Source organism: Pipistrellus hanaki, assembly GCF_964339955.1.
Source record: "Pipistrellus hanaki genome assembly, chromosome: 3".
NCBI lineage: Eukaryota > Metazoa > Chordata > Mammalia > Chiroptera > Vespertilionidae > Pipistrellus > Pipistrellus hanaki.
Window position 1 is genome coordinate 71859376 of NC_140505.1, and position 288358 is coordinate 72147733.

The 288358-nt window shown below is 37.1% G+C and overlaps 1 pseudogene across 1 annotated transcript; it reads left to right on the forward strand.

The window, feature by feature from the left end:
• The first annotated feature begins 278292 nt into the window (after window positions 1–278292).
• On the forward strand, window positions 278293–278642 carry LOC311618817 (large ribosomal subunit protein eL42-like; annotated as a pseudogene). Its single transcript has one exon. The product of its transcript is annotated as a large ribosomal subunit protein eL42-like (transcript).
• The last annotated feature ends 9716 nt before the right edge of the window (window positions 278643–288358 follow it).

The window sequence follows — 288358 nt, forward strand, 5'->3', positions numbered from 1 at the left end:
GGCTCATATGCAAATGTATGTTTAACCTGATAAGAAACAGCCAAACTGCTTTCAAAGTAGCTGAAATATTTTACATTCTCACCAAATGTATAGGGATTCATTTGCCCACATCCTTTTTTCACCAACTTTTTAGGTATAACTGTCAAAAATTATATACGTTTATGTGCATGATATAATGATTTGATATATAATACATATATGTACTATTTCTTTTTATTATAGCTAGTCTAGTAAGTACAAAGTGGAAGATTACTTGGATTTAATTTAATGTTCTTAAAATCTAATGATGCCAAGCAACTTCTCATGTGCTTATTAGCCATTTGCATATTTTCTTTGGTAAAATATTTATCAATTCTTCTTAATATTTTCTTAAATTAAAAAGACTTTATTTTTTTTAGAATAGTTTTAAGTTCACAGCAAAATCTAGAGGAATATACAGAGATTTCCTATTTACCCCCTGCTCCCATATATGCATAGACTTCCTCATTATCAACACTCCTGAACAGATTGGTGTACTTGTTACAACTCATGAACCTACAATGACACATCATAATTGGGTGGTTTTTCTTATTAGTGAGTAATAAGTGTTCTTTGTATATTTTGGATACATGTCCTTTATCTGATATATGATTTGCAATATGTTTCCATTTGTGACTTCTTTTTTCATCATATTCTTCAAAGTGTCCTTTGAAGTGCAGAAGTTTTTATTATAATGAAGTCTAATATCTCTCTCTCTCTCTCTCTCTCTCTCTCTCTCTCTCTCTCTCTCTCTCTCTCTCTCTCTCTTTGTTGTTATCATGTTCATGTAACATTTAAGATTCTTTGCCTAACCCAAGTTCACAAAGATTTTTCTCTCCTTTAAAATTTTTATAATTTTATGTTTTATACTAAGATCTATGACATATTTTGATTAATTTTTAATAGGGTAGTTGAGCATCAGGCTAGCTACCATATAGTCCATTGTGTGTAGAGTAACCATGGCCATGGGCTATGGCAGGAGCAGAGGAGCCCACTAACTCAGAGTCACATGATTCCCAAAAGAGCCAAGAGCACAAGAGCATATGAACTCCTTTGTTTAGGGGATGATATAGCCTCAAATTTCTGCACGTTTGAAGTGGCTGTGCCTATTCTGGCCAATGACCTCTATTCCCAGATGTGATGGACAGGCAGCATCTTCCCTGTCACCCCAACTTTTCTGGGCATGCATTTATTTCCCCATTGTCTAGTCCCATTCCCCCAATGTTTTACAAGAAACATGTCTATAATGTCTAGCCTTCCCTTTGTCCTTTTCCTATTATTAATAACTAGTTAATTGTAATGTTATCATCTTTACTTCATCTTCAAATGCTAAGGATATTTTGGTGGATATATAATTCTTTATTACCTTTTTAATTTATTCATCATTTTGCATCTGCCTTTCTATTCCCTTTTGTCGCCATTGTTTTGGATGAAAATTTGGCCATTAATCATTTTTATGCTTCCTTGTATGTGAGTTGTTTTTCTCTTGTTGCTTTTACTATTTTCTTTTTATTTTAGGGCATTAATATTTTAACTATGATTTGTCTAGGTATGGGTTTCTACTTACTTGGTGATTGGTTGGGGTTTTTAAATATGTAAAATTACCATTGTATCTTGAATAACTTCAATATTTTTTGCCTTTAAAAAATATCTCCTCTCCTTTTGGGACACATATTAAATATATAATGGTACCCATGATGTTAGCCTATGGACTTCCCATGTAATATTTATATTTCTTCATTTTTTCTCTCTCTATTCTGTAGCATAGATTATTTCTGTTGTCATAAAATCACTAATTCTTTAACCTGCCATCTTTTATCTGCTCTTGTGCCCCTTCGGTGAGTCATTCTCTTAGTCATTGTACTCTTCAACTTCAGAATTTTGATTTAATTCTTCTGTATAATTTAAGTATTTTTATTCAGAATTTTTACTTATTGATTTTCCCACAATTTCCTTTAATGTTTTAAAGAGGGATTTAGAAATACTTAGCACACATTTATGTTTTTTGAAGAGTTTGCTTATTAAATCCATTACTTATAGACACAGATAGACAATTTCTATGTACTGCTTCCCCACTGAGGATAGAGTCAGCAACCCTGACATGTGCTCTTTTTTTTTTATTAATATATTTTATTGATTTTACACAGAGGAAAGGAGAGGGATAGATAGTTAGAAACATCGATGAGAGAGAATCATTGATTAGCTGTCTCTTGCACACCTCCTACTGGGGATGTGCCCACAACCCAGGTACTACATGCCCTTGACCGGAATCGAACCCAGGACCTTTCAGTCCACAGGCTGATGCTCTATCCACTGAGCCAAACTGGTCTCGGCCTGACATGTGCTCTTGACAGGAATTGAACCTGGAACCCTTCAGTCCTCAGGCCAATGTCCTATCCATTGGGCCAAACCAGCTAGGGCAATACTTACACTTTTCTCTTTCTTTGCATGTCTCATCATTTTTATTGTATAATGAACAGATTACATATGTTATAACTTAATAATATGAAATATCACTTTTCCACTGAATATTGTGTTATTGATGCTATTTTTGTTTATTTGTTTTGCTGCTTTGTTATTTGTTTTGCACCTTGTCTGGAGAAAAACTATGATTCCATTTCTTTCATGGCATGTGGCTGTGAAGTCTCTGCCTATTTTTTTGTTATTATTGTTATAGAAATATATTTGTTAAGCCTGGTTTCCTTCAATTTTCCCTCCTTTCTATATAGCTTAGGTCATCAGCAAATGATTATACAGAAACTATATTCAGTTATCTTGAGGTAATAAGATTTTTATCCTTTGGTGATAAGATCACTGTAGATGTAAGAATTTTCACCCGATATTTAGGTTATTTCCAAGTATCTCACAGCTTTTCCATTTCACTGGGACTTTTATATCCCTTATATGCATGCACACAGCTTGAGGATCAGCCGAGCGTGTATGACAACCTTAAGTCCTCTCTAGTTTCTGCTTGTGCCTCAGAGGTAATTATATTTTATGTTTGTCCCAATCACAACTGCAACTTTAGAGTAGTAGAAACACTTTTCCTCCCTACTCGAAGATGTCACTTCCACAGGAAAGGTTGCTGGGTACGGGTGTTGCCCATCACTCCAGATCAGGAAGTCCCTTTCTACCAAGGAAGCACAGCTACAGGACGTCACTGCAGGCTCCACTCTGGCAGAATTTCTGCACCTATCATTGGGAGTGGAGAAGAAATGCAAATGAGTCAGGAATGGCACAGATTCCCACTATTCTTATCTGAAATTCAACAGTTTCTCAAGTTTAAATACTTCTCAAAATACTTCTAAATAAAAATTAAAAAAAAAAACTTTCATTTGTCTTTGGTTGACTTCCAGAGGGCTGAAATAGCTATTTTATAAGTTTTGTCCCATTTTATAGTTGCATTCTAGAGAGAGGAATGATTAACTTCCTCATCTTGATATAACAAAAGTCACCTTTCCCAATAAGATTTGTAACTGATTTATATTCATCACAAAGTAAAACATTATTAAAACCAATTATTAATTTTTGAAAATCAAAATAAACTAGACATGGGGATCACACTGCATCTAAATATCCTTCCAGTGAATAATTGGTACTTATAAAACAAAAACAAACAAACAAACAAAACTTGTAATGAACAAAACCAGAGAGATATTGGGTGTAGTTTAAACAAGAGTATTATCAGGATGATAATAATAAAGACTTCTAAGTAAAAAAAATATATAATTAAGGTTTCAAAATGGCCTATTTCCTAGCTTATTAGCTATTTTTGCCTAAATTACATATAAAACCCCAAAGCTGAATTTTGAAAAGTTTTGTCAAAAGATTTTAGGAAATAATTGAATAATTTTCCACTGAATTTATGTTATACAAAAGCTCAATAATTGTAAATAATAATATTAATAAATTTGGGTTCAATACTAATGAGAGAGAAAAATATAAGGAATTCCATATGCATTTATTAAAAATAATGAAATGTTATGTCTCTATGGTATAGTTTTTAAAGTTTACTTTACTCTCCTATAATATTTTTTTGCATTTAGTATGTACCTCTATTTTAACACTATTTTTAAGGTTATTTCTTTTTCTCACTGAAAAGTAAATGCCTTGAGAATATAGCATCTATCCACAATAATCTAGGTATGTATCAATATGCTTTTGTGAAAAATGTTATTCTTTATGTGATTGTTTATATGCTGTAAGGTGGTATAGAATTATCTAAACAAGTAATAATTACAGTTGTAGCTATCTAATCTAAAGCTAAAATTATTAGCATTTACCATAAATGATAAAAAAATAATTGCAATAGTAATATATATTGAAATGTTTTTGGAGTGGGTGAATTTCCACTCACATACTTCACTTTCTTTTTGCCTCACTATCCACTGATTTCTCCACACTGGTGAGGATTTTAAAGAATATAACTGTTAGCTATACACTCCCAAGTTAAAGCCTAGAGAGTAACTTTTAGCTGTGCTTCCTTATTATTTTTAGTTACACACACACACTTAGACATACGCATATACAAAGTTAAAAATATATGGGTGCAATCCTGCATGGAATGTTAGAAAATTATAAATGATGTATGAGATTTTTTAAACGTACTCTTATCTAAAACCTTACATACAGCGAGTACAAATGTTCTTGAACTGCTCTTTGTAAGACTAAGCTCTGACAACTATCTCTTTTAAATAATGGATGGCATTAACTTTTTAAAAGGAAGTCAAAGAAGAAAGTGAGGAAAAAACCTTTCTAGTTTTTTTAGAAGTTAGCTTTTGTTATCTTTTAGACAAGAACTCTATACCTCTCTCAAAGAAAATATCATGCATCAGCTATACCAGTCAATACTTCAAGCTAAATATTGGATGGGAGAATCAATTTCTATTGTCTTTAATGCATTCAAATTCCAGAAAGTTAATTATTCTATGAAACTTTTTAAATTTAGTGTCAGCCTTTGAAAATACACCATATATATATCCTAACTAATAAAAGAGCAATATGCAAACTGACCATCACTCCACTCCAACACACAAGATGGATGCCCCATGTGGACACGAGATGGCCACCACAAGATGGCCAGCAGGGGAAGGCAGTTGGAAGGGATCAGGCCTGGAAGGGAGGGCAGTTGGGGGCAATCAAGCCTGCAGAGGAGGGCAGTTAAGGGCAAACAGGCTGGGAATGGAGCAGTTAGGCATCAATCAGGCTGGCAGGGGAGTGGTTAGGGGGTGATTAGCCTGGCAGAAAGAAGCAGTTAAGGGCAATCAGGAAGGCAGGCAAGTGAGCAGTTGGGAGCCAGCAGTCCTGGATTGTAAGAGGGATGTCCGACTGCCCATTTAGGACTAAATGGGCAGTCGGACATCCCTCGAGGGGTGCCAGATTGGAGAGGGTGCAGGCTGGGCTGAGGGGCACACCCGCCCCTGTGCAAGAATTTCATACACCGGGCCTCTAGTACATAGATGATAGATAGATAGATAGATAGATAGATAGATAGATAGATAGATATGTGTGTGTGTATATATGTAATATAAATATATATATATATATATATAAACTTTTCCTTTTTAGTGCACACACATGCACACACACACACACACACACAAATCACATTATTTACCGTTATTTCCATAACTGGCAAATATGTATATGCATAACCTATAAATGTACACACACACACACACACAAGAAGATAATAAATAAGTTTGAAACAAATCCAATGTGTAAGGAACAGAAATAAATATAAGCACATTTTAATTTTTAGAATAGAAATAATTTTTACAAAATAGTTTCTTCTTTAATGTAAGTCTTCTCAATCTTCCTTTCTAAAAGATTCATTGTAAGAAAGAAGGAGTTAACATCCTGAACACATTGCCATGGTTTAACTACATTTTTAAGCATTGTGGTATTGATGTTATAGGCAAATAAGAGTTGTGCAATGTTTATTTCTCAGCTAATGGTCTAAACACATTTCCAGTGACTAAGGGCTCCTCTATGTATCATATCACATGGTGTGTAAGTAGTGAGCTTCTGGCCCAGGACTAGAGCAAATGCCAACCTAATCCACTGCAGGAAATGAGAATTCTCAGAGCTGTTCCGAATCAACACCTTTAAAGTTCCAATTTCCTCATATTACCCTTGGAAAACATATAAATAAGTCATACAACTTAGCACAAAAAGCAAACGATCTTATTACAATTTGAGCAAAGGGCCTGCATATTGTCAATATAAATATTAAAAATTAATCAAGCTTACTATCAGAGAGATGCAAATTAAAACCACAAATGAGATATTATCTCACAATTGTCAGAATAACTATCACAAATATATCAACAATGTGTTGGTGAGGCTTTGGAGAAAGGGGAAACTTCTCACACCATTGGTGTGACTGAAGATGGATGTAGCCACTGTGGAAAACTGTATCAATGTTTTATAAAAGTTAAAAATTGAACTACCTTATCAACCAGCAATCCACTTCCGGAATCTAAAACACTAATTTTAAAAGATACTATATGCATCTCTATAATAATTGCAGATTTATTTACAATCAGCAAATATGGAAGCAACATAGGTGTTCATCAACAGATAATTAAAAAGATATGTTACATCTATACAATGGCATATTATTAGGCCATAAAAATGAAATCTTATATTTACTACAACACAAATGGACCTAGAGGCTATTATGCTAAGTTGAGTATGTCAGACAAAAAAAAGAGAGATATCAGCCAAAACCGGTTTGGCTCAGTGGATAGATCCTCGGCCTGCGGACTGAAAGGTCCCAGGTTTGTTTCCGGTCAAGGGCTTGTACTTTGGTTGCGGGCACATCCCCAGTGGGGGGTGTGCAGGAGGCAACTGATGGATGTTTCTCTCTCATCGATGTTTCTAGCTCTCTGTCTCTCTCCCTTTTTCTCTGTAAAAAAACAAACAAACAAAAAAAAACACCAATAAAATATATTTTAAAAAAAAAAGACAGATATCAGATAATTTCACTTATATGTGGCTTGGGGAATGGTGAGGAAAAAGATGATGGGGATTAGGAAATACCAATTGGTCATTACAAAATAGTCACAAGGATGTAAAGTACATAGGGGATATAGTCAATAATATTGTAATAAGTTACTGTATCTGGTGTCAGAAGGGTCAGTTAGTAAGTTATCTAAATTTCTGATCATTATGCTGTACACATGAATCTAACATGTTAAAAGTCTACTGCAATAAAAATAAATTTAAAAGACATTGCTGGTGTTGCTCCTTGGTTGAGTGTAGACCTCTGAACCAGGAGGCCATGGTAAGATTCCCGATCAGCGCACATGCCAGTTTGCTGGCTGATCCCCAGAAGTGCAAGAGGCAGCTGATCAATGATTCTCTCTTATCATTGATGTTTTTATCTCTTTTTCTTTCCCTTCCTCTCTCTGAAATCAATAAAAAACATATTTAAAAATTTTTAAAGGAGATATAACAATGAAAAGAAAAATGAATCCCTGAGCAATTATTCAAAAGAGCTTATAAATGAAGGATTCTTTTTTTCTGCTACACAGCAGATTGGAAGGAGGAGTACCTGAGGATTCATGAGTTCAAGTAATAAGTCTTTGTTATAACAATCTAGAACTCAAACTGCATTTTCCTATAGAAACATACTGGATGAAGTTTTATAATACAGGATTGACAAAACTGAAGTGCAATATTAATTAAACAGTAATTTTCTGTACTTGAATGTCTAATCATCAATTATAATTTCATAAGTGAAAATGCAAACCAAATTATAAAAATATGACTTGAAATGAATGTTTTCATGCAACAAAATATTACAAAGGAGATTCTTATAGTTGCTCCAACCAACTCTGGTGCTCTAACCAACTGGGCTACCCATCCAGGGCATGTATTTCTTTTTGCAAGGGTCTATTTGTTCTTTGTCTTCTTAGATCCAAAAATCAATCTTACCATACCTAGGAATAAACTTAACCAAGGAGGTAAAGGACCTGTACTCAGAAAATCACAGGATGCTGAAAAAAGAGATAGAGGAAGACATAAACACACCCAAGAATATGTCGTGTTCATGGATTGGTAGAATCAACATCATTAAAATGTCAATACTACTCAAAGCAATCTATAGATTCAATGCAATCCCCATTAAAATACCAAGGGCATATTCCAAAGACCTAGAACAAACTCTCCAAAAATTCATCTGGAATAAAAAAAGACCTTGAATAGCTGCAGCAATTTTGAGAAAGAAGAACAAAGTTGGAGGGATCACATTACCAGATATCAAGCTATACAACAAAGCCACTGTTCTCAAAACTGCCTGGTACTCGCACAAGAACAGACATATAGACCAATGAAACAGAGCAAAGAACCCAGAAATGGATCCAAGCCATTATGCTCAATTAATATTTAACAAAGGAGGCAAGAGCACACAATGGAGTCAAGACAGTCTCTTCAATAAATGGTGTTGGTAAAATTGGACAGATACAAGCTTACTCTTTTCTTTTTTCTTAATATATTTTATTGATTTTTTTACAAAGAGGAAGAGAGAGGAATACAGAGTTAAAAACATCAATGAGAGAGAATCATCGATTAGCTGCCTCTTGCACACCCCTTACTAGAGATGTGCCTGCAACCAAGGTACATGCCCTTGACCGGAATCGAACTGGGACCTTTCAGTCCACAGGCTGACGCTCTATCCACTGAGCGAAACCTGTTTCGGCTACAAGCTTACTCTTATATTTCTCTTTTGTCTATATGATGTGCTACATGTATTTTCACCTTTTGTTTAGGTATATGGGTTTTAAAGAAATTATGTACAGTACATACATTACACTTGCTATAATCACACTGTTGATAAAAAATAATACTTAATGGGTATAGGGATCCTTGGGGGGTGGGGGGATTCTAATACCGATTATGGTAATGGTTGCACAAATTTGTGTAGACACTAAAACCCATTAAATTAAACCAAAAGACCTGAATACAAGCCTCACCAATGAACACAGACACCAGGGAGTAAGTGCATGAGTGGGGGGCGGGGACAATGGAGGGATAAGGACACATATGTAATATATTAATCAATAAAGGGAAAATATATTCTGAACCATTAAAAAAAACATGTTAAATTGTATTCTTTAAATAGGTGTGTGTGTGGCAGGAATGGCAGGTTGAGGTGGGGAAGGAGATATCCTCTAACAGAAGTCCCATGGGAAAATAATCCTGTACTTTCTACTAACTCTTTATATATTTCGGAATACTATTTAAAAATTTTAAAAGAATTTGAATCACATCTTTTTCAAAGAAGGTTGAAAGTCTTGCAAGCAAATAAAAGAGACAAAGAAGCAAATCAATAAATCCTTAGAATTTTAACTTAAAAGTATATGCCTCTGGAATCAGATGAAAATAGTTGCTAATTTGTGCTCTTCCATCCATTATCCGGGTGACTTTAGATATTTTGATTCACTTTTCTTTTGCTTCATCTATAAATGAAGGTAATACTGATTTCAATGGGAAGTCATGATATTAAGAAAGATGATGTAAAATTATGGCACACTACCTTGCATACAGTGATCATTTAAAATTTTATCTCCCTACTTCACACTTTCCCCTTGGGTTATTTGAAAATATAATTTATCTTCTCATATTTTGGGGATTAGCTAGTTGTATGATGCAGAGACTTCTATTTAGAAACCATTATATTGAGTTATGCTATTCATTAAACATCCTTGATCTATTAGAAGATAAACTGGCATCTGTTTTTGCTCTGGTAAGCCAGCTGATTCACCTACAGAACTGACAAGAAAACCATCATAAGACCTTAACCGATGGCCCAATACACAGATTATTGGTCATAAATTCACCCATTTGATATTTTGAGAATTATTAGTTATTTGCAGCTCATGAAGGCATTGTGACTGGGCAGTGTAGATTGTCACTACCAAGAATACAGAAGCAGATAATTTATCACTCCTAAAATCTCTGTAATATATCTATCTTTTAAATATGTTTTTATTGATTTCAGAGAGGAAGTAAGAGGGAGAGAGACATAGAAACATTAATGATGAGAGAGAATCATTGATCGATCGCCTACTGGAGATCAAGCCTGAAACCCTTGCATGTGTCCTGAATGGGATTTGAACCCTGACCTCCTGGTTCATAGGTCAATGCTCAACCACTGAGCCATGCTGGCCAGATGTGTAATATATCCATTTATAGTAGATTCTCATTGTTAATTTATTTTGTTCTTATAAAGTCATTATATGCACTGAATTAGTAAATATTGAACCATTGCTTCTCGGAAAAATATGGGATTAGGTTTCTGTAATTTTCTGATCACATTTCCATGAGCCTATAAATACATAATCTGTTTTTATGTGTGTCCTGTTTAAAGACACTTTACTATATATTGGTTCTTCATAGACATTAAACTCAATTACAGTACTATAACTCATGCCTGAAGGAAGCTTACCTTATACATGCATTCCCTCTGCAAAGCACATCACAGAGGTTTTGTGCTTGCGGATCATAGATAGCACTTAAGCACTATGATTGGGGGCCATTTTATATAGTGAAATAACCCACAAAGGGCACACAAACAACTGAAAAGACCACAGTAATGACACCTGTTGACAGTTTTAGACGCTGTAAGAGAAGGCAGTGTCACCCTGCTTCCCCCTGGCCTGCACCATGAATGTCTGAAGACTCCAAGTCTTTTGCCCCACTATGCATGCCCTTGAATTATAGAAACAGTGCTTTGATTTTGAGGTTACAAATACATTTTAGTAAGCAGGCACATTTCCAAATAATAAATCCAAAAGTAAGGAGGATCTGCTATAATTTTAGATGGCATCATTCTTGAGAATCTGCCTCTGAATTTATTTTGTCTTTACTCATGTTCTTCTTAATTATGGTATGTTTAATTTTAAAATGGGTAATTTGTTACAATCAAAATGTTCAATATATGTGGGATGACTCGGGGTTAATCATGCTATGAATGCTTTGTGTTTGGATCATCAGAAATTCTTGAAACTGATAGCAATGTTATGATAATGACTTAATTTATTTCAGTCCCAGACAAAGGAAAATCATTAGCCTTTTAGTGCAAGGAGTCTGCAAAAAGAGATTTGAAAAGAGTGCTGAATATTTAGAAAATCTTACTGCAAAATATTGGAAAGAAAGATGACCATAAATGGGTAAAACTGATGGTTAGTAATATTGGCAAATCAAGAAAAATACTTTGAATTTGAAGTGGCTCTGATCTCCTTACCATGTGCTTTTCTCCCACAGTGGCCCAAGTATAAGATAAGTGTTGAATGGCTACATTGATCCAATGAAAGAGGTTACAATAAGTTTAGGGGAGAACAGAGTAAAAAGCAATTGAAAATGTGACAATAGAATAGTTGAGCTATTGCATGATGTCTGTATCAGTTAGAAAGTTGATAGGGATAAAAGTTAGCTGGATTAGAGAAACTGAAGACTCCAGTGACACCCAAGAGATTTAACTTAGAATATGAATTGAAAGAGATGAGGATACATTAAACTGAGATCAAATATTATATCTTAGAATTTAAATTTACAGGGATATGATAGTTTGGGCTTCTAACAAAGCCCAGGGATTCTCAAAAGATTTAAGGATGAGGGGGTTAACTTGATGGATGCCTGGTAAAGAAATTTTACTTATAGAGCATTGGATAGTTCACATTTATTCTGGTGATTGAAGTTCTGGGAGTAGAGAGCAATGTGAGTTAGATGCCAACATCCATTGTGAAAAATGAATGGGAACTTTGTAGAAGTTTCAAGTAGCGATAGAAAATTCTGCAGTCTGATGCCATGAACCTCAGGAGGGAAGTGCTTATATGTGAGGGAAGCAGAAAAACCATCTGAAATGAGAACTAGGTAACTGGGAGGGTGCCAATGTCATCTCAGACTCCCGTGTTCTCAGCAGTGTAGGTGGGTGGGAGAAAACCATGTTACCTTTAGGAGAGCTGCAGGGGAGATTAGTATGCTGACGCTGAGAGCCAAGGTTGAACTGGCAACTATGTTTGGAGGAAATTCTGTGCAGAGGTTTGGGATTAAGGTGTAGGTTTATAGTAAAGGAGAGATTCTAGAGAACAGGGTGAACAAATGGGAGAGAGAGTGGAAGAGGCAGTGTTAGCAAGAAGCAGGGGACAGGAGAAGGCTGGGAGAGAAGAGAATCGGGAAGATAGGTTGTGTTTGTATAGTTAGTTGCATTTAAAGATAAACCGTAGTTAAAGGGCTTGATGGATTTAACTGGTAACAAGATTCACAGCAGAAGCAGGTGGAAAACTCAGGTAATATTAGAGACCCGAGAAGCTTAGCAGTCTGCAGTCCTACCTAGTTCACAAGTCTGATATCTCTAATCTTCCCCAATGTGTGTGGTTGCGGTGATAGCATTGTGCATAAAGTTCAACAAGATAAAATCTCCCTGGCTGGTGTGGTTCAGTGGTATAGCATCAGCCCACAGACTTAAGGGTTATGAGTCCCATTCCTGATCAAGAGCATGTACCTGGGTTGCAGGTTCTATCTCCAGCATGGTTGGGGTGTGTGAGGGAGATAACCAGTTCTTGTGTCTCTCTCACAAAAATGTTTTGGGTTTGTTTTTGTTTTTTTCTCTCTCTCCCTCCATTCTTCCTTTCCAGTCTTTCTGAAAATCAATGGAAAAATATCCTTGAGTGAGGATTAACAACAGCAACAAAAAAAATCCGGGCATGTTTAATGAGCTGTGAGTAAACTATGGATGCAAGCAAGGCTAGTGACCTCTCCCGGGAGATTTTTGAGATGCTGATAAAGACTGCCAGATAAAGCAGTAAGATGTCATATTGAGGAGTCAGTAGTAGCCATGTGTCTTGTTACGTAGATCAGGTGAGGGGCAGTTTTACTTAATTTTAAAAGAAAATTAACAGTTTCGTCTCTGTAGGAGAATGATTCCTCTAAGGTTGAGAGAATAAATATAAAAACCTTGTAATTGTGTTTAATTTATATACTGTTTTAATTTTAAATAATCAATTCGTTGCTCTAAAAGAAAAGGAAATGAGCAATGTCACCACTGATTTTATTGTGTGTTTGTGTGTGCGCATATGCAGAGTACATTTATATACTGTGTGCAGACAAACATTTGTGTACAGGTGTATGAGTACTGTATACTGTTCATATATCCCTTACATATACAGCCTCTTGATATTGTTTATCTTATCTATAAACTGTCATTTTTAATTCATGGTTTTGTTATACTGTCTTCTTTTCCTTGAATTTTTTTTTTTTCTAGACCGTGCAATTCATTTTTAACAGTTTGTTTCTCTTTTTTAATTTTCTTCTCTTCTTAAACATTTTATTAATAGGGGATATCCTTATCTTTTATTTGGCCTAGTAAATTCAACTGATTTCTCCTTGACTCTTACCACATCATCATAATGTCTTCTTGCTTTTCTGTAACCTGAAGAAATGGGAAGAGGTGGCATAGATAATGGTGAGCCACAGCTAGGTACAGCCTTTTTATTTGTTTGTTTAAGTATAGTGACTCGTCTTTTGGGGGGTGCTGTTAAATTTTCTAAAATTGGGTAACACAACAGAGACAAAAATGTATCCACTTTCTAAGAATATCCCTAACCCTGGATCATTTCCAGCTTGGATCCCCATAAATGGAAAGCTCAGTACTTTGTTCTGCATCTACTTCTACAACACTAAGATACTGAGGTACTGAAATCCTTAGTGTTTAGTAGGAAACTATATAAAAACATTTCTCTAGTCCATTTTTCTTCTAATTGATCACATGTTTGTTGTGATGTTTTCTTTTTGTTTGTTTGTGGCTGTTTTTCACTAGTCCTTTCCTCAATATGACCTCTAAAGATTGAGATGAAAAGTTGGGATCCAATCTGACCAGGAGAGAGTTTTTTTATTTGCTTACTTAGCATGTTAGAAAAAATAATAATATTTTAATGATATAATATTGTTCTAAGCTCTACTCTTATGTGTTCAGGTCTGTCAGAATTTGGTGAAGAATCTTATTTGATCTGGTTTTATTCTAGCAGCTTTACCCAGGGCACTCAACACTCATTTTAAATAAAAAAAAGTGAGGCCACAAGTGTCACCTCTTTCACCCGTTTACTCAGCAAATAAGGGAGTGCTTTTAATTTATGGAAATTATAGATCATTTTAGTGAATACTTTAAAAAATATTTTATTGATTTCAAAGAAGGGAGAGGGAGAGATAGAAACATCAATGATGAAAAACATTGATTGGCTGCCTCCTGCATGCCCTGCACTGGGAATGGAGCCAGTAGCCCAGGCATGCGCCCTGACAGGGAACAGAACCGTGACCTCCTGGTTCATAAGTTTATGCTCAACCACTGAGCCATGCTGGCTGGGCAGTGAATACTTTTTAGTGAAATGTTCCAGTACAAACATTAAAGAAAAACACAATGAGTGTGATTTTGAAAAATATAAAACTTAACTGATTAATTCTCTTGGGAACTCCTTGAGTGTTATTTTTCTTTGTGACTTAAAAAAATGAATTGAATATGAATTTAATGTGAAAAGGTTAAAAACCTGAAATGTAAAAACTCTAAACCCACTTCCTATTTTTATGCTATTACTAAGGCAAATATCCAAGAACCATAATTTTTACCTGGATTGAACAATACAAAATAGCCACTCATACTATATCTAATAATTGACTAAGCTATAATGGAACAAAAAAAAGTTACAAATAAGACAACTTATAGAGTTAACAGTTGTCTAAATATCTGAAGCATTGTTTCTTGCAGAACGTACTACCTTTTGCATTATTCTTTTAACAAATATTGAACAAGGACTCATTAAGACTAACCACAAGTCTTCAGTACTTAGTTTGTCAAGATATATTCCTTTAAATTGTACTTAAAACTCCTCTAAAAGTTGTCGCTAGTGGAAAAATTTCTTGCCCTTAGGAGCTGTACTCATGTTTAAATCTCTCCTCTTTCTCCTTAACTGAGTTGTTTGCTGTTTTTTTTTTATTTGTTAGTTTGTGCTTTTTTTGTTTGTTTGTTTGTTTTTTGTTTTGTTTTGTTTTTAATTTTGCTTAGACATTAGGCCAGTGCTACTGGGCTTCCCATTTTGTTCCCAAATGAACCTTATATTCTTAACCAGTGGGTTGGTTGGTTCTAATTTTTTTAAGGGGGAAAACATTTTTATTACTGTTTTGGCTCAGCTGTTCTGCTGTCTCTCAGCCTTTGGCGATGACTGCCTCCATTATTATTTTATGTGTATTGGAGTCGGCAAATCTTGTAGCTACAACTGTTGTCTATATTGAGTACCTCTATTTCACTGACAAAAAAGCTTTTGCCTCAGCCACAGCTGAAACAGTCATCCACGGCTCACAAAATCTATTTGCTGACTTGTATTTTTTGTTGTTGCCGTTGTTGAGAGAATAAACAACTTTGATCACAGTGCTTTTCTATATCTTTTACATGGCTGTTTTTATTAAATAAAACACTAACATTTTTTTCAAACCACTTTTAAGAATTCTATTTCACATCTAACTCTATCCAACAAGGCCTAAGCCTTGAGATGAATGCAAATGGGAGAAATGGGAGATAGAAGAACAGAGTTGTTATATTAAGAAAGTGCTGAGCTGGGACCGGTTTGGCTCAGTGGATAGAGCGTCGGCCTGCGGACTGAAAGGTCCCGGGTTCGATTCCGGGCAAGGGCATGTACCTTGGTTGCGGGCACGTCCCCAGTGGGGGCTGTGCAAGAGGCAGCTGATCGATGATTCTCTCTCATCGATGTTTCTAACTCTCTATCCCTCTCTCTTCCTCTCTGTGAAAAATCAATAAAAAATATATTTAAAAAAAAAAAAGTGCTGAAACAGAATCTGAAGTGCCTATACTCAATGTAGTAAACACCAAAACAAACTTGGCCATTAATTCCTCGGTAAGGCCTTCTCTAGTCCTCAGGTGAAAAAAGGTGATCCTGTCCCAGGTTCCTCAGAGGCTGAGTGCTACGGGGCTTCTATGACAACACCTATCCTATACTACAGTCATTATCTTTCCACTGAACAGCCTCATCCAAAGGACTTTGGTGGTGAATGGAGAAGTCAATGATCAGAATCTCCTGTTAATTTTTAAACCAGAAACACCTATAAAATTGCAGCAAGATATTTTTTCTTGTTTTTTTCTGAATTTTGTCCTCCAAAACCCCCTATTCACACATACACACACATTTTTCTTTTAAGTGACCTTTCCAAGGATATTGATTTAAGAGTTTACCATTGCTGTCACACTATATGAACTACAGAGTTGAAGCCTTTAGTGTTATAGTGATGCAAACATTCTCTGATGATTTCATACATATGAACTAGTGGCCTGGTGCACAGAATTTGTTCACGGGGGAGAGGGTGTGTTCCTCAGCCCAGCCTGCACTCTCTCCAATTTGGGACCCCTTGAAGGATGTCCTACTGCCGGTTTACAGGGATTGCGCCTAAACCAGCAGTCGAACATCCCTCTCACAATCTGGGACTGCTGTCTCCAGCCGCTCACCTGCCTGCCTGCTAGCCCCCAACTGCCCCCAGCCACCAGCCTGCTCACCCCCAACTGCCCCTCCTGCTGTCCTAATCACTCCCATTTTCCCCCTCACTGTCCCACTTGCCCCCAACTGCCCCCCTGCTGGCCTGCTCATTCCAAACTGGCCCCTCCACCCCGCTCTCCTGATCACCTCCAACTGACCCTCACTGATGGCCTGCTTACCCCCAACTAGCCCCCCTGCTGGTGTGCTTACCCCCAATGGCCCTGCCCCCTACCAGCCTGTTCACCCACCACTGCCACTGGCCTGATCACCCCCTGCAACCCAAGTCTCAGCTCTCCTTTTATTCTTTTTTTTTTTTTTTCAGTGCCTCCTTAAGTGGAGGCCAGGGCCAGCTGGAAGCATGTATCTGGTATTTATTTATCTCCTATAATTGAAACATTGTAGCCTTGAGCAGAGGCCAGGGTGGGCGGGAAGCTTGGCTTCCTCCATCGTTGGGGACAATCCATGCATCCCACTTGCTCCAGCTCTGTGGCTGCCACCATTTTTGTTGGCATTTATTTATCTTCATAATTGAATCTTTTAGCCTTGAGCGGAGGCCAGGGCCAGCCAGGGCAGGCAGGAAGCTTGGCTTCCTCCATCACTGGGGCAACCCAAGCCTCCTGCTCTCTCCAGCACTGTGGCCACCTACATCTTGGTTAGGTTAATTTGCATACTCAGTCCTGATTGGCTGGTGGGTGCAGCCTGTGGGTGTAGTGGGTGTATTGTCAATTTGCATGTTTCTCTTTTATTAGTGTAGATCTTTCCTCCTCCATAAGAATTTGAGTGCATGCCTAATATTATTCAAGCAAATACACAGTATGGGACCACAATTCTTTATCTACACTCCTAAAATTTGAATTCTGTGTGTGTGTGTGTGGGGGGGGGGGGGGGGATTGTGGAGTTTTTATTATTACTTTATAAAAAAAAAAAACTCATTTGACAGCACATCATTACTTCACCATAACTTTTTTGTTGGTAAAGATGAATTAAAACTGACATGTGACTAATGATATTCTTTATTCCATGGTGTTTGAATAGTCATATGTAATAGGAATTAATAATAATGTGGTTAATTACGAGGTTCTACTCTAATACCCACTGAAATGTTATATATCACTGGAGGCCCAATGCATGAAATCCGTGCAAGAGTAGGCCTTCCTTCCCCCGGCTGCTGGCACTGGCTTCCCTTCAGCACCCAAGACCCAGGATTCCCTTGCAGAGAGAGGCCCTGCCCACCTGCCCAAGCCCATTATTTTCGTGGTCTGGGCCTCCCTTTGTGGGGCAATCGTGGGGAGATGGCTGGGCCCCGACCAATTGCATCACACCCACGTTGGCTGGCCTGGTGCCAGTGGGTTTTATAGCATGGTCTCGGATGGTGGTCTGGATGGTCATTCCACTGTTCGGCCATTGGGTTGATTTACATATTATACTTTTATTATATAGGATAAAGTATATTTTCCACATTACCTTGATACAATATGAAAGATTTGAAATTTCCATATGCATTTTTCCCCAATTTTATGAGGGCAACTGTAGACCTGTAGATACTGAATCAATTTTTGTTAAATTGATTATTTCTATCCACATCCACCTCAATGCCCAAAACTGTTTTAGGCACTAACTGAGACTGTCTCCACATTAATCTGAATTCCATTCCCTCACCTCTTTCACCTCCTCTCTCTCACTCACTTATTTCAACTTGGCTGCTTATTTTGCTACCATGTGATATGAAATAAGTGTTTGCTTTCACTCCTTTTCATGGTTTCTATTTATATTTAAAGTAGCACAAAGTAACTTTTAATATACAACTGGACTAACTGTAATTCAATTTCTCTAGAAATTGGAAGAAAAATGGGGAAATTTTTATAAGAGCTCATAGATCTTCATAGTGGCACCAGTAATTTGGCCTAACAGTTTGTACAAATTATCTCAACAATCTGCAAATTTAGGAAGAAGAAATATTTTTAAAATAGACAGGATTTAATCTTCTATTTACATACTTTCATCAAACAGAAGATTTTCTAAATTAGATAGTTCAATAATTTAATGTCTACATATTTTTACTAAAACAGTTTTTCAGTGTATCTTTTTCAAGTGCTTTAAAGATTCTAAATAACAAAAATAAATACATGAAATAATTAGTTGTGCAACCAATATATTTAAATTTTACTTTTACAGTTAAAGACTTTGCATTTCATTTATGATAAATAATATGCACATCAGTTATAGTATGTATTAGGTGGGAAATAATGTTTAAATGACATAAATAATCTAACAATTAAAAATGTATAAGTAGGTACTGAAATTAATATAATGATACCAGGATAGTTCACACTGATCCACACGAACTGTATCTCCATCAGTATGTCAGATCCCTTCTGGGTAGATAACAGAGGACTCTGGGAAAGGAAATTTCAATCATGTAAATCTAGGTAAAAAAAATGGGACATAATGACCAGCCAGCCAGGGTAGTCTGGGGCACATCACTCAGCCTTCCCTGACCCGGCCACAACAGCACTGGACAGAATCTCTTCAATGCATGTTCTGTGATTCTCTTTCCAGTGACCAGCCAGTTAGGACTATTTTGTCTATGCATCATCACTTCTCTTTCATGCAGGCAAAAGGAGGAGTCTTGTGTCTGTCAGGGTCACTGAATAACCAATGGCCACAAGTGAACTATCTTTATTAATTCTGCTTGCTTTTTTATTGAGAACAGATGTTCCGTGCCTCCCTTTCATTTGTTTACTTTGTGCTCAATACTTCAGCTGGCTTGCAAAGAAGGGAAGGAGGGAGGCAAAACTAAAGAGTAGCTCACTCTGCTCTAGGGCTTTGGATTAACTTTCTACATTAAGAAGGGACTTGTCTGCTTTTATTTTAAACAATTAGGAATGACTTGGATTGTAGAGTAGCCTTTGAAACTTTCCTGACAACTTCTCATTTCTATGTTCTGTGAACCCCACCTGGATCCCAGTGCTTGAAAGTTACCATTGGATCAAGTGCTGGTAAGGGACCCTTTTCTCCTAGTTGGGATCTGCCTTTGGTCTGTTGAGTATCAGTCTCTATGTAGTACAATTTTTAAAGTCCCTAGTAGGGAGAGCTGTAGATTAGCGCCTGGGAAAGCACATGGGCATTTTTTTTTAATTATCTTTAGCTGAAATCAGGGTGATAGGCAGAGCCACGCACTGGGAACATGCTTCCCCAATGAGGCAGGGGGAGTTACCAACTTGGCCTTCATATCAGCCCAGGTGTTGGCAGGGGCGGGTCTAGATATGTAAATCCAGTCAAGCAACAGGAATGCTAGGGCCTACTCAAGAATGCAAATAATCTCCTTTGATCCTATAAAAATAAACATGCTTCGTGGTGTCATCATCTTCCTGCCTCTCCTGCAGAGAGGATGGTGTCCCACTTAGCTCCCATCTTTTAATTCTATCTCTTCATCTTCTTTCTTTCTATTATTTCTCAATCCCTGGTCACCTCCACTTAAAACCAGTTCGTTCACCTCCTTTCCACACTGGACACAGAAAAGAGAGATTCCTGCCATGTTTGGCCCCCACAGCATCAGGCCCCAGCAGAGAAGTGAACTTGAATAGAGTTCAACTACGTGTAGATGAGGTACTTTTAAAAAGCACTCAAAACCAATGGGTTCCAGTGGCATCAGAAGACACACACCGCTGAGGGGTGCTGAAGGGCCAGCTTGCCACCACTCTGATGCTGGCACGGAATACAGACATTCTGTTGGTCTGTGGCTGAGAGCTGTGCTCCTCTGAGAGGGCTGCTGGTCCACAGAGTGCCACTAGGCCCGAGTGCTCTGGTTTCCAGGACCTGACTGGGCAAAGCAGACAGCAGCCTTTCTTAAGGACAGCTAGCTCCCTGGCCTTGTGACTGATTCAGGAGCCAAATAACTGCTTTTGGGAACCAGGCATTACTTGGAGCTGTTCATCGCAGTGAGGTTCCTGAGCTAGTCTGGGTGACGCTGCTCCCACCTCTGCCCTGACTCTGCAGCTCCTGACCTGTCTACCCATGGGAACAGGTAGGAGGTGTCTGGGCCAACCTGGCCCAGAGCTGGAACATGTGGCTGGTCTGGGCAAGAGGGCTCTTGTGGCTGCCAGGACCGCCACCTTGGACTGACTTTCCATCCCAAGAAGCCTCTAATACCTCTCCGTGCCCACAACTGCCGGTTGTGCTGATGTGGTGGAACCAGCATAAGCCTGGGGAGGGGGCAGAGTCAGTCCTCACTGCTCCCCTACCCCAACCCTCCACGGAAGTGCTGATGAAATCTAACTCTGGCCTGACTGCCTGAAGACAGCATCAGGTTCTCCATGAAACCTTTCATTTGCCTTCAAAAACTTTGTTCTTGTGTGGTTTAGTAGCAAGTGCCAACATCTCGCACCAGCTGCTGAAGCTCGCCTGTGGTGTGGTCCTGGAGGACGCAGCTGCCCGGCCTCGGAGCGGGGTTAGTGAGCGCTGGGCCTCCTGCTTGCTCTCTGCTCACAGTCCTCAGAGTCCTTTCTAGTAGCTCTGAAAAGGGACCCCCCCCCCAATTTCTCCTCATCTGCTGCCTCCAGGAGATGGGGCACGAAGGGACCAGGGGATGTTTGCCATCAAAGATCTGGATGTAAAGGCCTTGCTGTCCTGCCTGTGCCTTGTACCCAGACTCACAGGCCACCAAGGGCAGACAGCAGAAGATGGGGTGCTGGCCATGTCTGAGGACTACACAATGAATGTCAAATACAGGGGCGCGGGGGGTGGGGGAGGGGGATCAACTACCAAGCGTTCAAAGACATGCAAAGTAAATTGACACCAAGGTGTAATTTAAACCTATCAGAATGGCCAGCATAAAGAATGATACCTGGTGTGAGCAGGTAGGTGAAACCATGAGCACTTAAGCTTTGGGTTAACCACGTGTTTGCTCTGCAGGGTACATAAATCAAAAGCTTGAAAAATGCATATCCTATGACCCAGAAACTCCACAACTGGAATTTTATAATGTAGAACTAAACAGATAAATATGAAAATATAAATAAATAAGGGTGTCATTTTTGTGGCACAGTTTATGGAAACAAAACATTGCAAACACTTAAATATTCAACAACTAGGAAATGTTTAAATAATTTATGTTTTATCCATTGAAATGGTGTATGCACTTTAAAAGGATGAAATAAATGAATATTTATTGCTGTATAAATATCTACATAGCATTTAGGTTTTTTTAAAAGCGGGTACAGTGCAAGCTAAATTTTTGTTGAACTCATAAACATACAATCACATATGGCAAATTGGATAGATCTGACTAAATTTATAGACTTATTAAAAATGTTAGACTGAGAGAATGAGAGTTACAAATAGATAAATATGAAGGGAAATCAATTAATAAAACCCTTTTGTAAACAAGAGCTTCTTTCATGGTATTAGAGTATAAAAAGAAAACATTTTTCTCACAAATTAAAATAAAGGAAGTGAGGATACATCATTGGATCCAATAATTTTATAACTCTAAAGAAAAAGAAGAAACAAACCTTAGGTTATTTTTATAGTTTTTTTTGTTTTGGTTTTTTTTTTCTACTCAGCCTAGACTACTTCTTTACTCTTTTCGTCTCCAGCACTCTTGCTTTTTTTCCTTTTGTTTTTCCTTTTTTTCTTTTTTGTTTGTTTGTTTGTTTGTTTAATTTCTGCTCTAATAATCCAAAGACCATAAATATATACAGTTTTGTAATTGTATGTTTGGGTAAGTGATGGCTTGCTTTATAACCTTAGCTGTTTTGTTAAAATCAACAATAAGATTCCTTCTTAAGAAAGAAGGTGCAGCAAGCAGGGAGGGGTTATTTTAAGAGCCAAGAGATGTAAAACACACTGCAGAGGGCATCGATCTGCCCCACATACTGTCTTTGTGCCCCCCCCCCCCACCCTTATTTTCTGGTCCCTGCAAATATAACTCAACTTAATTACCTAGAGTAAGGCTGACTCCTTCCAGTTTATTTCCTGGTATTTTTATGATTTACAGGAAAAGGCAGTATTTTACTCTAGATATATGATTTTTGTAAAAAGATACTTAATCCTGGAGCTGTTGGTAGCATTTTTTATATCATGGGAAAAAATATTGTGTGACCCAGGAAGACAATACAGAGGAAGAGAGAGAGAGAGAGAAAGAGAGAGAGAGAGAGAGAGAGAGAGAGAGAGAGAGAGAGAGAGAGAGAGAGAGAGAGAGAGAATTAAAGAAAATTCTGTTCTTACTCCAGTGGTTCTCAAAGTGTGGTCCACACCCCTGGGAACATGTTGGAAAATCAAATATCAGTCCCCAATTTAGACCTACTGAATCAGAAACTCTGGAATGGGGCCCAGCAATTTTATTGTAACAAGCCCTGCAGGGAATTCTCAGATGCTAACGGATGAGAGTTATTAGATACCTTATTTCTGTCTTTTTATTTTAATTGGAAAGTCCTGACTAATACAACTCCTGGGGTAAGTAGAGTACTTTGGGTTGTGGTAGCTGATCAGTATTGCAGACCTAAGGGAAATTAAAATTATTTTTAGTGGCACCAAAATGTACAGTTATATGATTTCATGAGGCAACATTAAGCTCTCCAGATGTATTAACAAAGATGATATATGATGAGAGTTTTCAGGAGCAATCTCCAAAAAGCAAGATCCAGACATGGGACCTTAGCTGAATGTTCAAGAAGGAAATGAAGCCATAAAAAAGGTAATCAATGGAGATATAATAGTAAGGGGGAGATCAAGAGACAAGATATAATTAGATCAATGCATGTGTATAAAAAAGTAAGACAATAAAAAAGACAAGAGGGCAGGAGGCTGTGATTAAACATCATTATATCATATCTGAATTCAAGTTAGAGTAGCTATAAGAGATCAGTGTCCACAGTGATGACATAGGAAAAGATGATAAGAGTTGCTGGTGGTGAGAAGGTCAAACAATTCTGGTTTCCTGGGTCAAACCACAGAAATTGAGCTAAATGCCGAATTCTTAATGAACAAGAGAATATTTAGGCTATTGGTCAAACAAGATCAATACTTTGCAAAACTGCAGAACTGTAAGCAGTTTTGTAAAAGTAGGAAGTCCAAGTCAAGGAGTAACATAGACAGGTGAGAAACTGTCAGGGTCTGTGGAACTTGACACATGGAATGCAGGAAATTCTATCACCCCCAATGAAAACAAAGGGAGGCAATGCTTACAAGGGAGCAGGGGAGGCAGGTTCAGGGGAAAGCACAGAGTTTGAGGCAGCATCTTGCAATGCTCAATAAGAAGTTATGTATCCATCGTCTTTGGAAAGAGTGTTGTAATAGTAAAAGTGACAGAAAAGAAACATAAATCAGCATACTCTATTCAGCTTCCATTTTCTCCACTGAAAATAATATTATGAATGGAATTAAATTAAAGAGGAAATTGAATATGAAGATCGTTTTATCCTGTTATTGCATTTAACATTTACCTTAGTCAATCGAAGATTGTAGCTAATCTATTTCTATGCATAAATTTGTAGAGACTCTTCTCAGGGGCTTGTGTTTTTTGTGAACAAGGGGGCACTTTTAATTGACAATTAAACAAATTAACTTTGGCTTTGGTCCTTCCGTGGCTTTCAGGGAAGGCAGTCTCCCAACCCTTTGCTGGCCCACCACCTTGATCATCTGTCCTGTGCAGTGCTAAATTGAGTGTAAAGAAGCCCCTTGGTTTTTAAATAGTGCTCATCAGGACTGACATTGGCACATCTTCATGACTGATATTGGTGCATCACTGTTAGTGTTGAGGAACTTGATTCATGCTGTGAGTGAAAACACTCATTCAAGCATGGTAAAGATACCAGAAATTTGAAATATGTGTTCTATTCTCTGCATTAATAGTTTGCAGTCATTCCTCTAATCACCAGGAAAAAAAATAGTAATAAAATACTCTGGATCAATGAAACAACAACCTTGGTTTAAAAACACAGGATTTTACTTTCACAAATGGATCAGATCTTCCTGATTTTGTATTCTTGGGGGGGGGGGGGGAGATAAAAATAAATTAATGAAAATACAAAACACATATAGCCTTTCAATTTTAATTCATGCTGTTAAATCGTCAGTGATGTTTGATGTTTTATTTTGTTTATTTGTTTTTGACAGTAATAAATGGTTCCATTATTAGGTCTTAGTTATGAAGACCCAAACCAAGAGGTAAGTGAAATAATAAGGTACATTTTATCCTGCATGTTGTATGTAAGACTGATTCATTTCTGCTGTTTATTTCTGGAAGGCTACCTATCATGGAATCACAATGTTTTTATTGCCATTCAGGCGAGAACCACATATGTGAATCTAGACCCACTACATTAAAAAGGACAGATATTAAGAATGTTATGCATAATCTATCCATCAAAAAAACGCTTCCGAGAGGCTCCCAACAGAGCATGTCTTTCTAATGAGTTTTAATGTATTATTTTCTTGTGCATCGCCTATCTTTACACATCGATCTGTTCATGGCATCTGCTACGCACACATTAACGGAAACCACTGGGGCTGTCAAGGAAATGACACCTTTCTCCTTTACCAGAGTCTGAAAACGATGCCCAGATTTTTCTGAAATTCTGCAGGCAAACTAGGTTTTTCTTTTAAAAGCAATACCATCTGCCCAGGCAGACATTTGTGAGCAAATTGTCACATAAAACAAATGTTCAATCTTGTTATATTAGTTTATCAAGCTTTCACTTAACTAGGTGACTTACCTTACACCTTTCAAATTGACAATGACTAATATAAAATATAATGACATGGATTAATATTTTAGCCAAACTATAGAGGGATAACAGATGCTGCCTTGATTTACATTTAAACATTTAGACATTCTATATTTGTACATATATATGTAAATATATATATGTTTATCTACATGATTTCTAAATTTTAAGATTCTTATTTCAGAATAAAAATGTAAAGCAATTAACTATATCTTATAAATAGATACAAATTAGTAATGCTAATTTTCATGTTTCTTGATTAAATTTTATTCAGATATCAAATTAACCAATATAATGCAATTAGTACAGTTTCAATAAAACACTCAGTTGCAGCAAAAAAGATACCCCTTTGAAAATTTCTAATTATAAAGCTAATTGTATTCAGCACATAATTTATTCACACTATATTTTGACCTGGTTAGCTAGTTAATTCAATTAACCTAATTACTTTTCCTAGTCCATAAAATTCTTTAAATATTTATCCCCTTATGAGAGAAAATATAAATATGAATGTTTTCTACATATGTAAATACATGTGTAGATATGTATATTATATATGATCTTATAACTTTTTCTCTTAAAAATTATTGGTATTATTTTATTCAAATAAATATATAAGTATAGCATAAATTTTAATGCTGCCCAGGATTCCATTGTATGCATGTATCACAAAAAGGGATTGTTTCCCTCTTTGAGAGGTTGTTAAGAAGTTGCAGTGTTTTCTTTTGCTAAAAGCATTTTAATGAACACTTTTAGAGATAAATTTCTTAAATTTGCACAATACTACTTATTTAACTCAAGGCTTATAACTTAAATTTGCACAATACTACTTATTTAACCCAAGGGTTATAACTTATCATTAAAAGTGTATTAATAGTTTGAGGATTTAGACTTCTATTACCATCTTACTATGAAAATAATAAAAGTAAACTTCCTTTAGCATTGCATAAATGTTACCAGTTTACGATAAACTTGTCATTAGATATATTAATCAGTTACTTCCAGATAATTAAAAGGTGTGCTCATTGATTGGTTCCTGAATAACTGGTAAGATATGAGTTTTTCCTTAAGTTGCTAAAACAGTCTATCTATTCTTTTGTGGCTTATATCCTTGGCCATTATTTCATGAGTGTTGATTTTTTTTTCTCATTCATTTCCAATAACTGTTCATGCTTTAAAATACAAATGCTATCTAATAAAATATTAATATGCAAATTGACTCACTCCAACACACAAGATGGCTGCCCCCACATGGTGAAAGATGGCTGCCCCATGTGGACACAAGATGGCCAGCAGGGAAGGGCAGTTGGGGGCAATCAAATCTGCATGGGAGGGCAGTTAAGGGTGACCAGGCCAGCAGAGGAGGGAAGTTGGGGGAGAGCAGGCCTGCAGGGGAGGGCAGTTAGTGGTGACCAGGCGTGCAGGGGAGAAAAGTTAGGCAATCAGGCTGGCAGGGGAGTGGTTAGGGGGTGATCAGGCTGGAAGGCAGAAGCAGTTAGGGGCAATCAGAAAGACAGGCAAGTGAACAGTTGTGATCCAGCAGCCCTGGATTGTGAGACGGATGTCCGACTGCCCTTTTAGGCCCAATCTTGTCAGGAAGCAAACTAAATAAGAGACTACTACATTTTGGATGAAATTGTTTAGCCAAATAAATGTCAAGTCTAACCACAGCTATTAATGGTCCATGCTTGTTCAAGCTCCAAAACAATAATCAGGTCATGAAACCTCATATTCTCCAATACCTGCTGAAAGAGTGGCTACAGGGCATAATAGATAGGAGAGAACTTGGGAAGAGCTAAGTAGGGGCCATGAAGGACTGTGGGGAAGGGAGTTCCTTCTATAAAAAAGAATCAGGGTTGACAAACTGGGATTGACCTAGGAAATTACTCCCTCTGGGGCAAGGAGGCTTCTGTCAAGCAGAACTTGACACTGTGCTAGACAACTGAATGTTTCCAAATCTTCCATTTCCCTTTCTAAATTGTAGTTTATTTATTTAAGTTTTCTTTTTCCTAGTCTCCAATGAATATTGGTGGGTTTGTTTTTGATATTATTAGTTCCCCAATCCCAAGAATTTATCCTTGAAATTAATACAAATAAGAGCATTAGATTTTTAGCTTTGTGCCAGATGCAAAAAGTGAGTAGGACCTTAGATTAACTTGCTGAATAGTTTGTGTGTGTGTGTGTGTGTGTGTGTGTGAGTGTGTGTGTGTGTGACAGAAATGGTTGAACAGAGACTAAAAAGTATTTTTCAGTTTCTACTCTTTCACTCTTCCTTTTACTAAACATGACAATGTTAACATTAGGCCATGCATTTTTCAACTAAAAGATGGATTCTATGTTTTACCCTCTTACATCTAGAGTAGGGGTGTCGAACTCAATTAGAGAAGGGGCCAAAATCTAAAATCCAGCCTAAATCTCGGGCCGAATGGTTTACTGAACAGTCATAAACTGACAATGTCATAAACTGACAGCGGAGTGCAGTGATGACAGCGCGGTGCGGGCCACATTGCAAGGCCTGGCCGGCTGGATTTGGCCCGCGGGCCTTGTGTTTGACACATGTGATCTAGAGGGTTTTGTCTGTGTCCACTAATAGAGCACAATGGTGATCAATAGGTGATTTCTTAAGGCTTACTGAAGTGACTTCTTAAGGCAATGAATCCTCTGCATCATTCCTTGGGAAGCCCTCCCTATCAGGTACTGGTTTGCCATGTAAACAATCCAACTCCCCCAAGGCTACCATGTTGATAGACAGCACCAGCTGGTACATGTGAAGGAACTACATGTAGAAGTTGTGGAATAACAGGAGAGGAAAATGTCTGACCAGATGCCAGCTGTTCCACCATCCCACACCTCTATTCTAACTCAGGATATTTTCTCACTACAACATCAGGAGAGACACTAAGTCAAAGCCATGAGCTAATTTCTGGCCGGTGTGACTCAGTTAGAGTCAGATACCAAAAAGTTATGGGTTTGATTCCTGTTGTGGCACATACCCAGGTTTTGGGTTCCGTTTTCAGTAAGGGCAATGAATGGAGCACAATGGGAGGCAACCAGCATGACGTCTCTCTCTCTCTCATCAATATTTCTTTCTCTCTCCTTCTTTTTCTCAAATCAACAAACTTAGTGCTTCCTAATTTTCTGAGCTTCTAAAAGTGTGAGAAATCATCATGTAGTTGCTGATTTAAGCCACTAAGTTTTAAGTTGGCTTTTTACTAGGCATGCAGAGATGTCACCATTTTGGAAGAGCCACAGATAGGTACATTCTTTTCTTAGTCTCCTTGGTAGCCAGATGAGGCAATGAGATTATGTTCCTGCCAATGAGATGTGTGCAAATCTAGGACTTCTCTTAAAAGATTACACACCTAAGCAAATTTATTTCCTCCTTCTAGCTTAGTGGGAAATATAAAAAACAGAGCAAGTTTGGAAGCCACATCTCAAGGATGACAGAATCATCCTGACATCTCCAGTCCTCTTACCGCCATACTCTTAGATTAAGAAGAAATAAATTTTTTTCACACTCAAGTCACAGAATTTTGATGTTTGTTAGAGCACCTTAGTCCATATTGAAGCAAATGCAATGATATTACAATATAAGTTAATGTCTTTTTAATATTGAAAAAGATAATTCTTAGCAATGCATATATCGATCTCCATTTATTCAATTCTTCCAGAAAAGTTTTGTAAAGATTTTTTTGCATAGTTATTATACATATTTTGATACATTTTTCCTAAGGTATTTTGTGTTTTTGGTATAATGAAGGAGATGCTTTTTACATTTTTCATTCTACTTTCTGACTAGTTATTAATATGCTGTAAGTTCACAGATTTTCAGATATTGATATATAATCAATCAGCCCTATTATTCAATCCCAAATGTTTGTTTCTCTTTGCTTCCACTAGCTGATCACTCTTGCCCTTTGGCTCACCTATTTTCTGAAATGTAAGATTATATCAAATAAGATTTCCTTCTTTATATATAATATGGTAAAAATAACAAATACATACCATGAATTGTTACCACTTAACAAATTTTTAAGTACACAGTACAGTATTGTACAGCAGATCTCTAGACTATTTTATCTTGCCCGACTAAAATACTGTACTCTCTGAATAAGAACTCCAGCATTTGACTTCTTGCTTCTTTGAATCTGACTACTTCAAATACAGTGTAAGTGCAATTATGGAATATTTGTCCTTCTGTGAATGGCTTAGTGCATTTAGCATAATATTATCCAAATTCTTCTACTTTGTAGAATATGACTGGATTACATTCAGCTGAATAGTATTTCATGCATATGTCACAGTTTCTTTTTTCATTCACCTATTGGTAAACATTTAAGTTCAATTCTACCTCTTGATTATTGTGAACATTGATGTGCAAAAACCCCCTCAAGATTCTGTTTTTAATAATTTTGGATAAATACCCAGAAGTGAAATTGCTATATTTTTTATTAGTTCTATTTTTAGGTTTTAAGGAACCTCTGTTCTGTATTCCTGACTCAAAACATTATACAAAACTACAGTAATCAAAATAGTATCTTATTATATAAAGTTAGATTATATATATAAAAAAAATTAGGATCTCTTAACCTTTGAGATATCATGGAGGGACCTGGAGAGTACTATGCTAAGCAAAATAAGCTAATCAGAGAAAGACATCACATGATCTCACTGATATGTGGAATCAAATGAACAAAATAAACTGATGTGCCAGCCCTGTGTGGTTCAGTGGTTGAGCATTGACCCATGAACCAAAAGGTCACTAGTTTGATTCCAGGTCATGGTTCATGCCTGGATTTGGGGCTCCATCCCAAGTAGGGGCAGTGCAGGAGGCAGCCTATAGATAATGTGTCTTTCTAATCATATTTCTCTCTATCCCTTTTTTTTATCTCCCTCTCTAAAAATCAATAAAAGTATTTTTTTTAAATTGATGAACAAAAAAGATCTAGAGACATTGAAGCATGAAACAGACTGACATATTTCAGAGGGAAGTGGGTGGGGAGCCAGGAAGAGATTATATGAATTTATATACACTTGTGCATAGGCCATTGACAGACAGTGCAGCAAGAGTCTGGGGAGGGGAAGACAGGAGTGAAATGGACGGAGATCAAAGAGGGGAGGGACATCTGTAATACTTTCAACAATAAAGGTACATCTAGAAAAAAAAAAAAGATAGGTATGTAGACCAATGGAATAAAATAGAGAACCCAGAAATAAACCCATGTATATATAGTCAAATGATCTTGAACAAGAGTGCCAAGACTACAAATGGGAAAAAGATGGTTTCTTTAACAAATATGATTGGGAAACTTGGATACTCACATGTAAAATAATGAAATCAGACTCCTTATCTTACACTATTCACAGAAATTCATTCAAAACAGATTGAAGACTTAAATAGACCTTAAACTATAGAACACCTAGAGAAAACTGAGATAGTTACATTTTTGTATCAATTGATGGGACTAAGGGATGTTCAGATAGCTAAGAAAATATTAATTATAATGCCAAAACCAGTTTAGCACAGTGGATAGAGAGCTGGACTGAAAGGTCCCAGGTTTGATTCTAGCATGTACCTTGGTTGCGAGCACATCCATAGTAGAGGGTGTGCAGAAGGCAGCTGATCAATGTTTCTCTCTCTCTCTTTCTCTCTCTGTAAAAAAAAAAAATCAATAAAATATATTAAAAAACAGTAATTATAAGAGTGTCTTTGGGGGTGTGTCTGCAATAAATTAACATTTGAACCAGCAGACTGGCAAAAGATCACCTTACCAATGCTAGCAGGCTAGTGGGCATTGTCCAATTCATTGGCCTGAAATGAACAAAAGCATGAAGGAAGGGCAACTTTTCTCTTTCTACTTAAGCTACAACATCCACCTTCTACTTTCAAGTATCAGCACTACTGGCTTTCAGGGTATTGATATCAAATCCCCACCCTCAACCCCCAGGTTGGGGCACGTGTGGGCAACCAATCCATGTGGCTCTCTCATAATGATGTCTCTCTCTCTCTCTCTCTCTCTCTCTCTCTCTCTCTCTCTCTCTCTCTCTCTCTCTCTCTTTTTCCCCTCTGTCTCCTCCTCCTCCTCCAACCTACCTCCCTTCCACTCTCTCTAGCAATCAATGGAAATACATATTGGGGTTCCTCATGTGAGAATTAACCCCCCCCCCAAAAAAAAAAGCAAAAATAGATAAGTGGTACTAAACATTAAACTAAAATCCTCTACAGAGTAAAGGCAACAGTCAAGAGTAAAAAAGCAGCCTTAGAATAAGAGAAAATATTTGCAAGCCATATATCTAATAAGAGGTTTATTCCCAAAATATACAAGGCACTTTATCAACTCAAGAGCAGTAGCCCAACTAACCTAATTTAAAAATGGGCAAAGAACTAGAATAGACATTTCTCCAAAGAAGATAAACATAAGGCCAATAAACATATGAAAAGATTCACATCACTAATTATCATGGAAATCACAATGAGATATCACCTCACCGTTGCTAGAATGGGTATTATTAAAAAAAAAAAAGAAAGAAAGAAAGAAAGAAAGAAAAAAACATAGTAAAGTGTGGGTGTAAAAGATGCAAAGATGTCAGAACGCCCCGGTGCTGTTGGTAGGAATATGAAATGGCATGGCTGCCATAGATAAGCCTTTGTTTTTATTGTGATGTTGATTTCATGTCTTGGGTGTGGGGATTTCTATAACAGTGGAGAAAGTTGATGGCATGTGAAATGGAGAATTTGGGGGATTTTGGGTTTAGCCTAGAATAGAAAGGGTTTCAAAGATGTTTTCATGATCCATGGCCTGAAGTAAGATTTGGAACCCAAGCTACAGCCACAAATAAGATAAAATATTACACAGCAATTATTCCTTCTCTATCACAGCAGAGACCTTCTGAAGAGAGAATATAGATGATAACCAAATCCCAGTGTCAACTCTACTTTCTGTGTTTAACTTAGGATTTTCATAAATTCTTATATTTGATTGACTAATATTTTGCTCTGAATCTTTACATATTACTTCCTGCAAGAGTTGTCCCTAACAATTCCTTACATTACTAATCTCATATGTGTTAGTCATTGTCCAAAGTAAGGGCAATTTGACAAAGATAATACTTTTAATGCCAGAATATTCAAAATGGCAAGAAGATGTTTGATTATGGAATGTAAGAATGAACATAAATATGCAATTTCCTGAGCTAAATTTAATTCTGAACAATTTCACAGCTTTCTTAATGTCTTTTAGTATAGAGGTTACTTTGGGATTTTGCCAAAACCGGTTTGGCTCAGTGGATACAGCATCGGCCTGCAGACTGAAAGGTCCCGGGTTCGATTCTGGTCAAGGTCATGTACCTTGGTTGCGGGCACATTCCCTGTGGGGGGTGTGCAAGAGGTAGCTGTTTCTCTCTCATCGATGTTTCTGGCTCTCTGACCCCTCTCTCTTCCTCTCTGTGAAAAAATCAATAAAATATATTTTAAATAAATAAATAAAATAAACCCAATTTCTTTACAAATTTTTTGGACTTTATTTTTATTGTCTATACAATTAGTGATAGCCCTATCACACCCCCACCCCCTTAGCCTACCTACCCCTGTCTTTGCCCCTCCTTCTCTCTGGCCATTACCACACTGTTGTCTGTCTATGGGTTATGCATACATGTTACTTGGCTAACCCCTTCACCTTATTTCATCCAGAATTTTTTGAAAAAGAGTAATTATAATCAATTTTTTAAATGCCCTTATTCAGAGAAAAAAAAATGAAATTAAAAATCTTTCAGAAAATTGCATTAAAACTACTGGGTATATTCAAATATGTAAAATAATTATGTTAGTTTATATGTTTATATATGTATTTTAACAATTATATACAGAATACTGATTTTCTAGGAGAATGTGGTGCTTACTTTTTATATGCCCCATTCTTTAAATGTCTCAATATCTGTATATACTCAACTCACATGTTATCCTTTTATTGTCCAACTGGAAGCCTGATGCACAAAAATTTCTGCAAGATAGGCCTTCCTTCCCCCAGATGCCAATACCAGCTTCCCTCCAGCACCTCCTCCGCCACCCAAAGGCACCTGGGATCCAGCCTGGTTTCCCTCCAGCCCAGGCTTGGTCAGGAAGGATGTCTGGAATGATGACTGGAAGACATCTGGTCTAATTAGCCTATTACCCTTTTATTATTATAGATCATATAAATTTTATTGTCATCTCAATTTGTTGTCATAAATTGCAGTAAAACATATTATAACTTAGCTCATCCATTGTGCTGCCCTCTGTAACATCCCTGACAATTGGACAGCCAATGACTTGGTCACATAGTTTAAAAAATAAATATTGATTTTGATAGTACTCAAGATGAGAGAGGAGAGAGTGGCTGCAACATTCTTATGTATATTTGTTTAAAGCCGTTTGAGTGCTGCTTTTCATTTTCCTCTCGAATTTGAATTCTCCATGTTCCTCTGAATATCTTCTATGCTTATGGTTATAAATTATTAATCTTGCCCTTATAACTTTTCTAGTCTTTAACCGCTAAGATAAAGCGCTATGCAGGGGATTTTGATGCAGTTCTTGGTATCACCCCCTCACAATTTCAAGCAGTAAGTGATTGTATTTCTTACAAGAATTAAAGTAGTATATATTAAAAATACAAGACATACTAGTACCATACTTATAAGGAAAAGCATTTACCTAAAGGAAATTATACACTTCTCCCGGGTTTTTATTGTCCTTCAGACAATTCTAATAATAACAAAAATTCACTATTTTGTCATCCCTTTTAAAGATTGTTGTAGTTTTTTGAGTAAAATATTGATTAATTAGCATGAGTCATTTAATTAATATTATTTTTTTTTCTGTAATCTGCTTCTAAGAATCAGTACCATATTACAGAAAATAAACTAAAATTGAGGAATAAGTAGGGGGAAACATCCTCTGGAGAATATTCCAGGGTAAATATAGACTCAACCTAACCATTTTATACAAATGAAAGCTGTGGCCTTGCTCAGGACCATGGGTGCAATTCCATGCCAGCAACTATCAGAACAGTTCTTATGCGGGCTGAGTTTGTAGAAGTGTCTTTAACTGGAGGTAAGGTAGGAGTCTAAGTAAACAAAACTGCGGTCTGTTTTTAGTCTTGTACAATTAAAATCACTAAATGTGTTCACTTTGGGGGGAAAGAAGGTATGTTTTTCATAATCTTGGTGATTATCTGCTTAAAATAGTTAGCTCATTTTAGAGCCCAACAGTTTAAATCAAAAGTTTGCTGTAATAAAGGAAAGCAGCCCTAAATCAATGCAGCATTTGCTTTTGTTGATTTTGTTTGTTTGCTTTTGTTTTTTGGGTTTTTTTTAAACAACAGGAAGAGAAGTTTAGTCCCTTAGATTTGTTTTCATGGAAACATTTGCTTTACATATGCAAAAACATCTCCCCATAGCATTCACATGGCATATTAATCTTCAAAGAAACTATGCTTTTTTTATGCACCATAACATCCAAGTCTGAAATGAAAGCTTTTAAGTTTATTGACTCTGGAGTTATTTTGATTTTTTTCCATTCTGCCGTAAATGCCCTTTTTCTGATTCTACACTGGGAATAAGAAAGCAAATTCTGTGAGCATAAGTCACCTAAGAAACAACATCTGTGCTTGTCTTGCTCATAGTTTTCTAACACCCTCGAAATTCAGAATAGCTGAACTTGCTGGACCCCTACCAAGATATCTATCTCTGACGGCTGCTGTGCTGTAAATTCATACTGAAAACTATTATATTCTCTTGAATTGCTGCAGCTCCCCAGATAAAATGGGAACTTTTCTACAGACTTTTCTGTCAACTTCAACCTGGTGGTAGGATTTAGGAAGGCTGTCTATCCCGTAGTCTACTGACAGAGAGTGATTGCCTCACCTTCTGCAGAGCATTGGTCCTCAAACTCACAATAAAACAAAGAGCACACACATATTCTGGTTATAAGGCTTTGCTATTACAAGTTCAGAAAGGTGGTCTTTAGGCTTTTTCCTTTTTTAAATTTCTGATAAATTGACCCAGCAAGGACTCACAGCAGTTTCTTATTAAGTAGCTTTCTAGCATGAAATTTGTCGGCTATCCTCACAGATTCATTAGTTTATGCTCCAAGTCATTCATTTTCAGATTTAAGTTTGATCTTCTCAGGATGAAAAATAGCTTCCACATTATAGTGGAGAAAGGCTAACATTTCTTTGAACCGATGTTTCCAAACTTCTTAGCAAATGGATACCACAGTGTACTCTCAACCCATGCAGAAAAGAAACCCAGTTCAATCAAGTACTTACTTAGTGATTAATAAAGTGGAACTTGCATTGGATATAGCGTTAAACACTTTATAAAAATAGGTAAAAGCAGAACAGAGAAAGAAAAAGAAGAATGTTCCCAGTTTGGTAGGATTCACGGGTTCCTACAAGTGAGAACTTCCAATGCAAAAATTAGAGAAGCCCTGGGAAAACCAGATGAGCTGGTGACCCTAAATGTTTTATTTTAAATTATTTAAATTTTTAAATTTAATTTAATTTAATTTAATTTAATTCTGTCAAGCTTTATTGAGGCATGACTGTAAAACTGTAGATATTTAAGGTGTATAACATGATATTTTGATAATTGTATACATTTTTTAATATATTTTATTGATTTTTTACAGAGAGGAAGAAAGAAGGATAGAGAGTTGGAAACATTGATAAGAGAGAATCATCGATCAGCTGCCTCTTGCACACCCCTTACTGGGGATGTGCCCAAAACCAAGGTACATGCCCTTGACCGGAATTGAATCTGGACCCTTCAGTTAGCAGGCAGATGCTCTATCCATTGAGCCAAACCGGTTTTGGCTAATGGTATACATTTTGATATATGAAATTAGCAACCAAATTAATTAATATATCCACCATCGATCATAATTAACATTTTTATAATGAGTACTTATGGTAGGCTACCCTAATTTTTAAGAGTTTCAAAATAAACTGTATTCCTATAATCCATGTATAGGAAGAATTGCCACTTACCTCTCCAGCAAATAAACTGCCTAGAATGAAATAAAATAATATTTCCTTCTACCAATTCTGCTAATTAACAAACATTATTAAACCCTATTTGTCTTTTTTTTTTTTTAATTTTCTTAAAAAGAATTTTTCAGAGAAACCAAGATGGCAATATAAGTAAACATCTGAGCTTGCTGCCTCGCATAACCACTTCAAAACTACAACTAAAAAACAAAACAGATATCATCCAGAACCACAGGAAGGCTGGCTGAGTGGAAATTCTATAACTACCATAGTAGGAAAGAGAAAAGCACACTGAGGCTGGGAGGAGGTGCGGTGGTGTGAAAGTAAAGTGTTGAGGTATGAAGGCGCATGTGCTGAAAGGGGCTACAGCTGAGTAAACCGTAGTTTTTTTCAATTGGGAGGAGACACAAGCTCCCAACTGCTCTGAATTCCTAGCAAGACTCTGGGGACCCAGACCCATACAGAGAGAAACTGGACTGTCTGGCATTGGGCAGAACACGAGGGCGGCTTTCTCTCAGAGGTGCTTGCAAAGATCATTGTTCCTGCATGGTGCTGCAAGACACAAAGACCCAGGGGACTCATCAGGGCAAGGCTGACTGGCAGTCATTGCTGTTTGCTCTACCCTGGCGATTTCCTGAGACCCCACCCCATCCAAATTACAATCCCACCCAAGCTGTGCACAGAAACTTTTGAATATGAATGGCCTGACTTTTTGCAGTCTAAAACCAAACATGCTGCAGATGGGTCAAAGAGCTCCAGAGCCTCCAAAAATGGCCCAAAGCTGGGCAAGAGCTTGCATTGCTTCACAGCTGGACCTCATCTGGGCACCTCCATACCCCAAACCAAGAGGAGGAATCTTCAGTTATCTCTGTAGCTCCTACTGGGTGACTTCAGGCAGTGGTTGACTTTGTACCTCCTTGGAGATCCAAGAGAAAGTGTACCCAGTGGTCAGAGTGAGACTATACAGATTACAACTCTTCAGATCCATAAGAAACATACTCAGGGGGCAGACTCAGTGAGCACCAAAGCCCCACTGGAGCATGTCTTGCCCCATAAGGGTATCTCAAGCACAAAAGTTCTCCCATCATAGACACAACTGATTCTCACAGCCAATAGGCCTGGCAGTGAATTCCTCCCAGTGAAACCAATAACAATCAAGGCTTAACTACAACAAGACTGTGCACACATTTCACAGAGAGGTGCACCAAGAGTTTCAACCTCAGGTAATTAGAGAGGCTGAGCCACTGGGCCCTTATAGGACACCTAGCATACAAAGCCACTCTATCAATACAAGGAAGCAACCAAAATGTGGAGACAAAGAAACAGGTCACAAATGAAAGAAATGGAGGAAAGCAAACTACTGGATATAGAGTTCAAAACCACAGTTTTAAGGTTATTCAAGAATCTTTGAGAAATCTCCAAGAAATTTAGTGAGACTCTTAAGGATATGAAGAAGGACCAACTAGAAATTAAGCATACACTGGCTGAAATAAAGAATAATAAACAGAGATCCAACAGCAGACTAGTGGATCCCAAGAATTAAGTCAAATATTTGAAATACAAAGAAAAAAAAAAAAAAAACCCAACCAGAAAATAAAAAAGAAAAGAGAATCCAAAAATATGAAGATAGTGTAAGGAGCCTCTGGGACAACTTCAAGGGTGCCAGAAGAAGAGAGAGAGCAAGATATTGAAGACCTATTTGAAGAAATAATGACTGAAAACTTCCCCCACCTGGTGAAAGAAATAGACTTACAAGTCCAGGAAATGCAGAAAACCCCAAACAAGAGGAATCCAAAGACACGTCTTAATTAAAATTCCAAGAACAAAAGACAAAGAGAGAATATTAAAAGCAGCAAGAGAAAAACAGTTAGGTACCTACAAGGGTGTACCCATATGATCGCCAGATGATTTCTCAACAAAAACTATGCAGGCCAGAAAGGAGTGGCAAGAAATATTCAGAGTGATCAGAATTGAAGATCATATAAAGAGCTTCACAGATAAGAAAAAGCTAAAGGAGTTCATCACTGCCAAGCCAGCATTATATAAAATGCTAAAGGGCATTATTTAAGAAGAGGAAGAAGAAAAAGATAAAGATAAAAATTATGAACACCAAAGTGACAACAAATACATATCTATCAACAAATGAATCTAAAAATCAAGTGAATAAAAAAATCTGATGAACAGAATAAACTGGTGAATATAATAGAATCAGGGGCATAGAAAGGGAGTGGACTGACAATTCTCAGGGGAAAGGGTGTGTGGTAGGTTTGGGAAGAGACTGGGCAAAAATAGTACAGCTATGGATGAGGACAGTGTGGAGTGGGTAAGGGCAGAGGGTGGGTTGGGAACCTGATGGAGGGGAGCTATGAGGGGGAAAAAGAGGAACAACTGTAATATTCTGAACCATAAAGATTTATTTAAAAAATAAAAAGAATTTTTCAAATAAAAGTGTTACTCAGTATGTAAAGGACATGGTAGTTAAGCTGGTGTAAATTTTAACTCTGTACCACATGCAAATGCCTATTTCAGAATCCAAGTTGACTAGGAAAGTACTAGCCATCCCTGTATCATCCCATCTCCCTATCAACTCCTAGCCCCATGCTAGAGAAGATTGCTTGAATGTCACTTCAAGAGGAAAAATTAAAGAAAACAAAAAACATAAAAAAGTCCTGGATGTTTACAGGCTAACAGTTTTGACAGTGAGAAGTAAAGACTTAACTTCCCTGTTGCTACTGCTTCAAGGTACATTTATTGAAAATTAACAAAAATAGATTACATAGGTGAAGCTTAGGCAATAGAAAACAAAGCAACATCTGCATCAAAGGAAACTCCATGAAAGTTTAGTCTGCATTGTTTGACCTAAAAACTACCACAGCTGGTTGGAATTTACAGGGCCACCTGTCACAACTGTGCATGAGATTCTTCTAAAACAGTAGGAGTTTGACACATAAATAGAATGTGCAGAGTTTAAATTATTGGAGACTGTGAGGCTGCCCAAGTGAATGTGAAAGTTTCAAAACACAAATGACAGAGCTCAGTGCCTTCTAGAGCCCTGGAATACTCCCTGTTGACAGCTGCCTAGGATTTCTATAGAGAGATGAAACATTAAAATGACAATATTTTCACTGGACGTCTAACAAAGGTAACTTGTACTAATTAATAAGATTAAATTAAAAAAAAAACACTTTGCAGATACATAAATCATTTGCTAATGGTACATAGGATTATTGAGTCAGTGTTTAATGTGAGCATTGTAGGTGGTCAACCAGATGGTGTGAAGAGGAGCTTTGCGTAAGATAGAGCTTTTAAATACAGGGTGTCCAAAAACATGTTATACACACTTTATTTTTTTAAAATATGTTTTTATTGATTTCAGAGAGGAAGGAGAGTGAAAGAAATAGAAACATTAGTGATGATGAGAGAATTATTGATCAGCTGTTTCCTGTATGACCCACATTGGGGATCCAGCCCACAAACTGGTATGTGACCTGACTGGGAATTGAACCGTGACCTCCTAGATCATAGGTCAATGCTCAACCACTGAGCCATACTGGCCAGGCAATGTTTACACACTTTAAAAGCTGATATCTCAATTGATGTTTCTTTCTTTTTAGGCACTCTAAGCTTTGAACAAAGGGAATTCATCCTAAAATACTACTGGAAACTTGAAAATGCAGTTGAAGTACAAATACTACCTTTATAATTATTTGAAGTGTGTATACATTTTTCAGGACATCCTGTGTATACACACTCTAAAGCTGATGATTTACTTGCTTTACACTTTTTTTTTTCTTTCAGGTTTAACTGATTTGAAATAATGGGTGAAGCTTGACTAAGCTTTGAACAATGAAAATTTATGTTAAAGTGCCATTAAACCTTTTCTTTTTTTTTTTTAATGGGGATACATAAAATATAAAGTTTATACAGTAAAGCAACAAGTAGACTGTCAAATTACAGCAGGTATGGTAGGGAGATCTGGGGGAGATAATATATCAACCAAAGGACTTGTATACATGCATATAAGTACAACCAATGGACACAAAACTCTGGGGAGGGGGGGTATGTATGGGAGGGGGGGCAATGTTAAATTATGTACACAGATAATAATTGAATTAAAAATGGGGGGGAAAATATAAAGTTTATGGTACAAAACTGACAGTAGTTGACAAACTGAAGGCACACACATACTAAACAAAATGATTCCTGATGTTTGTGATTATATTGCTTTGTGTGATCAGCAATGCCTGGACCAGAACAGTCATCAGTTTAAAAACAGGTAATGACAAAAAAAAAAGTAATATATACAATATATATATATATATATATATATATATATATATATATATTATAATATATATTAAAATTATAATATATATATATTCTTTTAGGTAGTCTTTTAAATTTTGAAAATGAACGTTATGTTAATAAACACTGAGTTTGTAATTATTCAGTGTGTATACATTTTGGGGGACACCCACAATACATTGGTGGTCTTACTATAACCACCAATGAAGGCTGACATTCTACAACACAGAAAACCATCCTTAATTAATAGGTTGTCCTCATCCAATGTTCCTCTTTCAAAATGCTTCAGAAATACAGCAAAGTCACTCACACTCTGTGTGGATTGGTTTAAGAAGCGCCTTTATGGTCTCCATGCTCTGTGCAGTCTTCTCAGACACAACATCACAGTTCCTGCGGATGATAAAACTAATATCTTAGCAGTAGGGCATGAGCAAGAAGGAGCAACTATGTAATTACTGTAGTTAACTCTGTCTGAGAAAGCTTTTTGTGAAGCCTCTTGTCACACTCTCCATACATAACTGCTTTCAGAGATACAGAGGCCCTAATCCACTCTCAGCCTTGGGTCCCTCCAGTTCTGGACATCTCTCAGTCTACAGTCTGCTGTACAATGAACTTCATGATTGCTTAACACTGATTTACATTTTATCATTCCCCAGGTTTTTATTTCCTGAAATTCGCTTTGCTTTATTTCTTTACCCCTTAATCCATTTGTGTGTGTGTGTGTGTGTGTGTGTGTGTGTGTGTGTGTGTTTCTTTAAAGATAAAGCTCACTATCCCTTGTGATACTAATTTTGTTTTCAATATTTTCTTAGCTCTATCATATTTATTGCATCATTTCTGGTTGTGAAATGTGTTAAATGACCAATTCAGAATATTAAGAAAACCCAATAAAACATTTTATGCATATACTCTGCATGTAGTATTATAGTACACACATAACCTGATGTCTTCTGTAAATTCACCACACAAGGAAAATCACTGTTTACATTTAGTTTATATCCTCCCAACACATGTTTTTCTTCTTGTTTGCTCCCTGACAGTGTTCTGGCTGATGCAGACATGTTGTTAATACTCATCTAATTCACCTATGCTTTGAAATGCTCTGTGACTCATAGATGTTAAGCTAGAAGGAGCCTTAGGGATCAAAGAATCCAACTACTTATTTTACAAATGAGTAAAGTGGGGACGTGAGATACTTGTGGCTTCACCCCAGATCATGCAGCTTGTAAGAAGTGAGTTACCACTTGATTCAGATGTTCAGTTGCATAGATTGTGCCATACACCGGGGAGCGTGGGTATTTACCAAGCTGTGCACCAAGGCTCTGCATCTTCTGGAGAAAGGGGCACAAGAGCCCCAGTCACTTACAGTGTACTTGAAGGGCTTCAAGTGGCAGTGGTAGCAGGAGGTGGAGAGGAAGATGGGAATGAGAGCGTGTTTCTAAGTCATCTGACAGCACCTTGTAGGCTAGTGATGCACCTGAATCCAGGCTTATTATTTCCCAACCTGACACTTTTTTAAGACTCTATCTTTGTTTCCCCCTGCATCTTTTTTCCTCATATGACATATTTTTTAAAAATTACCTCCAGTTAGATATTACTCTGACTGTTTTAATATTTTTCAGAAATATATAAAAGAAATCTTCCCAATTTCCATAGTTATTAATTTTTATAACTCTACTATGAAAAGAGGGTGTAAGCAATAGGTGATAGATTGCATTGCTTGATTATTGGTATGTACACTTGGGATAGCAGGTCAATACAGAACTGTTACAGTTATAAGTCATGACAATGATCTTCACAACCCCTCCTGAAAATCCAGCAAATTGCCTCAGACTCTGCTAATATTTATTTAAATTAATTCCTATACCACATAATAGGAAATGCTGGTGTTTGACATAACATACAAGCAATAGTATAATTAGTTACACTTTATATTAATCATAACTTTGATTAGCCTTATTGAAATATTAGTAGGGGAAATATTTATAGAAATTAGAGAAAAATGATATCTTGGAGTCAAAAGATCTTGCAATTCACAGATTTGTTCATTTTTATACAAGTCTGGAATCTTCTATTAATATTTACTACTTGTGTGATTTTGAGGGAATTCATCTGTAAAATGTAAATGATAATAGTATCTCCTAGGGTTATTTGAAAAATTAACAAATATAATGCATGGTGTGGCATACAGCAAACAATAAATGTTAGCTCTAATTATTGCTGAAGTTCTATATTCATAATTTATATGTAGCTTTTATTTTCTTTATAAAATAAAATTCTCTACTGATAACTGGGAGACTTGTTTAAGGAGACTCATAAATAATCAAGGAGAAATGGTCTCTCTCAAAGCTTTATTTGAAAAGGCTTACCTGGAGGTTTCCATTTATATATGTGATTGATATAATCTTTGATTGTTTTTTAAAGTTGTGAACTAGAATTTGATTCAGAACATAAGAGAAACAGATATTTGTTTTGAGATAGTTATGCTTCAGTAAGTTTCTGCACTTCAAAATGAAATAAATTATGCATTTTCCAGAAAAACAGTACAGCCTGTTGAACTGTATTACATTATCTTCTGTAGAAAACAAAGCCAAAATGTAATAATTCATGGGAGAATTCATTTGAATCTGGGGAGCTTCAACTAACCACTTCAATGAGCTTAATTACTTTGTGAATTGGCATAAGAGTGACTAAGAGGACTAGTTTATGGTACCATTACTGTTTCTAAAATAACACATTTAGAGGAGAAAGCTTGGCATTATCTCTCCTCCTCAAACATAGACCTTGGATAACAGATTATCTTAATGTACATTCAGTGTAGAAACGGCCTTCTTGGGGTGATTAACAAATTAGCAAGTTGATACTCTTTCTCTTTTGAGGAGAAGTGAGTTGGAATGTTAGAGACCTCCCACCTAAGTAAAACCAGGTTTGACTTTGCTTAGCTTCTAAGATCAGAGTCAATTAGGGATGTTCAGGGTGAAATGGAGGTTCCTCAAAAGTTTAAGAATAGTTACCATATCACCCAGCAATCCCTCTTCTGGGTATCTACATGAAAAAAAGTTGCAAACATTTATTTGTAAAGATATATATATAGCCGAGACCAGTTTGGCTCAGTGGATAGAGCGTCGGCCTGCGGACTGAAGGGTCCCAGGTTCGATTCGAGTCGGGGGCATGTACCTTGGTTGTGGGCACATCCCAAGCAGGGGTGTGCAAGAGGCAGCTGATCAATGTTTCTCTCTCATCAATGTTTCTAGCTCTCTATCCCTCTCTTCCTCTCTTTAAAAAATCAATAAAATATATATATATTTTTAAAAGATATATATATCTTTTTTAAAAAATATATATATTTTAATATATTTAAAACACACACACACACACACACACACACACACACACACACACATTACAGTACTATTCACAGTAGCTAAGATATGGAAACAACCAAAGTGTCCTTCCATAGAGAATTGGATAAAGAAAATGTGATGCATATATACAGTGGAATACTACTTAGCTACAAGAAAAGGTCATACTGCCATTTGTGGTAACATGAATGGATCTTGAGAATATTATGCTAAGCAAAATAAGAAAGATGAAAAAAAAGTCAAGAACCATATGATTTCACTCATATGTGGGATATAAAACTGAAAGCAACAAATGAACAAACAAGAAAAACAAACAAACAAAAAACCTCAGGCACAGACAATAGTATGGAAAGAGGGGTGGGGGGAAGTTAGTAAAGAGTAAAGGAGGTCAAATATATAGTGATGAAAAGAGACTTGACTTTGGGTGAAAATACACAATTCAATATACTATTATAGTATTGTATACCTGAAACCTACATAATTTTAATACCAACCCCACTAAATTTAAATAATTTCTAAAGTGAAAAAAAGAAAAGTCAGAGACAAAGAAAGCAAGTATTGCATATACTAGATAAATAATTATTGTACCTTTCTGACCTGGAATACGCTGCAGCTTTTAAATAAGGAGGTAAAACTTTATATTATATTAGAGGCCCAGTGTACAAAATTCATGCACTCTAATGTGGGGTGGTTCCTATTCAAGAGAATTACTTTATATATAGTCAATATAGGCACAGAGTTAAATTTTTTAACATTTTCTAATGGTGGTGTGCCTCGTGATTTTTTTCATGAAACAAGTGTGCCTTTGCCCAAAAAAGGTTGAAAAACACTGGTATAGGGTCTGTTACAGAGCAAGTCCCCAAGGGATGGACCACCGAAGCCAATTTGATTAAGCCAGAAAGAATTTATTACAGATTTGAATCTGGGCTCAAAACGTGGCTGATGCAGCAGCCGGCAAACACCCAGGTAAGAGCCTCGATGGAGGGGCAGTCCCTCCAGAGCACTCACACAAAAACACAGACAAACACACACCTACGGCAGCCAATCAGGCTCTCCGGATCGGGGTCCCTCATGGTCCTGGCTGGGGATCCCAGACGAATTCGTGATCCCCAAGGACCACCAGGGAGCCAAGTCTGATGCAATAAACAAAAGAGCCTTTTCCATGCTAGCATGGGCTCTGTCCCACTCACGCCGGCAGCATGGTGGAAGAGAGCGAATTTCGCCCAGTCCAGGGGTTTTACTCAGGTCGGTGGTGATGTCACTGTTTCAGCTAACCCTGATTGGCCCCTCAGGACAAAGAACTGGCTGTCCTTATCTGTTCCTAAATCCTAAAGACTAAATTCTAAAGACTAGGGATAGCCTGCAGGGTTGGCTATCCCAGTCACACCCTGCTGGACATTGGAATGTGGCCCTATCTTGCCCATAATACAAAAGCAGAACTCAGAGGTTAATCTCTAAAGGTTATCTATAGTTTCTACCCCTGAAGCTACTGAGTCAGTGGGAATCAATCTCCTGTAACTACCCTATTGTTTAAACAAGTTATTGAAGGTCAAAGTCAGATAGCAAGGTTAAAATTCAAACAGCAGTTTTTACCCAAGTATGATTGCTACCGTATTTCAGGGTCCCTTGGGAATGCACATGGATGACCTTTATTTATCAATAGCTGAACTGAAGGTATAGTCAGAGCCACGTCCTGGGAATACATTTCCCCAAAATGTGGGAGGCTGTTATCAGTACTGATTTCTTATCTTTATCCTTGTGCTTGGAATGAGGATCAAGTAGGACCTTAACTTACTCAGGTCTTGATATGCTAAATCCCAAAACTCCTTTGATTTTAAGCTTTTCAGGGAAACCCCCCTTTGGAAATAAATAAATGTGCTGTGTTGTCTGTGGTGGGGTTGACTGTCTCTCCATCAGAGTGGCAGCCCACCACCTGGATCCCAGCTTGAATCTATTTCTGTGTCTTGGTCTCTTTTTTTCTCTTTTAATTTCTTAATCCCCAGCTCCTCCACTCAGAAACCTGTGGTTTTCCATGCGGGTCTCAGAAAACAGAGAAACAGCCTCCCACACCTTTCACTGTTCTATTTCGTGTATAAGTATTGGGAACCATCTCATCTCTTTAGTGAAAGGAACCTTTTGTTTTGTTACAATGACTAACTTTATCTCATGAATTGTGTTTTGGCTTCAAGCCTGTATCCAGTATTCATGCAGCAACTTCAGTTCTTTTTATGTGAAATAATATAAGTAATTGCACTACACTGTACTTTATATTCTCAACTCCTCTCAAAGAGATATTCATTGACCCTATGCTCACTTAATATTAACTTACCCTATGTTCACTGACTGCAGGACTGACTTCCGCCATGCTGACCCAGCACTGACTGCCATGGGGGCTGCAATTAGACTCCGCTTTTCTCTCCTGGACTCTGTCCAAGCCTGATTGCAGCCCCCTTGGCAGTCAGTGCTGGGTTGCTGAGGCACCCGCAGCACAGTAGCACTGACTGCAGGACCGGTGTTCAGTCGAGCATTGGTTGTTTTGGACGTTATGGATCCAGGCTTTTTTTTTTTATATATATATAGATTATGGAATGATTCTTGCTATATGAAGAAAGCCAGGAGCAGAACAGTATTGTGAAATAATACTTCTGTGCAAAATAGGTGACAAAAATAATAGAAGCATATTTGCTCACACAAGCATAAAATATCTGCAGAGGAGTATACAAGAAAGTGGCATTGCATTTCCTCACACAGGCATGAGTTGTTGAGGAACATGAATGGCAGAAAGACTTTTCACTGAATATCTTTCAAATTTTGTCAGGCTACTTATTCAAAAATAAATAAAATTAAAGCAAAAGTGAAAGACACGTTTCTACTTTTTTCTCAAACAACATCTATTTCTGATGTGGCTGCTGCCTATTGCCTATTCTTTGCTTTATTCTAAACTAGAGGCCCAGTGCATAAAATTTGTGTATGGGTGGGGGTGAAGGTGTTTCTCAGCCCATCCTTTACCCTCTCCTATCTGGAATCCTTCTCACAATGCAGAGGACTGCTGGCTCCCAACCACTCGCATACCAACCTAATTGTCCCTAATTGCTTCTGCCTGCCAGCCTGATCACCCCCTAACCACTCCCCTGCCAGCTTGATCAATGCCTAACTGCTTCCCTGCTGGCCCGATTGCCCCTAACTGCCATCCCCTGCAGGCCTAGTTTATCCCAACTGCCCTCCTCTACAGGTCGGAACTCCCCCAACTGCCCTCCCATGCAGGCTTGGTCCACCCCAACTGCCCTCACCTACCAGCCTGGTCACCCCTAACTGCCCTTCCCTGTTAGCCTGGTTCCCCCCAGCTGTCCTCCCTTGCAGGCTTTGTCCCTCCCAACTGCCCTCCCCTGCTGGCCATCTTGTGGTGGCCATCTTGTGGTGGCCATCTTGTGGTGGCCATCTTGTGGTGGCCATCTTGTGTCCACATGGGGGCAGTCATCTTTGACCACATGGGGGCAGCAATCTTGTGTGCTGGAGTGATGGTCATTTTGCATATTACTCTTTTATTAGGTAGGATAGAAATAAAACATAGGTCTCATAGAATTTCTATACCATTTAGCTTACATCATAGTAGCCCCTTCTAGTAAAAAATGTCAAATTTTATACTGAGGCTTCTGGAAGTTATATATAATTCAAGTATTAAACTTGCATAGACATTTCATATCAGAGACCTGATGTTTTCCTATGCCTTTCAGCTTGTTGTATAAAAACTTCCTCTCTTCTAAAGACAGAGCCAGGGTCTTCCTAGATCTTGAACTGTGATTTATTTTCTCTGTCCGAGTTTGACCCACTTATGCATCTTGGAGACTGCTAACTCTGTGCCCTTGAGGATGAGAATAAATAAAACCTTGCAGGCTCCTGGAATATAAATTATGAGAAAGTGAACAAGATAAGTATTGCACAGAAAATTGACTTTCCTCTTCATGATGTAAACTTTTGGAAGTATTTCCTTTGTTTTTTTTCAAATCTATGAATCAATGAATTGAGGAATTGAGGCAACTTATCAACTAGTGTGTTATTTGTTCATTTCATATTATTATAAAAAATTATTTTAAACTTTCCCCACGAAGGTTCTGTTTTGAATAGGAAAGAATAAATTCAGTCCTAAGGCATCTGGGAATGTAGGGGAAATTACAATTGCTTGGTATCCAAAAAAATAAAAATCCAACTTCAAGTTATACACACACACACATATATGGTCCAAAAATATATATACACAATTTGAATAATTATGAAGGCAGTATTTATTAAAATATATCTTATTTTCAAGATGGAGCTTTCAGTTATTAAAGTGTGTATACATTTTCTGGGACACCCTGCATAGGTGACTTAATTTGAGCAGGCATGGAAATTTTGCAATTACAAGGGTATGCACCAGTATTATCTGTAGACTACAACACTGTACAGTTTTGTGACAGGAATTCACACATGGCCACATGGTTTTCCATCAGAAATGATATATCACATCAGAAAATAATAGCTACTAACATGTTATTTAACAATTTGTAAAGACCTTAGATACAGTTTTCTTACCTGATGAAACTACCTATGAGATAGATTAGGATAAGTCATGGACCATTTACCAAGTACATACTCTAAGTTAGTTCCACTTGTTATGTAATCCTCACAGTGAGACTGATACATCATTATTAGCATTCCCATTTTATAGATGAAGAAATTAAAGACACAGTTAGAAAGTCACAATTCTAATTCAGGGATGGGAACTTCTATTGGCCGATTGGCCCATCATGGATAAGCAGGCCAATTAACTGTAGGGAGTTTTGAGCAAAAACCTGTGTTAAACATATGCCTGCTGTAATGGCTGAGATTGACAGATAGTTAACAAAAAAGTGAAAGGGTGCAGGCTCAGTTGGTCCCACCAAATGTGTGTGATGTGATTTGTAAAATCACACATTTGTGACACTTGGAGTCCAAGGCCCTATGCTTTCAGCTCTACCTTGAAATCAAAGTACATTCACAGATTAGTAGGAACATTCTGCCTGGAGGCAAGAATGGGTTATGGAGAAATATTCACTAAGGAAATAATGCTTCAACTCAAACTTAAAGAAAAAGAGAACTTGTTTGTCAGACAAATGGACAACACAAGCTTCAGGATAAAGAACTTATGAGAAATACGGATTTATTAGAGAATGTGTTCTATAACTGTTGAACACATGGAAGCACTGAACAGAATGGAACTGTAGAAATACAAGTGTGATTGCAGGAAGGCTACAATATAGTGTAAAGGGAATTACAGGAAATATAGAAAGGAGTTACTTGGCATAGAGTTTTATATGGCTAAGCCACCATGTTTGGAGTAGAGGCTGAAGGCAAATGGACCCATTGTTAGATTGCAGCAAGGAGAATAAGCATTTAGATTTGTCTATTTGAAAGATTACTCTAAAATAAGTGTGAAAATCTGATTGCACAGTAGTGAAATAGAGATGACAGACTACTGAGAATTTATTAAAATACTTCAAGCAATAAGAGTTGAGAGTGAGTAATAAGTGACTTCATGGATGTAAAAGTAGAGTTGGCAGGGCTTGATAGCTTGTATCTTCAAGGGCAGAAAGAGGTTATGTGCCTAGGAAACAGCTATTTCTACCACTGTGAATAGAGTAAAGGGGCATTATTATTCTCTCCACAGAATGAAAATCCTTGGTCCTACAAATGAATTGTTATTTACAAAGTAGCATATTGGCATTTGAAAAAGCTTTTTGGAATTTTTACAGTGAAATTTATTTTTACCTGATTAGAAGTATTGTATTTACTGATTCTCATCAATTTTAAATATGATGGATTGTTCTTACATTGATCTCTCCAAAGGCCGAATCTAAGATCATGTTCATAAGTGAAGAATACATTTTTCTAAGATTAATGTTGGAAAAATACTAAGTAACTCAGCTCCTTTTGTTCCCCAGGATAGATTAATAAAGGAGGGGAAGTATTTCCTAAAGTTGTCTCAGAGAAAAACAGCTTCACAGATTAAATTGTGCCTTCATTTAGATCTAAAAGAAAAGTTAAGATAATTTATCTCCATGGAGGCACAGCACATCTCTGGGACCTAGGTTTGTTTGCTGGACTTTTTTTTTCCTTCTGCTCATTTGCTTTTCTTATGTTATCTATTTGTGAGTGGGTAATTATGCCCCCCACCATTTTTGTCCCCTTATTCTTGATTCTCTGTTTCTGTCAGATTCGTTTTCCCTTGATTGTTTTCTTACTGCAATCATCATGCAAAACAGTGATACATTTTTCATTTAATTATCATTTTCTTTGTCATGCAAATTTCAAGATTAATATGGCACAAGAAGATAAGAAAAAGTCTCTTTAGAGTTTTCATACTTTTACCTCATAATGACACATTATTTAGATACAATCACTCAATTCTTTAAATAATACATATTGAAATCATCAGAAAGAAGTTAAATTTTCATTTCAGTTATATAAAAAAAAAAAAAGAAAAGTCAGTAGGGACAAACGTTAATGCTCAAGTTCCATATAGTAGTAAAGTTAGAACAAAAATATTCACAATGTTTTAATGAGATGTATTTCTCTAGTGAATTAAGATTCTAAAATATTATTCAATTTGTGTGTGTTTTTTTAAGTATGAAAAAAAATCTCCCTCTGTTGTTGAGATATCAATTAACATTAAATCAATAACCCTAATACACATAAACATTTATGGTATTAAAATTTGGCTCCCTGGAACTAACAGAATATCTTTAGGCTTTTCTGAAAAAATGTAGTTTTCAAGTATCTAAAAGAATCAAAGGGAATAATTTAAATCTTATGATAGAATGATCAATGAACATTATTATTTAATTTTAACAGGAGAATATTTGGGGATTAATTGAAAGAGCTAGTTTTTCAACCATTAAAATGAGGAAGCTGATATAAAATGTTGTTAGTTTAGGTATGAAAAGAAACCCTATGGGATTCATCTAAATGCTATACCATCCATGCAGAGAACGTATATTATCATTTATGGAGAGCTTCATGATATAGGCAAATATAAAAATTGCAGACCAGGCATAATGTTTTATTAAGCATATTGTATGTTTTCTAATGCTGATGTAACAAATTACCACAAATTTAGTGGCTTAACAAAGAAAAAATGACTATTTTAAATTTCTATAGTTTAGAAATCCAATAAGAATCTCACAGGACTAATTGAAGGCATGAGTGATATTGTGCTCCTTTCTCGTCTATTGAAGAACACATTTTCTTGCCTTCCCAGCTTTTAGAGACCCCTTCATTCCTTGACTCATAGGTCCCTTCCTTCATCTTCTCACAAAGCATTCCTCTGAACACTACCATTTGGCCCACATGGATAACCCAAAATATTCTTTCTGTTAAAGTCAGTTGATTCGTAACCTTAATTTCCATATGCCACCTTAATTCCTCATTGATAGAAACTTAAGAAATTCATAGGTTACAGGGATTAGGACATAACCACCTTTGAGGGTGAGGAGTTGTCATTATTCTGTCTGAAACATACATATTCTCCGTCTCTCAGGTTGCCAATTTTGTAATTACTTGCAAATTATAAAAAAATCTCATTTACTTTTTATGAATTTGAAAGGTATTTCCAATTTATGTAAATTTTGCTTTAATTAAATGTTATAGGGTTAATGGAAATTACCTGAATTTTTAAAATAACTAATAGCAGCCCAGCCAGCATGCATGGCTCCATGGTTGAGCATCAACCTATGAACCAGAGGTCATGGTTCCATTCCCAGTCAGGGAACATGCCCTATTGTGGGCTCAATCCTCGGTGTGGAGTGTGTAGGAGGCAACCAGTCAATGATTCTCTCTGATCATGGATGTTTCTCTCTCCCTCTCTGAAATCAATAAAAAATATATTAAATAATAATAATAAAATAACTAATAACAATAAGGAGGTGTAATTTGTATTCATATAGTTAATGACTTTATACTTTAATACATGTGTATGGAGATAATGAAATCTTCAATGCCAACTTCTCCAATGGTTAAAACAAGATAAAAATTTGACATTTTTTTTTTTAAGCCTAAACCTGTTTGGCTCATTGGATAGAGCATCAGCCTGTGGACTGAAAGGTCCCGAGTTCAATTCTTGTCAAGGCATGTACCTTGGTTGCGGGCAGATTCCCATTAGGGGGTGTGCAAGAGGCAGCTGATCTATGATTCTGTCTCATCGATGTTTCTAACTCTCTCTATCCCTCTCTGTCTCTCTGTAAAAAAATCAATAAAATATATTTAAAAAATTTTTGACATTTAAAAAAAATATTTAATGTAGTTCTGGAGTCTGATCAAGGGCATGTACCTTGGTTGTGGGCACATCACCAGTAGGGGGTGTGCAGGAGGCAGCTGATTGATGTTTCTCTCTCATCGATGTTTCTAACTCTCTATCCCTCTTCCTTCCTCTCTGTAAAAAATCAATAAAATATATATTTTTAAAAAATATATTGGTGATGCCATGTGATGAAAATAATTAAGAATTGTCAACCTCTCAGTAGACCAAATTTGTATGATTTCTCAAGGTCAACCAATGTCCCATAAACTATCTTTTCATAAGCTGAGTGGTGATCAGCTTTCTCCATCACTCTATAAGCTTTAAGAATAGAATATCTGCTTATTATTTTTCCATTTTATTTACTTTAATTATATTTTATTAGAATTGACTAAAAATGTATTTAATATTTGTTTAATCATATTCAATGAGCTTCATTGAGAGTTTCACCATTTATTTCCTTCAAAAATTTCAAAGCCTCAACAAAATAAAGCATGTAACAGATATTCTTACTTAGCACATTTTTCTCTTTTAATGTAAATTGAATGGGCCAAATTTTATGGTCTAATTTGATTTTTCCATGCTCTTCTAGACACAGTCACAGTCTCAAAGGGGTATCATCACATTGGATTAGTGCAAGCCAACATGTATTAAGTGACAGGCATTGCAGAAATCCTACTTCACATAAGAACACAGAATTTTCAATAAAATAACATTTACTTTCCTGCCTTATATGTTCATAGAGAGACAAATAGTAGGCTTTTGGCATTACACCTTGAAGTCTGAAAGCCAATACTTCTACTCTTCTTCAGTGATAGCTTTTAAAATGAAAGAAGAGAATTCTGGATTAGAGGGACAATTGTCATAAGGTAGTGGAGATCCTTAAAACCCCAGAAACAGGCATCCTTACCTGTCTTATAAAATAAACAACTAGCATCAGATCTGATAGCTCAGGCTTTAGCTCAAGGCCATATGATTGCTGTCACAAGGATTCTTATTCAGATCTTTAAAGCAAGAATACCTACAACCTAGTCAATGTAAGGTAGAGTATTATTAAAATTCACAATATTAAAATAACAAAGTTCTGTTTGAAAGATGAAGCCAAGTGTCTGTATAACAGATAACTGAATGAAATCTGTGGCAGAGATGGACCAGGTGGACCCAGGGTAGATAATTACATGTGTTTTGTTATTTTTACTTTCCAATTTTTATATGGAACCTTTTTCATGGTCTGAGATAGAGAATCATTTTTTTAAAATCATAATTAATTATGAGTTAATTATTCTCTCCACTTGTCCAAATAATGCAGGAATCTTAACAGGTTTTGTTGACCTCAAAGCTATCTTTTTTCACCTTCCATTATTTCTATTTTGTATATAATAATCTAAAATTATTGATTCCTGTGTAAACTAATTTCTTCTAGGTTGTTTTATGAGGACTTTTAAAAAATGTTCTTGAAAAAGCATTTTTAATATTTCTTTAGGCTAAAGTCTATAGTTTGTAAGTTTTATGAATTTTTGTATGCTTGAAGGCATATTTATCTCACCTTCACTTTTTAAAATATATTTTTATTGATTTCAGAGAGGAAGAGAGAGTGATAGAGACATAAAAAAACATCAATGATGAAAGGGAATAATTGATTGGCTGCCTCCTGCATGTCCCACACTAGGGATAAAGCCCACAACCTGAGCATGTGCCCTGATTGGAACTCGAACACTAACCTCCTGGTTAATAGGTTCATGTTCAACTACTGAGTCTCAGCAGCCAGGCAAACCTTCATTTTTGAATGGTAGTTATGACTAATGAATTTCAGATTAAAAGTTATTTTCATTAGCACTTTGGATCTATTATTTTATATATCGTCTTATGTCTGCTGTTTCTGATATCAATTACTTTCTCATTTCTTTCTGGTAATTTACCTACCCCTGTGAAACCTTTTAGCATTTCATCTTTATTTTTGATGCATTAAAATTTCATCAAGCTAGTGTTAGGGTGTGGGTTTTCTTTTATTCATCCTGCCACCAATCTCACGCCTTGCTTATATTCTTAAAATTCTTGATACTTACTTTGTCAAATATACCATTTTATCCTTACCTTATCTTTTACACCTTTGGAATTCTTTAAAAGATTCAGAACTATTCTCTATTTCCTTCACTTTTAGTCCACATTTCTCTCTCAGCTCCATGACAGGAAGGTGGACTGAGCAGAAGGGAAATGTCCCTTCTCACCTCAAACAGGTAAAAGTGCTAAATGGAATCTTTTAAGATATGGAAGAGAAAGGTAACTTTTCACAGTCCAGAAATAAAGAATAAACATATAGACAAACCAGTGAGCTCTTGTTGTAGCCACACAAAGCAGCTCATATATGCTAGTTCTAGAATTTCAATGCCTGCAATTTCAATTGCAAATGCTAGAAGAGGAGAAAATTGGAAATGGCTCCTTATATTAAAAAGCAGAAGAAAAACAAAAAACTGTTAACCATAGGCAGGAATTAAGAATTTTATTCCCAATAGTGTAAGTTTAACACACATGTTAAAATAAAGAACTTCTCAAACCTAAGACTACACAGCTTAGTCATAGAATCTGAGAATGTTACCTACATGTGGCAAAATGTGTGAATTGAGAAAGAAATATAAAAGCTAGTGTATGATCATTGAATAATCATGAAGTCAGCCATAATCTAGTATCTTTAGGCTGACTTGTCTAATGCTACCTGCTAATAATTTCCACAAATAGGGAGTGAAGAGACAAATGATGAATCCTCACTTAGAAAGTAAAATGCTAAGAAACCGCCCAGATTGAATGAGTTATAGAATTTTAAATCCAGTGTAGTTATATAGACAAAGTTTAAGTTTCTATCATAAAGAAATCTAAAGTGCAGCACTTTAAATCACACACTAGCAAGACAATTCTGCCGTATACACATTGAGATGCCCAGGTTCCTTCCATCTTGTGACTCAGTGGCTGACACTAGACCACTGTTGGTATCCTGAACCTGATAGCTGAACCACGAAGCATCCATATAGTTACCTAAGTCTTAATAGAAGGCCCATGAGAAAGGTACTAAATAAGTCTTAATTCCTCATATCTAGAGGAACAGGAATAATTGGGGCATCCACTTCTGAGAAAGCCCAAAGATTTAGCTTCCATTTATTCCATTTCCCCTCCAAATTTTGACTGATCTTATCTATGTTGTAGTCTATTTGGTAAGAATAACAAGGTGCAGCCAACAAACATGTCTGAATTTCTTTCTTTCTTTCTTTCTTTCTTTCTTTCTTTCTTTCTTTCTTTCTTTCTTCTTTCTTTCTTTCTTTATTTCTTTCTTTTTTCTCTTTCTCTTTTTTGATTAAGGTATTACATATGTGTTCTTATCCCCTCATTGCCTCTCCGCTCCCCATACTTATGTGCTCACCCCCTTGGTGTCTGTGTCCATTGGTTAGGCTTATATGCATGCATACAAGTCCTTTGGTTGATCTCTCCCCTTACCCCCACCCTTTCCTACCTTCCCTCTGAGGTTTGACAGTCTGATTGATGTTTCTCTGTCTCTGGATCTCTTTTTGTTCATCAGTTTATATTGTTCATTATATTCCATAAATGAGTGAAATCATGTGATATCTATCTTTCTCGACTGGCTTATTTCTAATAATTTCCCTTTAGAGCTACACACAAGGTTTCACTTGGTATATATTATGACTTTCAAGTTATTGGAAGCAACATTGTAATTAATTATTTCAACATTGAAAATAATTGATAATAACAGCTTTTTAACTTGTTATTTTCTTTTTTACCATCTATAGCTTGCCCTCTATGTCAACATCATATATTTTAAATATTTCTAAGGGATCCCTAGTTCAGGTAAACAAAAAAAAAATCAATTTTGTGCTCAGTTCCTAGTATGATAAAGGTGAAGTTACTATAACAAAAATATCCAAAATAAAGTTACTTAAGTGAAATGAAAGTGGGTCTCTCTTTCATGTAACAAGTTAGCATTCCAGTGTTCCACATGGTCATTCAGAGCCCCTGGTTCCTTCAATGTATTTTTCCATCATTCACTAAGGTATTTTCTCTTTTTCTAATTTGTCAAAACTGTATCATTACTACATTTAGTATTCAGATTGTACCATTTAAAAGAGATGACCTAGAAATACATGCCACTATTTATTACATCTTATTAGCAGAAACTCAGTTTCATGCCTATTTCTAAAAAAAAAAAAAAAAAAAAAAAAAAAAGGCTGAGATACATTGCCTCTAGCTGAGTAATCATGTTCCTGTTTAAGGTAGTGGCTTTATCAATAAAATAAAGAAGGGGAGAATTGAGACTGGGCACTGTTAGCTATCTGCACCTATAATCTAATAAAACTAAAGCAGTTTTAAAGTGCCTTAGAATAAATATGATTAACTAGAGGCCCAGTGCATGAAATCCATTTATGGGGATCCAATCTGAGACCCCTCGAGGGATGTCCAACTGCCCATTTAGGCCCAATTCCAGTAGTAGGATCGGATCGGGTCCAAATGGGCAGTCAGACATCCCTCTAACAATCTAGGACTGCTGGCTCTGAACGGCTCATCTTCCTGCCTTCCTGATTGCCCCTAACCACTTCTGCCTGCCAGCTTAATCACATCCTAACCACTATCCTGCCAGCCTGATTGATACCTAACTGCTCTGCTCTTCTGCCAGCCTGTTTGCCCTCAACTTCCCTCTTCTGCTGGCCTGGTCATCACTTACTGCCCTCCCCTGCAGGGTTAATTGCCCACAACTATCCTCCCCTGCAGGTCATCTTGTGGTGGCCATTTTGTGTCCTCATGGGGGCAGCCATCTTTTACCACATGGGGCAGCCATCTTGTGTGTTGTAGTGAAGGTCAATTTGCCTATTAGTCTTTTATTAGACAGTATATATTAAAACTAGAGGCCTGGTGCACGAAATTTCTTGCATGAGTAAAGTCCCTAGGCCAAGGCCGGCAATCAAGGCCAATCAGCGCCTTCTGGCTACTGACCTGGCCTTCCTTCATCCTGTGCCACCCCCTGGTGGTCAGCTCATGTCATAGCAAGCAGTCAAACTCCCAGTCAGCTCAACTCCCAAGGGGAAAGTTTGCATATTAGCCTTTTATTACATAGGATAAGTAAAACAACATATCAGGAAACTAAGAAATTGGAAAACAATATCCAATATGAAAAAAAAAATTAAGTAGCTAGGTTTAATATGGAAAAATATTCAAGTAAAAAGCCTATTTGTACAAATTTTAGGCACTTAAATTTAAAAAGATACTCAAAAGGGAAGTTAAACAAAACAAAAAAAATGATAGTAACACAAATGTGTGTTCTGTGATTACTGCTCTCCATTTTTTGAGTGTTTTATATATATATATAAACCTAATAAATAAAGACTAAATCAGAAATATCTAAAATAGATTAGTGAATTGGAAGTCATAAAGAATACCATATATGGAGTAGAATAAATGAACAAGAAAAATAAGATAGAAAATATAACAATTTTTTTAAATCTCAATACTAACTAGTACTAAAAACTAACTGATCAGCGGATTTAACTGCGGGCAAATCAGGAAACTATATTTCATGTAGGTAATAAGCACCCTTTCTATAAGCATCCAGTACTAATTCTATCTTCTTCTTTCTCTACTTTCCTGACTCCTCTTAAAGCTCCTCTTTTGTGTCTGCGACTTGTATCCATGTATGCACACTATGCAGAAATAAACAGTGCGTTGTGATAGAGAGCACTAGGAACAACCACAGGGGCTGTCAGGAACATCTACTGTATAAAGAGATTATGTAAATTAGCATGACTAGCCATAGGAAGAGCCCAGGAAGCATGGTGATGGAAGAACACAAAGTTAGTACAATGTTTTGATATGAAAAAGAGAATTTTATTCTGTTCTAGGAAGAGCAACAATAACGGTAGTGAAAGAAAGAATGGCATGCAATAAGTTGGAAAGTTTTGCAGGGTCTAAGAAGACATGAAAACCTTAAATATAAAGACTAAATTCAATTCTAAGTACAAAAAATTCAATTCTGAGATTAAAAAAAAAGTTAATTGTCATCATCTAAAGCTTATTAATACATCAAATTGGCTTGGGAGAGTATAGATAGGAAATAGTTAGGTCAGGCAACCTACTTATTTTACTATTAGTGGTCAAAGTGGAAGATATCCATTGGGGACTTGGGAGTTGAAAGAATGTTCAGTAAGACAGAATGATAATAGAGAGAATTTTATTTAAAACATATGACTCTCTCCAGAAGAGAGACAGCTGAATCTGGTGCTATTGAAAGACAGAGTTAGGGTAAAGTTGTTACCAGTCCTTCTGAGCCAAATGAGGGAGAGATGAGTGAGGGGGTGCAAACCAATACCATTCACTTCAGTGTAGCAGTACCAAGCTCAGTGAAGCAGAGAAGGAACTTAATCCTTTGATCAAGAACTGGTTAAGGGCAAGCTAATGCTCCTACTGGGAAGGAGCTTCTGTATTTATAGGCTGTGGGTTGGAGAGATTAAATTATTTTAGGCATATTAGTTTATGTCAGTCATTCTTCTGTTGTACTCTGCCCTTTTATAAGGGTCCTTTTTGCACACAGTTCACCATTGCCATCTTGGTTTTTGTGCTCAGCACCTTGGTCTTTGTGCTCAGTTTGTGTAAGCAAGCACAGCTCATGACATAGTTTAGGTACTGAAAATGTTAGTGTCTTTTGGATGACAGGCCAGTGACAAAGCTGAATTATGATTACAGTCATCTGAACTGACACAATGAGAGGTCACAAGGACCTGGGCAAAAACCATCCATGGTGGTGTGAGGAAGCCTTCATTTAAAGTATCCAAATTTTACATTTAGTAATTATTTATATGGAAATTTTGTTAAAATACATTCTTCATTATTTTCTTAAGTCACAAAATCAGAATAATTTGATCTTTCCCTAAAACCTCAATCATCATTAAGTATATAACTTTTTATAAGGTTATATGCAATTGTGGATTATTGAGGTATAAGAGCTGTTTATCTTCACTCTATCTCTAGATGAGTATGTGTGTAGGGGGGAAGGGTGAATGTGTGTCTGTATGATGGCTTTTTGTTTGGTTTTAAAAACATAGTGACTTTTAAGCTTTTTCATTCTCCTCTCTTAATTTTGAACTATATGAGTTACATAGCATGACTTCTTGCTTTTCTGGCGTGGTTAAATAAATATATACTTAATTAAAAAAAAAAAAAAGTAAAGGCTGGGTTCAAGTTTCAGTTAATCTAAACAATAAAAGTGTAATATGTTAGTTAGACTGGACTTCCTTCCGGACGACCTTCTGGATGAAGCTGGGGCTATGAGGGAAGCCGGTGCCTGCAGCCGAGGGAAGGAAGGCCTACTCTTGCATGAATTCCATGCACTGGACGCCTAGTGTGTATATAACTTTGTATAATTTGTTGACATAAGAGTTGTCTCAATAAAAATTGCATCCCATCTTTTCACAAAATGGTTGTAAGAACCAAACAATTTCAATGAAAGCAGCAGCAAAACATAAAACATTATGCAATTATAGATACTGATATTATTAGATACTGAAAAATGCTAATTCCAGAAAATCCATTAGTTTACTCTTTGTATGCTTCTCTGAGCTAGAAATCTTGGTAAAGATTTTCATTATGAGTAGTCTAAGTAGGAGAAATGCTCTTAGGTCAGAGGAGCTCTTGCTTTGTGTTAACTGCAAAGGGGATTTGGGGCCACGCCCATCTTCTTTTCCTCTCTGACAGTGCTGATAGGTTGTTAAGGTCAACTCTAAGTGATTTCTGAGAGTGAGGGGTTACTTTACTCAGGCTTTGCTGAATATTATGTGACCAGAACCACAAAATATTCACAGCATTTTCCCTTTCATGGTACTATTTTATGTCTTCTCATTTAATCCCCAAGATGGTAGCACAATAGAGATTAAGTAAGCTGCATATGTTGCAACTATTGTTGAGATACTGATTTTCAAATTAAAAATACCAGTCTCATGACCCAACAGCTTTGTAATACTGTTTGCTATTCAAGAAAATAATAGTTCAATATGATAAAAGGGTAAAATTGAATTATCTAAACAATTTTAGGAGTGTCATATTCTGACAGGTTTTGTTTTCATGTTTATTTGCATAAAACTTGAAGTAGATTCTATTATAAAATAGATATTTTTATGTGTAGAAATCGTATTATGAACAAGTAGTTAAATGTTAATTTCTATTTTAATTAAATAGGGAGAGTAAACACCTCTTGAATGACCTCCTAAATATGGAAATAAGAAATTAAAGTAGAGTTCAAGTTTAGAGTGTCACAAAGTCAATGGTTCTTATTTCTCAGCTTGCATCAGTTCTTGACTTTGCAGTATCGAAGTATCTTTAGAAATTTATATTCCAGAGAAAAACAATGTAAGACTTTATTTTCTAAAACTATTGCAGTCATCTGTTTATTGATAATAGTACCAGGTCTACAGATAAACAGTAAACTCCAAAATATGGTAGTAATTTTGAGATCATTATTTTTGTTGTAAATTATGTTTTTGGATGTGAAGTATATGCATGACATTAAGATATTTTCCTTCTTCTAGGTAAATATGGCCACATTTTGCATAAAACAGTCTACAAAGCATTATTACACTTAGGGAACTAATTTGCTCCCCTAAAAGGAAGATCTGTTTTTTGTTTGTTTTGTTTTCCCTATACTGTCAGAGGATTAATTGAAAGGTAGGCTTCATAAGTTTCTACCACAACTGAATTAATGTTTGGAGATAGGTTAGAACCATGTGGCAGTCTCTGCAGGCTAACAAAAGTCAAGTTTGTGAAGAAAAGCAGACTGGTGGCTTTTAATCTTAATCATTTCCTAAAAATCCCACTGAGAAATGACTTTCATGTGTGTAAAAAATTTTATCAAAATCTCTGACTAGAAGAAACTTGTTTTGTTTGCTTGTTTGCTTTGTTAAACAAAAGGAGGAAGACATAACTGCTGAAGAATGGGTAGGGATTTGAGAACATTTTAGGTACTATGAAAACAAACTAGTTAGAAGTTAAGATTATGCTAGTTTAGAAATAATTGAAAGACTATGTAGAAGTAACAAATGTTGAATTTTTTTCTTCCTAATGCTTAACAGTATTTTTATAATGCATTATAAATTCATATTATTCTCTTAAATGCTGTTCGTCTTTAACAGTGTGAGATCAGCCCTAGTGGGTTTGCCTCATTGAATAGAGTGTTGGCCTTCAGATTGAAGGGTCCCAGGTTGGATTCTGGTAAAGGGCACATGGCTGGGTTGCAGGTTCAATCCCCAGGTTTTTTTGGGGGAGGTGCAGGAAGCAGTGGATCGATGATTCTCTCTCATCATTAATGTTTCTATCTCTCTCTCTCCCTCTCCTTTTCTCTCTGGAATCAATAAAAAATATTATTTTTAAAAGTGTGAGATCAAAGCCACAGTCTTTGGAAGATCTGATAAAAATATACACAACTGATACTGTTTACCATTAATTCACTAGGAAAATCAGACATTAAAAAGATATTATAAAACATCTGCTAAAGTTTTTTTGTCTTCCCTTCAATCTAGATTTGATAAAAATTAATGTGCAGATAAGCCTATTAGTTTTCATCTTTAATTGTTTACAACCATCAGTTTTATATATAAATATAATATTCAATATTATTTTAATATAAACCAGAATATGTATTTGTATCCCCACAGGATTAAATGGCTTAACAGATCTTGTAGGCATTTCATCACTAATTTCCTCCCAATTCTAAATAATAGTAATATGAACAGCCATTACTTTCATTCATTGTAGCAAGGGGGGAATTATACATCTAAAAATTATTTTCAGAATTAATTACTTATTTAAAACTAGAGGCCCATTGCATGAAGATTTATGCAATAGGCCTTCCTTCCCCTGCCTACCAGCACCAGTTTTCCTCCCACACCTGGGAACCAGGCCTTTGCTCTGGCCACTGCCTTCCATCTTTGCTCTGGCTGGAGCCTTCAGTCCTCGTTTCAGCTAGAGCACTGCTTCTGTAGCTCACTCTGCCTCCCACCCTCCCCCTCATTGCCCTGCCTGGCTGCTCTATGCCTACATTAGCCCTGCCCAGAGGCCCAGAGTGGCTGGGGGGTGGGGCCATGATGATCTTTGTTGGGTGAATTTGCATATTCACTCCTGATTGGCTGGTGGATGTTGTGAATTGATGGTCAATTTGCATATTTCTCTTTTATTAGTATAGATATGCTAAAGCATATAGTAAAGATTTTGAGATGTACAATAGATCATAGTAAAATAAACTTAAAACTTTACATAATTTCCTTCTCTAATTCATATTTAATTCTCCAATAAACATCCTAAGTATCTATAATATCACTATTTACATAAGAGAAAACAGAGCCCCCTAAGTAGGTTAAGTCATTCAATGGATGCTACACATGTACTAATATTATCAGTCTTCTAAGTATTAATCCATCACTCTTTCCAGTATATTATATAGTCTACCCTTTAATTTTTTTTTTCATTCAAGACTGAAAGTAACCAATACCCAGAGGTGAGCAAAATTAGGTTTACAGTTGGGAGTACATAAAATAGTTTATTCCTGTATTATTATTGATTAACTATTGTATTATTTATTTGTATTACAACACTAAAACAAGTATAAAATTTGACCAAATTATCAAAAACAACCATGTAAGAGCTCAGGAAATTGAACAGCACTTATACACAAAAGCTGTGAATGTGGATATTTCTGTCTTCTCTGTGAGAAGCTGCTCCCATCCCTTTATACCCAGCTCTGTTGCCACTGAGCACACTACAAAAGGACTCCATTCAAATCGGGGAAAACTGTTAACAACATTATATGTGTATAATCATGTATATCCTATATAATAAAAGCCTAATATGCAAATCGGCCAAAAGGCAGAACAACCCATAGTATGGCCAGTCGCTATGATGCACACTGACCACCAGGGGGCAGACACTTAATGCAAGAGTTACCCCAGCCATAGACCCCAGTCCAGCCAAGGTGGGTGCCAGTGGGGACCTCCTGATTGTTCCACCAGTTGCCCTACAGATGGTCCCTGATCACCGGCCAAGCCTAGGGACCCTAACCAGCATGAATTTCATGCATCCGGCATCTAGTATGTATATTATAATTATGCTGCTCACTTTAAGTATCCTATAATTTTATCAATAAGTGAGGGGAAACAAAGTTTGCTACCTAAAATGTGTCTGTGTCTTTCAGGATATTAATCATTTAAACTCGTTATTTTTAAGAAGCAAAATACTCAGAAAAAAAGCTTCCTTACCTGCCTAAAGGAATTCAGATAGAAAAACAAAAAGAAGGGAGCTGTCATCTTAGTATAAAATAAAAGCATGGCAGATAGAGAAGAAGCTGCAAAGTCTGTTTGGTAGGCACCCCTCCCTGTCCCATTGTTTCTGGGTGGCCCAGTAAGAAATTATTTACCACATATTTGTTTTTTCTAGTCAACCTGTGAGTTTCCTATTCTCCCTTTGAAATCTCATACCCCTGCCTCCTTTTCCTTATATGTCAACTATTCAATGTGTCCTCAAGGCCCATATTCTTATGGAATACCATATGCACATATGTAAGAAATTTGGTCATTTTTCCTGTCAATTTATCTCATGTTAATTTGTTAGTTCAGCCAGAATTTAAAAAGGTGGGAGGAATTATTTTTTTTCCCTCTGCCACATAATTATACTTCAATAAAGAAAAAAACAATAACTTTCTAAAGCAATCCGGTGATACAATTTTAAAAAATAAGAAAAGGCCTATACTAAGCACAACAAAATATTATATAGAGAAGTCAGAGTATTAAACAGTGGTGCAATATCACATGCTCATTAGTTGGAAAACTCAGTATTGTTAAAATGGCAATACAGCACACAGCAAAACAAGTTATGGAATCAACATAATCTCTATCAAAATTATGTTCAGCATTGTTTATAGAAATCAGTATGTGATTTATAGCAGGTATATCATCTAGTTCCTGCTGGTTTACCTGCTTCATCTATGGCCACTTTTTCCCATATTCTCTGTACTCCTGCCATTTTAACCTTTCTACGTCTCTTCTGTGCTTTAGTCTAAAACAGGCTTTTTGTATCTGCTATTTGTTCACTGGGGAATGTTCACCCCCACCTTCACCTAACTACCTTCTTCTAGTTGTCCTTCAGATTTCAGATGAGGTGGTTTTTCCTCAATGAAATTTTCCAAGCCAATCTTCTGTCTGTGCTGTGTGCTCTCTTATTACCACTTATCTTTCCTCTAAGGTGCTCATTGCAATTCTACTTAAATAATTAATTGAATAACTCATTTATGTCAGTTTCTCCCACTGAAATGTGAGCTTCAGAAAGCCTTAAAAATAACTTTGAGCTTTCTTTCCATTCCCATGTGCTAGGAATTCAGTGGTGCTCTCTGTCCCCACCTGTTATTGATGGAAGTAGGCTTCTTGGAGTGATCAGAACAGAAATGTTCAGAGGCCCCCATGGGAGGATGAGGTATTGTGGACAGTTTTATTGATGAGCTAACATGAAGGGAGTTTTCTTCTAAGGTCCCACATCTCTCCTTCCTGCCATGATAAAAGTCCCAGTTGGTCTTCAGCAGAGCTAGGATTAAAGCCAGTGTCCAGAGTGTCCATTCCATATTAAGATCTAATCTATTCCAGGTTCTGGCTACATTAGCTTGTGTTCCCATTTGTATCCTAGGGCCACATTTCAGGGGTGAATGAGTGTCATGGAGCTAGTGAGAAACAGGAGTACAAACCACAAAAGAAACTAGAGCGTGACAATTCCATTGTCTTGGGATTATGTATTTCCAAATATTCTCAGGTTTGCATTGGGGCCCACACTCCTGGCCAATGGTCTTTGTTCCCCAGTCAAGACTGACAGGGAAGTACCTTTCCTATGTCATCCCGACTTCACTGCACAGACACCCATCTTCCCCTTTGTTGCACCACATACACCCCCCCCCCCTAACCCCCCAGTGATTTGCTGGGAAGGACCTGTGGTTCCCTGGGAGTGTGAAGTTACAGGTTCCTGGTACAGCTGCCCAGATGACCACGCTTATAATGTCTCACCTCATCTGTAATCCTTTCTTATTATTAATACTAGAGTCTCAGTACATGAAAATTTATGCACTAAGAGGGGTCCCTCAGCCCATCCTGCCCCCTCTCACAGTCCAGGATCCCTTATGGGTGAGAGGAGATTTGGCAATCAGGGGAAAGTGATGGCCCATCACACCTCTGCTGCAGTGCAGGCCTCAGCTGGTCCTGGTTACCTGAGCCTTAAGAGGCCCTGGGAGGCTAGGCAGCCACCATCCCAGGCTTGCCTGCACCTTGGGCTGGCCCCAAGTGTCTGGGGTCTGACGGGAATGGGAGAGTCCAGAGGCAAGCACAACTGCCACCCTGGCAGTGCTGAGGGGACTGGGCACTGCCATCTTGTGGCTGTGGGCACCTCCATCTTTGATGGTGTGGTGGTCAATTAGCATATTCCCTCCTTACTGTCTGTGGGTGCCGCTATCTTTGAGAGTGGGGCAGTCAATTAGCATATTCCCTCCTTATTGGCTGTAGGTGCCACCATCTTTGTGACAGCATGAGGGTCAATTAGCATATTCCCTCCTGATTAGATAGGATTAACTAGCTAGTTACAATGGTAGCAAGTTCAGTTTTACCTTTCTCTATATGCATGTCAGTTTAAGCCCAAGTTTGCTATTGGAGAGTATATATACATTTCTTTTTGATGGGGAAAAAAATAATTATCTAAAAATTATCTCCAGTTATAGGTGACTGCTTAATATTCAGGATAATTTAATTGATACCGAATTAAAAGTAACATAAAACACCATTATATTATTTTTAATATAACAAATGCATATGGATACCAATAGTTTTATTAGAGCAGGAATTTAAAAACATTCTATATGTATTTTAATTAAACATGATTAGTTTCTTTGGTATAAATATTACAGATTTAGAAGCAAAAATCTTGGCAGATACTACTATATCCCATCTGTAAAATAGGTCATACCTTTAGCAGTCCTTTCTCACAGGTTTGTAGTGAGGCTTAAATGAAATGACATGTTTGAAATACCTTTATACACTCTGAAACACCATGCAAATGTTAGTCACTGTGTGCCTGTTACAGAGAAGAGATTAAATAATTCTATGTTATGTTCCCAGTGGACATAGACTTGAAACACATTTCTTACACTGTCAATGTCTTCCATGGGAATTCTGCTAGCATAAGGACTGCAATAGAAATGCATTATTAGACCCAAAGGAGATATTTTATTCTTAAAAATCATGTGCATGCAGCAACTATAAATGTGCTTGGCATTCTTCTGCATAAGGTGTAACTGCACACATCTACAATCCCACAGATTCAATTATTTAAGTGGTGAAACCTTGATGTGATACATTGTAATTTCACACACACACACACACACACACACACACACACACACACACGCACACACACACACACACACACAATCTGTAAATGAACTGAATCATGTCTATTTTTCCTCTTTAAGCTAGAGAAAGGGTGTTTATTGGCCCACCTATAAAATGGAAGTTTCAATTGCCCATGATATTTAAACTGTCTGTTTAATGAGAGAGTAACACTTATTAGTGCTGAATCTAATGTTTCTAACTATTAGTGTTGACTGTTACCTCAGATTAGCTAGTATAGAAACAACTAAATTAATCAGCTACATTGTGTTCTTTAAGAACCAGGAAAATTTGTTCTCTGGTCTACTCCTGGAGCATACCCTAGTGATGGAAGGAGAGGCATAAATTTAGAAGTATTATGTCCTCCTTCTCATAAAATGCCAGAGCTTCTTCATTTTTATCTGAGCAATGATGCAGGACTAAGGTGCTGGCCAGTCCCCCAACACACAGAATCACTGCAGGAGAAATCTTCATTTCACATACCTGTACCTGCCTCTGATTCTAGATTTAAGTGGCATCCGTTCATTTTGTGTAAATGTTGATGATAGGCTAAGCTTCAGCAGTTATTTGGAGGAAAGAAGATTTGGAATAGCTCAAATGAATTTAATGAATATCTAACCTGTGAGCAGTAATATCAGAGCTGACAGCAGCAAAATGACAGAATCAGAGAAGCCAGAAGCATTAAGGTGCAACTGGATGGTATCCTTCGGACCACGATTTCAAAGGGAGGCAGGGACTCTTGTGCATATGAAATTAGTCATCAGGTCAAATTGCAAGTGAATTCACCTTCTGTGTTAAACTCTGGAATTCCCACGGAGAGGACTTGGAAGGCAAACATATCCCTAGGTGAGCAGTCAGAGCACCTGATCCTGTATAATTACATGGAATGAGAATTTGATACATGACAGTAATTACCTAGCTGAAGTGCAATTAGCCAATCGTGACCTCATTCTGAGTGGCAACTAATTAACCCTTAATGTCAAAAATGTCAACCTTCATCAAGACACCAAAGAGAAGTACTACATGATCAGCTAATACTTGTTCCAACCTATTAATGGTTGAATCTGTCATTAGAAATGTGAATACATCATTTTTACATAAGCATTTTATATTAAGATATAGAATATGTTTCATTTCTTTTATTTGTGGCTGTAATTTTCTTCCATATCCTTGTATGGGTAAAAGTCCTTTTCTAAAATAAAAGTTTTCATATGCATACAAAATCAACTCTCAGTGTGATAAAACAAAGGAGGTATACTAGTAAAAAGAGCTTGACATGTGCTATTTCAGGGTGATGGAAAGGGCACTGAATCTGAAAGATTTGGAACTATGCTATTGTTATCATAATCAGTGCCTCTCAACTTAAATATTGGCCTCTTTGGAAATTTATTCTGAAACCTTGTTTTGTTGTTATTGTTTGTTTGTTTGTTTTTAATATATTTTATTGATTTTTTACAGAGAGGAAGGGGGAGGGATAGAAAGCTAGAAATATTGATGAGAGAGAAACATTGACCAGCTGCCTCCTGCACACCCCCCACCCGAGATGTGTCCACAACCAATGTACATGCCCTTGACCAGAATCAAACCTGGGACCTTTCAGTCTGCAGACCAACACTCTACCCACTGAGCCAAACCGATTTTGGCTGAAACCTTGTTTTTATTTTAAATGATAAAAATGTAAGCAACATTATCTGGGATTATATGAGGAAGCCTAAAACCATGGCCCTTTTTAGACCACCAAATACTGGCTCATGATTATTACCAGTCTATTTTTCTCCTTGTTATTGGCTACAATAAAATCACAAATTTGAAAATTGACATAATGTATATGGGTTTCCTTCAAATAGTAGAGTTCAGAGAAGTAACCTCAAAGACAAGTTTTCAAATAATTATCATAGACTTAAAATCATTTGTTCTGGAATAAATCCAATTATTAAATAAGATTGATGTTGCAAATATTTACATTACAGATTGAAAGCAACATCTATCACTAATGTTTTATTGTTTTGAACTCATCACTGGAAGCATTTGATATATGCTACTGTTTGATTTTATTCTTCTCCTTCTTCAAGGTTGTTTTAATGGTCTACACTTAATCTAAGTCATTTAATTTTTTTAAAGAGAGAATCAAACTGTTTTCTCAAGTACCGTACAAACTCATATTCTAGAGCAAGAAGTGCAATACAAAGAAAAAGTACGCAACAAGTCTAATATAATTTTCTTTAACTTGTATGTGTGGCGAAGAATTCTGATCCTTTCTTGTAGAAGTACAGAAAGGATAACTGATTATAAATTCTTCAAAACTACATTAACAATTTTTATTATTTCAAATCACTCTAAAAACCTATTTTTGACTTTAAATAAACATAAGAGCAAAGACATACCATTTCAATCCTCTTAAATAAAACCTAAAATACAGTATTTCCTTGTGTGTGCTACATTTAGAAATGTATTTTGTAGCCTTGCGATTAGGTGAAGCTACCATGGGAACCTATGTAGAGATGGAAGTTGTTGTGTTCAATTCAAGATGAGAAACACCTCTAAAGATTCAATAATCTTTCAAACCAGAAAGAAGGTAAAACCTCTTGTAGAGACAGAGAAGTGAGGGGTAAAAACAAAGAACAAAAGTCCAACATTATGTACTAATTGATGGAAGAAAACACAACATTCCTGCTTTGAGATATAAAGTCATGAGGTTACAGGAGAGGCTCTAATTCCAAGGGTTACTGCTTCTTCTTGTTTCCCATTTGTTCTGGTTAGAAATGAACACTACATAGCACAGACTGTCAGCTTAGCCACCAAAGGGGCACACTGAGCCAGCCTTTTCCACAGCTTGTTTTAGCTTTCATATCCACCCTGCTAAGGCCCACACCATTCTCGCTGTCCACTCCTTTTCAGTGGTGGAGGGCCACTGTGGGCTCCATAAATGAGGGATAACCCCACTACTCAGCAGGTGTGGATAACCACTTTTTCAAAATGACATTTGTTTATTCAAAACCATATATTTCGATGTAACACATGTTGGCCAGTGGAGAAATTTACATATACATCTAAATGACAAACACATCTCTTAGGAGTTGATTGTGGCTTTTTTTTTTCCTAAATCACACATAAATCTTGTCTATAGTCACACATAAAGCTTGTCCATAGTCACACATTTTACATGTGTAAATATAAGTCACTTTATCATTAACAAGGTTTTCACTGTTATTGCATTCCATCTGAATGCTTTCTATAATTGTTAACTGGATAAATAGTTAATAATCAAATATTTTAACATTTGGCTCAATATTTTAAAACACTAGTTGTGAATTTGTTTTATAGCTAAAATATCTTAATTGGGAAAGATAAAACATTGTCATTGGTAAGAAATCATAAATTATTTTTAAAATAATGTAAGTGAAGAGCTCATAAGCTATGAAAGTTTATAAATAAATTTCTGCATTAGTCTAATTTTTAATGATATAGCAGCATATTTTAAATTGATACTATTTAAAATATTTCTAGTCTTTTAAAAAATAATTTTCACTGTTATTCATGGTATTAAACATCCAAATTCTGGAACTATCATTTATACTCTTTTAGCACAACTTTTAGTAAGCAAAGAACTGGATTTCAAATGCAAGGGGCTGCTGTTATTTCATTTACAAATAATAACTAGATTTTAGAACAGGGATGGGAAACCTTTTTTCTGCCAAAGGCCATTTGGGTATTTATAAGATCATTCACTTAATAAAATTCACTTAATGTAAATTTATGTTGCTATGAAAAAAACCCTAGATTTATTGAATTTCAGGTCCTTGTTGCGGTTGCTGGGCCAGGCCAGACTAAATGATTCTGTGGGCCTCAAAGGATCCTCAGACAGGATGTTCCCCACCCCTGCTTTAAAAGAACCCAAAACTTCATAAGAAAAAGTCAGCCCTATAAATTAAATGCAGAATTTGTTATATTATTTTTCTTATGAAGACTATCTCATAGCAATCTACTTTTTGTGATACTTGTCAGGCAAATCACAGAGACAATTACACACACAAAATTATAGAGATGTATGTAGATATATATTGTTATCTAAGTCTTTCTCATCAGTTGATATTCATAAGGGTGAGGGTGTTTGCTGTTGGAAATCATGTCATAATTGCCTTCCAGATGGTCAGAAGAAAAGATTCAAAGAGCAAGTTGCTTTTGAGAAAGTTTTTATTTTGAAGTTCATCTGAATGTGAACAGTACTTTTTGCATTAGAGGAACGGAAAAATAATGTTCCCAAGTTATGTGCATGTATGTGCACTTTGTGTGTGTATGTATTGTGTGGGTGTTGGTACGGAGATAGTTGAGTACAGAGGTGAAGTTCAGAATAGATAGATCCATAAAGCCAGAAAGTAATTTAATGGTTGCCAGGAACAGATGGTAGCAGAGGGTAGGAAATTTTGGCTAATGGATAGGGAGCTTTTTTGGCATGATGAAATTGTTACAGAATTGGGTAGTGGTGATGGTTCATAACATTTTTAATATACTAAAATCCACTGAACTGTACACTTTGAAAGTAAATTTTATGATATGTTCATTGTATTTCTTGAAAAAAAGGTTTCAGGGAATGTAATCTAAAGATACTAAAACTAATAAGCAAATCTGTGATTAGAAACATGGTATTTTCTCCAAGACTGGTTTGGCTCAGTGGATAGAGCATAAGCCTGCGGACTGAAAGGTCCCAGGTTCGATTCCAGTCAAGGGCATGTACCTTGGTTGCTGGCCCATCCCCAGTAGGGGGTGTGCAAGAGACAGCTGATTAATGTTTCTCCCTCATCAATGTTTCTAACTCTCTATCACTCTCTCTTCCTCTCTGTAAAAAAATCAATAAAATATATTTTTTTTAAAAAGAAAAGAAACATATTTTCACTGTGTTTTTACTTGCCTACCAAACAAATCCAAGAGCAAAACAAAATGAATATTTCTTAAGTGTGTAAAGATCCATTTTCTCTTATATATGTGTAAAAGGATATGTGTTATAGACAGCAACAAATAACACTTAAGCTAGGTCCATCATATGTCACAGCTAAAGAGATCATTTAATTTAAAATTTACCATCTTCCGTCAATAATGAAAATGCTCTTACTCACACTATCATTATTTCTGCCTTACTCCATAAGAGTGAAATTCAGTTTTTTAGTTCCTTAAGACTTCGTGATGTTGTTTCATACTTTGAATCACCACATACTTGATGTTCTCTTGACTGGGATATTTTATTCCCAGTTGTATAAGCATGTATTTGTTTCTTTGTATCCAGTATCCCTGATCCCTTTTCATTTTGCAATGAAAAATCCTAAGAAATAGTTTGAATATTTTTTTTCACATTCTCTTTAACTAGATATCTACTTTTGTTTTTGTTTTTGTTTTTTTACAATCTCTTTATAATGTAGAAAGAAAAGACATTTAAAGTACTGTCTGTTATGTTATCCAGTCCCTATGATAAAGGAGGAAAGGAATATGAGCATTCTTATACTTATTTTTATCCCCAAAGACATTTATGAAAGAAAGAAAAATCTCATACAGAAAATGAAAATTCTATCTTTTTGGATATGTTATTTTCATGGCAAATAATAGCTTCAATTCAATTTATATTGTACAAATACGCCAGTATACTAGCATGTACTTTTAACTTTAATTATTAAAAAGTTCATAATATAAAAGTGGTAGCAAAGTCTGATTATGGTTAAGTCATTCATCTATGGGCACTTCCACAATTACTTTAGATTCAATTGAATTTTACTACATATGTGTTACAATCTGTTAGATAACAGAAATAAAAAATAAATAAGATAATGCTAATGTTTTCAAGGATTTTGCAATCTAGTCAGCTGAAATAAGGAATAACTAACCAAAATGGCAGGCTCCATTAGTGATATGTCATTTTACCATGGTAGGTCTAATTCCTAAGCAACGTAGATTATCCTGTTATTGTGTTATCACTAAAACTAGCTTCCTTTTTCCAATCCTATATAATAAAAGGCTAATATGTCAAATCGACCGAATGGCAGAAAGGCCGGTCGCTATGACATGCACTGACCATCAGGGGACAGACGCTCAACTCAGGAGCTCCCCCTGGTGGTCAGTGTGCTCCGTCAGGGGGAGTGCTGCTCAGCCAGAAGCCAAGCTCATGGCTGGCAAACACAGCAGCAGAGACAGGAGCCTCATCCACCTCTGAGGCAGCACTAAGGGCTCCTCAGGGGATGTCCACCTGCCGGCTCTCCCCTGAGGGGTCCCGAACTGTGAGAGGACACAGGACAGGCTGAAAGACACCCCCCCCCCCCCCCCCCCCCGCTATGTACAAATGTTTTACACCAGGCCTCTAGTCTCTTTAAAATGTAGAAAGTTAGGATTAAATAGTTAGCATTATCTATTTAGCTGGGTGATTGGGTGACATACAACAAATAAAACACATTTTTAAAATGCTTATCTTTATTGTTGAAAGTATTAGAGATACCCTCTTTTCTCCCCCACTGACCTCTTCCACCACACACATGTCCTCCCTCTTCCTGTCCCCCTCAGGCCTTTGCCACACTATTGTCTGTGTCATTGGGTTTGCATATGTGCATATGCATATTATTTGGTTATTTGGTTAATCTCTCCCCACCCACCATTCATCTCCACTTTCCCTCTGAGATTTATAATTTTGTTCCATGATTCTATGTCCCTGGATATTTTTTGTCTCTTAGTTTATTTTGTTCATTAGATTCCACATATATGTGAGATCATGTGATACTTGTCTTTCTCTGACTGGCTTATTTCACTTAGCACAATACTCTCCAGGTCCCTCCATGTCGTCTCAAAGGATAAGAAATTCTTCCTTTTTACAGCTGCATAATATTTCATGGTTAAATGTATCATGGCCTTTTTACCACTCCTCCATTGAATGGGCTGTTTCCATATCTTAGCTATTGTAAATTTTGCTACTATGAACATAGAGGTGCATATTTTCTTTCTGACTGTTTCAGGTTTATTAAGACATGGTCTTAGAAGTGGGATCACTGGGTCAAATGATAGTCCCATTTTTTAATTTCTTAAACACTGTTGTAAAGTAAATACACAGTTCTGACAAATAGTTCACATTTAATTTTGAATATTCATCAGCATTCAAAATGTCTAATAATATTTACTACAAAGGCATACAAGTTCTTCTTAGAAAAAATGTATAAAATACTAGTCATATTTAACAATGCTAAGTTTATAGTATATGACAATATTATAGCTTAATGCAGTATAGCTCAATCCAAAATAAAAACATAAAAAATAATTAAAAATAATAAAACTCAATGAAATTTAACAGGTTCAAATGTTTAAACAGAAACTTTCAATACAAAATGCAAAGTATAAAATTGCTAGAATATATATATATATATATATTTATATATATATGCATATATGTATATATGTGTGTATATACACACTAGATCACTAGATGCATGAAACATGAAATGCATGTAAGGGGCATTGCCCTCACAGCCACAGCTTCATCTGGAAGGTTATCTGGAAGGTCATTCAGCTGTCTGGTCTAATTAGCATATTATGCATTTATTATTATAGATATCTAGATAGATAGATGTATACATCTATACATACATACATATGTTTGCATAAAGATTATATATATATATATATATATATACATATATATATATATATATATATAAATTTAAAGGGGGGGAAATTGGAGCATCCATATATTTCCTAGGCTTTTCAAATCTCTATATTCCTGTTGCAAGTCACCTCACCAAGCATGTCTCCCCCTACCCCACAACAGGAACCTCTATACTAGCCTGTTTCCTTATTCACCCATTCTCCAGAAGAACCACCCCTTTATTCCCTTGAAATGTTGTTCACAGATTCTTCTTTTCATGTTCACAGACCACCCTTTCAATCTCCTTTATCTTCTAATAGTTTTTGACAATATATCAAATATATTTTCGCCAACTTCTAAAATCATTCTCTAAGTATGCCAACCAATAGTGATTTCTATAATTGTTGATTTCCCATGAAAATAATTCAATATATCTTATTTAGTAAATTATATCTAGCTTTTGTACTTATATAATTTTAAAGCCTATGTCTTATATCCAAAATATACTTACATTTTTTTAAGAATAGTGAATTTACCTTATGTTGTTTTTCGTATTCCAACAAAAGACATACTAAGTAATACCATGCAAAAAGATTTGCAAATTGAGTGAATAAAAAGATGAATGACTACAATTGGTCAGAGTGTGGAAGGAATGTCATTTGAAATCAGATTTATTCATTTGTTGCCACCAAATCATTGCCAACTCTGAAGAGAAAGAACCAGCAGAAATTAGATTGAGACCTAACAATGCCTACATTATCCCAAGTTGCATATTAGTGTACCAGGGATTCCAAAAATCTTAAACAAAGCATAACACATAGCATCACTAAAAGCCATGAAAACTGAGTTCTCAGGCCTGTTATAATTTATTCAAGAAACGTATCTTTATGATAAATTATACTTGGGAAATGCATTGGTCTTGAGGTTCCAATATTTATTTTAAACATGCATTGGCTATTATAGCTTAATGTCATAGAAATTAACTGTGATCAATTCCTCATTTCTCCAAGTGTTCAAAGTTACAAAAATATATGGTGACCAGTGATCAAACATCATGCAGACAAGGAGAGTTTTTAGCCATACAGTGCTTACTTGTCTGTAGTAGCTTAGTATTATGAGTGAGAGAAGGAAAATTAGTTCTATGCCAGATGATTTTACTGTTTGTTGGCTCAGCAGTCTATAGGAAAATGTAAATGTTCAACAATAAACACATTATAAGGAAGAACTCTAACCTAGTTATTCTCTTGTGTCTATTGCACATTTAGTAAACTTCAACTTGCAACAATGCAGTTTCAAAAATAAATGAAACAGGTTATAAGGCTAAAGAAATTTAATTTTATTTATTTATTTATTTATTTTACTACAGAGGAATTTAATACAATAAGAAAATTAAACTATTAAAATATGTTGTATACGATTTTCAAAGGAACAAAGAAGCACGAAAATTTCACTGAAACTCTTCAGGAAAAAAAGTCACCAAATTGCGTTTGGTACCTTTAAAGAAAAGACAGATTTGGGGGGAAGAAACGTTCTCTTTTGTAGTCTACAGATAAAAACTTTCAGTGTAGGTAACATTGTATAGTGATTAAGACCACAGCTTCTGAAGCCACACCATCTTGGATAAATCCTGGCTCTTCCACTGACAAGTGTGGGATTATTGCATAGTTTCTTCACCTTCAAAATGAGATAGCCATACTGCTTACCTGTGGCAAAACCTTCTGAATGACAATATTCATTTTATCGTTCTTCCTTTTGGTAACAGAAACCTTTGGGTTTCACTGTTGTTCTCATGGCATGCTACAGACTTAAACTCCAAGCCTCCATTGCAACCAGTTGTGGCCATATGTCTGAATACTGGAGAATGGATATGGATTTGTTCTGGGTCTCCCTTAAGGACAAATAGCTTGTTTAGTGTCTTTGTTTGCCCCTTATCACTGGTTAGTAATTGTCAATAACTGAAGCAACTGCACTAGATCTAGAAGTAGAAGCTACCTACTGAAAATGACAAAACCATTGCACTATTCTGGGTCCCTAGATAATGACAGAGAAGTAGAGCCTTTGTCCCCAACACAAACTAAGAAGAAGAAGAAAATAAAGTTCTATCTTCTTTACGCACTACAATTATGCTATTTTTCTTTTGGTAATTTATGTTTGTGCTATTACTATAACACTATTATATTGTATTATGATGAGAATTAAATGACCTAATATGTGTAAAAAATATAGAACAATACCAGGAAAATGTTAAATTCTATAGAATTGTTTGCTATTACTATTTCAATTATTATTATCATTTTTAACCAAAAAACAAACAGAAAATACCGTTGTACTAAGAACTCATAATCCCATATAATAAAGGTGTAGTATGCAAATTGCCCCCTCAACTGGGAATTTGTCTAGAGATGCAATCAGGGCGCAGGGCCGGCCAGGAGAAGAGAGGGAGTACCTGGCTGGCAGCCGACAACCGGCAGCCAGTAGGGATGTACTGATTTCATGCATTGGGCCTCTAGTAATGTATAAAATGAAATAGAATCTCAATACCCAAGATTAGCTATTAACCCTTAACTCATGTAATATTAGCAGATTTGATTAATAGTATGATCTTTGAGTTTTACCTCATGCCCCAGCTCTAATGTGTGTGTGTGTGTGTGTGTGTGTGTGTGTGTGTGTGTGTGTTCAGGGAGGATAAAATTTATATCATACCATAACACAAAAGACAGGGGGAATAGGCATGATACTTGGAAAGTAGCATTATATTCAATCTATTTTGTCCCTTTTTTTATAATTAATGCATAGAGTAAGAGAAAATGAAAATATAGTGATTTGATTAATAGTATGATCTTTGAAATCTTAGCTCATGCCCCAGCTCTAAAATTTACTGCCTGGGCAAATCATTTGAATTTGCTAACCTTCAGATCCTCATCTATAAAATGATGGTAATAATAGTATGTGCATAACTGGCATTTTATTGCATCTTTGCATCCCTTACTTTCCTCCTCATGTGGCTTGACCTTCTCTCAGTTCCAACACTGGGACTGATTGGTATGACCCAATATGAGTCACCATCACTCCCTTGCCATGGTAATTAGTTCATAAAATCTAAGCAAATAAGCATATAGAATTATTTGGCCATTGGTGTGTGTGTGTGTGTGTGTGTGTGTGTGTGTGTGTTCAGGGAGGATGAAATTGGTATGAAGCCTGGTATTGCATGATGGTGTGCAGACAAACAATGTGTCTTTCCCCATGTGGCTAAGGAGGTTAGAGCTCTAGTGGCAGCTTAAAGCCTCCTTCCAAAGCTAGTGCAAATTTGATAGTCACACAAAAGCAGAGTCTTGAGAACCTTATGAAAACAAGGCCAAAGTTCTTATTGACCTAAACACCCTCTGGACTTTTCAGTCTTGTAAATTGCCTTTAAGGTTTTAACCAGTTTAATCTGGGCTTTTTTGTTAGGTGAAATCAGAAGCAGCTTAACTGATTTATTATTTTTATTGTATATAAATAAAATGTTGTGGGAAATACATTGATCTGCATATCCATTTACTACTAGATGTATAATGAAAAATAAGAGTAGTTAGATTTGTCTGCATTAAGATATTTATGAAATACTATTATTATTTGAAAGAATACTATTAAAATATGTATATTGAATGAAGCTGATATATGCTTCCTTTAAAAATCAGTATATGCACTTTCCAAAATATAATATATCATATCCATAATATGGTTTCTAGAAGAAATTTCTCATACTGCCTAGAACATAGGAAGAGCTCACTGAATGGTATTTTCCCATTTTATACATTAAATACCATTGAATCCCAAACCAAACTGAGTCTAATTTTAGTTCTTCCATTTTTAGCTGTTATTGGCATTTAGGTGTATCTCATGAAACCTCCTGCCTAAAAGTGGAGGGCTTGAATATGACCAGTTGGAAACTTTAATTCTGAAATTACTCAAAAAGAATTCAAACTGGGTAAGCAAAGCACAGACTATTGTACAATTAAATGCATTCCATAGAGCAGTGCAATATAAGATGAAAAACAGAGGGATAATAGGAGAAAGGAAGCTTAGCTTTAATTAAAATGGAGCCTTGGGGGTTAAAAATGTAGCTATTTCTGAAAAGACAAATCCAGAGGGTGAAATTTCAATGGGGTATAATCGCAACCTTTGCTGAACAGCACACTAGGAGAACACGGAGGAGACAGGGCCTCATGGCTCACACATCGAACACACACACATCATGCCACATCACACCTATTACTTTCCTGGTACTCTTTAAACAACCATTGTAGAAAAATACATATATTTTATTGGCTGTGTTTTTATTACCTTTTCTTCTTTGATGAATTGGCCAGCTCTATGACTGCCACAGACTACTATATAAAGGTACCATTACAGATAATGCATACCAATGTTAGGAATATTTCAGGTAGGGGGGAATCCAAGCACCATGTATGGAAATAGAAATATTACTTTGTTTAATAAGCTAAAATAATCAATAATCTAAATCAATGCTGTACAATTCAAGCATGTAGAAAAGTAGAGCTAGTATTATGTAAGTGATAAATTACAGAAGGGAAAATTAGGTAAGAAATTGATATTTTTTAAAGAAATATAAAAGTAGAAATTCTTGTTTTACTTTGAACTTTTTTTTTTTTTTATACAATCAGCCCAGCTATGTTCAGAGCAATACTAAACACATCATGGCTTTGGGTTCAGACAGTTCTAAATTCCCTTCTATGTCTGTGATTTCCTGGCTCTGTGATAAAAACTCGCTTAGCATATTCAGATACAATAGAGCAGTGTTTTTCAACCTTTTTTGGGCAAAGGCACACTTGTTTCATGAAAAAAATCACGAGGCACACCACCATTAGAAAATGTTAAAAAATTTAACTCTGTGCCTATATTGACTATATATAAAGTAATTCTCTTGAATAGAAATCAAATAAACACAAAGAAAGTATTTTATAATTACTTTATTATGAAATATTAAGTAAACAAAATAGTGAAAAATTATAAAATTCTTGTCTTGTCTGCACCTACGGCACACCAGGCAACATCTCACGGCACACTAGTGTGCCGCGGAACAGCGGTTGAAAAACGCTGCACTAGAGATTTGTCCTTTAGGCTTGCTATGAAGATTAATTTTTAAAAAAATATTAGTAAAATGGCTTGGAAATTGCAAGTCACTTAATGTCTATGGAACATTCTCCATTCATTGATTAGGGAAGATTTAAAAGATACTTAAGCTGCTAAATAAAGCAGCTCTCTTTCTTGCTTTCTTGGGACTCTTATTGCATGGGGTGTGCTCTCACACTCCTGCAACAGCTACTCTGGCCAATGACCTGTTCCTCAGTGAGACTAACAGGACGGTACCTTTCCTATGTCACCCAGTTTTCATGGGCATGCCTAGCCTATGTGCCTTTCCTTCGATCCTTGCCAGTGATTAATAACTGGGCTCGTTATACTGAACCCAGGATCACTTTCCTAGAGCTACTCTTGAAATACGCAGACCATACTCCAAGTTGTCACAGGCTCAGTTTTACCAAATATTTTGCCACGGCATATGGGTCACCAGGTTCCCACCTGCCCTGCTATATATGTTTGTTTACCACCTACTACACTAACCAATACAGGGCCTGTGAGTATTTTAACATTTTCATCACACTTTTACTCTACTTCAGGTAATTAATATCACTTGAGTAGTTAGGGTTTGCTAGCTTCTAAACCTCCGTAGACTCTAAAATCCCATTAAATAGTGCCTAAATACAACAGAAGTTTATTTTGTTCTCACTTAGTCTGAGTGTGAATGAGGGCAGTGCGACACATTTGTTAGAGGAAAGAGACCCGAATACAGTATGAACTCAATGGGGCTGAAACAAAGGGTGTTTTAAAAAAACTGGTTGAGGGGAGAGCATCTGCCATCTTTGTTTGCTCATTCACTTCCCCAGAGGAAAATTAAACAGGTGTTTTTATCTTCATGACAGGAGGCAGTCTGGCAGCTTGGCGGAAACCCCCTGGTCCAATCTGGTCGTATCAGGCTCCTGTCCTTTAAACACCGAGAGGCAGCAGCTTCCTCTTCCTCTAAGATTGCATTTCAGAAGGGTGGCCTTCAGGTCCCTGAGAAAGATGTTCCTGGGTTATAAAACTGAAAAGAACCTTTCTAAAAGTTTTACATCTCAAAGGGGCAGAACAAGAATTAGCAACCACAACTTTTCTAAAACAAATGCTCTGTGAAAAGAGGGGTCAGGAGCCTGGAGTCTGAAAGAAGTCTGCTCAAAGTTTGGTCAAGTTGAAGAGAACTTTGACACTTTGTTGATTAGTAGTCACTCAAATCACCAGGCCGATGGCCATTCTATCACCTTTAGTTCAAGGTTTCCAAGGTCACCCTGAAAGGTCAACAAAAAAGACAAACAGCATAAAGGAGCTCAATAAAAAAAAATTTTCACCTCTTCTATTCACATGTCATGAAATAGTTATACACTTATTTTATTGGAGAGTATTTAGTAACTTCTTAAGCATAACTGCAGAGGAGGCTGGGGAATGGAGCTGTGTGCACAATTTATAGATGGGATTTTGATAGTGTACATTCTCTACCACCATAAAGTAAAGAACAAATATAGAAATATTTAAAAATCATTCCTCCCTTGCTTGAAGCAGCAACCAAGCTGAGGAGGGTAATGAAATTTTAAACTAGTAAAGAATACTGAGTGATTTGTAAGCATCATCAATAAAGTGATTGAGTCAGCATGAAATATTTACGGACACTAGACTTCAGGAGGACACTGCAGAAAATAGTACATAGTTAAGATTAATTTTTAAGAAATCAAGTTTAGGTAATCTAAACAGAAAGGAAACTATTTGTTTTAAAAGAACTATTAGGTAGCAGTGGCCGGTTTTCTCAGTGGTTAGAACTTAGTGAGACAAACTTAGTGAGACAAGAACCAGCAAGAGGGAGATTTGCTTCCCACATCCCATGTTTCTTTACTGGTGCCATCTCTTCCAATTTTTTATTGTTTGCTTCTATGTGTCAATAGTGACCCATTCAAAATATGGAGTGGGTGCATGTAACTGGGAGACACAATGTCATAGTTTCATATTTTAGTTGCAAAGTTAATCTGTGAAATTTAGTGTCTGGCATTTTTGAATTTCATAAAATATGAAGAATTTAAAAGATTTCATAAATATGATAAATGTGTTATCGGACTGAACACATTGTCAAAAATAAACAAGCAAGTAATAGTTAGATAAATAAGAGAGAGGTAATGATGGTCTCAGGTTATATTATCCTAGTTATATTATCAATTCAATATTAAAAGACAATCTGTGCTTATTTTTTCCAATTTATTTTTTGGGGGAAAATTTAAGGGATATCTTTTTATATAAAATATAATTTTATTTTTTTATTTATAGAGTCAAACATATTTTTTAAAAGAAATAAACAAAAGCTCCTTTAGTATGATCCATAGTCTACAAAAAAACAATTTTCTTCAAGGTCAGTTTCTTATTCACTCCACAGAGACCTGAATAAAAATCCAGAAGAAAAATATAATGTATTATCACTCAAAATAAAGATATTTGTATATTTGTGTTTACTTTATTATTTTGACAGACTAAAATTTCAACCATCAAACTGACAAATGCCAATGTTGGTCCCACAATATTGAAAAAAACACAGACACAAATGTCATTTGGGCAAATTCAACAAAATTTATTTATCTTTAAGATCTAGAAAAAATATGATCAGATAAGCAAGCATCTGTGAGACAGGAGAAAATATGAGCTTTTGTACACTATGAGCCTCAGTGAAGGATACACAGGGGTAGGTGATGACATCTGAATCAATGAGAATCACTTTAAACTTTCTGGACCCTGAAATGCTAACTCTGTGAGCTCAGTTTCCTGTCCATAAAGATAGATCAATCCTGGTCACAGCCCTGGCTGGATAGCAGCTAAAGATTTCGGTCCTGGACAGGTGCACCTCATCAGTCTCAGGATTATGCACTGCTTGATATAATTACTAGGTCCTGTCCACAGAAAAACAATCCTGAATAAACTTCCCATTGATCAGTTCCAAGCTAAAACAGCTTAAGCTAAGAAGCTTCACAAATCCCCTGTGTTAGGAGCAGAACATGGGTGAGTTGAACAGAAGTTTCTCAGAGTCATGTTAACAGACACTTTAACCTACTATTTGGGGAAAGGAAATTGGTAGGGAACTAAGTGGCTTTAATAAACTAACATTTTAAATACCAAGATAAAGGAGGTAAACTATTTACAAACTGGTTATAAATACTTCAACACTAAAAACGTAATGAAGTGCTTTTGTGTAGTGATTTTCATGTGTCAAAATATCTTTGCATAGCAAATTCATACCAAGGAATTTAGTTAAGTTGTAGTGCAAATTAAAATCTAGGAAAATGAAATTATTTGCATAGAAAAAAAGAATGATTAGTGTTAGAACAAATATCAGAATTTAGATTTTATTGTATCATTTTAACCTGGTATACAATGCACTATAATGATGTTACTTGACATAGATTTCAGACCAGCAAACCTAGGATTCATAAACAATTCTGAAAAATGTTAGGATTACAAATCTCAGAATAGTCATTAAAGTTGCATTTAATTTATTTACTTTATGGTGTAAGATGAAATTTCATGGCTTCCATCTATGAATTAGGACAGAGTTACAGCTATATCTTCCCAAAATAAGCTTTTCCCCCCATTAAATGAATGGTGTGCCCTGACCTGTTTGGCTCACTGGATAGAGCATTGACCTGGGGACTGAAGGGTCCTGGGTTTGATTCCAGTCAAGGGCATGTACCTTGCAGGCACATCTCCAGAAGAAGGTGTGCAGGAGGCAACTGATTGATGCTTCTCTCTCATCGATGTTTCTTACTCTCTATCTCCCTTCCTCTCTGTAAAAAATCAATTAAAATATATTTTTATATGGATGGCTCATCTAGGTTTAAAAAATGACATTCATCTAAACAGTGGATAGAAAACTTATGGTGGGATGGCTTTTTTAAAACATAAATTTGTACAGGTTTTAGCTCAGATAGAAAATCCTGACTACAATTCTTTCCTAGTAGAGCTGCTATCTGGAAATTGATTAAAATGTAAACTTCTCCCAAACAGCTACTAAATAATTACCAAACAAGTTTTCAAGTGAAGACCTAACAAAAGGACAACACAAGAAAATTTGTTATTCTTCCACAGTTCCAGATAATTAAGGTTTTCCTTGGGGCCCTCATACCTTCCTATTAAGTACCCCTTCCTCTGACTGTATGGATGTATCCAGATCAATATTCTCAAGTGATTTTAAACTAGTACACAGTCAAGTATTATGCCATAGAAATCTAAAATATTTACACTCTAATATTACATAGTGGGGAAAATACATTTACAGTTATGGGTATATGAACATAGAGTTTATTGTTATATTGTTATTTATTAACGTATTATTTTTTTCATATGAACAACTTTAAGAACCTCTTAAAGAGCATACTTAAAGTACTGGCTCTTATTTCTATTAACCAAATCTATTCTAAAAAATATATAATTCTTTATTCTTGAAAGTATTATATATGTCCCCTGCAGCCCGCCCCCTCCCCCTGCCCACTTTTTATAATTATCTAGATACTTCTAAATATCCTTTCATAGACCTATAGTCATGCAGTTCACAAATCAGTTAAAGAAAAAATTTAAATCTCCTGACCCTACAAACAGTGCTCTTTCTATTACACTTTGTCAAAACAATGACAAACATCTCAGTGAAAAGGGGAAAATTAATTAGGCTGCTTGTCTGCAAGAGGCCAAACATCTGGACATTTTAAACCAACTGGACAGAGGACTGAATATTTTACATTTTACCCAAATGGGAAAAGTTAGTTTACGTATATCTATTATACACAGAATTGTAACAATAAAGACAAATATAACCAAAATAAAAAGCAAAGTCGAGAGCCATTTTATGTTGTTTTAGCTGATAGAAATAAAAAAATATCATGCAGTTAAAATGTAATATTTAATACTGTTACCCAACCTCTTTAATATGTAAATAAACAAACTAAAGTACATGTAAACATCTAATATGCAAAATTATAACTGATAAACAATATTACAAACTCCAACTCCTACATCTTCTTTTGACAATATAATTTCTACCCAAAATGAAAGAAGAGACTTACTAAGGACTGAGCCACAAGGACAAAGATGAATAAACAGGGGAAATAACCAGCTTTCTAAAATTAATCCTGCCTAGTTCTCTCAAGGATTGTTTTCTCATTTTATTTTAATGATTACTTAATCGAGCTATATTAATTTTTCCCTGAAATGGTCGAAAACTCAGGATTAAAATTAAAGCAATTTAAAATCAACTGGAGAATATTTTAGTGATAGGAAATCTTAATAAATATGAGTGATGAAATGACATGTTCCACAGCAGTAGAGGATAAGCAGAATATGAGAATGATTTAATTCAACTATGCATTTAGGATTTTTAAATGACAGATCATCCACACATCCACTGTTTAATAGCCAACTCTTGAATTTATGAGGCCTACTCACTGGGACTCCAGGGAGCTATATGTTCGGCAAGGGATGCAATGAAACCCTCAAAACATTCTTAAGGAAAAATTAATTACCATATATATATATTACAAAAGAAATTATTAGTAATAGAATATGAGATATACAACACTAATTACATAGCTGTTGTAAATTTAAACAATTATTGATACGGAAGATATTGCTATTCAAAAATCTTTTGGGAATATCTAACCTATATGAGAAACACTATGTTACATTTTGTTTAGCATTTATAGGATAATTGTATTGACTATTTAAAAATGATTTTTACTACAGTCTGTTTGCAATCCTATATAATAAATAGGTGCAAATTGACCCTCATGCCCTCATATAAGCTGGCTGCCCCCATGTGGTCAAAGATGGCTGCCACAAAATGTCCAGCAAAGGAGGGCAGTTGCAGGGGACCAGGCTGGTAGGGGAGGACAGTTGGGGGATCAGGCCTATAGAGGAGGGCAGTTAGGATTTACCGGGAAGGCAGGGGAAGGAAGCTGGGGGCCATTGGGCCAGCAGGAGAGCAGTTAAGTGTCGATCAGGCTGGAAGGGGAATGGTTTAGGGGCAATCAGACAGGCAGGCAGGTGAGCTGTTTGGAGCCAGCAGGCCCAGATTTTGAAAGGGATGTCTGACTGCCTGTTTAGGCCTGATCTCTGAGGGATCCCAGATTGGAAAGGGTAAAGGCTAGGCTAAGGGATGCCCCACAGTGCACAAATTTTGTGCACTAAGACTTATAGTATATTATAATGTCAAAGAACATAGCTCCTTTTCAGGAAACACACTAAGAAAGCTAAGCTGAAGGGAACTGGAAGTGCTATTGAACATCACAGTTAGGCAGAGTAACCAGGAGGAAATACAGCAAGAGGTCTTTGGCTCTGACATCAGACAGACCTGACTGCAAATACTAGGTATACCAGATATACCTCAGATCCATGATTTATTTTTACATAAAACTGCAAGCCTGATGCATGAAGATTCATGCCAGAATAGGTCTTCCTTTCCCTGGCTGCCTTAACTGCCTTTGCTCTGGCCAGAGCCACCTTTCCACCTTCCTACACTGCTCAGAGTCTCAGAGCAGCCAGGGCTGGTGTCCATGTATGCAAATTAACCCTCTATATTTGTTGGGTTAATTTGCATACTCACTCCTGGTTGGCTGGTGGGCAATCATGAAGGTACAGTCAATTAGCGTGTTACGCTTTTATTAGATTTATTCTCCAAAAATCTGAAAAAAAGAAGAAAATGTTTTCTTTTCCAAAGACTTTTGGAGACAAAACCTAATCTGATGTGAAATTATTTATAGCCATTAGGTATGCTATTTACTGTGAATATTCATCTACTGATTTGTTTTATTACAAGGTATATTTAGATTATACTAGGATGTTTCATATTATAAGGCATATACTATATCAGCTTTCTGAAAACTAAACAATTTTTATTTCCTAAACAAAGGTTTGTAGGAAAGGCCTGGACCTTTCTCTGTATATGTGTGTTTATGGCCACTCTGCCCTTGGACAAGAAGCTCTGCTTGCCTCTGGGATAATTATAGGGCATGGGGAGAGTAAACCAGGTCATGTTGAAAAGTGCCTGAGACACACTGAGGACTCATTACATGGCAGCTAGTACTACCATCTGGATGCTAGAAAGTGTAGAGGCCAAGAGTACTACTTTCCCTCCATGGAGAGAAATTCTTTTCTTTATTCATATAAACTATATTTCTTGCACATTGAATTACATTTTGGGAGTACAGTAAGGCCCTCGCAGCCTAGAAATGAAAGATGGATGCTTACAATCCATGTCCTGAGCCTATATGGAGAAGGTATTTACACCAGGTGATTTGGGAGCTCCAAGACAAATCCTGGAAGTTCTGTGTGAGCTGCTTCAAAAGAAGAATTGGTAGGAAAAAGCATGCAGGATGAAAAAAACCACATCATTTTCCAAACATTGACCAAGTACCGGCAATCTTAGGGTAGAATTAGGTGATCAACATTTCTTGTTTGCTAAGGACTACTCTTGGAAATCCCATATCCCTGAGCAAAATGAAATAGCTGGCGATCCTGGTGGAAGTAGGGTATGACAAGAGACAACGAAAGATTAAACTGTAGAAATTAGCAAAAGGTAAATAAGTATGTATACTTTTATCTGAGTCTGTTTTACTATTTTTAATATGTTTTTATTGATTTTTAGAGAGAGAGGAGGGGATAGGAAAAAAAGAGAGAGATAGAAATAAGAAACATTGATCCACTTCCTCCTGCACTACTCCTACTAGGGGCCAAGCCTGGAACCAGGGCATTCCCAGGCTGGGAACTGAACCAGCAAACTCTTGGTGCTTGTGCCAATGTTCAACCACTTAGCCACATGAGCCAGGCTATGTGAGACTGTTTTAATTTAGATATATGGCTATAGAAAGGTGACACATGTCCTCTTAGAGCTTAAAACAAGGGAACTTAAGTACGATAATTAAATTAGATAGCCCAGTATTTATATCTGAGAGTATCACAGTGGATAATCAGAAACAAATCTGTCAATGCCCAGGATGGACCAGAAGAATAGAGGAAAAGCAGTCCCACAGACTATAGACTTAGAGGGAAGATTTGAGAGACAAATGTGAGATCGATTTGTTAGTCTGTTTCAGGCTTCCATGTCTCTGAATCTATTTTTTAAAAATCAGTTTATTTTGTACATTAGAAGGCAGAGGTAGAGAGAATAACATGGAAACTTATATAGATACTAGAGGCCCAATGCACAGATTCATGCATTCAGTGGGGTATCTCAGCCTGGCCTGCACCCTCTCGTAATCTGGGACTCATTGGGGGATGTCGGACTCCTGGTTTCAGCCCAATCCCTACAGGCATGGCTGAGAGGCCAAAACCGGAGTTCGTGGGCAAAGTTGTAGGTGGCAGGGGAGGAGCCTGAACCCGGACAAGGTGCCGCACTGCTCCTGCTCATCCCAGCCCCGATGTGCCTGCCACCAGCACCACTCAGTAGCACTGCCACGGAGGCAATAGGGGCTCATGCCACTGTAGCTGTGCTTTCCAACCGTGGTCCCGGCTTCTGGTGCCTGTCGGTCAGCTGAGCAGCACTCCCGCTGTGGGCGTGCACTGGCCACCAGGGAGCAGTTCCTGTGTTGAGTGTCTGCCTCCTGGTGGTCAGTGTGCATCAAAGGGATGGATTGATTGGTCGTTTGGTTGCTTAGGGTTTTATATAGTATATAGATATTCCTAGCCCATGGACACAGACATATTGTAATAAAGTAGTGAAGACCTTGGCAGAGCATTTACAGGGTAGAGGTGGTCAATGAGAGAAAAAAAAAAAAAAAAGGAGGGGGCATCTGTAATACTTTCAAAAAAAATAAAGATAAATTAAAAAGAGAAAATTGTGCTTTGAACAGAGATAATATTAGAAAAGAAAGAAAACATATTCCCAGTCACAGCATGGCTACATCCCTGGATCTCTCATGTAAAATAAACATTTGAGTCAGATGACTCCACAGATTTCTTTTCTTCCCCTGTTTTTGAAATTTACTTGGTCTAGGGATTTATATACAGAAGTTATGATATATTGAATCTTTGCATCATATATTATTTTTAATTATGATATGTGGAAATTTGATGACTGACAACATTTAGAAATAAGAACTATATAATTATTTAGAAATATCAAGAGATATAAGGGGTCATAATCAGGAAATAAGTTACAAGTTTCATGCTATATCTAAGAAGACCACTGCGCTCCTCAGCTATACAACCTAACTTTTCATCCAGTGGAAGAAGCTTCAATATCCAACCACTAGGTCACAGATGAATATGGACGACTTATGGAAATGTACTTGCCTGTTTAATTGTTGGAAATATCCCTGGGATTACATATATTTAATTTTATAAGGTAGAATTTGTAATAAAAATATTATCCTGGACTAGATTTAACCAAAGATGAATAAGTGATGTTGAAGTGCTTTTATCTCCTTGGTCTGGGAGGAAATCTTACTTTTCTTATATAATTGAACTTAAATAATTTTTAGATCAACATATTTCCCTAACTTCTTCAGGATATCTTTTATGCCACTCCTCTGCAAAGGGTAGAAAAATAAAATTAAAAAAACTTCAAAGAAATAGCAACAACAACAAAACAAACAAAAAACAAGGAAAGAAGAAGCTCAGTGTTGGCATGTTGGGGTGAAATGAATACAGTTACTGAGAAACACTAGGCCAAACTACTACATACTCTCTTACCAAGCTAATGTGGATAGATTTTTTTCTTCTGCAATGGGAAATCAACTAAGGATTTAATGCAGCACCATAATGATCATTTAAGTTTGGGCAGTAGTATTGGAAGACTGAAAGAAAAGGATTAATTCAGAAAACATTAGCACAATAGAATTATCAGGAACAAGGGGCTGCCTACATGGGAAGGGAAAAGCTAAGGCTTGTCCTAGGTGCTAAGGACTAGGTGTCTAGAAAAACTTCTATCCTTTTTTTTTTTTTTTTAATGTTTAAAATAGTTAGGTTTTTGTTTGTTTTTTGTTTCCTGTTGGGTTTTAAATTGTTAACAACACTGGATTCCATTTATAGAACCTTTTTTTTAGAAAAAAATAATAACAAAGTGTACTGTATTTGGAATGTCAGTTGGTGAATCAGAAATCCCTGGAGATCTTGGGGATTGGGGGGTGCGGGGGAAATACAGATTCTTGTGGCCAAATGTCAGATTATAATTTAGAAATTCAGTGAGGGCTCTGAAAATTTGTATTAAAAACAAAACAAAACAAAAATCCTCTGATAATTCTGATATGGAGTCAGGTGCAGGAAACACAACTCAAGTGCTCCTGCCTTTGGCTAAACATCTAAAACATTTTAGGGCATTTTTAATGAATAAGAATGTGGAATGATGTGAAATAAAAATGATAGTAAATGTGTGGGTGTCAATAAAATTTCATGAGTAAAGCATAATTTTGAAAAAAACTTAAATAGACATATTTGGACACATTTAGCGGTCTAATAAATTCAATCTCCTTTATATTTTTATTTTGAATTTGAAGAAAAATATGATTTTTTTCTTAATTTCCTATGTTGTCTTAAATACCTGCTGTTTAAATGAATTAGACCTTTTTAATCAAATTTTTACAAAATAGCTGGAGGAGATTCTTCTTTTTCTGTTGCACAAAAGTATTAGCTCATGAAATGGTCATTTTAGTAATATTAATAGTTAATATTTATCAAATACAAACAATACGTTAGGTCCTAACAAACTCTAGTCATTTCCCAGTAGATATACCATAGTTTTTCTTATTTATCCTTCAATTTAAAAGTTCTTACCCCTTCCTTGGTAAACCAAGAAATCCTTCTGTGTGTATTTACTCTAAATTTTTCAGGCCTGGTATCCTACGTGTTATTTGTCATGAATAACTTTACACCTAAAAATGAGATGATACAAAGATAGAATAAAACTACCTTTTAATTTCTTGGAACATGGTATAAAATGTTAAGGAAATGAGGGCAATTAGAAAAGGCATTAAGAACAAATTATATTCGTTAAATCCCCTGGCATTATTCCAAATGGAAATTCTTTTGATAAGAGAAAACTATGTGATTATTAACCAAGAATGAAGAATAGTAGGGGAATGTTTGGTTTTAGAATGCAGAGACATGTATAAAAAGGTTTTTTTGAGCAGAAGTATTTGTGACTTTTACTGGCTGCATCCACTTAAATGTCCAAATTAACCAAGGTCCTTTACTCTGAAAATTAACCAAGATTCTACCAGGCACCACCCTCTTTGGCTAACAAAAAGGGATCTTTGGGGCGAGGAAGTGGAAAGGGTTCTCATCTTCCAGCAGAAACTCTGACAGGATCATGACAAGAACAGTTAAATTCAAGAAAGTTGAAAGTGACCCCTCCGCACCTCAGAGCTATTTCAAGCTTTCCAAGTATACATCCAAAATTACATCTATTGATCTTTATTTTCAGGGATAGAAGACACTGGTTTTCAAGAACTTCTTAAAATGTGTGGAGCAGCTGTAAACAATTCTTCTAGACAAATTTTCTTTTGGAATAGAGTTTCTAAAATTGATCAGGAGGTCTTTTCACCCCTGACAATTTGAACAAGCAGATAGACACTGTATTACATGGTTGCCACTGGTCATTAGTTTTCCTAGGCAGGATGACCAAGCAGACTGAGTCCAGTCTGAAGGCCAGTTTACAGTCAAGTCTAAACTTAGCATCCCCTATGACTTTCCTATTGACCTTAGACACAAAAATTAAGCTACAGCAGAGTAACCCTGCTGAGTGTATAAAGTAGAACCCAGGCCCATCTTCAGATATGTTGAAGGCTTACAGCCTATTATTTTTTGGCTGAAGGAAGGTCAAGAGTATCCCAAATTGAATCAGGAGAATAGAAAGGAATGATTTTCTGGTTAGACTACAGGAACAGATATGACATCCTGTGGAGAAAAAGGGGCAAAGGGTAAAGCTGACAGGACAGCTTTTATGGCAGAGAACAGCAGGGAGTGAGAGGGGCATTCTCTTACTTCGGTGCATTCAGTGCAATGACCCATGAACCACCAGAGAACTGGCCTCTCACAGATGCTGCAAGGGGACACCTTCCAAAAGTTTGAGAGCAGCAGCTTAAGAAGCTGTCAGAATGGAACAGCACAAAGCAAGGTTGTGGGACCACTTTTACACCACCTGAGTCCTGAGTATTTCTAGACACAACCAACCAGATTTAGTAGGGGAAGAGCAGTCTTTAGTAACAGAGATGGGGTAAGAAATTAGCACTATATTTTATTATTACCTATAGTAGGTGAGGCTCAGAACTATTCAGATTTTGAAATGTTGTGGATCACTTTTGACAATGTAATAATAATAATAATAATAATAATAATAATAATAATAAAGTTTCCGTTAAATTTTTAAATAAACTTTTTACTTTGGAATAATTTAAGTACATAGTTTTATATATTGTTATGCCATCTTCTCTAATGTTAACATATTACATAACTGTTATATTTGTCAAAATTAAGAAAATAACTTTAGCATATAAATATCTATATATATAAAATCACATACCGAAACCAGTTTGGCTCAGTGGATAGAGCGTCAGCCTGAGGACTGAAAAGTCCCAGGTTCAATTCCAGTCAAAGGCATGTACCTTGGTTGCAGGCACATCCCCAGTAGGAGATGTGCAGGAGGCAGCTGGTCGATGTTTCTCTCTCATCGATGTTTCTAGCTCTCTGTCCATCTTTCTTCCTCTCTGTAAAAAAATCAATAAAATATATTTAAAAAAAAAAAAATCCCAGCGACCAGAATGGCAGAACTAGAATGATCAGTGGCTATGATGTGTACTGCAGCAGCCAACCAGCCTGATCCAGGCCCCGATTGCTCCCTCCCCAGTTGGCCTGGCCCCTGATTGGCCCCCAACACCCTCATCAGCGGTCAGGCCAGCTGCCAACTGCCTTTGGCCCCACCCCCAGGCCAGCCAACCACCTGTGGCCCCTCCCCTTGATTGGTCCCACCCACACTCTAATTGGGGTTGGGGCTGGCTGGCCAACTGCCCACAGTCCCTCCCCCTGGCCAGCCTAATGGGTCTCCATCAGGGCAGGCTGGCTGGTCCCTACCCATGCATGAATTTGTGCACTGGCCTGTAGTGTATTAATAAAACTATATATATACTTTATTAATAAATCACCGATTTTTTCATTAATGCCTTTTAACTTTTTAAGGTTTGATTGAAGTACATAGAATGCAGCATGATTTTTTTTAATTACACAGTAATTATTTCAAAAATACATTCTTCTTACCTAAATACTATGTGAAACAAAATCTCTGATTTCAAAGATATTACAGTATAATAGGAAAAATAAGCACACACAAAAAGTGTCAATAGTTGTATCCCATGATAAATAATGACAGGAGGAGGGACATTGTCATGTGGAAGGGAAGACTAAGATTGCTTGGAGGAGGTAACACTGATTCTGAGATCCTCAAAGGCACTTGGAGGAGGTGACATTGACTCTGAGATCACCAAAGGCAGATAAGAGTGAGAAGGCAATTTATGGAAAGGGCAGGAAGCTGTCCAAGACAAAGGAAACATATATATTTTAGGTGAATGCCATTTAAATTTTACTAAACTATATACACAAATGGTTTTGAAAAGCTATTTTGTTCAAATTTTCATAAAACATATTTTTATTCTGTTACAATGCTGCAAATGTCAATTATTAAACATTGGCATAGGTGGTTATGGGTAAATTTATCGATATTTAGATTCCTTAGCCTAAATCGTCTTATTATTTAGTCTTAATGGTGGGGATGTATAATCTATGGTACTGTCTCTTAGTTCACTATTTTAATATACATTTGTGTATTATTTTAATATTAATATTTTATCATAACTATTTTAAACTAGAGGTCCAGTGCAAAATTCATGCAGCATTGGTGTCCCTGGGCCTGGCCCACAGGATTGGGCCCAAACTGGCTCTCCAACACCCCCAAGGGGTCCTGGATTGTGAAAGGGTGCAGGCCAGACTGAGGGACCCCACCAGGGACTGAGGAGGGATGTGGGAAGTTGGCCAACTGGGGAAGGACCATAGGAGGGCTCCAGGGCATGTCCAGCCTGTTTCATCAGTCCTGATTGGCCAGACCCCAGTAGCAAGCTAACCTACTGGTCTGCCACCTGGTGGTCAGTCACATCATAGCAAGCAGTTGAGCAGCCTTTGCATATCATTAGCATATTATACTTTGATTGGTTGAAGGGACAACCAGACACTTAGCATATTAAGCTTTTATTATATAGGATTTTAAATCACTTGGAGGAAATAACCTATTATATATCTCAAAGTGTCTAATTTAATTCCATATACCAATGGTCCTCAGTAAATACTGTTCAAGTGACTATTTTCCTCTTGGTGAACTTGGGAAGCAGGGATCATTATGTATATATGTGTGTGTAAGTTTTGGAGAGAGAGAGATTAAGTTCTTTATTTTTTCTTTTGAGAAAGTACTGTGCTGATGATAGAATGAAATAAGAATCTGAGCTCCTTAAATTATAATTGAATGTTAAATAGAACCATGAAATCTTTTAGTTTAATAAGGTAACCAACTAAGGTATTAGAAATACCTTAATTTCTTAAACTTCCCATTAAAATTTTAATGAAGATACCCAGGTAATGTTCATAAAGTATAAGCCAAATCATTTCTAGGATGACATTGTAGTTGGAAAAATAGACATAGACATAGACATACAAATATATTTCATGTTTCCAACTAAAATGGAAACAACTAAAATTCTTGGCATATATTTTTTATAGATGCCTATGTAAATACAAACTTCAATATTTCCCATTTCTTTCTTTTTGCTTTCATTTGCCTCTACTATTCAATCTACTTCAGAAATTCATATTCTCAACTGAAAGAATTTTATTCAACTGCCAACAACTGTAATGAATGTGAAATTTTATTCAACTTTCAAGTTTAAAAGGTAGACTCCATAGTTTTATGAATGGTTGGCAGAATATATGGGTCTTTTGGGTCAGAGATGAAGAACACTTTGTTAGAGCATAATAGTCAGAATATCCACAGTATGTGTAAGTTTCCTAAGTCTCAATTCCAAAGAAGTGACACAAGAATGCTACATAACAAACCACTGGGTTAATGATAGGAGAGGAATACTGAACTCAGGGAATTAAAATATTTTATAATGTCCTAGTCTTTTGCCCTAGTGAAAGACATCATCTCCATTTTCCTGAACATTAAATACACCTTCCCTTGCCCCAGAGGGAGACACTTTCTTCATCCACCAAGACTATCCACTATCAATGTTATTTCAAGCATAGTCTAGAACAACTATAACAAATAAGAAATCAATCATTGCCTTATTCACAAGACATGCAAAAATGTGAAACCACCCATTGGTGAATTATCTTCCTACAATGACCTCTTCCCAATGTGCCTTTTACTGTTTTTTTCTTCCCTCCTTTTTCTATTAATTCTCAAACACAAAAGCGCAGTGCTCTATTGGGCAAGGCCAGGCTCTCTATGAAGAGTCATGGAAGAGAAGAAATAAAACTGGGACAAAGATATCTCTCTGTGTGCGCCTGTGTGCATATGCATGTGCATGTGTGTGTGTTGTGTGGGTTAGGGAGAAATAGGGATAGACTATGAATACCCACAAACTATAACTTTGTATATATTATACAGAAAGAAGATACATATGGCAATTGAAAAGTAGATATGAGTTTATACAACATTTAAGGAGAATTTTTATTAACTATAGTTTTTAAAAAGTATGTTTAGCAAAACTGTTTTGGGTAAAATACACATTATGTGGGGGGAAAAAACAACACAAAAATAATAATGCTGTACATCCACCCTTTATTCTGACACTCAGACAGCTTATCAGAAGAACTACTGAACCACAAATTCAAACAGCATCTCCCTAGCACAGTTATCCAAGAAAGGCAGAACCAAATCATGCTTAAGAACAAAACACTGAATCCAGAATGCTTGGTCTAACAGAATTTACCAGTCATTAAAGTATACTGGGTTTTATTGTACTTGGATACAAAATAGCAGCAATTGTACGTGCCTTACTGGAATATTGGGGAGATAAAATGGACTAATAAATAAAATGCATTAGTACCACACCTGCAGAATAAATGCTCGAGATGTGTTTAACTAATTACCTACTGAAGCAGCCAGTGTAGTCACAACACTTTTCCATCATCCTTACATCATCCCAATCACCCTCCTACCTTTCAAGCAAATGATTCTATATTTATACTGACATTACAAATTCTCAGTAGACTTGTATCTTGTGACTCACCAATCTTGGGAGCTTTATGCCTGCAAAGCATTAAATGTATTTAAAAGAGTAAAAGATATCTGTGATGTTTAGTGGTGTTTAATGCAATATAATCATTCCTAACTAGAAGAAACCTATCTGTTTCTATTTAAAAACTCAATTCCATTTTCTCAGTAATTGGAGTTCTATTTATTAATTTATATGTTTTCACTCTTTTAAGGTGAATGATTTAATCATATAAAAAAGTACAGTTGATGATATAATAAACTCTCAGCCATCTTGAATGATTTCAGATCTACTACTCCCAATCTCAGATCTCTCAGTTATATCCCAATCTACTCCCCATATGCAAAACTATTTTGGGGAAAAAAAATCACAGACATCCTAATGATTTCTTCTACATATATTTAAGTATGATAATCATATCTAGCATGATTAAAAGTTTTTTATGAACTGATATATGCTATTCTAAATCTCTAGCAAGCCATTTCAGTATTTGAAATCTTACTTCAAAAATGTGTTTGTTATTTTATTCATTCTACATTTCTCTATTATATTTTTATTCTAATGAAATTTATACATTTTCCACAGTTTTACTAAGATATAATGGCTATAAAAATCTGTACTTATTGAATGCATATAATTTAATGAGTTTGGACGTATGTATATAGCGGTAAATCCATTGCCACAATAAAGGCAATAAACATATCCATCACCTTAAAAATGTCTCATGTTTCCCTCTTTTTTATGATTAAAAAAAACACTGAACAAACTCTTTAAGTTCAAAATATAGTACTGTTAATTATAGGCAAAACCTTGTACATTTGCTCTCTGAAACTTATGCATTCTGTATAACTGAATCTTCAGAGCATTGAACAATGTTCCATTTACCCCCCAAAACTATCATTCTATTCTCTGCTTCTATGAGTTTGATTATTTTAGATAACTCATATCAGTGGAATTATGTAATCATTGCTTTTCTGTGACTGTCTTATTTCACTCACCATCATGCCCTCAAGGTTTACCATTTTGTCATATGTGACAAGATTTCCTTCATTTTTAAGGTTGAGTAATATTCCTTTGTACATATATTTCACATTTCTTTATACACTTATTCACTGGTGGATATTTAGGTTGTTTCTCTATCTTGCTTATTGTGAATACTGTTTCAATAAATATGGGAATGCAGTAATCTCTTTAAGATCCTGATTTCAATTTCTTTGTATACATACCCAGTAATGGGATTGGCACCTCCACACTATTTTTTCATAATGGCTGCACCATTTTATAACCCACCAACAACATATAATGATTCTATTCTTCGTAAAAGCAAATTTCAGAAAAACACCGAAGGTGTAACAATGACACTGATATCAAACTTTGGTTCAGTGAACACACCTTACAACACAGAGCATTGCATATGTATTATATACTAGAGGCCTAATGCACAAAATCATGCACAGGTAAGGTCCCTAGGACTGGCCCAATCAGGGCAAATTCCCTGGCTGCCCATGCCCAGTCCTGCTTCCCGCCACCATCCATACACAGTTCTTCATTTACCATCGGGCAATTGGAGCCTGATGGCTGGAGGAAGGGACTGAGAGGTTGGCCATTTCTGCTCAGTCGCCGGCCCCACCCATGCCATGGGTTGCCCTCTGTTTGTGGGGTGACTGGTGGTGCAGGGACCTTGCCCTGGTGCCACCTGTGTCCCCATCACCTACCCCCAATTCCCTTTCACCAGTGGGCAATCATAGCCTGATGGCTGGGGAAAGGGGCCAAGAGGTGGTCAGTGCACTTCATAGAGACTGGTCAAGTGGTTGATCTGGTCATTCCACCATTAGGGTCAATTTGCATATTATCCTTTTATTATAAAGGATAGATGCCTGGTGCACAGATTAGGTCCAGACTGCCTGTCCTGATGAGGGCCCCAGATCAGGGTGGGAGTCCCCAATTGAGGGCTGGCTGGGGTGACAGGCTGCAGGCTATTTGCAGGCTTATCATACCCCCAATCAAGGATAGGATCCCTGCTGAAGGGGTGGAGCCAGCTGGGGTGAGGGGCTATAGTCATTTTGGTCTCTGGTTATTCTGATCATTCTGCCATTTTGGTTGCTGGGCTTTTATTATATAGAATAAGTAAACACTATATTTTCTCTACTGATGAAAGAATATTCTAACAAAACTAAGGCCAGGTACATATGAATATGATCAACATAAAAATGTCACAATGGGAGTTAAGTATATATTGTTAGAAGGTACTAAGGACATTTAGCCCTAGTTTAAGAATAGCTTTTGCCAAAAAATAAAAACTATTTAAGGAAGGGTAAACATACAAAGAATAATCTCTTATAGATTGGATGCTGAGAGCTATATTTTTCCGTGTTCTCTACTATGTAAAGAAGACTTAAACTTTGGCTATGCTACAACAAAAATAAAGACCTTTACATCCAAAGAGCCTGAGCCCAGGATAACAGAATAAAGTAACTGAGAAGTCCAAAGAATTAATCAATGAACCAAGTATATCTATTCTAGGAAAGGTAATCTGTCAGGATCCAGGTGTATAGTCAGGGGAGAAAGGTACAAATGGAATTAAATAAAAAACTCTATTTGCAAATGCCAACCACAACACATGGATTAATTTTGAATAATTAAAAAGTACTGTGTCTTTTTAAACTACCCCATAAAAGAAACAACAAATATCAGATGTATATATATATATATATATATATATATATATATGCATATGCATATTCATATCATATATGTGTATGCATATGCATATATGTGTGTATATATACACACATATATACAATATATGGATGTTCTACATAAAATAATGTGATAGTAATATTTTAGAAAATATTTTTATCAGATATGATGACAGCTAAAATTTTGTATTAAATTCTTAATTACTTAAATAGGAAACAAAACCTTCTATATACTGTCATAAAAGATGTACACAATACAGATAATGCAGCAAATATAATAGTTAAAGCATGTGCTAACCTACAGGAGCTTAGCACAAGTGAAAAACAAGAGAGAGTAACCCTATTAATATCAAAGTAGAATTTAAGGTAAAAGTGAAAGTGAATATATTCCTAAAATATAAGTAATAATCATAAAACTGTTCTAAAAGCACAGAATTAGAATGTATCTTTAAAATCTACTCATAATGTTAGGTTTAAGAGAAACACAATTCAGATGATATAATTAGTAGCTATTGACATCATTTAGGAAATGGGCTGGATATACACACACACACACATTATAGATGATAACTATAAGTGCCTTTGAACTATATATGCTACAAAAAACTCAATAAATATTTTAGGTAAGAACTGAAGAACAAACATTTTCTGAATGCAATGCAATAAAACGATGACCATATGATAAAGAACTAACTGTTAACTGAGGATGCCAGGCCTTGTTATTGACAAAATTTTATAGAACAGATAAATATACCTTCATTAAACTTTGACACACCTGGAGGGGGAGACTGATAATAAACAAAATAAGGAAAATACATATAGTTTGTTACACGAAGATGAGACATACAAAGAAAAAAGCAGGAAAGAGCAAGAGTAGAGTTGTAAATGAGGGTGAGCAGAAAGCTTTCACCAGGAAGATGGCATTTGAGTAAAGAAGCACATGAAGGAGGTGAAGATCATGCAAGGCAACAGAGGTAATTCAAGCATAATTAAGAGAAGTGGAAAAAAACATTTTTAAAGGTAAAAACTGGAAAAAATGTTGTCAAATTATGATTTTAAAAGTTTTATCTTTTAAGAGTTCATGATTTTAAAATTAGCCTCAGTAGATATTCTTAGCATCCCAGGAGCTCACTGTAAGTGAAAGGTATGTGTATGACAATTTAAGTATTATATTGAAGGAGGAATTACCTAATTCTGCAAGGGACTGTTCCCAGGTTGCTTCCAGAGAAGTAATATTTTAGTGAAGACATGAAGCACAGATAGGAGTTGAGAAGTAATGTCACTTTTTAGACACAGGATGTTGAAACATGTGAATGCACAGAGAAATGAAGAAGCCTGGATGTGTCTGATGTCACATGGCAAAAATTAGATGTGGTGGATATCAGTCTGCTTAATTTGGAATCTATTGAGGAATAGAAAGGAGCATGTTAATAAGCAAAATTCATTTTTCATGACAATTATCAATCTATATTTTAGGAATATCTATGGAGATTTGATTAAAGAGAGGGAAAACATGATAAAATAAAAAAGTATAGAGAAGTCCTAACCAGTGTTGCTCAGTGATTAGAGCATCAGCTCACCCACTGAGAGGTCAGGGGTTCAATGCCCTGTCAGGGGCTCTTCCCTAGATCACTGGTTCACTTCCCCTCCTGGCCTCTAGTTGGGGCATGTGCAAAAGACAACCAGTCCATATGTCTCACATTAATATTTCTCTCTCTCTCTCTCTCTCTCTCTCTCTCTCTCTCTCTCTCTCTCTCTCTCTCTCTCTCCCCTCTCCTCTCCTCTCTCTCCTCTCTCTCCCCCCTCCTCCCTTCTGACCCTTCCACTCTCTCTGAAGAGCAATGAAAATAAAGCTCTCATATGAGGATAGCAAAACCAAAAAAAAAAAAGGATGATAAAAGGCTGTATATGTGGTCTTAATAAGAAAAGATAGAGACACAACATGAGTAGTAGCTAAAGTAGTGTATTCATTAAAAATGACTACCAATCTCTTCATGTTTGAAGATCACACTATTGTGATCTCCAGTGTGAACCTCGCCACTCCCACAGGTGATCTTTCCATAGCGAGTCTTTCTTTTCCTAACTCTCAGATCAGGACAAGTCATGATAGAGCTTCCAGTTGTTCCTGAGCCATTTACAACACCACCATATTTCATTCAGCCTGTTTAAGTATCTGCTTGATTTCTAGAAAAGAGAATGAATTCCTGTATATCTACTTGAATAGATCTGGTCACTCTTTGGGAGGCCTCTAGCACCCGGCTATGATTTTCATTTCTCCTTATTTTCCGAAACATGGACCTTAGATCATCTGGGGAGTTTCATAGAAACTCCTTGTGGTCACATCACTAGTATATATAGTCAAGGAAAACAACCAATAATGTCAAAATATCTGCATTCATGGAGTGGGAGTGTTGCACTATAAGCAAAGATGTGCAGGCATGCTTTTGATTACTGATAATACTCATGGTTCATCTTTCCACTGACACTGTCCACCTAATAATCAAGCTCCTCTAAACGGACCATGCCAGGACCATAACACTGCAACCATACTTGCATTGGGAAGAAAATATTTAATATATATGAAACCATTATTCACCAAACAGGGATATTATGCAATAAATTCAGGAATCAAACAAAGGATAGAACCACATAACTTCTAATGTTCCTTCCAATTCTCTGATTATATGATAAGCTATCTGTCTTGTAAAACAATACAAATTTACTCTTGAGCATGGTTAAAAATATATCTACATATATCACTGCCATCATTTTACAGGAAATAGAAGCTGCACAAGCTGTAACCAACTCAACATGCCAAGGGATTTAATGTGATATATGGCCCGACTCATTGTACTGGACTATGTTATTGCATTCCCCAATATCAGCAGGCTGTCAAGAGCTGAGAGTATGTTAAAGCTACTTTAAGCACAAAACATTGAAGAAGAAGATGTTAAATCCTGTAACCTCTATTTTTTCTCCTACCTGCCCCCTGACATATACCTGCATTCCCTAATGCACCCCACCATTTACAAAGTCGTACTGACTTTACCTTAATGTGGGTACTTGTTAACACCTCTTTTTACTTTTCTTTGTTGTAAGAATTTCCATCCCTACTATACAAGAGTATTCTTTCTCCTTTCAATGCAATTTTTATATCTATCGGAGATATACACACATGGTTTTAGATAAGTCAAATAGTTCTCCAAGGCTAAAAATAAAATGTAGCTGTTCCCTATCCTCCTCTCCCCATGGTGATTATCTATGTTTCTGTTTCTAAATAATATGCTTATTGGGCTGTTTCTCTCTTTTTCTTTTTCTCCTTTAAATATTATATGTTGATATCCCACTACTAAGGAAATTGAGGACTTGACCCTTTTTTACTCCTTCTTCTCTTTCTCTTCCTCCTCCTCCTTCACATACAAGATTCTTGCACTTTATCCCTCAATATAATTACGTCTGTGTTTATAATCCATATTAGTATTCACTACTGTCTCTAATTCACCTTCTTTAATTTTATTTTTATGCATTTCTTGATCATATTTTCAAACTATTGCATGTAATTATTATTCTATATGCAGCCTTAAATTTCAGGCATTAAATATATTTAAAAACATCAAGTACTTCAGAGACTGATTTTCAAATAACCCTGTTTTTAACCCTCTGTGCCTTAATTTTGTAAAATAATTGGTACTTCTGATTATTTTGCTTTCTGGCATTCTGTAGTGTGAATCTGCTTGCTCCTGAATCTTCCCTGCGTCCTAAACTACCAACCCTGCACACTGCATTTACCCACACCACCTGACTTGTTTCCAGCTTCTTAAGTTTTGTTGCTACCATCTCTTCTCTTTTTTCTTGCCCTCTTGACTTAACCCTTTGAAAAAATCCTTTTAAAATATAAAAATTTATTCCTTTTCTTTAAAAAAAAATTGCAAATCTTCTACCCAGTACAGAGCTTGATTACCTCATGTAATAATTATCCATTTTCTATGGCAAGTCTTTGATTGAACATCTTATGTACCCATTACCCAATAGAAATATTTCATTAACTGTTTCTTCATTTTTTATGAGCATAAGTTACTAGAGTAGGCAATAAAATGATATTGCTCTAGTGCCCATAATATTTAAAGGTACTACTTTTAAAAGAGATAAATAAAATTCAGTACCTACAAATGTAATAACAGGTGTTATTATCAAACATTTGTTTTATTATAGTTACTGTAAAGAGTTTAATAGACTAACTAGAGACCCAGTGCATGAAATTCTTGCACAGGGGAGAGGGGAGTAGACCCTAATCCAAGCCTGCACCCTCTTGAAATCTGAGACCCCTTGGGGAATGACTGACTGCCAGTTTAGGCCCTATCCCCATGGACATTAGACTGACAGTCAGACATCCCTCTTGCAATCCAGGATGCTGCATGCACCAGTGACCATACTTTTCATACAGTTGAAAGGCATCTTGCTGTTGTATGGGCAGCTACATTTATTGCCCAGATTATAAAAAGTAATACATAACATGATCCTTCTGAGGCAGTAGTACCATCTTCCCCATATTATGGGTAGAAAAACTGAAGGAGAGAGAAGTTAAGTAACTGGCTTTGTCACACAGTTATAAGTGTCAGAATCAGGGCTGACCACAAAATGTGCAAGCCAGAGTCCATGCATGTCATCACTGCATCATCCTGTTTTTCTGTGTTAAAGTAGCTTTGCCAGGTTTTAATTTTTAAATCTAAGAAACTGTTCTTAATATATAGGGTAGGATTCATAGGTCTGGTTGGCAATCAGGGTCAATCTGTAGGGCAACCGGTAGGGAGATTGGGGGCCCTCCTGTCACCAACCTTGGCTGGTGACCTAGCACCACCCACTCACCAGCCCTGACCAGGGAAAGCTCTACATTGAGCATCTGCCCCCTGGTGGTCAGTGCACATTATAGCAACCAGTCGTTCCACAGTTTGGTCTATTTACATATTAGGGTTTTACTATATAGGATTAATTCACTTAATTTTCTTGGCAACCACAAAATCTCAGAGTTTTTAATCTTTGTCTTTTCCTTTTAATAAAAATGATTATTAATAGTAATGAGTTAATAAAAATCTGCTATATTTTTCAAGTTTTTATATCAGATTTCTAATTTTCAAAGTTTTTCTGCCTTTGTGAAGTTTGGGACCTGATTCTCACATATTTATTTTTAGTCTTATCCCCTCTCTTGAACTATTAAAACAATAGGTGGCTCTGACCTCATCCAACCACTCAAGAATTTGGTAGTTAACATTATTTGCTAACTTATCACAAGATATAAATAATATGTCAAAATATTTGATCAGCCAACACATAGATTCTTTATATAAAATATACCAGTCTTAATAAACATGTACAAATTAAATTTATAGATATTTGAAATCTTGGATGAAAAATAATTTATCATTATTATTCTATTATACTAGTATGTCAAAAGCAGTACAATGATGTGGTTCAAGTTAAAGCTCTGCTACTTTCTAGCTGTATAATATTTAGGAATTTATGTAGCCTTTATTATTTCAGTTTATTCATCAATAAAATGGAGGTAGTGATGCCATCCTTATAGAGTTCCACGGATAAAAGATATTAATCTTACACAAATAACATTTGGAACATGTTTTGCCATATAGTAAATGTTGGCCATTACCTAAACTATTGGAAAACCTCATAGTAACTATATGGTTTCCAGAGTAATAATCTTTTCAAACTTCCCACTGTCAGATTAATTGAATTACATATCAATTGTGAAAGAAAAGTATCTTCCCATAATATTCTCGGTCAAAGAAGAATATGGAAATGATGAACTTTTACAGTTTAGTGGACCCCTAATCTTTCTGTTTTTAACAAATATTATGAAAAAATAATGGAGCTCTGAAAAATAAGAATAATTTATGTTACAATTTTATATTCAAAAATTATCTCCAATATGAATACTTAGGGATATTTGTGAAATTGGATACTATTTTTTAATCATACCAAATCATGCTCAACATACAGTGGTCATGTATGATCTTGCTCCTCCAATATCACTTAGCCTCATAATTTGCTATTTATTTTTGCACTATGTATATCTGCCACACAAGATTTATCTGTTTATTCACCATGCTATTCTGGCTTCAACCCTGCACTTTAACATATGTTGTTCTCTCAAACTGGAATGACTTCCTTTCTTCCCCTTTATGTAGTAAATATTAAAACTGAGGGTCCTGATTTAATATATTATTTTGATTTAATATGTAGGTTCAGTTTCTTCCTAGCATGTCCTGTAAGCTTTGGCCCTTTCCCTTAAAAGTCACTAACCCCTGCAGCAGTCAGAAACAATGGCCATGCCTCTGTGGATGAAAGAGGCCACATGCTCACCTGACAAGCTCAGGGGAGGCCTGCATGGCGGCCTTACAAATTCAAAGACCTAAAGTAGCCACAAAGGATGGCCTGAAATTAAACTTTAACTATAAACAGTTAAGGTGAGTAGTCACCTTCCAGGCCAGTATGTTCCAGATAAAGTCAATCTTTCCCATAACTGAGCTTATTGTCTTTTTGCACCTATAATAACATATCATTGAAATGTCTAGTTAACTTGTAACTTCCCTTTTTCTGGACCCCTCAGGGCACAACCAAATGCCCTTGGCGCCAGGACACAAACCACAGATTCCTTCATTGTTAGCTTATTGTTATCATGGTAATCATTGTCTGTTTGTTGCAGAAGACCAAAGAATAACCAAGCCATGCTTTAAAGAAGAGGAGGGACATTGTTTAATATACCAAGGGACTCAGGGATTAGTTTTCTAAATCTGAGTGAAGAAACATGCATAGGGCTTTCCTTTATATCTCCCTGTCGTCTTTGTCCCACAAATATGGATTATGCTTCCAGTCCTTTTCATGGGCCTTGCAAGAAGGCCCCCAAGTGTTGGGGGTCTCCAGGCCATATGTGATGGTCTGGCCTGGCATCAGAGTTAATAACCCTCCCTCTGGGGCAATGCACTGTTCACAGTAACAGGTTCTGCAAGACCAGTATCTGGGAAGAAGGTAGTGACTTAATTATAGGTTTCAAGAATGTACACTGAGCTTGTTAGCATGGATTCAGATCACTATCCTCTAAATATCTGGGTTAAATTGGAATTAGCCCTTTTTAGCCTCCTCATATTAACTATTCTGTAGCCATCCAAATAAAAGACGTATTGCCTGTCATTTTACTGTATCCAATCACAGAGATTTCCCACTTTGCTTTCTCCCACCTCTCTAATTTATCACCAGTGGATTTCATGTAACTCACCCATATCTCCTTTGATAGCAAGGCATAAAAATAGATGAAAAACTGCCATTCTCTGTAGCATTATCCCAATCTGTTGAGACTCTGCTTCCTGTCAATTATCAACAGTTTGGCTCAAATAAACTCACAAAAATTCTTTACAGGTTTGGATCTTTTTACGTTAATATCTGGAACCTACACACCATTGAGAAATAGGATCTTTAGAGTATAAGCTTCCCATCTCCATATTGGCCAATTCAATATTAAGCCATTTTTTTCTAAGTTGTAAATGCAACAGTACAAACAATGGGTCTGTGCTGCCTGTCACTACTTGAGCCAATTAAGTAGAGACATGGTTGAATGACTGATCATTTATTCCAATACTGCAGGCAATACTGGAGAGAGGCACTTCATCCATAAAAATCTGCTCTGCAGCCTCCCATAAACCAGTTGTTAATATTGGTAGAAGTACAAAGGAAAGGAGGCAAAAGGGTAAATGGGCAGCCTACACACATGTAAAAGGGCTGGGGTTTTCAAAGGGCTTAGTGATATGCAAAAGCTGGGGTTACATGGGGAAATAGCCAAAGGCATGCCAAATGAGCAGTCAACAGGTAAACAGAGGCTAGAGATTCTCAAAGAGCTTAGTGATATGCACAGCCTGGAGTCCTCACAGGGCTGGCCATTCTGGTTTCTGGCTCTGGTTTCTACAATAAAGTTGTTCATCTTTCCATGACAATAGCCAGCTCCAAACTGGGAGGACAGGCTGCATTTCCAGGTGAGCTCCCAGGTCCTGAGTGCAGCTGCCAGCCAGGTTAGAATGTGCCTTCTTTAGTCAGAATAAAGCAATCACTGTTAACAGGTCATGATTAATATCTTACCTAATAATAGACAAACATGTAAATTGACCATACCTCCACTTGGTCCACAGCCAATCAGAGTGAGTATGCAAATTAGAAAGTCAAAGATGGTGGCCATCCAGCTGCTCCAGGCAAGGAATAGCCAGGTGGGGCAGGACACCTGCTGTGAGAGGGAGGGAAGGGGGTGAAGGGATCTACAGGAGTGAGTGCCGAGAGAAGACAAAGATGGCAGATGGGACAGAGTGAAGGCTTGGGTCCCGGGTGCCAGAGTAAAACCGGTGCTGGATGCCACGAGAAGGAAGGCTTATTGCCTCTAGTTTCTTATAATTCTAGCTGGTTCCCCAACATTTTATTTCTGACCCTATCAGAAATTCCTGCTTGTGCATTTCTTTGGGCCAGTGCACACAGGCAGGTAGACCCCCAAAATAACACTGGGGTTCTGGTAACATTCAGTCTCCTGAAGTTTTGCCTGTTATAAATCCAGGCTTAAGTTGTTCTCTCCACTTATTGTCTTGATTTTACAGGAAGGGAAAAGAAAAAACACCTTTTTGTCATTAAACAAGTCAAGATGTTCTTCTATCTGAAATTATTTTGATCTGTTCTTTAAAATGCTTGAAGTAAAGGGGAAAATAAATCATGTTTTATAGACATATGACTGAGAAGAGCTTTGTACCCTACAAAAGTCATTCAAAGGTCCAAGTAACTCTTCTGTAACAAAAGCCCTCCAGGCAAATGACCCCTTTTTTCTCTGTGCTAATCTGACTGTGTAAGAAAAAAAAATTGACTTATGAATGCTTAAGGGAAAAAGTCAGCATCAATAGGCTTTTATGGTTAACCAATTGTCACTGTTGTACAGTCTTGTAAACATGCAGATGAGACAACTGGGATTCATTTTAGAGATCATTAGAAAAGAGCTGAGATGGACTAAGTGAAATTTTAAAAGTCAATACTTAATCAAGAGCACACATGCCAAAAGAGGGAATGGTATTTTCATCTGACAAACTAAATATCAGCTCCAGGACCATTACTACAAAACAGAGTTGATTCTATAACTCCCAGCACACTCAGACAAAAATTCACCACTAAAGTCTAATTTGATTTCCTTATCAGGCAATTAGTATATTATTAAAAACTCACGGCAGAGTCAATCTCCTGTTGATTTGCATAATTAAGTTACCTTCTCTCAGTTAAATTAAGAGAATTTTATTCATTTCTGGGGCAGATTTTGAAGGATGGAAAAGATTTTTTTGTTTTTTGGGGTTTTTTTAACATCATAAACCAAGCTACCCATGGTCATATATAGGTAAATATGTGCTGTGGCTTTTTTAAAAAATCTTTTCTAAAGGCCAAACTGATAGATTCTGGCAAGAGATGCCCCCCCCCCCTTGTTTTTTTTGTTTTTTGGTTTTTTTTCTATTCTCTTATCTGCTTGCTTCCTCTCTCAGAAATATCTGTAAATAAGCAGCTATTTTTTAATATATGCTGAAAGCATACTTAGTGCATCTTGAGAAGGTATTTGCTTCCTGTCACTAGGAAAAGGAACAGACATTAATGAAAGCCAAACCTCATGAGGTTTATAGGATTGGTTTCAATAAGAGTCAAAAAAAATAGTTTTCTAGATTGTATTTAAATCGCCTGGGTCCACAAAGTTTGACTAAGCCTTCCCCTTTAGATTTTGTTGTTATTAATGCTTTTTGCAAGTAAAAAACCGTTGCTTGTGGGAATTCTGATTTGGATCCTGGATTCAAAAAACTCAGATGTATTGTTACAGAAGACCAAAGAAATACCAAGCACTCTTCCTAGAGAAAGGGAGGGACTCCATTTATTAACACTGGTGGACTCTGGGAATAATTTCCAAATCAGAGTGAAGAAACACAGAGAGGGCTTCACTTTTTATAACCTTCTGGTGTCTTTGTCTTGCAGATATGGTTCCGCCCCCTTTTGTGGGCTTATAGGAAGGCTCCCAGGTGTTGGGGGTGCCCAGACCATATCCCATGATCTGCCCTGGGCCAGAGACCCCACCCACCCAGGGAAGTGCATTGTTCATAGTTTTTATGGCCTGACACTCCTTGCAAGACCAGTTTCCTCCTCAGTATGAAGTAATTTTTAAAAAGGTTAATTTTATTGGTTATGAAGTAGTTATGGGAGGAAAAAGTTTTCCTTGACTCTCTCAAGGTCCCTGGCTGAGTTTAAAAACTACACTGAAAAGACAGATCATCAGGAGAAAAGCATATAGATTTCATTGAATTTTTACATGTACAAGGGGCCTTTACAGATGATGAAGACCCAAAGAAGTAATCAGAGAAGGAAGCTTTTATACCTTTTAGACAAAGAAATAGTACATTTATGAAGAATTGACAAGACAAAGGAATTTAGACAAGGGGTAATGAATTATACAGTCAACTAGGAAGATAAGGGATATTTTAAGAAGGCTTGTATATACAACCTTCTGCACTCTAAATTCCCTCTCTAGTAATAAGGATGTCACATTTGCTGCTAGTACAAAGAGGGAAACTTTACATGGGAAATTTATCTCCTGCTTAATATAGTATCTTTCCCATTTTATATAACCACTTGATTTATCTCCAAAAATAGTTCTCTATAATTAACACCTACTTTCCCAATCAAAGAAAAAATTTCTATTCAGATCCCAGTAATCATCACTAATATGCCATGTAATCCTATCTAATAAAAAAGCAATATGCAAATTAACCATCACTCTAACACACAAGATGGCTGCCCCCATGTGGTCAAAGATGGCTGCCCCTAGGAGGACACAAGATGGCCAGAAGGGAAGGGCAGTTGGTAGGGACTAAGCCTGCAAGGGAGGGCAGTTGGGGGCAATCAAGCCTGCAGGGGAGGGCAGTTAGGGTTGACCAGGCTGGCAGAGGAGGGAAGTTGAGGGTGACCAGGCTTGCAGGGAAGGGCAGATGGGGGGGACCAGGCCTGCAGGAGAGGGAAGTTAGGGGCAAACAGGCTGGCAGGGGAGCAGTTAGGCATCAATCAGGCTGGCAGGCAGAAGTGGTTAGGGGCAATCAGGAAGGCAGGCAGGTAAGCAGTTGGGAGCCAGCAGTGCTGGATTGTGAGAGGGATGTCCAATTGCCCGTTTAGGGATCAGGCTTAATGGGCAGTCAGACATGCCTCAAAGGGTCCCAGATTGGAGAGTATGCAGGCTGAGCTGAGAGACACACCTCCCTGTGCACAAATTTCATGCACTGGGCCTCTAGTATGAATTATAAATAATTATGGCTATTGTCTCATTTGTTTCACAATCCTAGTGAATCAATATTTATTTTGGGCTGCTCAGTAAGACATTTACATTATAACTTCTGTTTATTTCTGTTCTTTATATATGTGCTTCCATTTTTAACTGCAGAGGTGAAATTGCTCAATTTGACATAGGCTTTCAATGTCAGCAATTATCCACAGTTTATAAAATATTTACAAATAAGTGCATGTTGGAGGGAGCAGTGGAGGAAGAAGAAGGTAAGCAACTATGTTCAGAATTTATAATAAATATTATTGTAAAAAATGCTCATTTTTAACTCAAAAGTGGTCATTTTTGCCCTGTCAGATTTTCACTAGAATGGAGATTTTCCACAGGATAAAATAAAGACAGAAAGACTTTTTTACTTAAAGTCAGGGCAAACACTCTTCTTAAAGGTGTTCTTGGAAGAATGCTCATTTGAACAGGGAGAGAGTAAATGATTGACACTCTGCATAAGGCCTTTGAAATCGTAGGCCTTGGTGTGTCACTTGTTAGAAACCTTATTATAATAACTGACAGCCATACCCAGCAGATGCACCATAGAGATGTTGTGCCAATTTCTTTCCTAAAAAACATTAAATATTGTGAATTTTAATATGGAATATTTGGCAGCAGAAACCAGTCATGCTATTTCTTGTTGACAAGGTAGGAACTAAGCATCATGCACAAAAATCTAAAAGGTATAAAGGTTACAAGTGATGAAAATCATATCAAAGAGTTACAAGAGCTCCACTAAACCAAGTTATTTGAGAAATGGACAGAATAAAAATTTAAAAGCACAGATTCCTTTTATGTATAAGAACTTCATTTTGAGGGACAAACCTTGAAATCAGCACTTAGAATTTACACAAGTCTACTGCAAACCATTTTATGACACAAGATTGGGGATGTCTAAAGAATAGACATATTTAATAATCCCAATTCACTGCTGAAACTGAGAGATGTATTTATTATTCAAACTCAAGTAAGTAGCAGCCAACAAACACCATTTAACCTTTCTCCTACTTGCTGTGGTTAAAAAATATTAATAATAAATAAATAAAAATGACCATGAAGAAAAGATGAGACAACACTGAATTTTTGTAAAGGAGAATTGGCATATAGGGGAACCACACTGATCACCTTTTATCACCTCTCCCATTTCTAAAGCTTATATTCTATTCCTATGTAATTTGCATAGCATTGAAAGGAAAGGGCTTGAGAAAAGAGAACAATTAATGCTGCTGACTGCTTATCTTTCCATTAAAAGGGAAGGCTGGGCATGCAGACAGGAATAGAGCTTTTCTGCATGCACTGGGCAAAATGCAAAGGCAAGCCCGTTAGAACACATACCTGTCACCCACCGACTCTCACTTAAGGTGTGGGAAACAGCATTTGAAACTGAAGGGGTTCAGAACAGGCCTCCCCAAAATGTGACACTTTGGATTATGACTTATTTTGAGCTAAAGGCGATCCAGACCCTGTAGGCTCATGAGAAACTTTTACCTCTCCTTAAAGGATTTCAATTTGGAGCCTTGCCCTTAATAAAAGTCATCACCAGAGATAACTTTTTATGACCTACCTATTTGGCAGGGCAAGCTTCTAATTACTTAACATCTGCTCTTCTTACCGTCCTGTGAATGATGATCCTCCGGTATGAAGCCCCACGGTGCCTTACCTCATCCTTAGCTCAGAATGACATACACCGGTATACCTAATTTTAACTTTGTCGCTGAACCTCTCATGTATGTGGGGGTCTCTGGCTCTCTCATATGTGGGTTCCCATATATACATTGTAAATAAATTTGGTTACTTTCTCTTGTTAATCTGTCTCATATTGATTTGATTATTGGACCACTGGGAGAACATAAAAGGGTATAGGGAAGATTTTCCTCCCGCCACAGAACACCATAGTGCTCAATAAATATTTGTTGAATGAATAAGTTATTGTACAATAGTACTTGGTTAAAAATGGTATTATTGTTTCTTGTGGCATCATTCAATGCTATTTCTACTTATTAGTTTGGAAACTGAGTCACATTGTAATTGCTTGAGTGCTGGGACACAAAACCTGCTACCTTTCCTACTACTTTTTATTCCTCTCTAAAATTAGTCTTCCGTATCTCACCCCTTGGTTTACATATGGGAACATAATGTCTGATTTAAAATTAATTTTCTTTTGCTAATATCAATGCATAGAATGAGTATTTTCAGGGGAAGGGTCAATCATTTTTATTTCACAAGATGACGAGACTGTTAAAAGGTAGAAAGAATCCTTGCCCATCTGATAACAGCAGTTTATATTGATACCTCTGGTATTGGGAGGAGGGAGTTTCCCTAAGAATGACAGTTAGTCTCTGATCTAATTGCAGAGCTTTTAAAATGCCTCATTGTGGTTTTCACCTAATGGCTTATTGAAGCCTTTATGCTCAGCGAAAGAATCCTTAGACATTGGCACTCTGAACGCAAGCCTAGGAGGCATGTCGCCTATTGATTAACTCATGAATTAATCTGAAGAGCTTGTCTATGCTCCTTACCAAAGATCTATGTATTCGGGTAGTGGTGGGGCAGAGGGGGAAGACAGACTATAAATGTCTGAAAAAATAAGGTAAGTTTAAAAATGCAAGCTTCCTCCCCTTCTTCCCCCGCCCCCCCAAAGCTTAACCAATGAAGACAGGAGAATAACCTCTTTGCTGAAAAAGTGCTAGAGGTGATTTTGAGAACTTGATTAGTAGTCCTGTGCTCCTCCCATCTGCATGTAGCTTCTTGATTAGGGAATTACCTTACAATACCCCTAATTAATGCTAATTTATGCTCGTTTAGTGACCATAAAAATGTGTCACCACATTTTAATTGCATAGGGAGGGTAGATAGATGAAAGCACTAAAGAATTAGTGTGTCATTTACTAAAGAGACCTTTAGGAACAATAAAGACCATCTGCCCTGTCAGTCTTCATACCCTGGAGACAACACTACACCTCATGATCCAATGATAAATAAAATTATCTGCCGCAGCGATGAGGATAAATGTTGCCCTTCTTCATTATTTGTGTCAAACCAGGATAGGTGGAACTTTCAGAGAGACAGCTTGTTGCAAATGCTGACTGTACATTTTAAAATTAAGTTTTATGGGTAGCAAAGCATTTTTATAGAACAAAGGTGACATCTATTATCCACTTAGGTCTCAAGAGTATATTTTTCATAGGTTGTTAATTAAATAGTTCAGAAGGCAGTTTTTGAAATGTATCGGGTGCTTTCTTTATGTATGTATGCCCCAGATTCCCAGTATTCATGTTCTTAAATGAGAATTTCATGTTAGTAGGTTTTGCAGACTGCAGCAGTGCTATTTCTAGATATCTCCTGAACTTCCTTTATATTTAACACTCTTGGCTTCACTGGCAACTGACTTAAATATATAACAAAGCATTCCTGCTTTCCCGCCTCCAAGGAGATTCAGCAGGCAACAGAAAGCATCTTTTATCCCTGTGCCTAGTAAAGAGCCGGCACGTGGTACAGGCTCGTTAAGAATGTGCTGAGTAAGTGCATGAGTGGATAGATGGATGATTTCCACCATCTGCCAATGCCGTCTCTATTCTTCCTAATAATTCCTGACAATGTGACAGGCTCCTCCAAAAGCGGAAAGAAAAAAATCAATGAATATGTTCAAGGTAATGATAACTGTCCCCAAGACTCTGTCACAGACTCCTATGAGGCTATGCCAGGTTAATAATATAATTGCTGAAGTCTTTGGTACTCCACCCCCAAACTTTTTTTTTTTTAATTGGAAGCATTCCAGATGATTCAAAAGCTCTTCTGGCTTTAGGTATTCATGGGGAACCTGCAATTTCTCCACTCACCATCTCACACAGCTGACTGCCCAGGTTGAGCTGTTCTGGGAGCACCTTCCAGCTCCTCCCTGACAGCCACTGCCTGCAAAGCCTGGACTCAGAGCCCCAGGCTATGGCAATGCTCCTTCCCCTGGTAGCATCAAGAGCCACCATCTCTGTCCCAGTCCAGGATAACAACAGCCACCAAAGGCAAGCCTGTGAGTCCCCAGATACTGGGACGTAGCCCTGAGAGGCAGGATTATCTTTCTGATGATTAAGGGAGCACTGATCTGAACTAGTGCTTACCTGTATTGAGGTCTGATTACAGCGTCACAGGAGCTGGTCAGGAAAGAGATGTTCTCAGATGCTCATAACCAGGCAAGGAATTCCAGAGAAAGAGGGCGGGGCCCGCGCAGCAAGGGCATTACATTTCCCTATTGGGGAGATCAGAAAAGAGTGACTCAGAATGACGTAACATTTAAAAAATCAGCTAAAATTAGTACGGCTAATATGAAGACCATTTTGTTAAAATAATATATGTGTGCAAATGTATAGTTCCCTATCTATCTATTGAATTTATAAGCATATGCAACCAAATTATACAATGGTTATTTCTGGGTTTTAGGAATACAGATAATTTTTACTTATCAATGTATTTCAGAAAAATGTATTTTTTTACAAATAAAAAGTATAACTACTCCTTCACAAAGTTTTTTTTTTTTTTACCATTTTGAATAGCAAAAATGATAATTTAAAAAATACTTAGTGACTAAATGTGCAGTGATCCTTAGCTATAACCTCTCTAAATTTCTAATTTCAGAAAATGAAACTCTTTTAATTTTATTTGGAGGATAAGCAAAATAAAGCCTTCTTTCTCTTTCTGATAATCTTAACATTCAGAAAGGGCTAATGCTTTTAATGATGCAAGTAATAAGAAAAGATAGGTTTTACATATGGTTGCTTTGTCTCACTTCAGAAACACCAAAATCCTATCAAATCAATTATCTAATGTACATTTAGATTCATGTTACTTCTGAAACTCTGACCTAGTTTGGAAAACTTTCTTTAAAACCTTCAGTGGATGCCTATATTAATCTACTGCTTGCAGTGCCGAATCCTATTGACAACGCTGCTGAATGCTTGTGAAAGACAAAGGGCAAATTCTGCAATTTTCCTTAAGTCTCTAAAACCAATGTCTCAAGTTCTTTGACACCTCGGCATTTTACGAAATGTGCTCTCTTTTCCAAACGTTATATTCTTTAAACAAACTGACACCATCCACTCTGTATTGGAATGAGATTAGATTTATTTTCTCCTTATTTTAAGTAGAGCCTTTTGCCTCAAAAGTTGATGTTATACAATGGCACACTTTACCATCCGGAACTTAATCCATTGTACTGATTCCCATGTGATTCCAGGGCTGTATCAAAGATAGGACAGAAGCAGAAAATGAAAAAGGTGAAACAAAACATCACCAAGGTAATCTCAAAAATAGACAAGAAAAAGAAAACAAAAAGAGATTTTCTTACTCCTTTCAACCAAATTCCCTTGGGCACAGACTTTAATGCTCTAGAAGGTCTTAGGAAGGAAGGAAGGTTATCTTATTGGCATCAGGAATGCTATCCTGGGGATTTTCTTACAGGGGAAGTGAAAAGGAAGCCCTGACTCTCTATCTGGCTCAGGGTCACCTCTGTGTTGTTTGTTCCTTATGACTGGGCAGAACGATAAACATACGACAACCCCCAAACTGTTTTTATTAGTTACGAGCACAAACAGAACCCGCGCCTTTATAAACTAAATATCATGCTTAATTGAACCACGAATATTTGGAGGACATTTCATGAATTGGTGTCTTCAGTTAAAAACAAAAACAAACAAAATAAAAGGGTTTTTTGCCCACAAAAGTTGTTTATTTGTATTCTATATGCTTACTTTTATTTTTTTTCCAGCACAAGGTCATTTACATACAAATAATATATTCTTCCTCATAAAAATAAAATGGTCCTTCTTTATACATCCAGGCTATAATTAAAACACATCAAGATATGTGACAGTGAACTTGAAGATATTGGAATACTGACTGCCAGGAACAACTCTAATGAACCCGTGAAGAGACTGACAACTAGAATTTCACAGTTGCTGGTATGTAGAGATTGTGTCGAGATACATGTGAGACTGTATGTAACAAAGAAGTGATGGGGAATCTGAGCTGCGGAACTGAGATGCCCGCTAACCTTTAGTTATTTGGACAGAAACCACAGGCATTAAAATTGTTTATGGCTCTTAAAAGATTATTAACTGCTTGGTGTCGAAGGATAACATTGGTTATCACATAGAGTCATTAAGGTTATATTGAGGAAAGAATATCACCAATGGCTGATATGCACAAGAGATATTTTATTTATGGTTATGAATACTCTGAAATTTGCTTTTTGGCTTGCTTGGAATTAAAGGAAACATCACTCAGTATGTGAAGCTGGGGAAAGTCAGCCTGAGATAAGAAAACATAAGAAAGAAATTAAAGCACTTATTTTAAGTACAAGGAATCAAACTAGGATACACACACACACACACACACACACACACCACAAGGGTTTTCACTTACTCATGTATTTTATTCCTTATTAAGTGAAGATGGATAAAGGAAAATTAGGAAACAGTTCAATAGAAAAGCTACTTTGATTAGAATGCTGACAGCAGAAAGAGACAACTGGAAAAATCTGTGAAAGATTAGATATACGCTACAGCAAACAAGACAAAATTAAATGATGCAGCCCAGGCAGATAACAGAAAATAAAATAGTAACAGCCAAGAGCCTCTTGTTAACGAAAGTTTACTTGGTTAGCTATTCTGTACTTTCTTATACACACACACACACACACACACACACAAGTCAAAGTTAATTGCCATCTTGTTCTTCAAGTTATTGTGGTTGGTGAATAGGAATTTATCACTAGCAGGAGAAAGAGAAAGCAATAAGGTCCTAAAAATGAACTAAACTCATAAATAATTCTCGAAATAAAACTTCTGAAAGTGTTATAATGTTCATTGTAAATTACTACAATAATTTCAACTCTTGATCATGTGCATGGTAGAAGTTTGAGATAATCCAAAGTGTTAATTTTAATTTTTTTCATTAGATTTTAGGATATACACTGCATTTATATTTGAAAAATAAGAGAATCCCAATGATAAACATGCTTTAATAACATGTAACACTAAATTTAGAAACTTAGAAAGTGTTTACTTTTCTTGCCAAAACTTTTCTGCAGCTTAATCTATATAAGAAAACAGAATATCACCTCTCAGATTACTGTCAAATGTCAGCTTAAGCAGACATGCGTTTTTTTCTGTCTCTAACTCTTATTAGAAAAGGTGTAATATGTTTACATATCAAATATATTTTTCTACTAGGAGAAAGGAAAGTAACAGTGGAGAGGAAAGGTGGGAGAGACAAAGGATGATTTAGGAAGAATGGATGATATCATCATCAATCCAAAAAAAAAAATGTTTGTTTTTTTTTTTTTAAATCTATTAATTATCAGCAATAGAAGCACAAAAAGCAAATACTGTCTGGGTTCTCAGAAGTAAAAACCTAGTAAAGGGATAAGAAAAGTATATATTTTTTTAAAAATTTGGAAAAGAAAGTAAAGTAAGGTTAAAAAAAAAAAAAGGTCCCGATAGCAGATCTGGGAAGTGTCATGTGTGATAAAGTTGATTTCAATAGGGAGAGGAAGAAAGAGGAGAATTATGGGCACATGTTGTCTAAAGCTGGCCATTGTGTATATTGGTTCTGGGTCTGTTGGGAGAGACTCTACTGCAGGGCAATGTTATATGCTACTTGTGATTGGGCCTGGGCAACCTGTTTAGAGCTATTAGCTGTCCTCAGTTTGTGGCTGCCCCTTCTGTACAGAAAGGCTGGCTTTATCAGAACTGGGCCAAGGGGCAGGTCATTAAAAGTTGCAAAGCACCCAGAGATTTATCTTATCCTGCCTTCACTGCTGGCTGGTTGTTAGGCTTAGTCACTGGAAGAGCCTTAGCTCTACTCCTCAGCAGGTGTAAGCTCCACTGCATGGGGTGAGAGGGATTCCCAAGGGTGGGCCTATTGTTTTCCACCAAATTGATGCTGCACCTTGGGGTGTGCCCCACCCAAGAATGATGGCTTCTGTGGTATAGAGGGATTACTCAACACAGGGATCCTGGTGGATAACCCTTCAGCTCTCTCCTAGAACCACAAATCCCAGACCATCCTCTTGAAGCTCTAATCTGCTATGCCCTCTCTCTCCTGGATCTCAGGATGATTGGCTGTTAATAAGATATCTCTCTGGAGCTTCAGTCACCACTCCTAAAAGTAGGGATAGCCCACTCATGTCTCTGCATCTTCTACCTGTCTGGATGCAGCTTCTTCTGTAAATTCTTGGTTATAAGTCTTCTCCTCAGCTAGTTTTCAGTTAGTTATTCAGGATGATTTTTCTATAATTTAGTTGTAAATTCAGTTTCGTCCTGGGAGGAATTTAGTACAGCTTCCACCTTCCTCACTGTCATCTTGGATTTCTCAAAATCAAATTTTAATTCCAAGACCTGAAAGCATGCCTAAAAAAACAAGCTCACTTTCTGAAAAGCTCATTCTTTGAGCTTTCCTGCTATTTTTATTAGAGAATTATTTATAAGTATTATGTTTTGTTTTCATTTAAACAATTGTTTAAATGAGGTCATCGCAAGATGTTGGGTGAGGTCATCACAAGATGGCTGCCACAAGATGGATACCACAGGAAAGCCGGCAGGGGAGGGCAACTGGGGTCAAGATCAGGCCAGAAGAGGAGGGTAGTTGGGACAAACAGGTCAGCAGGAGAGGGCAATTGAGGTCGAGATCAGGCTGGCAGGGAAAGGTAATTGGGGGTGATTGGGCTGGCAAAGGAGCAGTTAGGTGTCAATCAGGTGAGCAAGGGATAGGTTAGGGGGTGATTAGGCAAGCATGCAGGTGAGTAGTTAGGAGCCAGCAGTCCCACATTGTGAGAGGGATGTCCGACTGCCAATTTAGGCTCAATCACTGCCTGATCCTACAGGGATCGGGCCAAAACTGGCAGTTGGACACCCTCCAAGGGATCCCAGATTGGAGAGCGTACAGGACAGCTGAGGGACACCCCCCACCCCCTCTGTACGTGAATTTTGTGCACCTGGCCCCTAATATAAATATACTTTGAATTTTTCTTATTTATCCTATATAATAAAGAGTTAATATGCAAATTAACCCTCACACCATCACAAAATGGTTGTGCCCACAGTGGAGGCAGGATTCACATAATGAGTGAGCAGCAGGGATCTAAGGCTATGTGGCACTGAGCTGGCTGCATCCCCACCTAGCAGGGCTTGACTGGGGATTTCAGGCTGCACCCACTGCCCCTATGCCAGGCCAGGGGACCTCAAGCTGCACACCCCACTTGTCAGGGCTTAATGAAGGACCTCAAGATGCTCCCTCCACCTGATGGGTCTTGTCGGGGGACCTGAGGCTGCACACTCACCCAGCACCAGGCCAGGGGACCTGAGGCTGTACCCCCTCCCCCTGACCAGCAGGGATTGAGGGGTGGGGCCGGCAGGGTTTGAATCTCGCATGATTTCCAGGCAAGCACAGGTGGATGAGGACTTGACTCTGTGTCCTGTGGCAGTGTCCCAGCCTCTGACAGGAGGAAGATTTTCATATATATTTTACTAATTTTCTTTCATCTCTGACATTTCTCTTATAGAGAAAGGGCAAATAGCAATATTAAAATATTTTCTCTAATTAATTCACTTTTAGTGTGCATGAATTTCATGCACTGGGCCACTAATCTATAATAATAAAAGTGTAATATGCTAATTAAACCAGACATCCTTCTGGATGAAACCATGGTGGCAGAAACCAAGGTAGAGGTCCCTAGTCGCCACGGTGGGTGGGGGCTGAGGCAGAGGTGGCAGAGGGCCCCAGCTGCCATGGTGGCAAGGGCTGAGGCAGCCGTGGCAGTGGTGGGGGCCAAGCCCCTTGTAAGAATTTCATGCATCTGACCTCTAGTTTTAATATGATGTAGTAAAGACATCTTTTAGGCCATTGGTTCTTTTGTATTAAGTGCATTTCAGAAATTAGCCTTTGCCTTAATGTTTGCAATTATTTATTATTTAAAAATTATGATATAATTTTCCCTTGAATCTGTTTCCTCACTTATAAAATGAGACAGTGGGGATAGGTGACTTTAGGGTCTCTTCAGGTCTAATGCTGGTTAATTCTTTGACATTTATATAAGAGAGTTGACTATGTTTAATGCTAAAACTGCATAATTATTCTGTTATGTTGGCTCATTATATTGCACTAGATGCCTGGTGCAAGAAATTTGTGCATGGAGCAGGGGTTCCCTCAGCCCAGCCTTTACCCACTCCAATTGGGGATCCCTCAGGGGATGTTGGACTGGTGTGGGATCGAGCCTTAACCAGAGGTCAGACACCCCTCTCACAATCTCGGACTACTGGCTGATAGCCCCTAATCTCTCTGTCTGCCTACCTGATCGCCCCTAACTACCCTCCCTTGCTGGCTGGATCTCACCACCAATTGCCCTCTCCTGCCATTCTGACCTCACTCCCAACTGCCCTCCCCTGCTGGCCTGATCTCACCCATAACTGCTCTCCCCTACCAGCCTGATCACCCCTAACTGCCCCCCTCTGCTGGCCAATTTGGATCTGATTGGTCAGTTTCTATGTCAGTCAGCATCAAAAGCTCTGCCTCCTAGGCAGCCATTGGCTCCTCATAGTTGACCCAGATTTGGTTCTGATGGTTCAGTTTCTGTGCCAGTCAGAATCAAAAGCTGCACCTCTTAGGCAGCCATTGGCTCCTTACATTCACCCAGATTTGGTTCTGATTGGTCAGTTTCTATGCCATTCAGCATCTCTGGGCCTATCTACAGAATTTGATTAGAGAGGTGGGGCTGATCAGCAGCCCTGGTGAAGGCCTGGAGAGAAATGGAGGCACAGCTGTTGGCCAGGCTGGGAAAGAATGAGAGGCAAGTTCTGATCAACGGCTGCCACAAAGGCTACCGATCAGATTCTGCCTCTCTCTGCAGGCCTCTCTCCGAGCCTGATGCATAGCCCCCTAGGCTGTGTTGGGGCGCCAGGAGTGGCGCCAGTCAGTGCTGGGTTGCATGGCCACCCAGCACTGTTAAGCCTTCGGTCTTAACAGTGGTTATGGATATTATAGTCTACCTTTACCCCAGTGTGTGCTTAAAATTGAGGAGATACTAGATCATAATCAACTTCTTCAACTTTGCTTAAAATGTGGCAGCACCTTTTTCAATAGCAGACATAGCCTCTTCAGTAATTTCTATATTTTTCATTCCAATCCTATTCCTGAGTCTGTTTAACCATGCCTTATTTGCAGTAAATGGCTTGGTGTGTCGCTCATTTCAGGGGATGATTTACTGAAATCTTTGCATGGGCTCAAACACTTTTGGCACAACATGTTGCTGATCAATATTTTCTGATCGTGCCTTCCATCCACATTTTTAATGCTTTTACCATCTAAGTATTACCATGAACTATGGCAATAACTTTTGCACTTTGAGGTACAACAGTACAACCAGCACAAACTTCTTTTCCCTTTTTCATAATTTCATGGATAGAAGATTCATTCTTAATATAAATTATAGCAACTGTAGCATATGATTTTTTTTTCTTTTTTAAGTCAAAAAATATTTAACTTTTCATTGAAAGGAAGTACTTTATCACTTTTCTTTGGCATATTTCTTTCTTTGGCACAGCATAACTTACTGCTGTGCTTTGGGGCCATTCTTAAATAAAATAATGGTTATGCAAGCACAAGCACTGTGATATTTTAACCGTCAATTTGATGCTGAGTCATCTACTAAGTGATCAATGGTCAGGGAGCATATACTGTGGAGATACTGGATGAGTCACATACCAGGTGGAACAGTGGAAAGGTGTGAGATGTCATTGTGCTACTTAGAATGGCACACAATTTAAAACTTATAAATTGTTGATTTATAAAACGTTTCATTTAATATTTTGAACCATGGTTGACCATTGGCAACTGAAACTATAGAAAGCAAAACTGCAAATAAGAGTGTGTTACTATATTTCTATTTTTTTCTTTTGTAATATTTTTAATTTTTATACATATTGAAGAATATTTAGGTAAGAAACACAGCAGGTATAAAAGATTTGGGACAAGGTTATTGTTTTGACTTAGAGTTGCCCTTTATGAAGATATCAAAAATACAAGTAGTTTTATTGTTAATTGCATTTTGACCTATTCTCACTTGAAGTGGGACTCATATAATTTTTCTGGAAACTATTGGCCTCTTGAAGAATTTATATTTCAGAAAGAATGGCATGCTCTCCATAAATATTTGTTATTTTTTAAAATGTATTATTCTTAGGTCTCTGACTTATACCATTTAAAATGTCATAATTCACTATTTGAGAATGATGCTATAGCATAAGGTTATTGAGGTCTTATATCCAGAATCCAACTGAGGAAAAGCTAACTCAACTCTTTATTTTCACTCAATGTAATAGAAGGTGTTTAGATTTGTAAGCTTATTACACTGTCAACATTTGTCATTTGTACTACCATTATCCAAAGTAATGTATTTTTAATTTATAATAGATTTATAAATTTGATTCTAGCTTTAGGTATTGAAATGTAGTGTTTCAACTTCTATTTTATAATGATCCTATGCTGGATTATGAGATGGAAATAGGATAAGAACTAATGGGAGTAAGAGAATGAATGAGAGAGAAAGAACGGGAATGAAAGAAAGAGAGATCAGTGTAAAAGATGACAAATGATGGTGACCTGAACTAGGGAAATTAAAGTGGGGTTAAAAAGATTTAAATGGATTTTTAAAAATACTTAGATAACATATCAATAGAATGAGGCAAGAACAAATTGAAGGTAATTCCAGATTTCTAGTTTAAGTAGCTGGTTGGATAATAGTGTCATTCATTAAGACTGAGAATATCAGAGGGTAAATGAATGATGGTAGTTGTGACACGATGTAGAGAGGTTGAGTAAGTATATAATGGGTCTGTTTATACTTACTGAGTTTGTGGTATCCATATGATAACATAATGAGCATATGCCTGAAACATAGACCTTGTGCTATCCAGGCTCCAGCATTGCCCACAATGATTCCGGCCTCTGGTATTCTTTCTCAATCTCCTCCCACATTGTAGTGGTCTGTGGGACCAGTGGAATATGGAAGAAATTATTACATGTCACTTCAGAAGCTAGATCATAAAAAGCAATATGGCCTCGCCCCTGGCTCTGTCCTGGGTTACTCCAAAAGAAATCAGCAGCCAGCCCCTTGTAAGGAAATTCAGGCAGCACTGGGTATAGATCCACGTGACAAAGAATGGAGATCTGACAACAGCCATGTGAATCATCTTGAAAGCAGATCCTCCCAAGCCCCACTCAAGTCTTCATATAACTGAAGCCCACACCAATAGATTTCCTGTAATATTTATAGCATATTGAACCATAACTACCTGTTATGCTGCTCTCAGATTTCTGACCCTCAGAAACTGTATAAGAATATACTATATATTCTTGTTGTTTCAATTGCTATGTTTTGGAATAATTTGTAATGCAAAAATACATAACTAATACAGACCTCAATAATCAGATCTAAACTGGAAATAGAGAAGAGAATCATTGGTGTCAATTGCATAGTTCTGGATGAGTTTTACTTTGATATTGTGTAAAAGAAGAAGACAAACAGCCCTGGGTGATGTGGCTCAGTTAGTTGAGAGTCATCCTGCGCATGGAAAGGTCTTTGGTTGGATTCCTTATAAGAGCACATACCCAGGTTGTGGGTTTGATTCCCAGTTGGTGTGTGTGAAGGAGGGAATCACTGTTTCTTTCTCACATTGATGTTTCTCTCATTCTTTTTCCCTCTCCATTCCTTTCTCTCTAAAACCAATAAGACATTTTTAAAGAAGGAGGAGGAGGAGGAGGAGGAGGAGAAGGAGGAAGAGGAAGAACATCTTAAATATAGAATTGGGGGGAGGGACATCTTAAATATAGAATTGGGGAGAAGAGAGGAGGAATTCAAAAGAGACTAAGTGACTAGAAAGATAAGAGGAAGATTTTAAAAAAAAGTCAATGTTATGAAAGCAAGCAGATGAAATATTTTGAGGGGAAAAAAGTGGATAAAGGGATTACATCACTAAAAAACTCTGCTAAGAGATCAAGTCAAAGATTGACAAATACAGTGACAATTATGAGATTGTGTTGAAAGCAGTTTTAGAGAAGAGTTAAAAATAAAAACAAACAAACAAAGCTTGATTGTCCTGAGGACAAATGCATATTACTAACACTACCACACCTTAATATTAAACTTTGGTGGTTTCTCATGTACATCATATTCTTCATTTCTTAACAGAAGCAGGTTTCCAACGGAAAAGAAGTACCCTCTCTGCACTCAAGTGAAAGAATAAAAAAATACACAGAATACTAATCACCATAAATGAGCATCAAGAGAAGAAAACTGGTTAACATTCTCAAGAAATTCAGATAATTATATTTTCAGAAAATTCCTCTCTGAAATTAATAAAAAAATAAAACTAAAATGAAAAAGATTATATCTAAATGCATAAGTAGTAAAATATAGATTCACCAAATGATCAAACATCAAAAGAATTCCAGTACTGAATAGGCAGCACTGAAAAAGAATAAATAAAACAAGACTCTGAAAATAAAATTATTAAAATATTAAATTGACATGTTAAACAATAGTTTTGACATATGTAATAAAATAATTATTTAATTATTCTAGTCTATATCTAATATGGAGCCTGAAAGGGAGGGAAAAAGGTAAAACTAGAGCAGGCTAAAAATATTTACTGGTATGTCTCTCTCTACAAAACTGTGGATCAACCTTTAGAAATGATTCAAAGTTCAGCAGAGAGAGAGACACAAATATATAAAATATATATTTTAAAAGATTAAAAATGTAGAATAGAATGAGTCCAGTGAAAATCAGACCAACCTATACATAAAGGAAAATAATATATGGCAGGTGATTACTCAGAACAATTCTCTAAATGATACTGGGACAAACTCTATTCACATGGGGAAAGATAAAATTATAATACTACCTCAAACTATATCAGACATACAAAATCTTATGAAGCAATTATCATTTGCAGGCAGAACGTTTATTATTGGACATTCAGCAGTTATAAGTACAGTATTTTTTTTTTCATCAATACATTATTCTCATGTCCTCTCTCTCTCTCTCATACTATTTGGATTATTGAACCAACCTTCTAGATGGCATTTCACTCTTCCAGAGTGGCTTTAACCTCCACAGTCCTTCCAGAATAATATCAGTCATGTAAATCTGATTATGTGCTTCTTGCTTTAATGACTTTTACTCTCTTTGGAAATAAAATAAACACTCCATAGCATGGCATGCCAAGACATTTTTCACCTTTATTTTGTCAGCTTCCTCGTGTACCATTAAAGTGGACTCAGTGTCCTGAATATTATACTCCTTTCAGCTTCTCAACCCAATGTTCTCATATTCCTTTATTCCTCTATCCATTTGTCTATGCTGCTTTCCTGTCAAAAGATGCTCCATACATCTAGCTTTGTTCCTATGCAGTGTTTCCTTATCTTTTTTAGACTCAGAATAAGCATTTTCTCTTCTGTGAAGTAAGCAGAGATTGCTTCTCCTCACTTTCTGTATAGCTTTCTGTCACAGCACAGAAAACATTAATTTACAAGGTTTGCTTACTTTTAAATCTCTCTGCTAACATAGAAGCTCATTGAGGACAGAAAAGGGTATACATTACTAAGATTTAGAAGAACGCTTATACATTTTTAGATGGACTCTTAAAAAAAGTAACAACAAAACCAAACAACAACAAAAAACAGCAGCAAAAATCACCAAAACCAAAAATAAGCACAAGCTCGTGTATTGATTCTTCTGGAAATTATTTTAAATCACATTCTGGATCTGTTAAGTGGTATTGTATTAGAGAGAACCACAGGAAATAAAGGTCCAGAATACCAGCATGGTAATATGAAAGCAGTGATTATAATGACAGCCTTTGACTTTGGTTTTGGTCCTGTTTTGCTTTGCTCACCAGGATGTTAGCAGAGAAGCCTCAGGCAAGGACCTGAAGGTGCTGGAAGGGCAGGTGTTACCTGCTTCAGCTCAGTCTGCAACCATGAGATGAAAATGCCCTGGCTAGCCTGCTGGTGAATTCTTATTTGCTTGTTTTTGTCATTTGAAAAGGCAAGTGCACACGTAATAATTTTTTGCAGGTAATAGGATTCTGAGTAAAAGGCTTATTGAACTGTGACTTATCTCTCTACTTAGAATTTGCAAATGCTAATGAATTTACATATTTTTCTCACATGCAGCAGGACATCCAGTTCACTTTGCTCCCACCTGATTTCCAGAAAAAGCAGCAGTAGATCCTACAGCTGTCCCAGTGTGGTGCTTATTTTACTTATCCAAAACTGTTCACCTCTGATAGTCACACATAAATCCCAAACCAAAGCCATGCCAATCAAGATCCTGACTCAGAGCAGACAATTCCTCCTAGACTAGCATTGAATTTGCTTTTTTTTTTTTTTTTTTGAGCACAGTTCTATCGACAGGCAGAACTCTTCCTGAAGCTATTTGAATCAGTCTATAAAATTTTTTTAAAGTTTTTTGTTTGTTTGTTTTTTTCTGACTCACAGGGGCAACATAAGGAAAAAGACAGCCCTAAGAGGGGAGAAAAATAAGGTCACAGCAAGAAAGGAGTTTGCAGGTTACTAAAAAACCTCGAACACCATAGAAAGTAAATGAAAGAGCCCTAACAGTTTCTAGAGACATCAGTGCTTCAGTGACTTGGCAGCTCAGTTTATTAGAGTAGTGATGATGAGGCCATGCTTTGGGGTCCTGCGTGAACCACTTCCTTTGGCTGTGCTCCAAGGCCACACACTTCACCCCTAACCCAAATCAGTGGCTGTGAAACAATTGCTGTCACTTACTGTGGGACCTGGGAGAAAGAGTTTTGATGGAACAGTGCACATTGCTGCCCACTGAGAAAGCAGGTCAAGGTAAAGGTCTTCTTAATGGAGTGCATGAGAGATTGAGCAGATTCATCTCAGGAAGGAAATATGATGTTGCAAGAGCTTAAGATTTATCAACTGTCAGTTTTCCCTCATGTCCTTTGTTGATGTTTCATAATTTACTAGAGGCCCCATGCACAAATTCATGCACAGGTGGGGTCTGGCTGGCCTGCCCTGGTTAGGCGATGGGCCAGGCTGCCTGAGGGAGGGGCTTCAGGTCTTTGGTGGGCCAGCCCCACCCGCTGGTCAAACTCTGGTCGAACTCCCAGTCAGGGGAACAATTTGCATATTACCCTTTTATTACATAAGATTAGCTAAAAATTACAAAGAGTCAGTTATAGTAGCGGTAACTTGGGGATACTGATAACTGGGATCTGAATAGCCTACAGGAAGAATGATTCCAATATAAAATATATTCTTGGAAACAATTCTAGCAATACTGCCATGACTATCTACATTTTATGGTATTAGAAGAATAAAAATACATTGTGTAGAGGAGGCACAGGAGGCCCTCAAGGAGGTATGTGTAAATGATGCAAATTAGCATTTTTAAGTTTCATAATTGTGAGAAGTTAAAAAAAAGATTAATTCTAGAATAATATAGAAACAAATAATATTTTAAGTTAATGAAAATATCCAAAAGAACACAATCAAAACAATTATAGAAAGAAAATGAAAATTGTAGTAAGAGGAAAAAGTGACTTGACAAGCAAAAAAAAACAGTGCTAGCCTTTTAATTATGCAACACATGCACTGGGGTCTTCATACCTCCAAATAAAAAGAATTGGGGTTTTTAAGAAAATGTTTCTGAAGTTAGAAATAGGCGTTAGAATAACCATAGAAGAGGGGGATATGTAGGGATATAATGATACTGTTGATTTCTATGCATATTTTAATGGAAAAATGTTGCTCACACTTTGAGAATATATTTTCATAAGAAATTAAGACCAGTTCATTAAAAATTCTGTGAAAGATTTGAAAAGCTGTGATGTCCCATTTTATAATGGTTTAGCAACTAGTTAATGGAAAAAGAACAATAAGAATAAATAGGAAAAAAATAAATAAAATAGAACAATTTTCAGTATCGTGGTCTTTTCTCATTGATCCATAAGGCCAAACAATAGCTTGTACCTTTTTTAAAAATCTTCTTTACATTAATTTTCTCATTTCTATAGAAAAAGGTATGGCATTTTAAGCTTCTGCAATGGAAGTTTTGAGTAGACAAAGTTGGGAGAATAACTTACTATACTTCTCTAAGTTTCTAAGGTTGCACAACTCTGTGCTCTTTGGCAGCCTCCCTGCCCGGCTTGCTGTGCACTCCTAGCAACTCTGCCCTGCCTCCACCCAGAAACATCATCTCACATGCTGCTGTCACAAGGGGGACGAAGAGCCTCAGAGAGTGTTTTGAACCTAGTCATATACTGCGCCAGCCTGAATGAGCCATTACAGAGTTGAAATTTATTGTAGAAGGACAGGAATCTAAGTCAGGACCAGAGACTATGCACTGAGAGAAGGAGTCAAACCCGATGGGTGCTGCTAAAAATAGGTGCACAAGAGAGGTGCTCAGCAGCAGCTATATATATATTTCAGAGAGGGAGGGAGAGGGAGAGAGAGATAGAAACATCAATGATGAGAGAGAAACACTGATTGGCTGCCTCCTGCATGTCCCCTTCTGGGGATTGAGCCCACAACCTGGACATGTGCCCTTGGCTGGAATCAAACCTGGGACTCTTCAATCTGCTGGCTGACGCTCTGTCCATTGAGCCAAACTGGCTAGTGGATAGAGCAGTTTTAGGTTAAAAAATAATTTGCTTCAGGGTGCCAGCATTCTTAGAATACCAGTATCTACACAAATCCAAAACACAAAATTGTTTGGCTTCATTTAATATGATTTCATGAAAATAATGTGTGATTCCTTTTTCTTTATTCTGTACTTTATAATTCCACTCACTCTGTCCTTTTGTAGACTATTAAAACACAATTCGCTCTTCTTCAATTTGTGTGGAAATGAGACTGGATAGAAGTGCCACGTAGCTGACAGGTCATAACTTAAATTAAGTTTCCCAAATAAGAATTTAATCTAGTTTCAATAAAAGAGTCATTAACCACTTTTAATTAGGAAAAGCGGGCCTGAATCTGGGGTACTTTCTTCAGCTCCCAATGCAAGGACTGGTGACAGCAGGGCTTGCCTTCAAAGGGCTGTGAATAAAACAGAGGCCCACCAAATAAACCTCAAGAGAGAGGAGAGGGTTGAAATGTACACTTCTGGGGATATTCCAGAAATCTCAGTTTGACTTGATTTGCAAAGACTTTATCTTGGACTCCACACACAGACAGTTTCTTTCTAAATTGACTAAAACTTTTGGCAGTCACTAAATAAGGCCAATCAGGACAACTCATTGCTAATAAAATATATGAGTTCACCACTACCACAGGAAATACATCTGTATTTATTTAGTACTATAGGCCTGTTGTATACAATTCATGCCCTGGGGGGGCGGGGTGGGGTGGGAGGGTAAGGCGCGAGGTTATTGGATGTAACATTGGCAAATATGTTCTCCCATCCAGTGGGCTCAGTCCGGATCAGCCAGACCCCAGCAGTAAGCTAACCTACCAGTCAGAGTGCCTGCCCCCTGGTGGTAGTGCACATCATAGCAAGAAGTTGGCAGCCTTAGCAATCTTTTGCATATTACATTTTGATTGTTGAACGGATGACCAGACAACCAGACACTTAGCATATTAGACTTTAATTATATAGGACTAGAGGCCCAGTTCATGAAATTCGTGCATGGGGCGTGTGCCTCAGTCCTGCTTGCACCCTCTTGCAATTTGGGAATTCTGGCTCCTAACCGCTCGCCTGCCTGCCTGATCACCCCAACCTTTCTGCCTGCCTGCCTGCCTGCCTGATCGCCCCTAACCACTCATCAGACTGCTGGTCATCCTAACTGCCTCTGCCTCTGCCCCCATTGCTGCGGCTTCACCCGGTAGGACATCCAGAATGACACCCGGAAGGTTATTCAGCTCACAAGTATAAATAACATATTGTGCTTTTATTATTATAGATTATTATAGATAGCTAACATTTGAAAACAGCCCAAGTGCCCATCAGTAGATGAGTGGATTTAAAAGCTGTGGTACACTTGCATAGTGGAATACTGTACAGCTGTATAAAATGAAAGATCTGATACCCTTTTTGGTAACATGGAGGAACCCGGAGAGTATTATGCTAAGTGAAAGAAGCCAACCAGAGAAAGACAAATATCACATGATCTCACTTATTTGTGAAATCTATTAAACAAAATGAATTGACCCACAAAATGAGACTGAGGCATGGAGGCATAGAACGGACTGATATATTATCTGTGTGTGTGTGTTTTGGGGGAGTGGGGGGTCAGGAAACAAGAAGAGGTAAACCAAAGAACTTGTATAATTATATGCATAAATCATGACACAGGCAATAGGGTAGCAAAGGCCTGTGGGGAAGGGAGGTAGTAGGAGCTGGGTGGAGTGAGATAAAGGGAGAAAGGAAATGGGGAATATATGTAACACTGTCAACAATAATTATATATATATACTTAGAAATAAATAAAATAGATGTGGTGTGCCCTGACCAGTGGTTCAGTGGTTAGAGCATTGGCTTCACACTGAAGGGTTATAGGTTCAATTCCCAATCAAGGGCATGTACTTGAGTTCCAGATTCTATCTCTTTCTATCTCTGGCCCCATTCGAAGTGTATGCAGGAGGCAGTCAATTGATGTGTCTCTAACATTGATGTCTCTCTCTCCCTCCCTTCCACTTTCTCTAAAAATTAGTGCAAAATATATCCCCCAGTGAGGATTAACAGCAACAACAAAAATAGATGTGCTGCATAATGTTCTAGTAAATACTGACTTTGGCTTTTCAAAAATTTTATACACTACAGTGAGGATTGATCAAAATCAGAAAATAGTATTTTAAGATAGAAACCATGATTGTGAATTCAACTATGTTACACACAGTGAGAAGCACATAGATCACTGCAGAACTGAGTGACTCGGAAAAAAAATACTCAGTGAATTTACCCAGAACCTACAGAGACATATGAACAAATGAAAAAGAAAATGGTAGGACATGACAAATCTAGAATTTCCAGTATACGGATCATTGGAATTTTAAAAACAGAGGAAAATGAAAGTCCCAAACAAAATATAAGTAAGCAAAATATAGGGAGATACACATACTCACATACACTCGCACACACAACTTTTCAGAATTCAAGAAATAATGGAATATATATATACAAAAATCAATGAGTTTACTAAGTGTCAGGGGAAAAAGACAAAGAGGCTAATATGTATTTCAATGGTTACACACAAACACAAAAATCCAAGAAGAACTGTAAAGACACATCATTTTTTAAAATGAAATGTTTACTTTGTAAGTTTCAAGATATCTGAAGATATTGTAGAAAATTCCACAATGATTTTAGGAGAGAATACATTTTTTTTCCCTCAAGAATTATCTAGGAAGTTGTCATAAATATGAAAGGATAAGAAAGATCACCATCCATGTATATGTTTAAAGTGTACTTAGAGACTGAACAATTAATTAAAACAGATAGGAAAGTACAGATATAAGATCATGATAATTGTCAACAAAGAAACCCTGGAAATATTAGAGGTGTATTTTAAAAGTATTACTATTTTAATAATAAATCAATGCAAATTAAAAACAAAACTATGAATTAGGATATGTAATATGTAACCATTATAGAAATTCCTAACAGTGGACTGGATATAAATGTAAATTAGATAAGTAAAAGCTTTAAATTGAGAAGAAAAGTTTGGAAGAAATTAAACATTTAAAATCTAAAACAAGGGGATAAAAATATGTTGTTTATAACTAGAAAGCTATATATATACACACACACACACACACACTAGAGGACCACTGCACGAAATTTCTGCATGGGGGCGGGGGAAGGGGGTGTCCTAGCCCAGCCTGCACCCTCTCCAATCTGGGACCCCTCAAGTGATGTCCAACTGCTCGTTTAGGTTCAATCCTGGTGGGATCGGGCCTAAATAGGCAGTCAGACATCCTTCTCACAATCCAGGACTGTTGGCTCCCAACTGCTCACCTGCCTGCCTTCCTAATTGCCCCTAACCACTTATGCCTGCCAGCCTGATTACCCCCTAACCACTTCCATGCCAGCCTTATTGATGTCTAACTGTTCCCCTGCCAGCCTGGTTGCCCCCAACTTCCCTCCTCTGCCAGCCTGGTCACCCCTAACTGCCCTCCCCTGCAAGGTTGATTGCCTTCAACTGCCCTCCCTTGCAGGTCTGGTGCCTCTCGATTGCCCTCCCTGCTGGCCATCTTGTGGTGGCCATCTTGTGTCCACATGGGGGCAGAATCTTTGACCACATGGGGGCAGCCATCTTGTGTGTTGGAATGATGATCAATCTGCATATTACTCTTTTATTAGATAGGAAAGAGGACTGGTGCATGAGTGGGGGCCAGCTGGTTTGCCCTGAAGGGTGTTCCAGATCAGGGTAGGGGTTCCCTTGGGGCATGGGGCAGCCTAAGCGAAGGGCCTGTGCTGGTTTGCAGGCCAGCCACACCCCCTGGCAACCCAAGCGGAGGTCCTGGTATCTGGAATTTATTTACCTTCTACAATTGAAACTTTGTAGCCTGGAGCGGAACCAAACCTCTTGCTCTGTCCATGGCTGCCACCATTTCTGTTTGGAATCCTTTACCTTCTATAATTTAAACTTTTTAACCTTGAGTGGAGGCTTAGGCCAGCAAGGGCAGGCGGAAAGCTTGGCTTCCTCCATTTCCTGGGAAACCCAAGCCATATATATATATATATATATATATATATATATATATATATATATATATATATATATATATATGGCATTTGAAGGCAGCTATGAGTTCAGAAAAAGGTATGTTTACCTCTTAAATCAATAGATTAAAGAAGGAAAACAAAAAGAAATGACAGAAAGCAGGTTAGGAGGACAAGCCCATTTCCTTCACAATCCCACATTAATTCTAAAAAACACGATAAAAATACTGACTCTCAAACAAGGAGGGGAAAATAAAAATTCAGTGATATATTCTTTATAAAATGTATAACTAAAAGTAGCAAAGAAAGACCAATTTGCAAAACAAATTATGTGATTGAATGCTTATTGCCATGGAATTAACAATAGCAAAATTCTCTACACAATTTTAATAAATCTATAGGGATTGTTAAATGACTTAAGACATTCCCATCTGATAGGATATTATTTTTTCTGCACAATGGAATACTATGCTGCTGACGAGACTGGTTTGGCTCAGTGGATAAAGCATCAGCCTGCAGACTGAAAGGTCCCAGGTTCAATTCCAATCAAGGGCATGTACCTTGGTTGTGGGCACATCCCCAGTAGGAGGTGCACAGGAGGCAGCTGATCAATGTCTCTCTCTCATCAATGTTTCTAACTCTTATCCCTCTCCTTTCCTCTCTGTAAAAAATTAATTATATATATATATATATATATATATATATATATATATATATATATATATATATTTTTAAAGGAATACTATGCTGCTGCAAAAAAGAAAAGAACTCTTACCATTCATAACAGTATGGATGGACCTGGAGAGCATTATGCTAAGCAAAATAAGCCAGTTGGGGAAAGATAAATATCACATGATCTCACTCATTTGTGGAATATAATCAATAACTTAAACTGATGGACAAAAATAAATCCAGAGTCATAGAAGCATCAAACAGACCATCAAACCTGAGGAAAGGCAGCGGGGGGTGGAGGGATGGTGGTGAGAGATCAACCAAAGGAATTGTATGCATTCATGTACTAAGCCTAACCAATGGACACAGACAGTGGGGGGGGGGGGGGGGGGGTGAAGGCATGTGCTGGGGAATGGGAGTGGCTATGGAGAGGTCAATGGGGGGAAAGGAGACATATCTAATACAATAGTATGTATAATCTTTAAACAATAAAGAATTTTAATTAAAAATGTAAATAAATAAAAGAAGAATCAGTGAAAAATCATAAAAAACAGGGTATTACTTTTAGCATACTGTTGAAATGTAAGAAAGTGTTTAAAAATGTCAGAAAAGCAGATGACAAAAATGTCATTCAGATTGCTCTTAGTTTTATACAAGTTTCTACATCTCCACAGTTTTTTTCTGGGTGGTAGGAATATGAGTCATTTTGTTGTGTCTTTGTTTTTTATATTCTAAATGTTCTGAATTGTATTTAGAGCATAGATTTATTTTACTAATAAGGAATAAAAGCAAAGGAAAGATGAATGCATGAATCTTGCCCATTTCAGAAAGTGTAAAGGTTCCTGCTTAAGGTTTTTATAATGAGTTGTTCTTCTCTTCCCATGAGTGCAACTTCAAAGAGAACAAATATTAAAGTTTTATTTATAGGTTTGTAAGTTCCATCCTCATTTTCTCTCTCTTTCATTAATGTTATATTCAGCCACTAACAGTGAAGGTATAAAGGCAAATTTGATATATGCAATAGCTCACACAAAATGGTTTAAGAACCACCTTAGAAATTGCTTTGCATAAATATAACATCCAACACTTAATTGTCTCCTGCTTCTTACTGTGCAGCTTGCACTATTAAAGCCAATTGCTTCCTATATCCCTTATAAAACAAAAGTGTTGCTTTCTTCTCTCCAGAGACTAACCTGGTAGAACTTTCTAACCTCATTTATGCCTCCCTTAAAAATGCCTCTTAAAACATAGACAACACTTAACCACATAGTAGATATAATAAAAATCAAAACACTAACTAAATCTAAACTGGGTCCATAACTACTAAATGTCTCCATATCATTCAAATACGGATGGTAATGAGAAGAGATAATGCAGACAAGGCACATAATGTAATATACTCAAAAAATATTTTCCTAAAGAATTTGGGAGTGAATATGATCATTTCTGTGAAGGTTCAGAATTACATGAAACAGCCATCCATCAAATGATAAATTTTTCAAAAAGTTAACATAAATAAGACAATTTTTGTGAAATTCAGAAATATCATCACTTTCATTGGCAGTGATTTTTTTCAAATGTTATATGTTTATACACCTGGGTAACCACTCTCAGTTGGTAGTACCTGCTTGCAATAGTTGGTGCCCTGGCTTCTTTTTCTTTTGTGTCATTTTCCAGGTTCATCCTCTTTTCCCCCCCTTGATGAAGACCAATCTAATATATTTGAATACTTTAAATACTGTGCATTTAGTATTACTATTATGATTTTTAATTTATTATATCTTTTATAATTTATTATTTCCTATAGCATTTTAATTAACTATTCTATTTATAAATGCTGTTCAAATTACATTAAAGATTTCACCATTAACTGACATATATTATTCCACATTTTACTAGTATATACTTCAATTGTAGACATCTCTCATTCCTAACTCCTAGCACTTAGAGATAATGTAAAAATAAGTGCAATCATAAATAAATAATAAATTATAAAAGTTATAAAATACCATAATTATGTGTGTATACATAATTATATGCACATATTCAGGATAGGGAATGCTAGACAATAAGGAATTCATTTTAATAAATATACTATGACACTTAGGAACATGTAGATATTATTTATAAGCACAAAGATTAGTGATTTTCTTTATATATTTTCAAAAATAAATTTTAAGACCTCTCATTCTAATTTTTGACTCTAATAAATGTAAATGATTGTTTACTTTGGATTTCTCTAATCAGTAGTTAATTTGGGCACACCTTTATATAGTTACTAGTCTTTGGGCACCTCTTCTATAGATTCATATTTCTATTCACATCCATTTTCATGCTTTACTGGTGGGTGTTCTAGTTGTAATTTTGTCTTCCCAAAATTCCCTATGTAATCTAGATAATGATCTGTCTTAGACATGCTAATATTTTATCATAATGTTGTCGGAGGATTGCATTTGTGAAATTCCTCCATTGCTAGTGGGAGTTCCTGTGATAGCTTGAGAAAAATAATTTTCTAAGACTCACTCAGGAGAAGGAGTAATTTTTATTTGTGTTAAATTATATTGTTCAGTTTGCAAAGCCCCATTTCCCTTAAACCAGTCTTAGAAAATGAGCAGCTGGGGTTTCAATAAAGCTAGAGGCAAAACAAGTGTGGAGAGTTTCCGTTCCATGGTGGCGATGGGACTGGTGCAGCATCAGGCTAGTTAAGGCCCATTAGTCCACTGTGTGGAGCCACATGGCTGTGGGCCACAGAGTGAGTGCAGAGCATGTGAGCTCTGTAAGACAGGGGTGCCGGAGGGTCAAGAGAGCATGCATCTCAATTGTAGATGCCCTTTGCTCCTTTCCAGTTATTAATTCATAAGCAGATTATTACAATGGTATGGATAGTATGTCATTCATCTGTAAATTTAATGAAAAAAATGTAAGTTGGGTATAGTATTATGCATCATTTTAAAACCTAATTTGAGCTTTTTGTATTTTGTTAAAAAAAAAAAAGAACCTTTCAACCCATTCTCATAAAGATCTTTTTTCAATATATTCTATAATTGCTTTATTATTTTACTTTAACCCATCTGATGTTCCCCTCTGCATATGATAAAATAAGGATTAACATTTATTTTCAATGTAATAAAGTTGTCCAGATATCATCTAAATAAGTTACCTTCCCTTCATTACTTCATGATGTCACCATAATTCCAGTTCTTGGATATATGTAGTGCTATTTTTAAAGTCCATATTCTGTAACATTGGATGGTTGATCTGCTATAATGCCAACACTGAACCAGCAATTGCAGCATTGTCTATACTGTATCTTAAGATCAGGTAAGGAAAGTCCTATTCTCATTGTTCTTTAAGAAATGTTCTCGCTTGTTTTGGACCTTTATGAAACCCACAGTTTTAGAATAATTTTTCTGGGTGCCTCTAAAAATCTAATTGGAATACTTTCATCATATTTATTATATATCTTTCCATTATAATTTTCCTTTAAGATCAGTAATAAATTTAAAAATTTTTATTTTTGTGCATAGTTTTTGTGCATTCTTGGTTAATTTTTAGAAAACCTTTTTTTTTTCTATCATAAATGGTACTTTATTTTATTTTGGTACTATTTGTACTGCTATATTTTCCAGGTGAAAGGTATTGTTTTTTATATTCAATAAGCTTACTGAAATATATTATTCTAAATAGTTTGAGTCTGTTATATAAGTATTTTCTACGTAGATAATTACAACATCTGCCAAATGACAGATTTTATCCCCTCCAATCATTACAGTTGTGTTCCTTTGGCCTTACAACATTCACCATATTTGCAATGCCATCTTTAAAAAAGTATTGATGGTAGCCCTAGGCTGTTTCCTCAGTGGTTAGAGCATCAGCACATGGACTGAAGGGTCTTAGGTTCTATTGCAGTCAAGGGCACACTCTTTGGCTGCAGGCTCAATTCCTGGCCCTGGTCAGGGTGTGTGCAGGAGGCAACCAATGGGCATGTCTCTTTCTCTCTGTATGTCCTCTCCTTTGCACTCTCTCTAAAAGTCAATGGAACCCAGCAGGTGTGCTCAATGGCTGAGTGTTCACCCATAAACCAAGAGGTGATGGTTCAATTCCAGGTCAGAGCACATTACCAGGTTGTGGGCTTGATTTCCAGTAGGGAGCATGCCAGAGGCAGCTGATAGATGATTCTCTCTCATCACTGATGTTTTTATCTCTCTCTCCTTCTCTGAAAGCAATTTTTAAAAAAATCAATGGAAAAAAATATCCTTGAGTGAGAATTAACAACAAAAAGAAGTAATAATGACAAATATCATGGTCTTATTCCCTATTTAAAATAAGAATGTGTAAAAGTCTCGATTAATTATTTCAGTTCTAGATTTGGGTATGTAGTCTTTAATAAATTAAGGAATGTCTCTCTTTTTTCTAGATTGCTGTATAGAGTGTATTTGAAAATTAATCAAAATTTTATTCACTTTTACTGAGATAATCATGTATAGTTCTTCTTTATACCATTAGTGTAATCCTAATATATATAAAAGACAGAAACCATCACAATCAAAACAACCAGATGGACAACCAAACAGCAGGCTGCTTGGGGCAACAAGGCTGGCAGGGGGCTTAGTGAGGGACAACCAAACAATTGAACAGCAGGCTGAGTGAGGCAGAAGGGGTGAGGGGGGGATTTGGGGGCAACCAGGTTGGTGAGGTGTGCAGTTGGAGGAGACCAGAACAACAGAGAAACAGTTAGGGGTGACCAGGCTGGCATGGTGGGGGGGGGGGGGGGGTTAGGGGCGACCAGAATGGCAGAGGGGTGCAGTTGTGGCAGACCAGGCTGGCAGGGGGAGCAGTTGGGGGTGACCAGGCTGTCAGAGGGGGCAGTAAGAGGTGACCAGGCTGTCTTTGGAGGCAGTAAGGGGTGACCAGGCCAGGAGGGGGGCAGTTGGGGGCAACCAGGTTGCCGGGGGGTTATGGGGGTAGTTGGAGGTGACCAGGAAGGTAGAGGGGGTAGTTAGGGGCAATCAGGCAGGGGGCAGGCAGAGGTGGTTGGGGTGATAAGGCTGGAAGAGGGGGCAGTTAGAGATGATAAGGCAGGCAGATAGGTGAGCAGTTAGATGTCAGTGGTCACAGATTGTGAGAGGGGTGTCCTACTGCCAGTTTAGGTCCAGGAGCAAGCCTAAACCGGCAGTCAGACATCCCCCAAGGGGTTCCCGGATTGGAGAGGGTGCAGGTTGGGCTGAGGGGACTTTCCCACCCCATGCACAAATTTTGTATTGGGCCTCTAGTATATTATAATGGTAGTTTTTCTAAACTTTTCAAAATATATTTTTATTGATTGAGGAAAGGAGAGAGAGATGGAAACATCAATTGGTTGCTTCCTGCATGCCCTACAGGATATCAAACCAGAAACCTGGACATATGCCTGAACTGGGAAGGAACCAGCAACATCCTAGTGCAGGGGATGATGCTCAACCAGCTGAGCCACACAGGCCATGCCATATTTTCTAAAATTAAATCAAAAGTGCATGCATAGTAAATTTTATTTGCTTAAGATGGATTATTTCATTAGCTAAGTAGATTTAATTAGCTAATATATTTTGCATCTAAATTCACAACTGAAATATATTTTTCATTGATTCTATTTGTTCACTCATTGCTGGCATGTTTCTCATCAAATTTTTGAACATATTTATAAAAGATACTTTAAAATCTTTGCTATATCAATCAATATCCACGCCATCTTAAGTTTCTACTCATTTCATATTTCCTGAGTATAGATTTCTTTCAAATTCTTGTAAGTTTTGTCTGAATAATAAACATATAAGTAATATTTCAGCAACTCTATATTCTATTGTACTCTTCTGATGATTAAAAAACACACAAAAACTTATAGTAGACAATGGGGTTGCTTGACTTAAACTACAAATACTGTCTCTTTCACTCTATGTAGCAACAATGGTGATATCTCAACACTATTATGGCTCTTTGTTTAATGGAACTCTCTATCGGTTATGCCGATTTTTTGCATTTTCTAATCTGTAAAGAGTTTTTGTTATTAATCTATCTTTTTACAAGTACTCTCTTTATTGGGTTCCTATAATTATGGCACTGTTATCCTAAGTTTCTTCCTCATCAGGGTTTTGGGGATCATATAGGGCTGGAAAACAGCTGGGACAAATGCAAAGGCTCCTGCTACATAGTAATTGTTGTTACCCTTGGAATCATGCAGTGTTACAAACCTGCAATAAAGTGTCTTCTTTCCCAAACTTTACTTGGGAAATGAACTGAACAGCAGTTCTAACCCTGCTTTGTGTGAGAAGGAATCACCAGATTTCTTCACCAATAATTATTGCTTGTAGTTGGAGTACATTGGATAATGTCATGCAATTCTTAAATTCTTCCTGTTCCTCCAAATACTGAAATTTTAATTATCAGTGTCCAGTTTTGCAAAAAAAAAAAAAAAAAAAAAAAAAAAGTTATGCTTAAACACACCTGATATGTCTGAAAATCTGTATTAGAATTAGAAACTGAACATGAGTACAAAAGGGCTTACCTGAGTTGTTTATGTACAACTGGAGGCCCAGTGCATGAAATTTGTGCACTGAAAGGGTTGTCCAAGAGCTCAGCCTGCCCCCTATTCAATCTGGGACCCCTTGGAGGATGTCCCACTGGGATTGGGCCTAAACTGGCAGTTGGATATCCCTCTCACAATCCTGGATAGCTGGCTCCCAACCATTCACTTGCCTGCCTGCCTAACTGCTTCTTCTTGCCAGCCTGATCACCCCCTAACCATACCCCTGCCAGCCTGGTCAACACCTAACTGCTCCCCTATTGGCCTGATCACCCCCAACTGCCCTCCCCTGCAGGTCTGGTTCCCTCCAACTTTCCTCCCCTACCAGCCTGGTCACACCTAACTGCCCAATCCTGCAGGACTGATTGCCAACAACTGCCCTCCCTGCTGGCCTGATCACCCACAACTGGCCTCCCCTTCTGGCCATCTTTTTTATTTTTTATTATTTTTTTAAAATATATTTTATTGATTTTTTTACAGAGAGGAAGGGAGAGATATAGAGAGCTAGAAACGTCGATGAGAGAGAAACATTGACCAGCTGCCTCCTGCACACCCCCTACTGGGGATGTGCCCACAACCCAGGTACATGCCCTTGACCAGAATCAAACCCGGGACCCTTCAGTCCGAAGACCGACGCTCTACCACTAGCCAAACCAGTTTCGGCCCCTTCGGGCCATCTTGTGGTGGCCATCTTGGGACCACATGGGGGCAGCCATTTTGTGTGAGGGTGTGGCAGTCAATTTGCATATTACCTCTTTCTTATATAGGATTTGTCTATGTTTGCTTCCAGCTTGGCAAAATGGAAATGAAGTCTCCAATCGGCTCTGCTATTTGATTTCTAAGAGCCACATGCTCTAATTAGCATTTTCATTTCTGTACACCACAGTCTCTCAGACTTAAATCCCAAGCAGAAGACTGGTCTTTGGTCCACAACATTAGTTATTTCATATCTAATTCTGAATTTTATGATCTTGCTATTCTGTTACTCATATCTATTTTAATTTGAATTAAAAACTTTATACTTGCAATATTTTTTTTAAAAAATCCACTTATAGAATTCAATTTAAAAAGGTAGGACATGGATAGAGTGTTGGCCTGTGGACTAAAAGGTCCCAGGTTCGATTCTGGTCAAGGGCATGTGCCTTGGTTGCGAGCGTATCCTCAGTGGGAGGTGTGCAGGAGGCAGCTGATTGATGGTTCTTTCTCACTGATGTTTCTAACTCTCTATCCTTCTCTCTTCCTTTCTGTAAAAAAACAAAAAACAAAACAAAACAAAAAACAAAAAACACAATAAAATAAAATAAAAAAATATATAAAAAGGTAGGACAACCTTCTAGATGTTGGAGCAAGATAACAGAAAATCAGAAACTAAAGCTCTTTTGGCTACATAATCTCTGCTTCTCTCACTTGACCTAAGGTATTCCATTTATTTTATCCACTAGAGGCCCAGTGCACAAAATTTGTAAACTGGGGTAGGGGGGTGTCCCTCAGCCCAGCCTGCACCCTCTCCAATCTGGGACCCCTCAGGGGATGTCTGACTGCCGGTTTAGGCCTGATCCAGCAGAGATCGTGCCTAAACTGGCAGTCAGACATCCCTCTCACTGCTGGCTCCTAACCACTCTACCTGCCAGCCTGATAGCCACCTAACTGCTCCCCTGCCAGCCTGATAGATACCTAACTGCTCCCCTGCTGGCCTGATCGCCCCCAACTGTCCACCACTTCTTGCCTGGTTGCCCCCAACTGCCCCCCTCTAAATGCTTGGTCGCCCTCAACTGCCCTCTCCTGCTGGCCATCTTGTGACAATGTGGGGAAGGCCATCTTGTGGCACCCATCTTGTGATCACATGGGGGTAGCCATCTTGTGACATGAGGGCATGAAGGTCAATTTACATATTACCTCTTTATGATATAGGATTCCCTCTTTTTCCAAGAAAGATCTGTAAGCATTAGTCTTCTAATAAGGCCAGCTTGGGCCAAATTCTCTATGGATATTTTTCTCAACATTCTAAAAAAAATCTATGCCAAATATTAGTACACACAGCATTTGAGAAGTAGGGAAGACTCTTTCAATGGTCTGGGCAAAGATGTTTACCCTACCATGTAAATAGACTAATAACCCTAGAAAAAGAAAATATTCTTTGAAATAAAACATTGATTAGATATTTTATTGAGATTGCTACTATTTATCAATACAAAATTCCTCTCAATGTTAAAAAGCTTAAAAGCATAATTTATATTTTAATTTGATTGTAAATTTGTCCTAAAATATAGAATAATTCCATTTCATTGCCTTCAATTACTTTTCTGCTTCTTTATGTCTGCATATGCTATGCTCTATCTATTGTGTAGTACTTTGCAAAACAAAGGCACATTATATAAATGGGAGAAGTCATTATCATGTACTTACTATGCAAGACTGTACAATGCCCAGAGCAGTAAAGGGAAGGGAATTCTCTGTACAGAGCAATTTTTTTGCATGTTGCTGACACATTTCTCAAATCACAATCATTTCCATGGCAACAGTCTGTGATACTGAAAAGACAGTCACTATCTTTTAAGATCCAGCAGAAATATAATTTTTTTTCTAAATGCAAAAGCTTTTTCGTCAATCACAATATTGTCAATAATTAGCAATAACAGCAAAGGGAATTCAATTATAGGCAAAGCAAATTGCTTATTATTTAAATGTTCTCTTTTTAATGCATCCCAGTATGAAAGTCCCTCTTTAAATTAGTGAAAGCATGTGTAATTGCAACACCTCCACTGGGGGTTGTAGAAATATATATAGTCTTGCTCTTTGGTTGAGTTTTAGTAGCTTAGGGCACAATTACACTGTTGTTGGTACTTTGTAATGATAGATACTAATAGTAATTTAGATAATTAAGTGTATTCCACCTTTATTTCAATTATCTCTAATTGTAAAAATCCTATCTGTTAGCTTAATATATTTGTATGTATGTAAATGTAAGTACAATATTCTATAATAATTATCAAGACAGGTTAGGCCATCTTCAGTTCAGTTTCTGACGCATTTTAACCTCATGGAAAGATCCAACAAATGTTCTACTAGAAAAAATATCAAAGAGAACTCTTCTCATCTTGGTTCCTGTCAATTGGGTTTAATTTTTGCAGTAGGTGTCACTTTAGCCAATAGTAGAAATGTGAAAAGTTTATGAACAAGAACCATGACATCTGGAGAAGAAACCAGAGATGTGTATGCTTCAGTAACTTCATTACAGAGACAAGAATAAAAGAATTTAATTTGGGCATCCTGGGGAAATTTGCCTTGAGGTCAAAGTTTATCAACTGTTAAGAACCCTTCATTACATACCCTTTTGTATCAGTTCTCTGAAAAGGAGTCATATTCCTAAAAATGGCTGTTCTGCACATTGATTTGTAACTTGGCACAGAAGTATAGGATATGTAAATTATATCACTAGCAGGGTTGAGAATTTGCAGTATGGAAAACCATAAGCTGTAAACAACTTTCTCTTCTGAGGTGTAAATGCCAGTATTTTCATCTTATCTTCTCAGGGGAACATATTTCTAGTTGATTTAATATATGTGAGTATTAGAAATTGGATTATGGCCACAATGCAGGAATTTTTAGTAATATTAACTACTAGAGGCCTGGTACACAAAATTCATGCACTCAGAGGGCTGTCACTCAGCCTGACCTGTACCCTCTTGCAATCCGGGAGCCCTATGATTGATCATCCTGCAGAGGTAGGCCCCGTCTACCCACCACAGCCCGCCAGTTCATGGCCTGGGCCTCCCTCTGCAGTACAATTGACCATGTGGCTCCCCAATTGATTGTCTTTTAGAGGGTGGCCTGGGTATCCCTCTTTGGGGCAATCATGGAGCTCCTTCCCCCATTGATTTCCCTGCCAGCCAGTGACCTGGGCTTCCATCTGTGGGGCGATCATGGGGTGATGGCCCTCCCCCGCAACTAATTGCATCGCACTGGCCTTGGCTGGCCTGTCACCAGTATGTGTCATAGCATTTCGTCTGGGTGGTCATTCTACTGTTTGAACATTCAGTCAATTTGCATATTATGCTTTTATTATTATATAAGCAAGTAGGTGGTTTTTATATATTTACCTTTTATTTCTATATTATAGGTTGTGCCCAAACAATTATAACTCCATCAAGGTCAGAAATTATTGCTGGAAATTAACCCACAACCTAATTTAGGGTACACTGCATACAGCAAAAAGATGAATGTGGTAAATTAAACATAGCCAAAAATACTTTGACATTGTAAGGTGGAATCTAATCCTTATCCCCCTAAAACTGATCTTGAATTTGTGATTCGCTTAACTAATAAAACATTGCATATATATCTGGGACTTACGCTTTCAAAAAAGTCTTGTAGCTCCTGTCCAAGTCTTTTGAAACACACTTTCTGGAATCCTGAACTTCCAAGTAAGAATTTATTTAGAAAGTTCTAAAAAGGCTATTTGTGAGATCTGAAGTTGACTGTCCCAGCTGAACCCAAACTTCAATCTATTTCTGCCATTGCATCACAAATGTAAGACAGATATCTTAGACTTTCCAAACCAGTCTACCCACCAAATGAATTAAATCAAGTTACCTTGGTTGGTGCCATGTAGACTAAAAAATTCTGCTAGCTAACTCCTGACTGAATTCTTGAACCACAAAATCTGGAGCTATAACAAAATGGTTGATGTTTTAAGGCTCCAAGTTTTTGGGTGATTGGTTATGCAACAATAGATAAACCAGAATAAGAAGAAAAAAAAAGTCATATTTTGGGGAATTTGTAGAATTCAAAATGTTTAGTCTACTAACCAGCTAGAAATGTATTGTCTGTTTATCTCCACTACTAAATATAAATGTAAACTTTATCTATCTAATGATTGAACATTACTTTTTTCTCTCTTATGCACCATCCTTATCATTGATAGTGTATATTTTATTCTTTCTTTGTCTTATAAAGTTGTATCCAGATAAGTGACTAATGATCTTTTCTCAAGCAAATAAAAATGTTTTGAAATCACACAAAGATTCTCTACTATAAATTTTAGAAAGTAATATAAAATGCTATATTTACATACTATCCTATATAATGAAAGAGTAATATGCAAATTAACCATCACTCCACTATATGCACAAGCCATGCCTACCAGCCAATCAGAGTAAATATGCAAATTAACCCAGCCAAGATGTCTGTGGCCACAGAGAAAGCAGGAGGGAGGCTTGGGTTTCCCAGTCGATAGAGGAAGCCAAGCTTTCTGCACACCCTGGCAGGCCCAGGCCTCCACTTAAGGCTACAAAGTTTCAATTATAGAAGGTAAATAAATACCCTTCCACCACAGAGCCAGGAGAAGGCTTGGCTCCGCTCCAGGCTACAAAGTTTCAATTGTAGAAGGCAAATAAATTTCGGATACCAGGCCTTTGCTTGGGTCACTGGGGGTATGAAAACCACCACAGGCCCCTCACCCAGGCCACCCCATTTCCCAAGAGAACCCCCACCCTGATCTGGGACACCCTTCAGGGCAAACCAGCTGGCCCCACCCGTGCACCAGGCCTCTATCCTAGCTAATAAAAGAGTAATATGCAGATTGACCATCACTCCAACACACAAGATGACTGCCCTCATGTGGTCAAATATCCTGCCACCACGTGGACACAAGATGGCCACCACAGGATGGCCAGCAGGGGAGGGCAGTTGGGAAATACCAGGCCTTCAAGGTAGGGCAGTTGTGGGTGATCAGGAAAGCAGGGAAAGGTAGTTAAAGTGAGAAGGCCGGCAGAGGAGGGAAGTTGGGTTGACACACAAGCTGGCAGGGGAGCAGTTAGACATCAATAAGCTGGCATGGGAGTGGTTGGGGGGTGATCAGGCTGGCAGGCAGAAGTGGTTAGGAGCAATCAGGAAGGCAGGCAGGTGAGCAGTTGTGAGCCAGCAGTCCTGGATTGTGAGAGGGATGTCCGACTGCCCATTTAGTCCCCTAAACGGGCAGTTGGATATCCCTTAGCACATGTGTCAAACACAAGGCCCGCGGGCCAAATCCAGCCCGCCAGGCCTTGCAATGTGGCCCGCACCACGCTGTCATCACTGCACTCCGCTGTCAGTTTATGACATTGTCAGTTTATGACTGTTCAGTAAAAACATTCGGCCCGCGATTTTGGCTGGATTTTAGATTTTGGCCCCTTCTCTGATTGAGTTCGACACCCCAAAAGGTGTCCTAGATTGGAGAGCATACAGGCTGGACTGAGGGACACCCCCACTCCCTCTCCCCCCTGCTCCCCAGTGCATAAATTTCATGCACCAGGCCTCTAATAATGTTACAAATTTGTTAAGATTGGAAAACTTATGGTAATCAAATTTCTTATAGTGGAATAATAGGCTACAAGTATTTTAGACAGTATGTTATAATAAAATATTAGGCACATCAAAATTTGCTATAGTTTACAACTGAAATCAAGGAAGAAAATAGTTCAAAATTATGAAAAGAAAAAGAATTAATCAATCAAAGAAAACTAAAATGTCTAACTTCAAGCTGGCAGTTCTTACGTAAGGAGATAAGTATAAGCTTAAGGAGTGCTTTAGTTACAAGTGATCCTGAACTCAGGTTCAGCTGTCTTCCACTTGAAAGCCAGTAATAAAGAGACAGGGGCTAGTGAAGGAAAGCAGGTTTATTCAAGAGCCAGCAGATTGAGAAGATGGTGGACTCTCCTGGCAAAGACCATCTTAAGAAGTTGACACGGGCAAAAGATTTTTAAGGACAGGGATAAGAAGAAAGACAGAAAAAAAAGAAAGGAAAAGAAAGGAAGGAAGGAAGGAAGGAAGGAAGGAAGGAAGGAAGGAAGGAAGGAAGAAGAAGAAAGAGAGAGAGAAAAAGAGAGGGGGGGAGAGAGAAAGGGAGAATGAGAGAAAGAGAGGAGAAAGAAAGAAATCAAAAGGAGGGCATTTAGAGTTCTCCATAGAGGGGACTACATGCAAGCCAATACAGTCTGTTCAGATAACTGGCTGAAAGTCAGCAAATATCCGGGAGCAGTAATGACTGAAGGTCAGAGTTTACTTCTTCTGCAGTTAATTCATAGAATTCTTAAGTAAACAGGCTGTTCATCTGAAGTCACATATTAGTTAATAGGTTCATAATTTATAGAAATAATGCTAGAAATGATGGGTTGTATTATACAGACCTCATAACATAATTCCATATATATATATATATATATATATATATATATATATATATATATATATGCTAAATTAAACTAAAGAATTTTTAGACAAAAGGGAAAATATATTTCAATGGGCCATGATAAAAAAACAAAAGTCTGAAAGGTACAAGGGATTCTGAACTGGTGTCAAGAGGGTTAACATATGAAAGGGCATATATAGAAAGCAAACATAAACAAAAGAAATTCAACACAATCCATGCCTTACTAAGAAATAAACAGTTTCTCCTGAAGATGAAATATAAATACTATCTAAAGAAGCAGCATTTTACATTTTGTGTTAAAAAATCCGAACATAGAAAACACAAGAGATTTTGGAGCTCCTGATGGAATAAAATTGTAGTGGTATCTGCGGCAGTCCCTGCAGCAGCCAGGTTGGAGTAGGAAAAGCAAAGAACTTGAATTCAATCAGATCCATGTTCAAATCCCAGATTCTCTACTTTCTCCACTCTCAGAAAGATACTAAACTTTTCAGAGATTTAACTTATCATATCCAAATTATGTAAAGAATACAAAGGCTATCTCTAGCCATATGCCACTCTACTGTAGAGCTCAACATTTTTTTCACCCCTGGAGAAGTTAAATTAAAAATTATCCCTTAATTTTTAATTCTATTTTTCTGCTTATTTGTGTATAATGGAAGACAATTAAAAACAGCAGCATATATCTGCTATGCATCTCTATCTTTAAGTCTTAGAGGAATATGTTAATGTTTTCCTTTCTTTTTTCAGTTAAAGATTATGACTTTGAAGCCGAAACTGGTTTGGCTCAGTGGTAGAGCGTCGGTCTGCGGACTGAAAGATTATGACTTTGAAAAATAACAGAAAATATTCTAAGTAATTAACATTTATCGATTTACTTATTTAGAAAATGAATCCCAGATTCCAGAAAAGACCCTTTATTAAATAACAGGAATGAAGAAGACCATTTTGAATGAGTAGCAAAATATCCAGAAATAGTTTTAAAAATGTCCAGAAATAGTTTATAATAAGATATTTTTTAACACAAAGTATTTAATTTAGAAAACATCATGGAAATATTGTCCAATAATTCTTAGATCAAAAACAACAAAATGTGAATGATCTATGGTCTTAGATATTTGAATATCGTTGAGTAATAATCATCATAGTTAATGTTGATAGAACATTTACAAACATAGAGTTATTCCTTAAAATTTTTATTCATTTTTAAAATTTAATTCGGAAAGCAACTCTAGGAAGTAGATGCTATTGTTATCTCCATTTTTCAAACGAGGCAACCAAATCACTCAGACATTCAGTGATTTCTCCAAGTTGTACAACTAATGAAAGATAAAGATACAAATGAACTTGAATATTTCACATGAGAAAGTAAAAACAGAATAAATATTATCTCTTTTTATTGAAATTAATATGATATAAAATATTTTGATGGCTGATTCAATATCAGAACACAAGGAACCAGCAGGAAAGCAGCTCTCTGATCCAGCATATGCTTCAAATTTATCATGAATGTACGTGATGCCCTTCCTCCCAATTATTCGGTGTTATTTCTAAGTTCTTTTATAAAAATACCAGAGTCCTGGTGCACAGATTTGTGCACAGGTGGGGTCCCTCAGCCTGGTCTGGGGGGATCAGCTGAAACTGGCAGTCATCATCCCCTGAGGGATGCGGTAGTGCCTGAAGCTGCATGGGGCCGGAGAGGAGCCTGAGCCGAGCTGGCGCCACCCTGCTCCCGCTCATCCCCGCCCCCCTAGGCCTGCCACCACTTGGTAGGCTCCCTGCAGCTCTGCTACAGTCTCCCGCACCCATCCTAGGCGGTACCAGCGCACCCATGACAGAGAAGCAGCCGTGGACTCGCACCCATTACCCATTCAGTCCGATGCAGGTCCTCATCCAGGTCCCAGTCTGGATGGGGGAGGGGTGCACAGGGGGAGTGTCCCTGGGAGAGGCTCATGCTGCTGCAGCTGCTTGCCAGCCATGAGCCCAGTGTCTAGTGCCTGTTGGTCAGCTGAGCTGCGCTCCCGCTGTCGCTGTGGGAGTGCACTGATGGTCAGCGCGAGTCATAGCTACAAGTCACTTAGGCTTTTATGTATATAGATTTTTAGATTTTCAGAGAGAGGAAGGGAGAGGGAGAGAGAACAAAACATTAATGTGAGAGCTGAACAGTGATGGGCTGCCTCCTGCACACCCCCCACTGGGGATTGAACCTGCAACCCTTGTATGTGCCCTGACCAGCATCCAACCAGCAACCTTTCAGTGCATAGTGCATGGGATAAGTTAAGTAAAAGTGACCACATTCTTAGTTATAGACTGATTTGGAAATAGATATGTGAGACAATTCTGGCTAACTGGAAGGAAAAAAGCTGGCATGTTCTGAAGAGAAGACTTTCTCTCTTTTGTGGAAGTTACTGGAAAATACTTTTCTCTTCACTAGATGCCTTGTTGCATAAATGTAACAACGTGAGAGTTTGGTAATCACCGGTGCTATCATGAGGAAGAATGTGAGAATTTAGATGATGGAAAAGCCAAGACAGCTGCAAGGAAGTGAGGTGGAGTATGTAAGACTTTGTAAATGTGTGGATCAGATCCTGACGAACACCGGGTATAGCACTGTGTCTTTCAGTTATGCAAGTCATCCAAGTTACTTTTTAAATTTGGATTCCATATGGTACAGTCTCATGAAACAGACTTTCCCGAGATCAGACGAGATCAGACAAGTTCGGGCACCGGGCGCATTCAGGGTGGTATAGCCATAGATAAGACTTTCCCAGCTGTAGCACTGTTGATGTTGGCCCAGATAAATCTTTGTTGACTGTCCTCTGCACTGGAGGATGGTTAGTAAAATCGCTGGTCCCTTCCCACTAGATGCCAATAGAATTTCTCCAGTCCTGACCATGAATACTGTCTTCAGACATTGCCAAGTCTTTCCTGCAGGGCAAAACCCTTTCTGTGAGAATCACTAATACAGTGACATTTGGGGGACCTTCTTACCAACCATTCCCTCCCTTTAGTTATCTTGACTTTAATTCCTGCCTCCATACATTCCTTGCTTTGATGCCTAAAGTAAGCTCAGTAAATCTGTTCTTCGACCCTAGGTTTGTTTTAAGGCAGGAAAGTGATGAAATTTTGGCTTCCAAATTTCAGGAAAGGTCCGTGATTACATCTAGAGAGCAAACACTTTTTCTGTCTTCTTAAAATTGGGGATGCTATTAAATTTATGGAACTATGTAGTCATAGGCAAACACCTATGACAGTGTTGAGAAAACAGCCCTAAGACAAAAGCTGAGACAAATCAGAATAGAAAGATAAATAAACAAACAAAATGTTTTTGATAAATCTATATGTAATTGAATAAAACTAAATATTAAACCTTCTAGTTTCATGAGTGAATATATTCCCTTTATTGATAAACTTTTTAAAAAATTATGTTGGTTATTATTTACAATCCATGTGCCTTACCTTAGTCAAAGAATCTGCTTTCTCTTGGTTTTTTTTTTTTTTTTTTTTTTTTTTTTTTTAAAGCTCAAATAAGTAGAGTTTAGTGCTGTGTAACAAAGTTTCTATAATGATGAGAAATGTTCTATACTTGTGCTTCCCAGAATGGTAACCATAGCCATATACGGCTATTGAGCACTTGAAAATTGGTTAGTGCGACTAATGAATTGAATTTACTTTAATATTAATAAGGTAAGAACATGTAACAAAAATTTAATTGAATAATACATGATTGTTAACTATTGTCATGAAGATGAACAGCAGAACTCTGGAACTCAATCATCTTACATGACTAAAACTTCATACCTAGTAAGAAGCAACTTTCTATGCCTCCCTCCAGTCCCTGAATACCGTATTCTACCTTCTGTTTCCATGTTTTACTATTCCAGCTAATTATTTTTTTTTAATTTTTAAAAAAATATATTTTATTGATTTTTTACAGAGAGGAGGAGAGAGGGATAGCAAGCTAGAAATGTCGATAAGAGAGAAACATCGACCAGCTGCCTCTTGCACACCCCCTACCGGGGATGTGCCCGCAACCAATGTACCTGCCCTTGACTGGAATCAAACCTGGGACCTTTCAGTCCGCAGACCGACGCTCTACCACTGAGCCAAACCGGTTTCGGCCTATTCCAGCTAATTCTTAAAAGTTGAACACTTATTATTATTTAACTTAAATTAGTTTCAATGTCAATACCCAGTTGTGGATAGTGGCTACCGTATTGACATCACAAACATGGTCATGAAGTTACTAATAGATCTTTGGCTAGTAACAAGTCACAGCCTGCCGAGATGGTTAGTAGAGGTGGGGCTTTTAGCAAATCAACATATCAGCAAGTATAACACTTGAAATTAAATTATAGGATGGACAAAACAAAACAAAGCAAAAAAAACAAAAACAAAAACAAAAAAAAACAGGACAATTAGGCAACTATCAGTATTCCAGAGGTCGCCAGAGCTTGCACATTGCTCTGGAGTCTGGAAGGATGATTAAAGCAAATATGAAATTTGAATTTGCACAAATCCAAAGCATAGTGTACTTGGTTTCATATTTAGCAGACAAAGTGGAAAACATCTAGATTGAAGATCATAGGTCAGGTACCCACCAAGGCGCAGGCATGTATATCAAGGGTGGCCGATCACATAATTGGTGTATAATTTCCTAAGTGAGCATTATAAATATTAATAACAGTCAATATTCTCATATTTAATTTGGATTTCTCCAGACATGGAAGGTGTGTGTTTTTACCCTTGTTCTATTAGGGAATAAATGGAGAAACAAAGCTCTTAAATAAGTGCTATTGCTCCTGCATTCAGAAGGCCTCAAACTCCTTTAGTTCCTATTTAGGCCCCTTTCCATCACCCCAGGAAACCATTCCAGAAACACTTAGATCAATTTCAAAGTGCCACACTTGTTACTTTATTTAAATCGTTGCTCTCCATGAGGCATGCTCCCTGAGGAGACACAGCTTGTATCTGTGCAGGTTACCAAATCACACTATCTTGATTCCAAAATTGGAAGTACATGCTTGAAATTAGAGCACGGACTGCTCCAGAAATCCACAAGCCACAGTGTCCTGGGTGTCTTGAGAGTGAATGTGTGGTTATGTACTTGGATTACAAAATAGTTAACCAGTGTGGAGCACAGGCTTTCTTAAAACTTTTCTCCTATGGAGTTCTCCAAGTCAGAGCTGTTTCAAAAGTTCAGAAACCATAAGGCTCAGTGGATGCAAACCGTTCTGTGTGTTTTCAGCTATCTATTGTACAAGAGCCACAGGACCATGGGGGTTGCCAGTGAGTCTCAACAGTAAACCCAGTGGGAATGATGCTAGAGGGGGCGAGTTGCCAACTGGTGGGGCATGGTACCAACAGCAAACCTAGATACTTTTACCAAAAAAAAAAAAAAGTTGCAAAATCAAAGAGGTGTCAGCAGCCTGCAAGCTCCACTTAGCAGGCCCTGCAGTGCTTTTCCCTGGCACTTTTCTGCCTGTGGCATAACATATATAAAATCTAAAAACTCAGAAATCTGCAGGATATGAAACAAACGGACTGAATGGCAGCATTTCTGGGTTCATATTAAACACTGCTCCTCCTCTGGGGAAAGAGGGAGAGAGAAAATAAACTTGCAATAAAGTTTGCCACCCATGGAATTTATAACTAGCCACATCTTTCATGATTTACTATGTGGGTTCTATGGCAATCTTTTACAAAATGGCCCAAAGAAGGAGATATTAATATCACCAAGACAGAGTATTGTGCTTTGCCCAGCATTGTTGGAACATTTGGAGAGATCACGGGCAAATATTTAGTTACAGAGACATCTGCCAAGGTAAAGGTCTTTCAGTGAAAAGGGCATTAGAAACTTCTGTCCAGAAAATAATACTTTGCCAAATGAAAGTATCAAAAGTGAGAATAAAATTATTAAAAAGTTGATGGTTGATTTGTGGGGAATGAGGGAAAGGATTACATAAAGGAAAAATAATTGTCTGAGCATCCAAATATACATAATTTAAAAAAAAAACTAATCCTACCCAAAACTATTCCTTTTTCTAAATGTAAATATATAAAATGAATGCATAATTTAATAGGAAGAGACAAGAGAGAATATAAACTGCCTGGAGAAGTAAATTCCAAGCTTGAGCTAAGTGTTCTTTCCAGACTATTCTCTTTGGAAGTATTTCCTGCCAAAAGTATGCTCCCAGGCACACCTCGGGTGATGCATTAACATTCTGAAAGCTTTTACCTAAACCAATAAATGAAACTCCCTGATTAGCTATAAGCCCTGTAGACTTGGTAACTTTACTCATTAATTAACAAAGGGACAAGTGAAAGAAAGGAGAAAAGTGTAGGGCAAAACAATTTTACCATTTCTATTAAGTCTTAGGATAACAACAACAAAAATGAAAATAAATGATTTATAGCCGTTGTTTTCTGAGCAATTTGTTGAAATAGCTAGATTTTGGATTTAAATAACAAACTAGTTGATCAGATATATATTTGGGATTGCATGTGTGCATACAGTTTTTCATATATACATTGAGAAAGCTTACTGATACATATACAAGTTTATGATACGTTTGTAAATGCTATTCAAGGAAATGTTATGGATAATTTCACTTCAAAAGTTGTGATGTTGGGACTTATAGATTGCAAATATACTTCCTAACAGAAACCAAGGACACATCTGCTAATAAGATCAAAGGCCACTATAATGATTTCCCTTTCTACTCAATTAAAATGATGACTGGATTTTACATATGCAGAGGATATGTGGCAACAAAATATTTATTAACTTAACCAGAAATATCATACACGAGTAATTTTTTGTTTATAAACAACTGATCTATTTGGATAGGAAAATGTCGTATTAAAACGCAAAAGTCCCTGGAGTGGGCATAGAGAGAAGACTGGTGACAGGAATTGTAGATGAATTTCCAAGTAACCAATTGGACCCTGATAATAGCAGCATTGAAGAGTCTGATAATATAAAAATGAAAAGATTATGCTCCAGCAGAAGATTTAGGAAAACACACTATGTATACCTAATTTGATTTTAATATAAGCCATATGTCTGTTCTGTGAATATCTCGATAGAATCATCAGATTTATTTATTTATTTATTTATTTAAATAAATTTTATTGATTTTGTACAGAGAGGAAGGGAGAGAGATAGAGAGTTAGAAACATCGATGAGAGAGAGTCATCGATCAGCTGCCTCTTGCACACCCCCAACTGGGGATATGCCTGCAACCAAGGTACATGCCCTTGACCAGAATCAAACCAGGAACCTTTCAGTCTCCAAGCCGACGCTCTATCCATTGAGCCAAACCGGTTTCAGCAGAATCATCAGATTTAAATCAGCAAAATCCACCTGCACTAACCTGACCATTTTTCTCTAGAAGGTGGCAGGTTTTCTTAAGAATTCTTAAACTGACTTCCTTAGTGATCAGAAATGAAAATTAAACATGATGACCTGATTTTACTGTAAAACTATGTAGCTGACAAAATTTACATAATCATTAGGAATAACTAACTGAATATTTAGTGATCATTAGATCTAAATATAATAATTAACAAATATACTAAATTAGATAAAAATTTTTATTAAAATTTTTCAGTAAAAATCAAAACATTATATATTCATAACCTTTGAATATATAGAATTTTTAATCAGTTAATGAACCATCTCCAAGGTAAATTAATTTACTTTACAAATTAATGTTCATTGTGCTAAGTGATTTAGGAGCTATCACAGATTCTGAAAATATGTCTTTATATTTAAGGTTTTCCTATTAGAAGACTAAACTATGCGATAAACATATGAAACTAACTACATGGACAAAGTTAAAGAAAAGAGTAAAACATGCCTGGAAAGATGGAAGTTTCTATAACAAGTATTAAGTATTTTCATGTTGGTATATTCAAAATTTGGAACAAAAGAAAATGTTAACTTCTGAGCATTAATCTTAAAGATACAAATCTAGGAATGGCACTGAATGAAATATGTTTGAATTTATCAATATATTTTTTAAAAGAATGAATTTTGTAGGTTGTTAAGGAATCCTAGAAAAGACATATTGTTGTACCAAGATTCCATGATCCCCAAAGACCAACAGGGAGCCAAGTCTGATGCAATTAACAAGAGAACCTCTTCCATGTTAACATGGGCTCTGTCCCACTCACGCTGACAGCATGGCAGCATGGCGGAAGAGAGCCTGAACTTCGCCAAATCCAGGGGTTTTTCACCAATGGTGATGTCACTGCTTTGGCTGATCCTGATTGGTTGGGTGAGGGCTAGGGTCCAGTTACACAAAATGGAGGATAACTCCGCCTTGCCCCACAGTGGAGTCAGGGTTCTAGTCAGGAGTTCGCCTGGCCCTGCCCTGCGTTCTCATTCTGGGCCTGCTCTGCCCTCTCAATATCAGCAGAAAATGTCCTTGATTCCCAGGGAGGAAAACCACATGATCCATTCAGCTCCCTCAGGCTCAACCCCTGATTTCTACATAAGCTTCCAGCTCCATGACTTTGTAAGACAATGTGATGAGCATCACAATCAGAATACTAGGACACAAATTAAGTGTGATTCTGATAGCCATCCAGACTCATAACCTGGCTCCATCTCTTATTATCTGTACAACTTGGGTAAGTTACTTAAACTCTTCATAATTCAATTATATCTATAAAATATTAGCAGCTATCTCAGAGTTTTGGGTGAATTAAATAGATATAAGATACCTAGATGAATGATTGGCATACAGTAAGTTCTCAAAATTATAATTATAATTATAATTATAAGCAATTTAGATGGCCCCTCAGACACTGGTTCCCCTAATAAATTAATAAATGAATACCATATTCTTATGCAGCTTCTAGAGTTTTCAGCTACATATATGGCATAAAATGATTGCCCATGAAATGCTACATTTTTTAATCTGTATGAAAGAGTTTCTACTGCCAAAAAATGGGCATTTTGTGCTATTTCTGTCCTCTCTTCATCTTGTTAATAATATTCCATTTCCTGGAGACTGTTTATCCTTGGGTTTGAGAAGGAGTTAGACATTAAGGCAATTATGCCAGAGGCCATAACCTATCAGACTTCCTCTAAATGAATATTTCACAAAGTGCAGTTCTATGAAATACTAGTCTCATGGCATTATTCAAAAATAGGATTCCCTTATTTAAAAAAGTCAACAAATACTACGTAGTACAGCCTAAGTTTTAATAGAAATCCATTTCTATTTTTATCTCTAGATAGGGGCTCACTTTTGATTGGTTCTTCACAGCAAGAAAGTTACTTCAAAAAACTAGGCTTATCAATTAATGGTTTATTGCTTCCTAAGTGAAGTCAGTGATGAGATAAATACAATATAAGCAGGATAAAAAAAATAAGAAAATAAACACAGCATATTTTTCTTTATAGTGTCTTAATTCAGGACTTCATTTTGCTACTGTTGTGCCCCAAGTAGTCTCTCCATTTCTATTTTATCTTTTCATCAAATTCGTGTTCTAAATGGTTATAAATAATATCTTTATGGAAAAAAATCAAGTCACCTCTCAAGTGAAAATTGTCTATTTAAGAGATAGTAAAAAGGTTCCAACCTCAATACTGTTATGAACTGAATGTTTGTGTCCCCACAAATTCACACATTGAAGCTGTAGTCAGTGATGGGGCTTCTAGGGAAGTAATTAACGTTAAATGATCTCATGTGTGTAGGGCTCTGATCCACTAAGATGTGTATTTTTATAAGAAGAAAGGTCAGAACACCATTAAGATGCACATGATCTAATCTGTCTCTCTCTCTCTCTCTCTCTCTCTCTCTCTCTCTCTCTCTCTCTCTCTCTCTCTCTCCTCATATGCACTGAGGATAGGCCATGTGAGGACACAAGAAGGCAGCTATCAATAAGCCAGGAAGAGAGCTCTCATCAGAAACAGAATTGACAGAATTGGCTGGATTCTTGATCTTGGACTTCTAGCCTCCAGAACTGTGAGGAAAAATCTGTTTTTTAAGCCATTCAGTATATAGACTTTTGGTTTGGGCAGTGGGAGCTGAATAATACACAAGCCAATGGAGATTGATTGTGTTTCTGGCTGCCTAGTGTACTGGATTATAATGATAAGCAGGTCATGGTACAGTAATCTATGAGTAATATTGGGGAATGGTGGTATATGTGCCATGTGGCTGGCCTATCAATTACAATATATATTTGAAATTCCTTGGCATGGTGTCCATGGCCCTTCATGGTTTAAGCTGAACATATCATAGACTAGCAGAGCATCCCAAAGAAAACTGTTACAATAAGTTGATTATTTCTCTTTAAAATCATGATCCCAAAACCCAAGGGACTCAATATGCCTGGCAACCTTGTAGCATTCTCCTGATGGCCTTCTACCTCAAGCCTTCTCTTCTCCTCTCAAATTTCTGAACAGCCCACCATCACCACTTCCTTCACTCACCTTCAGCTGATCTTGTTGAATGTACATTATACTGAAACTATATCTTTTTTCTTATTGCAATTGTGATAAAAATTCCTTTTTCTAAAAAGGTAAGTGCTTCTACAAGAAAACCAAAAAGTATGGTATTTACTTAAACATAGAGAATTAAATGTAGTGAATCTGATACAAACAAAGCCAAAAGAAAACACTTATATAAAGATTACATGAAGAAGCTTTTCTAGAGCTAAAGAACAAAGAAGACCTAGAAGAAAATTTCTGTGAAACTGGATACAGAACAGATTTTCTGTGGAAGGGACACTTCCAAGCTCTGAGCTCCCTTGTATAATATAGAACAAATGTTTATATTCAATTTTTAATTTTATTTATTAATATATTTGGTTTAAAGCATTTTTTTCACTTTTTTAAATTGCTCTCAGAGAAAAAGAGAGAAACATCAGTTGTTTCCTGTGTCTGGACCAAACCAGCTTATCTCTGTAGAAAATGATAGCAAAACATGTAATTAATATATTTGAATACATTGGCTCTTCTTGATTCTCTCAATGGATTAGGATAGACTACATCTTTGTGATTTGAGATTTACATACTCTATTGTTTGAATAAAGATTATATATATATATAAAATGAATATATGAATCTATATATTCAGTTACAAGAAATACCTGATCCATATAGTAGCAACTTTCTATGAATAAGCTCTGCTTGCTATACCAATAATTGAGCATTTTAAAATATTTATTTAAATCCAAGGTGATGATACATTTTATCACCAAAGATGCTAGCTATTAATCAAAATCAATATCCTTTTTTTCCTCTGGGCTCTCACCTATACTATATTAACCATGTCCTTTGCAGCTGTGTGTGACCACATGGCTCAAGTTTAACCAACGGAATGTGAGTGAATGTGATATGTGCTACTTTAAAGCTTGGCTTATACACCAATCCTACATCTATTCCATAATCTAATTTTCCCCTTCTATGTATCTCTGAAAAAGACTGTAGAAGCAATTTTAGAAGCCTATTATTGAAAAAGAAGGAATTTCCATAAACTGCAAATTCTTAAAGAAAATTTGGAGAAAATATAGTCTTCTGTTCAGGACTAATATATAAGCAAAAAATAAACCTTAATATGTTCCACCAAATATATATTTTGTAGTTCATTTGTTACTGCATATTTAAAAGCAATACACGTAAGCATTTGCCACTTGGCAGAAAGTAACTTTTATTTATTGCTCATGTGATATTTAATTTTTGCCTCATTTCTACTACTAGCCTTCACTAACAAATATTAACTAATGGTAGAGTTATTGTGATTATTTTACAGTACATACACATATCAAAACATTTTACAAACTTAAAACTGACGTGTTACATGTCAATTATATATTATGTTAATTACTTCAATAATATTTTAAAATTAGAAACAGACAAAAATATTAACTAGCTGAAACCGGTTTGGCTCAGTGTTTAGAGTGTCGGTCTGCGGACTGGGGGGTCCCAGGTTCGATTCCGGTCAAGGGCATGTACCTGGGTTGTGCGCACATCCCCAGTGGGGAGTGTGTAAGAGACAGCTGATTGTTGATTCTCTCTCATCGATATTTCTAACTATCCCTCTCCTTTCGTCTCTGTGAAAAATCAATAAAACATATTTAAAAAAAGCTCTGGCATCTCTATGGAGCTGCTTTTGTCTCACTTCACCCAGAACATCATCCATATTGAATCCAGAGTTTGGAATCTGCTAAAAACAGGGATAATCCCAATGCAATAGCTTCAGTTCTGCAGATAGATGCTAGGAGGAGAGAGTTCATAAAATGTTAGGGAGACCCTCCATCTCCCAGCTGGGCTGCTTGCTGTAGGTCTTCCCCTGCACAGTCAATGTTGATACACAAAGACTAAATGGGGTGATAGTTTTAATACCCAAATTTCAGCAAAAACATTTGTAAGTTATGTAAATTATTAGGGAAATATAGCTCAATAAATTATGTCTTGATTTGTCTTTTCTAAAGATGTGCAGAGCTATGAGCTGCCTAGTAAAGAATTTTAAACAACTGTCATAATGGAATAAAACTAAATCAATGGCACAAAGAAAACTTTTAAAAATCTACAAATATTTATAAAACAATAATATATTCTTAAATAACCAATAAGTCAAAAAAGATAAGTGAAAACCCAAAAAATACTTTGGGGAAAAAAAATGAAAATAAGAACACAATGTACCAAAATTTATGGAATGCAGCAAGAACAAAGCCAAAAGGAAAGTTTACAGCTGTGAATCTATACTAATAAAAGGGTAACATACTAATTAGACTGGACGTCTTCTGGACATCCTTCCGGACAAAGCCACAGCTGCTACAAGGGTGTGAAAGAGGCGGTGGCATGGGCCTGCCCGCACCATGGCCCCTTTCACAGAGGCCATCGGAGAGGCTCTAACACCAATGCCACCATTGGGGGCGGGGCTCCGCTGCTGCCTCTGCTGCTTCTGCTGTTGCTGCTGCTGTTGCTGCTGCTGCTCCTGCTGCTGCTGCCATGGGAGAGGCTGCAGTGCTGGCCGGTCCAGTGCCGGTGCCCTTCTGCAGAGGCAGTGGGAGAAGGGGCTGCACGTTCCGGTCCCAGTACTACCCCTTCCACAGAGGCAGCCACAGAGGTAGCGGTGCCATGCCTCCATAGAGGCTGGGCAGGATGTAACCTGCTGTGCATCAACCTCTCACACCCTTCCCCCAGCTGGCCTGGCCCCAATAGGGCTAAGTGCCAGCAGCTGCAGTAGCCAGCAATGGCAACAGCAGCAGAGTGATGGGGCGGTGCCTTCCACTGATAGGCCTGGTTGCCTCCTGCAGAGCCAGCCTATGCTGTCCGTAGGACATCCCCTGAAGGCTCCCAGATTATGTGCTGGGCCTCTAGTATGGACATAAAAAAAGAAAATGTCTCAAGTCAACAACCTAACTCTATGCCTCGAGGAGAAAAAAAAAAAAATAGAGCAGAGATAAAGAATTTTGGAAATAGGAAAGAATATAAAAAATCAATATATATGAGTTGATTTTCTAAAAGTGTTTTTAAAATGAGCCCTTAAGTTGATTAATTAAAAATAAAAAGGACAGAGAAGACTAAAATTAGAATTAAAAGATATATTAAAACCAATGCCACAAAAAGTAAAAGGAATATAAAAGAATACAGTGAATAACAGTATGCCAGTAAATCTGATAGCCTAGAAGAACTGGATACCTTCCTAGAAATGCATAACCTACCAACACTGGCTATGAAGTAGAAAATATGAACAAATCATACATAATTAAGGAGAATACTTCAGTAATAAAAAACCTCCCTCTAATAAAATAATGTTTTTTAAAAAAAACAAAAAAAACCCCACAAATTTAGGGTAACGAGATTTTCTGATTTAAAAATATATCAGGAAGCTAAAGTAAAAACAAACAACAGCAGTGGGGTACTAGCATAAAGACAAACAAATATACCAATGGAATGGAATAGAAAATCTAGAAATCAACCCTTGCATGTATGGTATGATTTTCACAAAGGTGCCAATGTCATTTAATGGATAAAACATAGTCTCATCAATAGTACTTAGATACCTGAACATTCACGTGTTAAAGAGAGAAGTAGATTTCTTATCTTACACTATATACAAAAATTAACTCAATTAAAGACCTAAATGTAAGATCTAAAACTAGAAAGCTTATAGAAGAAAATATAAGGGGGAAAAACTTTGACTAGGGCACCAAAAGCACAGGCAACAAATGTAAAAACATACAAATGCGACTACAGAAAACTTAACTTTTATGCACCAAAGAACACAATCAACATAATGAAAAGACAACCTGTGGAATGGGAGAAAAACATTTGCAAATATTAAATCTGAAAAGGGGTTAATATCAAGAATATATAAAGAACTACAAGTCAACAACAAAAGATCAAATAATCCAATTAAAAAATGAGCAAAGGACTTGAACAGAATTACTATGGAGTGATATTTTTAATGGAATAAAACCAAAGATAGTATACAAATGACCAAAAAGCATATAAAAATGCTAACAGCATTAATCTTAAGAGAAAGGTGAATCAAAACAATGAGACATTGCCCCATATCCATTAAAAAGAGAGCGAAAGATAAAATAACAAGTGTAGACAAGTGTAGACATTGGGACCCTTGTGCACTATTAGTGGGATGGTAAAAGTCTGCGACCACCATAAAAAATCAGTATGGAACTTCCTTCAAAACTATAATAATTCAGCATTTCAAAGAGATATTTTATATCTATATTCATAACAGTGCTATCACAATAACCAAGATGTGAAACTAACCCTAATATCCATGAATGGATAAACAAAATCTGGTGTATACACAAAATACACATTCAGCTTTAAAATGGAAGAAAATCCAAAAGAGAAAAGAAAATCCTATCACATACTACTACAAAATGGATTAAATAAGCCAATCATAAAAATAATTTGTGGATCTCACTTATATGAGATATCTAAATTTGTCAAATTCATAGAAACAGAAAACAGAATGGGGCTACAGAGTCAGGGGAGGTAAAAAAGGTAAATTGTTGTTTAGTGATTTACAAGGTTAAAAAGTTCTGGTGATCTGTTTCACAACAATGTATACATACTTATCACTGCTTACCTGTTTACTAAAAAATGGTTAAGATAATATATTTTAACATAATTAAAAAAGTAAAACCCTGCATGCCATCTAGAGCTGTAGTTTTCAAATGTTCTGGTCTTTAACCTCAATAGATATAACTTATGTATATGCATATACATGCATATGTAATACATATCTACATATTCATATGTATATATAATTTGCATACATTAACCACTATATAATATTAGATAATATAATTTTGCATGTTTTGTAATGTGACCTACAAAGACTTTATGCTAAAATAAAGGTAGTGTCAATTGTGCTATTTATTTTTGGTTCTTTAAGCTTATATGATTAATATTATTTCAATTTAAAACTTTCTTTGTAGAAATATTTTATGCCACTTTTTCAATATTGTAAGGTGAACTTATTAAAATTAAATAATACAGTCTATAAGTTCACTCAAGTGACCACATGTAAATTTCAATGGATAGCAATATAATGAAATTGAATAAATAAATAAGAGTAGCACTGTCCGTCATTCCATATTCTTAAATTCCCCCAATTCCTGCAGGGTCTCTCAGGTATTCCTGTAAATGACAGATGATTGATTTTCTGACCTAAGGACCTTTGAGGACAGTAGGGCTAATCTACATATTAAACACTGTTAAGGATTAATTTGTTTCATATCTTTAGGTGAAAAATGAATATAAATAGACACTGTAATATTTCTTTCCTGGACAAGTTTGGAGTTCCACTTCTTTTTTTTTTTTTTTAATCTCAAACAAAGACATTTTTAGTGCAAACTCAGCTTTTTAGCAATATGGCCCCTAAAAATGAGAAAGCTTCTTAACCATCTATCAGTTTCATGTGTTAGTAATCACCCAAAGCTATATCCCAGACATAGTTTTCAAACGTGCTTTCTTTGTTCACACACCAGCATTCTTCCATTATGCTCCCTGCTTTTTCAACTTAACGTCTGAGACCTTGACATCATCTGGCAATCTGTTGGTATTCATCGGGTGGTAGCATCCTTAATCTATTGCTTCAAAGTTGAATCTTGGTTCAACTGAGGTATTTCAGTCAGTGTTTATCTCTCAAAACCATTTAAAATTTTATCTATCATGCTTTCAAGTCTGGAAACAATAGCTTTGCCAACCCCATCAGGACCTTGATATCTGGTATCTGATCGCCCCTCTATCGACTCAATCTCTGTTTGAAACCACCCATTTCTTGCCCGAGCTTATCTATATATATAAAAGCCTAGGCAACCGGCAGACAGGCCAACCATTTGACCCTTCTACCAGTAGGTATCACACACACTGACCACCAGGGGGCAGATGCTCAATGCAGGATCTGCTGAACTGCAGTGACTTGGCAGCTGCTGTTCTTGAATGATGCACGCAGAAACAGAGAAGAGGGAGCCTGATTATGTGGTGCATCACCCAAGAACCACCCTCTTCAATCTGAGACCCCTCAGGGGATGTTGGTGAGCTGGCCAGACCTCCACAGGCCAGGCCAAGGGACCCTACCTGCCAGATGGACCCTGCTCACTTTTCAGACACCCGTCAAAACACAGCACCACCCCAGGTGCTGCTGGCAGGGGAAGGATGGTGAGAGGTTGGCTCCAGGGCTGTCCAGTCCCACCCCACCAGCCACCTTCTAATTAATTTTCTTTCTATGTGCACAAATCCGTGCATCAGGGCACTAGTCTTTTATAATACATTGACAAAAGGTATACAGTAATAGCCAACATATCCTAACACTGGCCTTTTCAAATCACTTCTTAGGGTTATAGGCTTGGAGGTGTAGGGTTTGCTTTCAAAATATCTCATGAGAGAGTTTTGCCAAACGTTTTGCAACTATATAACATGAGCTATAGGCAATTCAGCCACTGATGCAGTCCCTTTGCCATGTCAACTTTTTCCTAATTACTAAACTAATGCCATGCATTAAGCAGAACTTTCACTTCAATGTACACATTTCTATATTATAGTAATTCTGTGATACCAAATAAACCCCAAATCTCAGTGGCTAAATTCAATACAAGTTTTTATCTTCATAAATTATAAGTGGTGGTAAGGCAAGTTTAGGGAAAGAAATATCAGCTCTGTGTGATCACCAAGATATCCAGGCTCCTTGTATTGAGTAGTTTTATTTTGACATTCTCTCTATGCAGCTGACAGATGGGAAGGAAAGTGATTCATTACACATTTTATTTTATGGACCACACACAATATGGACATGTATTACTTTTACTCCCAAGCCATAGCCACATTAACTTTAAGGGACACTGAGACATATAGTGTAGCTGAGTGTCCAGAAGAAAAGGCAAACAAGTTGGAAAACAACCAATCTCTCTAACATGAATGACTGAAATAGCTTCCCAAATGATTCTAGCTTTTACCTTTGCTCTTCTGTGATTCTGTTCTCAATACAACAGCCAACAATATGTCAGATATTTTCATAAATTTTTTGTGAAATATGTCAGGCATTTCACAAAATTTTTCAAAACCCCACAATCAGGCTCCATTTTATTTGTAGTGAAGGCGAAGTCATTACGATGGCCTATAATGCCTAAAACGATCTGGACCCAGTATATCACTATCCTCATCTCCACCAATCTTCTCTCATTCAATCTGTTTCAGCCACATTAGCCTCTTAAATGTTCTTAAGGCCTCCAAGAAAGAGAGGTGCAGCTTGGTCCTAGGGTCTTTGTTCGCCTCTCCTTCTGCCTGGAGGACTCTTCTTGCAAACATTTGCATGAGTTAGTTCACTATTACCTTTAATTTTTCTCAGATGTCACTATCTCAATGAGACTTTTGTCCTCCAACTACTCACAGCTAAAAGAACCTGAACTCTAGAAATCAATATACCTGCTGTGGTAATCATGAGTAGAGTGTGCCAAATGGTTCCTGTTCTCCCCACTACAAGGCAACTGGCAGGACTGTCCTTCCTGGCTGGCCCTCTTATTGGATGGAACCACGTAACAAGCTCATGCCAATGACCTGTGAATGGAAGTGAGAAGAATTAACCACCTGGCTGGGATGCTCTGGGCTCTCTTTCTCTGGCATGGTAATGGCATAATTTAAACCCTGGCACTTCTACACTTTCTAATGTATAGATTGCTTATTTGTTAAATTTACCATTCATTGTTTATCTCTCATGGCAAAATATAAGTTTAAATACCAGAGATCTTTATCTGTTTTATTTATTACTATATCAAAAGTTCTCAAAGAAATGTCTGTTATATAACTCATGTTCATCCAGTAATTAAAATGAGACAAGATTTTAAAAAATACTTACTGACCGTAGCTGGTTTGGCCCATGGACTGAAGGGTCCAGGGTTCATTCCGGTCAAGGGCACCCACAGCAGTTGCATGCTAGACCCCAGTCCCTATTGGTGCACATAGGGGAGGCAACCAATAGATGTGTCTCTGTCACCACAATGTTTTTCTCTATCTCTCCCCCTTACCTCCATTCTCTCTAAAATATCAATGCAAAAATATCCTCAGGTGAGAATTAACAACAAAAAATTCTTATCAGAATGATTAATGAATTAAAGGTACCCTCAAAATTATATTCTACATAATGAAAAAAAAAATCAATAAAAGATAAGGACACAGAATGGCCAAGAAAAGGCTCCAAGATATAGTTGGTGACAATAAAAAAGTAAACCATAAAAAGCTAGTGTAAATTCTGAATTATCTCAGAATGTATGTACAAATATATTTTACAAATAGCAATGAAAAATACATTCCTATTCATAATCATGTTTATTTGTATAATTATCTGTATATTCTCCTTTTTCCACTAATTATATAAAATTCTATATGATTAACACATAAGATTTGTATAAACCTAAGAGGTTGAATCTTAACAATCTTCAGGTATAGAGTATTATCTTCCTTTTAATAAAGTGGTTTCTCTGGTTTTAGCTGGATCTCTGCATATGGTATTTCTGAGTTCCAGTGGGTGGGAGTTCTAGTTCTTCACCTGAAAGAAGCTTGCCCAGAACTCTCTATAACCTGACTGACCACTGGGGAGAAAGGCTGAACACTGGAGCAGCTGGTTTCAGTTGACAGAGCTGCCCTGCCATCCCTGCTCCATTATTCTATGGACTGTGATATGAGACAGAAATCAATTTCTAACATATTTTACTCACTATCTTTTACAGTCTCTTTGTTATAGTGACGTGGCTGTTACTCTAACTACCACTGAATCCAAGTAGGATGTGACCACAAAATTAGCTCACACTATTTGTTGTTCAAATTAATATAAAGGCAAAATGATATTTTCTAACTTATTTATCATCAGATGTGAATATTTATAAAGACTCAATCATAAAATGATTCTCCTTTTTCTAAAGAATAATATTGGTCAGAAATAAAACAAAGTTACTACAAATTTTTAAAACCTTATCTTATTATTAGACATATTCACTATTTAATATATGTGAATATCTGCATAAACTTGTGTGTATTTTTAACAATTGACACAACAATGCCTAGGCAAAATTTCATATGGAAGGAAATATAATATGAAGAAATCTGTACCTCACTCATGTAAGTTTTCTTTATCAACACCCAATACAAATACAATGAACATCTGCATCGAAAAAAGACACTTCCTTCATCACCAAAAAGTAACTTTTCAGGCAATAGTGTTAGTTTTACTTAAAATATATCCTTTGTTACACTTTAGTAAAATATGAAAAAATGCATGTGGGGAACATTCTATAAAAACATAACCAATCTATATTTTGCACGATTATATTTGTAAGTCATTATTTTAGATCAATTTGGTGCAAGTTATTTTCACTTGTCTATAGTCTCAATGTCTCTTATACATAGAAGTACTAATTTCAGAGCCCCAAGGTTTGTCAGGTTAAAGATTAATGAGCAGACTATACCCAGAGGCTTGGAAAGGTTAAGCATAATTACAAATGGGTATTATATACAATGCTGGAGATGTGCAAGCTGTTTTTTTAAAAGGGCAAGAAAAAAAGTAATGAAACTTATGGGATTCATGTCAACTATTGTATCTCCAAAGAAAGGTCTTGTTAAAATGGGAAATTAACATGCTAACTAAAAAGGATTGTTAAGTCTACCTTTGTTTTATTCACTATTAAATCATACACACACTAACACTACCAACTACCATATGATATAAATTCTGTATAATCACAGGCCTGTACTAACACTGGCTTTTAATTTTACTGTTTTCTTTATTACAAATACTTTTTTCATATTTAGCATAAAAAGAAAAGTTATAGCTAGAAATATAGTAGCTAAGCATTGCTATTGGAGAAATTAAATAGCATTTAGAGAGGGATATGTAGTTTCCACTTGAAATTTTATAGGTCACCATTAAAAGAGCTACTTTCCATGGAAAATAACTTAAAGCTTCTTTAGAGGTTCAGTTACACAGTTATTATAAAATATAAGCTGAACATCTGGCCATACTAGCACATGGGGGTGGTATTAGGATTATAGTAATTAGAAGAAATCCAGACAGTGTTTTACTAATTATAAAGTGTTACCAGGGTTAAAACATTCGTGGTTAAAATCAGAAAGCTGTTGACCTAATTGGAGGTGCTTTTACAACAAATGTTTTAGAACAAGGGAATGTGTTGGAATTAACTTCGCTCAAAAGAAAAAAGAATATGAATATTGATCACTAAGTGTTGAGAATACTTTTTGGTAACAAAAAGATTAGGTATTAACAGTCAATTTATTACTTTTTAGAGTATTATTAAAGCTCCTACTAAGTGTGAGATTCTCCCTCCCCCCAACTGGTGGGTGGAGTTATGACATTACTAGCATCTGCCACAGAGACATCCCCAAGACATTGAACCACCAATCAGCATGTGCCAAAGTGCCCTAGAGCCCACCCCTTCCTTTTCATTCCTGGTTCCAACCCTTTCCTCAAAAAGACCCTCCCAGACCAGCCATGTGTTGCTTCCCTCCACGTCCATCTGGAGGCAGCCTGGCTGGGTCCTTTCTCCCCTCCCCACTCCTTCAATTCTGATTTCTCTGCCTCCATAGTGAGTCCCGCTCATTACTGGGGAATAAACTTTACTTTAATATATCTTGGTGGTCAATTTCCTGCACCTCAAACCTTACACTAAGGGCATCCCTACTACTTTTCCAGTATATTTCTCTACTTGTTCCATTTTGTGACTTTGCATTGAAGTCTTTCATACTTGCATTAACATTTTTTCCCCTATAGAATAATTCCATTAATACATGAACATAAAGTTTTCCATCTCCTTTAAAAGTGGAAAACAAAAACACCCTTTGACTCTATTACCCTTCTACACATTACCCCTTTTATTCATTTTTTTTATAGCAAAAATCTTTAAAATACTTGTCTATTTTTTCTGTTTCTAATTCCCTGCTTCCCAAATCAGGCTTTCAATTCATACCAATTAATTGAAATAGCTATTGTCAAGGTTATGAATTACCTTCCTAAATCCAATATTCAACTCCATCCTCTTCTTCCATGGCCTAATGTAATCATTTGGCATATAATTCCTTTCTTCTTGATATTTCCTTCACATGGTATCCAGGACATCTGCAAGTAACCCTCTTTGGTTATTTCATCTAATTTTCCTTGCTGGCTTCTAATCTTCTTTCTGAGTTTTTTTTGTTTTTTTTTTTTTTAATATTTTTTTTATTTTATTGATTTTTTACAGAGAAGAAAAGAGATGGACAGAGAGTTAGAAACATCGATGAGAGAGAAACATTGACCAGCTGCCTCTTGCACACCCCCTACTGGGGATGTGCCCACAACCAAGGTACATGCCCTTGACTGGAAGCCAACCTAGGATCTTTCAGTCTGCAGGCTGATGCTCTATCCACTGAGCCAAACTGGTTTCAGCTGCTGGCTACTTCTTCTTCTTTTTTTTTTTTTTTTAATATATATTTTATTGATTTTGTTCAGAGAGGAAGGGAGAGAGATAGAGAGTTAGAAACATCTATGAGAGTCATTGATCAGCTACCTCTTGCACACCCCCTCTTGGGGATATGCCCGCAACCAAGGTACATGCCCTTGACCAGAACCGAACCTGGGACCTTTCGTCCCCAAGCCAACGCTCTATTCATTGAGCCAAACCGGTTTTGGCTGTTGGCTACTTCTTGAATGCAGAAGACACCATTCAATTTTAGGACTTTTTGCATATACTATTCCCATTTCCTGTCATGCTCTTCCTCAGACATATATTTGGATTCCTCCTCACATTTATCTCATCTCTCCATAAATGGCACATTCTAAATATGGTATTTTTCAACCTCCTGTTTAAATTGCATACCATCTACTATTCTACTTTCTACCCACTGTCCTGATTTATTTTCACCATAACACTGTATTATATAATGCCCTTACTTATTTCATTTATTGACTAGTTTCTTGGCGGAAGCCAATTATAGCATGTCCACAGGGCTGAATCATCTGGGATGGTTAAGAAGCAGCTTCCCCAAACCTAAAGATTTGTATATATCATTGTTTGCTGCCAGACAGCTAAGGGCATTTTAATCTGCATTTTATTGCCTCCTGTTGGCCAAACACCTGAACAGCTGTAGGCTATTCCCCAATCTGACAATGCTTCTATAAACCTTGCCCTTTGAAACCTTACCCTTTGAAGTGTATATCTCCACCTTGCCTTAGGACAAATTGTGTCAATAAAAGCAGGGTCCTAAGTCAAGGGGTAGTCTTTAGTTCCTTTAGCTGAAGCTCCTCTGACCCCCAATGCCTTTCTATGGACTCTTTATTAAATCTACTCCAGCTCCCTTCTCCAACTTGCTGAACCCTTTGTAATTCTGGGATAAGAACCCTGGCAATTTCTCACATTGAAATATACTCTCCATGAAGACATATATATGTTCCTCCACTGAACCTACCTCAGTGCCTTCATATAGTAGGTACTCTATAAATATTTTTGAATGGTTAATATCTGTAATACAAAGTAATTGTTTAAGTCCTAAAGAGGAGATTGTTTCTCTTCAACTTCAATTGCCTTCAACTTTAAGGATGATCTGTGTCTTAGCCTGGATCTCCTAGAGCAGAAGCTACTAAAAGGAGTAAAAGACAATACTTTATTTGGAAGGTTTAAATCTTCAGTAAGAACGAGGAAAGAATAAAGTGGATAAAATGCTAGGAGAAGCACTGTAAGGTGATGCATGACTATGCTAGCCATCATGTCACATTGAGCTGCTGAGAGATCTAGGAGGTTGTCGCACAGGTGATTTTGCTCAGGCACATGAAATATCTCTTGGAAGTTCAAATGGGGAAACTATGCTATGGATCGGTATATTAGAGGGAGAAAGGAAAGCAAGTCAATCTACTCAGCTCACTCCTATTTCATGTTTCCATTGGTCAAACTCAGCTGCTTGGGTATTTAATGCCCATGAACTACCTAGTTGCATTATTTGGTTCTTCTGCAACTACTTGGAAAGCTATTCCCTAAAGTCTGTGGTGTGGTGTTTTTATTTAAGTTTATTAAAGGAGCCAAAGACATGAGTCTTATTGGCCTCAGGCAGAAAAACTGTGTGGACCCATGCAGGGTTGGGAGGTCAGAGAAGCTGTTAAGGAAGCAAGAAGTTGAGTAATCAATAACTGGAGTCAAGGAAGTCAGAATATTTGAGAGGGTTCCTAGGATGTGTGTTTTATAACCTACTGTTTTCAATTGTTCACGTCCACATTTTAAAGCCACACTTACTATACATACCTTTTCCCACCCAGATAAATACACATTTATTTTCTACCTTTTTACTAGCAATGTAAATGTTAACTTGTGGATAGGTTGGGTAGCTGTGTAGACTGAATGCTCAGCTTTGATAAATAATTAAAGAAAGACACACTAAAAGTATAGGAGAAAATGTTATATACTTAGACTATGACATGTAGAACACTTGAAAAGTGACTTGTATAATCTGCTCTATCAAAGGCTAAACTGAATTGTAAATGTGTGATCTTGTAGATAGTGAATAACCAATTTCTATTACCAGTTACTCAGGATAGATAATCATCAACCTGAACTATCCGCCTTCTCAGAGAAAGCCGAGGTCCTGTCCTCATAATCATAGTGTTAGAATTAAAGCTGAGCCATGACTAATATTGAATTCTTCAAAAGTAAAGTAAACTAGCCCTAGATGGTTTGGTTCAGTGGATAGAGTGTTGGTTTTCAGACTGAAGGGACCCAAGTTTGATTCCAGCCAAGGATACATGCCAAGGTTGCAGGCTTGATCCTCAGTGGGGAGCTTGTAGAAAGCAGCCGATCAGTGATTCTCTCTTATAATTGATGTTTCTATCTCTGCCTTCCTCTCTGAAATCAATAAAAATATATTTTCAAAAAAGTAAAGTAACCTAGTGTGGAGAAAATGAATTCCTTCTTTACTCTCCTGGGAATTGTGCTAAATTTCTTGCAGAGGCATGGGTATTCCATTTCTCCCAATAAAGTAACACAAAACCTGCTTTTGCATCACCTTGCAGGCCTACCATTGCTAACTCAGTTTAGACACAACTCTGGACACAGAGCCATCCTAAGCAAAAATAACCAGATTGCTTGGCGACTGGATTTTCAAGGCTCCCTCAAAGTAGTACTCCAACTTTCAAAATCCACACCCATGGATAAACAAAAAATTTTCTTAAACCTCCCCTACTTCTGATTTGAAAACATAATATTTTAGGGATACATAAAGGTTTTTTTTTCTGCACATTGTAAGCCATGCATCAGTAATGATCACTCCATTGTTGACACAGGAAGAGATCCTAAATTTAAACCTGCAGGTCTATTTCACAAGATCACTACCCCAGGTACATTTAAGAACATTTGGCATCAAATGGAGAACTTTACACAATTTAGCTCTAAATCAAACATTAAGTGTTCATGACACTCTTTCATCATTTCAAAGTTAGATTAAATTAGGCCATATTATCTTTTTTTATATTTAAAGAAAAAAAACTACTTAGAAACAAAAATAAGAACTTTCTCTATAAGTAACATAGTTAATTTTCATGTTCTTATTTAAAAATGATGTGATGCCCATGACTTCTTTGTTACTTCCTTTAGTTTATTCTTATTTAAGTAATACTATGATAGAGAAATCCTATATAATAAATCCTAATATGCTAAGTGTCAGGATATCCAGTTGTCCAACTAATCAAAGTGTAATATACTAATGATATTTTAAGGCAGCTCAATCGCTTGTTGTGATGTGCACTGATCACCAGGGGGGCAGTCGACTGGTCAACCAGTCGTTATGATGTGCACTGACCACCAGGAAGCAGATGCTCCAACTGGTAGGTTAGCTTGCTGCTGGAGTCCAGCAGAACAGGACTGAGTGAGATGGACCAGACACTCCCTGAAGCCCTCTCACAGTCCCTCCCCAGCTGGCCAACCTCCCGTGTCCCTGGTGCACTGGTGGGGTCCCTAGGCCTGGCCTGCACCCTCTCACAATCTGGGACCCCTCAGGGGATGCTGGAGAGCTGGTTTTAGCCTGATCCCGCAGGCCAGGCTGAGGGACCTCACTGGTACACGAATTCATGCACCAGGCCTCTAATAGGTAATAAATAAAAAATGGCCTGGAAACCTTACCCATTATATGTCCATATCAGAAAGCATTTTTCCAAGGCTTTCTTACTAAGGAGTCCACAACACAAATGCTATCTATAAAACTAACAGCACTGGAGCAGAAATCAGTGAAGAAACAATTTCTAAAAGCTTACATAGTTCTTGTTCCTTATTTAAAATGTTGTTTCCTAATTTTGCTCTCCGATGGGATTTTGCTGTGTTTTTTCTAGGAACATTCCTACTAATGAAAAAGTGTTTTAATTTAATAGCTTAAGAGATACAGCAAGACTTTGTCTATAAAAAGGAGTTATTTTCCCTTTATTACAGAATAGACTAATGCCTGAAGATGGAATATGACAAAGTCAAAATTAGAATAGAGAACAGGTTACAAAAAATGAGAAGAAGCTTGAGGAGGTGGAACATGATCATTGGTGCAACTTGGGAATATATAGTACCTTGGAAGGCCATGTGTAAGCTATGGGGTGGCAAAAAAGAGCATGTCAGCATTCACTAGCTATTTATGAACATTAACTTACCTGGCCTTCCTAACCATCTGATCAGCATTAATTTTCTCTTGTATCACATGAAAAAAAACTAAGGTTCAGAAAGTTTTGGAAACTTGTCTCAAATCACACACATGAATAGTTCTCAAACTTATAAGTGTAGATTCATCACTTGTGAAGATATAAAAATATCCAAGTACCATAGTTCCATCCTCCTAAGCTTCCAGTTTAGTGGTTAGTCTGCCATTTCCACCACCTCTCACTATTTATCCTGTGTGTGAGAAACACTGACTTGGACAGCAAGTAGCAAAGCCAGGATTCCAAACCGATTTTCCTGTGTTCACAAGAGAACTAAGTCTCAACAAAAACTAGCATTGGACAGGGAAGGAAACTGGTATAATTTCATATAATCATTGTCCTTTTTTTTCTGTTCATAGAATATTAACATCGGGCATGACATTAATCAACCTTATACATAAGAACTTGTTTCCCTTCAAATGAAAGAGAAAGTTTTCTCTGAGCATTTATTTTAGAATTTTATTCTACATATATAATGTCTACATTATTTAATTTGGTTACTGCTTTGCTATACATTTAAATTTAGGTAGTTCCAAAGTTTTGCCTGGTAGCAATATTGGAGATCAATGGAAAATGTGGCAGATGTTTTGTCCAAAGAAGTAGGAACTGCCATTGATGAGATTGCTTGCTCCAAGAAGACTTTAGGGAAACTGAATTTTTGAGGTTTTATGGTGTTACTTATTCCCCCATGACAGATATTGAATTCAGTAGCACACGGATTTGGAAGGATGGCTAATTATCAATAGTAACATCTGGATGCTGTGTGGTCAAGTATGTTCTGCTATCAGAGCGTTGCTTTTCTCAGTAATTATTTACTAAATTGTAATAAACCCTTCCTTTTTTTTTTTTTTCAAATGACAAAGGGGATGTGAATTTTTCAAAACATTGAAGCACTTAAGCTTACAATCCCAAAATTGTTCAAGCTGAATTCACAAATTTTAGTAAGTTTATTTTGGCACAGACAAATCTATGAGCAAAATTAGAATAGGTTTATATCACAGTTCTATACTTTTTTGTACTATGCTAAAAGATAAATGTTATATATTATTTTGTTAAGAAGCAATAGTTTGTTTTAGTGAAAGACCTCATGATTATGGGATTCAGCTTGCATTTCTTTCCTCTTCCAACATTCATTTATTGGGCACAGTATTCACAAGTATTTCTATTAAGTATTTTGGGTCTTTCAAAGATGAACAAGATGTTACCCCTTCCTCAGAAAGTTTACCACTCGATTCAGTGAAAAGGCAGTAGCCAAATAACTACCAAAAATTAAAAAAATAAAATACAAGCACTATCTAACAAATACTTATAACCCAGATTGAGACAATTGATAAATCTATTTCCCCATCAGAGCTGAGGACCAGTCAGTATACTGGGTGAGAAAGATCAGAGACAGACCCAGAAGCAAGCATGGAGACCAGGATCTAGAAAACAGGGAAGTAGATTTGGGGACAGAAGAAAAGAGAGGTACAATGGAAAACTGTGGGTAAGGACTCGGTAGGCAAATAGAAAATAATAATGGGCACAAAGAAAAACAGATCTTTTTCATGTAAAATGACAGAAGAGCTTCTGAAATGTTAATGCATGAGAAATTGATGTTCAAAAAAGCTATACTGAAAAAATCCCCACAGAAAATAAAGCTGAACAACATATCAATTATTTGAAGAATTGATAACTTGATGAAGCAATCATTGGTTGCTGGTTGTTGTAAACTGTAAACTGGTCTGCTTACACAATGAATTATGACAACGGGGATGAGCTCTCAAGCATCTCGGTTCTAGTTCTGACTTTTCAAATGCTATCACATGTGCATGTCATGTGATAGCTCCTTTGAGATTTAGTGCCCCCCCCCTTGTTAAAACCGTGCCAGGAATAGAACAGGTTGGCATAGAGTTGGGTGAGGAGAGATTTCATTTTCAAGATTGTATGACATGGTAGCATAGATGGTGAGGACAGAATAGGAAAATAGTGTAGAGAATCGCATATGGGCATTGTGGACAAGGCAGGGAGCAGGGAAAAAGTTTATTGTGTGATACTTCGTGCAGGAAACAAAATTTAAACCAGTGTTGTAGCAGAATGCTTAACAGTTTGGGGAAAATGCAAAGGGAAAGGCATGAGGAGAGACAATGTGACAAAAATATGTGTTGAGGCGATGGCAGTCCTTTAATTTAGCTTAGGAGAAAAAGTACGGGGAAGTGGGAGAGAAAAAACTAGTCAAGATTCATGAGTGGGCATGTAGTTTAGGGATATATTAGTTTTCTTCTTAACATGATTATATCTGTGATTTAAGGTGGAATCTCACTTGGGTGGCCCCAGTGTCACCTCTTCTAGTGCAGACGGGTGGCCCTCTAGCCAAGCATTCAAGGCTCTTTTCCGTCAGCCTCTCTAAATCCATGTCAACACAGACCGGTAGCTGTAACTGACATAAAAATATAAGTAAGAAAATTGAACTCTATATTCTGGTCTTACTTTTAAGATATTAAACTGGTAACTGAGGTAAAATGGAGCTAAGGTATACCATTGACCTGGGAACCTGGGAAGTGGGAGAAAGTAAAAGATGAAATGCAGTGCAGAGGCTCTACCTCCTAAAGTGTGAGATAGATAAGGGGAGGGGAAGCCACCACAGGGCTGTGAGGCATCTTCCAGGAACCTTGGAAGATGGATAGCTCTCATTAGAGAAAGGGGAACAACTGTGGAAAGATGTGAAGGGCAACTGAATTGGAACTTGTTGGAGTTAGGTATGGACAGGGCATGTTTACCATGACTGGACCTTACACTATGAGAAAGAGTTCAATGGACTGAAAAAAAGAGCAGCGGTGTTTTATCTATACTAATAAAAGGGTAATATGCTAAATAGACCAGATAGACCGGACATCTTCCTGACATCTTTCCAGACAAAGCCTCAAGGGCTGCGAGGGCTGAGGAGGGCCAGCAGCCGCAGTGGCCAGCAGTGGCAGCAGCAGCGGGGTCATGGGGGTGGCGCTTTCCCCTGATCAGCTTGGTCATCTCCCACAGAGGGAGGCAAGACTGCCACTTACGCCCATTCCCCGCAGGACATCCCCTGAGGACTCCGAGACTGTGAGAGTGGGCAGCTGGGCTGAGGGACCACCCCTCACTGTATGAATTTTTGTGCACTGAGCCTCTACTATAGAAATAAACAATATCATAAAAAATGGAAATTAGCTACTGTATGTAGAGAAGTAAAGCCAATAAACTCTGAGAACACTCTTCCTAATGGGAAGGAGGGGGGTGGTAGATTGACTAGCAAGGTAGAGCCGATTATGGAATGTCTCATAATCTCTTTCTATTCTCCCAGAGCTTGACTGCCTTCCCTTCTTATCATCATGTTGAGTGTGGCCAGGGAAGCAGGAGTCCCTAAGTACACAACATGAAAAATCAGAGAAACACAAATGAGCCAGGGTAAGTCAAAAAGAAGAGAAGAATGCACACATAGAAAAGACCAGGAATAATTTCCTAACCTTCATCAAAGGGATTAGTTTGTGGCATTTGTGTTTTATATGTATAATTCCTGCTGAGTTATGCTGCAGTAAAGTATTCCACACTGAAAATAAAGCAAGCATTTTTCAGGATACAAGAGCATTTTTTCAGACTGGTGTGTTTTGTTCCTGGTTTTATATCTAATCCTCACTTGTATAACAAACTGTGGTCTTCTCCAACATTCTGCAAACAGAGTCTGCCACCAATGTTATTGAAGATGAAGTCATTATGTGCAGTGACTCAGATCCTTTCAACCTCAATTTGCAGGAAGGAAAAAGAGTTTCATCATATCGATGTGAAGGCTGGACATCCAAGTGTTCATATAGTGAAGATATGGAAGCCACCTATACCCTCACTGGAATTGAACCCTCAGGCTGCATTTAGGTCATTTGTGGGATAATGGCAATATATTAAGGCCCAGAAGAGGTATATTTGGTATTATAGTATCTAACTAATTTTAATCTCTAAATTTGAGTTTGCTTTGTAGTCAGGCTATGAAATAAAAGTAAAGAAACTACTAGCAATTATAATTGACGAATATTCACCAGTTAAGGTAGGTATTTGGTAATGTTCAAATGTCAGTGCACTAAACTTATTTTTATCATTTGCCTTTAGAGAGGAAATACAGGGAAGAAAAACTACTCATGCCAAAGACCTCTATGGTGTACCTGATACTGCAAACCTGGGTGATCTGGCTTCAAATGGTTTGTAATAATAGGCACGAAGCAAGCCGCCCTGATTCTGATCATCCCTAAGGGAGATAATCCATCACTGATCTCCTCTGGATGGAAAATGTATAAATGGGTTCAGATGTTGTTTGCAAAAGCAGGGTCACCACAACTAAATAGCAATTTAAGATGCATAGCAGTAAGACACATTTATTCGGTCTTTGGCTATCTATAATTTAACGTATTAAATTTGTAAGATACTATTTTAATTCACAATTTTAATATAATTGTGTTTATTGGAGTTGTTGGACATTGTAATATTTGAGTTCTTACCTATTTTTTTTTTTTAAAAAGACAGAGCGAGCACTGATTGTCCACATTAAAATTTGAACAGCAGCTACAAAAGCAACATGATGGAGCTGAACATTAGCTTAAAAGAAAAAAAGTAGGAAAATGATGGAAGCAGGCCCTGGAACAGGATAAAAGCTTAACTTTTCACACCTGTTCTAAGCACCCTCTCGAGTTATTTGCTGTGGGGAGAAAGGTTCTACAAAATGAACATATGACAAGGTGAAGCATGACAAGTTGCTGACAGTAAGAATAATTTATCCCAAATATTCCAAAAGCAGCATTAGAGAGAGCTGGGGGGGAGGGGGGAGGTCTGTAAGCAGGAGAGTAATTAGGATAAATATGTAGAAAATGTGTCATAAAAGTTTAGCAGCCTAGAAAAAAAAAGAACGGAAAAACAGTGTTGGAATCTGGAAAGAACATGCAGGCTGAATTAAACTGATTTTAATGCTTTCTTTTGTCTTTCTCTTGAAACATGCTTTTTAAATTTTTACTTTATTTAATTAACTTAATGCTCTTCACCTTTAAAAAAAATCTGAGCTAGCAAATGAAATCATAACTGCTGAGGTCCATTGTGTTACTGTGCAGTTAGACATACGATGAACCAATAGTCAAGGATGAATGGAGTATTACAGCTCATGATAACTCTGGGATCTCATGGACAGTTAATCACCTTTGGAAAGAAATACTGCTCACGCTTCAAATTCCAGCTGAACTCTGCATGCTGTAAGGGCAGGAGAACTGAGGCCAGATGAGGCCCTTTCACAGGCTCAGGCCATGCTGTGTGGATCCAACTGTGGAAGCAGTTTGCCCATCTTATCTTCAGAAACACAGAGTCGGTGTTCAGCCAATAATGAATGTCAAAATAACACTTAGCTTCCCTTTGGGTGATTCAAAGGGCTCTAGCCAGAAAATAAGCATAATAACCTTTCGGGTGCGTTTCTCATTAATTGTCCTTCAAACTGAGAGAGGTATTTTCAGAAGATTGTTTGCTTGTGCTCAAAGATCAGGGAGCAGAGAACAGTGTGGAAAGTACTGAATGGTACAAAGTCATTATGAGTGATATGCTGCACGCATAAAGACAAAAGTCCCGTCTTGGCACTGGGATCTGCACAGGAATCTGTGAAAACCTTCTGCATACCAATGACTGTGTTAGAATGCATAATGGCTATGTTATGTCTGAAAAATGAAGTTTTACATATGATGGACTGTATGTGTGTGTTTTCTTTGTCCCTCCGTCCAATCAAACTTCCAACCTAATTTGAGACCAACCGGGGGGGGGGGGGGGGGGGGAGTGGGGGGGGAAGTCTGGGATCAGAGAAGTGGGAACAGGAAATGCACAAACCTTGTAGGGACACAGGGTCCTCACTAAAAGAAGGGACACATCCCAGGAGCAGTTGGTAAATATAGATCCCACCTGGGCTTTGCAGGCATACCTACCTCTCTTCTTGAAAAAAGGAAAATGCCGGTAGAGAGACTGTCATAACAAAAATAGCTCATCAAGGAACCCAGATACTGGCAGAGGAAATGAAACAACACTAGTTTGGATTTGGGAAAATGATAGTGAATAATGAATGGTAGGCAAATGTCTCATAAAATGAGCCTGGTAGCAGCCCCGTAAGGGAGAAATGAAATCTGGGCCAGAGAGGGAGAAAACAAGGACTAGCCTCTGAGAGTCGGGAGGGACAGAACTGAGGCAATGAGATAATGACTTAGCAAAATCTTCAAAAAGTGTTCTTCCAAATTCCTTGTGTGAGATAATTTCAAACAAGCTGTTAGTGATGATAACAGAAGGCTTTCCAGAGACTATATTTCACTGAACCCTCTAAATTCTTTTTTCTAAGAAAATGTTTAAAAGGTGCTTTCCTATAGATCCCAATATTCCCCTCTCTCCTTTATTACTGAGTTCTTACTGTTTTACACTGATTTTAATGGGTTTTGGTTTTATTATGGCTATGCTTTTTTTTTTTTATTATTCCTGAAACCCTTTTTTGGAAACAGCAGGGTATAAATTAATGATAAATTTTAAAAATACTGTCCAATCTTGGTACTCCCTAGGTTTTTCAAGCTAGCAAAAATAGAGATAAAAATATATATAATACATTATATATTAAGTATAAATATATCTACATATGTATGTGTATATATATTCTAAGACAGGAAAAGGGTGGATGTATGAGTCAGTAGGAAAAAGATTAGTTTCATGAGCCCTTTGTTTAATGTTAGTCCTTTGTTTCATGTGAAACTTATTACCACAGATATTTACAATGTACTTTATAGAAGTAAAAATTGGAAAACTATTCATAACAATTCAAATTCTCAGAATTAGAATAATGAACAATTGTGTGGAAATTTCTGAATCAGAGCAAATAATAGAGATATTGAGACAAAGACTGTCTTCCTATCAGTGAACTAAAGCCCATATATCCTAAAAAATAAAGTCAGTGGTTATCAATATCTTTCAGAAGCTTATGGGATAAAACAGTTTCTTTACTATAGACAATATAGTTGGGAATACTGCACTTTACCTTGCTAAACAAATACATCTCTTGGGGAAAATATGTAAACAAACAAACATAACTGGACATAGACTAACCCTGCAATAGCACTAACTCTAAGCTCACTATGAGCAAAGCACAGGTTATGTACTTCAAGGCACATTTTCTCATTAAATATCCCAACTGCCTTTTGAGGAAACCTCAGTGGTCTGCCCCAGCTGTACACCTTATCAGTGGCAGAGCTGGGATTAAAACTCTGGTTACATTATTCTAGAGCTCCCTGTCACCATAAAACACCTCAAGAAATAAGTAGAAAGGTAAACATGACCAAATGGGGAATCAGAACACTTTTCCACGTCTATCAAAGTTCATGAATGAAAAGGTTTATGAAGAGATCAATGTTGATAAGATTGAGTGAAATATTTCTCAGAGTACCCAATTTATTAATCAATATTCATTGAATACCTAGTATTTTCAATACACAAAGCCAGTTGTTAAGGAAGATACAAGAAATCTGTTTGACTTTCGATGGGATTCTTCAGTGGCTCCCAGATGCCTCAGGAAAAAAAAAAAAAGTGAATCCTTAGTTTGACATTAAGGCCTTTCGTGATCTAGCCTCTTTGCTGACAGGGCTCTTGTAGCTTATTCTCAAGCCATTCTAAACTAGTCACAGTCATCTTTCATGTCTCAGTGAATTCCATAGGCTGTTCCTCTATAGGCACTCTCCCCCACATGCCATTCCTACCACATTTGGGCCTAGCTAAAAGATACCTTTCAAAACTCAACTCAAATATATTTTATGAAGTCTTGTCTAAGTGCCTTTCTGAGTTAGGCATCCCTCCTTTCTGTTCTCACAGCCTGTTACCTTATCATTTTTTTGTTTATTTTTCTCTACCACTAAAATCTTAAATTTTTTCAAGCAAGAATTATATGATTCATCCCTTTGTACCCTGCATTAAGCATGGCCATAGGAGCCACATAAAATATTTTAATTAATTAATAGAAGAATGGCTGATGTTAAATAGTGAAAATGTGAAACACATATAATAGGTATTTATCAAATTTTGAAAAGAAATAGAAAATTAAGTAAAAAAAAACAACAGCAACAATGATATTTGACTTATTGTTAAAATTCCCTTTCTCAGTTCACAAAGGATTTAAAGCATCTTAGAAAAATGTTTCAATATCAAAGATAGAATAGTTAAGAGAGTCACTGCAGAGAGGAAATAATCTCATCTTGGCTCGGATAAGCACACTAAGAAAGCATCCCATATTGTATCACAGAAGTGTGGGACATGAGGATCCGCAAATATAGCTCCTTGTGACCAAAGCATGATCCGTTACTAGGTTCACAGGGCCCATAATATGAAATCAAATCAGTTTTTCAGTAGAAGCAAAGCTGTTCTCGATTGGTAAACCTGAGGGAAATGTCTTCCTTGTTTTCTAATAAAGAGAGCTCTGGGTGATGAAGAGCTCAGTGTTTCTTGGGCTCCCTTACACTTCCTATCATAATGCATTTCTCATAGCTGTTTCAAATAAAGTCTTCGATGTAGGTCAATGACCTAACACTAAAGCATAATTCAGTAAAACTAAACCTAAAAGGGGCCAAAATAATAGTGTCCAACACACTGTAATAGACCATTGATGCCTGGACTTGATCCAAAGGTAACAGAAGAGCATATGTTGCATGGCCTTTCAGGAAATTCTCCATAAGTATTATGTCTCATGATGGGAATTTAATAATCTGACAGCAAGAACTTCAAAACTATATTATTGGGAAAGACTCTAGAGAGGTTTTCTTCTGATCAAAGCATATTCGCACGCATTTCAACCAATTGAGAAGAACAAATATAAAATAAGGAATCTAATGAAGATCTATGCCTGATTGGATGGCTAACCAATTATTTTAGAGAATTACACCAGGTAGAGTTTATTTTTTTCTGGGTCTATATTAAGAAATTTATAATAGGGCAAATGTTGGCAAAAGATTTAGGACAAAGCATCATCAATGTTAATTTACTCTAAAAGTTTTTTTTATTTTAAGTTAGTATTTTCATTATACAACCACTATCTTATTTTTTAAAGTGTCTGTATCTGTATTTTAATAAAGACCACAAAACTATCTTCCTGGTGTATCCTCTAAGATGATTAAATTACAAATTAAAATTCTGTCTCTTTTGGAATTATGTTTAAAAAGAATATCTGCAAAAATAAAGTCATTTTTATTTTAAAGCATCTGAAATTTTGTCTATAACCAATAGGAAATGAAAGCGATGGATCTCTCTTAACACTAATAATATCAGGGTAATGCAGCTTCCTGTTCTCTGAAATGCTCAAGTTCAGTTTTACAATGAAAGTAATAGATCCAACTTTTATTGGAATTGTTTTTTGTCTTTCTTTCTGTAAGTTCACTATTGGTGACATGGAGAGCATTATGATAAGCAAAGTAAGCCAGTTGGAGAAAGATAAATATCATATGATCTCACTTATTTGTGGAATATATCAACAAGATAAAATTATAAGCAAAAATAGATCCAGACATAGAGAAGCATGGAACAGATTGTCAAACCTCAGAGGGCAGGCATGGGTGGGGGTAAGAGATCAACCAAAGGACTTGTATGCTTGCACATAAGCATAACCAGTAGACACAGACACGAGGGGGATGAGGGCATGTGCTGGGGCGGGAGTGTCTAGGGAGAGGTAAATGGAGGAAAAGGAGACATAGGAATTACTTTAAACAATAAAGAATAAAAAAATTAAAAAGAAAGTAATAGACACAGCTTTTAGAAGTAAAACACATATAATCTGAGAACAACCATACAAGGATGATAAATGGGATATGAAGGGAATTTATTAAAGCATTAATAATATCTGCTACATTTAGATTATCATTCCTATTTCACAAATGTGAAAAAAATCAGAGAATTCCGCCAATACTCACAAGGTTCATAAGCGGCAGTACCATTTTAAGAACTCAAGTGCAGTGAACATTTATTGGTTGCCTTATCTGTGTTTATTCCCTCCTTACCTGACTTAAAAGAATTCTCACTTACCCAAATATACAGATGAGATGGGCTATTACTGGTCACAGTCAATCAGTATGTCCCATTTCTCTGGCAACACTGCTTGGTTTTGTATTATATTGAACACAATGAGAGCTACAAGGGAAGCAACCTCTGTGTGCTGGACAGAATTATAAGATGGCCTCACAGTTCCCATCCTCTAAATTACCGCCATGGTATTCTTACATTATACAGCCATATGCAGCAGTGCACTTAAGGTTACTAATTAGATAAATTTTAAGATGAGGGCATCCTTTAGGTGGACCTACCTTAATTGCATAAGTCCTTTAAAAGCAAAATCTTTTCTCAGACTGGAAACAGAAAAGAAAATCAGAAGCATGATAAGGATTTGGCATGTCGTTGCTGGCCTGAAGATGGAGGGGCTGATGTGGTAAGGAATGTGGATAGACTCTAACAGGATGAGGCTAGCTGACATCCAGCAAGGAAATGGCGACCTCAAATCTTACAACCACACAGAACTGAAGTCTGAACACTATATTTTCCCTGGAGTTGCCAGATGAGAACTCAGTCTTGCCAGCATTTCAATTTTAACCTTGTAAAGCTCAAAGCAGAGAACATCTGACCTATAGAAACTGTGAGATAGTAAATTTGTATTAATGCATTAAGTCTGTGGCTATATTAATCAGAAAAAAATTTTTTCTAATAAAGTGTGACACACAACTACCTGATACACACTCCTAGGTACATATCTTCAATAAAAATAAGTGTGTATGTCCAAGGTGTTTTAAAAGAATGTTCAGTCAGTGTATTCATGATTTTACCAAATTGTAAACAATTCAAATGTCCATCAATAGTAGATTTAATAGGTTAACTTGAAAAATGTACTACTCATAAATAGAAAGGAACAAGCTACAAATATTGGGGGGAAAAAGTGGATAAACTTCAAAATAAAATGTTGAGTAAAAGAAGCCAAACACAAAAGAATACATACTGTTTTGTTTATCTCAAGTTTAAGAATAGATAAAATTAAAATTATTGTGATAGCTGTCAGAATAGTGGTCACCTCTGAGAAAGGATGTTGAAAAGACAGGGAGATTTGCAAGTTTTAATACAAGTATAAATACATATCAAAATTCACCTTGTAGCCAAAACCGGTTTGGCTCAGTGGATAGAGCATCAGCCTTTGGACTGAAGGGTCCCAGGTTCAATTCTGGTCAAGGGCATGTACCTTGGTTGTAGGCACATCCCCAGTGGGGTCTGTGCAGGAGGCAGCTTATTGATGTTTCTCATGTTTCTAGCTCTCTCTCCCTCTTTCTTCCTCTCTGTAAAAACTCAATAAAATATATTTTTAAAAAATCATCTTGTACATTTCAGATTTGAGCATTCACTATGTATAAATTATAAATTAATTATACCTTAATTAAGTATATTCAATATGAAATTAAAAAGTAGCCGATATACCAATTATTTTTTAAAATAGATTAATGAAATCTTTTCTTTTTTTTTACCAATGTAGAAAGGATTAGTTGCCTTAATAATCTCAGTATAAGCACCTCATTTAAAAATAAAAATTAAAATGGTGAAAAAGATATCAAGACAATAAATAAATGTCAAAGAAATAGTGGTCAAAACATGTTCCTGTGTTATGAGAGAGCCATACTGTGGTGGCTATGTGGTTCAGTTGGTTGGAACATCATTTGATACACCAAAAAGTTGTGGGTTCAATTCAGTTAGGGCATACACCTAGGTTGTGGGTTCAATCTCCTGTTTGAGCGCATATGGGAAGAAACTGATTGTTTCTCACATTGATGTCTCTCTCTCTCTCTCTCTCTTTCTCTCTCTCTCTCTCTCTCTCCCTCTCATTTCTTCTTCTTCTTCTCCTCCTCCTCCTCCTCCTCTCGCCTGAACGTGGGGCCTGTGGGGATTTGCAGGCCAGCTATACCCCCTGTCGACCCAAGCAGAAGCTCTGGTATGTGGAATTTATTTACCTTCTACAATTGAAACTTTGTAGCCTGGAGCAGAGCCAAGCCTCCTGCTGGATCTGTGGCTGCTGCCATTTCTGTTTGGAATTATTTATCTTCTGTAATTGAAACTTTGTATCCTTGAGTGGAAGCGTGGGCCCGCCACAGTGTGTGGAAAGCTTGGTTTCCTCCGTTGCCAAGGAAACCCAAGCCTTCCTTCTGATAGCCATCTTTGTTGTGTTTATTTGCATACTTGCTCTGATTGGCTTGTGGGCGTGGCTTTTGGGTGTGACAGAGTGATAATTAATTTCCATATACTCTTTTATTAGGTAGGATAATAAACTGCAACATGTATGGCCAACAGAGCTAAGAGGGAGAAATGATCATGTACATATTTCTGATTAAAAAATTAAAACATTTCAGATTGTAAGAAAAAAAGTTTAGTACAGTAACTGACTCAACAGAATATTCTTCAGGTGAATTTTTATATCAGGGTGCTTTGTGATATAACAAAATAAATGATGGCCTCAATAATATCTCTGCAACAAATGTACTAACAACATATTTTCTATAGTGTTTCCTGATGAGAGCTGAAAATATGACATTATGAAACACACTCCTAATAGCAATTCTGTAGGACTCAAGATAAATATCATAGAAGAATATGGACATTCCAATCTCAAGGTAGAATTTAGATTACCTGGAGGAGTGGAGGCCAGCATATCTATTTTAGCTGCAAAGAGAAATAGCCAAGTAGAAAGGAATGGTACTATATTTTGTGTATAAACTTTAAGATAACACAGAAGGAATTATATGAAAGTTATTATTTATAGATAAAGTGAATTTGTGTCCAAATAATCCAGGTATGGAACTGAACAAAAATTTCAACATAGCTACTAAGATAAACAGAATATACTATATACTCTTATCTTCAACAAATGCTATATCTGTTTCTGGATTCCTGAGGCTCCTGAACTGTCTTCAAGCATGGGACAAGAAGAGGTGTCTCTCTCTAACTATCACCCCCTACTTATATTATAGTACAATGTCTAAGAATAGGGCTTGTGAATTGGAATACATAGATAATACATTTTCTCTCTAAGACATCACCTCATTCTGGCAGAAAATCTTGAAAATCTAGCTATCTTATGGAACACACAGGTGACTATGAAACTTGTGAGCTCTGTTACTCTCACTGTCCAAGTGTATCTGTGCATTTGTGTGTATATGTATGTAGAATGTGGTTTCTTGCTCTGGTAGCTCTGATCATAAAACCATGACAGAATGTTAGCTAATGTCTATAACCAGACCCACCTTAACTATTCCATGAAGTATTTTCTGTGAGGAAAAGGTTTTATTTTGTGTGTAATTCATAGTTTTTGTCACTGAGCATTTTCCTTGTTTTATAAGAACTCAAGTTGTCTCTTTTATATACCTTACTCAGATGATGAATATAATTTTGACAATTACTGCTCTCTCTCAAGAAAGGTCAAAAGGATTACATAATCTATATATATAAAAGCCCAGTGACCTTTACAGCAGAATAACCAGAATGACTGGTGGCTATGACTTACACTGCAGCAGCCAACCAGCCTGATTAGGGTCCCTGATCACCCCCCACCCCGCCTTCCCTGCTCTTGATCAGCTCTCAACACCCCTAAATCACCGCCTGGTTCCCTGGTGCATGTACAATTAGTGAAAGCACAAGAAAATAATTAGCAGTCCCTTCTGTCCCTGACCAGAGTCTCCAGAGGGCTCTGCTAATACTGCAGCCAAGGTGTGAAATCCTCCCTCCATGGCATGCAGCCCCAGGAGACCTTCCCCGTTTGCCAAAAAGGTGACCTAAGCATTAATGGGATGGCGGCTCTTTGCTGAGGAATGTAGAAAGGCTGGGTGGGGATTTTGTGAAATTGTGGTGCCTTGCAGATTAAGGCACCACAATTTCAATCTCTCTTTAAACAGAGTGGTAAAGAGGATCTGCAGGCTTCCAGGAGCAACAGCAAAGGGTAGGCATATTTAAAAACAGAAAAAATTTTAAACAAATAGACATGAAGAACATATTGGAAAACTGAAGGCAGAGCCCTGGTGAAAAACACAAAAATCATTAAAGGTCCATTGTCCATCTTGATATATGTTTGCAAACAACACATAAACAACTTCATCTCATGGCATGTGAAATGCAAAACAGTTCTGTTGTGGGTTTCATTTTGGCCATCCTTAAATTACAATTAGATCCAACTTGGGGAAAGCTATAGATTCCAGAATTGACTCCACGTCTGGCCCTACCCCCAAATAGCCCCCATCAGAGTAGGTCAGCCAGACCCCACCTGTGCATGAATTCATGCACTGGGCTTCTAGTCCTATCTAATAAAGAGGTAGTATGCAAATTGACCATCACTCAAACACACAAGATGGCTGCCCCATGTGGTCAAAGATGGACACCCCCATGTGGAACACAAGATGACCACCACAAGATAGCAGGCAGGGGAAGGCAGTTGAGAGGAACCAGGCCTGAAAGGGAGAGCAGTTGGGGGAACCAGGCCTCCAGAGGAGGACAGTAGAGGCGGGGAGGGACCAGGCCTGCAAGGGAGGACAGTTAGGGGTGACCGGGCCAACAGGGGAGGGCAGTTAGAGATGACCAGGCTGGTAGGGGAGGGTATTTAGGGGCAATCAGGCTACCAGGGGAGAAATTAGGTGTCAATCAGTCTGGCAAGAAATTGGTTAGGGTGTGATCAGGTTGGCAGGCAGAAGGCATTAGGGGCAATCGGGTAAGCAGGCAGGTGAGTGGTTGGGAGCCAGCAGTCCTGGATTGTGAGAGGGATGTCCTACTGTCCATTTAGGCCCGATCCCACATCCCTCGAGTGGTCCCAGATTGGAGAGGATTCAGGCTTGGCTGAAGGACAGCCACCACCCCCCTCGTGCACAAATTTCATGGGCCAGGCATTGAGTCTATATAATAAAAGCCCAGCAACTATTACAGCACAACAACCAAAATAACCAGTCACTATGATGTGCACTGACTACCATGGGGAAGACTTAGTATCCTATGTAATCACTCAGTGCAGGAGCTACCCCTGTGGTCAGTGCAATTCCACAGCTGGAGCACCACTCAGCTGGAAGTCAGGCTCACAGCTGGCCAATGTAGTGGCAGTGGTGGGAGTGTCTCCCACCTCTGCAGCAGCGCTAAAGATGTTTGACTGATGGCTTAGTCCTGCTCCCCATGGGGATTGGGCCTAAGCCATTAGTTGTACATCCTCTGAGGGGTCCTGGACTGCTAGAGGAATCAAGCCAGGCTGAGGAATCCCCCAAAGTGCTTGAATTTTCGTGAACCATGTCTTTAGTGTTATATTAAAATGTAGCAGCGTTATTTTCTATGCAACATAAAGTATGTCTAACTTTATACTTGTTTCCTTTGGAGAGAAGCCTCAATATCTCATACACAAAACAATGAAAAGCCACTGACTTTTATTGCAATATTAACCAAATCATGAAAGATACCTTTATTCCTCACCATCTCCAAAGTATGACTAGCAGTTTATGATTGCTATAAGAAAAGACAGTGAAAGTATAATAGACATTCCATGCAGTGGGCTGAAGAAATACAAATATTGGTATCAGGGCAGTCATTATTCCAGAGTTTTAATCTATTTTAAGAATCACCAAGAAGAGATGCCAACCAAAAAACTGTCTGGAGGCAGTTTGCTCTAAAGTGAAAGTCAACTATGTTAGACATATCATGAAAATTGAAATTGTTTTTATGAATCCAGGGCTCCTATAAAAAGATAATAAAAACATACACATATATTGTAGATATAATTACATAAAACTAATAAAATTATTATAAAAGATTTACCAAAGATAAGTTTAACAATTAAAATTAAAATAAAATGTATATAAACTATTAAACCATGGTTTGTATGAAGCAGAAAACAAAAGTTAAAAGTATATTATTAAACATTCATAACGATGCAGCAAGTATAAAACAAACCACACAAGATAATTATATATATATATATATATATATATATATATATACTCATAAACTATAGTTCCAATAACTTGTGAATTAAATATATATTTATATATGAAGTGCTTTATGATGCATCTAATTAAAAGATGGCAATAATGAAATATTTTTTTATGCAAGCAAACTGCTACCCAGAGTCCTGAATTAGTTGCAAGAATGTCAATTAACTGGTGGTAATGGGGAAGAAAGATCAAAGAAAAGCTATTTAAGAACTCTACTAAGAAAAAATTAAAATCATGTGTAAAATGCAGCATTTTATTAATGAATGAAAAGCATTCATTTTTTAAGGTGTAATTAATCTATTTCACTTTATTGGAGACCATTTATGTTTGTGAAGTGCTCCAGATTTTGGAAGAGTGGCCTGTACTAAATCCAGATAATATATTTCCATACTCTATTTTATTGAACTGCAATAATGATGTCACTATACATTAGCTTGTTGAAATCTTTTTTAAAAGGTATATAGTCCATAATAAAATGCACCTATTTATTTATTTATTTAAATATATTTTATTGATTTTTTACAGAGAGGAAGGGACAGGGATAGAGAGCTGGAAACATCGATGAGAGAGAAACATCAACCAGCTGCCTCTTGCACACACAGGGAATGTGCCTGCAACCAAGGTACATGCCCTTGACCAGAGTCAAACCTGGGACCCTTCAGTCAGCAGGCCGATGCTCTATCCACTGAGCCAAATCGGCTTTGGCAAAAGTGCACCTATTTAAAGTATACAATTAGATAAGACTTGACATGTGTAGGTCCTGTGAAACTATCTCTACCACCAAGGTATGAGCATCTCTACTCCCCACAGAAGTTTCTTAGTATCCTATGTAATCACTCACTCATGCTCAGATGCAGGCAACACTGAACTGTCACTATAGATTAATTTGCATGTTGTAGAAATGTATCTATATAGAATCATGCAGTGTATGGTCCTTGTCTAGCTTCATTCCACAAAACTATTTTGAGATTCATGTGTCTTTGCTTGTGTAGATAGGTTGCTTTGTTATGTTTTGTGTTTTCTTATGTAACACTGCATTGTGTGGGTATACCAGAGCCCGTTTATCCTTCCACCTGTTGTGGACATTTAAATTGATTCTAGTTTTGGCTACTTCAAATTAAACTGCTATTAATTTATTTTCAAATATTAGTATGGACATAAGGTTTCATTTTTCTTGAGTAAATATCTAGAAGCTCAAGAGCTGGGTCATATAACATTTTAAGAAAGTGTCAATCTCTTTTACTAAGTGATAGCATAATTTTACCTTCTTACCTGCAGCACAGTTCTCCATATGATGGATTAATTTGGGCAAGGGGGTGTCCATTAGCTCTGAAAGTCTGTTATATAATAAGGTTTTTTAAATGCATTTGTTAAAAATTGACAAATTAGTTTGCCTGTTTCTACTTATGTAGACACATTTCTGTAATTAAAATTAAGTACATGTATGAAATTTAATTTCAGAGGAAAGTTTTCTATGTGTATTACTCTAATTTTAAATTTATGCTGAACAGGTCTAGTAAATCCATGCACTCATCAGTCACCATGAGTAAACTGCATGGGGCTGGGGTATGGCTTAGCCCCCATCAGAACACGGGTGGTGGTAAAACTGCTGCAGAAAGTCAGTCCAGGCCACAACAGAACCAATTGTCAAGAGTGATGAGGTGTGACCATGTGCTAATCATTCCCTGGACATTGTTTACAAGCAGTGACTCTTGAATTTAAATATGTAGACTATAGTAGATATGTAATATTTGTGCTACTATAATACTTACTAATAAAAATTCTTCCATCATTTTTCTGAGGGTTTTAAAATTTTATTCTTGTTTGTTTTATTTTTATAATCTCACTTTTTATATTGTACAAACTAAAACCAAACAGTCATTAGGAGATCACATCTACTGGTTGCTGTAACACTCCTGAAGTATATTTAATTCCTAATGTCATTTTACCTTCTTTGTCTAGAAGTGAGTGAACTTCTAACAACATTTTTTTTCATAATAATTTAGCTACTTAAATCATTAGCTGTTTGTAGCAGTAATATAACTTTTCCCAACATTATTCATTACTTAGTAGTCATTTGTATATTTAAGGCTTCTGGTACATAATCTTATTTTGCTAATTGCATGTCTTAACCTTTCATTTGATCAATCTAAAATACAAAATTGGGGGGAAAATAACAGCATTTACTTTACTAGAAGGTTTTTAACAGGTTGAGTTTTATATTTTCAGCCTATTTGATCCTCTTATTTTTACTCCATTTAAGATAAATTTAATTATTTATGGTTTTGCTCCAATTTAGAAAATCTTAATATTTATAATCATATGTATTTCCAAACATTTAACTGCAAAACATTCTTTTTGTTGTTGTTAATCTTCATCAGTTGATATTTTTCCATTGATCATTAGAGAAAGTAGAAGGGGGGAGAGACAGAGAGAAATATTGATGTGAGAGAGACACATTGATTGGTTGCCACCTGTAAGTACCCTGACCAGGGCTGGGGATTGAGCCTACAAATGAGGTATGTGCCCTTGACAGGAACTGAACCAGGGACCTTTCAGTCCAGAGGCTGATGCTCTAACCCACTGAGCCAAAATGGTTAGGGAAAAATACTCTTGAATAATTACTTAACAAATATTAAAAACTTAATTTCACTTGTGTGAGACAAATTGATGATATAGATAAATTGAAATTAACTTGGAAATAATCATGAAAATATTAAAATTAATATTTATCTTTTAAAATTTCCCTAACATATGATTTTTTATAAGATGACTATTATAATTGAAAAATTATACATAAATGTACAATGTTGTAATTTCTAGCAGTTCACGACTGGTTTCCTAAATCTTACAAGTTATTACAAGTTATTTAGCCACTTATTCAGTTTTACAATGAGTGCTATCTTGAAATGCTTAAACTGGAGTTGCAGCAACTCCAACTGTATTCTAAGTGTTTATTTGACAAACACTTAATAAAGAATATTAAATACTTCTCCCTTGATCTCTGAAAATATTTTGAGTAATTCAAGAAATCAGCATCTGCCTTGGATGATGTGGCTCAATCAGTTGAGTTTTTTCCTGTGCACCAAAAGGTTGTCAGGTTTGATTCCCAGTCAGGGCATGTACCTGGGTTGTGGATTTGATTCCTGGTTAGAAAAACCAATTGATGTTTCTCTTTCTCTGTCTCTCTCTCTCTCTCTCTCTCTCTCTCTCTCTCTCTCTCTCTCTCGTCCTCTGTCTAAAAATATCAATAAACATATATTTTAAAATATTTAAAAATATAAAGAAAGCAGCCATTCCAATATTTATTATTTAAGAATAAATAGGAGTATTTGATTGCATTATGGCAAATATGTACAAGTTAAGGAGAGCTGGATAGAAACAACATAAAGAGTGATTTAAGACAGAAAAATCATGATTCATTAATCTAAAATGAAATGTGTGAAAAGAATGTGTGGCAAGAACGGAACTTCTGTTATTTATTTTTTCTAATGTTTTATTTCATGTTCATCTTCAAATTCCCCTTCAGATGAAGCAGTCACCAGCCAAACTAACTGAATGTTTTCTATGTGCCAGGCACAACACTAACCATTTATATACTCTACTAAGTCAATTAATCCCCACAATCCTGGGAGGTGGGAATAAAGTCTATTTGTAGAAGTATAGAAAAGAAGTAAATTGCCTGTTATAAAACTTAACAAGACTATTAAATGATAGTGCTAAGGTCTAATACCCAATGTGCCTGAATCTGTTTGTAACTGCTATATGATCCTAACCTCATAATTCATCCCTAAAGCCTAAAATACTCAATTAAGATTACATTAAAACAAACAAACAAACAAACAAATATGACTTGAATTTTTCCTAATGTCATCTTAATCTGGTATTAACAAGTGTTAGAGAGGTTGTGGAGAAAAAGGAGCCCTCACTCACTGCTGGTGCAATATAAACTGATACAGCCACTATGGAGACTCCTAAAAAAATGAAGAGTAGAGTTATGGTAAGACCCAACAATCCTTCTTTTGGATGTCTTCCCAATAATTTTGAAAAAAATTATCTGTTAGGACATTTGCATCCTTATATTCATTGCAGCATTATTCATGGTGGCCAAAACAAGGAAACAGCCAGTGTCCTTTGATTGATGATTGGATAAAAATGTGGTACATTTACAATGGAATACTACTCAGCTATAAGAAAAGATGATATACTGCCATTTGTGACAACATAGATGGACCTTCAGAATATCATGCTAAACGAAACAAGTCAGACAGAAAAACTTAAGAACCACATGATTTCACTCATATGTGGGATATAAAACTGAAAGCAACAAATGAATAAGAAAAACACTAAAAACTCATAGACACAGCCTACCCAGAGAAAGGAAGTAGGGTGTAGTAAAGGGTCAAGAGGGTTAAACATATGGTGATAAAAGATTTGACTTTGGGTGGTGGGCACACAATGCAATATGAAGATCATCTATACAGGGAAATATGCAAGTGGCTGGGATGCACTCATGCGTATGCAGCAGGCACGGGTGGGCAGGGACTTGCAAAGTCAGGAACTTGGGTCATACCGTCAGAATCCATCACCAGGAGGCCTGGGGCCTGGTAGAGGCTTCCATGTGCTTGCACCCGGGGTCCAGAGACCTCTGTGTTGCCTGTCCCGGGCATGGGGCCCAGTGGAGGCCTCCGTGCAGCCAGGCCTGGGCATCCTGCAGCTCCAGGAGGCATGGGGGCAGGACCCCTGGCTCAGGCCTACCTCTTTAGGGTAATCCATCCAGGAGCCCCAGATGAGTGGGCGGGGCCTACCTCTTTGGGGCAATGGCTCACGGGACTCTCCTCCACTGTGACAGGGCACAGGCCAGGCTGGGGAATCCCCCAAATGTATTATATAAATATACTAGGTACATTAATGTATTATGTAAATATACTAGGGGCCCAGCGCAAGAAATCGCATGAGACTCAGGACCCAGAGTCCCATGGCTCAGCGGGACCCAGAAAGAGTCCCGTGGCCACCTCCACCGCTGTGGGAGGAAGGACCCAGAAACCTGTCCACACCTCTGGTCAAGTCCTGCAGAGTCAAGGCCCCACCCACCTGTGCATGCAGCCCTTCCCACCCCAGCACGCTGCCTCCTGCTGATTGGTCATTATGGCTTGATGGTGTGATGACCACAGGCTTTTTATATAATAGATATTTGAAACCTATGTAATCTTATTAACATTTAATAAAAAGAAAGGGGAAAAAAAAAAAATCCCAGCCCTGGTGGGTGTAGCTCAGTTGGATGCCTGGGTTTCTGGCTTATTCCCAGTAGGAGACATGCAGGAGGCAGCCCATAGATATTTCTCTTTCATGTCAATCTCTCTCCCTCTCTTTCTCTCTTTCTCTCCTTCCCTCACTAGTGTTCTTCCTCCTTTCCTCTATAAACTATAAAAAAAATTTAAAAAAAATTCAGATGCCTTCTAACATAATTTAAAAAATCATACTGATGGAACAAGGAAGTAAATAAAATGAGTAAACTTTTTCTTTTTCATACTAAAAATGTGTCTTTATCCAGGCTATTGGATATGTTACTGTGCTCTATGTTTTAAAGGTAAACAAAAATGGCTTACTAATGTTATTTTCAAGTTCTCTTCATTTTTCCAATAAAAGTCAATGAACCAAGAGTCTCTTAGAGACATTTTCTATTTGTTTTAATATTTTATTTTTTTATGTTTTATTATGAAACTATTACAATTAATATAAAAATCCAAACAATATGGATGGTTGGATACATAGTGAAAATGTAAAAGACCTCTATCTTTACTTTCCAGTTAATTCCAGCTAATATTTTCCAGTTTTTAATGAATCTTTTAAGCTAGAAAATAGCTAAAGCAAAACAGATTGGTTTTTATTTATTGGTATATGTATCTATTTCTCAGAAATATAACTAATTATTTGTTAAGAAAAGGTATAAGTAAGGAGGCAATGAATGAAATGTCTCTTACACTATCTCTTCAAATTTATGATGGTGAATAGGAAAAAAAGAGAAAATATTTCCTATGTTCTCTAGTTCATCACTTTTTAAAATTTTATTTGTTTCTTTCCACCCAGAATCAATTCCATTCAAGCCATATTGTTTGGGCAAGAGAAGCTCCATCTTCAGCTTCCAGACAGACATAGATCATCCTACCTCTGTGATAGTTATCTCATTATAAACATATAATTTATTTCTCACCAGTGGGGGCAGGTCTAAGACTTCTGTTGGACCATAGTAGGGTAATTATGAGGATTAGTAAGCAACAGAGCATATTCAGATTTGGGCATGGTCTGCCACTCTGCTTGGTATTAATTTAAAATTATTCTTAACATGTTGCCTCTTGGATGGCTTGCCTTTAGCTCTAGGTTTCTGCACACAAATACTCAAATCTATTATTGGTACTGTTCCTGAAATGTGTTAAGGACACTACATCTCTAAGTTAATGTTTTTGACATGAACTGAAATTGCATTTTATAACTTTCTCCCAGTGTCCCATATTGAGAGATGTTAGAAAAAATTTGACACATATGAGAAAAACACAAAATCGATGAGAGTAGCTGATATAATAACTTACAGTGGATAAAGTTGTAACAATTGCAATAAATATACACCAAATATTTAAAGTGAAATTGGAGTATAGATAACTGTGAACTTGTGACAGATAAATATATTAAAAATTTATTTAAATTCAGAGTGACAGAGTAATATTTGCTCCATTTTATAGACAGACAAATTAAAGAACAACAATTTACTGACCACGTTGGCTAGCAGTAAAGATATAAACCAAAGTCAAATATACAGCTGAGTGCAAGGACAAAAACAAGACATAATCATCATGTCCACATCATCTTCCTTTTAATCATCAAATATCTATATTTTATAGGAGAGATTTCTAAATCTGTGGATCATTTAAAATGTTTAAAGCTGTAGTGTTTCCCCATCGAATGACAGAGCCATTTATATTCAAGGCAGCTGGAGATTTTTTTTTTTTCACACATGGCCTTATGCCTGAGCTTCTATTATTTCTGTTCCAGAAGAATGCAATAAATATGTCTACAGACAAGAGACAAAGTTAATAAAAGGCTGTCCTTTCCTTTGCGTAGGACCCTGTTTTAAAATGAGCTATTTTCCCTGAACACCATGTATTAATTGGATGGTTTCAGCTTCAGCCACAGACAAAAACAGTCCAGATCATGATTATCTGCAATATAACTTGCCTTGATCTGATGAGCAGTCACTGAGCACAGATATGAAAAAGCAACGTCTTCCATGATAAGAGAGATACGACATCTTAGTAGGTCAGTTAAAGGACCATTACTAATATAATTTCTTATATGTGTGCATCCTTCTCAAAAATCATGAATGTTTTGTAAACATAGAACCTTCAAAAATATGTGTCTTATAGTTGCCTCAGTTTTTAAAGAATGAGTTATTTTAATAAGTGTGCTTTGTTTGTTTTTATTATGTATTTACAATAATTCATTATGGTTTCCATTAGGGATAGACACCTTGGACAGGGTAGAAAGCAGACTCTGAAGGTGTTTTTCCCATTTTAATTAAACAAAGTAATGTAATGTTTCTAGCTTTTTGTGTAGTTTATAAAACATGAAGAATCTAACCACTTTTCTAATATCTTATGAAGGTGGTATTCTCAGTCAGACCTTTGGTTTAAAATACTAAAATAGATTCTGAATCTATATTAGATGGGTGTCAAGTCTTTGATTCTAGATAGTTTCTAAAATCCAAACTTAATAATGATCCAAAGAAGACTTGAAAGTGGTAAAGCCTTCCTAATGCCTTCCTCATTCTGACTGGAGGGGGGGGGTGGGGGGGGGAGGGGAGTAGGGGGCTGGTATTTTAATCTCCTAAATGACTAGGTTGATAGCCAGGGCATCAGTGTGGATAATCATCTGAAAACAGATAATCAAATAAAACAATCTAATGCCTCTCCTATTATCACCACTTTCAAAAACTGAGAGCCAAACATAAAGGTGCCTGTTCTCACCTAGGGGTATGTTTGTTCCCCAGGAGTATTTGGCTAAGTTAGAGACATTTTTAATTATCACTACTGGGGGTGTGCTGATGGATAGAGACCAGAAATGTTGCTGAACTTCCTAACTTCCTGCTCAGAACAGCTCCCAATAAAAAATAAAAAATATATAAAAACAAACAATCAAACAAATAAATAAATAAATAAAATATCTGACCCCAATTGTCAGTAGTGCTAAGGATGAGAGACCCTGATATAGGTTAAAAAACAAAAGTAAATTCTACCTGAGGCTATGGAGTGAGCAGGGACAGTGAGAAGCCAAGAAGAAAACATTTCTTTCCTATGTGTAAGAGAAAAAAAAAAAACTAACCTGAACCAGTGTGGCTCAGTGATTGAGAATCGAACTCTGAACAAGGAGTGATAGGTTCAATTCCACACATGTTCGGGTTGTGGGTTTAGCCCCCATTGTGGGGCCTGCAGGAGGCAGCCAATCAATGATTCTATCTTATCTATGACTAGTGGCTCAGAGCAATAAATTCATGCATTGGGGGGCGGGGGGGGCAGGGGGAGGAATTCCCTCAGCCCAGCCTACATCCTCTCCAACTGGGAAGCCCCTTGAAATCTTCCTGCCTGCCTTATTGCCCTTAACTGCCTCTGCCTACCTGCCTGATTGCCCCTAGGCCCTCTGCCTGCCTGCCTGATCACCTCTAACTTCTCTGCCTGCCTGCCTGATTGCCCCTAACTGCCCTCTCCTGCTGGCCTGATCTCTCCCAGTCTCTGTGTCTCTTTGTTTTCCTAGCAGTTCTCTGTGCCTCCATGACTCCCTGTCTCCCTCTTCCTCTTTTCCAGTTGGGAGGGGATGGGGTCAGTAAGGGCTGCTCCACCCTCTGCTCACCCTCCCTTCCATCCAGGCCTCTTCAGGACCAGTCTGTCTTGTTTCCTCATTCTGAGAGAGGCTCTGAGAGTGAGCTTGGAGTGAGGGAGAGAAAGTGAGAAAAGGCTGTGAGCTAGTGGGCACTGTGTGTGTCTATGTGTGTGTGCCGTTGTGCTGCATGTAGCCTGGGCATGAGGTTGAGCCTCTGGTTGTTGTGGATGTGATGGACCCAGGGTTTTTATATATTAGGATGTTTCTTTCTTTCCTTCTCCCTTCTCTGAAATCAATAAAAATATATTGTTTAAAACCTTCAAGACAATCAACAAAATAAACTTGAAAAATGGCCAGAAATAGTATAGAGACATGTAAGTTCCAAGCAACTAAAGTAGAAGAAGAGGGAGGACTTACTGTTGAACTTGGCCACCCCCATTACTACCTGCCTGTCTGCCCAGGAAGTTGGGTCCCAGGTCAGGCCATGGCCCAAAGTCTTCCACCTCCAATTGATAGGGTTAGAGCCAGACCTCACCATCCATGCTTGCTGCCCAGTGTAATTAATCACAATAGCCCTTCAGAGCTCCATCCTAACACATTAAAGGGGTGATGTCCCAATGCCCAGCCATGGTCCTATTGTTGGAACAACTGTTTACACCACAGTTCTCCTTTGAATACAAATAAATATTTATATACTAGAGCTCCTAAAAAAAAAGAAAAGGTAAAAAAGATGGTATAGAGTTAGACTATTTCATGCTGTGAAACTATTTCCAAGACTAAAATATTTTTATTTAGCTTTCTACTTGTCTAAATTCAAATAGCCTCGATTATAAATATCCACTCATACAGGCATTTATGCATTCATTTATTGCCTCATCAAAAAAAAAAATTTAAGGAGCTTCTAAAATCCCAATTGAAATAAATATTTAAAATATTTCAGATATCAAGGACAAACAATCCAGAACAGAAAAATGAAGCCAGATGAAAATATATAAATGTACAGATAAGGTCTGAGAAAAAGATAGTTGTCTGATCATTGCATATCATGTCTTGAACTTTATGCTAAGGCTGAAGGGAAATCTTTGAAAGAATTTAAGCTAATCGTCTAATAGGATTAACAAGATTTGTGTTTAGGAAGATAACTCATATTGTAGTGGAATGCACAGAGACAGAGTCCAAATAGGAGGTTATTGTAAGGCACCACGCAAATAATTTTTTTTATATCCTCACTCAAGGTTATTTTTCCATTGATCTTTTAGAGAGAATGGAAGGGAGAGGGAAAGACAGAGAGAAACACATCAATTGGTTGTCTTCTGCACACACCCCAGCCTTGCAGACTTCCAGCCCATCCAGGGCCAGGGCTGGAAGTCTGCAACCAAGGTACTTGCCCTTGACTTGAATCAAACCCAGGACCCTTTGGTCTGCAGGCTGTAGTTCTATCCACTGAGTCAAGCCAGGTAAGGCCAGGCAAAGGAATTTGATGGTTTGGCATAGAATATTACCATGGAATGGAGAAATGAACTGAGGTAGAAAACAACTAGAAGGTAGAATTGGATATAAGTATTATAACATCAAGGAGCTAACAAATCACGAATATGGGGAGCAGTCAAGGGTTATACCTAAATTTCTTTTGGCTTAAACAATGAGGGAACATTGGTATCTTAGGAAGTTGAACATAGCAGAAAGTGTGATGAGAGGCGTGGTGGAAAAATAATAATCTCCATTTTTTAATATCTGAAACTCAAAAAGCTGTGCAACACCTATGAAAATATATTTAACAAAAATGTACTTAATCTTATATAACCAAATGCACAATTGGTTATATAAGATTAAAAATTTTGGACTAAAATCTGGATTGAAAATTGAGAGTTCTTTTTTTTAAATAATATTTTTTATTTATTTCTTACAGAGAGGAAGGGAGAGGGATAAAGAGTTAAAAACATCTATGAGAGAGAAACATTGATCAGCTGCCTTCTGCACAACCCCCACTGGGGATGTGCCCTCAACCAAGGTACATGCCCTTGACCAGAATCGAACTGGGGACCCTCCAGTCCTCAGGCCAACACTCTATCCACTAAGTCAAAAACAGTTTCGGCTGAAAATTGAGAATTCTTTAAGGAGGATCCAGGTGGCAGGATTAATGGGTACACAGAAGTTATAGAAGAAGAAGGTCTGGGTACCAGGGAAACCTGTTTAATCAGATTTAATGAACTCATCAGGTACAAAGAGGGTATGGTGCAGTTCTTTAGTCAAGAAACAACAAAGAAAAAATGTGTGTTTTTTTAAGTTTTTTTTTTAATATATATTTTTTAATTTATATTTTACAGAGAGGAAAGGAGAGGGATAGAGAGTTAGAAACATGGATGAGAGAGAATTATCGATCAGCTGCCTCTTGCACACCTCCTACTGGTGATGTGCCCGCAACCAAGGTACATGCCCTTGACCAGAATCAAACCCAGGACCTTTTAGTCCGCAGGCTGACACTCTATCCACTGAGCCAAACCGGTTTCGGTGAAAAAAAAAATGTTTGGAAGAGGCCTGACTTGGAATTGAGAAAACTAAATATAGTTAATTTTAAAACTGACATTTTTGTAGTGCTTTAAAAGTTGCAAGGTGCATTCATGGAAATATCTTATTTCATACAACCTGAGAAGGGCAGGACAGAATTGATTGTTGTTTTCAAACTTGTAGATATGATTACTGAGGTAATAAAACATTGGACTGTATTTTTCAGTATCATGTAGAATATATGTATCATAATTGAATTTTGAACCAAGTTTTCTCATCCTAAGTCCCACGCATTTTCAGCACACACACACACACACACACACCCCACAATGACTATAAATAAAAATCAAGAATTAATGTTTAGAAAAGTTATTATCTGTAAGGAATTTAGGTAGATAGATAGATATGCATTAAAATGAATCTAGACCATTTCAATAGAATGTAGCAAAATAGTAAAATGTATTTCTCTATCATTTATGTAAATTGAGAAGTAATTTAAATACTTATAATTAACTATATAGGATTATTTGTAAAGATTACTGTCCTCAATAGTAATTGGTCACACATAGCCTCCTTACCTAAATAAAATTTTAGCATGTTTTCATGATAGGTTATTTTACAGCATATTTCTAAATGTATATTTCAAATGACTTTGAATGTCAAATTTGAATGGCCAAGGTTTCTTGGAGTAGGAAATTAAGAGGCAGAAAGAAGAACTTTAACACCAGCTCATGTTTCAATGGTGCACTATCTCGGGAAAAAAAAAAAAATTGATAATGACTCCAGGACTGCAAATGCATTTTATCAGTCCCAGGGGCTTAGGCGCCTCACACCAGATGCCAGAAGTTTACGGTATTCATTAATATCCTTCAGTGAGGTCACCGGTGGGGAGAGAGGGAGCTCCAGGGGGGATAGCTAGTGGAATGAAAGCAAACGATATTGGATTTTGTGTAGTAAAGGAAGGATGCAGGTTTATAAAGTTCTCATTGTCTTGAGTATGTAAGTAAATTGAAAGTCAAGTCTACTGAAAGGAACGCTTTATGTCATTTGAGTCTTCTGCCTTCCCATTCCATCAAGGATAAGTAGCACCTGTTCAGAATGACTATTGCTGTTTACTTCTCTTTCTCCTTAGTCTACCCCTTACATTTAGGAACCAAACAAAAAGCAAGCAAACAAACAAAAACAACAAGGAAGTGATTGTTCTGGCTCTGTTCCTTTGTTATTTTGCTTTGTCTTGGTGAAAATTAGATTAAAATGTGTGGCATTCTTTTATGACACTTTCTCTGTCAGCATGTTTCTCAGAATCGAGCTTAACCAATTCAAGTGAATCTGTGTGCTGCAGTGGCTCCTGAGGGAAAATACAAATCCTTCCGAAGGATCACTGCACAGCTTCGGCAACAAGCGCTGAGTCCTCCTTATCCAGCCTAACCCTGCTTACATATTTCAGAGCTGAACCCCAATCTTCATGCCCGCACAGCTGCTCCCCGGTGACTGGAGCAAGGCTTGTTAACAGTTTCATCTAACGGGCTCAGCAGGTTCAACATTTGATTATCTTTCCCTCAGGTTCACCATCAAGTCTTTTTCCTTCGTTACTCACTGACAGGAACATTGTGCTCAGGCTCCATGTGAGGGTAGCTTCCTGAACGTGCAGAAAATGCAGAATCGACAATCTGGATAAACCTCTCATTCGGGGAATTTAATTGTATTATTGAAATTCAGGGATGCGCCCCTGAGACATTGATCCATTATTATCAGTTTCAATCCTGGGTGCACTAGCAGCATGATGATGTGTTCATGGAATTTGCAATTGAGATAATGAGGAATCAAAGCTTGCCACAGGATCCCTAACTGACAGGAAACAGGGAACCAACTCCAATCAATTCAGCCCGGCCCTCCAGGGCCTGCCTGGCAGCCTGCAGTGTTGGCGCATCTCCTCGGGTTCCAATTTAAGAGCAGGCCCAGGACTTCGGAGAGGGGCACAGTTGGATGTGCAGGCTGGAGTGACGCTTTTGCTTTCCAAGACACAGAGAGTGTTTGCTCATAAACTTTTATTGCCAAAGGCAAGGCTCTCTGGCTTCAGCAGCCAAATGAAACAAAGGGGGATTAAACCAAAAGCAGTGGAATACAAAATGTGAGAGAGAGGAAAGAAAAAGACTTGTGACAAATGGACTTTTTTTTTTCTTCTCTCCGAAAAAGTTAGATGCTCTTTGGGGGCTTCTTAAACTATTTAAAAGGAGGTGAAGGCTCACACTGTTATATAAGGAGGATACATTTTAAGTTTTATATTTCCAAACTTTTGTGTATTTCAGAGCTGAATTGTTAATTCAATGTGATAAAAGCCAGTTTATGATGTCTGTTAGGCTAAACAAAAATGAACTATTCTAGGATATTTGCTCTCCCATCAGCAACTCATCTTCCCTCTCTGATTACAGATGTCCTGGGAAGACTAAGCTACAGTAGCAAAGATGGAGAAAGGAAGCAGCTAAGATAGACATTTCAAGCCAACTGTTATGTCTCATTCCTGAGCATTTACTCTCTTGGGCTAATTATAATATTATATTACAGGGAAGCTCCTCATCCCTACAAAACATAGGGTTGGGATATTTCTCTACAGAAAGGTCTTGATTTAGATTTGTTGTCCTGGCATAATTATGCAAAAGCACTCTCTTTTATTCTCAGAATATCTAGGTTTGGATAACAAACAAAAAATAATACTAGTGGCCCAGTGCACAAAATTCGTGCATGGGGATGGGTGTCCTTCAGCCTGACCTGCACCTTCTCCAATGTGGGACCCTTCGGGGGATGTCCAACTGCCCATACGGATTGGGCCTAAACCAGCAGTCAGACATCCCTCTCACAATCCAGGACCACTGGCTCCTAACCCCTCACCTGCCTGCCTGCCTGTTTATCCCCAGCTGCCCTCCCACACTGGCCTGATTGCCCCCAACTGCCCCCCTGCCAGCCTGATCACCCCAAAATTCCCTCCCTTCCTGGCCGATTCACCTCAGCCCTGCCACCATGGTTTTATCCAGAAAGAGGTCAGGAAGGTCTCCTGGTCTAATTAGCATATTACCCTTTTATTAGAATATGGTCCCTGTGAAAACCTTAGAGTTATAAGTTCAAAGGAGATAAATTTTCTTGTTATCAGATAGCATTTACTGTACTATCTGATAACACAGTATTGTAGCTCAATGGCTACTTTGGAAAAATATGTACATTACTCTCAGTTTCCTCTGAAGTTAGAGAATGAATACTTAAAGATTTGTTGCTTAGCTAATTTTACTGGTACCTACATTATTCTTTAGATGCATTATGTGCTAAGAAGGTACTAGGACACACTTAGGAAAGACCAGTATATTTCACACTGCCAAGAAATTGCTGGACTGCTCTACAGTTTCAGAGTCAATTCCTTAACTCTCTTCCCACAACAATAAAAATGCTGTGTTTTTGTTTTGTTTTTTTAAATATTTTATTGATATTTTACAGAGAGGAGGAAGGGAGAGAGATAGAGAGCTAGAAACGTCAATGAGAGAGAAACATCGACCAGCTGCCTCTTGCACACCCCCTACCGGGGATGTGCCCACAACCAATGTACATGCCCTTGACTGGAATTGAACCCTTGACCTTTCAGTCTTCAGACCGACGCTCTACCACTGAGCCAAACTAGTTTTGGCTGTTATTTTTTTATTAAATACCAAGAAGCTAGTCAAACAGAGACAACAGTTTAAATCATTCAGAACTAGTCTTTTAGATAAATAAGTGCTAAGATATATTTATTTTAGCCCTTTTGGATTAAGAATCACCTCTAAAAAGTATGGAAACTTCCCAGACCTGATGATCAGAGCATCTGAACAGTTTAAAGTTGTCTGAGTTATTGGAAAGAAATTGTTACTAACCAAGACCAGGAAATACCTTGGCACTCCCATCCTTAAATTGATCTCCTATTAATTTGACATTGTCACTTTTATTTTTTTTATCTCACTCATATGTGGAACCTAATGAACAAAATAAACACATGAACAAAATAGATCCAAAGACCTAGAAGCATGGATCAGACTGACAAGTCTCAGGGGGAAGGCTGGGGTGGGAGGGTGTTTCAGTGGTGATTCACTGGGGGAACTTACATGCATACTAGAGGCCTGATGCACAAAATCTGTGCAAGAGTAGGCCTTCTATCCCCCAGCTGCCAGCACCAGCTGCCCTCTGGCACCCATGACCAGGCTTCCCTCCAGCCTCTGGCTTCGTCCGGAAGGTTGTCCAGTTTAATTAGCATATTATGCTTTCATTATAATAGATATGGATACAGATAATAGAATGGTAAATGCCTGGGAAGGGTGGGTTTTGGGTTGAGGGGGTCAATGGGAAAACAGACAAACAAAGGGGACATTTGTAATATTTTCAACAATGAAGATAAAATTTTTAAAGTAAAATAAAGTAACATTTTATACAGTCAAAAAAAAACATGAGTGAAAACCGTGAAAGATTAATTTTATAAGTACATGACAAAAGTGCCCTTGTATAAAATTGGCCATTTACCCAGCCTGTGTTGCTCAGTGGGTTGAGTGTCTTCCCATGCACCAAGAGGTCATTGGTTCTATTCTGGCCAAGGGCACATGCCCAAGTTGCAGGCTAGATCCCCAGTAGAGGCACGCAGGAGGCAGCCTATCAATGTTTCTCTCTAATCTATGTTTCCATTTATCTCTCTGAAATCAATAAACACATATATTTTTTAAATGGTTATTCAATGAAGGCTAAAACAAGTTTATCTCAAATGTTTCTTGTGTATATAAAATTATTTGCAGAGTTCTAATAAATGTCCTTGGGACTTTTAAAAAATAATATTCTCTAATTCCAGCATCTTTAACTATTGATACATCAATCTCCTAAAATCTGATTCAAGTCATTCTCGCAATCTCTCCACTAATTTCTATAGAGAAACAGTATTTTATAAAACTTCAAATATTGCAACCAAACAGCAGTATGGTCATTTTCCCTTTAAAAAGCTAGCACATAAAGATCCACTGTGGTGGTGTTGTTGTTTTTCCATCTTAAAACAATCAAATTTCATTCTTTGGCAGCAGGAAAATTGAAGTAGTTTGAAATTTGGTAACTTTATTTAACATGCACATTAGTCTACAAATAGGACACACATAAACTGAATTGGGCTTTGAATTGAAAGGGAAAAAAATCACACACTGAAATTTAATCCAATGTAGCTATTGATCAACTCATTCATTTACTCATAAGTAACTGCTCATTGCCTATTTTCTGCTAGACACTTAGGAACACATTAAGGAACATGGCAGGAATAATATAAAGATTGTCCTTACCCTTATTTGGGAGGCTAAAATACAGGCAAATAAGAGGCATGACTAATTTCTCTGTTTTGTTTCCCTATCCTGGCATCCTACATGTATGTCACTCAAACACAAAGAGCTTTTTATTCTTTATACATATTTCTAGGGGCTTCTACTAAATATCACCAGAGGAAAAAAAAAACACGGATGAAATACAGTTTTTAGATAATTAGTAAAATAAAATTTTAAAAACCTCATTCTTTATTTTGCTTCTAAATATAGCTTTTTTTTTTTTTTTAAATCCTACCAATCATTGTTCAATATTCATTCTGCTATGGAGAAATTATTATCTCATTGCACAAATTATTCTCACTCCAAAATGACATGATTAGAAATTTTCAGCTAATCAGTAAGTGGTCTGTAGTGTGATTCCCATTCATCAGCAGTCTGGAAGGGGAAGGTGTCAAGAAAGGGGAACAGTGCTCTATTAAGCATTCCCTATTAGGAAATGAATACTGAAATTGATTAATAATTGAGAAAGCATTAATCATATTATAGAGAAGAGATTGCTATGGTTAGTGGCAATTATGTGAAATAGTCTGGGTAATGAAGCAACTTAAATAAACTTTGCAGTCCTCACTCATAACACAAATAGAAAAAAAAATGGTAATTTTAGTGTAATATCACAATTTGCATTTAAGATTATGAGGAAACTCCATGCTTGAACTAACTCAGCCTATTAGGTAATAACAATTTCAGTAATTCTAAGTGTTATTAGTAATAATCATACTAATTCCTTTAATGTGACCAGCATAGTGTACGAATGAATATTTTCAAGTAGTCTACAAGTACAACCTAAAACCCATTCTTGTGTTTTTAAAGGGAAGTACAGAAACCATGGAGTTAGAAATTAGGTCATTAATGGTTCCGCATGTATCTTTTTAACTATGTCACCATATTGACAATTTAATTTGTTTTCTATGTCATTTATTTGCATACTAGAGGCCCAGTGCACAAATTTGTGCACATCGAAAGGAAATTAATTGGGAGAAATATCTTAGAGGCCGGGGAGGGACCACGGGAAGGCTCCGGGGTGTGTCCAGCCCATCTCACCCAATCCAGATCTGAGCCAATTTGGGCCATCTCACCCAGTCCCCATCAGAGCTGATTGGACAGGTAGGGACCACAGGAAGGCTCCAGGGCATGTCCAGCCCATCTTGTCCATTTCCTATCAGCTGGACCCTAGCAGCAAGCTAACCTACTAGTCAGATTGTCTGCCCCTGGTGGTCAGTGCACATCATAGCGACTGGTCAAAGGGTTGGTCGAACTGTAGATCAAATGGTTGGATGCTTTGCATATTAGATTTATATATAGAGACTAGAGGCCTGATACACAAAATTCGTGCAAGAGTAGGCTTTTGCAGCCCTGGCATCTGCGGCTGCCTCGATCCCTTGCAGCTGAGGCAGCTGCAGCCCTGGCTTTGTCTGGAAGGTTGTCTGGAAGAGGTCGTTGTTGTTCGGCATTAAGTCAATTTGCATATTACACTTTTATTATTATAGATGTAATAAATTCATCAGGTTTCTACTAAGTGAACATATAGTCTCTCATGCTTTATACATGCTATAGATCATATGACAGTGGCATATTTAACTCTCCTTTATTTCTGTACATGTTTCCTGAATTCTCAGCCATTTAAGTAATCAAAAGCCTGCACTCTAGCATCTGACGATATTTGGAGGAGTTAATCAGGGAAGAAGTACAAACCATAGAAAGATCACAATGGCTACCAAGAGTCCAGTGGTGGTATAACTTTTTTCCGATAAGTTAATGTTCATTAAGACATCATCAATGCACCAGTTGTTAACTATTTTAAGGATAGTTTCTTCCCAGTTAACTAAAATAATCAAGTTTGCAAAGCAGGTTTTGCTCCATACAAACAATCATAGGATGAATGATCAGAACTGTGTGATAATACATACAGAAAAAGAACGGAAAGAACTTAGCAATCTAAAGTGAAGTTTTCCTCTATGTGGCACAACTGTGTATCTCATGCATGTTCCTTGTTAAGTAAAACTTACTTTTATCATGGCAAGGTTGTCTTTGCAGAAATATTTTATTATTCTATTTTTAAAAATTAGTACTCTGCTTTCAAAACATATACTTTGGGAAAATATATGTTCTGAACACTGTCAAATACTAAATTGTTTCTGCAGTAACTCTCTTGTATTTTTGCCATCCAAAACATATGTTTATATCAAGCTAAGATATGGAGGAGAAAAATAATCTCTAATACTTTTATTTAAATTTAAAGTCATTATCATTTTTATTAAGTGTTGTCCAAAGGTGCATATATCACAAATGGCTTATGAAATTTTGGGAGTTTTTCTCCCAACTCATTAAACTATGAGGAGGCAGAGTTGATAGTCTGTGAAAAATCCAACCTGACTTTTTCTTGAGAGTCATTGACAATTCAGGAAAGCCTTCATTCAGTCTTTCCAATGTTTCTCAAAGCGATTTGTCGTTTTTGGGGTGTTTTTTTAGTTTCTGGATTCCATGGCTCATTCACATGTAGCTTCTACAGTTAATCTGAGGGGAAGAAAAACAGCAGCCTAACTTTATTTTGTCATCTGGGTAGTCCATTTAAACAGAGACTTTGCTATAACGTGGTGCTATTCAATTCAAGTTAAAACTTTGCATCCAATCTTATACAATATTGTTCTTTTCGATTAGCAAAATGAGAATTATTAAGGGCTTGTTGTCTAAACAAACAAGAGTTAAAATACATTAGAATTTATTTAATGTATTGTAGTTATATAGGAGATTTACTGGAAAACTATTACATTGTATATAGCTACAGTTTGATTTATTACATGTGGTATACTTATGTGTACTTTTCATTAAAGAAGATGAGAACAGATCTACAGAAATATCCAAGAAATTAAAAATATATAAATACAAATGTAAAGGATTTTCAACAACTCTTAAGCTATACATAATTAATTCAAGCACATAGAAATAAAGAAAATTAAACATAATTCTAACTTTTCAAAAAGTTTGAAATTAAATAGGAAATGGCCCAAGATTAAATAAATCACTGACCATGTAAATGAACAATATATAAAAGGGTTTATTTTATAGTAATTGTTCAGAAATTGTCAAGTCACCATTGTCCTGCTTTATAATTCTATTTAAAAGCATAACTTGATTCAGTCCACTTCACTTAATTTTCCCTGCCCTCTGCTTATTCCAAGTGCACTCCTCACAGAACTCCCTACTCACCTACTGTATTTAATCTCTTTTCTCAATTGATTTCCTTCCTTTAGTTTATAAAAATGTTCTAGTATATTCCAATATATAATTTTTGACCCTTTATCTCTCTCTCCATGTCTTCATAGTCAAGAGTACTGAAACCATACTTATTGCTTTTCATATGTCCTTCAATGCTTTTTTGCTTTTGATTCATAGCATAATTAATTCATAATTCTACTGTAATACTCCATTAGAAACTTACTCCCTGAGCTCATCACAAAACACCTAATTGTCAGGCCCAATTTGACCTTTCTGCAGTATGTGACACTGATGACCATTTCTATTTTTTTGGAAATTCTTACACATTTGCGTTTTATGACACATTTCTGCTTTCTGCATTTCTGCTTATGTGCAAGGCAGGACCATGTCAGGAAACAGATGGTGCACTAAAATGGGATAATTTGAGGCTTTAATACAGGGACCACTTATAAAAATGTGAGCAAGGGAGATGGGTAGGATAGTACAGTTCCCCAGGTTTAAGATATGTGGTGTTGCCACTTGTAGGCATAAAGTGTCATGAGAGGAAGGGAGAGAGAGAATTTTGTTGATCCCTACAGGAAATGTGACCTCAGGACATGTCAATGCTTTGAGAATTCAGCAGGATAGATGTAGTGAAATAAAGCTGTGAATTCACTCTTCTTCCAATATTTTTTTTTTTGCAAGTGCTTCCTCCTTAATTGGGTGAACAACGCAAAAAGATAGAAGGCAAGGGAGCCATTTTATGTTGTTCAAACAGGTCACCTTCTCAGGGTGGAGAGAAGTGGGAAGTGAAGACACCCTGCCCATCTTCTCTGTTTTTTAAGTGGCATCCAAGTGGGAGCCTCCTGTCTTCTCATTCTTTAAATATCCTCCTGACCCGGCACCTTCTTATTTTCAATTTTGGCTACATTATTATTACTTCTCTACTAGCGATTCCACAATCTGTATCTCTGTTACGACCTCATAATTTCAACTATTTAAAATATATCTCTTTCTTGGGCTCAGCATCACAAAATATGAACTTATTTTCTTCCCACATAACTTGCTTTTTCCATAGTCTTTCTCTTTGAAACAAAATGGCATACAAGCTTACCCAATCACAGAAGTAAAAAATCCAGAATTACCATTGACTAACTTTTACTCACTATGTACAGCCAATTGATCAAAATGTTTTGTAGATATCTATCTTCTAATAAATATTTAATTCATCTATTTCTGCGAACTATTATAACTATCCTAATGAGTATGAAAAAAACATACATTCGGGGAGTTATGGAAATTGATTGCACAAACTATTACTTCATCTGGGGATTAAGGTAAATTCTTCCAGAGGATATTTCCCACGTGTTAGCTAAGTCCTGAAAAATATTGTATATAAAGGGTGCCTGGGCATATAGTGAGAAAAGTATTGGATGCAAAAGAGCCTGTGCAAAGGGGAAAAAATAAACTATATATCTGAGAAACTAAAATAAGGCAAGTATACATGGATTGTGGAGGACAGAAGAATATCTTCAACTGAGACTGAAGAATTCAGAAGATGGAAGATTGTAGAAGGGTTTGAAAGTAATGTTGTGGATGTGGTTTTCAAGTTGATGGAAGAAGTAAATAATTAAAGAATATACTCTAAGAAAATTACCTCTGCTTAAGGTCTTATAGTCTTAGTCTATAGAGTAGGAGAAAATGTCAACCAGGTGATAAAAGAGTATCTGCATAAAGGCAATTGGTAAAGAAAGTTTTTTGTAGAATCATACCTTGCTCACTATTCACCTAACTCTCAAACACAACTCGTCTTTATGCTGCAAACAACTATACATATTCAAAAATTTTCAGATTGCATGAGTCATAATTATATGAAGGGAATTTCTTCACATTTATAATTTGTTCCTAATCTTAGAACTTAATATGACTGTCATGTTTTCTTTTAAGAGTCAAGATGGAAAGACAATTTAATTATCCAAGTTAAAAATCTTAAATACTACATTATTGTTGTTGTTGTTGTTGTTGTTGTTGTTATTTGTTAATAATGACCTTTCAGATTGCTGATAACTAGGCAGAGCCATTCAAACTCCATGGTTTTATTTCTTCCCTTCTAAAATAAAAGAGTTGAATGAGATCATTACAAAGAGCCTTTCAAGGTCTGAAATTTTGTAAGTCAAAATAAACCAAAACCATGAAAATGGATTAAATTATCTCTTTAAGATTACCATCAATCCTTCAAGCCCTATAATAAATAACATAAAATAAATGAAATGGACAATCTTCAAAAATCATCATTGCATGTTTCCAAGCAAAATCAGCATTCATTCATGTAGAACATCATTTAATCCTTAAAGCTTGGCATCAGATCTAGACCTGCCATAGTATTGTATTTACTTGACTGGTGAAATTACATCTCCAGAATGGTCCTAGTAATTAGAGAGCAAATATGTTCCAAGTTAATGCACTAAGGCAATTCATCTGGCTCTGAGAAGAAACTAGATATAACAATATGCACAAAACACAAACAATACTTGTTAGAAGCTAATCTGGGTACTTCCACAGACAAATTAGAATATAAATAATGAAAATGATGGAAAAAAGGAATAATGGAGGGAGAAAAAGTACATTGTTATTTCTCATTTTTACATCTTCAAGTAATTTTAAGTAATAACTTCTAATTTTACTCCAAATTTTCTTTTATCACCTCTTGACTTCAACTTAACACTGTCCAGTGGAAATTATTCATCTCCTAAAGGATCCAAAGGCTTAATTAATACGGGAGCCAGCCAAAGGGATAAAGCTAGAGATATCAGAAGTAATTACAATTTAATGAAACAAGAATGAACAAATTACCACAAAGCCCAGTAGCCTAGTAAGTGATCTGAAATGAAAATTTGGTCATCAAGCTGATAACCTCTCTTTTTACCTCTCATCCTGAAATGCCATTCTTTGCCCTTTACTATTTCCCATCCCATTCTCTTCAGATTTTGGAGAAATTGTGAAATGATCACAGTTATGATTACCAGAAAAAAAAGGGAAATAGTACCATATATCTTATCCTCAACTTAAACTCACATATACAAGCAGAAACTGTGAAGCATGGTCTGTAGAGCTGAATTAAAATTCAACTTTTATAAAGTAATTAACAGACAAAATTAACTAAAGACCTATTTACATGAAAGTTTACTTTTATTTCAGTTATACTTTCAACTCTTTTGAATATTTAGCCTATTTCAAAGCCTATGTGGAAGTCATTAATGTCTCCTAAACAGTTTTCAGGATTGTCTTCTGCACAGAAATTTCCTGCAGCACTTCTTCGCTGTTTAAATTCAGCCTCAGAAAAATGTGTGGAATAGAGGGAGTGTTTGCAGTACCATGCTGTTTATTTTGACAAACAAGATCTCTTTTTACACTGCGGGGGGGGAGAAAGGGGGAACAAAAAAAATCTTTGTTTTAAGTCAGTTACTTTCAAACGTTAAGAACTGAAAAGGGAAAATTAACTCCCATGGCTCTCCTGAGCAGCAGCAGCAGGATGAAATTAACTGAGAAGCAATCACTGTGCTCCTCATGCTTCTGCTGGGGCTGAAATGAAAGCCTGATCCAGAGTCCACGATAGCCCTCTCCCAGAAATGCAGAACCTTCTGACACCAGTCAAGAGGCCTAACTGGGTTCTATGCTATGAGGCATTTCCATTTGGGATAGGTGGGGCATGGGTGAGCAAAATCTAGCCAACAGGAGAAAAAAAAACTTATCCAATGCAGACCACGGAATTCTTTTTTTTTTTTTTTTAATATATTTTATTGATTTTTTACAGAGAGGAAGAGAGAGGGATAGAGAGCTAGAAACATCGATGAGAGAGAAACATCGACCAGCTGCCTCCTGCACACCCCCTACCGGGGATGTGCCCGCAACCCATGTACATGCCCTGGACCGGAATCGAACCTGGGACCTTTCAGTCCGCAGACCGACGCTCTATCCACTGAGCCAAACCAGTTTTGGCAAGACCACGGAATTCTTTATTACAAAACTGGGTATTAGTGAGTAAATTATTCCCATCTATGAGCAATTTAGTTTTGCATATTCTTATGGTTTTCATTAGCTTTTATTTTTTAAGTTAACCATTTTTAACATTAACACTATTGCAGATGTCCTTCACCCCCCCACCTTTGTCCACCTCCACCTGCCCTCCCCTCCCCTCCCTTAGACTTCACCACACTATTGTCCATATCCAGGTGATATGCATTTTCTTATGTTTTAACAGTTTATTGCATCTATAGATATATAAAGCTTTCATCAATAAGAAATCTGAGGCAATTAAATGAGGGTTTAAATATTACCCCAAATTTCTCAACTGTCTAATAACTTCAGTCTAAGAAATGAACTTCAGTCAGATGACCAAAGGAACAGTTATTTAGCTGTACAGCAGTATTTTCTTCTGACAAAAGCTACTACTTTTAGATATACATTGAAAGCAATCTTGTCTAATCATATATTTGAAAAAATATATCACACTAGAGGCCTGGTTCACAGATTTTGTACCAGTGGGGTCCCTCAGCCTGGCCTGTGCCCACTTGCAATCCAGGGCCCCTCAGAGGATGCAGTACTGCACGAAGCAGCAGGTAGCCTGGGAGGAGCCCTAGCCTGGGCCAGGCACCTTGCTGTTCCCCCTCATCCCCACCCTATTGTGCCTAATCCTACCTCTGCTCAGTAGCACTGCCACAGAGATGGGAGAGGTTTGTGCCACTGCAACTGCTGCGCTCACCAGCCATGAGCCTGACATCTGTCTTCCATTGGTTAGCTGAACTGTGTTCCCACTGTTGGAGTGTACTGACCCCCAGGGGGCAGCTCCTGCACTGAATGTCTTGCCCCCTGGTGGTCAGTGCACATCATAGCAACTAGTCTAATGGTCAACCAGTCAAACATCCGACTGTTCAGTTAGAGCACGTGTCAAACACAAGGCCCGCGGGCCAAATCCAGCCTGCCAGGCCTTGCAATGTGGCCCGCACCGCGCTGTCATCACTGCACTCTGCTGTCAGTTTATGACTGTTCAGTAAACCATTCGGCCCGCGATTTTGGCTGGATTTTAGATTTTGGCCCCTTCTCTGATTGAGTTCGACACCCCTAAGTTAGAGTTTTCTGTATATACTAGAGGCCTGATGCACAAAATTCGTGCATGGGAGGGGTGTCCTCAGCCCAGCCTGCATCCTCTCCAGTATGGGACTCCTTGAGGGATGTCCAACTGCCTGTTTAGGCCCAATCCCAGTGGGATAAAACTTAGACAGGCAATCAGACATCCCTCTCACAATCCAGGACTGCTGGCTCCCAAACTGCTTGCCTGCCTGCCTTCCTGATTGCCCATAACTGCTTCTGCCTGCCAGCCTGATCATTCCTTAACTACGCCCAAGCCAGCCTGATTGATGCCTAACTGCTCCCCTGCCAGCCTGTTTGTTCCTAATTGCCCTCCCCTGCAGGCCTGGTTCCCCCCAACTGTCCTTCCCTGCAGGCCTGGTCACCCCTAAATTCACTCCCCTGCAAGCTTGATTGCCCCCAACTGCCCTCCCTTGAAGGCCTGGTCCCTTCCAATGGCCCACCCCTGTTGGCCATCTTCTGATGGCCATCTTGTGTCCACATGGGTGCAGCCCTCTTTGACCACATGGGGGCAGCCATCTTGTGTGTTAGAGTGATGGTCAATTTGCATATTACTCTTTTATTACAATAGATAGGATATATAGGTAAATGATGCTAAATTCTAGCAAGTTTATAATAGTGGGGAGGGAAATTAGGTTTAATTGAATCAGAAATATGCTCAATAAATATAATATATTAAACGCAAAAGTATTTTGTCTGTATATTGATTTGTTACAACTATTAAGGAAACAGATGTGATGCCGAGAAAAAATGATTATTAGGCAAAGCACTTTATTAATAATGTTTTAAAAACAAGATTATAATGTTGAATATGAAATTTACTTAGATATATAAGATATCAAGTAGAAAGTAATTGATATAGCTTCCAACATATATGAAAACACATTAAAATCATTCAAAACTAATTCTGAAGTATTGTATACATATGTACATAAACATGTATACACACACACACACACACACACACACACACACACACACATATATATATATATATCCCTAATATGCAAATAGACCAAATGGCAGAACAACCAAAAAAAAAACCCTGCTATGACATGCATTGACCACCAGGGCAAGTGCGTGGAACATGGTGGGCTTAGGCAGCAGGTGGCAGAGTGCGGTACTTTGTGGATGTCAGCTGCAGTGGGATAGTGGAGCAGGTGAGCTGGGGCTCCAGACCAAGGTAGGGTGCCAGTCGCTGTCATCTGGGCAAGCCTCTGGTGGTTGCTGAAAATTCTTTGCTCTAGCATGCCAGAGTCCCTCCCAGCACTTGCACCTGCTGCTGGCACCGAGCCCTGCCTGCACCCACTACCAGCGCTCAGCGCCAGTCCCTATCGCTCAGCACTGTGAGTGGGTGCAGGCGGTGGCTGCTAGCCCCGAACACCCCTCAGGGCTTCTCCACCTCCCCCTGCTCTTGAGAGGCAATCAGGGCAGCAGTTGCCACTCAAACCCACTGTTGGCTCTGGCCCCAAAGACTCTTTGCTGTCAGCGGGTGTGAGTGGGGCCGGTGCCATCAGAGCATGGGAGCGGGGGCAGTGGAAGCGGGGTTGCCCTCAGAGAGGGGCCGGGGGTTCATGGCAGGAGGGTCCAGGCAGGGGTGCAGAGGATGGGCTGAGACCTGAGCCTGTGCCCACAGCAGCCTTGTGGCCCACAGGTCCTTTCAAGGTGCACATAGTCATTAACGGGGCCCCAAGTATTACCTATAAATGTAGCAAAGATTTGTAATAAACAAATTTCCATATCATTGGGTAAATCACTGTACAGCCACACATTAAGATAAGTTTTCAAATTCCATGCTAAATTATCCTTGCTGTGCAGGCATAAGGCCAGATGGAAGCTTATGGCTGCTATGGCAATACCTACAGAACATGGATGTCTTCTTAGCTAGTCCAAATAGAACCATTCTACCTGCCATAAACTTTGGGCCCAAAGGCCACATTTATAGGTTGCATTAAAAAAGTTAAAATTATTTTTATAGTGAAGGCATTTTTATAAGTTCAGGGAAAAAGGAAACTCAATGTGTGTTCCCAAATATCTATTCTCTGGTGATTGTGATTGCATTTTCATGTATGCATGTATAGGGAAATAATAAAGTAATCTTATTAGGATATCTTAGTGAATGCCAACATCAAGTAACTATGCACTATTATTGTTTCCCTCGGTAAAAAATCTAGCTGATTTTCTCTAGTTTCTGCATTTTCAATTTTCTCCTGATGATTGGCTTTATTCCACCCCCCCCTTTTTTTTTTCTAACCACTTGATTAATTCCTTCTCTGAATGGAACATAAAAAGTATGTATTTGTCAAAGTGTCAGATGGTAGTTAAGCAGAAGACAATGGTGCAGATCAAATTCATTGAGAATTCTAAGTTGTTTCCTTTCAAAACCGTATTTTTTGACAGTGCATGAAAATGCCAAGGAGTCCTGGCACACAGGTTCTAATTACCTATTAAGAACCCAAAACTTCTGAAGGCAAAAGATGACTTTAGTCATTAACAACTGCCTTACAACCTACTTTGCTGTAATACCCCCCACCCTCTAGGGGACAGTAGGCACCACTGCCTCATGCTCTTGTTGCCATTAGAGGTGAAGTCATTGATACAGGCACCATGTATTCAGCATCTACCCGTGAAATATAACATGACTGAGGAAAGCTCTTTCATATTGGTGTGTATGATAGTGGTCAAGCAGAGTCATGCATCTTTGCTCATATTTTTTATCTTTTGTTCATTACTACATAATTTCATAAGTTAAAAATACCAGACTTAAATTCATTTATTTTGAATTCATTAAAATACAGAAGCATAAATAATTAAAGTGAAGATAAAAGAAGAAATAAAGAGAACTATATAAAAAAAAAGCACCAGATACTAGATAATGTTCTTCTAGAATCATGCCAGATTCCACAAAAATAGCAAAGAAAAATCGACTCTACTTGATTCATCAAATAACCCATTTGATGAAATCTGAACATCTCTAGTGCTACAAAAAGATAAGTTAGATGAAGAACAATTTTTAAATATTTTATTACTATAAAATGCAATTTATTCATGAGTATCACTGTACTCGGTGTCAAATGGTGGAGGGGAAAAGAAAAAGAAAGGGAACTGCGTGGCCAGGCAAGTCAGTTGAGCAAGTCTTGGAGAAGATGAAGTCAGACAAAGATGCCAGACCTGCATCATGCTCTGTGGTAGACATGCTCACTCACCTTCCAAACCACACCCTGCTGTGGGAAAGGTCATCACCAAAGCTGCTGACATAAAGAGGCCTCGGTATCAAGTGACGAAAGCAGATTGCTGTGGGCCTGTGATCAAACTGAATTCATTTTGGGCAGCCCTATCTTCCCAAATTTCGAATTAGGATGCTGAACAATTAAGTCAATTGAAAAACAGTGTCTGTCTCTATGGGAAGGCTGTGTAGGGACAGCCGAAGGTAGAGTCGTGGTCCGTCAATGCCATGTACATCTGAAATTCTAAGGAAGAGGCGGAAGTCAAACTTCAGAGCAGTGATAGGGGAACAGGAGACAACAGAGTAGAAGAGAACATGGCCATGTGACTAAGAAACAGGGAAAATATAGCTTCTAACTTCCTACTTCCAGGCTTGCTGCAGCCGGTCTAACTTTATTCTATGCCTTGAAATTAACTGCCTGTGGCTTAAAAGAAGCCATTTAAAATTATTCTACTTTATATATGCCATACACATCCTTTTTAAATGTTCTTTGCACAGTCTACACCACACTACTGTGTGTACCCCAAATACTGCCATCCAGCTAATTTCATGTCTCAAGATGGTTTTAACATATTTTAAGAGAAAAAACTATGCCTTCTATATTTGCACATACAATAGAAACCCTGGCATTCTTCTAGAAAAACCAGTGACATAATGCATATTGATTCATTTGCCTATCATCTCTATTGAGTTCTTTTCAGTCAATTGTAGTAGTTAAGTATGAGGTAAATATCCCCGTATAAACATTCTCAGTGTAGATTTCCTCTAAAACATAAATTATACTTAATATTTGATGGATATGGAAGTCCTAGTAGCTATAACTTATTGTCCCACTTCCATGGCATCTTTGCACATATCTTATAAACAAGAATTTTGGATAAGCATCACAAGTAGGATCTGGCTTGAAGAATTAAAGAATTAAGACTAATTAAAGAAACAAGATTATAATAGATAAGCTAAGAAAGTCTACAGATATGGACTAGTACACAAACTTCGAAGGATTTCTAAAAGTCACTTGGCTATATTGGTCCTTTGCATTACTTACCTTTTCTTCATGGAAATTAAAGGTCAAGCTCTTTAAGGCAAAAGAGTGCATGCTTTTCAATATTAAAAAGAAGAAGCAATACTGGGCAAGATCCACGATGTTTTAAGTAAGATTTCATAAAAAGGAACTACAAAATACAGATGACATGTTGTGTGTGTGTGTGTGTGTGTGTGTGTGTGTGTATGTGTGTGTGTGTATGAGACAGAGGGGCAGAGGGGTCGGGGTGGAAGAAGGGAGTGAAAGGAAGAAAACCCTCTGAGGCCTCTGTCACCCCAAATTTCATAAAAGACCTTCAGAATGCCTGGAAGCTCTAGGATTCTCCAGGAAGTTCAGGTCACCCCCATTCCTTGTTTGCCAAGAGACAGGTGCTTTTTTAATCCTTAGAGAAATCTCAGGCAGTCTCCAAGCCTAATATATAGAAGAGAATGCTGTGGGAGATTTATCCATTTGTCCCTGGACCTGCCTAAGAATAATAAATATATGTTTGAAATATATGAGATTTAATTTTCAAGCCCGTTAATGACTGACTAATGTGCTTCAAAATGGTTCTAAAGCAAAATATTAAATTCAAGTTGTGACTGATAAAGGGCAGATGCCTTATTTGTATATACAACTTAGAGTGTTTTTTGTGCTGCCAGCTTGGGAACACCAGAGTCTGGAAAAAAGCTAGAAGCAATGGTTCCACCATAGGTAAAAATAACCTCACTTAGCGACAGCCACATTTACGCAGAATTTATTAGCTTTCCCCAAAGATAATCTATTTGAAACATCCACACATATGAGAGAAATATGTTACATTCTATCCTTATTTTATAATGAAAGTGCCCAACACTTACTAAAATCTTTCCAAATCAAACCTTTGATAGAGGCACATGTTTTGTAAACTTTTTTATTTTTATGTTTCCTTGAGATGTGATGTTCCTTAACTATTCCTGGCCTCCAACCCTACGACTTTATTTTTCAATGAGGTTGAGGAAGGGGACAATTGGTCTACATTTCAGTTCTGGGAGAAGTTCTGTCAGAAATCCTGAGTACAGGAATTTCCTTTTGTGCTCTCCCCTCTGAGCCCAACAAGAGGCAAGGACATAGACTGATGTTGCTGCTCTAAAAATTCAAGATTTTATGCCAATGTGGGAGAAATAGAGAGTGAAGGCAGGCTCATGGTGGCACTCTTCCTACCTTTCTCCAATTTAACCTTTACTGAAAATTAAAGGTATTTATTTGCTTGGGTAATTCATTTGTTGACTTTTTTTTTTCCTCAAAAATTCATCAGAAAAGGGGCCACTTTATTTGACCCTGCAGTCTATAACAGCAAGAAAGCTATATTTTTTGTACATTTGTAATTTTAATTTCAGATTATCAATTTAATTCTATAAAATAAATTTAGTGATATGTATTAAGAAATAAGTCACTGAGATTATCTATAGAGAGTGTTGACTAGTTAAGCCAACATGCTGTCAAAGTTATGTTAAAAATAACATAAATTCATACAAAATTATTTGAAATTAAGAAATAGGTACTTTATAACATTTTGTGCAGTCAAACACAAAGCCATATTTAAGCCCATAATTATTATTTCAATCAATAATTAAAATATTATGCTCATAGGGAATATATCTATAAAGCAGTAAATGGTTTTGTCAGATAATTAAACATCTAAATGTATTTTACACACACACACACACACACACACACACACACGGAACATTTATTATGACTATTTTCCTGAGCTTGAATAATATTTCTTTAGCACAGTAAGAACATAATTAAATGAGACTAAAATAGCAGAGGTGGGCGTAAGGTTCCTTTTGCTCATGAAGCTCTGAATGGCTGGCCTGAGTGCTTCCTTCATTTTACCAGAGATAGCAAGTAAGAGGTGAGTGAAACAATGACGTGAGGGCAGGTATGAAAATGAAATAATTATGACAGGCTGCATGAAAGCAGTGAATAATTTTCAGTCAAAATGATCTATATAGAAAGGCAGTTATATAATTACACATTTTAAAGCCAATAAGAACTTCAGGGTCATTTGTGAGTGGGGGGATATTTGGATTTTTAAAGCTAGCATTGGCTAAATCTTTCTCTTGACATAGTGCAGCAATTATCCTCCCATAAGCCTTCATAGGATACAAATTGGCCAGTGTACAGGTAATTACTGATGAACATGATTGTGCTGCTCAGTGATGAAATGTTTTCATAGAAATAGAATGAAGTAGATGGAAAAGGTATTCTCATCGACTCTGAATAGATATATTCAAAGATAATGTGCATACTTACAAAAGATTTGAAAAGAGATGTTTCAGTAATGTGATCATAAAGGGTCATTTATAGTAGGCTTTTTAAAAAGCTCTTCTTATTATAGCTACAAATAAGATTTCATATAATAAATATTAAATGCACATTATAGCTATTCAAGCCACTATGGATGCTAAATAAATGCTTTGTATTCCTTTTAAGATTTTGAATTTGAAAAATTCCTTCTGTTGGAAATTTAAAGATTACATAATAAAGATCCTGTAATGTCTAATGGAAATTAAACTGAATTTCTTTCAGTTTAAATAACAGTTGTTGTATTTTTAAGATGTGCTGGATTTGATTACAATTTCCTTGGAAAACATAAAGGATTAGGCAAAAGTAGGTTTAGAGTTGTTTCCATGAAAAATACAATCAACACTAATAAAAGAGTAAGATGCAAATTGACTGTACCCTCATATTCCTACCAGCCAATTAGGAGTGAGTATGCAACTTAGCCAAACAAAAATGGTAGGTTAATTTGCATATGCAAGCGCCAACCGCCCCAGCCCCTTCGGGCCTCTGAGCATTGTGGGAAGGCAGAAAGGTGATTCTGGGCCAGAGCAAAAAGGCAGCTCTGAACCGAGTGAAGGCAGTGCAGGCAGCCAGGGGAAGGAAAGCCCATTCTTGCACAAATCTTTGTGCATTGGGCCTCTAGTAATTAATAAATATTCTCTAGTAATAAATATTAATTACTAGAATAAACTGTTTTGTACACTCACAACCATAAATCTACTCCCCCTCCTGTATATTCTCAGAGAAATTAATACAGATATACATACAGTTTTAGAAACATCACTGTTAGCTGGTCATATTTGGTCTATCATCCTTGCTTTAATATTTCTTCCTTTCTTTTTTTCCTTTTTGTAAGCATTTATTCATTTTTATAATTTATTGAATTTATTTGGGTAACATTGGTTAATAAAATTATATAGTTTTCAGGTGTATAATTCTATAACACATCATCTGTATATCATATTGTGTGTTTACCACCCCAAGTCAGGTTTTCTTCCATCACTATTTATCCCCCTTCTGCCCTCTTCTACTATTGTTTCTTAACCCTTTGCGCATTCTCTTCTCAGCAGTTGAATCTATCATTTCAAAATTCTCATGTGTTGAGGCTCTAAGGAGCTCTGCCACACTTAGCACAAGGAAAGGGCCCTGCATTTTGGAACCTTTCTATCAGAATGATGGAACATGTTTAAGAATTAGCCCTAGCCGAAACTGGTTTGGCTCAGTGGATAGAGCGTCGGCATGCAGACTGAAGGGTCCCGGGTTTGATTCCGGTCAAGGCATGCACTTTGGCTGCCAGCACATCCCCAATAGGGGCTGTGCAAGAGGCAGCTGATCGATGATTCTCTCTCATCAATGTTTCTAGCTCTCTGTCCCTCTCTCTTCCTCTCTGTGAAAAATAAATAAAATATATTTTTTTTAAAAAGAAAAAGAAAAAGAATTAGCTCTAGCCGAAACTGGTTTGGATCAATGGATAGAACGTCAGCCTATGGACTGAAGGGTCCAGAGTTTGATTCTGGTCAAGGGCAGGTACTTTGGTTGCAGGCACATTCCCAGTAGGGGTGTGCAAGAGGCAGCTGGTCGATGATTCTCTCTCATCGTTGTTTCTAACTCTCTATCCCTCTCTCTTCCTCTCTGTAAAAAAATAAATAAATAAATTTTAAAATTATATATACAGTATATATATATATATATATATATATATATATATATATATATATAATTTTATATATATAAAAGAATTAGCCCTCGCTGGTTGGCCCAGTGGATAGAGTGTTGACCTACTGACTGAAGGATCTCAGGTTTGGTTCCAGTCAAGGGCACACGCCCAGGTTGTAGGTTCCATCCCTAGTAGGGGGCATGGAGAAGGCAGCTGATCAGTGATTTTTCTCTCATCATTGATGCTTCTCTCTCTCTCTCTCTCTCTCTCTCTCTCTCTCTCTCTCTCTCTCTCTCTCTCTCTTCTCTCTACATCTCTGAAATCAATACAATATATTTTTTAAAACATTAAAATGAGTTTTCTGCATTGGTCTACACTCTGCACTCTTCAAAGAATACAAATAAATATCACAGCCCAGAAGTTTGGACATGTTCTAGAATTAAGATTTATGTTAAATTATTTACTATTTGACATATCATTTTAATAATGCATTCAACTTCACAAACATGTTTTGGCCTCAATCACTCTTTCTCAGAGTTTTGGTTGTTCTCTCAATGAGAGGACAACTTTATGAGGTGAAAAGGAGTGAAACTTCTAGAAATATTACCAATACATAAAAAGTCCTACAGGATATCACAGTAGGTAAGAGCTTGGTCTCTTCCAATCACATAAGCCTCCAAAGTTTTTTTTACTCTAACCCTTTCAAGGTAGGTGACCTTAGGCAATTTTATCTTTTTTTATTATTATTTCTGGGGCTTGTTGTAGGAATTAAATGAGTGTCAATAGTTACTTAGAATGCAGAGCTACACCCTTAGCTTCCATAGACTTTGCTGAGAGCTCTGAAGATGTTTGATTCATTACGAAAGAGCAGCTCATCTCTTGCTAGAATTGTGCTCACAAATGTCTCTTATTTTGTTGCCAGGTGTGTTTTGTGCCATTTGATTCTGATGATGAAGTATCAAGTCTTATAAGCAATCTGGAAGTACCTCACAATATTAAAAATGTAACTGCCTTATGTCCCAGTGATCCCACTTTTGTGAACTTATTTGAAGAAAGGAAGATTCATACTTGTTTTCTTTATGGGGAGTGCTACCATAATTTTCTCACACAAAGTATGACCAAAGGCAATGACGAGGCCAATTCCAAAGAGCAAGGGTGGTAAGAAGGCTTCAAGGCTCAGAGATTGAAGACTGGTTTTGGGAAGTCTCAGAGGGGTAGCAGGTGGAAATTATTGAACACATAATAATATTTCAGCAGCAAGTGAATCAGAGAAAACGTAAAGGTTTAATTCTACATCTCCTATGAAAATCTGTCTTCCTCTTTCTCCCATTTGTCAGCATTTCTCTATCCTCAATACAAGTTTGTTTTTTCTTTCTCCCCATACCTTGTGGCTTTCCACTCTCTTCTGTGAATGGATGTTTTCCTTTCCCCTTATCCTCTTGTTCTCTGTGAATGTATGCCTTTTGGCAGCTCCAACCCCCCAACCAACTATGCCTTCCTCCCCCATGGACTCCCTAATTCCTGAAACTCCCTAAACCTGCCTATTTTACCACTAAAACTCCTTTTAGAAGTTAGACAAGTTCTCTGTTATAGCAAGAGGCAGAGGGAAAGGCTGGATGCAGCTGTGTCAAACTCTAAAGTCTAGGGGTCAAAATGTTATCTGTTGGCTCTGATTGACGATACACTTCTTGAGAGAGTGTAAGGCATTGGCTATTCTTTCTTCCTTTATTATTATTTATTTTAATCCTCACCAGGAGATATTTTTTCCATTGATTTTTATAGCGAGTGGAAGGGAGGAAGGGAGAGAGACACAGAGAGAGGAACATGGATGTGAGAGAGATACTTTGGCTGGTTGCTTGCTGCACGCGCCAGACCAGAGCCAGGGATCAAGTCTGTAACCAAAGTACGTGCCCTTCATTGGAATCAAACCCAGTACCCTTCAGTCTGAGGGCTGATACTCTATCCACTGAGCCACACAGGCCAGGGTTGGCTATTCTTTAACATCATTCTCATTTCCCAATAATAACAAGTTATATAACTCTGCACATTTTGAATACTCAACAAATAATCTGTAGTTTTCAGTAGTTTTCATTACTCTTGGTTGTACGTATACTGAAAAACCAATAACTATAAATTAATAAGACATTCCTAGAGTTTATAAATGTCTTCTATTCTAATGGAATTTCTGCAAAAGACAGAACAGAATTTATTTTTTCTAACTCATTAATAACATAGGAGCACTCAACTGAACTTTAAGATAAAAATAATACTGTAAAGTTCACCTTTAGGTAGAAATCACTAACAAATAATATTTTTGTTATTAGACTATAAAGATCTGTGTAGCAGAAAATCACAAATAAAATAACATTTGAATGTTATTTCAATTCAATATTTATACATTTGAATCAATTCTTGATTTCCATTTTTCTTCTACTTTAAAGAACAATGTTCTAAAATGTCCACATAATCTTTGAAATAGTTTGTTTAGCTTGGAAAGATACAAAAGCCTTTAAAATGAAACACAAATAGTTTGGCAGATTTCACAAGAGTATTTACTGTTAAAAAACTGTAGTTTCAGAAAGTATCAACTTTGTCATTTCCTTCAGATTAAAATAAAGTATAATTGTGTAAGGTAGAATTTGACAACCCTTAAGAACTGACTTCTTTTTGTTCTTTATCTGGCTCTCATTATCCCTGCTATTGTATATCCTGTTTTCACTTCAGTCTCATCCAGGAGCATTTGTGTCCTTCATTAAGCCCCAATGCACACCATAGATTATCCCTCTAAATGAGCCTGCTGTGTGTATTGTAAGTGTAAATTTGAGGTTAAACACAAGAAGTGTTTTTTAAGAAAAGCAATATTGCTCTCACTCCCCATCAGGCCAACTAGCAGGTGCTAAAGCCTCTGACTCATAGGAAGACCAGAGGGGTAGATGTGACGTCACCTGGGTATTCCAAAGGTTTTCTTTTATGAGGTTTGAGGTGGAGGTTTTATGCCCTTTGGTGTGATTCTTTGAGGAAGGGATTTCAGTGACATATGGGGTATAAGTCATAGCACTCCTGTTAGAACTGAGGAAGTATAACAGGGCAAGTCCAGGATACTGTTTACAAATAGAACCAAGTGAGTCTGGGTCTCTTAAGCTCCCTGAGCCAGCGGCTGCTTATTTTTAGAGATGATAATGCCTACAGGTGGCAAGTTGTATTTTCCCCTAAAGCAGTGGTCTGCAAACTGCAGCTCGCGAGCCACATGCGGTTCTTTGGCTCCTTGAGTGTGGCTCTTCCACAAAATACCACATGCGGGCGCACACATACAGTGCAATTGGAACTTCATGGCCCATGCATGGAAGTTGGTTTTTGGCTCTCAAAAAAATTTCAGTCATTGTACTGTTGATATTTGACTCTGTTGACTAATGAGTTTGCTGACCACTGCCCTAAGGGATACAACATGCTCTTCTAGAATTTGTTTCCAATACAGAGGCAATCTATTGTATGTACACTCCACTCGAACCTGGACAAGACTTTCTGACTGCCTTTCCAATAGAGTGCAAGCATTATTGCCACATGACTTCTGAGATCAGGTCATAAAAGGTGGTAACAGCTGTCACCTGGCTCTCCCTTTGGAGAACATGAACTTGTAACTCCCTGGACCACAGAAGTCTAGCTTTCCTGAGTCTAATACAAAAGAGAAATTGTGTAGAGACTACCTAGAGACAGAGCTCTTTGAATTTTCCCAGATAAGGCACCAGATATGACAATGAACAAGTCTTAAAACTGCAACATTTGTCTCATTTTTTTATTCTTATAAGTATATTTCCAGTAGGACATGATATCACTCATCTAGGGGAAATGGTGAACAACATAGACTGATGAACAAGAATAGACCCAGAGATAAGGAGCTATGGGTCAGACTGTTGGACCTCAAAGGGAGAGTGGGGATAAAAGGGAGAGATCAACCAAAGGACTTGTGTGCACACTTATGAGCCTAACCAGTGGTCAAGGACAATAGGGGAGTGGGGGCATGAGTGGAGGGGGATTGGAATAAGGGGTTGAGGACAAATATGTGATACGTTAATTAATAAAGAAATTAATTTAAAAAAAATAACACTGCAACATCATAAGAACTCCTAAGCTAGAACCAAGTGCCTCTTGAATTCCAAATTAGAAGACTATGAAAAATACTAAATAAAAAGCTTTATTTAAGCCACTATGCTTTGTGGTAATTTGTTAAGCAGCTATAGATAACCAATACACTGAAATTTAGTTAATTGTGAAGATGAGAAAGCATATTTTAAAACTTTTTAGAGCCAGTTCTCATTAAATAAGCAGACAAATATTTATTAACATTGCTACATGCAGTCATAGGTCATCCTTCCATTTTCTGCCCCCAAAGTTTCTAGTTAAAATAATAAGAAAATAAGAAAAAGATGAGCAGGTGAGTAACACTTACACAAGTTTTAGATTTAAAACAGCTCCCCATTTCTTACAAATGCCATTTCGTTGCTTAGCACTCATGAAACTTTGCCTGTTTATTATTTGGAGATAGTTGAACTCTTTCGAAAATTAGGGCATTCTTAGTAGTAGTAATACTATCTTCTCAGCCACGAGTGACAGCAGAGGAATTAATGCTAAAGTACATACTTCACCTCAACTTAAGATCCCCTTCCATGTAAAGTTAGAGCAGTGTTGTTCCCACAGGCATTGCTACTTCTGTTTCAAATTAAAATCTGGAAACCTTGAGGTGAGTTAGTATATACCCTCAACAACTGCTATAAAGTCAAATGATTTGTGTGGAGAAAGTAACCATATTAATTAAATTCTGCAGTAAAGTACAGTGCTGGCACTATAATCTCATTTTATGAGCATTAACATCCATTTTTAATTGAGCTATTATAGTTTATTTTAAAACTGTGCAAGGACTTTACAGCATTATATTCTGAGAGTTACTTCACTGTATACATGGAGTTACTATTCCAAACAGAATGCAGTGCTAAAATCCTTGCTTTGAAATTGGATATGCAGAAACCAAGTGCCAGCTCAGCCATTAACTAGTTGTGTGACCTTGATCAAGTTACTCAATCTCTCTTGAGTCTTGATTATCCCCTCTGTGAAGTGTAGATAATAGCACTTACCCAAGAGGTTGTGGTCAGAGTTAAGTGAGAGGATTTATGTTCCTGGCCCAAAGTGGATATTCAAAAAAATATTACCTCTCAATCCTGTATTTTTCAAGTTATCATACATGTTTACAATACCAGAAAACCATAATGTGGATTCAATTTCTCCTAATGACTAATAGAGAAAACTGCTATTTCTTTGAGTATTTTGCACTTTCAAAGTATTTTTACATGCTTTATTGTATCCCTGGGCACTTGATATTCCTACTATCGGCAGTTTAGAGATGAGAAAATTGAAGCTCAAGGATTTGAAGGGGCTTTACCAAAGTAACTCATGCAATTAGTGGTAGAGTCAGACCAGGAATCTGAAACCCAAATTTAATCCCCTCATTGTGTCATGCTGCCATTTTAGCCATAATATCTAACCCCAACATTTAACAAGAACAGACACGTGTCACAAACACTTCAGTTTAAAACAGCACATGCTTATCTGCTATCCTGACATTATTTTACCCTCAGGGATACATCAGCATAATCTCACTTGCATTTTCCTCGTCCTGCCCTTTCTTGTGATGGCCATGCTTCCACGCTTTAATCTGTAGTATACAGTGCTCACTCGCCTATCCTTCCTCCGGGATTAGTTTAGCCTGCTGGAGCCGTACATGCAGCTTTGGAAACAGCAGTTGCATTTCACCCTCCAAAACAGGGAAAACACTGTGTCAAAGAAAACCCTGTTCCACAAAGTGCAGGGTTAAAGGCTGTCTGTATCACTCACTCTCTTGTTCAGGTTCTGAAATTACTTTGCAGACTTGAGCAAGAGTGCTCAATTGACATACTAGGTGGGCAATGGGTAGAGCAGTTAGTGGAGGAGAGATTGGCAGTCCTTATTGGGTGCAAAACACAAGGAAAAAATTCAACTTCCTTCGTCCTTTCTGATTACAGCATATCTTACTTTTTTTTAGCTAGATGTTTGGTTTTTCTTGAGATTTCCTTATGGTGGGGTCAGCTCATTTGCAGACCTCTGCCTTCTTCACCCTGAATATTTCATCTTAATGCTACACTGTATTTCAAAAAAGATCCATAATAAGAGCAGAGTTTAAAAGGCAAAGAGTCAAGGGTCCTTGAGGAATTTTGAGTAGGACAGTCAAGTAACATGGGCACTGGAAGCTACAATTAAGTAGCCTCAAGGAACTGTAAAACCTATTCTTGGGCAGCAGCCTATTAGACTGCTGTCAGTCTTAGAATTGTGGCTGCAAAGTACTGAGGATTTTTCCACAAAAATATGGTTCTCTACCTCACAGTGTTCTCTGGTAATAGTCTTATGCTTTCATATAAATGTATCGTATAATGCCCTTGACTATCAATACATTTAGAAGGGTACAGACAATCCTTCTAAACAGAGAGGCAGGCTCCTATTGTATGGCAGCAAGGTCTAAAGTGACTAATTGCATATTTCTTATCTCTGACTTATTCTCTGGTTTATTCATCAGTTCTTTACCATTTATGGAGCCAAGCAAGAACATTTGAGAATATCTTTTATAACCTTATTGTGCCGAACTAGAGATATCCTATGATTCACTGCCAGTATCATCTCTCACAGATACGCATTCCAAGAATCTCCCACACAATGCTCTGCAGAAAGAGTGAAGCCCATTACTGGCTACAATGGCAAAATCTTCAAGATAATGAATAAGGGGCATTGTGGTCATTGAAAACATTTTAATTAATACTTCAGTCCTGTAGCACCTAAGAAAAAAACAGCGCAGTGGAAGAGGGTGGTATTAGTCATGGTCAAAGAATTTTAAATTGTAAAAGGGGACCTCCCCATCTTTAAAAGTGACATCCTCTACTCACTTTTATTAGCCAAAAAGTTAAGCCAACCTTGATTCCTCTCCCTTATATTATTCATAAAATGCTTATGGTCCTATCAGCTGTAACTCAGAAACCTGTTCTGAATCTCTTGCTCTGTCATGCCATCTGCACTGCTGCTAGGCGTGCCCCCACAGCTATCAGCGCTGGCCTGGATTGCTTTGATCTAGTCCCTGTTGACTGCTACTTGACTGCTTTCCAGTCTATACAGGGTTGAAATTAAAAGCCACATTCCTATTATGCTTTCTTGCTTTGTGAGGTGATCCTTGCCTCACTCTCTACCTAGTACTTTTGCTAGCCAAACTGTTCTTTTTTATCTCCTTTGAATAGTTGAAACCTGTTCTTGTTAAGCAGTTCTCACTATTCCTACACCTTTGCATGGCTAACTTCTCTGCCCATGACAGTCTCCTCTCAAAGACCACTTCATAGGGACCTATCCTGGTATTATATTCTAAGGAATTCATCCCAAGTCAGTGTCTATCACTGGGTTTTACTTTTGCCAGTACATTCATTATCTTCCTGTTTTTACTTGGTTATTGTATGTCTCTGCCACTGAGAGTATAAGCTCAATGAGTACAGAGAATATTATGTAGTTTAATAACTATGATTAGTGCTTGGAACTATTCATAGTGTGCAGTACTAATAAGTAGTTTCTGAATGAGTGAATGAAGAGCACCATGAGAAAAGATATAATAAGAAAGAAGAAATAAAATTATATTCCATAAATTTTAATCACAAATTCAAGATTTAAAATATTCCAATATTTTATAACATATATTTTAATAATATTTGTTATTTTGCTATACTGTTTTATGTAGACATGCAGAATAAAGGTTTACCCATTTTGCTTTTCTTAATGCTTTTTTATTTTTATTCATGAAATTCTTATAAACGAAGAAAAATTTGATTGCAAACATTGCCAAAAGACAGGGTTAGTTGAGCTTTGTCTCTTGATGAGACTTGTGAAATGCAAACACACTTGAAAATATAAACATATTTTTAATAATTAATGATCATTACTGTCCTCTAATCAAGGAAAAACAAATAATTATCTTTCAGAATTGAAAAGTAAATAAGAGGATAATTCATCTTTGTTTATTTTTTCTCTATTTTGTTTTCAGGCAGATAACATTGCTTCACATGCATACATCAACAGTATGTAAATAGTTGTACCTTTCTGAAAATGAACTAACTGGCCTTATCAGATGTGTAGAGGCCTTCCGCCACATGAGGGCTGCTACTCACAGTTTAAAAGAATCCCAATTATATCTGTTTGTTCTTCTTTGTTGTCCCTGTTCATGGAAGCTATTTCTTTACCTGAAATTTATAAGTGCTGCCTCAGTGGGGACGACTTCAGGTTTGTCTACCTTTTTCATCACCTTGGATATTTTACGTAGTTTTGAATAACCCTTCATACATGTTCCAGGTTTGAGCAGAGCCACTAAGCCAGTTGCTGGTAGATCTGAAAGGCATCAAGTTGCAATGGGCAGAATGTAACTTATAGGGCTGAACAGACTTTGACATCTCCTAAGTCTGTCACTCACTGGCTTTAAAACTAATCTATTTCACTTGTGCCAGCCTCAGTTTGTCACATATGGAATAACAATCCATCTTGAGAGGTTTAGGTAAAAATTAAATGAGACTATGGATGGAGGGAGGCCTAACAATGTCTCTCTACCCCGTTCTCTCTACCCCTCTTCCAGTATCATTCTGACATATACTAGCAAGGCAACCTTGTCAATTCACTCGTGAGGTCTGGTTTGTACTCTTCCACTTTCAAATGACAGTAAAATAGCTTACAGGTTCGTAAAATGATTTATTTCATCAGAAAGTTTAAGACTCCTGTGTAAGGGTAAATGCTTGATTATTCATATGGGAATGACATGTCCATGAGCCAAATGGATGACAAAAGAACGTCCCTCCCTACTTAAAAATCCCCTCAGCTTCAGTTTCACTTTAGAAATATTCTAGAGCCCAGCTTTATTTGATTCTTTTCACATTTTATCGTGTAAGAATAAAACAAGGAAGTATGCAGTTGAAAATGCATTTGTATTTTAATCGAGAATTGTGTGTTCAGGAATTATCGCTCATGCAAACAGAGATAGTCATCCATCATAAGTACTCCCTTGTATCTGCAGCAACTTATTACAGTGAAGAGAAGTATTTCTGGATTCTGAGAAATTTGCTGTCAGAGATACTACACAGAACTCCTTTCTTTTTTTAATTTCCTGCTAGCTCTGAAAGGATAAATGAAGTGGGAGGGATGTTTTTTTCCTTTGCCGTGACTTGAAAATAGACAAGAACAGGCAATCTGTAATACTGTTATTTAAATCAAAATTATAAAAATGACATTAGTCATTATTTCTAGTTAGTATTAATAATAATAGTAAGATAGGCATTCTACTTTATAGTTTATAAATATATGTACATATGTATGATCTTTTATGTATTATATCATTTTATTTATATGAAAACTCTATTTTAATTGTGATTCAAGAGCAAAAGATTTGAGTCAGGAATCCAGGGCTTCTCTCTATGTTATGTCCTATGCTATTTCCAAATTATATGCTCTTATTTAATTTACAGTAAAAAAAAATCAGATATTCAGTTGAAATAGTAAAAATCTAAGGGATCTGAAGAAGACTTTTAATTGTATGTATACCAACACACACATATATTATACAAAATAATTATTTTCACATCTAATAATTAAGATTTCGGTTTACTATTTTTCAATTAAAAGTATTTTACTATTTAATATAGATCTACTTTCAACCACTATTTTCTATATTTAAGTTATCATCTTTGAGAAATAAGCATTTGGGGGAGGAAAAAAAAGGGGGATTCCAAGTCAACTTCATGGAAAATATCCCTTTATTAACTTTTGGTCAAGAATATGTTTTCATATTTCAGAAAACAACTCCGAGATCATCTGGATTTCTGCAACAGAGAAATCGCTTGACAGGAGTGCCCCAGCCATGAAGACAGAAGAGAATCAGTCCAGAGATGGAAGATGCTGACAACGCTTTGCCATACTAGCAGACAGGAGCTATGTGTCGTTGAAGGATGCCTAGGACCAAACCAGAGATGGTCAGAACTGCATCAACCCCATTTGTCAACAAACTAGATTTGAAATACTGTGGCTGACATGTACATATAAAGAACTGTTTGACATTGAAATGGGGACTCAAAAGAACTGTTGACCCAGAAAGGAACTCACTATAGACTGACTCATTTGCCTCTCAGCATAACCATTATGGCTTGTCTCAGTTTTGGTCCTTATAAGGGAATTCCTTGTATCACATGATCTAACGCATCTAGGGGAAATAATGAACAACATAAATTGATTAACAGAAACAGACCTGGAAACAGAGAAGTAGCGATCAGACTATGGGGCCTCAGAGTGAAAGTAGGGGAGGGGAGGGGCATAAGGAAGATATCAACCAAAGGACTTATTTGGTTGCATATAAGCCTAACCAGAGGTCATGGACAACAGGGGGTGGGCATACATGGGGAGGGGTGTAGGATGAAAATGGGGGGATGAGGACAATTATGTGACACCATAGTCAATAAAGAAATTAAAAATAAATAAATAAATAAATAAATTAATTAATTAAATTAAAAATAAAAACAATTTCAATTCCCAAGCAGTATAAGTGAGATAGGAGATTGAAGCTCATCTACAAGCAGCTTTGAAAACATTCTTAAGTCTTTTCCACACAGTTTTCTATTTTAAATAATATGCAAACATTGCCCTAGCCAGTTTTGCTCAGTGGATAGTGTCTGCCTGAGAACTGATTACTATCAAGGGCATATGTCCTGGTTTCAGGCTCGACTCCCAGCAGGGGGTGTGCAAGAGGCAGCCAATCAATGATTCTCTCTCATAATTGATGTTTCCCTCTCCCTTCCTCTCTGAAAACAATAAAATTACATATTAAAATTTTAAGAAATTAAATAGTATGCAAATATCTTCATAATGTGAACCATATTTATGTGTGTGTGTGTGTGTGTGTGTGTGAGTGAGTGTGATCCTTATGAGTACTGAGAGAAGAAGACAAAGAGGTCTTAGTAAAATGTGGCTGTCTGAATCTAATTGTGTAGGTTTTTAATAACCTTTAGACATTTCAGTTAATTGCCTCCATGTTCTACTCATACTTTTAAACTATGGAGTCAAGAGCTAAGCAGAAGAGCATTTAATAGTGGTGTGATACTAAGGAACAATATCTACATTCACACCATCCAGAATAGGCCTACCCATAACTAACAAATGCTAAACAGATTTCCATCTTTTGTATGGAAGACATTGTGTAAATACTAAGTCCCATAGGCCTTTAAGATAGACAGTGTTGTCCAGTGGTTAAGAGTAAGACATTTAAAGTTAGGGAAACCAAATTTTCCTAGGTGAACTTAAGCAATTTACTTCAACCATTCAATCCTCATTATTTTCTCCCATTGGATGGAAACAATAATAGTACCTACTTCATTGGGTATGCTTGGTAAAAATTATAAATTAATATATGTAAACCACTGACCAGTGTCCACACATGGTTAATCTTCATCTGATAGTATTTATTAATCATGCTTTATCAGAATATTAATGCTTCCTTTAATACTGTTTACTTTTTGCCCACAATTCACTTAACAAGTATTATTGGGTACCAACTCTGTAAGAATCACTGCCTTAGGTACTAAAAGCACAAAAGCATACATCTCTTTGACCATGGATTTTATAGCTAATTACTCATTTGTATTATTACTCATAAATTTGTATTAGACATTTTCTATATTTTCTCCTGCAGTATTAATTTGACAAATAAATGTAAATTTTTGCTGATAAATGGTTCAAAGAAGAGTGGATTAATGATATGAGAACCTCACTGTTTTTTCATATTGAATACTTGGACTGGTATAAAATTATCATCTGCAGGATCTCAAGGTCAGAGAGAATTGAAAGAATACCCAATTAAAGAAGTTTGTGTTACTTGTTCTCTGTAATGATTTTACTGCACATTTTCCATCATTTTGTCTAAAGTTCATTCCCTCGATTTCCTGTTATTTTCTCAACTTACTATGATATAAGATAAATAATTATGACCCCAAAATAAGGCTAGAATATAAATAAGAAAACAGTACAGTAAAATCTTATTAGTCCATGTTATTTCAAAATAACATGGAAATCTAATCAATAGTTATTCCCCAAATAGATATAGTTCTCTCATTAAAATTATTCATTTAATACAAAGCATGCATTTTGATTTATTTAAGGCAAAAATTAGGTCTCAAGAGTACCTTGCATTATTAATGAGGTATAATAATTCTAAGGGGTGCCTGGAAGTAGCTGTATATCAGTTCTAGTGAAACTATGTGGACCACTGTGATTACTTGAGCTGCAGGATTTGGTTCATGAGGTAATTCATTCACCTCTTTTCGTTAAAATAAATATTTAGGAGCATTTCTATAAAATTAAAACATGTTATAAGGAAAGAATGCCCTGCTTTCCTTGTCCTTACAATGTTCAGTATATCTGGTAAATAATTCTTTAATTTTAGTCATTGAAAATTATTATGATCTATTTTTTCAATATTGAGCTGGATTTTATGATCTTGAGTCTCTAAAAACTGAAAAGTTTCCATTTCTATGTTTATATCACTGTAGAACTAAGAGACACTCCCTATTATGAAAAGGTTTTGAGTATATGAGGAAAATAGAAGATACAGAGCTGCATTTTCAAAGACTAACTCAGCTTTGAATTATGTGAAATAGAGCTACTATGATTTGATGCTCAGAGATCTTTGAATCTCAGAGGATGCAGACTTAATATGATTTTAATGTTTAAAAACCTGAGAATCATCAAATTAGAAGTGTTGTAATAGTACAAATGATTGGGTTGTTCAAAATATTAACTGTGTCATCTCATTTTAAAAAGGAAATCTTGTTTTAGACAGAATCCCTGGGGATATGGATGATATTTCTCCTTTAAAATTAATAAACAAGCTAAGAGCAGACAGTACAGTGAGTGTGGTTTTAGCTCAGGCAGGATTTCAGGGTAAGGTTTCCCCTCTTTTCTCGGATGCCTGTAATCGTGGAGAACAATTATTCCCTGCTGTGGCCCAAGTGGTGTAGAAACCACAATTCATTTGGGAGATTTGTAAATCATTAGAAAAGGTTTACAGTATTTTATCCCCCTGAGGACCTTGATGTGTTATGTTACCATGGTGATTTATGACTGCTTCTAAATTCCTTGGGATAGATAAACCGCATGCAGTTTAACATTCTGTCCTCTTTAACCAGCATCAGTAGCTCTACATGATCCATTTGCAACGCAGAGAGCGGTAGATTTGAAGGTTAAATCACAGAGGCATGGGATAGCCGAGCACGTGTCTTACAGTAATAATTCATGTAATAAAACTGCAGTTTTAAGGAACACTGATTCAATTCATAAGAGAGACATTATAGTATGTATTGTGCCATTGTAGTTTATTAAAACAGGCATTCATTCAAATATTTCTGTTGACTATTTTGGGCAGAATTTCTCAGGTGAAACAAGAAACATAAGGATAACTAAAATATGGCCCCTATCCACATCATAGGTAGACTAAAAGTCTTGGTGATTTTTTTTTTCCTACTCTCTCATTTCAGCTTTATCAAACCAGAGACAAAAATAAACACAACCAACCAACTCCTAAGAAGCCTTTCCCTGTCTTCTCACACACTCTCTTGAAGCAGAGCTAATGTTACTGATCTAATAGCTAGTAAACCCCATTTTATGCCAAGCAATCACCTGCTATTGCCACTCTTTAAATATATTTCAAAAATCAAAAGGAGTGAAGAGTCAGCTCAAATCCCCCTGGGAAAATCCTGGTGGTGCTCAGAATGTGAATGTCGTCAAGAAGAGATCCAGAACCGATTTTCTGTTCCTGCTCAAGGAGGGAGGCACTTCTCCCTCTCTCCCGGGAAACCCTAGGTATATGAACTCTCCATATCTGTGCCTATTGAGTCCTTGCTTATCCCCCAAGGCCAGACTTTCCCATAATCAGTCCTGCCCTCCTCTAAGTCCTCCCAGCCTCCTAGAGTTCCCTGCTGACTCACCTGTGGTTCTCAACAACCCTGCACCCTGTGTGTAAAAACACCCCTATGGCCAGAGCAAGAAAATAAGTTTCATGAGGACCAGGACTCATTGTATCAATTCTTGTATTTCCAGAGTTTGGAAATGTACTTGGTTTTCATGATGAACTTAATGAGTGAAATGCTAGACCATGAACCATTTTCAGTTATTTTAAATGTTTTTACCTGAGTAATAGGCTACCTCCATATAGCTCCAGAATTAGAACAGAGACCTATGGGTAGAAACTGTGCAGAGGCCGTGCTGGAATGAACAAGAGGAACAACCATTAATAGATCAATACAGAGCAGCCACAACAATGGGAAAGGAGCCTGTCACTTGATGTATTTAAGTAGAAAATGTAAAACAATTTGGTGGCAATGTTACAGAGGGATAGCCAAAAATGAGGCTGGTTAGTACTACATGGACTTTATTTTTCCTCACTTTTCTCTATTTTCCAGACATAGAGCAAGCATGCAATGAGGCAATGATTAGTTTTTGTCTCATTTTTAAATAAATGAATGCTGAACCTGCTTAAGTGTAATAGGAAGACCATGCACTTTGATAACATCAGTTTCCATTGTTGATTCTTTCTACTTTACACTTTACTATTAGTCCCCTTGTCTAGGTTTGAACCAACCACAATGTGTGTGTTCTTGGCTCATGCTCCCCACTCCTTCTGATCCAAATCCTTAGCTTGGATCTTGCTCTTCAGTTGACTAGACTGGGCTCATGTCCCTGGTTATGTTTTGAACTTCTTGGGCTTCATCATCTGCTTCCTGCTTGCACTTTCCCACTTTTATTGCTTTGACAAAACAACCACCTGCCACTCTCCTCTCTTTTGAATCCACACCAGTCGAGTCCCCAGCCTCAGACTACTTTATCCCTATAGCCCAAGACCCAGCACGCAGAAGTCAAATGTTTTTAGCAGTTAACACTGTGTAAAACAAAAACAAAAACAAAAATAAAAAACCTTTGGCTCAGTTCACTCAGATTGTAAAGAAGGAGAGATTGGGTTACCAATTAAGGAACTGACTCAATTTTAGAAAGTATGAAAGCAGCGGTAGCAAATATATACTCTCCATGGCTTTCCACTATCACAGTCATAATCATCATGTCTGTTTTTCCAGTTTTTGGTCAAGCAGCCATGGCAGGCAGAGGCCAAGGAGGCTGCTTTGATTGTGTGTGTGTGTGTGTGTGTGTGTGTGTGTGTGTGTAAGAAATTCTTCACTACAATTGTTTGCCTTCACCTGTCAAAAGGTTCCACTCAGACACTCAAAGCTTTGCCATCTGAACTCAGAATGCAGAACAATCCATGTCAAGGACGGACATCAGTATTGTATAACAATCCCCAGGTTATGGGCCAGACAGATGGGCCAGGGAGATGACAGCAGTGCTGGTGGCCCCTCGTCACCCCGTGTTTGCAGGGTTACACATGAATGTAATTAAGGGGCTGAGCTGGTGTGCCTCTGGTCTCAAGGTTAATTAGCCACAGGAAAATGACACCTTCAGGTGTCCTGTATCATAACACACACTGCAGAGAGAGGCATGATTTTAAATTGATAGCACTGACACCACCAGACAGCAGAGTTGAGACCAGCAGAGGTGAAAAACAAAGACTGACAGAGGTTGCTGCAATGCTGACAGGATGGAAAGCGGACACACTCTCCCTGCCTGAGGTAGAAATAACACGGAAGGCGAGAAAAACTCACCCAGGATGCCTCCCTGCTGATGTGAACACCATCCACGGTTAACTGCGTGTGGAAAGCTTTGCTGTCTGTGCTCCCCTGCCCCTCCAATCCATCTCATGGAGCTTGGCATCCTTGATCCCTGTACCCCCAGAGCTCCCCCGCCTCCCCCCCCCCTTGCCCCCCTGCGATTCTCCAACTCTTTCCCAGAGAAGTCCAGCCTGGAGGGGGTATGAAAGCCATACCTCCCACTGAGGTATGACCTTGCAGCAGGCTCCTTGCCTTCCTGGAGGCCCTCTGGGACCTGGCATATCTAAGCTTCCTGGAAGAGAGAAACTCAGTGAGACAGAGAGACTTGCTGGGCCTCACCGTCAACTAGCCTTAGGTTTCTCACCGGTGATTTTTTGCCTGCCTATCACATTGGGTCTCTGCTATCTGCCTAGGGTGCATGTTTGTTAAGGGGTAGAGGGGATACCACCCCCCCCCCCAAGCGAATGGCACCCCACTGACCAGCAGGGAACCCCACGTGCCTTTCTCTGAGCACTGAATGCAGTGTGCTCAGCTCTGTCTCCAACCAAATCCCCTCTGCTACCCATTTGTAAACAGCTCAGCTCTGCCTGCATAATGTGTGAGCAGTCAATGCCAGCGCCACACTGTGCCCTTCCCTGCTCCCAGCCAAGCGCACCTGCTGCCCAGGGCTCGGGCCGCTGCCGCCGCCGTGATTATGCTCTGCTGTCGCCTGCCCCGCCGCTCGCAGGGCTGGCAGCACATCCCCGGCGTGGGGCGGAATGTTTATTAGTTTTAATTGGTGGCCACGTCTGGACAGTGACATTTGTGGAGTATTGTGTGCCGTTCGCCCTGCACCAGGTGCCGGCTGCGATGGCAGATGCAGGTGGCTGGTCGCGTGCAGCCTAAGGTGACTGCCTTCCCGGAATAATGCAGCCGCTGGGCCTCTCTGCAGCCCACGTGGGGACAGCACGCTCCTTCCTTTCCTGTTGGCACCTCTCCTGCTTTCCTAACTGGGAATGTTTTATTTTCTCTGTAACACAATGTTCTTGTTAAAAATAAAAGCAAAAACAAAAAGCAAAACCAAAGCACAACGAAGAAAATCATCTCTTCAAAAACCATAAACACATAGTCCATGATCTGCAAATATGTCCTTTCATGTGACCCAAGTAGTTCCCCGAATTTGCTGTTGACCTTTCACGGGCAGCAAATTCGGGTATTTCCTGGATTATATGCTATCAGCCTGGCAAATCTCTTTATACATCAATAAATTATTTCGCTATCAGATTCTACTCCCATTCAACTCCGTAACTAACCTGTCACTGTTTTGAAGCCTCAAAGCTGCATGCCTTTCCATCTAACCGTTTCGTTTTGACACGTTTAGCTCCTCTTCCTTGTTCGGTGGCCTCACTGCTCCTCCAGCAGCAGGAGCCCAGGCCTCATGCCCACGGCACAGGCCGGTGGGGGCACCAGGAGCGCTTCCAGCATCAGCTGAGAGCTGAGCTGCCCGTGGCCTCCCCTGGACGCCCTTGCCCTGAGCAATGTGCAGAGTCAGACGAGGTAGGAGAGCGCAGAGCCTAACCCCAGCAGTCGGTTTCTCAGGAATTCCTCCCTCTACTTCAGCCCATCAGCAAAGCCTTGTCTTCACCAAACCATCTGAAGCCAAGAACTGGGCTTGGAGTTGTTGCCTTAAGCTTTCATGATGGTGGTGTGTGTCGCACCCAGCTCCTGCTTGTTTGTCCATTTCCATCAGCCTCAGCTGCTGCAGAAAGAGCTGAGAGGGTGCTGACTTGTAGCCTCTGATGCGGAGCCAGAAACTGTAAAACTCTCCTGCCACCTAGCGGTGCGGCGAAAGCAGCAGCCACCAGAAAACAAATAGGTCTGTAGCTGGGGGATTTCTGGTTACATGTTGGCTCCGTTTAAAAGGAGACAATTAAAACATATATCCCATGTCCTCAAGCGTAGTAATTAAAAGTGGTGTGAAAGCAACGTTTAAATAATGTCATATCTTTGAACAGTAAATGACTAAACAAAATGTCCTGTGCTGTTTCTAATTGTTCATTTACAAAACAAAATGACCAAAGGAAATAGAATCATTACACTGAATTTCTTTTTCAAATTCTCAGGTTTGGTTTGATTTTGATTTTAAAATCACCTGTTGTTTAGCTACATATAGATCCAAATGTGGTGTTAGCTTAGAATGTCAGCTTTGAGAAACATGTAGCACATGTCCTAGCATAGGCCAGATCCAACCACAGAAGGTGCCAATCATGCTAAAACATTTGAAAAGGGGAAATTTAGGATCTATATAACTCATGTACTATAATACTGTAATTGTGCTATCATTTCTTCACATGATTTTGAACAACAGAGTATATAAATACTGCAAATACACCAATCATTAAAACATTTTTCCAAATTATCGCAGGTTGATGTCTAATAGAATTGTTCTCTGCTTATTTGGGGAGTGGACTCACCTTCAAGAGTCAACAGGGTTTGAGTAAGAATTAGGATCTTAGGAAAATAGTTGGAACAGAAGATGGTATGGCACCTTATGGATGCTCAGCATTCAAAATTGGAGAGATTTAGATAACGCTAAAGGTATAGAAATTGCAGAATCAAGTGTCTTTCTCCCCTTTAAAATTTAAAATAAGAAAACAAAACCTCTACATAATTTATGGATGCCCCAGGATGGTTTTAAATTATGCAACCTATATATCCATGAAAACTTGCTTAATGTATTCCTCAGTTACTTCATGACACTAATCACACCCCAACACACACACACACACACACACACACACACACTTTATTTCTGAGACAAGTTAGTTAGAGAAAGAAGCATGTCTGTATCTATCATGTGAAAAACATTCATTTCTAAAGCAAATACACCGGTGAGCAGGGAAGCACAAAGGAATTTGCTATCTAAATACTTTTTTTTTTTTTTTATCAACTCAGTGGTCTTCTCTGCTTAGAAAGCTTCTCACATGTGCATAATGGGATTCAAAGCACTCTCAATAGCGTTCATTACCTTAGTGGTTCTTCCATCTTCATGTGAAATTAACTGTATCTCTTATATGTACCTCTACTTAAGGTAGTAATTTAATGGCAATAACATCGATATCTAAGAGGGTTAGGTTTCCCCTGGATCTGCTTCATGCTTAGGGATCTCTTCATGTTTAGAATAAAAACCAGAAATACTGCTTTCCTTCTGTTTTAAGAAAATGACAAAGAAGCCAAATCAAAGATTTTTTTTTTAAAAAAGTAATATACTTAGAAAGTTGTAATGCCACAAAAAATTACTTTCAAATGAATGTTTAGTGGGGGAGGAAAATGAATAAACTAAAGTATTAGTATATGTTACATTAAATAATCTCTAAAATTTTAACTTGGTCTTTCATCTTATACTTTTTTTTTCTTCTCTCTGCCCCCTCATCACACACACATACAATTTTGCCTCATCTCTTTATTTCTTTATATCTATTCAAGGTAGAGATTCTTGCACTGTGTTAGATAGGGGCGGTGTCAGAATGTTAATTTCCCCTCCTTTGATGGGCACAGAGCCCCGAATTTTTATTTTTAGTGTTCTTTTTCCACCTTCTTACACTTGACTAGGGGAGACTGAGCCTCTCCTCAGCACTAAATCTCAATTTGCTGGAACAAATCATCATCATCTCATTATATTAATTAGTTGAGAGTGGCCATGTCATCTAGGATTTCCCTTGGGGTGTGCAGAGGAAGGAGAATAGGAGAATGACTCTAGATTCCTACAATGACAACTCCGAGAATAGACACTTCTTTGCACCTTTGGTCATGGCTCCTTTCAAAGGCACCTCTGGTAATCATCACCTTCATCTTCTGTCTCTGGAGGAAAGAAAGCTTTAGGAAGCTCTTAGGGGATGAACAAAAGCTTGAGTCCATCCATAATGGCTTTGGACCCTGGGTACACTATTCCCAGAGACCCTGGCCTTTAAGTAAAAATTAGCATGCTTTGGCCAAATGGATACTAACCTCTGCCTTTGCCCAATGACTTGCAGCTAAAGAGACTCCAGATGTCTCCAGAACAGGTTCTCTCCCAATGTCAGCTAATTCTGAAACCTATACCTTTCTCCTACATTACCACTCAAAATTATGCTTTCATATTTACCCATTCTTTCCTCCTTCACATACAGTTATCTATTAAATCCTATAGGTTTCACTTTCTAAATATCTCTTGAATTAACTTTCTAATGAAGTCTACATTCACTATTTTAGTTCCCTCCCTCATAATTTCTCCCTTGCAGTCTTGTCACAGCTTCAAAACTCCCAATTCTATCCTCCACCCTGCCTCAGGTAGAACCCTGTAAATGTCAAACACAATGGGTCCCTAAATGCACAGGAAAATGCCCCTCTCCATTCAGATTCAAAGTAAAACCCTTTTGTGTGGTCAACAGGCACTTCTTGACCCATTCTTGAAAATTGAAGGTTTTTTTTCCTGTTGCCCAACCATACAGAAACCATCATACATTTGACAGTGTTATTTCCTGTCTCTGCGCCTTTGCACGTTGGTTCCCTCTGTCTGAGATACCTATGGACATCAGTTAACCTCAACTCCAGTTTACTTCAGCGGGCTACTTTGCAATCAGGTATCTGAAAGCCGTCTTTCCCTTCTACCTTGTTTTGATTGTCTCCCTTCCTCTTCCTGCATCACACTGTTTGCCTCTTACAAGAACACACTGCCCTGTCATTGTGTTCTTTGTGAATTTGCTCCTTTAGAACATGAGCTCCTTCAGGATACGGAGCATAATTTTACCAGAACTTCACACTATGCCCGGTATAAAAAATACTCTTGATACATGATTTTCAATAAATTATAATATATAATAGCCTTCCAACTTTAAAAAAATATATAAAAGGCACAGAGCTAGTTAGTGGTGCAAATGCTAATAGACTGAGAGATCCAGGTTCCCAGTCCTGCTATCTTTCTGTTGTAATATACTGCTTCAGATTTAGTTTACTCTGAACCCCAGTGGCTAAAACTCAAAACTGCCATTTAAGACAAATAGCTTCTTCTAAAGGCTTTAACAGAACCTTCTAGTTAGAATTGCCTGAGGCAGATCCTTTAACCTTCCTATCATCCTCTTTCTTATTTACAAAACAGGGCCAATAGCATTGCTTCATTTCTTTTTTGCGAAAGAATGATTAATGTAAGCACCAGTGAAACCAATATCCATGGAAATGATTAAAGGCAAGACTAAGACAGAAAAAGAATATCCTCATGCTATTATTTGGTTTGATAATATCGTTCTGTGTATTTATTGAATTCAAGAAATTCAATGATAGTATAACTCAAAGTATATTTCCCTGCTGTACCTGAGAAAGTAATAGGAAATAAATAAAAGAGCCACAACTCATCATCTACACATGCCGTTCTGTGTCACAAAGGGAAGTTCGACATCTTTATATTTCACTATGTGTTTATGTATCAAGCAATAAGCCTTTGACCTCATAACATGTTATATTTCAATGCATTTAATCAATTCTGTGTTTATATCCTGAAACGTTGTGCATTTTCATTCTACTCAGTATATGGGGGAATAAATACAATGATCCCATTGGGGTAAACAATCATATAGTTGAAATGAAGTGATTTCTGAGTTGTCTTTCAATTCTGAACATTTTAAAAGTGATCAGGACTATGTTGTTCTATAGATAAAACAGTTTCCTCTATCTAGACACACTCACTTCTCATCTTCCTCCGTTCTATCTTATTAGAGAGACCTTTCTCAACCACCTGTCTCAAAAGGCAGTCCCCTCACGACCTCCAAACACTCTTTCCCCTTGCTCTTTCTCTGTCTCTTTCTCCCTATTTTCCTTTCTTGCTTTAGATTCTTCCTAGCTTCTTTATCGTCACAACCAGATGGCACATCATTTAATTCCCTTGTTTACTGATTTGGTGCCTACCTCTGCCTCCCACAGTGTAAGACACATGAGGGCAGATCCTTTTCTCCCCTTTTTGTGCCATATAACCAGTGCCTAGAACAGCATCGAGCAAGTGGGAGGTGCTCAATGAATATGTGCTGAAACAGGATCTTATACTGGGCAGATCTTTTCAATTTGGAGATTCTCAGAAAAAAAAAAGGGGGGGGGGGGGCTTTTTATTCTGCAACCTCTGACCTGGTTTGTTTTCTTGACACTTTTTTTTTTTAACATATCACAGTTAAAATATGTTTAGTGCCTTCAACTGTCATTCTCTCAATGGTTTTAGCATCTTCAGTAATTTTTCATTAAATGCAGGCATAGCTTTGCTAGGTGATTAGCATTTCTATTATGATATCTTAATATCATTGCATTATTCGGAAATCTCAAGTGTATCCTCTGGAACCCACAGCCTCTGATGCAGCACCTCATGCATGGGATATGCAGTTATTAAAAGGCTGAAAGAAAATGAATGGTTCCATATTTATTTCACTTCTTTTTAACAGTATTCATTTATCCTCTGAGATACAAGACATGATGATACAAATTACAGGAATGGAATGTTCCTGTGGCTTGCGGAGCGTTCTCTCAGCCCCACGCTAATATTGCATGCTGCTGGCAGACTCCCTGTGCTGAGTGCCGCTACAGGAAGATAACAGAGCAAGTCTGTCTCTAAGACAACAGAGTTTTCTTTTATGTCTTATGCTGTAATAATAGTTCCTACAGCTCTGAAGATGGCCTGGAATTTTGTCAGGAATAAAATGATGTAAATTATCCAAACAATTAAGTATCTCTGCAATGAATCCAGTAAATAAATAGGAATAACTCTATTTTATTGATTGAAAGAAAGTATTACAAAGACTTTATAGCAATTTATGTTGAGTCACCATGACACAGAGGCAGAAAAAAAAATACTACATTGTAATTAAAGGAGTGGCTATTGATGAAACACATATACTAATTTTGAAAGATTAATTTTTTGAAAATATCAGAATATAAAGGACAATCACATATAAATTTCAGATCTTATTTTAATAACTTTCTAATAATTTATAAGCTTATTCATCCATGTATAATTTTTTATTAAACAGAGAAAACAATACTGATGTGTTTGAATAAAATAAAAATTCATACATTAAAAAGCACCATGAATCTTCTGTGTAAAAATAATTTCAGGAAAACATACAATAAATTAACACTATGAATAATTCACCAATAATTCCAAAAATACTCTATGTAGACTTTAGAAGTGAATTCTCTTATTCTGTATAAATGTTATGACCTTGATTCTATTAACAATTAAATTACAGTCTTATGAATTTTATTACAAGAACATGTGCTAAAGATTATTTCAAGTATTTTTTTCTTATAAGTTAGCAAAAAAGAAAATAATATTAATAATGCATATTTGTATTGAAAGAATTTTTAATGAACTAATTCCCTTTGCACATGGCATGTTCATGAAATAATTTAGAACAGATTCCTTACTCTTCCCTCCCACCATTTTTTCTTTCTTAAAAACATGCTAGAGAGTGAAAATCAGTAAGATGTTTTGGGTTTCTGTTTTGTTTTGAGGTTTCTTGTAAGTTCAAGTGACAAAAAGTTTCAATTGAGAGAAGAAAATAGTTGTGCTAAATTTAAGGAATAATTAATAAGTACCTTTCATAAATATAAGTGGAACTACAGAGGTGAGACAATAATAATACAAGCCAGGTAATAATAAATGATAAAAGGTAGACACAATGCTCTAAATACCTCACAAATGTGAATAAAAAGCCCCCCCCGCTTTTTTTTTAGCCGGACTCCTTTCTAGTCTGAATTACAAAACAGGCGAAGGAATTATAAAAGCTAAGAACAACAACAACAACAACAAAAAACACTTCAAAGATCAAATCAGGGCATTGAATTATTTTCATTTCATTCTAATAAGATTAAAAAATGCATTAATAAGCTAAACATTCACTTTATTCTTACAATATTGTCCTGTTTCTCCATTCCCTGTTGTTTCCTCTCAGGAGCTGACAGGAAGCCCTGAACGTAGTTCGCTCTATCTCAGGGAGGCATTTCACACCACCTTTCATTCAGGTTCCTTCAGCCAGGTTTCAGTAGGTATGATTGCTCTCCTAGCCATGCCACTTGGAGTCATTTTGGGAATGAGAGTTCATTAAATACTACATCAAATGCCTCATTGAAATCAATACACATTACACCGCTATCATGGCCTTTATTCACTAACGCTGTAGTTCTGTCAAGACCTAGAAGCACACAGGTGCTCTGTAATTGATGTGCATCACCTGTAAGTCATGCTTGGCCTTCTTTTGAGAGTTTATGCATGTTTTTTTCTTAAAATTTATTACTTCACTTTATGAAGAAGAGGATTAGACATATTTGAGTAAAATATCCAAACTGAATCTGCTTGCCCACTTTCAAGTGTGAATGACACATTCTTTTTTCTGCAATGTTTTATATTTTTCAGGTTCTTCGACTCCTGAAAAGTCAATCATTCTTTGATAATGTGTTCATTCCCTTAAACAGTTTCTATCCATTATGTTGTCAGTTTTTCATGATTAAAATACATTTTATAATTGAATTAATTTCGTTTAAATTAATATGCTCTGTATACCCAATTATCTAGTTATTGGAATTTTTTTTAATATAATTCAATGTTAAATGTTTGGACTAAATTGGAAAACCTGCCTCCAAAAGATACAAATAAATGCTGCTTTCAATATTCTGAATAATGTATCACTATGGCATTAACAAACTTACACAACACCAAATGTCAAGGCAGGTTCACTAAACAGATAACTCTAAAATGAAACTCTTTGTGTTGATCCATTAGTAACAGGAGTACATGGATAAAAGGGACTGATTACTCTGGCCATGAAAACCCTGCTCTCCTAGCTGAGAAGCTCAAGAAGGGTAATTCAGTAATATATATTAAAATGATAAACAGCCACAAATTGCAGCTTTTTTAAAATCTAAAATTGTTGGTTATATGTATGTATTCCTGTAATAGTGGGGAATTGTAACCCACCCCACAAATCTTTTGACTTGTTTCTGTAATTGCTTACTCTGACTAATATTTAGCTTGAAGATAAATGGCATGCAACTAACGTCAGAAGATATAGACCCTGACATCCAGTCATCTCAGCCCTCGAAGAATTGCTGACCTTTAACCTTAAAGTCAGGATGTCCAAAACCAGGGTGATCCACACCAGACCATCACTTGACTAGATTCGGGGTCCTTATCAGAATAGACTGTGCTGGCCTACACACAGAGAACTTTCAACCTCCCACCCTGGATCTCTTTGTTCTGCTTACTCTTTCCCTCCTTATAAAAACCTCTGCCTGCACTGAGATGAAAGATGGGCTTTGTGGAAGAGTCCCCATCTTCTCAGGTGGCTGACACTTTTTCACCAGCTTAAGGCAGCCAAACATTGGTTTCAATTATATTTTTACTTTGCTTTGAGAGTGTAAACTCTGATCTCATCAGATCTGTTTACCACATCTCTGAAGATCATCATATCAATAATGTCACTAGGATGACAAATTACTTTCAGATCAATAAATACTTAGACTTTTAGAATGAGTAGAGATGATACCTATAAAACATGTGCTTTAATCTTTTTTAGTATGTGGGAGGAAGGGTTCCACTGATGTCAGATGATCTGCTCAGAGTGGCACAACCAGTAAGAATCAGAGCTAGAACACAATTTCTATTGATTTCTAGTCCAGGACTCTAACCATAATACACATTATTTCTTCACTAGAGGCCCAGTATACAAAATTTGTGCACGGGGACAGGAGGGGTGTTCCTCAGCCCAGCCTGCACCCTCTCCAACTTGGGATCCCTCTCACAATCCAGGAATGCTGGCTCTCAACTGCTCACCTGCCTGCCTTCCTGATTGCCCATAACCGTTTCTTCCTGCCAGCCTGATCACCCCATAACCACTCCCATGCCAGCCTGATTGATGTCTAACTGCTCCCCTGCCAGCCTGTTTGCCCCCAACTTCCTTCCTCTACTGGCCTAGTCACCCCTAACTGCCCTCCGCTTCAGGATTGATTGCCTCCAACTGCCCTCGCTTGCAGGCCTGATCCCTCTCAACTGCCCTACCCTACTATCCATCTTGTGGTGGCCATCTTGTGTCCACATAGGGCACAATCTTTGACCACATGGGGGCAGCTATATTGTGTATTGGAGTGATGGTCAATCTGCATATTACTCTTTTATTAGGATAGAGTCCTGTGTCGGGGCTAGCTGGTTTGCCCTGAATGGTGTCCCGGATTAGAGTGAGGGTTCCCTGGGGGCATGGGGTGGCCTGGGCAAAAGGCCTGTGGTGGTTTGTAGGCTGGCCATTCTCCCTGGTAACCCAAGTGGAGGCCCTGGTATCTGGGATTTATTTACCTTCTACAATTGAAACGTTGTAGCCTGGAGTGGAGCCAAGCCTCCTGCTCGCTCAATGGCCAGAAGCCATTTCTGTTTGGGTTTGTTTACATTCTATAATTGAAACTTTGTAGCCTTGAGTGGAGACTTAGGCCGGCAAGGGCAGGCAGAAAGCTTGACTTCTTCCATTGCCTGGGAAACCCAAGCCTCCCTCCTGTTCTCTGTGGCTGTAGCCATCTTGGTTGGGTTTATTTGCATACTTGCTCTGACTGGCTGGTGAGTGTGGCTGGTGGGCATGGCTGGTGGGGCATAGTAGAGTGGTGGTTAATTGCATATTACTCTTTTATTAGGTAGGATTCTTCAATAAGAGGAAGATAGTGTTGTAAAATGTTTAGGGTTAAAAATACTGATGAAACCTTAGCCAGTTTGGCTCAGTGAATAAAGCATCAGCCTGCAGACCAAAGGGTACCAGGTTTGATTCTGGTCAAGGGCAAGTACGCTGGTTACAGGCTCTTCCCCAGCTGGGCCCTATCTATGTGTTTCTCTCACATCTACATTTCTCTCTGTTCTTTCCCTCTCTTTTCTACTCTCCCTAAAAATCAATAGAAAAATATTCTCAGGTGAGGATTAATAACAACAAAAAACACTGATGAAAAATAGTTCTAGCCAAAACCAGTTTGACTCAGCGGTAGAGCGTAGGTCTGCGGACTGAAAGGTCCCGGGTTCGATTCCTGTCAAGGGCATGTACATTGGTTGTGGGCACATCCCCGGTGCGGGGTGTGCAGGAGGCAGCTGGTTGATGTTTCTCTCTCATCAACGTTTCTAGCTCTCTATTTCTCTCCCTTTCTCTCTGTAAAAAATCAATAAAATATATTTTAGAAAAAGAAAAGAAAAATAGTTCTATGTAGAGTTAATTACATAAATTTTATAATTCCTAGGAATATTAAGTTATGTAAAGATAAACTACATTGTTGACTTGCTCAAAAATCATTGCTACATTCTAAAAATAAATGTTTTGCTTATTATATTCAATTTTATAAAGAAAGAGATCTGGAATAAATCAACAAAGGCAACTCTTCAGAAAATCTCATTCCATCACGTTTCTAACTCCCATTTACATGATAACTATGAAAACTCTGTATCACCAACCCCAATCTCTCTTCTGCTCTCCAACCCTATTTAACAGTCAACACTACTTGATGACTGAGCACCTCAAACTCAAAATGCCAAAAGTAGAACTCATCATGTTTCTCCCACACCTACATCTCACAACAAAACAAAATAAATAAAAATAAAGGCACGTTTTTCTCTCTTCCTTATTCCAGAACAAATCAGCATCCACCCATTGAACAGCTGGAAGCTAAGCCCATTCAGCAATTCTCCACCCTATCTCAGAAGTTGCCAAAGCTTTTCTGTTTACCTCTTAAATATCTCTCACCTGGATATTTCTATCTAGACTCCCACCTTTTCTCCATTCTCCTATCCCCAGGTCAATCTTGCCTTCCACCCTCACTTTGTTCTCCTGGATTAATAACAGAACAGCAGCTGAGCTGCTACGTTGTGTTTTTGGGTTTTTTCCCCCTAAAATGTAAATTTAAAACCTGCATTTCTTCTCATAGTCCACAATCTTTTCTATGGCATACAAGGACCGTCATGATCTTAAGACAGGCTAGTAAGCCAGGACAAGTGAATAGAGAAACAGAGACAGAAAATTAAATGGCCAAACAATTTATGACCATCTAGTAAATCACAAAATCCTTTCTGCTATACCAAGGACACTTAAGAGTAAATGGTTTACATTTTTTCCCCAACCAGAGGAAAATAGTTTAAATCACCCTAATTAGGGAGATAGACAGTAGAAATCCAACTAGTGCCTTTTGCCAACCATACCCAAGAACGGATGAAGTTAAGGGAATAAATCTCATTTTGATATATCAGCATAAAATTAATGAATATTCTGTTGAGATCTTCCCCTAAGACCTTCCCTAAATTCCCAGCCTTTAAAAAGCCTTAAAAGGAAGGTCTCAGTGTGTGCTCTCCCTCCCAGGAGCATGCCCTTGTCTTTCCCTTCCCTCCTCTACTTCTTCCACAGGGAAGCATCTTCTAAACTCTAAGGTTTGCAACCAGGCAGCAATGGGCAGCATTAGTTCCTCCCCAGATAACCGCCTGAACACCTGTCTCCGAGGCTCCCTTTGCTCTGCCTGACTTTCTAGAGTCAAAGCAGTCCAGCTAGGCTGATATTCCTGCCTAGTCCCTGCCCCGTTGTTCCCACTATGCCAGGCCCTTCCTAGTTTCACTGTCCCCAGATTTAATAAATGTCCTCTAAAAATCACCTGGACTTGTATTGTGAACTCTTTCCTGCAGAAAGTGAAGAGCCCACACACTAATGGCAGCCCCTAGGCAGACCCACTCAGGGCCAGGTCCCCTTTCCAGAAAAAATCTGATCCTGGATTATTTGCACAACCTCATCCATTTTATTCATGCTTACTAAATCTTCCTCTGCTTTTAACTCTTTGCAGTTCTCAGAAAGTTGTGGATTCTCTTTTATGTTTTGACTTTTACAGAGTGCATTCTTTCTGAGAGAGGTGATTTCCCTCCATGACTTCCTGGCTGATTCTACCCCTTTTAGCTAGGCAAAGACACTCTTCCTTCAAACCTACTTAAGCCATCATCTCTTTCAGGTAGCCTTTTCTGACTGCCTCAGATGTATTAGATGCTGCTTATAACTGCTACTATAGAAAATAAAATATATCCCAATTAGTAATTAGCACACAGCCTTGTGAGTTTCCATTTTGAAGGTAATCTTTCAAGTTATTTTAATATTGCTGGACTCTGCGATCTTCAATCCAGCAAACCAAGGGAGTTGGATTAGATGATCTTCAATACATCTTATAAATGGAAATATTTTGTATTTCTTACAGAATACTGATATTAAGGAAGTAGAAAATTTATGAAGCTCTTATGTATATATTGTTTAATATTCATTCTCTAGTTTAACTTGATCTTAGTGGGAATACCTTCTGTTATAGTAACAGAAACTTAGTGTAGCCAGTTTAAGTAAAAAATAACACTTATTATTTCACATAATAAATAAATTCAAAATAAATAAATAAATAAATAAACCAGAAACAAGATTTTGATCCAGGTGCAGTTGATTTCAGGGCTCAGATACTTCACTGTTTGGTCTCTTCCTCACAGTTTGTCTCTTATATAACCACCCGCTCCACTGATGTCTTCTTTTTCCTCTTTCTATAGTTTAAAAAACACAATGTAGGTTTTCTTACAAACATTGGTGCTAAATAGCTAAAGATATTCATTTTTATTAATCTACTAATTCCAAAATAAATAGAGGACTTCCCCCTCTCTCCCCCAAAATAATTGTAACAAAAGTCCTATGATTGGATCTTATGAGACTTACTTGGGCCATGTGAAATATTTTCTATAGGCAGAGACTTTAAAAGCAGAACTAACTAGGCCTAAGGTCCAGACCTAAGCTAATCATGGAGCAGGCCAATTCATACCTCACAGTTTGAAATCAGGGTAGGGTTTGTTGGCAAAGATAATAGAAGATGACAAATGTTTGCTGGCCAGGCAAAAATAGTTCATAGCCCACAACAAATTCCTACAATTTGTACATGGTATTTTTATTTTCACATATTTTACCACTACACTAGGCGTCAGTAAACTTTTTATATGAAAGACCAGAGAGTAGTTTATGCTTTGTGAGTCATCTTTGGTCTCTGTCACCTACTCTACTTATTTTTTAAACCCCTCAAAAATGTAAAAATGTTTCTTAGCTTGAAGACTGAACAACAGGATGTGGGCTGGATTTGACTCATGGGTCATAGTTTGCTAATCTCTGCACAAAACAGTGCGTGAGTTAAGGGCAGAAGTCATATTTTTTTTATATTTTTACTAAAGGCCTGGTGCATGAAATTTGTGCACAGGGAGGTGGGGTCCCTCAGCCCAGACTGCAGCCTCTCCAATCTGGGACCCCTTGGGGGATATCTGACTGCCAGTTTACACCTGATCCCACAAGGATCGCCCTTAATGGCAGGGATCAGGCTTAAACAAACAATTAGGCATCCCTCTTGAAATTTGGGACCGCTGGCTCCTAACCACTCACTTGCCTGCCTGCCTGATCACCCCTAACCACCTCTGCTTGTCAACCTGATGCTCCTAACTGCCTCTGCCTGCTAGCCTGATTGCCCCCTAACCACTCCCCTGCCAGCCTGATCTCCCTGTAACTGCTCCCCTGATGGTCTGATCATCCCTAACCTTGCCTTGGCCCCCGCCACTGGGGCTTTGTCCTGAAGGACATCCAAAAGATGTCTGGTCTAATTAGCATAGTACCCTTTTATTAGTATAGATTCCCAGAGCTATCTCAGAGTAAATGTTTGTTTGCTGAATAAATGTAGATTTGGAGCAATTAAATTGAGTATTATAATGAGAAAATAAATTTTAAACTCATTTCTTATATAGCATTAGAATAACCAGACATGGAAGCTCTTTCTTAGAGTCTTGAAGTTCATCTGACCTCAGCCTCTTGGGGAAACCAACGCTAGGGAAAATGAGGTGGGGAAGGGAGGGTGAAAGAACAAAGTTGTGATGTTAAATAATAATTCTTCATGTAGTTATTAAATACTTCATAGAGAATGCAGTGGGCTTCTCTATCATGATTGTAGAGTGGCGGGGGGGGGGGGGAGATTTTTAGCAAAGCCCATTCTCCTAGGAAAACATACTCTCCTGAAGCATCACCCAGACAATAACCATCGCCTGCCTAAAGGACAAACTCATTGAGAGATGCTATTGAAAGACCAGTGGGAATGGCATTAGTTTAAGCACAGAGGCAGTCTAACTTATTTATACCTCCAAGCTCCTGAAGGCTAAAGCTCTCAGTTCCTTCTATGTCTCACTTCTAAGACTGCAGCTGTAGCAGCAATCAAGGGAAATGGAGCTTTTGTGACAGCTGGAACAAAACAGAATAGAAGAAATTACTACTTTATATTAGGGAATTTTGTTTTAATTTACCACATATAGTATTTTCTTATTTGTTTTTTTTTTTAAAGGACATATAACTCAGTTTGGTATGTGTCACTAACACCTCAATGATTTCATGTTATTTTTTTCTAGCACTGTGATTGCAACCATCTCTCAACTTCACCTAAACTCCCAATGCTTTGATTCCAACATCTTTTTCACATTAGTCATTTCCCTTGGAGAGTTCTTTTCCTCTTCTTATAGTTTAGTAGGGGTGTCGAACTCAATCAGAGAAGGGGCCAAAATCTAAAATCCAGCCTAAATCACAGGCCGAATGGTTTACTGAACAGTCATAAACTGACAATGTCATAAACTGACAGCGGAGTGCAGTGATGACAGCGCGGTGCGGGCCACATTGCAAGGCCTGGCGGGATGGATTTGGCCCGCGGGCCTTGTGTTTGACACATGTGGTTTAAAGCATACAATCATGGGTGTGATGATATCCAACCTCTGTTCTTTGCTCCTCGGAATGGCTGAATGATAGTCCCCAAAATGATAATTCCAAAAACCTGGAAATGTTACCTTATTTAGAAAAAAGGGATCTCTGCAGATATAATTATATTACAGATTGTGAGATAAGGGATCTTCCTGGGTTATCCAGGTGGACCCTAAATCCAAGGATAAGTGTCCTTAGAAAAGACACATACTAGTAGAAGACACACAGAGAAGTTGGTGCAATGCCTGAGACAATGATTTGAGTGATGTGGCTGCAAGCTAGGGAAAGGAGGAGGAAACATAGCATGGGGCAGAGACTGGAGTGTGAGTAACCAGGCAAGAAATGCCAACAGCAGCCAGAAGCTGGAAGAGGCAAAGAACTGATTCTCCCCTAGAGCTCTACTGACATTTTGATTTGACTTCTGACTTTTAGAACTGTGAGAAAATAAATTTATGTTGTTTTAAGCCACCCAGTCTCTGGTGATTTGTTACAGCAGCCATAGGAAATTAGCATACTTCTTTCTAGTGTACTCTGGGTCACTCCAAACTTCCACTTCCTTTGAAACTTATCCAATGCAGGGATCATGGCTACAGGAAACTCACAACTATTACCATTTAAATACACAACCACACATTTTCCTGGTCCTTCCATTCTTTCTTGTTCCCTTTAGAGGAGAATTCTAATCTTCATTCTTGGCTGACAAACTTTCTCTTTCCCTGGAAATAATTAGAGGTAATCAAAGAAGTTTTATTATCCTGGTGATATAGACCAAGTGTTCATGCTCCTCTTGAAACATCTAATGACAATCCCAGCCCATGAGTACATCTATCCCTTTTTGACTACCAAAGGTGAAGGTTGCTAGGACTCCCCCTCTCTTCTACCTGATTTTTTCTTTCTACTGAATTGCCATCAGAAATTCCTCTTTATTCTATCTATTGTCACATTTCTGTACTCTGTTATGCAGCAAAACTCCACTTTTTTCAAATAGATCTCAGAATATATCCTCCTAATATATATATATATATATATATATATATATATATATATATATATATATATATATATATATATAAACCCAGGGTCTGTAACATCCAAAACAACCAGAACTCAATGCTGGGTTGCCATAGTTGCCATGGTGGTGCTGTGGGCACCACCACCCAGCACTGACTGCTGAGGAAGCTGTAGATCAGGCCCAAAGAGATGCCTGGAGAAAGAAGCAGGGTCTGAGCAGTAGCCTTCGTGGAAGCTGTGAATCAGTCCTTGCTGCCTATGAGGTAGAGTTTTTGATGCTGACTGGCATAGAAATTAATCAATTAATCTGGGTGAAGTGCAAGGAACCAATGGCTGTCTAGGAGGTGGAGCTTATGATGCTGACTGGCATAGAAACTGACCAATCAGAACCTAATCTGGGTGAGCTGTGAAGGCAGAACCTAAGGTGGGGGCTGTGAAGGGGTTTTAAGGGCAACAGCTATTTGATGTAAGGTTCAATTTTTTAATGACCAATTTGGCAGTATAGTGCATATGGTTGGCTATCAGTAAAGATATAGAGATCATGTATTTTTGTCTGCCAAGAGCATCTCCTCCTGATGAAAAAGGCTTGCAGAAACCAGTTTGGCTCAGTGGATAGAGTGTCAGCCTATGGACTGAAAGGTCCCAGGTTCGATTCCAGTCAAGGGCATATACCTTGGTTGTGGGCACATCCCCAGTAAGGGGATTGATGTTTCTCTCATCGATGTTTCTCTCTATCCCTCTTTCTTCCTCTCTGTAAAAAATCAATAAAATACATTTTTTTAAAAGAAAAAGAAAAAGGCTCCCCCCCCTCCCTTAAGCCATCCTATCCTATATAATCTATCTATACTACTAAAAAGATAATATGTTAATTAGACCTGGTCAACCTGCCATCTTCCAGACGTCTGACTTCCTTCCAGACAAAGCCATGTTGGTGGGGCAAGGCAGGGGCTCTTAGGGGCAATCAGGCCAGCAGGGAAGGGCAGTTGGGACAAGATCAGCCTGACAAGGGAGGGCAGTTAGGGATGATCAGGCAGACAGCAGAGGAAGTTAGGGGTGATCAGTCAGGCGGGAAGAGAGGTTAGGGGCAATCAGGCAGGCAGTCAGGTGAGCAGTTAGGAGCCAGCAGTCCCAGATTGAGAGAGGGATGTCTGACTGCCAGAGTAAACTGTCACTCAGACATCCTCCAAGGGGTCTCCGATTGGAGAAGGTGCAGGCTGGGCTGAGGGAACCCCTTCCCCCATGCATGAATTTCATGCACCAGGCCACTAGTCAACTTACATAATAAAAGCCTAATATGCAAGTTGACCAAACAGCCAACCGAAGGATGGAACAACCGGTGGAATGACCAATTGCTATGATGCACACTGACCAACAGGGGACAGATGCTCAATCAGAAGCTGCCCCCTGGTGGTCAGTGTGTTCCAAATGGGGAGCACAGCTCAGCCAGAAGCGAGCTCATGGCCGTCAAGTGCAGTGGCAGTGGTGGGAGCCTCTCCTGCCTCTGCAGCAGCACTAAGGAGCAGTGAGCTGAGTGATAAGGAGCGGCAAGCAGGTGGGCGATAAGGAGCAAGGACTCCTGGACTGCAAGAGGGTGCAGGCCAGGCTGAGGGAACACTCCTGGGCACAAACTTCATGCTTCAGGCCTCCAGTTTCTCAAATAAAATCTTCCTAATCGTCTTTTTGTTTCATTCAGAAAGATAATTTTAAAAACAATCTTTAGAATAGCATATATTCATTTTCTAATTCTCACCTTATCTTCTATGGTCTCTTCACCCACATCCCTACAGCTACACTGGCACTCCTGCTGCTTCTACAAAACACCTAACATCCCCCCCGCCCCACTTAAAGCATTAACACTGTTTGTTATCTCAAACTGAGATACCCATTCCCCAGATAGACATTGTTATAACTCCTTTCTCTCCTTTAAACCTCTGCTCTAAGGTAATTTTCTCAATGAGGCCTATATTGATTGCCCTATTTAAGAATTAACCTGTCCCCAACTATCAGACTCACTATTTTCTTAGCCTGCTATATTTTCCATGGACTTTATCACTTTATTCTAAAGTATATACTTTACCTAACTCTTTGGTTGACTGTTAATTTCTGTCTCACACTAGAATGATCTCTACAAGGCAGACATTCTTGTGTATTTTTTTTCCAACTGATAAATCCAAATTTTTAGCATAGTTACTGGCACGTAGTAAGCACATATTAAAATTTAGTTGAATAAATAATCTACTCTAGTAGACTGAGAGACATTAAACTTGAGTTCTAATTCCCATTTGTTACAAACATATAATAGGTCTTTGAGTAATCCCTTTCATTCCAAAACCTCTGGTTCAAATTATTTGAATGCCAGAAAATTGAACAGTCAAAGGAAAAATATGACCCTAAAAGCCCCTTACAGATGCCAACATTTCACAATTTCAAAATCTTATATAACTTACTAAATTTTGTATGACAAAGGAGAAAAGGACCTGACACTTATTGAGTACTAACATTGCACTTACTATTTTAATCCATCATCTCACTGACTGAAAATTCCATGAGGGTATTTTCTTCCAATTTTATAAGTAAAGGAACTATGGGAAGAGATGTCATCCTATAAGCAGAAGAACTATTTCTAGTATACATCCCTCTCTAACTACAAATATACATAATGGTCAGTTACTGACCAGCTTAGTTAAAATATATGCTTCTCATTTAGTTACTGTCATGTATTTCTATGGTATTTCCTGCCTAACACTCTGTCTTGGTGACTCATTGCTGTCCATCTTCCATGTGATTCTCTCTATATATATTGTATAGAAATGGAAGCGACTGCACCTCTTTGGCTATTTTAATTTTCAGTTCCATGGATCTTTCAAAATCAGGTGTTTCTTCATTTTTAGTTTTATTATTGAAACCTCTCATGATGAACACTATTAATGCATTTATAAACAGTTTATATTTTTAATCCATTTAGCCAGGAAACTATATATTTTTTGCCCTTAAGAAGCTCTCAATAGAAGACTATGGTAGATAATCTTAAAAATGTATTTTTCTTGAGCAGCAAAGAAAATTCATTCATTACATTTTTTTTCATTCAACACATGTGTCTCATGTCTACCATGTGTCAGGCATTATTTTAGGTTCTAGGGACAATGAAGTACATGATGAGGAAAAATATCTCTGTCCCCAATGGAGCTTGCATTCTATGGGTGTTAGGAGATATAAAATGAAAAAAAAATTAGACAAGTAAATGGTCATATGATAAGTAATTGAAAAAAAGTAAAATGGGATATGTGAAATGCTGGAGAAAGATTAAAATTTTAGGTAGATGACAGGGAAGGCTTCAGAGAGAAAATGACTTTTGACTGGAGGCCTAAAGGAATTGAGGGAACTGGCCAAGTGGCTGCCCATGAAAAGAGCATTCCAGGGAGAGGGAAGAACATTTGCAAAGACCCTAAAATGAAAGCTTGCTGGGCTTGTTTGAGTGATCTTGAGAGAGCAGTGTGCTCTGAGCAGAAAGGACAAGGAGTAGAAAGAGGTGAGGTATGGACGTCATGGGGAATCAAATCACATTGGGCTTTCAACATAATCTTAAAAAAAAAAGAGTATATTTTACTCTGAGTGAAAATGGATATCATTGGAGGATTTTGAGAAAATATAGTTATACCTATTTTTAATAGCATTAGTCTAGAAGCCACATTCAGACAGAACTCCAGGGAGACTAGGAGAATAACACAAAGAGCAATGTATAGCTTTTTGCTTTAATCCAAGTGAGAGACAATGATGTTTTGGGCAAGTATAGAGACAATGGAGTGGGGAGAAATTGTTTGAATGTGAGTGTATTTATTTATTTTTGTTAATCCTCACCTGAGGACATTTTTTTTCCCCCATTGATTTTTAGAGAGAGTGGGAGGGAGGGGAGAAAACTGAGAGAAATATCAATGGGATTGCCTCCTGCATGTGCCCTGACCAGGGTCAGAATAAAGCCTCCAACTAAAATACATGCCCTTGACCAGAATTGGACCTATGGGCTAACACTCTATCCACTGAGACAAACTGGCTAGGGCTGAATGTGGGTATGTTTAGAAATCAGAGTTAAGTAGTCTTTTTGACAAAAAATAAGTTTCGAAGGAATTCCTATGTCTTTTGGCAAAAGCAACCAAAAATGCATCAATTAAGCTAGGGATGACTACAAAATCTACTCATTTGAAAGGTGATTTCATGAGTTATTATATTCAAATCATAGCATAACTATAATTTAGTGGGTTGTTTTAAATTGAGAGTAGTAGAGTTCTATTTTACAGATAGTTGTTGGAATGTTTGTAGTTCCAATTAGAGTGTGGGTCTAAGCAGAGTCACACTAATGTAAAAAATTGTCTTATTCTTTAGGACATCCAGGAAATTACCTGGAGCTACTTATTTGGAGGCCTTTTCTCATATCTTTTTATCTCCAACTGCTCTGGTGTGAGACATCTTTCCTTAAGACATTTCTTAGCTTACTAGGAAAAATGAACCCTCAATATACTCTACTTCTGTGAATGGCTGCTGAGCTGTCCTCCTAGGGAGTACTTGTGCTGCTACAAAGTACTTAGTTTGGAAAAAGGACCTGATCTCTTGCTATAGATTATTATGTAAGAATATCTCATGAAAGTTCTGTTCCTGGCACTGGCTACAGCAGCCAGCACCTGAAGGTTATGTTGGCATCCATTAGCCATAGTTTCTGCCAATACTCAATGTGATAATATATTGTGTGACATTCTGGCCCTTCCTACATTTAGACAATAACAAAACTTCATACACCAATATTTTGCTTTGTCATAAAAATATGTTTTATATTTTTTCAGGACTTTTTTCTATTTCTGTGAAAAAATAATCCTTAAGTATTTTTGTTTCACATATATAAACTGGTTCTGGGTAAATGCAGGAAAGAAGTTCATTTTAAGAATATGGTTATCCAAGAGGGAGGCAATGCTGAAGAGCAGGCAGTGGCTTGAATAAAAGCCTCTCGTGCAGTAGCAGCTTATTATTATACTACCCGAACTCCAATCATTTTCAGTTTGTTTTCTAACTTTTCAAGAATCCAAATCTCAGAAAACTACATTCATTTTATTTAATCTTGGGTAGATCAGTCTTTATGCCCACCCATTCGCACACTGACATTTGTCCAATAAAATGTTGAACATTTATTTTGTATAATGCTGTTATCAGGAAAAGTAGGAATAAATACTGAAAAGCAAATATCACAAGTGTCTAACTCAAAGGATGTTTCAAATCAGAGAAGAATGATTATTAAACACATTATTAAGGGCTCTTTGAAAAGAAATTATCGAGTAAATCACAAAAGTTAGAGTTCTAGCTTCTACCAATATGAATTATAAAGAAAATTAAATATGAAATATATAAATTAAACTTTAAAAATTCAGGGTAAAGAGCCCTAGCCAGCATGCTCAGTGGTTAGAGTGTCAGCTCACAGACTGACAGGTTTCAGGTTAGTTTCTATCTGTTCAAGGGCACATATCTCGATTACAGGCTAGATATCTGACCCAGTTGGAGGCAACCAATCAATATGTTTTTCTCACATCAATGTTTCTCGCTCTCTGCTCTCTGTCTCTCTCCCTCCCTTCTACTCTCTCTAAAAATCAATAAAAAGAAAGTATCCTCAGGTGAGGGTTAATAACAATATCAACAAAATCAAGGTAAGGAAAGACATCAAATATAAAGTTAAAACTATGAAAATATTTTTTTAAATTGGCAGAATATATTGTTTTAAAAATGAAGATAATTCTATTAAAAAAAAAAAAAAAGACCAGAATAAGTAGAAGGCATAAAGTTGGAAAATTCATGTTTAACTTAGCAGAGAATTAATATTTCTGCAAATCAATATGAAAAAAGCAAACATCCCAATAGAAATATGAGCAATGAACTTTGACATTTTACCAAAAACAAAATGTAAATGGTCAAAAAATATGTGAAAATATATTAAGTCTACATTCAAATAAATAAAATGAAAATGACAATGAGGTGTTATTTCTACTAATAACTTGTCAATGATATTAAAAATAATTATACCAAGTATTTAGGCAAGTACAGTGAAAGAGAAGCTGCCTTGATAATGGTTAGATATTTTCTGGGCTGATTGTAAGTACATGTCTTTTTAAACTGAGGTTTTAATAGTAAACATTTTGTTTTAGTTCTTTCCGTTGTTGCTGAAAACAAAAGAAACCAAATCTGGTTGGCATAAGCAAAAGAAATAATGTGGGAAGGGGAATATGGTATCTCCTGGACCCTGAAATGGTGTTGAACAGCCAGGCCTTGGTAGCAGGAATCCGGGCATCACAGGGAACCTGACCAGCAGGAGAGTTCTGACAATAGGAAGAACCAAGGCATTTCTCTGGATCCCTCTCTCTAGAGCTCAGTCACTCCAGCCAGCTGTGGCAAGATGCTTACTGACATCATTGGAAGGCTGTTTCCAGACTGTGCTATAGGACTCTACAATGAAGCCTTGTCATGTAGGATGAACTATAGTTCTAGTGCATTGAGCCTTCTCACATGTCATTTTTATATAAACTAAAATAGGGAAGGGTAAGGAATCTAGTGAGAATGATTAGCAGTACTGTCATTGATAATATTAACTCACATCTGAGAACCAATCAACCAACCAATATGTATTTGAAGTTTACTATATGCTAAGAATTACGTTGAGCAAGAAAAATTAATACAACTCATCTTGCATTATATATAATTGTTATTCTTTAAGAATAATTATATCTTGATAGTTTGCTAGCTCAATTCATTAGGTGTCTTCATTTGTTTTGTTTTTTTGTGTCATGCTTTTGTGGCTCTGCATGATTTTACTTGCAACTTATAGATAATATTTCATATATGCATTATATTTCCTAGTGTCTGTTTGTATTTTTTTAAAAGAAAAATTTTGGTTGGATTTTTATCTTTGCTTGTATATGTTAAAAAAGTTTCAAGTGTACTCAGTAATTTTGAAATTCCTATTAATAAAAAAATATATATGTTAATTACAAATCTCTAATAAAGGAAGCAACTTGGTAAGTTCAATCTTTAGGCAACACATATTAGTAACTACATCTGTTTGTAGTAAACCTGTATTTTAAAACATTTCATTTCAAATATTTTATTAATGAAAGCTGTCTTATATCTTCATTTTTAATGATATAACAATATTAAAAAAGAAGAATGTTATAGCAATTAGATATGAAAAATTATATTTATATATAGGAGTAAAGCACAATAATTAAAATTATGGACTTTGTCATTTAATAGCCAGACGACCAGTAAAACTTCTCTAGGTCTGATTTTTACTATATGAAAAAGGGAGATATTAATAGTTTATACCTCATAGTTTTGCATGATGATGAATGAGCTAATACATATTAAGTATCTAGGGAAGTAGTCAGCAAATAGCTTTAGTCACTGTTGAGATTATCATTAATATAAATGTAAGATATATTGAAACAGTGACACAAATAGATGATAAGTAGAAAGTATAGAGCATATGTATTTCCTTAGGCTAATCGATGATCAATTCATGGCTTAATGAGCTAGATTAATACAATACTTCAAAAAGCTTGAAACATGACCTAACAGAAGTTACATTATTGAACCCAAATAAAGTTCCCATAACACTGATTAAAAATATTTTAAGACTTTATTATATTGTTAGAGCAGTTTTAGGTTCACAGCAAAATTGAAAGATACATAAATTTTCCTTTTACCCCTTCTCCCCATGCATGCATAGCCTTCCCATTATTAACATCTTCCCCACCAAAAGGTTCATTTGTTAACAATGATGAAACTACACTGACACATCATTATCACCCAAAGTCCATAGTTTACCTTAAGGTTCACTTTAGCTGTTGTATATCCTCTGGGTTTGGAAATGTATAATGACATGTATCTATAACACTGATTTTTAAGAAGTGTTAGTTGGCATTGTGACAGGTTAAAAGTTTTCTAGAATTGATTGTAGGCCATTATTATCCAAATGCACTTTCTGGCCTTTGAAGGCATTAGTTCTCAGCATGAAGAGCATTTGCAGTGACAACTATCGAGTCTTAAAAATAAGCTATTGAAAAGGTAAAAATTTATTTATTCCACATATTTGTACCCAAAGGCAGCTCTTGACTCTGTTTTCCAATGTTACCTCAAAGAAAAGGGTAGTGATCAGAATTGGTATGGGAAGAATAAAATCTTTTAACAGAGCAGTGAGGTTGTGAATTTTAAAAAAAAATAGATAAGGAGGACTGAAGTTAAAAAGATGAACTTTCAAAGAACTAACTTAAGAGAGGGAAATGAAATTATGTGGATCTGATATTCTGATTTAAATATGTATTCTGGCATTCTTTTTACAGGAAAGAAATGTAATGGGGAAGTAAAAGCAAGAGTGTCATCACATATGAGCAAATTTAATATTTAAGTTATTCATTTTCATTTTCATTTTGAGTTTAAAAAATATAAAAAAGAGCAAAACAATAAACAGGTGGTAGTTAAAATTAAATGAAAATATTAAAATATCCTAAAATGAGTGAATTCATGTAATTATAAGATAGGCTTCAGGCCACTTATCAATTATACATTTAAACCACTGGAGGACAGGGATTGCAGCTGACACCTCTCTGTATCCCCCAAAGCGTTGAGCACAGTGACTTGCATATAACAGATATTCAGCAAATATTTGTTGAAAGAAAAATTCTACATGGAATACAAAATCAGTGTAAGACATTGTCCTTACATTTATAGAACTTTTATTTTTAGGGACAGACACAACCAATAAACATCCATTTACTGAATATTTATGTAATGCAAAATATGTGATATTTTAGATGACAATAACATAATAAAGTAGGACATTTTATAGTTCTGTAGAGTCAACAAACAGAATTTTAAAAAATCAATGTGATTCTGAATATTTATAGAAGACTTAATGGAGAAGATAGACATTGATTTGGGGTTTAAAGAATGGGGAAAATTCAGAAAGGTGCAATGAGAAAACATACATTAAATAAAATGCTGTCTCAAACCTATCAGCTTCAAAATAAGTTATAAAATCATTTTTAATATTCCCTGCATTGGAGTGAACACAGAGGAAACAAAGAAATAGTAATGAACGCATATAGAATACTCAATTCTGCACTTATTTTATCAAATCCATATGAAGCTGTTAAAAGCATCATAATTTATTTCTGCCTGATGGAACGAGTGACTGTCACACTGCTAGATCTATTAGAAGGAAATATGTCTTTTGGTTCAGTTAATTCAATTCCACAAGTATTTATTAAGCACTTATCTGAGCAAAGCACTATGGAATCATCCATGTACAAGCAATTAAAATTTAACTGGTTCAGAGAATATTTGCTACATCATTTCACTTTAAAAAGAGTTAACTGTTACCATATCCTTCCTTGAACTTTTAGTAGTACCTTAATTTAGAGGTTTGATATTAGAATAAATGTAATATCATCCAAGTTGGGTATCTGAATTTTCATATTCAGACTGGGTTTAGAAAACTTGAACAAATAGAAAGTGATAACTTGTATCTTTAGAATGCCATTTCTCATACACTTTCACATTTGTTAACTTTTTCTTAGGGCAACCCATGAATTTAACTGGATAGATATAATTTTTATTTTGCTTATCAGGAAACTGAGGGTGAGAGAGCTAAATGATTGTGCAAGAGCTTTTTACTGGTTGGTTGCTTGGAAACCACAGCTTCAACACAAGATCTTTAGAAGAAAAATAAAATGTTTTTTCAACTGTACAACAATACAGCAGAGGAGGCGATGCTCTCATGTTATCCAGAGAGGAATTTAGTTAACATAAACTTTCCCCCAGCTTCTGAAGAGATTGAAGAGTAATATGTAAGGGAAACTAGTTGAGATGAGAATCCAAATGGTCTGCTGGAATCGTGGGCCTAACTACACAAAAATAATCCATTTAGGTAAGTACAATGAAGAGGAAAATTACACAAAATTTTCAAAAACTTTGATGCATGTAGACTAGTGATTCTAATCCAGAACATTCTGCCCTCTGTCTCTCCAGTAAATAATTGGCAAGGTCTGTAGATATTTTTTGATGGTCACACCTGCAGGGTAGGTACTACTGGTGGATAAAAGCTAGGGATGCTGCTAAGTATCCTACGATGCACAGGGCAGCACCCTCCCACCCCCAACCACCCCACACACAAATCACAGGAAGGGGTATCTAACCTGAAATGTACGTACTGATGAGGTTGAGAAAATATTAGTATAGACCAGGGTCTGCAACCTTTAAGACATAAAGAGCCACTTGGACCCGTTTCCGAAGGCAAAAAAAAAACCTGGGAGCCGCAAAACCATTGCGACATTTAAAACAAATATAACACTGCATATATTGTTTCTTACTTTAATGCTATATACTGGATCGTGCAGTTAGCTGTCAATCTGAAGAAAAAAAGGACTTTTTCACTTAACAATGTAAAATATATTTTTGCAAATTAATAGCTAATTAAAATATTTAATTTACCTGGTTAATGGGATTTTTGCTCCTGAACCTAAGTGCACAGTGTCTGCACATCAGGGCTGTAAGACGTTACCTTCATTTTCACACAGGCTTGCAAGTTGTCATCTGTGAGGCGTGATCAATGTTTGTTTTCAATATAGTTCATGTTGGAGAAGACTTGCTCACATACATATGTGGAGCCGAAGTTCGACAGAACTCCAAATGCATACTTTTTCATGTTTATATAAGTGTTGGGGATGGCATTCCATGTTTTGAATACAAGTTTGTCCTGTTTGGGAAGGTTTTCAATATCACTCCATTTATGATTCTGAGCCAGAATGGCAACATCCTCAAGAGTAGCAGTCAAGCATTTGAACTTGGACACCCATATTTCTTTGTCGGCTATATCGGCCAGTTCCATCTCAAGATCAGGTTGACTTAGACCTGCAAATGTAGTCATATTCAATAGGGATGGATCGAAACTATCTTAGCATTTTTCTGAGTCTTAAATCATTAGATTTTTGAAGATTTGGAAGTACCTCCTGGGAAATAAGTGATGATATCTCATTTAAGAACCTAGTTTGAAGCAGCTCTAATATGGGCATGATGTTGTCATGCCAGAGGAAAAAGGGCAGGGCAGCTGGCAGAAACTTTCAGTGAACCTTAAGTTATGGTAGGCTAAATATGCCAGTCAGAGAAATACAGAGATGATATGATCTCACTTATATATCAAATCTAATGAACTAAATAAACTGATGAACAAAATAGGTCCAGAGTCAAGATCTATTGAAGTATGCAACAGACTGACAAATTTCAGAGGGAATGTGGAAGGAGTAGGAAAATATTAACCAAAGAATTTATATGCATATATGCATAACCCATGGACAGACTATAGTGTGGTGAAGGTTTGGGGAAGGGTTGGAGGGAGTGAATGGAGGGGGGGAAATGAGACATCTGTAATGCTTTCAACAATAAAGATAATAAAAATTAAAAAAAAGATTCCATTTGAAATTGCTACTCTTTCACTTTCACTCCTGTCCCACTGGCTGGTGCATAACACTTGGTCAAGTTCAATACCATTGGGATGGAGATACATACTCCTCCCAGGGAAGGTGAGAGAGAACAGGTATTATTGAACTCTAATCCTCTATAAGAAGTTAGTATGTATCAGCAAGGTACATGTGGACCCACAAAAATCAGTGTTTCCATGAGTTTATAAACATTTATGTTTAAAGACAATGGCATTTGAAAATCAACACTAGAGTTTTGAGAATTTTCACAAATAGTTCCAAAATATTAAAAATGAGAATTCACCTAATTTCTTCTATATATCCTAAAATACAATTCAGTGGGTAAGAATTAATCTAATTTTTATCAGCTGGTTAAAAACATATGACCCAAAGTTATTGCGTATTCTTCAAGGTCACTTTGACATTGTAAAACTCATAATTAAATTTAAAGTTTGGCTTGTTAGTGTAATACTTATTCTTAATTGAATTAAACTCATTACATTTCAAATAGAAGTTTCTGAAAATACTATGTGTTTTAAATAATACATCTCCATAAAGAGTGCAGGTTTGTTATGGAATAACAGCCATAATTTGCAATCAATTTTGAGAAACAATACTTATACTAACACATCAAAGATATGTTTATCTTCTTGTGCATCACCTAAGGAAAGAAATAGAGTACTCAAAATCAATTTTAACATGGAAGATGATTTTTTCATTAAAAATCAATCAAAGAAACTTTCAAAGTTCAAAAAAAGAAAACTATATATTAATATGAGAAGTGGCTTTTATCAGTAATTTTACTTTAAAATTATAATAAATGAATTCAATAAATATGATTTAATGACTGAGAGACTAACACTGATATGTTGTCATGGAAAAAATCTCTTTGATATTATAATGATCAAAACTTGTATATTAAAAATATTTTAAGAGCAAAAAGAAAATGATATAGTACTGAAGACAAAAACTACAGAAAGAAAACAAATTAATAGTAATGTGTTAGTTATTGTTCACTAAACATCAGAGTTGGTTGAAAAGGTTGCACTGAATGCATAAATCATATCCTAAAATTGACCATAGTAGATAGAATTTCTTTCCCTGCAGGGCTGACCAGCAGCCCCTGAACAATGGATGAACAGATTACTCCGGCAGTTTGACTGTAAAAGAGAGGGCTAAGGGGCTCCTAGCTATAGTGGCCAGAGCAACCTCAAATGTCTGCCTCCTTAGCCTTTTATTGCAGTTTTTATCTTTAGATGCAATCAGTAGGGTGTGTAATCTTGGGAGGACACATGTGTTTACATATTACATTGTCCTCTAGGCAAGGGCATCCAGGGATTAAGCGTAATGCTTCCAGTAAACACCAGGGCGGGGGAAGGGGGAGGGGGGGGGGGCTGCACATGCACAGACTTGTTTGGAAAGGTCGAGGAATGACTAGGGGCGTTGTCTTCCACACTCCAAGTCTCCCCTCAGTCGAATTCTGATAAAAAGGTCAGGCGGCCTTCCACACACTTCCCTTTTCTCAGAATGTCCTCACAACTTTCTAAGCAAGTCTCAAGCTTCCCACCATTTCCCCAGATTTCCTAAGTGTTGGAATGTTGGTCAAGTCTCAAGTTTAGGACTGGAATGCAGAAACAAGGATCTGAGTCCTCGGGTTTTATAGTACATCCAAATTAAATGTGCATCAAATTATTGCTTTAGTTTACTAATCATGTAAGGGTAATGAGTTATTTGCTATTGTGCTTTTTGCAGATTTGCTTGCACATGACCGCCTCCATGTTCAGCCTGATGCATTCATCTGCCTTCTTTCCAAGAGTGTGAGGAACATTATAGCACAAATGCAAAGAGAAAAGGAGGAAAGCAATATTCAGCTCTGGCACACAAAATATGATTTTTCAAGTCCTCAGCAAGGCAGTAGGCTTGGGAGCTAGTTTTACCTAGAGGGAACATATTTCCTAAATGTCACCGTTTACTTCTATAACATTATGGAAAGCCTGGATTTCTTAATCATAAAATTTTCATTGTTAACAGAGGAGAAACAAACAACAGCCCAGAACTGCCTTCCCAGGGTCTTGGTGTGGGGAGAGAGTGAGGTTGAGTGAGAAAGGAGGCTCTTTGAACCATTGTTGTTTTTGTCTTGTTAGAGTTAAGGGGCTTTTATGACATCCAGTGAGGGACAGGGTACAATGTAGACAGACCAAAGGGCTTTGATCTAATTTTCCTTTTATTTTATTTATTTATATATTATATTTTTGATTGTTGATAGAATTACAGATGTCTTCGGTTTACTTCCCCTTTACTTCTGCTTTACTCCCTTCTCCCCATCTTCTACCCAGCCTTCACCCTCCTCTCCCCCCCCCTCCCCTGCCCTCCTGCCCCACCTCTCCAGGTCTTCACCAGACTGACATACCTTAATGTGGGTTGGGGGCATGAGAAGATATAAATCATCTTCTTTTTAGACTCTGGAAGGAGAAGCCCCTAAACAGCCTGTGAGGTAGCTGCCACAGGGCAGAATAGAAGAGGCAGGTAATTATGAGAGGGCAGAGGGAGCAGGTGGGTAGGCTTTATACCAAAAAGCCCGCCTCAGCTCCTGTGTTGATAGAGACATCTAAATGGAATGTAAAGAAGGAAGCCTGGTGTGCTGGCTGATAGGCATGCTAGGAGGCTGAGGTGTCAGGAGCTGAGTGGGAAGGCCCTGAGATCAAGAGCTGCCTTGCAGCCCACCTGGGGGAAGGACCACATGAGAGTTATTGCTGGACTTCAGGGTTCTTAAAGCCAGAAAGAGTCAAAGTTGATGGCTTTCCTTAGAGCACTATTTGAGCCAAAATGACACATCGCTATTTCACCGGCTACAGAATTGAATGCCTTCAGGGTGTTCAGCTAGCCCCTTTGGCAAATGGCATCACTGCAGATAAACAGACAGCTAATGAAGAATATCTGGAAGGAGCCAAGTGATCCTCATATAAGCTCCTTCTATCATAGACTCAAATAACCTCTTAATAAAGAATTACTGGTATATGAGGCAGAGGAGATAATCTATAAAACAACATTAATCGCACCAAAAATAGTCTAAAGAGTTTGCATCATTAGATGGGAAGGCTTCATTGTTTGTTTGTTTTTTACTTTACTATCCAGTTGGATGCGCTCCTTTGAGGAAAGTTTAGCTCAGTTTTATGTAGTAAATAAATTTAAAACACCATTACATTTTTCTTACACGTACAAGTACATGGGAGTAATTCATGACCGTACAAGTTAAAAATTCCATTTTAGTCTATGTGAAATTTAAGAAGTCAGTCACATCAAAGATGAAAGAAAATAAAACTTCCTCAGGGTTTTCCTGGGAAGCAGCAAATGCTCCTGAATCTTTATGTGTGTTCAAACTTTGTCCAGTCATTACTGGCCCCAGATAACCAACCAGAGTTTAAATCATACATTGGGAAGTGGATGCCAAGGCCTGAATTTGGCCTGAAGATGTGCTCTGTTTGGCTGGTGCAGTGTTACAAAACTTTGAACCAATGTCTATAAATATAGAGGTTTACCTAAAAACTCCATTTCTGGATTTCTTTAGAAATGGTAATAAATGGCTGGAGTAAGTAGAACCTCTTCTGTAAGTATAGGAAAATTCTCGCAGTTTCTGTAATCACCATTATTATTTGTAATATTTTTGAAAATATGTTTTATTTTATTGATGTTTTTTTAAAGAGAGAAAGGAGAGAAATAGAGAGATAGAAACATTGATGAGAAAGGAGCACAGACCCTACTGGGGATCAGGCCTGCAACCCAAGCATGTGCCCTGACTGGGAATTGAATCAGCAACCTCTTGGTTCATGTGTTGTTGCTCAACCACTAAGCCACACCAGCCATGCATGTAAAATTCTTTTTTATATCCAGTATGGACATTCATTTTCATTATTTGCATGACCCCTTATACTCTCTTAAAATTGTAAACCTTGGCTTAAAGCACATGGGAAAAATAAAAGCTCATGAACTAGTGGTACTAATTTTATTTCAGATTTTAACTTTTGTTTCTTAGATATGATTTCTAAATATGGAACATTTTATTTCACTTATTTTTCCTTTAGTTTTGTCTAATTAACTGAACTTTACTTTCCAAGACATTCCCACTTGAACTTTATTGTATCCTATAGGGGTAGGGTTTGGGATGCAATGTATCTTAGGAAGTGCTGGCATCTTGTTGGGTTGTGATTTTGTATTCACCCAATGCAGAATTTGCAAATAAAAAAAAGGTATGATTTTGCCAATAAGAAAAAACAATCCAAAACTCCTTTTATTGTTTTATGCATCAGAGGAAAAGTTGAATGATCTCAATGTAGGAGGGGCAGGGTTTTAGTCCCACCTTGGGACCCTTTGAAATTAAAATGGTCAGTATTACAAGAACAAAGTATCAGCCTCTCCTCAAGTAATCTTTCTCCCTCTCTCCCATTCTCTCTCCCATCTTCCCTCCCTTTTTCTCCACCTCTTTGATTTGCTTCTTTCCTCATGAGTGATTCCCTCCATATGGTTGGAAACCATCCTCACAGCTTGTTATCTTGCTAGTGATTTCAAAGAAAGGGCAGTGATTGATAACTGTGCACTTCTAAAACTTACTGCATCTAGATTGTGAGATCTTTGTCATTATAGGGTGTGTAAAATAATACAATATTTAACAAATAATATAGGAATATACTGTTTCCTGTACTCAGAACTGTACACCTACTTTTGCCTCACTCTTTATATGTGTAAAATTAGAACATAACTAGCATTTAACAAAGGAGAGGGATCAGGATTGATCTTCAATGATATAGGTTCATGTCATAAAGAACAACTACCAACTAATCCCACTAAACATTTCTGATGCCCCTTCCAGATATAGGAAATTAGGATGCAGCTTTGGTCTGAAAAACTAATTTTTTTTTTTAATGTTTATAGGTCTAAATATCAGCTCCATCTAGTGTAGCTGCATTTAATCTAGATCTTGCTTCAATTTCTTAAATAATAAAAGTATTTTATTAGAGAAATAAAAATAGCAAATGCTGATCACTGGTTATGGGTTGTGAAAGAGCATACTGCTTACAATTATAGATATATATTGAGTCATGATAATTTATTATTGATCATAAAACTAAATTAATTTGCTACTTATGTGGCGCAGTAAAGCAAATCAATGTATGGGTTGACATAACTTGTAATCAAGCAATGCAAATAAATCAGGTAATCAACATAAAATTAATATGCAAGTAATAATGAAATATAAGGTAATAAGCAGAGTCTAAATATGAGTGGTGATGCAAATCATTTAACTATTTCTTTCTTATTGCATATGATAAATGATTAGAACCATTTAGGGAGATTTTTTTTAAATGCATATTTCTAGGCTATATCCCTGGAGATTATAATTCAGAGATTTCAGTTAGGATCTGAGAAATATTTCTATAAACATTGGAAAAATTAGTAGTTGTGCTGTGTTAATAAGTAGTCAAAGCCACCACTGACAATGTAAAATAAAATGAGGTTAATACTGTATAAGGAGAATCTATTATAATCCAGAAGGCTTGTCACATAATCGTTTTAATGATTGTAATGATTTTACTTAAACAATGTAGTGACAAAAGTTTGAAGAAGTCAGAAATATCAGAGATTTACACTTTGGGGACATAACTATAACTTAGTTGGGAGGAATCTTTCGGGACTCATTGTACTACAAAGGTCAATCCTTCTGTAAGAGCATCACATTTCAAGCATACACACAAAGAAAATTAATTAATTTCCACTTTTCTTGTCTGAGCCATAAGATTTTAATGAGGTTTCTCAAAATTGCAAAACATGGTTTGGTCTTTCATTTTCACCTAAGAGACCTCCATCCTCATAGAAACTACTCTGACAGATAGTATGTACTTCTAAATCTCAGTATTAAGTCTCAAACATTTTACACTCCCCAATGGCATATTTAAATCTCAAATTTTCAATCGGAAAGCAATAATAATTGTAGTATCTACCTATATATAAGTTGGCAATTTCCATTTCAACTGACAACACAAAAATTCATTGTGTGCCTACAGAGCTGGAATGGCTTGGGGGTCATTTGGATGCAGAAACTCAAATGATGTCATCCACATCAAGTTAATCATCTCCTTTTAATTTTTAATAATCAAAACAAATTTAGACAGTAAAGAAATAACCTAATTTAAGGCATAAAACACTTCAAATATACTTAAAGATTACTATATATATATATATATATATATATATATATATCCTTGATCTTTTCCCCTCACCTGCCTCTTCCCACCTGCCAGATAATGATCACCAAGTCTCTTGTTGTTCATGCTTTTATTATTTATAAACTGTAATAAATAAACACACAAATAATGTTTACATGCCTCAAATGTTTTATAAAGGTCTTAAATATCTTAAGATTTCCCCCAGCTAAATATCTATTCTTCTGCAGCTTTTGTATTCAACATATTTGTGAGACTTATCAGGTAAATATATGTAGCAATAGTTGATTTACATTAACTAATAACTATATAATATTCTAATTCTATTGTTAGCCATTTATGTTGTTTCCAATTTTTTACAACTATAACACGGTTGAAATAAACATTCTTATATTGGGTCGGCAACTAGGTAATTGCGGATTTTTTAAAGAAAATCAAAGACAATTTTTTCATGGAACTAAATAACTTTATTCTGTAATGTATTGCCCATTTTGATCAATGACCTTTTGTCATCTTTCAGGCAGCATCATAATCCCACGTTCAAAAAACTTCTGGTTTTTATTAGCAAAAAACTGAATCAGGTACGATTTGACATCATCATCATTATTGAAATTTTTACCATTCAAGGAGTTTTGTAAAGATCGAAACAAAAAGTAATCAGATGGTGCAAGGTCAGGACTATATGGTGGATGTGGCAAAACATCCCAACCAAGCTCCATTAATTTTTGCCGAGTGACCAAAGATGTGTGTGGCCTTGCATTGTCATGATGCAATACAACACCTTTTTGATTTGTCAATTCGGGCCGCTTTTCTTCAACTGCATTGTTTAATTTCGTTAGTTGTTCAATGTAGACATCAGAATTGATCGTTCGGTTGGGTGGTAAGAGTTCAAAGTAGACAATTCCTTTGTAATCCCACCAAACTGATAACAAAACCTTCTTTTGATGAATATTAGCTTTTGATGTTGTTTGAGTTGGTTCACCTGGCCTGCTCCACGATCTTTTCCGCTTGATATTGTTGTAAACAACCCATTTTTCATCGCCAGTTATCAGTCGTTTTAAAAATGGATCATTTTCATTACGTTTCTTTAGCAAATCGCAGCTGCTAATGCGTTGCGTTAACTGTGATTCTTTCAGTTCGTGAGGAACCCATGTATCGAGTTTTTGAACATAGCCAAGTTGTTTTAAGTGATTTTCAATGCATGTATGTGATACATGAAGCTTCTCTGCAATCTCACGTGTTGTACTGTGACAGTCTGAATTGATTATTGCTTTGATTAGGGCGTCATCAACTTCAACTGGACGACCAGAGCGTTTTTCATCTTTGAGTGAAAAATCACCAGAACGAAATTTGGCAAACCAATTTTGACACTGCCGTTCTTTTAAGGCTTCGTCACCATAAACAGCACATAACTTTTTATGAGCTTGTGATGCGTTTTTCCCTTTGCGGAAATAAAAAGCAAAATATGACGAAAATGTTCCTTTTGATTTTCCATTTTTCAACGAACGCCAAACGAAAACTACAAAACAGATCAAAAAACTTTTTTTTACTGATTAACAGCTGAATAGCCAACTATCAAATAACAAAATGTGTTTTACATTTGTACTACGTCTGCAAACCTAAAAATTCAACTGAAGCCATGTGTGGAACCCGCAATTACTTAGTTGCCGACCCAATACATTATCCCCTTTGATACATATTCAGGAGTTTTTATTTAGGATATCTTGTCTTTTCCTTATTAATTGATAAAAATCCTGTCTAACAAAAGAGAAACATGCAAATGGACTGTACCTCTACTACATCCACAAATAACACCCACCAGCCAATCAGGAGCAAGTATGCAAATTAAACCAACCAAGCTGGTGGTTAATTTGCATATCTAGGCACAGACTGAAGACAGTATAGAAGGAAGCCAAGCACTGCAAAAGGGAGCAAAGCTGCAGAGAAGCAAGTGGGGTGGCAGAGAAGGGAGGGAGCAGGCAGGGCACAGAGACAGCTGCAGGAAGCTGTATTCTTGTAGGAATAGGCACAAGGAAGCCCTATGCTTCCAGGAATCTTCCTGCAATGGGCCTCTAGTTCTTTATATAAAAATCTATTACAATATAAAAATCTATTACAATCTTTAGCTTAATAACAGATCTTGCCAATTTATGCTTAAAGTTTATAGCTCATCAAAAATATAACAGATTTATATTTTGTTGTCATCAAATATTTTTTTCTTTTATGATTATATTTTTAAACATTCTTTCTTAGCCAAAGATAAAATAATGGTGCTTCTGATTGAGTGCTTAGAAATTGGCTTTTTTATATTTAGTGACTTAACCTCTCCAGAATTGATTTTTATATATAATATAAAATTAATTTCAAACATGTTTTCCATAGGGATAAAACTTACTCTGGAAAGAATCACGTGGCCAGGGAAATAGGATAAAATAATTCTCTCAGCTCCAGGCCACATACTTTACTCTTGTAGTCAAGGATAAATAGATCTTTGCTCAGAACATGTGAACTAAGAATGGATAAAATGTGGATTCTACACCTCCACAATGGAAGTATTTTGATTAAACTATTAGGAGAGAGCAACAAAATATTTATTTTCATTTTTATGTTTTTATTTAAGGTTTTTGTTTATATTGTCTAAACCAACTCAGTTCAAGAAAACAGAAATTCATAAAATATAGGAATCTTAATCAAAAATAAAACATACAGATATTGCTGGATGTTTCTTCATGCACCCTTTATTGTTGATTTTGAAGTGGCCAAAGGGCAAACAAACAGTGGAATAATTCCCAGTGTAAAACTTCTATAAGTTAAAAAAAAAAAAAAACCACATTTCCAAGTAGTTGGCTGCCTCCTTCCCACTTATCCCCCAACTGAAGCTTCAAAATTAATTACCTCTTCCCATGACAAAGCACTAGTCAACCTTTGTTCAGAGAGAGGCCTATTATGTAAGCAAACACATACAGCAGAGAAAACTCAGGCTAGCTGCTTAGAAAAATTAATCCAATTCTATTGTTATATAATATCAATAGAAAACTTGTGCTTACCAAACATATGAAAAAAAAATCAGCAACAGGAAAGTGAATGATCAAGACTGAATACAATGACGACAAAAAACAACCAAACAAAATAACTTGCACCCTGAAGAAGCAAACATAACTCACGGAGTAGAAGAAAACTAAAAAGCTAATCTCACTGGTATCCTCAGGAACATAAAATAAGATGCTACCAAAAAATGGAACCATCAGGGAATAAGAAAGTTGTTGTAAATCTAAAGAAAGCGAGGCAGAAGAAAAATAAGAGGCAGAGGATCAAACAAAGAAGTTAATATGCAATAAATAGATATGCCAGAAAGAGAAAGAGTAGGAAAAAGGAGGGTAGAAAATTATAAAATTAGAAAATATAAAAATATTTCTCAGCAGTAAAGACACGTATCTTAAAATTGAAATTTTCCAATGAACAGGAAAAGAACCAGTTTTACACTCAATCTTGTGCAGTTTCAGAAAGCAAAATAAAAACAATTTGAACACTTGTCATTTGTTTATTTGTTGATGATAGCCATTCTGACAGGTGTGAGATGGTACCGTATTGTCATTTTGATTTGCATCTCTCAGGTGACTATTGACTTTGAGCATGTTTTCATATGTCTCTTTGGAAAAATTATCTATTTAGGTCTGTTGCCCATTTTTAGATTGGGTTGTTTATTTATTTATTTATTTATTTATTTATTTTTGTTAAGTTGTATGAATTCCCTATAAATGTTGGAGATTAAATCCTTATTGGCGATAACATTGGCAAATATGCTCTCCCATGCAGTGGGCTTTCTTGTTGTTTGGTTGATGGTTTCTTTTATTGTTCAGAATATTTTTATTTTGAGTCACTCATTTGTGGATTATAATGAACAACATAAACTGATGAACAAAAACAGATCCAGAGACTAAAAAAGCATTGATCCGATGCTCAAACCTCCGAGGGAAGGTAGGGGAGGGTAGTGGTAAGGGGGAGAGATCAACCAAAAGATTTGTATGCATGCATATAAGCATAACCAATGGACACAGGGGGGGGGAGCAATGAGGGGATAAGGACACATATGTAATACCTCAATCAATAAAAAGTAAATAAATAAAAAATAAAGATTTAAAAATAACAATAAAAAGGGTAAAAAAAAAACAGTTTAAACATTTCTACTGGTATAAAAAAAATGAAGCACATACATGTGGATAAATTGGTGTTAAATTTAAAATACTTGCACTGCATGTTATGAAAGTTCTGAGAAAAAATATTTTTACAGTGTAATTCTATTATCAGTACAACTATCAATAGAATATAAGATCACAATAAAGAAATTTTATTATACAGCTTATCTCTTGTACCTGTTTTGGGAAAGGAGAAAGATATGCTATAAAAAAAAATGTGGTAAAAAATAATATCCAAAAGATAAGTGCATGGCTAGCCTACAAATACATTGGTCTAGATTAGAATAGAAAGTCAGTGAGCTACGAGCAAAAGTATTCTCAAGAGAAGGTACGACACATCCCACTCAACAGGTATGCAATATAGAAATCTATAAGTCCGTTTCTTTTTTTTACATTCAAGGGAATATTTTATTTTATTTTTTTCAGGAGCATAAAATGTGTTTTTTATTATTTTGAAATTATAACAGGTTTCAATCTATTTCTTAAATAACAGACAGAGCCTTACTTTCTTATTAAGCATATTCAAGTCTTTTTCCTGATCTAGCCTGAATCTTCTTTCATAATCTTTTCTACCATTACCCCACACCATCTACTCTATGCTCTAAAAATGGTGGACTCATCAGTAGTCCTTTTGTATTAACAAATTTTCAGTCCTATGTTTCTTTATTTTTTAATAATATATTTTATTGATTTTTTACAGAGAAGAAGGGAGAAGGATAGAGAGTTAGAAACATCAGTGAGAGAGAAACATCGATCAGCTGCCTCCTACACACTTCCTACTGGGTATGTGCCCACAACCAAGGTATATGTCCTTGACCAGAATCAAACCTGAGACCTTTGAGTCCACAGGCCAACACTCCATCCACTGAACCAAACTAGTTAAGCAAGCCTATGTTTCTTTAAAAAATAAAAAAATAAAAAATAATAATAATAATTTAACTTTGCTGTATTAATCAAACTAAAATATATGGCAAAATTTTGATCAATTGATGAAATGTGAGAAAAGATATCCATTTGAACTTGATGCTTGAAATAGTCTCATTAGAGTTCATAGAGAAGCAGAAAAGAAAATTTTATCATGATGTATCAACTAGCTTTGTAGGAAGCAGTGTTTCCATAATCATAGATAAATAATAAATAATATTTTCAACTCTATAATAGAAAATAAGCAGAAAATAATCTAAAATGAATTATTTTAGCCTTTCACTGTTGATAGCGCTCGCAAACATGGTGAACGTTTCTAAAACCCACCAAACTTTCTGTGAGAAGAGTGGAAAGCATCAGCCCCACAAAGTAACACAGTACAAGAAGGGCAAGGATCCTCTGTGAGCAGGGAAAGCGGTGTTCTGACAGGAAGCAAAGTGGCTATGGTGGGCAGACTAAGCATATTTTCCGAAAAAAGGCTAAGACTACAAAGAAGATTGTGTTGAGGCTTGAATGTGTTGAGCCTAACTGCAGATCTAAGAGAATGCTGGCTATTAAGAGATGCAAGCATTTTGAACTGGGAGGAGATAAGAAGAGAAAGAGTCAAATGATCCAGTTCTAGAGAGTCATATTTTGTTTTATTATATGACAATAAAATCTTGATATGTGAAAAAATAAATAAATAAAATAAAATGTATTATTTTAACAATATACAGATAAAGTTATGGTTTATTGATATTGATCATTGATAAAAGTTATTGGAAAGGATGGGTGCATTCATATTCTCATCCCACAAGAGGATAACAAGAGAAATGTCCTAGACTTCCTGGGAAAAGAGTACAAACTTATGTGCATTATTTCAAGTATAATTAGTAAACCAATAGACTAAAGATAATAAGTCTTAAACATTTATATTTGGAAAGGAGATGAAGAGACAGTATTATTAGCTCTCTCTTCATCTTCCTTAGAAAACAATAAAGACAACATTAAATGTTGATTATTCATAGTTGTCAAAACAGTTACTGGACCTGCAAATATCAAAAAATGATTGTTTCAGCTATCAAAGTTGGTTTAATGGAATGCTGCTTTGTTTCAGAAATCATTTTAACAATTTGTAATTTTACAATGTGCCTCAATTAGTTTTTTCTTTGATTTAAAACTTTTTAAAATTACAACCTAACACAAAATATGTGACAGAGAACACAGATAAATAGGCTATTTAGCCTAAATCCATACAAATAGCTACTAACACATGTAATGCAGCTCTGCCTCAGTGATTCAAAGAGAATAAAGTTGTTGGGGCTGAAAATAGATTAATGGTCTTTCCTTGGTTGGCAGACTGTTTCAGCAAGGAAAAAAATACTACCTCAGAGGTGGCAATGAGAGTGCTGTGTTGGTTAAAATAAACTCAAACAGTTATTTCATCCTTTTTATAACTTTCTGAATAGTGGATTAATATAGTATTAATAAAATATTTTGGACCCAAGAAGCATACAAATAAAGGAAATATAATATTTAAAAGAACTTTTGTTCTTTAAGGAATTAGTACCTTTTAAAAATCCAGATAGAATGTTGATATTATGATAAGCAAGCCCAATAAGGCATTTTATTTCCTAAGGCAAATATTTTTCTATAATGCTAAATTTTATCTTAAGGTTATTTTATATGAATTTTTGTTTCTTTTTAAAAATTAGAATATCTTAATGTTACCTTAATATAGCATAAATATAAATATCCTAGTTTATAATTTATTTTATACTAAAAATAATAATTATAACAATATTGTGTTTTAATAAGTCATTTTTACAAAACTACTAATAAAACTTTATGATTTTATGTAAATGTACATAACTTTAATGATGTCCCTATATGATTTTCCTTAGCTTCTACTTCGTATCCTTTTAATAAGATCTAAAATACCTCGTATACTTCTTCCAAAGTCATTTTGTCAATTTTAAATCAATTGATTTCCCGAAAAGCAATTTTATCATTTCCTAAGTTATTTGTCAAAATTTTAAAGCTTTCATCTAAAAAAGATCAAGTAAATATTGTTTCTGGTTTATATAGCCAATAATACTGTGAAACACTTTGCATTTCTTTTCAGAGAGAAGCTGTAGATGTCCATTTGTGTATTTTGTTATTGTTGTTTTTAAAAAGGATTATGATGATCCTATAAAGCTCTGAATATTTGGGAAACATTTTTATACTCTCCACTATATATTTTCCAAGTCATAAAATATTTATATTGACCCAGTTGTCAAAACATAATGATTTCAAGAACCAACCTATTTTTTCAAGATATTTTAAGGCATGTAAATTTATTGATTTTAAAAAATATTTAGTATTTAAATTTTCTAAATTAATAAATCAGACCAATTTGATTAGAATGAAAACCATTTAATGCAATGACAAATGGTTAAATTAAGCACATTTTTAAATTTAGTTCTATTATGTGCAATAAAGCAAATAAAATAAAAAGGTGAACCTAATGGTAGTATCACCATCCTACAAATAGAGAGCCATGAAAACCATGTTGTATTGATGATTAAAATTAAAAAAATAAAAGCCACATATCCAGAGGTCAAGATATCTTTTGTGATACAACTAGTTTTAAAAACATTGCTTAAAGAATATATGATAGCAGCAATAGATAAAGCCTTACTTAGGCAAATACAATTGGTGTGACCTACAATTTCTCCAAGATTAGAATTAAACATAACCATTTATAGATATTATACTTTGGCAACTTTTAAAAATTGTGTTTGTGATAGTAATAGCTTATTTATTCACCAGTTTTCCTTTTTCTTTCATGCACATAGCTGTACTGGTTTTCTTTCTGGACTGATCCAGCCATGGGGCGAACCTCCAGTTGAAGGAATGTACTAGTATGCTGGAATAAGGCCCTCTGCTTAGTCACCTTGCTCCTACAAATTTTCTGGTGTGACCCTAAGCTTTATTTCCCAGTTCTAGGTTGGGAAGATTTTGGATCCACAGAGGATTGCATAGACCAGAACCCCTCTCATTGACTCACACTGAATTGTGGCATGGGAAAGAAATACAATTATCCTATATAATGAAAGGCTAATATGCAAATTGTCCCTATGAGCAGGAGTTTGACCAACCACCATAGGGCAGCACAGAACATGGTGGGCATCAGTGATAGGGCAGGTGGCTGGGGGAAGGAAGCCCCTCCCCACCGGCCAGCAGCTGCTAAGGCCCCTTCCCATGCACAGTTTTCATGCACTGGGACTCTAGTATTATATAAAGCCACTAAAATAGTTTGTTTATATGGTAAGCAAGTTATCTTTAGTTCACAAAATGTAGCAAGCAACAAAATTCAGTCACCAAGTAACAAAAGTCACCAAGTGATACAGTACAATAAACATATACAGATTAAAAATCAAGAGAGCTAGAATCTATCTCTGGACCTGCCATCTCTCATATAAACAGACATAGTTAGCTTTGGTGATGTCACCTCAGATAAGCTTCATGGAGGCAACATCACCACTGCTGAATAATACATAAAACAACAACAACAAAACATGAAATTGTTACTCTATTGAGCATCTATTAAGTTGATTACAGGATGGACAGATGTTCACATAATTCCACAGGTAAAAACAAACAAGCTAAGATACTTAAAATCACATAGCAACCAAGTAACAGAGGCATTGTGAGACACCAAATCTCCATGATTACTGGGACACACAGGCAACTCTACTTCTCCATGCCTCAAGTTCCTTCCTCATCAGAAAAAGGAGAGTATTAAGCCAGACTCTATAGGTTAACATGCCACAATTTCTCCATGAGAAATAAATAATAGTTGTCCAGATTTATGGAAGTGTTGGCTGGCATACATGTGATAAATTATTACAACTGTATTACAGCTCTTATAGAACTGTGTGAAGATGGTGGCCTTCCTCACCAGTCTTCCTCCCATCTTTCCTCTCCTTCTCTCTCTCTCTCTCTCTCTCTCTCTCTCTCTCTCTCTCTCTCTCTCTCTCTCACACACACACACACACACACACACACACACACACACACACACATATCCTCTATAGCCTACAGCAATCCATAATGTGAGTCATTTATTTTACTAAGTTATTTGAAAAGTGAATATCCACTATAGGGAAGATAGCATGTTAGGGGATTAGAGGAAGACAAGCTTGTATATGATACAAATTTTATATCCCACCCTAAATTTTATATATTACCTGAAAAGATATTCACAATTCTCTAGTTTTTAATAGGGAGAATATCTTATGGACAGAGTTTACAAGAAGCCATTTGGAGTGACCTCTGAAGAACCAGTAGGATTTGTATGAGGTGAGACAGTGGGCAAGAGCAAGAGTGATAATCCAGGCAGAGCAAGCAAAATGAGCTATTCAGTCATGAGGGTGGAAAGTATGAGAAAAGTCTGTTAACTTTGGGTATAATATAGGACATTTTACTCCATGCGGTCTTTTCATTTCCTCCCTCATCTTACAAATATGAGTATTTATTATGGTCTTTTGGCCTGCCCTCTCCTCTAATATCTACCATTTTACCACCTATATGCCAATAATTTCCACATCTACATTTTCTTTCATTTAATAAAACATGTATACTGCACTTAACTAATCTATCTAAGCATTAACTAAATCCTCATACCATCCTATAAGGCAGTTATACTACTTTAATCTCCATAATATAGTTGATGAACTGAGGTACAAAGAGGTTGAATAGCTTACTAAAGGTCATGCAGCTAATAAGGATTACAGCTGTGAAATAGCCATTGAATTCAGATACATCTTATATACCTTGAACTATCAGATATTTATGGTATGGTATAAATTTGGAAAATCACCTAAAAAAGATGTGATTGTTTAAGACTTGGAAAGGATTCAATATCTGATTGTCCATGTGCTATATACAGAATGCTGGGGAAAGAACCAGGGTAAAACTCTGGAAATGTCCACTTTCAGAAACAAAAGAAGGAACCAGAGTCAGGGATAAGATTAGAAACAAAAACAAGGCAAATGAGGGCCTCCACTGCCATGTAATTTCTAGGAAAGAGGCAAAACAGGATCATGGTCTACTGGTCCATGCAAGCTAAGAGAACACCACAATGCTTGATGCTTTTGTGACCTGTTTGAGAGCACTACTGAGATCGATGAGTAGGTAACAGTAAGGTGGAGACCAGGAAAATAAATACATAAGGGAAAGAGTGATGCTATAGACAATGCATTAGAAGATCTGGTTTTGCTGAGAGATTTGGGAATTCCTTGCTTTCTTGCTTTCTTTTGCTCTTTATTCTCTTCAGCTAATAAAACAAAAGAGTTTGGCCGAACAATTTCTATTTGGATTTATGGTCTTATAAGAATATTTACTGCTTAGGGAGAAAGGAGGTAATTTGAAGAATGGTGTGTTTGCTTAAATCAAATTGTTCATTAGTGAGTATGCTGAGGAGTAACCTAGCTTTGCTGATTTCAACAGCTAGCATGAGACCCAAGTGACAGGGACACATAAAACTGCTCAAAGGAAAGCTAAGCAACAATCAAATCCAGTGAAATTTACTTTTTCTCCCCCCCCCCCTTTTTTTATGTGTAGGGGAGAATTCTTTTTTAATTTTTTTAAGTTATTTCTCATTTTTATTGAACTTATTGGGGTGACACTGGCTAACAGGATAATATAGGTTTCAAGTGGACAACTCTATGACACTAGATATGTACACTGCACTATGTGTCCCTATTCTTCATTTTCAAATTTCACCTTTTATGTTGTTATCCCTTTGACTCCTTGAGAGGCTCTGAGGATAAAATTACCACCAAATGCATTTTTTCTATGTTAGCCCTTGATTTTGGTATTTTTATTCCCTTAAAATCCCAGGATCAGACATATTCATCAAGTACTTGGGAAGAGCAAATGTGAGTTTCAGCTGTTCACCATCATATGATGCAATTTCAGTGTCAATGTTCTCACTTATAAAATTTCACTAACGCTTGTTCAAACTGAATCTAATGAGATAAATTTGAGTTGTCAGGGCATTCCAAGAGATCATGAAATGAGAGCTAAATATTCACTAGTATGTTTTCCAAATAGCAGTGGAGCAGGAAATATTAGTACTGAGATATTAGGAGCCATGAAGAGATGTAATAATCTGTCATCTAAAGGCTCTACCTCAATCTCAAAGGCATTTTAGGATATATGAAGGCCAACCACAGAAACCAATGGATGTTCACAGAACCCTATGTGAAAAAACAAAAACAAGTTCTCAAAAGCTACTTAATGCAATCTCCAGCTCCCATGCTTGTTCTCAAGGTCAGGTATAGTGAACATCTGTCTTATTTGAAACTTCTGAACATCCCTCCTATGTTTTTAATTTTCTATCCAATTAGTTCTACATCTCGAGGTGAAAGCCTTCTGTCAACCTCTTTTGCAGCTGAGGCACAGGAGTGCAGGTTCTGTAGATGGGCTAGTCAGAAACATGCTCCTGAGACTTCTTTTAGGAAGAGAATGTGGTGAAGAGGGCAGAATTATGTGAAGAATATTCTGTTCTCAGAGGCTGCAACATGAGGGTCTGAGCAGAGAATTTCCTGCTCCAAAGGACTGGTGTAAGCCATCTGTGCCAGGAGAAATGGCTTAGAGTTTGCTCTGTAGAATCCTGATGTATAACCGGAGCTTTCCTCTTTGTCCTTTTGAAAAATGTGGATGGCTTTTAAAGTCCTTTATACAGTTCCTTTCACCTTACATAAGGCAGGTTTCGTTTTTTGCAACTAAGAATGTTTACCTTTAAGTGTAAAATTCAAAGAGTTGGTTTTTTTAAAAGACATATCAGGATAATTATAATAAAAACTATATGCTGGTCCTATCCACCGTGCCAATTTTCCCCATGACTATTTTTTCTTCTCAAAACATTTCTTGAAATGCACATGACTACTTAGCTCTGCTGTTTTCATTCATTTATGCATTTATTCAACTGTGAGGTAGTGAACATCTATAATGCTTATTGAGTGCCTAGATTCAAATGAATAATGATGACTTAAACTCTGTTCTTGATGTCAAGAAAGTTCCAAGATTAATGGTAGAAGTAAAGTAGGAAACAAATATGTATAATATAATGCTACTATACAATCAATGTTATGATGAAAGTTACTAGGTTACTAGGGACACAGGGAACAGTGCTCCATTTAACATAGGCCTAGGATATGGGAAAGTCGAAAAAGACTAGGGAAATAAAATTCCAAGTTAAAAAGAAAAGGATGTGTAGAGTTAGATAAATGTGGAGGTAGGTGGTTGACAGAGGTCAGGAGCAGCAAAATCATAGTTTTAGTTTCAATAAAAGCATTGTATGCCTGAGGAACAGAGAGACATATAGTTCCTGAGATATAATCAAATAGGACTATAAAAATAAGTGAAGCCAACAGGTAAGCAGGGAACAATGCAGAAGAAAGCAATAGCATTCTCCTAAAATATTCCTACCTCTTCTAAAAGTCACCTTCTGCCTAAAAAAAAAAGTTTCCTCTTAGACCTGGCCAGTGTGGCTTAGTTGGTTGAGCGTACTCCCATGCACCAAGAGGTTGCCAGTTCAATTCCCCGTAAGGGCACATCACATACCCTGGTTGTAAGCTCAATTCCCAGTAAAGGGCATGAAGGAAGCAGCAGATCAATGTTTCTCTGTCATTTTTCTCTCTCTCTTTCTCACTCTCACTTTCTCTCTCTGTCACCAATAAAAAACATATGTTTTAAAAAGTAGTTTCTTCTTAGGCTCAAGTTAGATGTTATATTTTACTCACATTATGTTATCCTACAAATATATCAAGTCTTTCCTTCACCTTGTTAATGGAAATCACCCCAGAACTGTGTATCCAAGACTGGTTATATACCTTATTCTTGGTAACTTACCATTTTATCCTTTTTACCCCTCCAAAGATCCCTTAAGAAATAAGTAAGATCTGGAGCAATTCTGAGTGAAACTTTAGGGAACTTGGAATCTTTTTTAATTTATTCAATATAATTCAATGTAAACTCTTTGCTCATTAAAACCATATCAGTACTATGCTGGGTGCTCAGGTTTTAACAGTGAAGAAAACAGGTATGACTCCTGCCCACAGAGCTTACAAATGTACATTTTTATAGTCCACACCACACAATTACATATCAGTACTTAGCCAAATGCTGTGCTCAATTAAGTATATGCCAAACAATTCATTTTTTTTTAAATATATTTTTAATTGATTTCAGAGAGGAAGAGAGAGAGAGAGAGAGAGAGAGAGAGAGAGAGAGAGAGAGAGAGAGAGAGAAACATCAATGATGTGAGAGAATCATTGATCAGCTGCCTCCTGCATGCCCCATACTAAGAATGTAGTCCACAATCCGGGCATATGCCCTTGGCTGGAATTGAACCTGGGATCCTTCAGTCTGCAGACTGATGCTCTATCCACTGCACCAAAATGGCCAGGGCAATAATTCCTTTTGTTGTTGTTGTTGTTGTTGTTATAATTGCTCTGAACTCAATAAAAGATGTGTCATATTCTTAGTCTCAGAATTTGTTTCTTGTACAACAGAAAGAGAAGCATTCAAATTCTATCATAGCCTAAATAGCTGATGCTTTAATTATTTATTTTTGGCAAATTATTTGAAAATATTTTGTTGCATTTTTTTAAAAAAACTGATCATATAATAGCTTGTCCTCTATCAAAGTGGATACAAATATTTTTTTTATTTAGGTGATTCTTCTTCTGGAATTAAGTTATAACTTTGAGATCAGTAACACCATGCTAAACAATAAATGGCAAATGGAGCAATGCTTCTTTAAACTATGAACTTGCACCTTGCTATAGACCATTAAAGCTCAAAGTATGATCCCCAGGACAGCTGTATCAATGTTACATGGGAACTTGTTAGAAATGGAAATCTGGCTTCATCCAAGAGCTACTGAATCAGAAATTCTGAAAATAGATACCAGAAATCAATCTTTAACAAGCCCTCCTGGTGACTGTCGCACACACTGAAGCTTGAGAATCAAGGTAAAAAAACAATTTTTCTTTTTTTAATCCTAAAGAACATCATAAAATAATACAAGTATTTATTTTAAAAGGGTCCAGCTTCCCTAGAGATAAAATAACTGCATAATAAACAAACATGTTGTTATATGGTTTATTAATTAAGCTAGCAAAGATTTTTAAAAGTCATGCCAGTGTCTGTGAGGGTTCAGAGAAATACACATTGGTGAGACTATAAATTGGTTCAGTTTTTATATGGCAAGAAGATAATAATCAAAAGCCTTGAAAAACAATTGTAACATCTCACCCCAAAATTCCAATTCTAAAAAATTAACATGAAAAAATAAGATTAAGATCTCCAGCTCTAAAGGTAAGAACACCTGGGCACAAATACTTATCTTACTTAATAGCTTATGACCTTTGGGTAAGTTCTTTAAACTCACTGAGATTCAGTCTCTTCTGTGAAGTGGGTTTAATTACAACTATCTTGTAGAAAACATATGGCATAACCCATAAAATTAGGATTGCCAGGTAAAATATAAAACTTCCAAGTACATTTGAATTTCAGATAGATAATGACTAATTTTATAGTATTTATACCTCAAATGTTGTGACATGTATACTAAAGTTATTCACTACTAGAGTCCCAGTGCACAAATTCATGCATGGTGGGGTCCTGCCAGCCCACCCTGATGGGGGCCCATCAGAGGCGGGGCTGGCCAAGCGGTGGGAGCCACAGGAGGGATCAAGGGCGTGTCCAGCCTGTCTCTCTCAGTCCCAATGGGCCGGACCCCATCAGCAAGCAAACCTACAGGTTGTAGCATCTTTCACCTGCTGGTCAGTGCACATTATAGCAAGTGGTTGAACAGCCTTAGCATATCATTGGCATATTACACTTTGATTGGTTGAACAGATGACCAGATAATTGGACACTTAGCATATTTGGCTTTTATTATATAGGATTATATGAAATTCAAATGTAACTGATATTTTGCACTTTTATTCATTAAATACAGTAATTCCACCCATGATGAGCTAGGTATTCAACAAATATCTATTCATTTATTGCATTTTGTTTACAAGTTTATAAAACAAACTGGCAATAAGCAAATTTGCTAGCTAACATTGAGATTAGCAGGTCTATGGGAGTAAAAAAAATTGTACATATAAAAACTTCAAGATATGCAGATGAATATGCTGAAATACATTCTTAGCATGTCTCTTATCTAGAAATACCTCTGAGTAATCAAAGACATTCAGTAGCATGGGTTTAAATAAACCCAAATTAAGCAAAAAAACCTGATTTGTTAAAACATTCATTCGAGCATCTCAGTTCTGCTGTACTATAAGAAAATATTTTCTTATACATATATCAAAAAATTCAT